Source organism: Homo sapiens, chromosome 22 (genome assembly GCF_000001405.40).
Source record: "Homo sapiens chromosome 22, GRCh38.p14 Primary Assembly".
Lineage (NCBI taxonomy): Eukaryota > Metazoa > Chordata > Mammalia > Primates > Hominidae > Homo > Homo sapiens.
The window spans coordinates 23,492,689-23,723,620 of NC_000022.11; the positions used below are offsets into that span (position 1 = coordinate 23,492,689).

At 50.8% G+C, this 230,932-nt stretch overlaps 4 protein-coding genes, 5 long non-coding RNA genes and 2 pseudogenes across 24 annotated transcripts, besides 28 other annotated features; 4 read left to right on the forward strand and 7 right to left on the reverse strand.

Moving 5' to 3' along the window:
- Window positions 1,554-2,054: an enhancer, noted in NCBI's record as "H3K4me1 hESC enhancer chr22:23836429-23836929 (GRCh37/hg19 assembly coordinates)". NCBI's record gives its function as "activates a minimal SCP1, AML or CMV promoter by ChIP-STARR-seq in naive H9 embryonic stem cells {active_cell/tissue: H9 hESC(naive)}" and the evidence as "EXISTENCE:reporter gene assay evidence [ECO:0000049][PMID:30033119]".
- Window positions 6,536-7,283: an enhancer, noted in NCBI's record as "H3K4me1 hESC enhancer chr22:23841411-23842158 (GRCh37/hg19 assembly coordinates)". NCBI's record gives its function as "activates a minimal SCP1, AML or CMV promoter by ChIP-STARR-seq in primed H9 embryonic stem cells {active_cell/tissue: H9 hESC(primed)}" and the evidence as "EXISTENCE:reporter gene assay evidence [ECO:0000049][PMID:30033119]".
- Window positions 17,302-17,804: an enhancer, noted in NCBI's record as "H3K27ac hESC enhancer chr22:23852177-23852679 (GRCh37/hg19 assembly coordinates)". NCBI's record gives its function as "activates a minimal SCP1, AML or CMV promoter by ChIP-STARR-seq in naive H9 embryonic stem cells {active_cell/tissue: H9 hESC(naive)}" and the evidence as "EXISTENCE:reporter gene assay evidence [ECO:0000049][PMID:30033119]".
- On the reverse strand, window positions 17,805-20,646 carry LINC02557 (long intergenic non-protein coding RNA 2557). 2 transcript variants are annotated; one of them, XR_007068019.1, is made up of 4 exons: window positions 20,588-20,646; window positions 19,716-19,955; window positions 19,330-19,456; window positions 17,805-18,008 (listed from the first exon to the last, which is right to left on the reverse strand). It is a non-coding gene; the product is annotated as a long intergenic non-protein coding RNA 2557 (long non-coding RNA). The 2 variants fall into 2 exon arrangements; XR_938072.2 differs by having other exon boundaries at window positions 19,330-19,955.
- Window positions 29,094-29,453: a silencer, noted in NCBI's record as "silent region_13540". NCBI's record gives its function as "represses an Ori minimal core promoter by ATAC-STARR-seq in GM12878 lymphoblastoid cells {active_cell/tissue: GM12878}" and the evidence as "EXISTENCE:reporter gene assay evidence [ECO:0000049][PMID:35858748]".
- Window positions 29,799-30,365: an enhancer, noted in NCBI's record as "H3K4me1 hESC enhancer chr22:23864674-23865240 (GRCh37/hg19 assembly coordinates)". NCBI's record gives its function as "activates a minimal SCP1, AML or CMV promoter by ChIP-STARR-seq in primed H9 embryonic stem cells {active_cell/tissue: H9 hESC(primed)}" and the evidence as "EXISTENCE:reporter gene assay evidence [ECO:0000049][PMID:30033119]".
- Window positions 30,366-30,931: an enhancer, noted in NCBI's record as "H3K4me1 hESC enhancer chr22:23865241-23865806 (GRCh37/hg19 assembly coordinates)". NCBI's record gives its function as "activates a minimal SCP1, AML or CMV promoter by ChIP-STARR-seq in primed H9 embryonic stem cells {active_cell/tissue: H9 hESC(primed)}" and the evidence as "EXISTENCE:reporter gene assay evidence [ECO:0000049][PMID:30033119]".
- LOC107985580 (uncharacterized) lies at window positions 33,248-37,354 on the reverse strand. The gene is made up of 3 exons (XR_001755452.2): window positions 37,238-37,354; window positions 35,782-36,534; window positions 33,248-34,824 (listed from the first exon to the last, which is right to left on the reverse strand). It is a non-coding gene; the product is annotated as an uncharacterized LOC107985580 (long non-coding RNA).
- Window positions 36,984-37,599: an enhancer, noted in NCBI's record as "H3K4me1 hESC enhancer chr22:23871859-23872474 (GRCh37/hg19 assembly coordinates)". NCBI's record gives its function as "activates a minimal SCP1, AML or CMV promoter by ChIP-STARR-seq in naive H9 embryonic stem cells {active_cell/tissue: H9 hESC(naive)}" and the evidence as "EXISTENCE:reporter gene assay evidence [ECO:0000049][PMID:30033119]".
- Window positions 40,066-40,681: an enhancer, noted in NCBI's record as "H3K27ac-H3K4me1 hESC enhancer chr22:23874941-23875556 (GRCh37/hg19 assembly coordinates)". NCBI's record gives its function as "activates a minimal SCP1, AML or CMV promoter by ChIP-STARR-seq in naive H9 embryonic stem cells {active_cell/tissue: H9 hESC(naive)}" and the evidence as "EXISTENCE:reporter gene assay evidence [ECO:0000049][PMID:30033119]".
- Window positions 41,915-42,530: an enhancer, noted in NCBI's record as "H3K27ac-H3K4me1 hESC enhancer chr22:23876790-23877405 (GRCh37/hg19 assembly coordinates)". NCBI's record gives its function as "activates a minimal SCP1, AML or CMV promoter by ChIP-STARR-seq in naive H9 embryonic stem cells {active_cell/tissue: H9 hESC(naive)}" and the evidence as "EXISTENCE:reporter gene assay evidence [ECO:0000049][PMID:30033119]".
- Window positions 42,531-43,147: an enhancer, noted in NCBI's record as "H3K27ac-H3K4me1 hESC enhancer chr22:23877406-23878022 (GRCh37/hg19 assembly coordinates)". NCBI's record gives its function as "activates a minimal SCP1, AML or CMV promoter by ChIP-STARR-seq in naive H9 embryonic stem cells {active_cell/tissue: H9 hESC(naive)}" and the evidence as "EXISTENCE:reporter gene assay evidence [ECO:0000049][PMID:30033119]".
- Window positions 43,763-44,379: an enhancer, noted in NCBI's record as "OCT4-NANOG-H3K27ac hESC enhancer chr22:23878638-23879254 (GRCh37/hg19 assembly coordinates)". NCBI's record gives its function as "activates a minimal SCP1, AML or CMV promoter by ChIP-STARR-seq in naive H9 embryonic stem cells {active_cell/tissue: H9 hESC(naive)}" and the evidence as "EXISTENCE:reporter gene assay evidence [ECO:0000049][PMID:30033119]".
- On the forward strand, window positions 44,193-55,117 carry LOC124900476 (endogenous retrovirus group K member 5 Gag polyprotein-like). Its single transcript, XM_047441690.1, has 2 exons — window positions 44,193-44,448; window positions 46,073-55,117. Exon 2 carries the CDS (start codon window positions 46,186-46,188, stop codon window positions 48,055-48,057), a length of 1,872 nt encoding a protein of 623 aa, XP_047297646.1. The 5' UTR covers window positions 44,193-44,448; window positions 46,073-46,185; the 3' UTR covers window positions 48,058-55,117.
- PCAT14 (prostate cancer associated transcript 14) lies at window positions 45,414-54,618 on the forward strand. The gene is made up of 4 exons (NR_109832.1): window positions 45,414-45,636; window positions 46,073-46,150; window positions 51,540-51,618; window positions 53,798-54,618. It is a non-coding gene; the product is annotated as a prostate cancer associated transcript 14 (long non-coding RNA).
- Window positions 45,434-45,728: a silencer, noted in NCBI's record as "tiled region #4313; HepG2 Repressive non-DNase unmatched - State 5:Enh". NCBI's record gives its function as "represses a minimal TATA promoter and a strong SV40 promoter by Sharpr-MPRA in HepG2 cells {active_cell/tissue: HepG2}" and the evidence as "EXISTENCE:reporter gene assay evidence [ECO:0000049][PMID:27701403]".
- Window positions 45,434-46,226: a biological region, named in NCBI's record as "Sharpr-MPRA regulatory region 4313".
- Window positions 45,612-46,226: an enhancer, noted in NCBI's record as "H3K27ac hESC enhancer chr22:23880487-23881101 (GRCh37/hg19 assembly coordinates)". NCBI's record gives its function as "activates a minimal SCP1, AML or CMV promoter by ChIP-STARR-seq in naive H9 embryonic stem cells {active_cell/tissue: H9 hESC(naive)}" and the evidence as "EXISTENCE:reporter gene assay evidence [ECO:0000049][PMID:30033119]".
- Window positions 46,914-47,208: an enhancer, noted in NCBI's record as "tiled region #962; HepG2 Activating DNase unmatched - State 5:Enh, and K562 Activating DNase unmatched - State 12:CtcfO". NCBI's record gives its function as "weakly activates a minimal TATA promoter and a strong SV40 promoter by Sharpr-MPRA in HepG2 and K562 cells {active_cell/tissue: HepG2 | K562}" and the evidence as "EXISTENCE:reporter gene assay evidence [ECO:0000049][PMID:27701403]".
- Window positions 46,914-47,228: a biological region, named in NCBI's record as "Sharpr-MPRA regulatory regions 962 and 2236".
- Window positions 46,934-47,228: an enhancer, noted in NCBI's record as "tiled region #2236; HepG2 Activating DNase matched - State 5:Enh, and K562 Activating DNase unmatched - State 12:CtcfO". NCBI's record gives its function as "activates a minimal TATA promoter and a strong SV40 promoter by Sharpr-MPRA in HepG2 and K562 cells {active_cell/tissue: HepG2 | K562}" and the evidence as "EXISTENCE:reporter gene assay evidence [ECO:0000049][PMID:27701403]".
- Window positions 56,324-56,824: an enhancer, noted in NCBI's record as "H3K4me1 hESC enhancer chr22:23891199-23891699 (GRCh37/hg19 assembly coordinates)". NCBI's record gives its function as "activates a minimal SCP1, AML or CMV promoter by ChIP-STARR-seq in primed H9 embryonic stem cells {active_cell/tissue: H9 hESC(primed)}" and the evidence as "EXISTENCE:reporter gene assay evidence [ECO:0000049][PMID:30033119]".
- Window positions 72,594-72,888: a silencer, noted in NCBI's record as "tiled region #8041; HepG2 Repressive non-DNase unmatched - State 4:PromP". NCBI's record gives its function as "represses a minimal TATA promoter and a strong SV40 promoter by Sharpr-MPRA in HepG2 cells {active_cell/tissue: HepG2}" and the evidence as "EXISTENCE:reporter gene assay evidence [ECO:0000049][PMID:27701403]".
- LOC105372957 (uncharacterized) lies at window positions 74,282-80,410 on the forward strand. 4 transcript variants are annotated; one of them, XR_938076.1, is made up of 4 exons: window positions 74,282-74,844; window positions 75,364-75,409; window positions 75,872-75,954; window positions 80,299-80,386. It is a non-coding gene; the product is annotated as an uncharacterized LOC105372957 (long non-coding RNA). The 4 variants fall into 4 exon arrangements; XR_938078.2 differs by having other exon boundaries at window positions 74,282-75,409; window positions 80,335-80,410; XR_938075.2 differs by having other exon boundaries at window positions 74,282-75,409.
- Window positions 80,437-87,602, reverse strand: IGLL1 (immunoglobulin lambda like polypeptide 1). 3 transcript variants are annotated; one of them, NM_020070.4, is made up of 3 exons: window positions 87,297-87,602; window positions 82,279-82,394; window positions 80,437-80,897 (listed from the first exon to the last, which is right to left on the reverse strand). In NM_020070.4, the coding sequence occupies exons 1-3, from the start codon at window positions 87,500-87,502 to the stop codon at window positions 80,578-80,580; spliced, it is 642 nt and encodes a 213-aa protein (NP_064455.1). In that variant the 5' UTR covers window positions 87,503-87,602; the 3' UTR covers window positions 80,437-80,577. The 3 variants fall into 3 exon arrangements, with proteins under 3 accessions (NP_064455.1, NP_001356835.1, NP_690594.1); NM_001369906.1 differs by having other exon boundaries at window positions 82,279-82,397; NM_152855.3 differs by lacking the exon at window positions 82,279-82,394.
- On the reverse strand, window positions 88,192-140,128 carry DRICH1 (aspartate rich 1). Of its 7 annotated transcripts, none has more exons than XM_011530210.3 (13): window positions 140,100-140,128; window positions 139,128-139,285; window positions 133,293-133,360; window positions 132,195-132,216; window positions 129,403-129,488; window positions 127,906-127,927; window positions 126,676-126,705; window positions 124,887-124,969; window positions 124,165-124,186; window positions 121,447-121,526; window positions 120,951-120,972; window positions 120,601-120,642; window positions 88,192-90,790 (listed from the first exon to the last, which is right to left on the reverse strand). In XM_011530210.3, the coding sequence occupies exons 2-13, from the start codon at window positions 139,135-139,137 to the stop codon at window positions 90,483-90,485; spliced, it is 795 nt and encodes a 264-aa protein (XP_011528512.1). In that variant the 5' UTR covers window positions 139,138-139,285; window positions 140,100-140,128; the 3' UTR covers window positions 88,192-90,482. The 7 variants fall into 7 exon arrangements, with proteins under 7 accessions (XP_011528512.1, XP_011528508.1, XP_047297344.1 ...); XM_011530206.2 differs by lacking the exon at window positions 140,100-140,128 and having other exon boundaries at window positions 88,192-88,875; window positions 90,445-90,790; window positions 139,128-139,633; XM_047441388.1 differs by lacking the exon at window positions 140,100-140,128 and having other exon boundaries at window positions 139,128-139,633.
- Window positions 140,129-140,187: 59 nt separating this feature from the next.
- On the reverse strand, window positions 140,188-145,044 carry LOC124905089 (uncharacterized). Its single transcript, XR_007068021.1, has 3 exons — window positions 144,995-145,044; window positions 143,248-143,395; window positions 140,188-140,222 (listed from the first exon to the last, which is right to left on the reverse strand). It is a non-coding gene; the product is annotated as an uncharacterized LOC124905089 (long non-coding RNA).
- Window positions 140,672-140,809: a silencer, noted in NCBI's record as "fragment chr22:23975547-23975684 (GRCh37/hg19 assembly coordinates)". NCBI's record gives its function as "represses an EF-1alpha promoter that drives an FKBP-Casp9 reporter gene in an ReSE screen in phorbol 12-myristate 13-acetate-treated (for megakaryocytic differentiation) K562 erythroleukemia cells {active_cell/tissue: K562(+PMA)}" and the evidence as "EXISTENCE:reporter gene assay evidence [ECO:0000049][PMID:32094911]".
- GUSBP11 (GUSB pseudogene 11) lies at window positions 145,799-224,735 on the reverse strand (annotated as a pseudogene). Its single transcript, NR_024448.2, has 12 exons — window positions 224,343-224,735; window positions 222,321-222,506; window positions 221,499-221,654; window positions 217,098-217,179; window positions 216,442-216,553; window positions 212,741-212,853; window positions 208,038-208,157; window positions 201,431-202,829; window positions 197,548-197,668; window positions 191,037-191,179; window positions 167,177-167,312; window positions 145,799-146,254 (listed from the first exon to the last, which is right to left on the reverse strand). The product of NR_024448.2 is annotated as a GUSB pseudogene 11 (transcript).
- ASLP1 (argininosuccinate lyase pseudogene 1) lies at window positions 155,981-160,671 on the reverse strand (annotated as a pseudogene).
- Window positions 156,680-157,179: an enhancer, noted in NCBI's record as "H3K4me1 hESC enhancer chr22:23991555-23992054 (GRCh37/hg19 assembly coordinates)". NCBI's record gives its function as "activates a minimal SCP1, AML or CMV promoter by ChIP-STARR-seq in primed H9 embryonic stem cells {active_cell/tissue: H9 hESC(primed)}" and the evidence as "EXISTENCE:reporter gene assay evidence [ECO:0000049][PMID:30033119]".
- Window positions 181,231-181,835: an enhancer, noted in NCBI's record as "H3K4me1 hESC enhancer chr22:24016106-24016710 (GRCh37/hg19 assembly coordinates)". NCBI's record gives its function as "activates a minimal SCP1, AML or CMV promoter by ChIP-STARR-seq in naive H9 embryonic stem cells {active_cell/tissue: H9 hESC(naive)}" and the evidence as "EXISTENCE:reporter gene assay evidence [ECO:0000049][PMID:30033119]".
- Window positions 192,474-192,768: a silencer, noted in NCBI's record as "tiled region #3793; HepG2 Repressive DNase matched - State 18:Pol2, and K562 Repressive DNase unmatched - State 8:EnhW". NCBI's record gives its function as "represses a minimal TATA promoter and a strong SV40 promoter by Sharpr-MPRA in HepG2 and K562 cells {active_cell/tissue: HepG2 | K562}" and the evidence as "EXISTENCE:reporter gene assay evidence [ECO:0000049][PMID:27701403]".
- Window positions 198,325-206,480, forward strand: RGL4 (ral guanine nucleotide dissociation stimulator like 4). Of its 3 annotated transcripts, NM_001329424.3 has the most exons (12): window positions 198,325-199,521; window positions 199,647-199,840; window positions 199,981-200,303; window positions 201,071-201,286; window positions 201,659-201,762; window positions 202,262-202,331; window positions 203,926-204,000; window positions 204,483-204,557; window positions 205,150-205,173; window positions 205,524-205,645; window positions 205,867-205,957; window positions 206,156-206,480. In NM_001329424.3, exons 1-12 carry the CDS (start codon window positions 199,343-199,345, stop codon window positions 206,423-206,425), a joined length of 1,743 nt encoding a protein of 580 aa, NP_001316353.1. In that variant the 5' UTR covers window positions 198,325-199,342; the 3' UTR covers window positions 206,426-206,480. The 3 variants fall into 3 exon arrangements, with proteins under 3 accessions (NP_001316353.1, NP_705843.1, NP_001316354.1); NM_153615.2 differs by lacking the exon at window positions 205,867-205,957; NM_001329425.2 differs by lacking the exons at window positions 198,325-199,521; window positions 199,647-199,840; window positions 199,981-200,303; ... (2 more) ...; window positions 202,262-202,331; window positions 205,867-205,957 and adding an exon at window positions 203,728-203,806.
- Window positions 202,732-203,232: an enhancer, noted in NCBI's record as "H3K4me1 hESC enhancer chr22:24037607-24038107 (GRCh37/hg19 assembly coordinates)". NCBI's record gives its function as "activates a minimal SCP1, AML or CMV promoter by ChIP-STARR-seq in naive H9 embryonic stem cells {active_cell/tissue: H9 hESC(naive)}" and the evidence as "EXISTENCE:reporter gene assay evidence [ECO:0000049][PMID:30033119]".
- Window positions 203,967-204,046: an enhancer, noted in NCBI's record as "active region_18756". NCBI's record gives its function as "activates an Ori minimal core promoter by ATAC-STARR-seq in GM12878 lymphoblastoid cells {active_cell/tissue: GM12878}" and the evidence as "EXISTENCE:reporter gene assay evidence [ECO:0000049][PMID:35858748]".
- Window positions 224,226-224,865: an enhancer, noted in NCBI's record as "H3K27ac-H3K4me1 hESC enhancer chr22:24059101-24059740 (GRCh37/hg19 assembly coordinates)". NCBI's record gives its function as "activates a minimal SCP1, AML or CMV promoter by ChIP-STARR-seq in naive and primed H9 embryonic stem cells {active_cell/tissue: H9 hESC(naive and primed)}" and the evidence as "EXISTENCE:reporter gene assay evidence [ECO:0000049][PMID:30033119]".
- Window positions 224,656-224,815: an enhancer, noted in NCBI's record as "active region_18757". NCBI's record gives its function as "activates an Ori minimal core promoter by ATAC-STARR-seq in GM12878 lymphoblastoid cells {active_cell/tissue: GM12878}" and the evidence as "EXISTENCE:reporter gene assay evidence [ECO:0000049][PMID:35858748]".
- Window positions 224,866-225,505: an enhancer, noted in NCBI's record as "H3K27ac-H3K4me1 hESC enhancer chr22:24059741-24060380 (GRCh37/hg19 assembly coordinates)". NCBI's record gives its function as "activates a minimal SCP1, AML or CMV promoter by ChIP-STARR-seq in naive H9 embryonic stem cells {active_cell/tissue: H9 hESC(naive)}" and the evidence as "EXISTENCE:reporter gene assay evidence [ECO:0000049][PMID:30033119]".

The following is a 230,932-nucleotide window of genomic DNA, read 5'->3' on the forward strand; positions in this document are numbered from 1 at the left end:
TTCCAGAGAGTCGCAGTTTGCCTAAAGCCTGACAGCCAGGACTCCAGTTCAGGCCCTTGCGTGCAAATGCAGTGATAGCTTCTGTCGCGGCAGGGAGAAGGGAGAGGTTCTTTCTGGTGAGAAAAAATAGGAGCTGGCATCTGAGCCAGCCTTAGAAGGATGAACTGGAGAACTGGAGGCGGAACACTGCAGACTCTGAAACAGGCCTGGGAAGGTATTTCTGGGGCCCAGGAGCAAGTGTCTAAGTAGATGTGCAGTGAGGGATGAGGAGAAGTACAGAAAAGTAGTTTGTGTTTTAAACTGTGGCCAGGCACGGTGGCTCACACCTGTAATCCCAGCACTTTGGGAGGCCGAGGCAGGCAGATCACTTGAGGTCAAGAGTTCAAGACCAGCCTGGCCAACACGGTGAAACCATATGTAAAAATATAAAAATTAGCCAGGCATGGTGGCACATGCCCGTAATCCCAGCTACTCAGGAGGCTGAGGCGGGAGAATCGCTTGAACCCGGGAGATGGAGGTTGCAGTGAGCTGAGATAGTGCCACTACACTCCAGCCTGGGCACAAGAGTGAAACTCCGTCTCAAAAAAAAAAAAAAAAAAAAAAAAAAAGATGATGACAGGGTCTCAAGTATGTTGCCCAGTCTGGTCTTGAACTCCTGGGCTCAAGCAATCTGCCTTGGCCTCCCAAAGTGCTAGGATTACAGGCATGAGCCACCTTGCCCAGCCCCGTGGTTATCTTTGAATCCTGGGCATACAAACTGGAAGTAAGCTCCTACCAGGGAAACCACTTGGCATTTAGGGCCCAGAAACAATCAGTTCTTCCAGGTTGACTCCTCCTGCGAAAGCACATGGGGCCGTGTAATCATTTGCTCGTGGTCCACCTGAAAATCCTGCATAACCCTTCCTAAGGCAGTGCCAGCCAATTTAAGCTCAGAAATGTTCCCTCTCTAAATTTTCCTCGCAGCACCTGAAGCTCCCCCAGCCCAAGGAAAACTGGTGGGTGACAGGAAGGAGAAGCATGACCTCCAGTGCACACTGAGTCCCAGCAGGGCCAGCTCACCCAGGAGCTGAGCGGGAGGGTCTCTCTGCCCTGTAGACACTGGGTTCAGGATCAGGAGCTGAGACCCCAGATCAGACAGACCTAGACCCTGGCTCTTCCTCTTAGCAGCTATGTGAGTCTCCATCTCTCCAGTTATAGTGGGAATGATATGGGGAACCATGTCTCCATCTTATTGTAAAGATTTATAAAATAACCTATGTAAGGTGCTTGTGGGGAGAAATGGCTCAAAGGACAGTGCCTGCTCCAATGACGACTACGACTATTGCTTTTTTTTTTTTTTTTTTGAGAAGGAGTCCCGCTCTGTCACCCAGGCTGGAGTGCAGTGGCGCATCTCCGCTCACTGCAAGCTCCGCCTCCCAGGTTCACGCCATTCTCCTGCCTCAGCCTCCTGCATAGCTGGGACTACAGGCACCCGCCCCCACACCTGGCTATTTTTTTGTATTTTTTTTAGTAGAGACGGAGTTTCACTGTGTTAGCCAGGATGGTCTCAATCTCCTGACCTCCTGATCCGTCTTCCTCGGCCTCCCAAAGTGCTGGGATTACAGGCGTGAGCCACCACGCCCAGCAGATTATTGCTTTTCTAATCCATGCCACAGATCTTGACGTTCTGCCTCCTGCGCACACCTCCCAGCAGGCAACATCCTCCCATCCAGCAGTTGGCACTCTAGGCCTGTTCTGAGCCCCTAAGACTGGGCAGGTCCCCTGCACGCCCTACGCACTCTGGCTTTCTCCTTTCTAGCACTTTCCAAAATCATGATGAATTCATTATTTGGGTGGAGTGCTGCCCTCCAGGCAAGGAATCTCGTGACAGCAGGGACTGTGATTATTTCATTTGTTGCCATAGAACTCGGGCCCAGTGAAGGGCGTGGTGTGGCAGGGAATCATGGTGAATGCTGTAGAATGGGTCGTTCATTCACCTAGCCATTCATTCATTTACGCAGGGCTAGAGGAATTTCACTCTCCACCTCCGTCATTTACTTTCTGGGTGATCTAGAGCAGCATCCTTCTTCTCTTAGCCTCAGTTGCCTCATCTGTAAAATGGGGCTAGCACTGCCCTCTTAGAGTATGGCAAGGAGTCATTGAGATAATGGGGCTATGACACAGAGATATTTTGAGCACCTGGCATCTAGCGATTGTTCAATAGCCACTGGCTGTAGTAAGAGTCTTATTTGGCCAATTGTTATTGTTAATGGGCTCCCTGAAACTACAACAGGAGTTTGCTCTGTCCTTTCATGTCAAAATCCACTGGACTGACCCACACTAACTGACTACTGGAAAGGTAAGGAATGGCTGATAAAAGTTCTTTCTCTTTCCTTCTTCACTTCCTCCCTTCCTCCCTCTCTTCCTTCCTTTCTTTTTTTGAGACAGAATTTTACTCTGTCACCCAGGCTAGAGTGCAATGGTGTGATCCAGCTCATTGCAAGCTCCGCCTCTCAGGTTCATCAGTTCTTTTGCCTCAGCCTCCTAAGTAGCTGGGATTACAGGCATTTGCCACCATACCCAGCTAATTTTTTGTATTTAGTAGAGACAGGGCTTCACCATGTTGGTCAGGCTGGTCTCGAACTTCCGACCTCAGGTGATCCACCCACCTCGGCCTCCCAAAGTGCTGGGATTACAGGCATGAGCCACTGTGCCCAGCCAAGCTAATATAGTTTTTAAATGTTTTGTAGAATCGCAAGGACAAAAAACCAAACACCACCATGTTCTCACTCGTAGATGGGAATCGAACAATGAGAACACATGGACACAGGAAGGGGAACATCACACTCTGGGGACTGTTGTGGGGTGGGGGGAGGGGGAAGGGATAGCATTAGGAGATATACCTAATGCTAAATGATGAATTAATGGGTGCAGCACACCAGCATGGCACATGTATACATATGTAACAAACCTGCACATTATGCACATGTACCCTAAAACTTAAAGTATAATAATAATAATAAAAATAAATAAAATAAAAATAAAATGAAATAAAACTTCAAAAAAAAATGTTTTGTAGAGACAGGGGTCTTGCTATGTTGCCCAGGCTGGCCTTGAAATCCTGGCCTCAGGCAATCCTCCCAAAGTGCTGGCATTTGTCATGAGCCACCGAATCATTCATTCATTCATTCATGCACAGTGAATCCACAAACGTTTTCCAAGTGCCCTCCAGGGGCCGGGCCCAGGACTAGGTGCTGTGGTTGGAAGCAGAAAGGAGAGTCCTGGGCTGAGAGGAAGCCATCAGTTTATCCTCTGTGCCAAGGGAAGTGGCTGAGCCCTCTACCCGCATCCTGTCACCCCCACCCCTGCACTGGCTGATCTGTCTCTGTCCTTTTCCTGAACCTCTTTCACCCTGGCCTGGGCAGGGGGCTCGGCACCCCCACCCCACCATTCAGCCCTTTCCTGCCCTTCTGTCATCTGCTTCCTTTGATCCTTTTGTCAGAAGACTCTTGGAAGCCTCTAAGCCATTGGCAACCCCGTCTGCTGGGCTGGGGCTGGTGACCCCACAGGGGCTGGGACCAAAGTGGGCTTCTCTTGGGATCCTGCTCTGGGAGGCAGATGGATTCTGGCCACATTCATTCATTCGCTCATTCACTTTTTCATTCGCAGGTTCCAGGCTTTGTGCTGGGCCCAGGGGCCACAAAGTAAGCAAGAGAGCCATCGTCCCTGCCCTCATGGAGCTCCAGCCCAAGGGACAGCAGCTTATCCTACGCCAAGGGGCTCCTCTCAAAATTCCCACAGCAGTAGTGATCTAAGGACCTGGGCAGGGGCACTGGACTTCAAGTCTCAGCCTCTGGTGAGTGTCTTTACTCCCGAGCCCCAGTTCCATATGTGGGTACTTGCGGAGGGGCTGGACTTCACATTCCCTAAGGCCTTCCAAGCTCAAAGACTGAGAAGATGCGGTGTGGCCAGGACCCTGCTAGAGTGAGCTCCCTGGATGCAGGAAGGGGGCCCTGGGCCCAGCAGAGAGGCAGGGTGAGGAGGCCAGAGGTGTGGGGAGCCCAGTTTGACAGGAGATGGAATACACATTATTTTAATTTTTTCTTTTTTGTTTAATACTGTTGATGCAACAGTAAGAATACACATTGTTGATCAGAAAGTGAACAGAGCCTTAGCCCCAAATACAACAAGCCTCTTCTCTTTATCTTGTATGGGGTCTCCACAGCCAGCTCAGGACAGGAGTTCAGTCGATGCTGGGAAGGGGCTAGCATTTATTGAGCACTTACTATGTGCCAGGGATGCTGGGCTGAGCTCTTTATGTCAGGCATGAATCCATGGAATCCCTACTCTGGTCCTATGAAGCAGATAGAATCATTCTTCCCATTTTACAGATGAGAACAGGGAGGCAAGGAGAGATGAAGGTTGCCCAGGGCCCCATAGATTGCAGGTGGCACAGCTGGGTTTTGAACCCTGTTTGCCTGGCTTCAGCCCACACACTGTTCTGTCCCCTGGTGACTGAATGGGGGGACCTCCAGGCATCAGGATGCTGAGCTACACAAGGTAGCAGACTTGCCCTTTCTGGGGTCTGCCTCAGTAGTTCCAGCCGAATGTCTGGGTGGTTCACCCCCTTTCCCCCAGAGGGTGGAAAACAGTCAGAGAAGAGAGCAGAGGCCCATCTGCCACAGGAAGTCCTTCAGAGGACTGCAGTAGGGACTCTTAGAGTGGCTTCCCCTCTGACCCTCCGGGGCTCTTGCAGTCCCAGCAAGGCTGGCACCAGTTCCTTCAAGCCCTTTTGGGAATTTCCAGTAGCTGAGCTTCTCCCAGTTCTTAGTATGATGAACTCCTATACAGCCCTCAATGCCCTGCTCAGGTGCCCCTCAACCTCCCTAGAAGGACTCGATCCCTCCTCCCTCTGGATGCCCTCCTCTTCATCTGATACCCTTTCCTGTCCCACACTGCGACTCGTACTGTGGAAACCTGCAAATGTGTCCTCATTGTTGATAGCACAGCACTACCAGCCTCTTCCATCCAGCATTTTTCCTGTGCCAGGCCCCATGCCATGTGCATGACAACCCTCACCAGCCCCTGGGACTGTTCTTACCCCCACTTTACAGATAAGCAAGTTAAGTCACAAAAACACTTAGGTGTCTTATCCAGTGATCCAGGGAAGCCAGGCACCGTGGCTCACACCTGTAATCCCAGCACTCTGGGAGGCTGACAAGAGCCGATTGCTTTCGCCTAGGAGTTTGAGACAAGCCTGGGCAACATGGCAAAACCCCATCTCTATGAAAAATACAAAAATTAGCTGGGTGTGCTGGCACATGCCTGTAGTCCCAGCTACTGAGGAGGCTGAGGTAGGAGAATCACCTGAGCCTGGGGAGGTCAAGGCTGCCATGAACTGTGATTGCGTCACTGCACTCCAGCCTGGGAGACAGAGTGAGACCCCATCTCACAAAAACAAAACAAAACACAAAACTGCGACCCAGGGAACAACCGCAGGGAGTGCTTGTCCTGCCCACGCCTGGATTTTTAGCCCCTTCCTTAGTGTCTACCTTCTGGCCTCCTGGGTTTTACTGCCTCACAACAGGCCCTATATATATATATATACACACACATATATACATATATGCATATACACACATATATATACATACATATATATACATATACATATATTTTTTTTTCTTTTTTGAGACGGAGTCTCACTCTGTCACACAGGCTGGAGTGCAGTGACGTGATCTCACCTCACTGCAGCCTCTGCCTCCTGGGTTCAAGCGATTCTCCTGCCTCAGCCTCCTGAGTAGCTGGCAGTATAGGTGCACACCACCACGCCCAGCTAATTTTTGTATTTTTAGTAGAGACGGGGTTTCACCACGTTGGCCAGGCTGGTTTTTGAGCTCCTGACCTCCAGTGATCCACCCACCTCGGCCTCCCAATGAATAATTGTTGAATAAATAAATGATTGAAGAGTCAATTTTCTCCAAGTTGCTTCTGGCTGACTTGTCCCGCCCGAGACCACACAGCTCCCCATGGATTTGGGTCCCACTGGGTGGCAGAGTCAAAAAGCCCTGCCTCGCCTCAGCCTGGACTCGCTTGTGACCTTGGTCAGAGGGAGCAACATCTCTGGATTTCTTTTCTTCTTCTGTGTAGGAGTCCCTGCCCAAACCACATCATCTCTCTCTTGTGATGCTCAGACCAAGGAGCAAGCAATGGGGTGGGAGGACCTCCAGTTCCTGGAAGGAGCAGGGGGTGCTTCACACACACTGCGGCGAGGCTGAGACCACGTTCTCAGGGGAGGAGGGTGGCTCTGGGCCTCACGACCTCACACCTTCCCTGTAGGTACCCAGCTATGCATCCCCGCCCAGGTGCAGCTTGTGTTGGAAAAGGGTCCCTGCCATCCGGAGGCCCCAGAGCCCCGCCCACCCTACTCTGGTTGCAGACCCTTCCCGCATCTTTGGCAGCCTCGCCACCCCTGGGCACAGCAGGAGCAACCCCAGTGCCCGGGGATGAAGCACCTACTGTGCTTCAGGCCTTCCTGGAGCCCCAGCTCATTGACTAACAGTGACCTCCTGGGGCAGTCCTGTTTTTATCCCCACCTGGTGGGTGGGAAAACAGGCTCAGAGGGGCCAGGTCCCCAAGTGTCACAGCTCCCAGGAGCATGACAAAAATTGCATGGGGAAGGAGGAGGATTTGCTAAATGCCCATTCCTGGCATTCCTGCCCCCCCACCCCCACCCCCCATCGGCAGAATGAACCTCTGGGCTGGCAGGGAAACCGCAGTTTTCCTCAGGTGCACTCTGCTCCGGGGAGTTTCATGTAACCTGTCGTCCATGGAGGCACAGAGAAGAAAGGGCCAGGGCCAGGGCCCCACAGCAGGAAAGGGCCAGGGCTAGGACCTTGGCCTCCAGGCTGGCGGACTTGGCACATCTCAACAGCCAGCGACTCTGTCCCCATGCCAGGATCTGTCCCCTGGCTTCCTCCTCCTTACCCATGGGGAAGGACGCATGGCTGGACTCAGGCAGTCTAGACGCGTGTGCACATGTGCACACAAACTAGACACAGTGTCACACCGGTGCACACTGTCCACACGCACACGCACAGGTACACTGTGCACACACACACTAGACACAGTGTCACGCCGGTGCACACTGTCCACACGCACACAAACAGGTACACTGTGTGTGATGGTACACCATCCATTCATTTTATTTCTATTCTGAGCCTTGCTCTACACCTTTTGGTTCTGAAACATATGCTTCTGTGAGCTGGCTGCTGATGCTGTCCCTGTGGAAGTCACCAACTCCCACCCCTGGCTTAGCACACCAGTTCTGACAGGTCCCACCAAGGCTGCAACTCCCACATAAGGAGTTCAGCTCCCCTCTTCCCGCCTCACCTCCACTTGGGTGGGAATTGGACTCTGGGTTCTTTTCCTTCCTTTCCCGAGTCACTTCACTTCTCCACCTGGGTATTTCAGTCCCGAGAGAGGCCTCAAAAATGTGGAAAAACAAGCCACTAGCCCACTCTCAGAGCCTCACCAACCTGCAAAGGGACATCGATTATCAGGGCACAGGGGAGAATGCCATGGGCACCTGAGCCAGTCCTGGGACCAGGCACTAGCAGGACAAGCTGGGCTGGAACTGGGCGGCCTCCGCATCTGCTTCCGGCCTGCTGTGTGGCCCTGGACAATGGAGAAGTAAGAATAATCGCCCCTGTCCTTCTGAGGGTTGGAAGGGAAAACATGGAGGCTTTAGACAAGGTGACAGCCCTTCAACCCTTCAGTGACAGGGAATAGAAAGCCCTGGGTGGGGAGAGGGAAGTGGGGGAGGAGAAGGAAGGTGGAGGGGAGAGGGAAGGGAGGGGAGAAGAGGAAGGGACTGACTTCCTTGAGTACCTACTATGTATCTGCAAGGTAGCAGGTGTTCCCATCTCTTCATCTCACTGGATTCCCCAACAACTCTACGCAGCTGGTATTCTCTCCCCTAGCACACATGTTTCACTGATGGGAAAGCCGAGGCTCAGAGACGGCCAGCAACTTCTCCAAGGTCACACAGCTTTCACATGCTAGATCTGGGACACCAGCCCAGGCACCTTGGTCTGACTCCAGAGTTTGGCACCTTTGCCCATGTCCCTACCCTGAGCATCTCCCCCTGAAGGTGACGGCAGGGCAGAAAGCGCCGTCAGCACTCGCCTCTTAGGCAGCTTTGGAGGTTCATGCAGCCATTCAGTTAACAAATACTTATCCACTCCCTCTCTGGGTTAGGCCCCTCCCCTCCTTCCTGGGGCTCCCTGGTGGGGGCTGCTGTAGGGACTGATCTCAGCTGGCAAAGCCCCGCTTCACCCAGGCTCAAAAAATAGTCCTGCTGCTGTCCAGCCTGAAGAGTGGGGGCCACAGGCTCCCAGAACCAAGGCTGGGGAGGCAGGAGGCAGAGCTGTGAGCTCGGAGCAGGCTCCATTAGCATGGGGCTCCAGCCTCCTAGCTTAAAGATCGCCTCGGGTGCTCTCTTAAAGAGGTTAACGTTGCAGCTGACAATTGGGAGATCTGGCAGCTGATCAAATCGGCTCTGAAGATCCTGGCAGCTGAAAATGGGAGCTGCTGGGTGGGTGGGTGGGGTGGGCACCAGGCAGCAGAGACCCGCACTGGCTGGGCCGACTGGGGCCCAAGGCAGCAGGGCTCAGGTGGCTGGTTGCTGGCTACGGCTGTGCCTTCAGTCTGGCCCAAGCCATCTGGGTATCCTGTGCTTTGCTGGAAAGACATGGGAGGAGGAGAAGGAGGAGGCAGAAGGCGAGAAAGGAAGCAGGAAGAAAATGGACTTGTAGAGACCTGAACTTCTTTCATCCCCAAACACCAGGTTCTCGCCAGTAATCAGACCAGTTGGCAAAAAGGCACCCACAGGTGAAGAGTTGTGGGACAGGGGTAAGATGGAGGGAGGTTCCTGGTGCCAGTTACATCTCTGCAGTGCCCAGTGGGTCCCTTTCAGTGTAGGGTGTACTCTGAGGAAGCTGAGAGGTCTGAGGAGGAGTCAGGAGAGGAAGATTCCTACTCATTCCGCCCATCCACATTGCGGGGAATGTAGAGATAGGGCACACCTCGGCCTGCCTGAGCCAACCTTGTCTCCTTTCCATGCATCCACCCCGCCACCCACCACCTCCACCCACCACCTCCACCCACCGCCTCCACCACCCGCCACCTCCACTCACCACCTCCACCCACCACCTCTGCCACCCGCCACCCGCCACCTCCACCACCCGCCATCTCCACCCACCACCTCCACCCGCCATCTCCACCCGCCACCTCCACCACCCACCATTTCTAACACCCACCACCTCCATCCACTGCCTCCACCTCCGCCACCCACTGCCTCTGCCACCCATTGCCTCCACCACCCACCACCTGCCCTTTCCTCTGTCCAGCCCACTCCTCCCCTGCCCTTCCACCTGCCCAACCTGCCTGTGTGCCCTTCCATCCATCATCTGCCTGTCTATCTAGATCTCCAGTCACCCCCCGTCTATTCGTTCATTAATTCATCCATTCACCTTGCATCCCCATCCCTCCATCTCCCATCCTCCATCCCCCATCCCCCATCCCTATCCCCCATCCCTCCATCCCCCATCTCTCATCCCCCATCCTTCCATACCCTGATCCCTCCATCCCTCTATCTCCCATCCCCCTCCCCCTCCTTCCATCCCCCATCCCTCCATCCTCCCATCCCCCACCCCTCCATCCTCTCATCCCCCATCCCTCCATTCCCTATCTTCCCATCCCCCATCCCTCCATCTGCCATCCTCTAATTCCTCCATCCCCCATCCCCCATTTCTCCATCCCCCATCTCCCATCCCTTCATCTTCCCATCCCCATCCCTCCATCCCCCATCCTCCATTCCCCATCCCTCCATCTTTCAATCCCATCTTTCAATCCCCCATCCCTCCATCTGCCATTCCTCCATCCTCCCACCCCTCCATTTGCCATCCCCCATCTCATCATCCCCCATCCCTCCATACTCCATCCCTCCATCCCTTCATCTCCCATCCCTCCATCCCCCATCCCTCCACTCCATCCCTCAATCCCTCTATCCTCTATCTCCCCTCCTTCACCCCTCCACCCCTCCATCCCCTGTCCCTCCATCCTCCATCCCTCCCTCCTTCCATCCCTGTCCCTCCATCCCCTGTCCCTCCATCCTCCATCCCTCCCTCCTTCCATCCCTGTCCCTCCACCCTCCATCCCCAATCCCTCCATCCCCCATCCTCCCATCCCCCATCCCTCCATCCACCATTCCCATCCCTCCATCCCTCCACCATCCCCATCCCTCCATCCCTCCATCCCTCCATCCCCCATCCCTCCATCCATTCATCCTTCCATCCAAAGAACATTTCTTCAGCATAGGAGAGGTGCACCCAGCCCAGTTTCGGGGCTAGGAAAGGCTTCTAGGAGGAAGAAACCTACACTGAGACAGGAGAATGAGTTGGAGACACCTGGGCTAGCGGGGAAGGGAAGGTATTCCCAACAGAGGACAAGAGGCAAGAGGCCTCTTGAGGACCATCCAGTCACATTCTGGCAGTCACTTCAGAGGGGGAGGCCCACCAGAGCACAGGAGAAGCTACTGAGGCTGGAGTGGGCAGCAAGGTCAGGCTGTGGAGCTGGGACAACCTGCCCGGCACAGAGCAGGGCCACGCGAAGAGGGAACGTGGAAGGTACAGAAGCCAGGTCCTTGTCCTCCAGCTGTTTACCACTGACCCTTCCAAATAGGCCTGTCACCCACATCCCTCCAGGCTCCCTAATCCTTTGAACTCCCAATATGCTCATAGTTAAAGCCTACAGTTCCACCCCTGCAGGCTTTTTTGTTGCTGTGTGTGGATTCCAGCTTTGGGCAGGGCTGTGCCTTATCCTTCTTGGTGTCCTGCTCCATGGACTCGGCCAGATACCCCCAAATATTCAAGAGATGAAAAAATACAGGTGGCCAGGCACAGTAACTCATCTCTGTAACCTCAGCACTTTGGGAGGCTAAGGTGGGAGGATTTCTTGAGGCCAGGAGTTTGAGACAAGCCTGGGAAACAAAGTGAGAACCTGTCTCTCCATAAAAACAAACCAACAAACAAAAACATACAAAAAATATGAAACCTCCCCGTAAAACTTCCTCCTCCTCTTCTTCCTCTTGGGGCTCCTGGGTGTCGGCGTTAGCCCCTTCCTGTCTCCCCAACACCCCACCATATCCAGTCAGCAGGACCTAACGATTCTGCCCGCAGCACACCTGGACTCTCCACTATCCTCACCCTACCTGGTCACCAACATGGGTGGGCATGGCAGCCGCCTTCTCACTGCCCTTCCTGCCTCCAGGCCACACACACAGTGCAGTCAGAGGGGTCTTCCTAACACATAAGCTGGGCCCTGCCACTCTCCACTGTCATGCTTCCTGCTGCCCTCTGGATAAAGTCCTGAATCCCCGCCACGGCCTGAATGGCCCTTCCCAGGCCAGCCCATCTCCACTTCTCTGGGCTCCAGGTTCATCGCTCTAAGACACGAGGGCCATCAAGTTCATTGCTGTCCACACTGCATCGCTGAATCCACAGTCCTGGCTCCAGCCCCTGGGCCATCTTGGCTAATAGCCTAGAAGAGTCCCAAGTCTTCAACTGCCTGGTCAGACCCCCATATCATCCCATCCCGGTGAGCCCGGGACCAAGTCCACGTCATCCACACCACGTCCAACACCTGATTGGCCCTCAGGCAAAAGAAAATCTTGCTTTGGCTGCCTGAATATTAGAGTTTACCCCCCAGGCCCTCCCTCCCTGGGTCTGACTGCTCTCATTTGCTATTTGTGCCTTAAACCAGAGCCAACTGCTTGGCCTCTTCTCTGCCTACAAAACATTTTTACCGATTTATGGCTGCAAAAATTTCCTTCCTGTCCTCAGATTCACAGGAGAGAGCCCTAGCCCTGACTCAGAATTGGATTCTAGCTGGAGGCGTCCTCTCCGTGCTGGCTCCAGAGAAAGGGTTTATCTGTTTGTTCCTTGACCTTGAGCAGCCGTTGAGGCAGCCAGAGAGAGGAGAGGCAGAAGCTGGGAGGAGAGCGAGGAGCAACCCTGGGGACCCTGCCCTCTGCCCCAAGGGACCCGCGAGCCAGGTGATAGGAAATAAGTCAGAGGGAGGAGGCAGCTGTGCTGTGTGCAGGGCCAGGGCCACGGAGGCCCAGGGGGACGTGAAGCAGCACCTCTCTGCTGTGGCTCTGCCAGTCCGGAGGCTGCACCCTGCCTTTCTCCACCCCAGGTCCCCCCCAGAAACTGGACAGAGAGCTGGAAGGAGACATCAGCCATCCAGGCAGGAGCTGACCCTGCCAGCCATTCTGGGGCAACTGTGGCTGTCACAGACCCTGACCCAGTGGAGGGAATAGACCCAGGCAGCCTGACCTTGTCCACTGTTTATTTTTGCCAAAATAATCTCATTCTTATTACATAAGTAATGTATGCCTATTGTAGATATTGTAGAAAATATAGATGAATCCAATGAAGAAAATACAACCACTCATTCTTTTTTTTTTTTTAGAGATGGGGCTTTTCCATGATGCCCAGGCTGGTCTCGAACTCCTGGCCTCAAGCAATCCACCCACCTCAGCCTCCCAAAGTGTTGGGATTACAGGCGTGAGCCACCGCACCTGGCCTAATACAGTCACTCTTTTTTTCTTTGAGACGGAGTCTTGCTCTGTCACCCAGGCTGGAGTGCAGTGGCATGATCTCGGCTCACTGCAAGCTCCGCCTCCCATGTTCACCCCATTCTCCTGCCTCAGCCTCCTGAGTAGCTGGGACTACAGGCGCCCACCACCATGCCCGGCTAATTTTTTTTGTATTTTTAGTAGAGACGGGGTTTCACCATGTTAGCCAGGATGGTCTAGATCTCCTGACCTGGTGATCTGCCCCCCTCGGCCTCCCAAAGTGCTGGGATTACAGGTGTGAGCCACCTCACCTGGCCAATACAATCACTCTTAATCCCATCCCTCGTCAATGATCCTCTTTGGCTGACCCCCTTTGATATTTGGAGGAGTTGGGTCTCCTCTCAGTCCTCTGTATCTGGCATTCACTTCTAGCCCTGCACACAGTGGACATGGAAGGATGACTTTATGGCTGATCCCTTATCTGTTTTTTCATTCTTCACTAACCCCAGGAGTATTCATTGAACCCTCAGGAGGTCACAAGTTAGTAGTGTTTTAAATTCTTTGGGAATAGACTGGATGCAGTGGCTCACATCTGTAATTCCAACACTTTGGGAGATTGAGGCAGGTGGATCACTTGAGCCCAGGAGTTTGAGACCAACCTGAGCAACAAGGTGAGACCTTGTCTCTACTAACAATACAAAAAAATTAGCTGGGTGTGGTGATGTGCGCCTCTACTCAGGAGTACACAGCTACTCAGGAGGCTGAGGTGGGAGGATTGCCTGAACTTGGGAAGTCGAGGCTGCAGTGAAGCGAGGTCATGCCATTGCACTCCAGCCTGGGAGAGAGTAAGACCCTATCTCAAAAGAACAAAACAAACAAACAAAAAATAGGCCAGGCTCTGTGTCTCACGCCTGTAATCCCAGCATTTTGGGAGGCCAAGGTGAGCAGATCACCTGAGGCCAGGAGTTCAAGACCAGCCTGGCCAACATGGCGAAACCCCATCTTTACTAAAAATACAAAAATGAGCCGGGTGTGGTGGCACTCACCTGTAATCCCAGGTACTCAGGAGGCTGAGGCAGGAGGATCACTTGAACCTGGGAGGCAGAGGTTGCAGTGAGCTGATATTGTGCCACTGTACTCCAGCCTGAGCAACAGAGTGAGATTCTGTCTCAAAAAAAAAAAAATAGAAAAAAAAGGCTGGGTGCAATGGCTCACGCCTGTAATCCTAGCACTTTGGAAGGCCAAGGCGGGTGGATCACGAGGTCAGGAGATCGAGACCATTCTGGCTAACACAGTGAAACCCCGTCTCTACTAAAAATACAAAAAAAAAAAAAAAAAATAGCCGGGGCGTGGTGGCAGGTGCCTGTAGTCCCAGCTACTCGGGAGGCTGAGGCAAAAGAATGGTGTGAACCTGGGAGGCCGAGCTTCCAGTGAGCGGAGATCGTACCACTGCACTCCAGCCTGGGCGACACAGCGAGACTCTGTCTCAAAAAAATAAATAAATAAATAAATAAAAAGTAATAAAATAAGCATAAGTAACTTACTTGGGAGTGGAAAGAGATGTGTGGAAACCCAGATTGGTGCCGGTGTAACCCAGATAAAAGCTGGGCTTCCACATAGCTCCGTCTCTGCCTCCTGGGACCTGATAATCCAACAGTCACAAGTAATTTAAACTAACTTTCTGAATGTCCTTGTGACTCCCAAAGAACCTCAAAGGGGCCTAATTCAAACCCCACAGCAATAGTTCTCACCAGGGCCCGTTTCCTTGCTCCGGTTCTCTCCGTAGACAAGCTGTTGTTTTGCACATGCCCAAGGCTCCCGAACAGTCCTGACAGCAGCCTGCGTCCTCTCGCTTTTCCCTCGGATATTTGTTATGTAATCTACACAGTGGGCAGACCCTTCCCCACCCCACCTTATGATCCATGCCCCTCTGGTGAGTGGTTCAGAGCCCATGCTCTGGAGCGAGACCCTCTGGGTCCAAATCCTGGCCCCACCAGTCACACTCTGTGACTTGACCCCAGTGCGTGGTCCAAGGACCCGTGCTGGGCCACACACTGTTTGTAACATGACACGCTTAGAACTGAGAATAAGCATTTAGTAACTTTCATAGCAACTTGACACTGCCTACATCCCATTGTGACCGTGTGTATTATAAAAATATCATTCCTGACAGATTGGAACATGTTTTCTCGAAGTTCCTTCATCGCAGATAGTTTGGAAGGCGTGGACTCAGCCTACTGTGTGCCTCAGTTTTTTCATTAGTGAAATGGGAATAATGATGGTCTCTAACCTCACCACATCCCTGAGGAGGTGTAAAGGCGTGAAATTAGGAAGGGCTCTGAGACTGGGGGCTGGTCACTGCAATCTCTCAGTAAATGTCAGTGTCACTATCATTTTGACACATTCTCCAGATTCTGCATTACAAGCATCAGATTCTCCTCTGAGGACAGAGGAGGGAGAGTTGGGGAGAGAGTGGACCCCATTCAGTGTATCCTTCCCCACCCCAAGTTCATATGGCTTTTAGCCAAACCTTGAGATTGGAACACCTCTGTCACTGCATCCAAAACCTTTCAGGTTTCCAAAGGGTAGTTTATTCGTCCACTTAACAAATATCTAGGGCCAGCACCATGGCTTATGCCTGTAATCCCAGCACTTTGGGAGGCCAAGGTGGGCAGGTCGATTAAGCCCAGCAGTTTGAGACCAGCCTAGGCAAGATGACAAAAGCTCATCGATACAAAAAAATGCAAAAATGGCCGGGCGCAGTGGCTCACACCTGTAATCCCAGCACTTTGGGATGCTGAGGTAGGCAGATCACCCGAGGGTCAGAAGTTCAAGACCACCCTGACCAATATGGAGAAACCCTGTCTCTACTAAAAATACAAAATTAGATGGGCATGGTGGCACATGCCTATAATCCCAGCTACTCGGGAGGCTGAGGCAGGAGAATTGCTTGAAGCTGGGAGGTAAAGGTTGCGGTAAGCCAAGATTGTGCCATTGCACTCCAGCCTGGAAAACAAGAGCAAAACTCCATCTCAAAAAAAAAAAAGCAAAAATTAGCCGGGTGTGGTAGCATGCACCTGTGGTCCCAGCTACTCGGGAGGCTGAGGTGGGAGGATCAGCTGAGCCCAGGGAGGTCAAGGCTGCAGCGTACCATGATTGTGCCACGGCACTCCAGCCTGGATGACAGAGAGAGACCCTGTCTCAAAATAAAGTAAAATGAAATAAAACTAAACTAAACTAAACTAAACATCTGTAGCTCACGATGAGAGCTGGAGAGTCCAGTGGTTAAGAACTTTAGAGCAAGATGGCCCCGGGGTCCAGTCTTGCCCTACCTGAATGACCTTGGGCAACTCACTTAACCTCTCTGAGCCACAATGTTCCCAGAAGATAGCCAGGAGGAGTCCTAAGCTCAGGACTCAGTTCAGGGCTGAGATTTGGCCGACAATGTGCACACACCTGCAGAAAGCCCGGCCACCCCAGGCACTCACTACATCCAGGTTCGGATTTGCAGGCTGTGGTGACCTCCCAGGCTCCCCACCCTCAGTGAGTTCTTGTGGATTAAGAAGGAATGGGTGGCGCCTTGAGATACCAGACTTGCCAGGTGTTACTTCTAGAAAAATAAATGAATTTAAGGGCTTTGAATATTTGAGAATGGAGAGATTTAAAAATATAAAGGTTTCTGCTGGGCGCGGTGGCTCACACCTGTAATCCCAGCACTTTGGGAGGCTGAGGTGGGCGGTTCACGAGGTCAGGAGATCGAGACCATCCTGGCTAACACGGTGAAACCCTGTCTCTACTAAAAATACAAAAAGTTAGCTGGGCGTGGTGGCGGGCGCCTACAGTCCCAGCTACTCGGGAGGCTGAGGCAGGAGAATGGTGTGAACCCGGGAGGCGGAGCTTGCAGTGAACCGAGATCACGCCACGCCACTGCAGTCCGGCCTGGGCGACAGAGTGAGACTCCATCTCAAAAAAAAAAAAAATATATATATATATATACACACACACACACACACACACATATATATATACATATATATACACATATACACATATATACACACATATATACACATATACACATATATACACATATATACATATATATACACATATATACATATATACAGATATATATATATAAAGGTTTCTTAAGATGGATAGAAGTCTTACCAATTGGATTTGTATTCTGTGGAACAGGGAGGCTTACCTAAGGTCTCTCTCTAGAAAACACAGCTCTGTTCAAAGGGAAAAGCAGGCTGGCCAACCCACGTGATGGCTCTTGAAGCTTCTCTTTTGAATGGCCTGCTAGGACTTGGGCTCCGGATTCACTGGCTAAAGCAAGTCACATGGCCAAACCTGATTTGGTGGGGAGGGGAGGTGTACCCAGCACTGGAGGCCCTGCACGTCGTGTAGCAATGGGGCAGGATGAATAGTCCTCTCACTGGGAGGACAGTGAATAACTGGAAACAGTGACCAATCTGCTACCATGCACCATCTTGGTTGCAATTATCACTCCTGTCTCTTGCGTGGGCATGGTGGATTGGAGGCGGCTGCGGATTCTTAGTCATTCCTCCCAGAAAGACATGGAGTATTTTTCTCCTCCCCTTGGATCTGGGCTGATTCCAGGACTGGCTTTCATCAACAGGATGTAGCAGAAGCGACGCTGTGTGAGTTCCCAGGCTGAGGCTGCAGAGATTTGAGGCATCTTCTCTCACCCAGCTTGAAGTCCTTCCCCTTGGAAGCCAGTCACCGTGAAAAAACTCACCATGCTGTGAGGAAGCCCAAGAGAGCTGCATGGAGAGAAGGGCCTGTGGAAGAGCTCTGAGGTGCCACTCACATGAAGTGAGCCTTTGTGGACCTTCCAGCCCAGCCACCAGCAAACACAACCCAGTAAGTGTCCCCAGTCAATGCTTCTCTCCATAGGAGACCTGTAAATGGGCGGTGGGGGGAGGAATTTTCTGGTCTCACACACTATTATGGGTTGAATTTTCCCCCTCCCAAATTCTTGTGTTGAAGCTCCCACCTCCAGTACTTTACAAAGTAACATATTTGGAGATAAGATCTTTTTTTTTTTTTTTTTTGAGACGGAGTCTTGCTGTGTCACTCAGGCTGGAGTGCCATGGTGCAATCTCGGCTCACTGCAACCTCTGCTTCCCAGGCTCAAATGATATCTTCTCGCCTCCATCATTCATTCATTCACTCACTCACTCATTCAACAAACAAACAATGGGCACCTACCCACCACGGGCCAGGCCTGCCTGGGTTCTGGGGTTCAACTGTGAGTGCACAAACACACTAACAGCCCTTGGAGGACTCACAGTCCAGGGAGGGAGGCAGACAGTGAAGACAGTGAAACATCGAGCCGGTTCATTGCCACTGCCATCCGACCCTGAAGGAGAAGTGCAGGATACGTGTGAGAGTGGAACAGGGCCCTGAGCTCCACCCGGGAGTCAGGGCAGCCTCCCCTGAGACCATTATGTTGAAGGCTGACCTGAAGGATGAGTAGGGTTATCTGTGGGGCTCCAGCAAAACACGGCATCTCTCTGGGCCTCAGTTTCCCCATTGGTAAAATGGGGAAACTCATCACAGCACAAGTGCTTAGGGGACCTTGGTGATTCTGTCGGATCTAAGAAAAGCAACAGGTGCCGGGTGCGGTGTCTCACGCCTGTAATCCTAGCACTTTGGGAGGCCGAGGTGGGTGGATCACCTGAGGTCAGTAAGTAGCTCAAGACCAGCCTGGCCAACATGGTGAAACCCCATCTCTACTAAAAACACAAAAATTAGCCAGGCGTGGTGGCTCATGCCTGTAGTCCCAGCTACTCAGGAGGCTGAGGCAGGAGAATCACTTGAACCCGGGAGGCAGAGGTAGTAGTGAGCCGAGATCATGCCACTGCACCCCATCCTGGGCCACAGAGCAAGACTCCATCTCAAAAAAAAGAAAGAAAGAAAAACAATGGGAGCCTTTAGGAAATCCCGCACAGGTACTGATTTGCTCTGTTAATTCCTCCAATGGGAAAGGGGTGTTGCTAGAGGCAAGAGGCACAGTCCTGACACAGAGATCAGGGATTTGACCCCACCAGGCCAAAGTCAAAAGCAGAGATCAGTGAAGTCAGATCCCACAGAGGCCTGTGGCCATGTCCCCCGGCCCTCTGCAGGTCCCCTGGCCCAGAGCCCTCTCCTCCTGCTGCCCCCTAATGTTTCTCCAGGCCCTGCTGCTCTGTCCCGTCACTCTGTCCACCTCATCTGTGGTGCCTGAAGGTCCCCTCTTGGGCTGTGGGTGTCATTCTTGTCTGATCACCGCCTCCCCCACCACACACACCGCCAACCCCAAATACAGGTTTGGCTTCCACAAAGCCTCTTATTAAGAAATTGGTCAATTTCCTGCTAATTAAAATAAATAGTATGCCACATTAACGGCCAGTTAATTTTCAGAGCTGCCAGGGAAACATCGCCTGGAAAATGTACACCCCTCTGCCCCACCCGCTCCTCGGCAAACGGCAGCCACGTGGCACCCAGCAGCAGCGGGGAGGGCCCGGTGGGTCCCAAGCTTCCAGCAGCATGGGGAGGAAGGGATGACCAGCTGTGGACAGGGCTGCAGATGGGCAGAGCTTCCTGTTCCTGGGGGGACTCGACTCACTCAGCCCAGGAGCTCTGAGACCCCATCCCTCCCCAGGAAACCCAGGCCCTGAGGCCAGGTCTACCTGGCTTACCTTGCAACCAAAGGCGAGATCTTTCTCCGGAACCGGGTCATTTGTTGGTGAGGAAGATGGACTTCTGGGAGGCCTGCGCTCACAAGGCTCTACATCCCGAAGTGATCTCACCAAGGGGCACAACAGCCTGGAGAGGGAAGTGCCATTGCTCCCATTTTGCAGATGGGCAAGATGAGGCCCAGAGCCACCAAGCCCCTCTCGAGTTGCAGCTTCTGGGGGCAGAGCAGGATGTACATCTGGTCCCGCCTAACTATACCCAGAGAAACCTGCCGTGGGCCCTTCTCCATCACACATGGTCATCCCACACTATCACAAAGGTCAGGGGAACCGCTATGTCTGCATAAAAACAAGTGTCATCAGTTGGATTTGTTCAAGGTGAGGCTTACCTGCTCCCTAATATATCGAAAGCTCCTGTTGAAGGAGAGTCAGGGACATGCCAGGAGGCCTGCCATGCTGTGACCAGTTGTCATCTCACCGAATCCTCACCAGTACCACGTGGCTCAGCAAGGTTAGGTAACATACTCAAAGTCACACCGCCTGCCCCCAAATTAGTCATGGCAATCTCCTGTCTTCAAGGTCCAAGTTTTGCTGTTTCCTCAGGGTCAAAACCAAGGTCTTCTCCTGTCCTGGAAGAACATCAAGCCATAGATGGAACTCTGCGTTCCTGGTGTGACCTCAGACAAGGCTCTTTGCCTCCCTGGGCCTCAGTTTTCTCATCTGCCAAATGGGAAGGCTGGACTCACTACTCCCTCAGACTCTGTTTAACTCGAGCATTCTGCAGGGACTCATCCTGGGGCAGGTGGGGTCAGAGGGCAGATGGCCAGGAGCAGAGCCAGATGGGAGCAACAGCCTTCCCTCTGCCAGGACAGGGAGAGACCTGGCTGCCTCACAGTGAGAGGTCTGGCAGCCAGGGAGGGCACTGGGGACAAGGGCCCAGCCGGGCACCCTATGGAGCACATGACCCCCACCTGTCCATGGAGCACACGACCTCCACCTCCAGCTGCCCCTGTGCTGCAGACAACTCCCAGGGTGGCGAGGGTGGCATCCTGATCCCAGCAGCGCCTGCAGGACTGGGAACCTGCTGCCCACCCACCCCCTGCCACTTGCTCTCCCTTCCTTGCCCAACCCCAGGAGCTCAATGCCTGCTCAGGGCAGGAATAAGAGGCAGAGGAGGGGTGAGGAGAGAAAGGAGTCATTAGGGGCCTTGCTGATCCTTCGTGGCGCCTCCATGTCCCTATCCCTCATGCAAAGCACTAACCTGGAGGCGGAGCATTTCATCGAAGCAAAGCATCTCCTGCCACCAAGCACGTCCACGGTATTGGGGATTGATTGCTTCTATCCTCCAGCCCACTCTACGGAGCACCCACCGTGTGACAGGCGCGGCGCTGGGCAACGAGGATAAGAAAATGAATAGGCCACGACATGTGCGCCTGAGAAGTCACAGACTCAGACAGGAGACAGGCTCGATACCACACACCAAGGTCTGGATGCACACAGGACACTGAGTAACTCCTGCAGGGTGAGCGGGTTTCCAGGGCACTCGACAACCGGCAGAGTCTGGAAGCAGCCTGGAGGGGAAAGGGCATTCCTGACGGGGGCACAGCAGAAGCAAAGGCCCAGTGGCATGAAAGACCAAGGAGTGTTGAGGGAACAGAGAGCAGCTTGGTGTTGGGGCGGCATCAGCGGGTGGAGCTGGAGCCGATGAGAAAGGATAGGCCAACTAGGGTTCAAGTGGCCAAGACCTTCTATGCCCTGCTCTGCCAGTTACAGCCAGCAGTGGTGGTAAGCACAGCCACCCGGCACTGAACAATGGCAGTGTGGCCGGCACTGTGCTAAGCTCATCTCAGTCACTCGCTCACCACATCCTCCAACGAGCCCATGAGGCCCAGAGAGGTTAGGCGAGTTACTGGTGGTCACACAGCCGATAGTGGCCAGGCTGGAACTTGGACTCAGGCTCCCAATTCTCACCCACCAGCATGTGCTGCCTCTGAGGAGTTTGGGGTTCCCCTTCAGGACAACTGGGAGTCACAAGGGATTTTTAAGGGGGGTGGGTAGCAGAGTCTCAGTGCCCTAAATCCCCAAGTCATGCTCATGGAGAAACTGCTGCATCCACCTGGGAGACGTGGCCAGTCTGTTTTTAGGGTCTGAGGGTCACCTTGGCCTCTCCGGGAGCTGCCCTGGTTTCCCCAATGCTCCTGAGTACTGGGGCTTGGCCTGCGTCTTCTGCCCCAGCCTGCTGCTCCTGGGTTCCAGTCTTGGAGCCAGGGGTCATCACTGCCAGGGCCTCTTCAGAACTCAGGCGCCCACCTATCAGGGCCTCAGCCCCTCCAACACTCCCTGGGGCCCCCACATTGCCCACCCTCTCTTCCCTCTGCCCTTCCTTGCTCGAGATAACACCTGGGATGGGGGTGCATGGGGAAGCGCCCCCTGATGGAGCTAGACAGCCCTCGGGAGGGAGTTAGACAGCCCTCGGGAAGATCCAGCAGTGGTGGCCTCTCCTTGCCCTTCCCCATGTCCTCCCTCTCCCCTCTGCCCACCCAGCCTCCCACCACATGGGGCACTGGAGTGCTCCTTCCCACCATCTGCCCTCCTGGGCTCCGCTTTCATTCTGCTCCCCCGACCCCAGGTCTCAGCATTGCAGGCATCACAAGACAGCGGATTCCAGAGGCCCCAAAACACTTCCATCCTCCAAGCACGCACTGAGCATATGGAGAAGCTGAGGCCCAAGCAGGGCCAATGGCAGAGCAGCTGGAAGCCCAGCTCTCTTGTGCTCTTGCTGCAGCTCCAGCTCCTGGTCGGCCGTCCACCAGGCATCTGCTGAGCGCGATGTGTTTCCATTTAGGGGCATCTCACACTTGATCCTCACTCCAGCCCAGAGGAGGCTGGGTTAAAACAGGAAGGCTGGGCTGTCCAGCTCTAGCTCCTTCTAAAAATGCAGTGAGTCCCATGTTGGCATCTCTGCTTCGCAAACAGGTAAAACGAGGCAAGCAGTAGGTCAATGACTTGCTGTCTCTGGTCGTGTGTCAGGCAACCACAGTCACACAGTCACGAGGGTCTCCTGTCTGAGATCCTGCCTATTCTTTTTTTTTTGAGACGGAGTCTTGCTCTGTCTCCCAGGCTGGAGTGCAGTGGTGCGATCTTGGCTCACTGCAAGCTCCGCCTCCCGGGTTCACACCATTCTCCTGCCTCAGCCTCCCCAGCAGCTGGGACTACGGGCACCTGCAACCACGCCTGGCTAATTTTTTTGTATTTTTAGTAGACACGGGGTTTCACTGTGTTAGCCAGGAAGGTCTCGATCTCCTGACCTCGTGATCCACCTGCCTCAGCCTCCCAAAGCGCTGGGATTACAGGCGTGAGCCACTGCGCCCGGCCAATCCTGCCTATTCTTTAGTGTTAAGGCCAGGAAATGCCTTAGTGTAGACTCCTCTCCCTGTGAATGTGGCAGACATTACTAATTGATCACAGCACTCTTTCCCTCTAAGCCGAGATGTAGTCTCAGAATCCTCAACACAGCCTCTATTAAATGGGGACCTGGCAATCGAGGTGACACCTACCTGTTCAACGCCCTCTCTGGAGGGCAGGATCCTGTCTTACCTAGTATCTTCCCCAGCACTTGGCTCAGGGCCCAACACGTGGCACAGATCACGGTAATAAATTTTTTTTTTTTTTGAGTTGGAGTGTTGCTCTATCGCCCAGGCTGCAGTGCAGTGGTGCGATCTCGGCTCACTGCAAGCTCCGCCTCCTGGGTTCACGCCATTCTCCTGCCTCAGCCTCCCAAATAGCTGGGACTACAGGCACCCGCCACCATGCCTGGCTAAGTTTTTGTATTTTTAGTAGAGATGGGGTTTCACCGTCTTAGCCGGGATGGTTTCGATCTGCTGACCTCATGATCCACCCGCCTCGGCCTCCCAAAGTGCTGGGATTACAGGCGTGAGCCACCTTACCTGGCCATTTTTTTTTTTTTTTTTGAGACAGAGTTTTGCTCTGGTTGCTCAGGCTGGAGTGCAATGGCACAATCTCAGCTCACTGCAACCTCGGCTTCCAGGGTTCAAGCGATTCTCCTGCCTCAGCCTCCCAAATAGCTGGGATTACAGGTGCCCGCCACCATGCCTGGCTAATTTTTGTATTTTTAGTAGAAACAGGGTTTCACCATGTTGGCCAGGCTGGTCTCGAACTCCTGACCTCAGGTGATCCGCCCGCCTCGGCCTCCCAAGGTGCTGAGATTACAGGTGTGAGCCACCATGCCCAGCCACAGTAATAAATTTTTATTGAGTGAGTGGGTGAACGAGTGGTAACCACCGAATGAACGATGCCTCCCAAAGCCAGTGGCTCTAACCAGCTTCTTTTGTAGCAACAATATGACAGCAATAATTATAACAGTAATGCCCCCAACAGCTGACATTTCCCGAGTCTCTAAGGTATTTCATCTGAGCTCTGGAATGCCATTTCCTCAGGGTCACACATCACAGGACAGAGCCAGACCCCGCCCCTGGCCTCTTGCTTCTGAGTCCAGTGCTCTGCCCCGGCCCCCACCTCTGCCAGGTCCCACCGCAGCTTGTCTGGGTCAATTGGAGCGGACCTGGACCTCAATCTGGGGAACCTGCAGGTGTTGGAGGCAGATCCCAGAGGCCGGGGTGGGAATGGGTGCTCGGGGGAGTAGTTAGTTGGGTTCTTACTCACCTGTTTGGGATTGTAGAAATACAGAATAGGAGACATCACAATGCACCACATTTACCATGACCTGACCCCCCTCCCCCCAAAATTCGTATGTCAAGACATAATCTGCGTCAAGCTTGGTGGCTCATGCCTGTAATCCCAGCACCTTGGGAGGCTGAGGCGGGTGGATCACCTGAGGTCAGGAGTTCCAGACCAGCCTGGCCAACATGGTGAAACCCCGTCTCTACAAAAAATGCAAAAATTAGCCAGGTGTGGTGGCACATACCTGTAATCTCAGCTACTCGGGAAGCTGAGGAGGGAGGATTGCTTGAACCTGGGAGGCCGAGACTGTAGTGAGTCAAGATGAGGTCACTGCACTGCAGCCTGGGTGACAGAGGGAGACCCTGTCTCAAAACAAACAAACAAAAACCAAACCAAACCAAACCAAAACAAAAAAACACCATTATCTGCAATGTGTATTAAAAGGTGAGGATTCTGGCCTGGGGCAATGGCTCACGCCTGTAATCCCAGCACTTTGGGAGGCCGAAGTGGGTGGATCACGAGGTCAGGAGATCAAGACCATCCTGGCTAACACGGTGAAACCCCATCTCTACTAAAAATACAAAAAATTAGCCAGGCATGGTGGGGGGGCGCCTGTAGTCCCAGCTACTGGGGAGGCTGAGGCAGGAGAATGGTGTGAACCCGGGAGGTGGAGCTTGCAGTGAGCTGAGATCGCGCCACTGCACTCCAGCCTGGGCAACAGAGTGAGACTCCGTCTCAAAAAAAAAAAAAAAAAAAAGAGGTGAGGCTTCTGGGAGGTGATTAGGTCATGAGGGCTCTATCCTCATGAATGGAATTCATGCTCTTAGGCAAGAGGCCTGGGGAGCCTGCTCACCCCTTCCACCACGTGAGGACAAGGCTATAAGGCATCTATGAGGAAACGGCCCTCATCAGACACCGAATCTGCAGGCACATTCATCTTGGATTTCCCAGCCTCCAGAACTGTGAACAATAAATTTGTTTATAAATAACCCAGTCTAAGGTATTTTGTCATAACAGCCGAATGGACAAGCACACCCTTTTTTGAATATGTAGAAGAGAGGTCCCCAGGGAGTGTGATCGGCCCAAGGTCACCTGGCGGCCTTGGCTGAGGAAGGTGTGCAGAGCCCAGTGTCAGAGCCCCTGAGATGCCCTCTCCTCTCCTAGGGCCCTGGGCACTTGGGGTTAGTTGTTTTGCATCCTTTTGAGAATGTGAGTCCCTCAGAGGGAGGAACCTGGGCACGTCACATAAGGCTTGGCTCAAGATAGGTGCTCAGTAAACACTGGATGGACAGATGGGCAGAAGGAAGGAGAGAATGAAAGGAGGAAAGGAGGGAAGGAATGGGTAGCTGAGTGGATTCATGGATGGGTGGATGCATGGCAGCACGGGAGGGAGGATGAGTGATTGGGAGGATGGATGGATGGATGGATGGATGGATGGATGGATGAAAGGAAGTAAGCCAACATGGATGGAATGAGTGATGGAATTGATTGTCCCCTGCACCTGGAGGCTTCCAGTGACTCAGCCACAGAGGTCAGGAAGCTGGAGACATGAGCAGGCGGCTCACCCCATGGTCCCCTCCCCCTCCCCACCTGATATTTTCATCAGGACACATCTTCTGCACCAGGCCCCTCAGCTCCTGCCCTGCAAAGCTGCAGATGCCTCTGCTGGCTTTATTAAGGCCCTATTAGCCCAGCAGCCCCAGGGAAGGCTAAAGATGCTGTCACTGCAGACACTGGTTTGGTAGCCTCAGAGGAGCTCAGTAGGGAGGGCCAGGAACCTAAGGTTACAGCGAGGTCTTTAGAGCTGCACAGGCCTGCCTGGTTTAATCCCAGTTCTTCTGCTAATTGGCTGTGTGGCCTTGGGCAACTTACTTCCCTTCTCGGAGTGGCGGCTTCTCCACCTATAAAACAGGGTCATTAACGTGCTTGTTTGAGGATTTGCTGAGCTAAAGCATTTACAACACCTAGCCCAAAGTAAGCACTTGTTACATATCCCAGGATCCCTGGGAGCCAGGTCCACGGTGGAGCGCTCATACACAGCAGCCCCCATCTTTGGGATCAGGGAGGCGCTGTGACCCACCCTATTTCATGGATGAGGAAACAGGATAACAGGAGATGAAATGCTTGGCCAAAGCCACCGTGCTGGGCAGTGACAGGGCTGAGATTCAAACATGGGCTATGGAGACCGTGACTGGGCCACTTCCTGTTCCGGCTACTGAGCAGGAACAAAGCCTGGGACGGGAGCGGGGGGCTGGAGGGGCGCTTCTCCCACTAGCTCCTCAGAGGTGACAGCGCGGAGGAGGGGAGGAGAAGGGAAGCTGGGACAATCACGCTGATGTACGGCTTCCAGCGGGATTAACTGCACCATCTGGAGGCCACGCGTCCACCTGGGTGGGTTAGGAACCCCAACCCTTCGGTGTAAACGGCAGGGGGAGACTCAGTGGATGGCAGATCGGCTGGGGGCTGCCGGGTTGACTGTGGGGACCATGTGGGGCCCACCTGGCTTTCCTGAAGCCCCCATCTACCCCTGAGGATGTCTCCCACTGAGGGGGCTGGATCTCCACCAGACTCAGAAGATTCCACAATGGCTGGATCCAAGGGTTCAAATACAAAGGGAGGGCTGTGGCCTGAGCCACCAAAAAGTACAGGAGGTGAGCAGGAAGAGCGGGGGAACAACAGAGACAGGAGCAGCAGCTGGACACTCGCTCTCAGGGGTGTGTGATGGAGACTGCACCACCTTCCAGCTGTGTGTCCCCAGCATGTGGCTTCACTTCTCTGAGGCTCTGTCCCTTCATCTGTGAAACTGGGATCTAGTCTTTACCTCACTTGGTTGCTTTGAGGGTCGAATTAGATAAGGCAATGTACAGGCCTCGGTGGAGTGCCTGGCACTGAGTAAGTTCACAGTCAGTGGTGGTTGTGATTATTATCCCCATTTGCAAGATGGGAAGACTGAGGCTCAAAGCAGCTCAGGGACTTGTGTCGGATTACACAGTTGGTTGGTGACAGAACCCATGGCCTCTGCTTCTCCTGACCCCAGTCCAGTGCTCTTTTCCTGGAGGCTTGACCAAAGATGAACCTGTCCTGGGACACAGCCAGCCCCGGAGTGTCAGAGACCCAAGGTGGCCATCTTGGGTCACACCAGCTCCAATGACAGATTCCATGTTCTAGCACCTACTGTGCACCAGATGCCATGCCACGAGCTTCTGTGCACCACCGCCAGGAGCCATCACCATCTGTGACAGGGGCACTGCGCTGTCCCCGTCGTCCAGATGCACAAGCAGTGGTTTTGGCAGAGCCAGGATCCACTGCCAGGCCTCTCTGGTCCTGGAGTCCCCATTCTCAGCACAGGCTGCTGCCCGCTGGGCCAAGATGGGGCTTCTCTACACTGCAGCAACAGCTCCCAGGCGCCCTCCCACCAAGTGTTCATCTTCTCCTTCAAGGAGAGATGGCAATACAACACCCAGACTGCCACTGTGGACCCTAAGTCTTTCTTTTTTTTGAGATGGAGTTTCACTCTTGTTGCCGAGGTTGGAGTTTCACTCTTGTTGCCGAGGTTGGAGTGCAATGGCGTGATCTCGGCTCACTGCAACCTCCGCCTCCCAGGTTCAAGCGATTCTCCTGCCTCAGCCTCCCGAGTAGCTGGGACTATAGGTGCCCGCCACCCCGCAACCCGGCTAAGTTTTCGTATTTTTTAGTAGAGACGGGGTTTCACCGTGTTAGCCAGGATGGTCTCGATATCCTGACCTCGTGATCTGCCCTCCTCGGCCTCCCAAAGTGCTGGGATTACAGGCTTGAGCCACCACACCCGGCCCATGGACCCTAAGTCTTCTGGACACCAGACAAGCTTCCCCTACAGGGCGGGGTTCCTTTCTCACATCTAGAAAGAAGGAGGGAGTAGGAAAGAAGAAACATCAGCCCCAGCCCCTCCCTCCCTTCAGCCAGCACAGGGCCGCAGTGGGGGCCCAGGCTGGTAGGCAATGATGGCAGGGAGGTAGTTTGAAGCAGGGGGGTCCCCTTTCCCCGCACACCCTCCCTACATTCCCATCTGGTCAGCCTGCTCGCTGAAAGTTGAAGTCTGCCTTGTACAAAAAAACAAAAACCTCCCTTTCCAGTGTAGAAAGCCCCAGAGACCCGAGCCACTCTGCTTGCCTTCTCTCTTGGCCCTTATGGCCAGGACAGGGGCCGGGGAAATGACAGCTGCCCTGTGCAGGGGAGAGAAATCGTATTCTTTGGCTTGGCTCCTCTCTGGGGCCATACCCCAGGAGCAGCCCACGGAGCCGGTCCCCACTGACTCCCACCAGCCACTGCCGGGAGTAGGGCCAGATGGGGCGGCTCCGGATCCCGCCTCGCTCGGCAGGCCAGGCCCGGAGACCTGTCCCCCTGGTACCTCCCGGCCTGGCCATCCGAGATGACCCTTGCCCCTTCCCCACAGCCCAGACCTCTGATCCTTATTAAAAACAAACAAAATCTAGAGAAAAAAATTATCCACAAACAGCCTGAGAGATGATCGCGCGTCCCCGGCGCACGCAGACACGCACACATACACACACGCACACCCACGCGAGGTCGCCTCCACTTAAACATGCTGCTGGAGGGCGGGTTTTGTTTATGGAACATCCACGTTTCTCTCAACTTTGGGAGGGGTGAGGACTGTTTCAGAGTTTTCTGCTAGATGGGGGAGCCTGGGGCGGCAAGGATGTCTTTTCTGCTTTGTGCTCTTTGCCGGTTCAATGGGGGAGTGAGATACGTGGACAGAAGGACCAGGAAACCCAGGAAGGGGGCCCCAGGGCAGCACCCCCACCCCCAGGGGAGGTCAGGCTCCGGGAGGGCAGCCCCGGGGCCTGGGAAGCCTGGACTGCGCCTGAGCTCCGGAGGATAGGGCTGGTGGCCCGCGTCCCCTCGGCGACCCCGCGCTGAGCCCAGGGTCTGTAGTTCCGAAAACGTCTGGGACCGCTGGGCCGGGATCCCTACCCCCTCCTCTCCCAGCCTTCAACGCCTGGAAACCAACGAACCCGCCCGGAACAAAGGCAGGCCGGCTTTCCAAAGGCAAACAAAGAACAGTTTGTCTTTTCCCTCCCCCCACCACCACCCGAGCAGGCGGCGGGAATAGGCCTAGGGGTCCGGATGGCCCCGGCGCGGCGCGGCGCCAGGGCACTCCCACGGCGCCCCCCAAGGTCCCGCTGCGAATGCGCAGGTCGGGGCGCCGGAGGCCGCGGCAGACAGCGCGGCGCCACTCCGGCCCGGTCTCCGTGGCAACGGGCTGGTGGGAGGGGCCGGGCGGTGCGGGCGCCTTGGCCGCTGTTCCTCGCGGGCACGTCGCTATGGCAACGATGTTACTCTCTGCGGCCGCTTTCCGGCTCCGCTAGCTCGCCTGACCCTGGCCGCTCGAGCCCCCTCGTCTCTCACTTGCTGTGTTTTCCCCTCTTTTCCCGGGCGTCCTCCGCCTGTATCCTGGGCCCCCCAAGCAGCGAGCCCCGGTGCCCCCCACCCTTACCCCTCCTCCCCGGTGCCCAGGGCCCGGGAGGGAGATTGATGGGGTGTGCTTATTAAAAAACATTGTAACCGCCGGGCGCGGTGGCTCACGCCTGTCATCCCAGCACTCTGGGAGGCCGAGGCGGGTGGATTACAAGGTCAGGAAATCCAGACCATCCTGGCTAACACAGTGAAACCCGGCCTCTACTAAAAATACAAAAATTAGCCGGGCATGGTGGCGGGCGCCTGTAGTCCCAGCTACTCGGGAGGCTGAGGCAGGAGAATGGTGTGAACCCTGGAGGCAGAGCTTGCAGTGAGCCGAGATCGCGCCACTGCACTCCAGCCTGGGCGACAGAGTGAGACTCCATCTCAAAAAAAAAAAAGAAAAAACAAAAAACAAAAAAAAGAAAAAGAAACATTGTAACCGTTTCTGTTTCTATTACGTTGACAAGGGAGCGTTATTTACTGTTACTGTTTGCCCAGCAGGCTGTGCCGGGCGCGGGGGTCTCCCCCGGGAGCTCACCTTCAGGCCGCGGAGGGCGGGGGCCGGGCTGGGGCGCGGGCAGGGGGCGTCGGGCGACCGTGCACCCCGGGGCCCTGCTCCTCGCCCCTTCCCCCACCAGCCCGGCCGGGCCCCGCGGCTGGGTGCGTTGCCGCGGGGAGGGACCTGCAGAGGACCAGTGACTCTCCCGTTGTAGGAGAAAGGCAACAAAAAATAAAAACGGCACAGATGACTTCATTCTCGGGAAGGCTCGGTCCTACATGGACCAATTTCCTGGGGACCGTGGTGGAACAGCTTCGCTGCCGTTGGAAGCACTTAAAACTGAACCAGATAAAGACCAGGACATTCTGGGCCCTGCTGAACCAAGCCAGGGCAGGCTGCGGGGCGTGTGATTTCTGGCCAGGTGGGGAGGCGGGTGGCCTCCCTCCACCCTCAAAGGCGCCTGGCTTTCAGTGTCCCAGGATTCGGGGGCTTGTGGGGAGGTCTCCACTGGGATCAGATGGGCCTGAAGGACGCCCCCCACCCTCAAGCCCCTGCTGGGATGTTAATCTCATCCTGCTAATTAAAGTTTGTGATTCTCTCCCTAACTTAGCTCCCCACTCTTGGACATTATCAGCTCAATGCAAACAGTTGCTGCTCTGGACAGGGAAGCCAGAGGAAAAAGGCCTCTGCAGTACACGCCATAACATGGATTAAAAAAAAAATAAATTGGCCAGGCGCAGCCTGCCTGTAATCCAGCAATTTGGGAGGCTGAGGCAGGAGGATCACTTGAGGCCTGGAGTTCGAAACCAGCGTGGTCAACACGGTGAAACCCAGTCTCTACTGAAAATACAAAAATTAGGCGTGGTGGCACACACCTGTAATTCCAGCTACGGGAGGCTGAGGCATGAGAATCATTTGAACCTGGGAGGCAGAGGTTGCAGTGAGCCGAGATCGTGCCACTGCACTCCAGCCTGAGTGACAGAACAAGACTCTGTCTCAAAAAATAAAAATAAAAAAATGTTTATACTTACAAACAACTCCTAGTGAACAACCCAGGTTTTGGAAACAACTTTCAGAGATCCCTTCAGCCTGTTTCATGTTTTCTTTTTGTTCTTCTCTTCCAAGGGCATGCGGTTAGCCTTTGGTTACGGAGGCCTTTGCCCTTGCAAAAAAAGTAATTTTCAGCCCTGTTCCCAGCACCAGCCGCTCGCAGCTGCACAGCCCTCCCTGAATGTGTGAACCAAAAGTCAGGGTTCCAAGAAGAAAGAGCATCCGCCACCCCCATCCCACCCCCAACCCTACCCCAGGTCTTGTAGAGTATAAGACCGAGGTTCCCAGCCCTGAGATACTGGGAGGCATCAGGCAAGCCGATACCCCCCTCCACTCCCAGTCACCAGCACTCACCCCACAGGCTAACGGTCCAAGCAGAACTCTCTGGCAGCTGATGGTGGGTTTAGAGGGTTTAGCTGATGTGAGAGTCGGGACCCTGGGCAGTGTTTGCGACAGAAATGACAGTAGACACCCAGTGTTGCAGAACCCCAGATCTGGAAGGACTTCGGAGATTACCCAGACCAACTACCCCCCTTCTTGTTTTACAGTTGGGCAAATTGAGGCCCAGAAAGGGGAAAGAGATGGGGCTAAGATGTGTCACCAGCTGGTGGTAGAGCCTAGATGGGACCATAGCGCTGTGCCTCCTATTCAGGTGCTGGTCACCCCACTCTTTCATCTGTGGAATTATCTGTATGATCAAGTTTGGGGCTGGGGGCAGGACAACCATGGTTAGGCAGGGGCCACTGACGCCAGACTGCCAGCGTTCAAATACTTACTTCTAAGTGAAGTTCTTCTCACAGAGCCTTGGCTTCTTTATGTGTTAAGCAGTGAGGATAATAACAGACCCTGGGCTGAGCGTGGTGGTTCACGCCTGTAATCCCAGCACTTTGGGAGGCCAAGGTGGCTGGATCACTTGAGGTCAGGAGTTCAAGACCAACTTAGCCAACATGGTGAAACCCCATCTCTACTAAAAATACAAAAATTATCCGGACGTGGTGGCAGGCACCTGTAATCCCATCTACCTGGGAGGCTAAGGTAAGAGAATTACTTGAACCCGGGAGGCAGAGGTTGCAGTGAGCAGAGATTACACCACTGCGCTCCAGCTTGGGCAACAGAGCAAGACTCCATCTAGAAAATAAAAATAAATAAATAAATAACAGAACCTGCTCTGAGTTTGTCTTAAGGAAGAAAGGCCATGATGCAGGTGAGGCCCCTGGACTGACCTGGTACTTGCTAGAACTTAACTGATGCTGGCGACCATGGCATTGCTGGTGGTGGTGCTGGTTGTTGTAGTGGGTTAAACGGTGCACACCCCCCTCCCCCAATATGTCCACGCCCTAATCCCTGGAACCTGTGAATGCGATGTTATTTGGGAAAAGAGTCTTTGCTGATGTCATTTAAGTTATGGATCTTGGGAGGAGGTCACCCTCAATTACCCAAGTGGGGCCTAAATGCCATCACAAGTGCCTAGGTTACACAGAAGAGGAGAAGCCATGTGTAGACAGAGGCAGAGGGTGGAGCGATGCAGCCACAAGCCAAGGAGCACCTAGAGCTGCCAGACACTGGAAGTAGCAGGAAGGGTCCTCCCCGAGCCTGGGGAGGGAGCATCCCCTTGCTGACTTCAATCTCAGACTTTTGGCCTCCAGAACAGCAAGAGAATCATCTGTGTTGTTTGAAGGCACCACGTTTGTAGTGATGTGTTCCTCAGCCGTAGGAAGGAAATGAATACAGGGGTGTTGAGAATGAGGATGAGGACAGGGTGATAATAATGATGGTGGTGGTGATGCTGATGGTGGTTATATACATGAATACCGGGGTGTTGAGGATGAGGATGAAGACAATGATGGTGATGGTGATGCTGATGGTGGTTATATTCACTTGCTAGAGCCGCCTCACAGTTCCAGAGGCCCGAGGTCCACTGTAAGGGTGTGGGCAGGGCCATGTTGCCTCTTAAGTCCCCGGGGAAGCCTCGGTCCCAGGCCTTACTCCAGCTTCTGGCAGCCTTGGCATGTGACCGCGTCACTCCTGTCCTCCGGTCCTCCCATCCTCCCGCCCTCCGTCTTCTCATCATCTTCACTCTGCATGTCTGTTCACCTTTCCCCTTTTTCTAGGAACCTCAGTCTTACTGGATTAGGGCTCCCCAATGACCTCACCTTAACCTGGTTACGTTACCTCTGTAAAGACCACACGAAGCCACATTCTGAGGGACTGGGCTTAGGACTTGAACCTAACATTTTTGTCTTTTATTTATTTATTTTTTTTGAGACGGAGTTTTGCTCTTGTTGCCCAGGCTGGAGTGCAATGACGTGATCTCGGCTCACTGCAACCGCCGCCTCCCGGATACAAGCAATTCTCATGCCTCAGCCTCTCAAGTAGCTGGGATTACAGGCGCCCGTCACCACGCCCGGCTAATTTTTTGTATTTTCAGTAGAGACGGGGTTTCACCATTTTGGCCAGCCTGGTCTGGAACTCCTGACCTCAGGTGAGCCACCCACCTCAACCTCCCAAAGTGCTGGGATTATAGGCATGAGCCATGATGCCTGGCCGAACCTATTTTTTGGGAGGACACAATTTCCCTCATGACAGTGGTGATGATGGAGGTGATGGTGGTTGGTCATGGAGGTGATGATTGTAGTCATGGAGATGACAGTGACTGCCATGGTGATGGTCCTAGGCCTCAGCCCTGGACCCCTAAACCCTGCAGGTGCTCCTTGGGCTGCAGTGGTCAGTTCATAGTCTCTCTGGGGGTCCGGAGTCTGTTCTCTGCAATGGAGAGCAGAGTTGGATTGTCAACTGAAGGAGCAGAGAGGTGAGAAAGATGATCCCAGGATGCTATTGCCAAGTTAGTGTCCTTTCTGCACCCTTCTGAAGCTCTGCCAGACCAGCCACCAGCGGTGAGGTCTGGGCTAGCCCTCTAATCTCTGCCAGCCACTGGTTGAGACCTGGGTTTGTGGAGGGAGCGGCTCAGCCCCAGGCCTCTGGGAGTTTGGGATGGCACCCGGTGGAGACATGGGAGCCCAGCCGCCTCAGCCAGGAAGGCGTGCATCAGGGCGAGTGGACTGTGAGGCTGGGGCAGGTATGGGTGAGAGAGCTCTTCCTGCTCCTCCGCACCTGACTTTTCCCTGTCATGTGCAAGCCCTTGCTATTTTTATACACAGCTAAGTCAGTGCTTGTCTCTGGCCCCTCCTTGCTGCCAGAAACCTCCTGGAGGGTAGGGACCACGATCCGCACGTCTTTGAGTTGCCCAGAGCATGAGCAGGTCCTCCACAAATGCAGAGTGAGTCTGGACCGTATTTTCTGGAAGAACAGCAAGTACCTCCCTTCTCCCTCCATCTGGGCACCATGGAGATAAGATCGGGGAGGCCAGCTGTTTTTGGATGGGATCTTTCTCTACCAGGCCCTGGGCTACCCAAGGAAGCTGGGCAGAACCACAGAGTCAGCCTGGCCTGGCCTTTCTTCTGGAGTCCACGGACCGTGGTAACCGTGGCAGCAGGAAGACAGAGCCCGGAGGACAGAAAGCCCACTGGTCTTTGGTCTTTGACGGAAGCCAGGCAGGAGCAGGCCACTGTTTGTTGTTGTTTTTTTCTTATTAGACATAATTACATCAACCCTATCCTCAATCTCTCTTCCTCTAGCTTTTGCCAAGCAATAGTGGTAATAATAGTCATAGTTAGCATTCCTTCTTTTGTTCAATCAATATTTATGAGCACAGACTCTTGCCAGGCACTCTTCCATGCACCAGGAGACATTGAACAGCAAAGCCAAGTTCCAGCTTTTTCAAGGCTGACCTTCTGGGAAAGAGACAAAGAACCAGGAAACCAACGCTAGGATCCAGGGAGCAAGGTGAGGGGCTAGAGCAGAGAACAAGAGGGCTGGAATTTGGACAAGGAGCCCAGGGAGGCGAGGAGATGCCACTGGAGCCGAGACCTGGGTGGAGGGAGGGAGTGAGGCCTGCAGGGAGCCTGGAGCAGCAGGTGCCATGGCCCTGGGGTGGGTGCCCGGCGTCCTGACCCTAAGGACACCTGAAGCCAAGGAGGGTGAGGGCAGGGGCGAGCCCAGGGTCAGTGTGTGTGTGTGTGTGTGTGTGTGTGTGTGTGTGTGTGTGTGTGTGTTCTGAGACAAGGCCTTGCTCTGTCACCCAGGCTGGAGTGCAGCGGTGTGATCTTGCTCTCTGCAACTTCGACCTCCTGGGCTCAAGCAATCCTCCCACCTCAGCCTCCGGAGTAGTTGGGACTAGAGGCACATGTCACCACACCTGGCTAATTTTTGTATTTTTTGTAGAGATGAGGTCTCGCCATGTTGCCCAGGCTGGTCTCGAACTCCTGGACTCAAGCGATCCACTCAACTTGGCCTCCCAAAGTACTGGGATTATAGGCGCGAGCCCCAGCGCCCGGCTTGATTTGTATTTTTAAACAATCTCTCTGGTTTCTGAGTGAGAATAGACTGAAGCGGCCGAGGGAAGCTGGGGAAACTGATCACAATTCTCAGCTGGGAGCTGATAGAGCCCAGAGGGGAGATGGCGGTGGCCTGGTTGGGGACGGCAGCAGTGGAGATGATAATGGCTGGGTTTTGGATATATTTTAAGTAGAGCCATCAGGATTTGTGAAAGGATCAGATGCGGATGTGGAAGAAAGAAAAATATCAAGCCTGACTCCTGGGCCATCGACAGTGGGAGGTGCCATTTCCTGGGATGAGGAAGACCACAAGAGAAGCTGGGGTGGGGCTGGGGTTTGGGGGGATCACTGTACCTCCATGGCCTTCTCGAAGCCTCACACTGAGTGTCTTGTGAAACCAGTCCTCGCTCCCTGCTTTGGTTCACTTCCTCTTTATGCTTCCCCCTGGCCTGGCTTGCCTCCTCTTCGTGTCTGGTTTCTGTGGATGTTCAGCCCGACGGCCACTCCCTGGCACTGCCAGTCCATCTCTCTCCCCTCCCCTCTTACTCCCCCCCAAAACATCCCCTCTTACCTGCCCCCCCAAAACATCCCCTCTTACCCGACCCCCTCCAAAACATCCTGTGGATGCTGTTCCCTCCGCCAGGAATACCGTTCCCACTGCTCTTTGCACCACTGCTCCTGAGACCCCATCAAGAGCTGGGATTTGCTCAGTTATGCCCAAAAATCTCACGTGATATTCGTATGTTACACACTTGCAGATATTGAATACTCCCTGAAACCATTTAATCCACATAACCACCCCATGAGGTAGGCACTACGATCATCCCCATTTTATCGATGAGGAAACTGAGGCCCAGATAGGTTAAATAATTTGCCCAAGGGTCAGAGCTGGTGAGGATGTGAACCCAGGCAGTCTAATCCCAAAATTGATGCTCTTGTTTGTTCATCCATTCATTCACCATCGCATGCCCTGTGCGCTAGGCTTTGCTCTAAGCTCTGGTACCTTCCATGGAGTACACCATGAGGGCACTGGGGAGGCAATGGTAGGCAGGGCAGCCCAGGCTGAACCTGCATGGAGCTAACTTTCCAAGGAGACAGGCAGGTGACCTGCAAAGAGAAACACAGTGATGTGAGAAATGCACACTGGCGGGGCTAAGGGCTAAGTGCAAAGGCAGAAGGGAGTCACAGGGCACACTCAGCAGGGAGGCGAGGCTGCCTCGGAGGAGGGGAGGGGTCTCAGGAGCAGCCATGCAAAAAGCAGTGGGAATGGCATTCGCAGCGGAGGGAACGGCCTATGCAAAGGATCTCTTGGTGGGAGAGTGAGTAGGGAGGACACAGTGATCCACTGGCAGTGCCAGGGAATGGCGGGGGGCTGAGCCAAGGAAACCACAGCAGGGAGTGAGGGCACTGGTCTCACAAGGCCCTCAGCCTGAGGCTTTGAGAAAGACATTGAGGTACCGTGACCCCCAAACCTGACACATCCAGTTCTGGCCCCGACCCCAGTGCAAACCAGGAGAAAGACCGCCAAGACAACATCCTGTTGCACAAGAGGGCCCCGGCCCACACAGGGTGGGGAGGCTCAGCCCCCAGCCCTGCTCCCTTTTCTATTGAAAGCATCAGGACTTGAACCCAGGGCTGACTTCACAGCCACAGCTGGAGACTGTCCCACCCCCAGGCTGGCTATCAATGAGCAGGTCAGCATCTGCCCTCTGTCCACGTCTAGAAAGGGCCAGGTGGAGCTGGTGTTCTCAGGCCACAAGCCCCAGCTGCCCCACAGGTCATTCATTCTTTCACTCACTCACTCATTCACCTGACAGCTGTTGGTGAATACCTCAATGTCCCAGGCACCCTACCCCCTGCTGAGGATGCAGCAGAGAATGAGACAAGATCCCATCCCTCAAGGAGCTGACATTCTGCTGGGGGGAGCCTGAGGATTAATAAACAAGTATAAAATCAGTAGAGGTACAAGTACCATGAGGAGGAAGGGGGTGGAGACAGGAGAAAGACCGGCTTTGCTGTTAGAGCTGAGACAGACCCCGACTTTGGGGACAGCACTCTGAGGATGCCCCTGTGGCCTCAGGTCTTTCCAGTCCACCCTGTCCCCTGCTCATGGAGGTGCAGTGACCCCCTTACTCCCCACACTCTGCCTCCCTTGGAGCCCCTGCCCCTCCCTCCTTGGTTGGCTTCCAATCTTGGGGCAAAGCCAGATCTCTGAGGGAGCAGAGCACCCTCCCAATGTCCAGGGGTCTGTGTCAGAGCTGGGGAGGGGCTGGGCCCTGCTCACAGTGGGAGGGCCCCCCCTAGCCCTGGGGAGGGTGCAGGCTCCATCCCCCCTTTGCTCCCCCACCCCATCTTCTGCTGGGCACAGAAAGCTGGGGAACAGGGCCCCTGAGCTCTGGGCCCTGGAGCAGAAACTTCAGGTGGGCTGAGGGCAGAGGGAAGGGCTGAATACCTAAAGACTTGCCCAGCAGATAAAACAGCAAATAACCCCCACTCCCATTTCAACCTCAGCACTTGCTGAGCTCAGAGCATTCCAGGGTGATCTTAGCGCAGCCTCACACCTGGAAGGGTTGTGCTGTTGTTATCCCCATTTTATGGAGGAAGAAACAGAGGCTCCGTGGGTCCAGAAATTCACCCAGACTCCAACGCAGGGCCGATGACACTCAGCGGGCATCAGCAGAATGGCTGAGAGCCCCAGGCATCCAGTGAGAGGCCCCAATACCTGACTCACTCAGGCCCACCCTCCACCAGACAGAACTCCCCAAACCCAAAACATCCAGTGCGGGCTCTGACCCCAGTGCAAACCCAGAGAAAGGCTGCCAAGACCAGACTCTGCTGCAGAGGAAGGCCTGGGCCCACATGGGGTGAGGAGGCTCACCCCCAGCTCTGCCCCCTTCTTGTACTGAAAGTATCAGGACTTGAACCCAGGGCTGACTCTACAGCCACACCTGGAAGCACCGGGCAGTCACACCCCCAGGCTGGCTATATGGAGGCCCCACTGGGTCCTGAGGGCAGGTGGCTGTATCATCCCCTTAGGGAGGGAGAGGGGGTCAGTCACCCCTCAAAGTTGCACAGCTAGTGAATGGGGGTGAGATTCAAACCCAGGACTGTCGGGCTCCTACCAGCACCTAGAGAGCAGTGGGGAAGAGGGCCCGAGAACTCTGGCGAGGAGGCTCCCCACATCCATGGCGGCGCTAGACCCAGACGTGGAGGCTCGGTCACCTCTGAGGCTGCACACAGTGGTCCTGGTGCAGGACCCATGGCCACCTGGCCGCCCTCAGATCCTGTGCTGAGTGGCCGTCTCTGCTGCCCCTGCCCTGACCCAACCCCTCTGCTCTCAGGGCTGTGCCCACTTCCAGATCCCTGCCCTGGGACCAGCACTGGTCGGGCACGCTGGGGATTCCTGCCAGAATTCTGGAAGCTTGGGCCCCATCAAGGCGGTCTCTTGCCCCTGAGACTCAGAAGATGGAGCCACAGGACCAGGGGAGCCCGCCCAGCCTGGAACCCCACCCCACCATGAGGCGCCTGCAGGCCTGGGGACATTGGGGCTGGGCAAGGGGTCCCCTTCCTCTGCCTCCTCCTGGGGCCAGGCTCTGACCCTCCACTGCTGCCGTAACAACTGCACGGGCTGCGTGTATGAGCTGCGTGTGTGGGCTGCGTGTATGGACTGCGTGTATGGACTGTGTGTATGAGCTGCGTGTATGGGCTGCGTGTATGGGCTGCCTGTGTGGGCTGCGTGTATGGGCTGCGTGTCTGCACCAGCCCCTGCCTGTGCCTCCGTGTGTCTTTGCACGTGTGTGCATGTGCGCATGTTGGGGTGAGCAGAAACAGCAGGACAGGAGAGGGAGGGAGAGAGGGGAGATGCAGGCAGCAGAGGGCTGGGGTGACACAGAGACTGTGCTGGAAATGCACAGAGAGCAGGGGACATGCCATAGCTGGGGGGAGAGGCCCTCGGAGAGAGGGATGACAGACAGGATGGAGGGGTCCCAGCCAGGAGCCAGTCCAGGTGGCAGAATCAGGAAAGCAGAGGCCTGAGGGAGAGAAAAGGAAAAGGAGAGAGGAGAGGGGAGGAGGAGGGAAGCTGAGTCCAGACCGCAGCAGGGGGCCCAGAGAGTGGGGCAGACAGAGGGTCTTGGATGGGATGAGGAGGACAAAGCCAGCACGTGGTGTGGGGCACAGGCAGCACCTTCTCCACCAGCCATCCTGAGTCAGCCCCACAGAAAAGCCCGGGGGTCAGGAGCAGGTGGGGAAGCAAAGCGGGGCGGGGGCTCCCTCACTCCCAGCCCCATCCTGACCTGGGGAGAGGACAGGCATGAGACCAGCCTCGGAAAGAGATGGTGGAGTCCCCCAAGGCTGCAAGTTCCTCACACTTAGCCCCAAACACCTCTTCTCTGCACCAGCTGGGGCTGTGTGACCTTGGGCAGAGGACGCTGCCTCTCTGGGTCTCTGAGCCCCGGGAAGGTATCAAGCCTGGTGCCTGCGTGAAGGCTCAGCGAGGTGAGACCTGGGTCCTGTTCAGGTGGGTCTGCTGGCAGCGCCCGAGGTGCTGGGCAGGTGCCTCCTTTATCACCAGGGAGAGTGAAATAGGGCCCGAGGTACGTAGTTGCTGTGACCTGAGCAGAGAAATGTGCAAACTGTAAAGTGCTGAGGACAACAGGTTGCTTATTTTAAGTGATATTCACAAAGATCAATTCAGGTTCGTGCCAGATGGGGGAAGAGGGAGGGAGGTGCGTTGAGAAGAAATCTCTGAAGACCCAGGTTGGAGGGGCAGAGACAGCCTGGGGAAGGAGCAGGGCTGTGCTGGCCCCCTCCCAGGCCGCATGGAGGTCCCACCAGAGCCAGGCTGGACCCCTGGGAGTCCCAGAAAGCCATGAGCATCAGGGTGGGCCCTGCAGAAGGTTTGCCTTGGAGACGTGGGCTCCAGGAACCCCCTCAGCCCCAGAATCCCCTCACAATGCCCCCACCTGATTCCCCCCACCCTGTTGTCCAGGGGGAGGCTGCCGAGGGCAGAGAAAAATAGGGGATGGGGGAGAGAAGCTGGGGTCCCCACATTCCAACTTGGGGTTTTTTCCATTCCCTAAAAGCAGGCAGAATGGTGTCAGGAGAGGAGAGAAAAGGGGGAGAGAGAAAAGGAAGAGGTGGAAAAAGGAAGGCAGGGAAGGAGAGGAACAAATGGAGAAGGATTGGAACCTTGAGAGAGGCTGCCCAAGGAAAGGGCTAAATGAGAAGAGAAGGGAGGGGAAGGCAGTGAGAGGCTCCCTGTCTTCCAGAGACAAAGGCTGAGGAGGAAGGAGAGGAGGGGGAGCAGGTGAGGGAGGCAGCGGCAGGAAGGGGAGGCCAGATAGCGGCAGGCCTAGACACAGAGCCGGGGCCCCAGACCCAGGCAGGCGAGAGACCAGCCTCCATCCAGCCGAGGCCCCAGCGGCGGAAGAGGGGAGTGCACTAGCAACTTAAGAGGGAAAAGTCTGCCAGTTGCCCTTGGGGCTGCCATGACAGAAAAAACCTCATCCAGGTGTCAGAGAGTAGCCTGCACACGAATGCACAGCAGTGAGCTACAAATACTGGCTTGAGAGGGAAGAGGGCGAAGGAGGGAGGATGGGGAGGGAGGGTGCAGGAAAGAAGAGGAGGAGAGTTGGTGGGGAGTTGAGGAGCAGGGCTGCGGGTCCAGGCTCAGGTAGCCTCAGTTTTGCAGAGGCGCAGATACAGAGAGATGACTGCTTTGGGAGCTGCAAACCACTGGGCCCCGTGACCCCACTCATGGATAGGGGCAAGGTGGGGAGGAAAGAACTGGAGAGAGAAAAGGGGAGAGGGAGGGACCGAGAGAACCTCAGAAACAGGGAGATCTCGAGAGCAGAGCTGTGAAGGGCAGGGCTGGGGAGGAGGGTGGGGAGATGAGGAAGGGAAGGCAGGAGGGAGAGGGGAGAGGGACGGAAGGAGAGAAGGACGGAAAGAGGGAGATAAGGAGCGGGAGGGACAAGGGAGGGAAGGGCAGGAAGAGGGCAGGACAGGGAGGAAGAAGGGAGGGAGGAAGGGCAGGAGAAAGGGGGGTGGGGGAGGGGTGGAAAAGTGTCCCTGGGGCTCTGAGGCACAGACCACCAAGGGACTGAGCACCTAAGCTGGTCTCCTCCCACCCCTTGCCCCCTCCCACCCCCTTGCTCCACTACTGGATCCTGGGGAGTCTGGCAGGGGCTGTCAGGGTTAAGCAGTGGGCTCCCCTTCCAGGCCTGCTCCAGACAGCAGCCCCCACCCTCCCTTTGTTCACGTCACTGGAAGGGTGGGCCTAGGCTGGGGCCTGGCTCCTTGGAGAAGACCCACCAGTGATCTAGCAGGGCCCAGAGCCAGGGCTGGGCCTGGACATTCCAAGTCAATTCAGGACTCAGAGCACCCCAGAGGGGAAGGGACCTGGGTTGTCCCCTGGAGTCACTAGCATCTGCGGCGAAACTCCCCCCGCCCCCACTGGTCTGCCCTGGATCCTAAGGGTAGAGGGACAGCGTGGCGGGAAGTAGCCCACTCCACCTGGGCAGGAACAAACCCACAGCCACCCGAGGAAGAGAGAATGCTGGCAGGATAGTCATGGAGCGGGGGCTCAGGAAGGCCTCTTTGAGGAGACAGTCTTAACACCTGAGAGCTGAGAAGAATTCAGCCTCACAAAACCCAGAGACGTGGCCCTCAAGAGGGAGATGGGGCTGGGAGACATGGTGGAGTGGCCAGGCCGGGAGTGGCTGCAGGGTTTGAGCCTGGGCCCAGCAGGTCTGGCAGGTCACCCCAGGGGTCTCCTGCTTGCTCCTGAGCCAGTGTCTGTGAGAGCTGGGTGGCAAGGCCAGCGGGAGGCTGAGGGACCCAGGGCCCGGGCATGTGGGAAGCGAGGGCGGCCTCTCCTTGGTTCCTCGGCAGCCTGGACCCTCACCCCCTGCAAGGTCCTGGTGGCCACCGCTTGCAGGGCCGTCCCTCTGGGAGTGGGCAGGGGGGCTGGGGGACACTGGGAAGACCTTCACCCCTCCGAAGGCAAGGCCTGGTCACGTTCATCCTCCATCCCTTTCCCGCCTGGACTCCTCCTGTGTGCTGGGAGCACTTGGCCGTGTGAGAACAGGGCAGCATGGTGGACGGGCCAGCATGGCACGGCGAGGTCTGAGCCCCTGGCTACTCTCCCCAGCCCTGAGAACTCAGGCTGCTCCGTAAGCTCTGTGGGCCTCAGGCTCCTGGTCGCTAGAATGGAGCCACAGGCAGGCTACCCAGAAGTGAGATGCCTGCCAAAAAGCCGTGTGCCCAGCCCAGAGCCAAGACTTGGTCCATCGAGCCCCAGCTCAAAAGCCCTATGAGAGGCCGGCCCTGAGCACCGTCCCTGTCCCTGTGTGCCACTTCAGTCACAATTCAGCAGCTCGCAGCCGCCCACTGAGGCTGAGCCTCTGTTCAAATTTGCCTCGATGTTTGCTGGTCACTGATTCAGGTCTTCGGGCCTCAGCTTCCTTACCCACAAACTGGGGGCGGCCTCTGGGGGCTGTTGTAAGGGGAGCTGGAGGCCACAGGCTCTGGCCTGGAGCACTTCGCTCTCCACCACTGTCTTCTCCTGACGTCTGTGTTTCCTCGTATCTCATGGTACCGCGTCTCCTCCGCAGGACCTGTGTGTCCTGTGTGACGCTGTGTGCCACCCACCACATCTTCAGCCCCTGAGAAAGATTCTGGTGGTGGAGGCTGTTGAGTAAATGCTCACTTGAGCTTCTCCCACTACCTTGGAGCCCCTCTTCTATTTGTCTCCAAATTCTCTTTGCTGACAGAGTGCACAGTTCAAAACCCCACACTGGGATGAACTAGAGGACGCCCAGGTCCAGCTCAGGAGCAGCTTCATGTCCCCTCCACTGCTGTACCTCTAGGGCCTCCCTCTGCCACTGCCATCTACTAGGACATTCTTCCTGGGCCCCTGTGGGACAAGGACTGCCTTTGGCTAGTGTGGGGAAAAGAAAGAGAGATCAGACTGTTACTGTGTCTATGTAGAAAGAAATAGACATAAGAGACTCCATTTTGTTCTGTACTAAGAAAAATTCTTCTGCTTTGAGATGCTGTTAATCTGTAACCCTAGCCCCAACCCTGTGCTCACAGAAACAGGTGCTGTGTTGACTCAAGGTTTAATGGATTCAGGGCTGTGCAGGATGTGCTTTGTTAAACAAATGCTTGAAGGCAGCAAGCTTGTTAAGAGTCATCACCACTCCCTAATCTCAAGTAAGCAGGGACACAAACACTGCGGAAGGCCGCAGGGACCTCTGCCTAGGAAAGCCAGGTGTTGTCCAAGGTTTCTCCCCATGTGACAGTCTGAAATATGGCCTCTTGGGAAGGGAAAGACCTGACTGTCCCCTGGCCCGACACCCGTAAAGGGTCTGTGCTGAGGATTAGTAAAAGAGGAAGGAAGGCCTCTTTGCAGTTGAGATAAGAGGAAGGCATCTGTCTCCTGCTCATCCCTGGGCAATGGAATGTCTTGGTGTAAAGCCTGATTGTATATGCCATCTACTGAGATAGGAGAAAACTGCCTTAGGGCTGGAGGTGGGACATGCTGGCGGCAATACTGCTCTTTAAGGCATTGAGATGTTTATGTATATGCACATCAAAAGCACAGCACTTTTTTCTTTACCTTGTTTATGATGCAGAGACATTTGTTCACATGTTTTCCTGCTGGCCCTCTCCCCACTATTACCCTATTGTCCTGCCACATCCCCCTCTCCGAGATGGTAGAGATAATGATCAATAAATACTGAGGGAACTCAGAGACCGGTGCGGCGCGGGTCCTCCATATGCTGAGCGCCGGTCCCCTGGGCCCACTTTTCTTTCTCTATACTTTGTCTCTGTTGTCTTTCTTTTCTCAAGTCTCTCGTTCCACCTGAGGAGAAATGCCCACAGCTGTGGAGGCGCAGGCCACTCCATCTGGTGCCCAACGTGGATGCTTTTCTCTAGGGTGAAGGGACTCTCGAGTGTGGTCATTGAGGACAAGTCAACGAGAGATTCCCGAGTACGTCTACAGTGAGCCTTGTGGTAAGCTTGGGCGCTCGGAAGAAGCCAGGGTTAATGGGGCAAACTAAAAGTAAAGTCTCTCATTCCACCTGATGAGAAACACCCAGAGGTGTGGAGGGGCAGGCCACCCCTTCAGGGTAGGGTCCCCTCCATGCAGACCATAGAGCACAGGTGTGCCCCAAAGAGGAGCAGAGAGAAGGAGGGAGAGGGCCCACGAGAGACTTGGAAATGAATGGCAGGATTTTAGGCGCTGGACTTGGGTTCGGGGCACCTGGCCTTTCCTTGTGTATTTCTCCTACTGTCTGCCTAACTATTTAATACAATAAAAGAAAACCAGCCCCTGGTTCTTGTGGTGTTTCCACCCTCCCGGGTCCCCGCTGGCTGCCTGGCTTCCTCCCGCAGCTCCTGCTGTGTGTGTATGTGTGTGTGTGTGCACATCTGTGGGGCGTATGTGTGTTCGTCTTTGTAATTGAGGCTGCAGAGTGGAGAGAGCAGGGGTTTTCTCTGGGGACCCAGAGAGAAGGAGGCGTTTTCACCACAGCCGAACAGGGCAGGACCCCAGCACCCGGGACCCAGCGGGACTTTGCCAAGGGGATGGACCTGGCTGGGCCACGCGGCTGTTTGTGTAGGGAAAAGAAAGAGAGATCACACTGTTACTGTGTCTATGTAGAAAAGGAAGACATAAACTCCATTTTGAGCTGTACTAAGAAAAATTATTTTGCCTTGACCTGCTGTTAACCTGTAACTGTAGCCCCAACCCTGTGCTCAAAGAAACATGTGCTGTATGGAATCAAGGTTTAAGGGATCAAGGGCTGTACAGGATGTGCCTTGTTAACAATGTGTTTACAGGCAGTATGCTTGGTAAAAGTCATCGCCATTCTCCATTCTCCATTAATCAGGGGCACGATGCACTGCGGAAAGCCACAGGGACCTCTGCCCGAGAAAGCCTGGGTATTGTCCAAGGCTTCCCCCCACTGAGACAGCCTGAGATACGGCCTCGTGGGAAGGGAAAGACCTGACCGTCCCCCAGCCCGACACCCGTAAAGGGTCTGTGCTGAGGAGGATTAGTAAAAGGGGAAGGCCTCTTGCAGTTGAGATAAGAGGAAGGCCTCCGTCTCCTGCATGTCCTTGGGAATGGAATGTCTTGGTGTAAAACCCGATAGTACATTCCTTCTATTCTGAGAGAAGAAAACCACCCTGTGGCTGGAGGTGAGATATGCTAGCGGCAATGCTGCTCTGTTACTCTTTGCTACACTGAGATGTTTGGGTGGAGAGAAGCATAAATCTGGCCTATGTGCACATCTGGGCACAGAACCTCCCCTTGAACTTGTGACACAGATTCCTTTGTTCACATGTTTTCCTGCTGACCTTCTCCCCACTATCGCCCTGTTCTCCCACCGCATTCCCCTTGCTGAGATAGTGAAAATAGTAATCTGTAGATACCAAGGGAACTCAGAGACCATGGCCGGTGCACATCCTCCGTACGCTGAGCGCTGGTCCCCTGGGCCCATTGTTCTTTCTCTATACTTTGTCTCTGTGTCTTATTTCTTTCCTCAGTCTCTCATCCCTCCTGACGAGAAATACCCACAGGTGTGGAGGGGCTGGCCCCCTTCATCTGATGCCCAATGTGGGTGCCTTTCTCTAGGGTGAAGGTACTCTACAGTGTGGTCATTGAGGACAAGTTGACGAGAGAGTCCCAAGTACGTCCACGGTCAGCCTTGCGGTAAGCTTGTGTGCTTAGAGGAACCCAGGGTAACGATGGGGCAAACTGAAAGTAAATATGCCTCTTATCTCAGCTTTATTAAAATTCTTTTAAGAAGAGGGGGAGTTAGAGCTTCTACAGAAAATCTAATTACGCTATTTCAAACAATAGAACAATTCTGCCCATGGTTTCCAGAACAGGGAACTTTAGATCTAAAAGATTGGGAAAAAATTGGCAAAGAATTAAAACAAGCAAATAGGGAAGGTAAAATCATCCCACTTACAGTATGGAATGATTGGGCCATTATTAAAGCAACTTTAGAACCATTTCAAACAGGAGAAGATATTGTTTCAGTTTCTGATGCCCCTAAAAGCTGTGTAACAGATTGTGAAGAAGAGGCAGGGACAGAATCCCAGCAAGGAACGGAAAGTTCACATTGTAAATATGTAGCAGAGTCTGTAATGGCTCAGTCAACGCAAAATGTTGACTACAGTCAATTACAGGAGATAATATACCCTGAATCATCAAAATTGGGGGAAGGAGGTCCAGAATCATTGGGGCCATCAGAGCCTAAACCACGATCGCCATCAACTCCTCCTCCCGTGGTTCAGATGCCTGTAACATTACAACCTCAAACGCAGGTTAGACAAGCACAAACCCCAAGAGAAAATCAAGTAGAAAGGGACAGAGTCTCTATCCCGGCAATGCCAACTCAGATACAGTATCCACAATATCAGCCGGTAGAAAATAAGACCCAACCGCTGGTAGTTTATCAATACCGGCTGCCAACCGAGCTTCAGTATCGGCCTCCTTCAGAGGTTCAATACAGACCTCAAGCGGTGTGTCCTGTGCCAAATAGCACGGCACCATACCAGCAACCCACAGCGATGGCGTCTAATTCACCAGCAACACAGGACGCGGCGCTGTATCCTCAGCCGCCCACTGTGAGACTTAATCCTACAGCATCACGTAGTGGACAGGGTGGTGCACTGCATGCAGTCATTGATGAAGCCAGAAAACAGGGCGATCTTGAGGCATGGCGGTTCCTGGTAATTTTACAACTGGTACAGGCCGGGGAAGAGACTCAAGTAGGAGCGCCTGCCCGAGCTGAGACTAGATGTGAACCTTTCACCATGAAAATGTTAAAAGATATAAAGGAAGGAGTTAAACAATATGGATCCAACTCCCCTTATATAAGAACATTATTAGATTCCATTGCTCATGGAAATAGACTTACTCCTTATGACTGGGAAATTTTGGCCAAATCTTCCCTTTCATCCTCTCAGTATCTACAGTTTAAAACCTGGTGGATTGATGGAGTACAAGAACAGGTACGAAAAAATCAGGCTACTAAGCCCACTGTTAATATAGACGCAGACCAATTGTTAGGAACAGGTCCAAATTGGAGCACCATTAACCAACAATCAGTGATGCAGAATGAGGCTATTGAACAAGTAAGGGCTATTTGCCTCAGGGCCTGGGGAAAAATTCAGGACCCAGGAACAGCTTTCCCTATTAATTCAATTAGACAAGGCTCTAAAGAGCCATATCCTGACTTTGTGGCAAGATTACAAGATGCTGCTCAAAAGTCTATTACAGATGACAATGCCCGAAAAGTTATTGTAGAATTAATGGCCTATGAAAATGCAAATCCAGAATGTCAGTCGGCCATAAAGCCATTAAAAGGAAAAGTTCCAGCAGGAGTTGATGTAATTACAGAATATGTGAAGGCTTGTGATGGGATTGGAGGAGCTATGCATAAGGCAATGCTAATGGCTCAAGCAATGAGGGGGCTCACTCTAGGAGGACAAGTTAGAACATTTGGGAAAAAATGTTATAATTGTGGTCAAATCGGTCATCTGAAAAGGAGTTGCCCAGGCTTAAATAAACAGAATATAATAAATCAAGCTATTAACAGCAAAAAATAAAAAGCCATCTGGCCTGTGTCCAAAATGTGGAAAAGCAAAACATTGGGCCAATCAATGTCATTCTAAATTTGATAAAGATGGGCAACCATTGTCTGGAAACAGGAAGAGGGGCCAGCCTCAGGCCCCCCAACAAACTGGGGCATTCCCAGTTAAACTGTTTGTTCCTCAGGGTTTTCAAGGACAACAACCCCTACAGAAAATACCACCACTTCAGGGAGTCAGCCAATTACAACAATCCAACAGCTGTCCCGCGCCACAGCAGGCAGCACCGCAGTAGATTTATGTTCCACCCAAATGGTCTTTTTACTCCCTGGAAAGCCCCCACAAAAGATTCCTAGAGGGGTATATGGCCCGCTGCCAGAAGGGAGGGTAGGCCTTTGAGGGAGATCAAGTCTAAATTTGAAGGGAGTCCAAATTCATACTGGGGTAATTTATTCAGATTATAAAGGGGGAATTCAGTTAGTGATCAGCTCCACTGTTCCCCGGAGTGCCAATCCAGGTGATAGAATTGCTCAATTACTGCTTTTGCCTTATGTTAAAATTGGGGAAAACAAAAAGGAAAGAACAGGAGGGTTTGGAAGTACCAACCCTGCAGGAAAAGCTGCTTATTGGGCTAATCAGGTCTCAGAGGATAGACCCGTGTGTACAGTCACTATTCAGGGAAAGAGTTTGAAGGATTAGTGGATACCCAGGCTGATGTTTCTGTCATCGGCATAGGTACTGCCTCAGAAGTGTATCAAAGTGCCATGATTTTACATTGTCCAGGATCTGATAATCAAGAAAGTACGGTTCAGCCTGTGATCACTTCATTCCAATCAATTTATGGGGCCGAGACTTGTTACAACAATGGCATGCAGAGATTACTATCCCAGCCTCCCTATACAGCCCCAGGAATAAAAAAATCATGACTAAAATGGGATAGCTCCCTAAAAAGGGACTAGGAAAGAAGTCCCAATTGAGGCTGAAAAAAATCAAAAAAGAAAAGGAATAGGGCATCCTTTTTAGGAGCGGTCACTGTAGAGCCTCCAAAACCCATTCCATTAACTTGGGGGAAAAAAAAACAACTGTATGGTAAATCAGCAGCGCTTCCAAAACAAAAACTGGAGGCTTTACATTTATTAGCAAAGAAACAATTAGAAAAAGGACATTGAGCCTTCATTTTCGCCTTGGAATTCTGTTTGTAATTCAGAAAAAATCCGGCAGATGGCGTATAATGCCGTAATTCAACCCATGGGGGCTCTCCCACCCCGGTTGCCCTCTCCAGCCATGGTCCCCTTTAATTATAATTGATCTGAAGGATTGCTTTTTTACCATTCCTCTGGCAAAACAGGATTTTGAAAAATTTGCTTTTACCACACCAGCCTAAATAATAAAGAACCAGCCACCAGGTTTCAGTGGAAAGTATTGCCTCAGGGAATGCTTAATAGTTCAACTATTTGTCAGCTCAAGCTCTGCAACCAGTTAGAGACAAGTTTTCAGACTGTTACATCGTTCACTATGTTGATATTTTGTGTGCTGCAGAAACGAGAGACAAATTAATTGACCGTTACACATTTCTGCAGACAGAGGTTGCCAACGCGGGACTGACAATAACATCTGATAAGATTCAAACCTCTACTCCTTTCCGTTACTTGGGAATGCAGGTAGAGGAAAGGAAAATTAAACCACAAAAAATAGAAATAAGAAAAGACACATTAAAAGCATTAAATGAGTTTCAAAAGTTGCTAGGAGATACTAATTGGATTTGGAGATATTAATTGGATTTGGCCAACTCTAGGCATTCCTACTTATGCCATGTCAAATTTGTTCTCTTTCTTAAGAGGGGACTCGGAATTAAATAGTGAAAGAACGTTAACTCCAGAGGCAACTAAAGAAATTAAATTAATTGAAGAAAAAATTCGGTCAGCACAAGTAAATAGAATAGATCACTTGGCCCCACTCCAAATTTTGATTTTTGCTACTGCACATTCCCTAACAGGCATCATTGTTCAAAATACAGATCTTGTGGAGTGGTCCTTCCTTCCTCACAGTACAATTAAGACTTTTACATTGTACTTGGATCAAATGGCTACATTAATTGGTCAGGGAAGATTATGAATAATAACATTGTGTGGAAATGACCCAGATAAAATCACTGTTCCTTTCAACAAGCAACAGGTTAGACAAGCCTTTATCAATTCTGGTGCATGGCAGATTGGTCTTGCCGATTTTGTGGGAATTATTGACAATCGTTACCCCAAAACAAAAATCTTCCAGTTTTTAAAATTGACTACTTGGATTTTACCTAAAGTTACCAAACATAAGCCTTTAAAAAATGCTCTGGCAGTGTTTACTGATGGTTCCAGCAATGGAAAAGTGGCTTACACCGGGCCAAAAGAATGAGTCATCAAAACTCAGTATCACTTGACTCAAAGAGCAGAGTTGGTTGCCGTCATTACAGTGTTAACAAGATTTTAATCAGTCTATTAACATTGTATCAGATTCTGCATATGTAGTACAGGCTACAAAGGATATTGAGAGAGCCCTAATCAAATACATTATGGATGATCAGTTAAACCCGCTGTTTAATTTGTTACAACAAAATGTAAGAAAAAGAAATTTCCCATTTTATATTACTCATATTCGAGCACACACTAATTTACCAGGGCCTTTAACTAAAGCAAATGAACAAGCTGACTTGCTAGTATCATCTGCATTCATGGAAGCACAAGAACTTCATGCCTTGACTCATGTAAATGCAATAGGATTAAAAAATAAATTTGATATCACATGGAAACAGACAAAAAATATTGTACAACATTGCACCCAGTGTCAGATTCTACACCTGGCCACTCAGGAGGCAAGAGTTAATCCCAGAGGTCTATGTCCTAATGTGTTATGGCAAATGGATGTCATGCACGTACCTTCATTTGGAAAATTGTCATTTGTCCATGTGACAGTTGATACTTATTCACATTTCATATGGGCAACCTGCCAGACAGGAGAAAGTACTTCCCATGTTAAAAGACATTTATTATCTTGTTTTCCTGTCATGGGAGTTCCAGAAAAAGTTAAAACAGACAATGGGCCAGGTTACTGTAGTAAAGCAGTTCAAAAATTCTTAAATCAGTGGAAAATTACACATACAATAGGAATTCTCTATAATTCCCAAGGACAGGCCATAATTGAAAGAACTAATAGAACACTCAAAGCTCAATTGGTTAAACAAAAAAAAGGAAAAGACAGGAGTATAACACTCCCCAGATGCAACTTAATCTAGCACTCTATACTTTAAATGTTTTAAACATTTATAGAAATCAGACCACTACCTCTGCAGAACAACATCTTACTGGTAAAAGGAACAGCCCACATGAAGGAAAACTGATTTGGTGGAAAGATAATAAAAATAAAACATGGGAAATGGGGAAGGTGATAACGTGGGGGAGAGGTTTTGCTTGTGTTTCACCAGGAGAAAATCAGCTTCCTGTTTGGATACCCACTAGACATTTAAAGTTCTACAATGAACTCACTGGAGATGCAAAGAAAAGTGTGGAGATGGAGACACCCCAATCGACTCGCCAGGTAAACAAAATGGTGATATCAGAAGAACAGAAAAAGTTGCCTTCCATCAAGGAAGCAGAGTTGCCAATATAGGCACAATTAAAGAAGCTGACACAGTTAGCTAAAAAAAAAAGCCTAGAGAATACAAAGGTGACACCAACTCCAGAGAATATGCTGCTTGCAGCTCTGATGATTGTATCAACGGTGGTAAGTCTTCCCAAGTCTGCAGGAGCAGCTGCAGCTAATTATACTTACTGGGCCTATGTGCCTTTCCCACCCTTAATTCGGGCAGTTACATAGATGGATAATCCTATTGAAGTAGATGTTAATAATAGTGCATGGGTGCCTGGCCCCACAGATGACTGTTGCCCTGCCCAACCTGAAGAAGGAATGATGATGAATATTTCCATTGGGTATCCTTATCCTCCTGTTTGCCTAGGGAAGGCACCAGGATGCTTAATGCCTACAACCCAAAATTGGTTGGTAGAAGTACCTACAGTCAGTGCTACCAGTAGATTTACTTATCACATGGTAAGTGGAATGTCACAGATAAATAATTTACAGGACCCTTCTTATCAAAGATCATTACAATGTAGGCCTAAGGGGAAGGCTTGCCCCAAGGAAATTCCCAAAGAATCAAAAAGCCCAGAAGTCTTAGTCTGCGGAGAATGTGTGGCTGATACTGCAGTGTAGTACAAAACAATGAATTTTGAACTATGATAGACTGGGTCCCTTGAGGCCAATTATATCATAACTGTACAGGCCAGACTCATTCATGTTCACAGGCCCCATCCATCTGGCCCATTAATCCAGCCTATGACGGTGATGTAACTGAAAGGCTGGACCAGGTTTATAGAAGGTTAGAATCACTCTGTCCAAGGAAATGGGGTGAAAAGGGAATTTCATCACCTTGACCAAAGTTAGTCCTGTTACTGGTCCTGAACATCCAGAATTAGGAAGCTTACTGTGGCCTCACACCACATTAGAATTTGTTCTGGAAATCAAGCTATAGGAACAAGAGATCGTAAGTCATATTATACTATCAACCTAAATTCCAGTCTGACAATTCCTTTGCAAAATTGTGTAAAACTCCCTTATATTGCTAGTTGTAGGAAAAACATAGTTATTAAACCTGATTCCCAAACCATAATCTGTGAAAATTGTGGAATGTTTACTTGCATTGATTTGACTTTTAATTGGCAGCACCGTATTCTACTAGGAAGAGCAAGAGAGGGTGTGTGGATCCTTGTGTCCATGGACCGACCATGGGAGGCTTCGCTATCCATCCATATTTTAACGGAAGTATTAAAAGGAATTCTAACTAGATCCAAAAGATTCATTTTTACTTTGATGGCAGTGATTATGGGCCTCATTGCAGTCACAGCTACTGCTGCGGCTGCTGGAATTGCTTTACACTCCTCTGTTCAAACTGCAGAATACGTAAATGATTGGCAAAAGAATTCCTCAAAATTGTGGAATTCTCAGATCCAAATAGATCAAAAATTGGCAAACCAAATTAATGATCTTAGACAAACTGTCATTTGGATGGGAGAGGCTCATGAGCTTGGAATATCTTTTTCAGTTACGATGTGACTGGAATACATCAGATTTTTGTGTTACACCACAAGCCTATAATGAGTCTGAGCATCACTGGGACATGGTTAGATGCCATCTGCAAGGAGGAGAAGATAATCTTACTTTAGACATTTCAAAATTAAAAGAATTTTTTTTTTCTTTGAGACAGAGTCTCGCTCTGTCGCCCAGGCTGGAGTGCAGTGGCGTGATCTCAGCTCACTGCAAGTTCCGCCTCCTGGGTTTACACCATTCTCCTGCCTCAGCCTCCCAAGTAGTTGGGACTACAGGAGCCCACCACCATGCCTGGCTAATTTTTTTTGGGTTTTTAATAGAGATGGAGTTTCACCGTGTTAGCCAGGATGGTCTCGATCTCCTGACCTTGTGATCTGCCCACCTTGGCCTCCCAAAGTGCTGGGATTACAGTCGTGAGCCACCGTGCCCAGCCAAGAAAAAATTTTTGAGGCATCAAAAGCCCATTTAAATTTGGTGCCAGGAACGGAGACAATCGTGAAAGCTGCTGATAGCCTCACAAATCTTAAGCCAGTCACTTGGGTTAAAAGCATCAGAAGTTTCACTATTGTAAATTTCATATTAATCCTTGTATGCCTGTTCTGTCTGTTGTTAGTCTACAGGTGTATCCAGCAGCTCCAAAGAGACAGCAACCAGCAAGAATGGGCCATAGTGACGATGGTGGTTTTGTCAAAAAGAAAAGGGGGGGATATGTAAGGAAAAGAGAGATCAGACTTTCACTGTGTCTATGTAGAAAAGGAAGACATAAGAAACTCCATTTTGATCTGTACTAAGAAAAATTGTTTTGCCTTGAGATGCTGTTAATCTGTAACTTTAGCCCCAACCCTGTGCTCACGGAAACATGTGCTGTAAGGTTTAAGGGATCTAGGGCTGTGCAGGATGTACCTTGTTAACAATATGTTTGCAGGCAGTATGTTTGGTAAAAGTCATCGCCATTCTCCATTCTCGATTAACCAGGGGCTCAATGCACTGTGGAAAGCCACAGGAACCTCTGCCCAAGAAAGCCTGGCTGTTGTGGGAAGTCAGGGACCCCGAATGGAGGGACCAGCTGGTGCTGCATCAGGAAACATAAATTGTGAAGATTTCTTGGACATTTATCAGTTTCCAAAATTAATACTTTTATAATTTCTTACACCTGTCTTACTTTAATCTCTTAATCCTGTTATCTTTGTAAGCTGAGGATATACGTCACCTCAGGACCACTATTGTACAAATTGATTGTAAAACATGTTCACATGTGTTTGAACAATATGAAATCAGTGCACCTTGAAAATGAACAGAATAACAGTGATTTTAGGGAACAAAGGAAGACAACCATAAGGTCTGACTGCCTGAGGGGTCGGGCAAAAAGCCATATTTTTCTTCTTGCAGAGAGCCTATAAATGGACGTGCAAGTAGGAGAGATATTGCTAAATTCTTTTCCTAGCAAGGAATATAATACTAAGACCCTAGGGAAAGAATTGCATTCCTGGGGGGAGGTCTATAAACGGCCGCTCTGGGAGTGTCTGTCCTATGTGGTTGAGATAAGGACTGAGATACGCCCTGGTCTCCTGCAGTACCCTCAGGCTTACTAGGATTGGGAAACCCCAGTCCTGGTAAATTTGAGGTCAGGCCGGTTCTTTGCTCTGAACCCTGTTTTCTGTTAAGATGTTTATCAAGACAATACATGCACCGCTGAACATAGACCCTTATCAGGAGTTTCTGATTTTGCTCTGGTCCTGTTTCTTCAGAAGCATGTCATCTTTGCTCTGCCTTCTGCCCTTTGAAGCATGTGATCTTTGTGACCTACTCCCTGTTCATACACCCCTCCCCTTTTAAAATCCCTAATAAAAACTTGCTGGTTTTGTGGCTCAGGGGGGCATCATGGACCTACCAATACGTGATGTCACCCCCGGTGGCCCAGCTGTAAAATTCCTTTCTTTATACTCTTATTTCTCAGACCAGCTGACACTTAGGGAAAATAGAAAGAACCTATGTTGAAATATTGGAGGCGGGTTCCCCCGATACCTGGGTATTGTCCAAGGTTTCCTTTGCTGAGGAGGATTAGTAAAAGGAATGCCTCCATCTCCTGCATGTCCCTGGGAACAGAATGTTCCCACCAACCACCCTGTGGCTGGAGGCGGGATATGCTGGCAGCAATGCTGCTCTATTACTCTTTGCTACACTGAGATGTTTGGGTGGAGAGAAGCATAAATCTGGCCTATGTGCACATCTGGGCACAGCACCTTCCTTTGAACTTATTTGTGACACAGATTCCTTTGCTCACGTTTTCCTGTTGACTTTCTCACCACTCACCCTATTCTCCTGTGGCATTCGCCTTGCGGAGATAGTGAAAATAGTAATAAATACTGAGGGAACTCAGACTGAGGGAACTCAGACTGGGCAGACCGGGGCCAGTGTGGGTCCTCCATATGCTGAGCGCCGGTTCCCTGGGCCCACTGTTCTTTCTCTATACTTTGTCTCTGTGCCTTATTTTCTCAGTCTCTCATTCCACCTGATGAGAAATACCCACAGGTGTGGAGGGGCTGGCCCCCTTCAGTTTGATTTCCCCCCGACTTCCAAATAAGTTGAAATTATACACTAAGCATCTATTTAATTAAGTTTTCCAGGGTGTGGATAATAAGAGACACGACTGGAATGGGGTGGGCAGTCCCATCCCTGCTCTTGCCTGTTGGAATTCTCAGCCCTCAGGCCACAAAATATGGCAAGTTGTAATGTAGGGGACGGAAGCCATGGGCGAGCCAGCCAGAGCTATCACTCCAGGATGCCAGGTGGGCAAGGGGGACCCCAGGCAGCTCTGCCTCACAGAGGAGGTTCAGATGAACCTCAGGGAGCCTGCCACCCTCTCTGGGGCCTCAGAAGCAGACAGGAGGAGTTAAAGAAGGGCCCTGCCCTGGCTATAGCATCAAAGGACTTTGGGGCAGGATCACCTGGGGGCTGTTGGCCACAATCAAATGACAGACTGGCAGTTCCCTTGACACACAGCCCCTGCTTCAGATCCTTGATACTTCAATCTCACATCCTGAGAGTGTGGGCCACCGCAGGGAGAGGCCTGCCGCTGGCTGGTGGTTCTCCAGGCCTGCTGGGAAAGGCTGTCCACATGGCTGGCTCCCTCCTGAGGAGGAGAGGCCTCTGTGTTCTTGTCCACCCGAATGGGGCTCAGACTGTCTAATCAAACCAGAGCCCGCAGTTTGTGATTGCACACATCATGAACCGAAGGAACTTTCTCACCCAGGGCAGGCCTGCACATGGGGTAGGGGGCAGGCCCTGGTTCTACCTGAGCAAGGAAGAGAACTGTCAGAGTGGCCCCTCTGGTGTTTGAAAGCAGCTGCCATGGCATGAGCCACTCTCTGCCCCCTTGCCCGGCCCTCACTGCATGTCCTCAGCCAATGGCCTCCCAGCCCCAATGCCACTAAACGGCTCTTACAGAAATCCCCAACAGAAATCCCCAACTGCTGCTGGGGGGCCAAATCCAAGTGACCCATTTCCTTCTTCTCCCTTTGATCCCTGTCACGTTGGTTCCCACCCTCCCCTGGTTTTCCCCTGGCCTCCAGACCCCCAGCGCTGATGCCCCTCTTCCCGGCCCCCTGACTGCCTTGACCCTGGGCCCAGCCAATACAGATTCATGATCATTTCCCCCCTCCTCCCTTCTGACTTGGGTCACCCATGGGGCCCTTTCCCTGACCATCCCAAGGGGCCCTGAATCAGGACTGATCACATTGCTCAGCAGATGCTGAGTCCCCGAGGGCAGCCCCAGCATCTCACTCCTCACACACGTCCCCAAGGCTGAGTTTAGAACATGGGATGCAATCATCGAGTGCACATTTATTAAGCACCGACTGTGTGTCAGGACGTGTCCTAAGTTTTCTGTATGTATTAAGAGTACTCATTTTAATCCATCTGCATATCCTCCTGTCTGTCCTCCCGCCCAAGAAAACTGAGGATCAGAGGGGTTACAAAACTTATGCAAGATGACACTAGTATCGTATGGAATAGCTGGGATTTGAGTCCTAGTCTGGTCTGTTGCCATAGCACATGGGCATAACTGTGAAACAGCCTCTCATCCACTCCTCCTGCCCATCCACCCACCCATTCTCCCATCCATACTTCATCTATCCTACCATTCATCCTCCCAATCCATCCTCCATTCATCCTATCATCCATCCTTCATTCATGCTCCCTTCCATCCTCCCATTCATCCTCCCATCCATCTTTCCATCTTTCCATCCATCCTTCAACCGTCCCCCTGTCCATCATCCAACTACCCATCCATCATCCATCTACCCATCCATCCTCCATCCATTCTCCTATTCATCCCCCCACTCATCCTCCATCCATCTTTCCATTCATCCCCTCGGTCATCCTCCATTCATTCCTCATCCAACCTCCATCCATCTTCCACTCATACCCCATGAATCCTCCCATCTATTTTCCCATCTATCCTCCATCGACCTTCCCATTTCATCCTCCCATCCATCTTTCCATCCATCCTCCATCCATCCTCCCAACCATATTTCCATACATTCTGTATTCATCCTCCCAATCATTCCCAATCCTTCCTCCCATCCATCCTCCCACTTATCCTTCATTCATCCTCTCATCCATCTTTCCAGCCATCCTCCCATTCATTCTTCATTCTCCCATACATCCTCTTATCCATCTTCTCATTCATCTTTCCATCCATCCTCCTATTTATTCCTCTGTCCATCCTCCCTTCCATCCTCCCATTCTCTCGTCTATCCTTCATTCATCCTCCTTCCATCTTCTCATGCATCCTCCATCCTTCCATCCATCTATCTTTCCATCAATTCTTCACCCGTCCTCCCATCCATCTTTTCATGCGTTCACCCATCCATCCTTCATTCATCATCCCATCCATCTTTTCATCCATCTTCCCATCCATCCTCCCATTTATTATCCCATGTATCCTTTATCCATTCTCCCACCTATTCTTTATTTATTCTCCCATCCATCCTCCTATTCATCTTTCCATCCATCCACCCTTCCATCCTCCCATTCATCCTCCCATTCATTCCCCCTTATATCCTTTGTCTATTCTCCCATCCATCCACGCTTCATCTTTCCATCTTTCCACCCATCCACCTTTCTATCCATCTTCTATCTATCCTCCCATCCATCTTTCCATCCATACTCCCATCCATTCTTCATTCTCCCATCCATCTTTTTATCCATCCTTCACCTGTCCTCCCATCTGTCCTCCATCCATCTATCATCCTATCCATCCTCCCATCCATCCATCTTCTCATCTATCCATTCTCCCTCCATTATCCCATCCATCTTCCATCCTTCATTCATCCTCCCATCCATCCTCCAATCATCCTCCCAACCATCCTTCCATCCATCCCCCCATCCATTATCCATCCACCATCCATCCTCTCATCCATCCTTCATTCATCTTCTATCCATCTTTCCATTTATCCTTCAACCACCCTCTCATCCATTCTCCCATCCATACCCCATTCATCTTTTCACCCATCCTCCCAGCCATCCTCCATCCACACTTCATCCATCCTTCATTCCTCCTCTCATCCATCCTTCCATTCTCTTATCCATCTTCCATTTATTCCTCTGTTCACCCTGCCATTTATCCTCCCATTCACTCTCCAATCTATCCTCCATCCATTCTCCATCCATTCTCCCATCCATTTTTCCATCCATCCTCCAATTCATTCCTCTGTCTATCCCCATCCATCATCACCATCCTCCCATCCATTCTCCCTTTTGTTCTCCATCTATCTTTCCATCCATCCTTCCAGCAATCCTCCATCCATCCTTCATCCATCTTCTGTTCATCCTCCATTCATTCTCTTTCCACTTTCCCATCCATCCTCCCTCCATTCTCTATCCATCCTCTCATCCATTTTTTCCTTCCATCCTCCATCCATTCTCCCATCCTTTTGTCGATCCTCCCATGCATCCTCCCATCCATCTTTCATTTCATCCTTCAACCACCCTCCCATTCATCCTCTACTCATCTTTTCATCCATCCTCCCAGCCATTCTCCATCCATCTTTCATCCATCCTCCATCCATCTTCCATTCATCCACCCATCCACCCTCCCATCAATCCTCCCATCTTTCTTTCCATTCATCTTTCCTCTATTTCTCTGTCCACCCTCTATCCATCCTCCCATCCACCCTACCGTCTATCTTCCATCCATTCTCCATTTATCTTCCCATCCATTCTCCCTCCATCTTATTCTTCATTCATCCTCCCATCCATCTTTTTCATCCATCCTCCCATTCATTCCTCTGTCTATCCTCTCCTGCATCTTCCCATCCATTTTCCCATCTATCCTTCATTCATCCCGTCATCCATCCTCTTATTCATCTTTACATCCATCCTCCCATCCATCTTTTCATCCATCCTCCCATTCATTCCTCTGTCTATCCTCCCATGCATTCTACCATCCATTTTCTCATCTATCCTTCATTCATCCTGTCATCCATCCTCCCATCCATCTTTCCATCCATCCACCCATCCATCCTTCATTCATCCTCCCATTCATTTTTCCATCCATCCTCCCATTCATCCATTCTCCCTCTATCCTCCCATCCATCCTTTCATCCATCCTTTCGTCAATTTTCTCATCAATGCTCCCATCCATCTTTCCATTTATCTTCCATCCATTCCTCTGTCCACCCTCTCATCCATTCTCCCATCAATCTTCCATTCATTCTCCATCCATCCTCTCTTCTACCTCCCTCCACCTTCCCATCTATCCTCCATCTATCCTCCCATCCATCCTCCCATCCATCTTTCCATCCATTCTCCTATCCATTCTTCTGTCCATCCTCCCATGCATCCTCCCATCCATTTTCCCATCTATCCTTCATCTTTCCTCCCACCCATCCTCCCATCCATCTTTCTATCCATCCACCCATTCATCTTTCATTCATCCTTGCATCCATTTTTCCATCCATCCTTCAGCCATCTTCCCATCCATCTTCTCATCAATCCTCTCATCCATCTTTCCATCCATTCTCCCCCATCCTCCCATCCATCCTTTCATCCATCCTCCCATCCACCCTTGCAACAATTTTTCCATCCATCCTCCCATCCACCTTCCCATCAATCTCCCTTCAGTCTCCATTCATTCTCCTCTATTCCTTGTTCATTCTCTTATCCTCCCATGCCCCAAGCCCTCACTCAGGCTTTGTCATGCCTCTAAGCCTTAATATAGGCTGTTCTCTCAGCCAGGCCTGCTTTTTCTCCTCTTTGTTGGCCCAGGGACTCACACCTGTGTGGGACCTGCCCTGATACACTCCACACCCTCTCCTCCTGCACCTGGCCCTGCCTCTGCAGTACCAACTTCTCAGTGTCCACCTCAGTGCCAGCCACAGATGGGGAGTTCTGGTGGCCTTGCTGGCCCATGACCTCATTGGGGCCTGCTCTCTTGTGGCTCACCCCAAAGCAGAGGGAGTAGAGCCACCTCAGGGACACACACGGTGGGCTGCGCCTTGGGAGAACACAACTAATTTTAACAATGGCCTTAGGGAAGAGACAAATCTGTCCCTTTATTCCCTCCTTAGAGAAAAATCTGTGTGTGCATGTGTATATGCACACATGATTCAGAGCATCAAACGCTGCTGTGACTCGGGTGTCACCAGCCTCATTTGCCCAGTGCTAGAGGGGACAAACACACGACCTCCAGCCACAGGATAGTAGCTCTACATGCTGACTCTTGGCAAGCAGGGCCTGGTGTTTGTCCAGACGCCCAAACCCCTGGGGATGTCCTCACCTGGTTATGTGGTGCCCAGCAGTGTTTCAGTGAACCTTAACCAACCTTGGAGGGCTGCTGGGCAGAGTGGGAGAGCAAGTGTCTGGCTCCTGGTGAGTGGGTGCCCTTGTGCCAGCTAATGACCCCCATGGCCTTCAGCTGCTTTCCTGTCGACTGGGGAGGGGGTGCTCCCAGGCTGCTGTGAGGAGGTGGCCAGAAGAGCGGGAACAGTCCTATGTGTTTCCTTCTCTCCAGAGAGCCTGACCAGGGCTGATGAATTAGGGTGCATGGCCCAATTCACTGTCCATGGATCCACCTTGGATTTGGGGTCCCTGTGGGGATGTGAAGCTTCGGAAACTCCTCTGTCCCCCCACCTTCCTTTTCCCTTCCAAGACAGGATCTGGACTCTTGAAATTCTGCACACTAATAAAATTGTAACTAATTTACATCCAAGATGCGGAGTGAGTGGCAGCGGTTGTCATGGAGACCATCTCCAGGGCCCCGCTGCCTTCGCCTTTCGGTGCAGCCGAGAGTTCAAGAGATTCTCGCCGAGTGCTGCAGCTGGGGCCAGTCCTCATGCCTCCCGGGCACCCTGCCCTGCTCCCCCCATGCTGGGCAGGCCCTTGGGGGATGGAATGGAGGCAGCCCCCCTTGGAAAGGCCCCAAGTTCTGCCGATGGTGTTCTGAAGGTCAAAGTCCCTCTCTCCTGACTGTACATCTGCCCCCAGCACTGCCCATTCACCCTGTGGGCCCCACTGGCTCCGTTCACTCCAGATGGAAGCCCCCTCGAGGGACATGAGGCCCTATCCCCACAGCACAGCCAGCAAAGGCACTCAGAGTGGGGACAGTTTCCAGGGAAGGGGCAGAGCAGCAGAGCCCAAGCCACCCACAGACCTGTCCACCTGGGGTCCACCCTGGGAAATGCCCCACCCTGGACTCCATGAATCCCAAGATGGAGAAAATGCCCTCCGTGGCCTCACAGAGCTTGCCTGCCCACAGGAAAGACGTTGAAATAACCAGTACTGGCCAGGTGCGGTGGCTCATGCCTGTAATCCTAACATCTAGGGAGGCTGAGATGGGCGGGTCACTTGAGGTCAGGAGTTTGAGACCACCATGGCCAACATGGTGAAAACCGGTCTCTACTAAAAATACAAAAATTAGCCGAGGCATGGTGACTCGCGCCTGTAGTCCCAGCTATTTGGGAGGCTGAGGCAGGAGAATTGCTTGAACCCAGGAGACGGAGGTTGCAGTGAGCTGAGATCATGCCACTGCACCCCAACCGGGGCAACAGAGTGAGACTCCGTATCAAAAAAAAAAAGAAAAAGAAAAAAACGAACCAGTGCTGTGACTCTACGCCACACACTGTGCTGAACCCTTCGCATGTGAGATCTTGTCTCAATGTCAAGGCAACACAATGCGGTGGGCAATACTTTAAGCCCCCATTTCATCACGAACAAAAAGGTTGTAGACAGGTGGGTGGATAACACCCAAGTTCGGAGCCCTGGAAAGTACAAGGGCCTGAGGCAAAGCCAGGTCTCATTCTAAAACCGTCATGGAAAAGCTGATAAGCTGCCTGCAGAGAAGAAGCAGGATGAAATAATTATAACAAAGCAGGGTCGATGCAGTCAGAGAAGGGGGTGAGGGCACAAAGGGGCCCTCAGAATCATGAAATCTAAGTTGGGTTTTGAGGGATGAATAGGAGTTCCCCAAGGAGATACATGGAAGAAGAATGTTCTAGGCAGAGGGAACATGTGCAAAGGCACGGAGACGAGAATGTGCCCAGAACATTCAAATACCATAGGCTGGGTGCTGGGGGGTGATGCGGAGGAGGGAGGCGTTCAGTTGGAGCCGAAGAGGGAGCCAGGCTCCAAGGGGCTTCACTCACCAAGCTGAGCGCCCTGCACCTTATCCTGTAGGTGAGAGATTAAAGAGCTGGGTCCAAGCAGGCCCACCCCTGACATCTGTGGGCCCTGGAGCAAGAGCAGAAATGAAGGTCCAGGTAGCAAAGGTCTAGGTGTTCCCAAGTGAGAGAAGCAGCCAGGACGCTGCTGGCTGAAGGGCTCTTCTGTCCTCCTTCCCTCAGAAATGCCTTCACGGGCCTGGGGAGGCCAGGCTCTCATTTATATTCTTGTCTCTTCAGAGTTTTCCACCAGAACGTGAACTGGACCGGGGGCCACAGTCCCCCAGTCTGAAGGGAGACTCATGAAATGCAGATTCCTGGGCCCTGCGGCAGACCCAGGAGACCATGCTCCCGATGAAGATAAGGCGCTATATCTTTAAGAGGTTCCCCAGGTGATAATTATGCATGAAAGTCTAGAGAAGCCCCCCACCCCCTGCTGAAAGTAGCAGGAGTCCGGGGGTGGGGGTGGGGGGTACGTACAAGCAGATTTGTGTTCTAGAAATGGATCCCCAGCTATTGGGCAAATGTGGGCAGGGAGGAGAGCTGGGAGGGGCAGAGAGGCCTGGCAGCACCTAGGTTGGAGAGGGTGGCGGTCTGGTGCCAAGGCAGGATGGTTGGGTGGGGTGTGATACGCGGTGGGGGTGGTGGAGGGGGAAGGTTGTGTCAGCAGAGGCTGAGTTTGAAATTCACGATGGACAGGGCCTGGTGCTGATGAGGCTTGAAGGTGAGCAGGGATCCAGGGCAGCTCCTTTGGGATCATAAAATCTAATCAGACTGCAGGAGGCCTGGGCCCTGGGCCTCCATTAGGCAAGTACCCACTCCCCTCTGCTGATCTGGGCATCCCTGGGGCCCCTTCACTGTCACACTGAGGGTCTGAGTGGGGAAGAATTAAAAGCCCACCTCTGTCCCCGCCTACCACGATCCCCTACAGGAGCCTGCAGCCCTGCTGGGGAGACTGGAGGAGCAGCTGGGAGCAGCAGGCCACCAGGAGGGAAAGGTGGGCATGCCTCGGGGGTGGGAGGGTGGAGTGGCCAGGAGGGGAGGCTTCCCACTGGAGGAGGACTTTGAACCCTCTCACTTTCCATACACAGTTCCAGAAATCATCTTGATAATAAAAATAATAGCCGTGAAAATGACAGCAGCAACTATTGCCCTTAATCGAGCATATTTTTGTGCCAGACACTGAGCATGCAGCAAGGAAGTGGCAGAGTGGGCTGTCAGATCCTGAGCCATGGGCTGGAACCAGCTTTCCCTGTGCCAAGCAGAGAGGGGCTTAAAACTCAACTCCTACCCTTGGAACATTCACAAGCTGTTTGGCCATGAGACTGCTGGAGATGCCTCTCTAGGAGCATCTAGAAGGCTCTAGAAGGTCCATGCCTCTCTAGAAGGCTACGCTGGCAAACACTAGCTGTTGAGACCATGGAGGACTAGACTGTATTTATCAGCTGCAGGAGTTCAGAAGAGGGAGAGCTCATGGGAGCTGCTGGGAAAGGCATGACTTGAGCTGAATGCTGAAACAGCGGCCGCATTTGAAGAAGGGAGAGGAGGTGGAGAGGGGATCCTGGAAGGAGGCTCCAGCCTCGGCAATGGTGTGGGGGTGAGAATGCAGAAGGAGTTTCAAGAAGGTCAAACAGCTGCAGGGGCTGGCGAGTCACTGGAGGCAGGGATGGACACAGATCAGCCCAGGCCTGGTGCGTGTCCTCCTGCTTATTTCTATACCTCCAGGAGAGTATGACACCAGGACATCAAGGCGTCCACCCTTGTCAGGCCTGGGATGGTGCCGCACTGTTGGGGATGGGTTTGTGAGTTCCCAAGAAGAGCCACCCAGTAAGGGCCTCATCATGAAGGGGAGTGAGCTGAGGCTCTTGGGAAAATGGAGGCCTCAGATCTCCCCACAATCTTGGGAGAAAGGCTCCCATACCCCACACCCACCTTGACCAAGGGCCCAAAACCAGACGGGCAACAATGCAGGTCCAGAGTCATCAGCTTGGCCTGACTGTCCCCTGTCTGCCTCCAGCAGAGGTGAGTACCTTGGGTCCAAACCCTTCTGCCCCATTTACTGTGTGACCCCAGAGAAGTTCCTTAACCTCTCTGAACTGAATTTTCTCACTCATAGAGCGAGGATAAAAACTCCAGCCTCCAAAAGCGTATTGATTTGTTTTAGGATTAAATGGGATGAAGCTAAGAACTCACTTAATGGGGATTGCAGTGCAGACATCATGCTTGAAAAATGTTACTTCCCTCCTTTCCACCCTTAAACTCGGGGACAGGTCAGCTGTGACCACAGAAGGTGCCCACTTGACTTGTCCCTTGAGCTTCCACAATCCTCACTGCTTCTGCATCATCCAACAGTGGGGCCAGGCTGAGAATCCCGCCTGATACAGACCCGGTTGCTGTCTGTCTTTACATTTTACATTTAAATCTATGATCCATTACCAGCTTATTATTATTATTATTATTATTATTATTATTATTATTATTATATTTTGAGACAGGATCTCGCTCTGTTGCCCAGGCTGAAATGCAGTGGCACAATCACAGATCACTGCAGCCTCAACCCCCTCCCAGGCTCAGGCAGTCCTCCCACCTCAGGATTAACTAAATAACTGGGACTACAGGCATGCACCACCACACCCGGTTAATGTTTGTAATTTTTGTAGCAATGGAGTCTTGCTTCGTTGCCCAGGCTGGTCTCTAACTCCTGGGCTCAAGAGATCTGCCCAACTTGACCTTCAAAAGTGCTAGGGTTACAGGCGTGAGCCACCATCTCCAGCCTGCTGGTTAATTATTATTATTTTTTGTCCCTTCTCTAGTCTGAAAGGAGCAAGTTAATTTTGTTATAAGATATAAGGTTTAGGTTGAGGTTCATTTTTTAAAAAGTAGATGTCCAAGCTGGGTGCGGTGGCTCACATCTGTAATCCCAGCACTTTGGGAGGTTGAGGCAGGAGGACCACTTGAGCCCAGGAGTTTAAGACCAGCTTGGGCAACAAAGTGAGACTCCCATCTCTAGAAAGCATTTAAAAATTAGCCGGGTGAGGTGGCACATGCCTGTAGTCCAAGCTACTCCAGAGGCTGAGGTGCAGTGAGCCGTGATTATTTCTCTGCACTGCAGCCTGGGAGAGAGAGAGAGAGAGAGAGAGAGAGAGAGAGAGAGAGAGAGAGAGAGAGAGAGAGAGAGAGAGAGACTGTATCAGAAAACAAAAGAAAAAAAAAGGTATCTGGCCAGGTGTGGTGGGTCACGCCTGTAATCCCAGCACTTTGGGAAGCCAGGGCAGGCAGATCACTTGAGGTCAGGAGTTCGAGACCAGCCTGGCCAACATGGTGAAATCCTGTCTCTACTAAAAATAAAAAAATTAGCTGGGCATGGTGGTACATGCCTGTAATCCCAGCTACTTGAGAGGCTGAGGTATGAGAATCGCTTGAACCCAGGAGGTGGAGGTTTTTGTGTGCTGAGATCACACCGCTGCACTCCAGCCTGGGCAACAGACTGAGACTCTGTCACAATTAAAAAAAAAAGATATCCAATTGTTCATCATTTGTTGAAACATCATATGTTTAAAAAAATTTTCTTTATTCATTGATTACTGCACAGTCTTGACTTCCCTCATTTCGCCAGCCTTGCTATCAGATCCTTTGTGCTTTTCATTTCTTCATTTAGTAAATACTGAGAGATAATTGGACACCCATATGGAAAATAAGAATCTTGACCCTTACCTCACATCAAATACAAAGATCTACTCACAATGGATCATAGACCTAAACATAAGATCTATAGCTATAAGAAACTTTTAGAAGGAAACCGAGGAAAAGATCTTTGGGGCTGGGCACAGTGGTTCATGCCTATAATCCCAGCACTTCGGGAGGCTGAGGTAGGAGGATCTCTTGAGCCCAAGAGTTTAAGACCAGCCTGGGCAATATGGTGATAACTGTCTCTACTAAAAAAATACTAAAGGGATGGGGTCTATAGCGAGACCCCCTGTCTCTCAAAAATTAGCTGGATTTAGTGGTGCATGCCTATAGTCCCAGCTTCTCAGGAGGCTGAGGTGGGAGGATCACTTGAGCCTGGGAGGTGGAGGTTGTGGTAAGCCGAGATCACCCCACTGCACTCCAGCCTGGGCAACAGAACAAGACTATGTTTCAAAAAAAAAAATTCTTTGGGACTTGGTGTTAGGCAAAGAGTTCCTAGATATGACAATAAAGCCTAATCCATAAAGAAAAAAATTGATAATTTTCAGCTCATAAAAATTTACAACTTTTGCTCTAAGAAAGATACTGTTAAGAGAATGAACTATGAAAAAATATTTGCACATCACTTATCTGACAAAAGTCTTGTATCCAGAAATTATAAAGAACTCTAATAACTCAACAGTTAAAAAAAAACTAATTAAAAGTGGAAAAAAGACTCATACAGACACTCCCTCAGAGAAGATACAGGGATGACAACTGAACCTATAAAAAGGTGCTCAACCATTATTAGCCACCAAGGAAATAAAAGTCAAAATTACAATGAGATATCACTCCCCGCATCCTTAAATGGCTAAAAAAAAAATACTGATAATTCCAAAAGCTAACAAGTCTGCAGAGCAACTTAAACTCTTGTGCATTGCTGCTGAGGATGCAAAATGATACAGCCACTTTGGAAAACAGTTTGGCATGTTCTTAAAAAGTGAACCATATTCATATCGTATGATGTAGCCAACCTACTCCTGGGCATTTATCCCAGAGAAATGAAAACTTAGGTCCATGCAAAGACACATACATGAATGTTCATAGAAGCTTTATTTGTCATAGCCTAGAAACAACCCAAATAGATAAACAAACTGTGGTCCATCCATACCATGGACTATCACTCAGTAATAAAGAAGAGCCAAGAATTGATCCAGGCAACACCTTGGACAGAGCTCAAAATGATTATTCTGAGTGAAAAAAAAAAAGCCAATCTTTTTTTTTTTTTTTTTTTTTTTTATTGATCATTCTTGGGTGTTTCTCACAGAGGGGGATTTGGCAGGGTCATAGGACAATAGTGGAGGGAGGGTCAGCAGATAAACAAGTGAACAAAGGTCTCTGGTTTTCCTAGGCAGAGGACCCTGCGGCCTTCCGCAGTGTTTGTGTCCCTGGGTACTTGAGATTAGGGAGTGGTGATGACTCTCAAGGAGCATGCTGCCTTCAAGCGTCTGTTTAACAAAGCACATCTTGCACCGCCCTTAATCCATTTAACCCTGAGTGGACACAGCACATGTTTCAGAGAGCACAGGGTTGGGGGTAAGGTCACAGATCAACAGGATCACAAGGCAGAAGAATTTTTCTTAGTACAGAACAAAATGAAAAGTCTCCCGTGTCTACCTCTTTCTACACAGACACGGCAACCATCCGATTTCTCAATCCTTTCCCCGCCTTTCCCCCCTTTCTATTCCACAAAACCACCATTGTCATCATGGCCCGTTCTCAATGAGCTGTTGGGTACACCTCCCAGACGGGGTGGTGGCCGGGCAGAGGGGCTCCTCACTTCCCAGTAGGGGCGGACGGGCAGAGGCGCCCCTCACCTCCCGGACGGGGCGGCTGGCCGGGCGGGGGGCTGACCCCCCCACCTCCCTCCCGGACGGGGCAGCTGGCCGGGCGGGGGGCTCACACCCCCACCTCCCTCCCGGACGGGGCGGCTGGCTGGGCAGGGGGCTGAACCCCCCACCTCCCTCCCGGACGGGGCGGCTGGCTGGGCCGGGGGCTGACCCCCACACCTCCCTCCCAGACGGGGCGGCTGGCTGGGCGCGGGGCTGACCCCCCCACCTCCCTCAAAAGCCAATCTTAAAAGATCACACACTACACAATTCCATTTATATGACACACTCCAAAAGACAAAATATAGAGATGGACATCAGTGGATGCCAGGGGTTAGGGGTGAGGCCAGGGCGTGGCTACAAAAAGATAGGAAGAGGAAGCCTTTTCAGATGATAGAACTGTTCTGGATGCTGATAGTGTGATGGTTACACAAATTGATGCTTGTCATAAAATTCATAGAACTGTACTCCAAAAGGAATTTAATCAAAATGCAACTTGGAAAATAATGATGTAGCGGCCAGGCACGGTGGCTCACACCTGTAATCCCAGCACTTTGGGAGGCCGAGGCAGGTGAATCACCTGAGGTCAGGAGCTTGAGATCAGCCTGGCCAACAGGGTGAAACCCTGTCTTTACTAAAAATACAAAATTAGCCTGGTGTGGTGGTGCACACCTCTAATTCCAGCTACTTGGGAGGCTGAGGCATGAGAATGGCTTGAAACTGGGAGGCAAAGGTTGCAGTGAGCTGAGATTGCACCATTGCACTCCAGCCTGGCTGACAATGCAAGAGTCTGTCCAAAAAAAAAAAAAAAAGATGTGGTGACTCGAGTTCTCAGGTAGTTTCTTCCCGCAACCCACACAGGCCATGGTTCTTCCCCTATAGCACCTTGGAAGGGATTAGAAAAGGGCACCACCCCATGTGCAGGACGCAGCCTGTGCCAGGGCCCTCAGCCTGGCAAATGGAGGACTGGCTGAATTGCAGCTCCACTTGTGCAGTGAGCAACCTACACGACTGTCCATGTTGGGTCCTGGAGCCCCCATCTTTTCTTCTCAGGTTCTGTTATTCCTCAATGGATGGAGTTTTGACAAGCAGTGCCCAGGGAGTAGGGATGAGGTGGCCTGTGCATTAGACTGGACTAACCTGGCCAAGGCTTCTTGCTAATGGCAGCAAATGCACTTAGTGCTGAGGTTGCAGGCTGGTGCTTTGGGGACCTGGAGCTTAATGGCTCACCTGCCAGGGAGGAAGAAGGATGGTCGGACAGCCAGACGCATAGCCAGGATCAGATGGATGGAGGGAGCAGGAGGACTTGCCCCAGCCTGGAAACCCCCCTTCCTCCGAGAAGTGGGGGTGGAGAGTGAGGGGATGTGCAGGAAGGACGCTGCCAAGGAGACTGGCTTTGCCTGAGCCTGTCCCATGGCACATTTTGTCTGCTGATTAATGGTGAAGGTATCATTCCTCTAGAGGGGTAGGTTTCAGGTGGGCCCAGCCACAACCTGCTCTGCCCCAGGGAGCTGGGGATGAAAATCAGGATCCCAGCTCTTTTTTTTTTTTTTTCAGATGGAGTTTCACTGGTTGCCCAGGCTGGAATGCAATGGCGCGATCTCAGCTCACTGCAACCTCTGCCTCCCAGGTTCAAGTGATTCTCCTGCCTCAGCCTCCCGAGTAGCTGGGATTACAGGCGCCCGCCACCATGCTTGGCTAATTTTCATATTTTTAGTAGAGAAGAGGTTTTTCCATGTTGGCCACACTGGTCTCGAACTCCTGACTGCATGTGATCCATCCACCTCAGCCTCCCAAAGTGCTGGGATTACAGGTGTGAGCCACCATGCCCAGAGACCAGATGGTTGTTTTTGTTAGCTTGTTTTTCTTTTTTTTTGAGATGGAGTCTTGCTCTGTCACCCAGGCTGGAGTGCAGTGGTGCGATCTCGGCTCACTGCAACCTCCACCTCCCAGGTTCAAGCAACTCTCCTGCCTCAGCCTCCTGAGTAGCTGGGATTACAGGTGCCCACCACCACACCCAGCTAATTTTTTTGTATTTTTAGTAGAGACGGGGTTTCACTATGTTGGCCAGGCTGGTCTTGAACTCCTGACCTCAAGTGGTCTGCCCCTCCTTGGCCCCCTAAAGTGATGGGATGACAGGCGTGAGCCACCGCACAGGCCGACCAGAGGGTTTTGATCCTGAGGTGCCATGGTTAATTTTCTCTCAGTGGCCCCTGTCAGCAGGCACATTCTATAGTCACAGGAATCCCAGAAACCGGCCAGATGTGTTCTTCAGACCTGGGGGAGCTGGAGACAGAATCCACTCCAGCGGGCGCATGTACGGGCTCCCTCTGGACCCACTGCAGTCAGATGAGGGCTCAGTTCCCCCAGGGCCTCACTCTTGTCTTCCGCCAGGTGGGATGTACTAGCAGGTCAGAGAAGGAAGCCAGTGGCACTTTTTTCTTTTTTTTTTGAGATGAAGTCTTGCTCTGTCGCCTAGGCTGGAGTGCAGTGGCACGATCTCAGCTCACTACAATCTCCCGGGTTCAAGTGATTCTCCTGCCTCAGCCTCCCAAGTAGCTAGGATTACAGGTGCACGCCACCAGACCTGGCTAATTTTTGTATTTGTAGTAGAGATAGGGTTTCACCATGTTGGCCAGGCTGGTCTTGAATTCCTGACCTTAGTGATTGGCCTGCCTCAGCCTCCCAAAGTGCTGGGATTACAGGCATGAGCCACTGCAGTGGCACTTTTTGTTGAAGTGTGACACATACACAGAAATGCATCCCAGGTGTTCACTTCTGTGAACCTTTACAAAGGGAACTCATCTGTAATACCCATCTCCAAATCAAGAATAGAATATAGCGAGCTCCCCAGAAGCCAGGGAGGACCAGTTTTTACAGAATGTAAGGCAGCCAACAGGGCAGCTTGTCCCTCTGCCATTTTCTGTGTCCTCTTGCAGCCAGCAAGGGGAGTCCAGAGGGGAAGAGGCTGGAGCAGCGACCCCCAGCACTGGCCTCCAGCCCTCCCGCCCTGCCTCTCCTCACCATCAGGCCAGCAGAGGGGCTACCCACCGCCTCCCCTGTCACCAAGGAGACCTTGTTCTGGATCCTGAGGACACATCTAGAATCCCATCTGGGGAGCCAGGAAAGCTGGGAGAGGGAGAACACAGAGCCCCTTTGAGCCACTTGTTGGACACCGCCCAAGGTCTCACAGCTTGGAAGGGAAGACTTGAACCCACGGCTGTCTCCACCAAAACCCACAGCCACTGCAGCAGTGCAGGTCATTATCTCCATTTTACAGAATAGGAAACTGAGGCTTAGAGAGGCCAAGAACAAAGCCAGACCTCCAAAGCAGGACTTCTGCTTTGGGCGAACAGGAAGACACAGGCTTCCAGCCGAGGGGCCGGACTTGACCCTGTCCCTCTACGATCAAATGCCTTCTGTGTTCCCCCACCCTCAGGAAGGAGCATAACCTCCTTCACAGCACCCAAGCCCACCATGGCCTGGCCCTGCCGGCCTCACTGTCCTCACCTGTTCTCCAGCATTCTCTGCCTCCAGCACACCAGCCTTTCTCCGTTTCTGCCATGCTCAGAGTTCCTTTTGAGCTTGGGCCTTGGCTCATGTCGTTCCCCAGCAAAGGCTGCTCTTCCCTGCCCCTGCCACATCCTACCTTCAAATGTCGCTGACTCTGGGAGTCTTCCCTGGTGACCCACCCACCCCAGCACACTTATCCTGTCAGTCCCCTTGAATGCCCCCCAAGGTGTAAGTGCACGGCCATACAATGGTTTGCTTAATACGCATCTAGCTCCGAGAGAACTGGGACAGGGGCCTTCTTGTCCTCAGTTGTATCTGCTGTGCCCAGCACAGTCCTGGCACACAGTAGGTGCTGGATGAAGATGTGCTGAGGGCCGGGCGCGGTAGCTCACGCCTGTAATTCTAGCACTTTGGGAGGCTGAGGTGGGCAGGTTGCCTGGGCTCAGGAGTTAGAGACCAGCCTGGGCAACATGGTGAAACCCCATCTCTGCTAAAAGACAAAAAACATTAGCCAGGCGTGGTGGTGCACACCTGTAATCTCAGCTATTCAGGAGGTGGAGGCAGGAGAATCGCTTGAACCCAAGAGGTGGAGGTTGCAGTGAGCTGAGATTGCACCACTGCACTCCAGCCTGGGTGACAGAGGGGCTCTTTCTCAAAAAAAAAAAAAAAAAAAAAAAAAAAAAAAAAAAAAAAGATGTTCTGAGACTCTGAGATGCATGAGGCTGTGGCTGGCAGGCAGAGGGGAGCCACAAGGAGCCTTGAGGGACATAAGACCCAATACCATCTCCATAGGAGGCCTGGGGAGGGGCAGGGCCTTGCTCAAGGTCACACACCACCTAGTGGAGCCTCAGGATTGGAACTCAAATCCCCTGCTCTCCAGCCTGCAGCCTCCCTCCCAGATGCAGCCTAGTGCTGGGAAAGGAGAGGGTGGCAGGCTGGCTCTGAGCAAAAACCCTCTCCTTCTCCTGTTTGCGTCCCTCTCCTTTCCCTGCCTCTCCCCACTCTTCCTCTCCAACCAGGAGGCTGCCGAGCCAATGGCTCAGCGAGGGCTGGGGAGCCCTGACCTGACCCTCTCCTCCCTCCACCCAGCCTCTGCGATCTGTATGCACCACTTTGCTAAGACCTCCCAAACCTCTACACCCTCGCAGGCTGACAGGGCTGCAGGTGCCAGCACTGACCTCCCTCTGCCCTCTGCTCCTGTCCCTCCCCTTCCGCAGGCACCGCCCCCACCACAACTCCGCCACCTCCAGCCGGGCTCTGGGGTCCTCCTGGGCCACCTGCTTACTGTGTGTCCCTGGACACGGCGTCTCCCCTCGCTGAGTTACTTTCCTCATTTGTAAAACGGGGATATGACCCGTCTCTTAGAGTGACTGGGAAGATCGGTGGTATCAACGCAAACTACAGCCCGGCAGCTTCCAGGCAAACTCACTTCTCAGGACGCCTGTCCTGCTGTCTTCTCAAAGAGGTGGATGAAGCCACCACCACCCGGTTTACAGATGAGGAAACTGAGGCTCAGGGAGATCTGGAAACCATTCCCGGCAGCTGGGCTCCGAACCCAGGCCTGCGAGCACAAGGCTGGCTCCCGCCCCCGGCTGTGGTCCCTCCTCCTCCGGGGCAGGGTCCGGTCGTGCCAGACGCTCGATGACAGCCCCCGCGGGGGAGGCCAGGCTGGGAGAGGAGAGGGCAGGGGGCGGGGGCGCCTGACCGCGTGGGGTCGGCCGCGGGTCGATACGACGGCGGGATGAATGGGAGAGGGGAGCGCGGGCGAGAGGGTGAGGGAGGAGGGGAGGAGGGGAGAACGGGAGAACGGGAGGAGGAGGGAGAGGCCCGAGCAGGGGGCCCGCCCCCGCCGCCCCCCTGGTCCCCGCCCCGCCGAGCGTGCCCGGCCGGGTCTGCAGCCGTCAGCGCCAAGCGCGGCCCCGCGGCTCCGCCGAGAGATCGATAACTAATTTCACCGCGGTAGCCGCCCCAGTTTTTCCCCGATAATTGCGCGCCGGCAGCTGTGAGCGAGGCCCCCAGCGCGGCGCGAAGCCCCTCCCGCGCCGATCAATTGACACCGCCACCGGGCGGCAGGAAAACTCATTTTTCTTTCTCTCCCCGGCTCCGGGTGGGCGCGAGCTGAGCTCTGCCAAGGGCCGGGGGCTGCTTGGGGCCGGGGCGGGGAGGGAGGGCAGGTCCCGGGGAGGGGGCGCGGACGCGGGTTTGGGAAAGAGGCTTGCGAGGAATCCGAGGAGGCGGGGTGCCTCAGTTTCTCCACTCTACCACAGGGGCGTGGCCGAAGGCCTCAGGGACCTGGGGTGCGGGTGGGGCAGTCCTGTCCCCTCTTAGCTGTTGGGATGGCGGACTGGCTGGTGGGAGGAAGGGCTAAGTCAGGCGCCGCGGCCTGGACGCGTGGGTTCTACTCTGGACTCACACCAGGGACCACTTTGTGACGTTGCATCCGTTCCTTCCCTTCGTCTCTTCCTCTCCGAGCCTCAGTTTCCCCATCTTCCGAAAGGGGCCTGGCATATCCTGGGCAGGCAGATGGTGGATCAGAGGTAGTGAGGTGCCTACAAGGAAATGCTCCCAACAGGGTGGCTTGGAGGAATCCTCCTTCCTCAGCACTCATGGGCCGGGCACTGTTCTAGGCCGTGGGGGTGGGGATCGAGCAGTGGCCACACTGACAAAGCCCCTACCCTTGTGGAAGTGACATTCTACTGAGGCCATGGACACGTACAGTACCCAAGTAAGCAGTGAGAAGATGGCACGGGCCACGGAGAAAAATGAAGCAAGGTTGGCAGGACAGGGCGTGCTGTGCAAAGGCAACGCAGCCCCCAGGACCCACGGTGGGCCTCGCCCCAGGCCCTCCTTGCAAAGCTCTGAACTGCTCACTCCCAAACTGCTGGTTGTTCAAGGTCATGGGAAACCTGCAGACTTGGCATTCTCCAAGGGAGGTGGGCAGGAGGAGGGAGAGCAAGAGGAAGGAGAAGCCAGGAGGTGGGGTGGGACAGTCTTCCTCTGGGAGAGTCCCTAAGAGGGCCAGAGAGAGAGAGAGAGAGAGGGCTGGGGACTGGAAGACACCAGGGGAGAGCGGGTATGGTCAGAGCTCCAATGGACACGGTGTCCTGGAGGGTCAGGTCAAGAGAGACTTGTGCTGCTGGCTGGGCTCCAGCTGGGCCAGTGAGGCCTAGAGAAGGGCAGGGACTTGCCCAAGGCCGCAGTACATATGGGGGACAGAGATGGGCTCCTAGATCCTGCCACCAGGCACAGAGAAGGGCAAGAGAGGCCAGAGAGGAAAGGAGGAAAGAGGCTCATGGAGCGGGGGCGCCAGTCTCTGTTTAGAGGGGCCAGGAGCCCCAGTGTGCTTCCCAGAGGCCAGCTAGAGCTTCCCAGGAGCACCATGGGTGGTGCTGGGACTTCTACAGGACTCAGCATGACTCAAAGGGCCCTGGGGAATGCATTCTGTTCCCCAGTCTCCCACCCTCCACCTGCCAGAATGACAGAGGCTCCCCCATGGAGGTGAGTAAGCCGGGCAGGGGTGGCGACCCAAGGCTGCTGGGGAAGTGGGGTGTTCCAGGGCGGAGCAAACCTCCTGACTCTCCCCCTGCCTCGGTTTCTTCATCTTAAAAATGGAGCTGGTGGGGCTGGGCGCCGTGGCTCATGTCTGTAATCCCAGCACTTTGGGAGGCTGAGGCAGGCGGATCACGAGGTCAAGAGATCGAGACCAGCCTGGCCAACATGGTGAAACCCCATCTCTACTAAAAAATACAAAAATTAGCAGGGCGTGGTGGCAGATGCCTGTACTCAGGAAGCTAAGGCACGAGAATCGCTTGAACCCAGGAGGCGGAGGTTTCAGTGAGCTGAGATCACACCACTGCACTCTAGCTTGGGCGACAGAGAGAGACTCTGTCTCAAAAAAAAAAAAAAAAAATGGAGCTGGTGGTGGGGTGCTGAGATTCTGTCAATCTTTCTTCCCTCCAGATTCCTGGCATGCCCAGCCCCACGTCTGGGTTGAGAGTAGTGACTCAGAAGAAAATGAAGGCTACTGCTAGCAACCAAATGAGGTTAGTGGGAGGACTGGCAGGACGCGGTGGGCTGGGATTCCGAACTGCGCATAGTTAGGTCTCACCCGCCTGTAGCCCCGTCTATCCAACCACTTAACATTTACTCATCGTTCAGCAAATATTTAGTGAAGACCACCTATGTGAGAGGCACTATGGAGGGCAGTGGGTGTAAAGTCCCCCCTCTTCCCCATCTCCTTCCTCTCCCCACAACCCCCATGTCTCCACCTTCATTTTCTTTTGAGGTATGGTCAAGGGAGGACTGGATTGGGAGTCAGGAATAGACTCAGGCCAGCTGGTGACCTAGGCAGGCCCCTTGCCTTCTCTGTGCCTTGGTGGACCAATGGTCATTAGTGGACTCTGTGTCCTTCCTGAGAGAGGAGGGCCCTGGGTTAACAGCAGCTCTGGGCCGGGGGCCTCACCCCTGGATCTCATTCAGTCCCCATGAAGTGAGATGAAGGAATGGAGACCAAGATTTCACCCAGGGTCCCATAGCCAGGAGGGGAAGAGGGCAGAGCTCAGGTCTGTCTGACCCCAGAGCCCTGCCTGCTTGTCTGAGCTGGAGGGGAAGTAGTGCCCGTCGGGAGAAACTTTCAGATCCTGGATAGATCCGGGATGTGGGGTAGGGACTAAGGTGCTCAGAGTCCCCTTGTCCTGCCCGTCAGTTAGTGGCTTTGGCCACCAGCCATCTCAGAAAGGATGTTGGTCAGAGAAGCAGCTGCCCCAGAAGGCCATGCGGGGTGACCTTGGCCTCCTCGATGTTCCCTGGGCCAGCACAGGCACAGAACGAGCCTCCTTTTGTAAAGAGACGTGCACTCACTGGGTCAGCAGTGAGGCAGGGAGGACAGCCTCACAGCTACGAGCACGGGTTTTTTAAGGCTGGTCACCAACCCAGCTCTGCTGCCTGCTAGCACTGGGCCCCTGGGCAAGCTGCCTCCTCCCCTGAGCCTCAGCCTTCCCATCTGTAAAATGGGCATAGTGGCAATTCGGTAGACCCACTGTGCTAGATCCTGTGCTGAGCCCTCTCTGTATCTGCACACTGAGCCCTGTGAGCAGCATCCCCCTCTTCTATAACCCTCGTGCTTCTAGTCCTCGCCTCAGAGTCCAGCCACGGCAGCAGTTCTGCGCCGCCTGACAGATCTCCATGCCTCCACTGCATCCAGAATGCAGCTCTGAATGCCCCATCTGGAGATGTGGGATCCTGCCCACCCAGGCCCCAGACCAAGGGACACAGTTTATGGCGAGGGAGGATCCCAGTGAGCACATGAGCGTGATGCCCACCAGTCTCACCCTGGAGCCTGGGCCTGATGGAACGTAGGGGCAGCCAGCTTGTGCTACACCCCGAGCACAGAGCCAACAGCCAGTGCCAGGTGCTGCATCCCCAGAAGCTGGAACACATGGTCCAGGGACAAGTTGTAGAAATAGGATTGCCCGGCCAGGCATGGTGGCTCATGCCTGTAATCCCAGCACTTTGGGAGGCTGAGGTGGGCAGATCACGAGGTCAGGAGATGAGACCATCTTGGCTAACACGGTGAAACCCTGTCTCTACTAAAAATACAAAAAATTAGCCGGGCGTGGTGGCGGGTGCCTGTAGTCCCAGCTACTTGGGAGGCTGAGGCAGGAGAATGGCGTGAACCCAGGAGGCGGAGCTTGCAGTGAGCCGAGATAGCACCACTGCAGTCCGGCCTGGGTGACAGAGCAAGACTCTGTCTCAAAAAAAAAAAAAAAAAAATAGGATTGCCCACTCCCCCACCCACCATGCCCCAGTGTCCTTGTGGATTTGTGCTTCTTGTCCCTGCAACTTTAGGGTTGTCAGATGAGAGGCCCCAGCTATCTGGGACAGGGGAGAGGGGAGAGGGGGCAGGGGAGAAGGGAAGTACAGGAGGGCTCCACTGGACACAGCGTGGATCTCATTGAACTCAAACCTGTGACTACATCTGTTACACTGGGGTCTTTCTGCCAAGGACCAGGACTAACATGTAAAGAAAGGGGTTTCCACTCAGGGTGGGTTCTAAGCTCTTCTCGGTCACCTTCTAGCATGAAGTCTTTGCAGGTACTGCAGATGCCAGCACCTCAAAGGGGCCTCTGATGGGTGGACCCAGTTGGTGGCAGGGGCGGGGCTGAATGCTGCCAGGTGGGCACTGTGTTGAGCAGCTCGCCTGAATGGCTTCAGACCTCTTGGCTTCACCTCCTAATCCAGGCCCAGGTGCAGTAAACAGACCTCGCAGGCTGTGACAAGCTCCATGTGGCAGAAAGCTGACAATGGCCTGCCCTAGGCCCCTGTGCTTGCCTCTCGCTTCCAGTCCGGGGCTTTGCTGATGCCACAGTGTGGGATCCCCCAACCTCCACCCCTCCACAGTAACCCACTCAGCAGTTACACACGCTCAACTGCAAGTGCAAAGGCATGAACACCCTACAGGCCAGCGTTTCCTCAAAGGCGGCAGAGCCCTGGAAGCAATGCTCTCTCCTTTCTTCCCCTTGGCGGATGGTTCTGAGATGCATTTTGTAAGGCAGCTCCGGTGATCCTGCGGGATCTGGCACCCCGGCTTCCATAATGGTGAACTCAGCAATGTACGTTTGCATTGGCTTTTTTTTTTTTTTTTTTTTTTTTTGAGACAGTCTTGCTCTGTCACCCAGGCTGGAGCGCAGTGGTGTGATCTCGGCTCACTGAAACCTCCATCTCCCAGATTCAAGTGATTCTCCTGCCTCAGCCTCCCAAGTAGCTGGGATTACAGGCACCCGCCACCACACCCGTCTAATTTTTGTATTTTTAGTAGAGACGGGATTTCGCCATGTTGGCCAGGCTGGTAATTTTTGTATCTTTAGTAGAGACGGGGTTTTGCCACGTTAGCCAGGCTGGTCTCTTAACTCCTGATCCAAGTGATCCACCTACCTCGGCCTCCCAAAGTGCTGGGATTACAGGCGGAACCACTGTGCCTGGCCTTTGCATTGGTTTTCTTGCTGCTCCTGTTTTGCTCTCCCCCTCCCCATCCCTCAGTCTTGCCTCTGGGAGTACTCGTCCCAAACAAGCTCCAAGTACAACAGCCTTTCTTTGAGGCCTGCTTGCAGGGAGCCCAAGCCAAAACAGATGTTACAGGCTGGATTGTGCTCCTCCAAATTCATACATTGAAGTCCTAACCCCAGTTCGTCAGTATGTGTCTGTATTTGGAGATAGGGTACTATGGTCTGAATGCTTGCATCCCACCAAAATTCAGGTTGCAACCTAATCTCCAATGTGATGGTATTATGAGGTGGTGGCATTGGAGAGGTGAGAGGCTCTGCCCTTACTAATAAGATTAATGTCTGTATCAGTCCATTCTTGAATTTCTGTGAAGAAACCCTGAGACCAGGTAATTTATAAAGAAAAGAGGTTTGATTGGCTCACGGGTCTGCAGGCTGTACAGGAAGCATGCTGGCATCTGCTCAGCTTCTGGGGAGGCCTCAGGAAGCTTCCAATAATGACGGAAGGTGAAGGGGGAACAGGTGTCTCACACGGCCAGAGCGGGAGCAAGAGAGAGTTGACAGGGAGGTGCCACACACTTTTAAACAACCAGATCCCACGAGAACCCACTCAGTATCAGGAAGATGGCACCAAGTCATGAGGGATCCACCACCAACCAAACACCTCCTACCAGGCCCCATCTCCAACTCTGGGGAGGCTGAGGCAGGAGAATCGGTTGAACCTGGCAGGCGGAAGTTACGGTGAGCCGAGATTGCACCATTGCACTCCAGCCTGTGCAACAGAGCCAGACTCCGTCTCAAAACAACAATAACAACAACAACAACAACAACAAAAAAAAAAAAACAGAAAAAAGAAAGAAATGATGGAGCACCTATTACCCTTCTTGCACTGGTTCCTGGGGAGCTCAGAGCCTATTTTTTGAAAGTGTCCTGATCCTCTTGCAGGCCTTTCATGTGTGTTTCCTTCCTGGCTTCCTCCTGTTTTTCTCACACCTCTGAACCTGCTGTCAGGTGAAAAATCAAGGTGGGCCCAAAATGTAAGAGCTCATGAATTTGATGGTGTTGGAGTGTCCTGGACAGTCCAGCCCTCAGGGGTGGGGAGCTGGGCAGAGAGGAAGGAGGGCATTCCAGGGGCCAGGGCTAGAAGCAGAGGGACTCCAGGCCCAGAGTAGGATTTCCAGGCTGAGGAAAGAGAGGCCGTGGGTGGGTAGAGGGTCCAGACCAGGACAGGGACACAGGGTGTATCTGGAGGCTCAGTCAGAAATAGCTCCCTCTAGAAAGTAGGCAGCGAGTCGGGGATTGAGCTGCAAGGAGGAAGGGGAGGAGGGAGAGAATGGAGGGACTGGTGTCCAGTGAGCCGACTCCTATCCTGGCCTATTTCCCCAGGGGACACCCCTGGGAGACTGTGATCCTCTCCTCCAGGCTACTTTCCCACTGGTGCCAGGATTCCCCCAACGCCACACTGAGAACCCAGGAGAAGCATCACATTATATGAGAGATAAGAAATGAAGAGAGGGAGCAGGATTTCTGGTTGACAAAGAGGGTATTTATTTAGGGTTTACTGGGTACAGGGAGAAGGGCTGGATGGCTTGGGATGCAGAGAGAGACCCTTCCCCTGGGATCCTGCAGCTCCAGGCCCCTTTGGGTGGGGTCGGGGCTGGGAACCTATGAACATTCTGCAGGGGCCACCGTCTTCTCCACGGTGCTCCCTTCGTGCATGACCTGGCAGCTGTAGCTTCTGCGGGACCTCCACTGCTCGGGCGTCAGGCTCAGGTAGCTGCTGGCCGCGTACTTGTTGTTGCTCTGTTTGGAGGGCGTGGTCATCTCCACGCCCTGGGTGATGGGGGTACCATCTGCCTTCCAGGTCACCGTCAAGATTCCCGGATAAAAGTCATTCATGAGACACACCAGTGTAGCCTTGTTGGCTTGGAGCTCCTCAGAGGACGGCGGGAACAGAGTGACCGAGGGGGTGGCCTTGGGCTGACCTGTGTGGACAGAGGAGGGGGTGAGAGATGGCAGAGGGAGTGTGGGGTGTTGTGGAGCGCCTCTCTCTGTCTAAAGTCTCTGGGAGGGTTCATGGTGTGGCCGCCTGGTCCACCCAGGGCCTCTCCTTCCCTCCTCATTCCCTCCTTTCCACTGGAGCCCTCTGGAGAGCAGACAGCCCTGTGCCTTCCTAGGAGCCCTTCCCAAGTCACCTTTCCCAGGTGTCCTGGCCCAGCCCTTTCCTCTGCAGCCTCGGTTTCCCCGTGTGCACCCAGGGCAGGCTGTGCTCCCTCCTTCCTGGTTTCTGGAGTCTGAGTTTGGAATCTAGGGGTCTCCCTCACAGCACACAAAACTATACTGGCAGGATGTGGGGAGACCCAAGCCTGGCATGGCCTGGAGCTTCCCATCCCCTGGGGCACCAGGCTGTGCCCCAGCCTGGCCCACTCAGCTCTCCTGGTGAAGCGTGGGCTCCACCCAGACACACCCTGGGGCTCTGCCGTCGCCCCTGTCCCCACCAGCCCGACCACAGGACCCTTCACATCGGCTGGGTTCTTGGGGCTGCTCCCCCAGACTTTGGGGCACCGCAGCCCCCATGCCCACCCCAGCAGCCTCTGATGCCCCTGGACTTCACCTGGCAGCCATGGAGTTCTCTGCACTCCCGTTTACTCCCCGCTAGTCACCTTCTGAGTCTAAGGTGCCCTTCCTCAAATGAAGGTGGGAGGTCGACCCATGAACAGAGAGACACCAGGCCCCAGAGATGACAGGGCTCCAGGGACAGGCACATCTCTGCACTAAGAGACCCTCTCCTTTCTGGTGACTGTCCTGGGAGGGCTGGGCTCTGGGACCTCATCCGTTCCTCTGTGTCCCCATGCCCTGAAGACCCAGCAGAGGCCACAGAGCTGCAGCCTAGACCCAGAGCCCTCTCTGTGCCCTCCATTGGTCTCCCCTGGGGGTGACCCCTGTGTCCCCAGGCCCCCGTGTGGCCCTCCCAGGCTGGATGGGCATCCAGCCCTCAGCCTAGAACCTGGGGTCCCAGGGACTGTCTCTAAGGCCACTGCAGGGCCCCTCATCAGAACCAGCCTCTGTCCCTCACTCAGACATCTGCCCTGGGAGAGGGGAGGAGCCCTGACCCCGCCCAATCCCAGCCCAGGCCCTGGGACCAGGCTGTGTCCTGCTGTTGGAACCTGAAGGCGGCTGCTCCCACTGTGGGGGCCCTTCCTGCCATTACCCTGAGACTAACACATCTCCTCCAGGCCCCATGGACAAAGGTAGGGGTCAGTGCTTAAGGCTGGGAGGGCAGAGGGGAAGAAGCCCCAGAGAGAGAAAACACATTTTCCAGAGACAGGAGAGGGTGGGACAGCCTGGGAAGTTAGAGCCACTTACTTAAAACGGTGAGCTGGGTCCCGCTGCCAAACACATGCGTCACTGAGTTATGCTTGGATTGAAACCCCCGGGGCCAGCACCTGGGGCCAGTCCAGGAGCCGCGCTGGAGCAGGAACCTGCTGGGAGTGAGGGGCACAGGGCTGCAGTGTGTAGGCTGTGACCCAGGCACAGGGTAGGGGGGTGGCCAGTGTCCCAGTAGTGTCCCCCAGTAGTGTCTCTGTGCCTGTCCCTTCTCTGAGGCAGGTGCTGCCCCAGCGTGTGTCCCCCTCTCTGAAACTGTTGGTGCTGATGGCAACGCTGGGCCCAGTAGGTCCCAGCAACTCCCTGAGTGACACATCCCCTCAGGCAGCTGTGCCGTGTGGCTGAGGAGTCCTCAGCTGGCTCGGACCTGTCCACCTCACTTGGCCTCATTTTAAGGGCCTCTGAAATCTGCCACAAGTGTCCCCAGTCAAGGAGGCTGACTTCCTCCCTGGACCAGGACATTGGGTCATTCCTGACTCAAGAGGAGAGTCCTCTGCTTTTATATCTACCCATGGAGATGCAGCTCAGTCTCACTTTGTTCATGAAGCCTTTTCTGATCATTCATTCCATCCGTCCGTCCATCCATCTGTCCATCTGTCCATCTATGCATCTGTCCATCTATTCATCTGTCTTTGCATCCATCTATCATCTGTCCATTCGTCCATCCATCTACCTGTCCGTCCATCCATAAATCCATCCTGTCTACCAGGCACTGTGTGCTGGGGACATGGTGTGGTCCCCCAGGCTCTCACCCCCATCTCTCCCAGGCCATGGTCAACAAGGCCCTCCTCATGGTCATGTCCAAGGTCCTTCTGCTGTACCTGGTGTCTCCGCTGGATGCGACACAGGGCTGGCCCCTCTTTCCAGTGACTCTTTTCCCCTTGGGGTCTGAGACTCCCCTTTCCTCTTCCCCTGGCATCTGTTTCTCCATGGCCCATGCCTGGCTGCTGACTCCCCAGACCCCACCCAGACCTCTTTCTTAGCCATTTTCACACTCTGTGACCCCCACTATTGCCCACATGGTGAGGCTGGAGTCTATCCCAGCTCCAAACCCTCTCAGCTCCTCAATTGCCTACTGACCTTGCCCAGTGGGCTACCCAACAGGAGCCTCAAACTAATCACGTCCAGAGGAGATGACCACCTTCCCCCAGCCCAGCTCATTTTCTGTCTTCATCTCATCACAATGACCATGGGCGGTCTCAACCCCTCAGCCAGAAACCTGGAGTCCCTGGACTCAGTCACCTCGCCTCCCACACTGAAATGGCTTCTGCGAACTTAGCTACTGCATCTAGACATTCTTTTTTTTTTTGAGACAGAGTCTCGCTCTGTTGCCCAGGCTGGAGTGCAGCCTGGCAACAGAGCAAGACTGTCCCAAAAAAAAAAAAAAAAAAAAAGAAGTGTCATATTGATCTCTCCCTCTCTCTCCTGCTATGTACAGTCCCATTTCCTTTTATTTTTTTGAAATGGAATTTCACCCTTGTCGCCCAGGCTGGAGTGCAATGGTGCCACCTTGGCTCACCGCAACCTCCACATCCTGGGTTCAAGCGATTCTCCTGCTTCAGCCTCCCGAGTAGCTGGGATTACAGGCATGTGCCAGCACACTTGGCTAATTTTTTGTATTTTCAGTAGAGACGGTGTTTCTCCATGTTTGTCAGGCTGGTCTCGAACTCCCGACCTCAGGTGATCTGCCCACCTTGGCCTCTCAAAGTGCTGGGATTATAGGTGTGAGCCACCACACCCCGCTCCATTTTTATACATAGCATCAATATTTCCACTTTAACTATTTTTAAACGTACAGCTCCGTGGCACTAAGTACATTCACACCGTTGGGCAACCTTCACCACCATCCATCTCCAGAACTCTTTCATCTTCCCAAACAGAAACTCTAAACCCGTTAACTACAGTCCCCCATTCTTCCCTCCCCCTCACCCTGCTAACCTCAAATCTACTTTTTGTCCAAGTGAATTTGCCTATTCTAGGTACCTCATAGAAGTGGATTCAAATGACATTTGTCCTTTTGTGTCTGGCTTATTTCACTAAGTATAATGTCTTCAGGTTTCATCCATGTTGTAGAAGATTTTTGAAATTAATTTAAAAATAATTAACATTCAAAACCTATTAAGACCTATTAAAAATAGTACAGGCTAGGTAGGGTGGCTCACGTCTGTAATCTCAGCACTTTAGGAGGCCGAGGCGGGTGGATGGCTTGAGCCCAGGGGTTCAAGACCAGCCCAGGCAACATGGCGAAACCTCATCTCTACAAAAAATTATGCCGGTGTGGTAGCGCATGCTTGTAGTCCCAGCTACTGGGGACGCTGAGGCAGGGATATTGCTTGAGCCCAGCAGTTGGAGGCCAGCCCAGGCAACATAGTGAGACCCCCATCTCTAAAAAAATAAATAAAACAAATAAATTTACAACTAAATATAAAAAGTGATACACAACCTATTTCTTAAAAACAATGAAAATATCTTTTAATAAGCTATGAATAGAAAAGTCATTTATTTGATAGGAGATATTTACCAGAATTCTACAGGAATAATCAGTCTTTTTTTTTTTTTTTTTTTTTTGAGACAGGGTCTCCTTCTGTCACCCAGGCTGGAGTGCAGTGGTGGGATCTCAGCTTACTGCATCCTCAACCTCCGAGGCTTAAGCAATCCTCTCACCAGCCTCCTAAGTAGCTGGGACCACAGGCAAGTGCCACCATGACTAGCTAGTTTTTATATGTTTTGTAGAAATGGGGTCTTGCTATGTTGCTCAGGCTGATCTCAAACTCCTGGGCTCAAACAATCCCGCCTCAGCCTCCCAAAGTTGTGGGATTACAGGCATGAGCCACTGCACCTGGCCCATAGTATTTCTAAAGATTATAAAAACTCATATTCATATCCCCCCCAGCATAATACCTTTTTTTTTTTTTGAGTGGGAGTCTCGTTCTGTCGTCCAGGCTGGAGTGCAGCGGTGCAATCTCAGCTCACTGCAACCTCCACCTCCCTGATTCAAGCGATTCTCCTGCCTCCCCTCCCGAGTAGCTGGGACTATAGGCTCGCGCCACCACGCCCAGCTAGTTTTTGTATTTTTAGTAGAGACGGAGTTTTGCCATGTTGGCCAGGATGGTCTCAATCTCCTGACCTCGTGATCTGCCCATCTTGGCGTCCTAAAGTGCTGGGATTACAGGCATGAGACACAGCACCCGGCCCATAGTATTTCTATAAGATTTCTAAAGATTCTAATATAAAAACTTACATTAATAGCCCCCCAACATAATACCATTTTTTATTATCTGTGTCTCCCTCCACCTGTCACCCGTCCCTTGTGGAGACCCCTCGGGCCTTCCCCATCCCAGTCTCTGTTCTGTAGGCATCACCCTGCATGTGGCTGTCTCCTCACCCGGCCCCCGCTCCTTGTGGACTTGAATTGGGGCAAATCTAGATCCTCTGGGACCTCAGCCCCAGCACAGAGCCTGACCCTGATGGGGACTCCTTGCTCAGAAGTCCGTGCAGGACACTGACACCCGGTCCCGGCCTGCCACCATGCTGACCCCGCCTCCATGGCCGGGCTCCTGGTGTGGGTCAGGTCGGCTGCCACTGCTGGAGCTCTCACCACAGCCACCCCAGCATCCTCTGGGTGGGTGGGACGCTGAAGGCCCTCACCAGTCAGGGCCCCTCAGATTGCAGAAGGGGAAACTCAGGCCCGGTGTGGTGTCTCATGCCTGTAATCCCAGCACTTTGGGAGGCTGAGGTGGGTGGATCACCTGAGGTCAGGAGTTTGAGACCAGCCTGGCCAACATGGTGAAACTCTGTCTTTACTAAAAAAAAATACACAAAATTAGCCAGGTGTGGTGGCAGATGCCTGTAATCCCAGCTACTCCGGAAGCTGAGGCAGGAGAATGTCTTGAACCTGGGAGACGGAGGTTTCAATGAGCCAAGATCTCGCCATTGCACTCCAGACTGGGCGACAAGAGTGAAACTCTGTGAAACTTTATTTGAAAAAGAAAAAAAAGAGAGAAAAAGGGAAACTCAGGTCCCAGAGATGCACGTGTCCGCTCGATCAGCTTAGAGGATGGGACAGGGGAGAGCTAGAGGGGATAGCTTGGGCCTTAGAATCTGTGCCCATGAGCTGAGTGACTCGGACGGGTCACCTCACCTCTCCGGGCTCTATCCCCGTCTGCACAAAGGGGATCACAGCAGGACCTGCCTATGGGGCCACCGAGAGGGAGGTTCTGCCCCTGAAATGATTATCGCCTGTGGGTATAACATGCACCAGTGAACAGGCTGTTGTGTCCCAAATGCTCATAAATGGACCCCGATGCTTGGTGCTTTGTCTGGGGACCTCCCACCACACGCAGAGTGGTGGCAATGGCTGAGGTCACACAGGGAGTTGTGGCCTCCCTAGAGCCTCTCCTGGGCTTCTTCTTTGGAGGCACTTGCACCCTGGATAAGCTTGTGTCTCCTAGGGGCTGGTTTCAGGAGGCGATGCTGGCTGAGGTCTAGTGACCCAGGGACTCCAGGAAAGGCCCCTCACACCTTAGCTGGAGCTCCAGGGAGTGGCCCCTGCCCAGTGAGGGTGGGAGTGGACAGGTGACATAGGCCAAGGGGAAAAGAGGAGGGGGGGGAGGAGGAGTGGGAGGAGGAGGAGGGAGAGGCCTGGGCATCCTTCAGGGATAGCGGCCACCACTCCTGTGGACGTCCTGCCCCTGCCTCCAGTCCTGCCCTACCCCAAGGACTAGGGGGAGGTGAGGGAGACATTGGCCTTGGTGCCAAATGTAAGTGGGGGAAGAAATCTCAGGAATCAAGATAAATAATATTTTAATATGACATTAAGCAATAAAAATTAATTCAAAGATGGACAAAATCTTGACACTTTAGTTAAAGTCAGTGTCTGTGGCTCCCCTCCAGGGATTAACCTTCCTCCTCACCCCTCTGGCTCGTCTCCCCTTGGTCATCCTTTCCCGCCTCTGCCACCCAGACCCCCACATCCCCTGGAATCTCTCACCCCTTACCTGCCCCACCGGCTCCTCAGGCTGGACCGGCTGCTTCCTCCAGGGGCTCCAGGGCCCAGGGCCCTGCTCTGCGATGCAGCTGTTGGGCGCAGCAGGCCATGGGTTACCACGGCCAGACCCAGCAGCAGCAGGGGCCAGCGCTGCCTGAGGTTGGGGCCTGGCTCACCAGGGGCCTCAAGGCCCCCCTGGCCTGTCCCTGGCCTCATCGGCCCTCAGGGTCAGAGGTCCTTGTGGCCTGACTTGCAGTGTGGGCTCCCTAGAGAGTGGTGCCCTGGTCCCTCTCGCTGGCAGCAGCTGTCCCATTGCACCCCAGTCCATGTGGCCCCATCCTCATCCTCTGGTCCCTGCCCCCAGCCAGGCCCCTTCCAGAGTCCATGACCGTTACCCCTGGGGTTCTGTCCCAGAGGCACATCTGCCAACTGCCCTGCTGTGGTCAGGATCCAGGGCTCAACTGCCTCCCACACCTGTCAGCTTGGCCTTGCCCCTGGGGCCCTGGGTGCTTTGTTTGGGGACCTCCCACCACAGGCAGAGGGTCAGCAAGAGCTGAGGTCACACAGGGAGGTGGGATGCGCCATGGCCCCCCAAGACCCTCCCTTGGGGCTTTCCTTTGGAGGCACCTGCGCCCTGGATGGGCTTGAGTCCCCTCGGGGCTGGTCCCAAGAGGTGATGCACCTGACTTCCCTCCTTCCCCACTTCCCCGAGGGCGCCCTGGGTCTGTGGAGCATCTCACTGGGGTCCAGAGAGCTGCCCAGCAGGAGTCCCCCAGGGCTTGAGCTCAGGGGCCTGGGCTGAGGCTCCTCCAACCGGTCCTAGAGGGAGGTGTGGTTAGAGAGCAGGAAACAGGTTTGGGTTTAGCCAGAAGCCACTCAACGGTTCAAGTCCAGGAATCATGAGATAAGAATGAAAATGCTGTTTAATGCACCATGTTCAGCACCTCACTGACCTCACATCACACAGACACACACACACACACCAACCACCCCAGCTTCCTGAAGGTATAATTGACAAAACTGTATATATATTTACCACCTACAGTGCGATGCTTTGCCACACTGCAAAATGATTAAATCAAGCTGACACACACGTCCGTCATCTCACATACTTATGCTTTTGTAGTGAGAACATGGAAGATCTAATCTTAGCAATTTTCCAGTATACAATACAGTTTTTAACTGTAGACTCCATGTTGTACGATACATCTCCAGAGTTCATTCTTATAGATTTCACTCAAAGGCCAGTAGCTTCCTCCTGAGCGGTGAGTGCATCATGTCATGGCTTCTGACAGGCCCCCGGTCCTCTCCCAGCCCAGCATCCCCGACCCTCTCCCAACATCTCGCGACCCTGTGCTTTGGTGTTGAGGGAGCAGTGGCAGTCAGGAGGGACTGAGCACCTGTGCTGGGCGGCCAGGGCCAGGCTCTTTTGCTGGTGCTGCCAGAGACGCCTCAGGTCACCCAAGAGTCTCAGGTTCCTCTCCTTCCTCCAGAGGCGGGGCTGGAAATGCTGCTGGCTCTGCTCACACTCCAGGGCTGGGTTGAGGTTGGTGTTGGGAGATAATGCATGTCAGTGTTGTTTTCTTCATCTGTGAAAAAGCAGTAACATACACACAACCTAAAATTTATCATCTTGACCTTTTTTTTTTTTTTGAGAGTCTTGCTGTGTCGCCAGGCTGGAGTGCAGTGTGGCGTGATCTCAGCTCACTGAAACCTCCGAATCCCTGGTTCAAGCGATTCTCCTGCCTCAGCCTCCTGAGTAGCTGGGATTACAGGCATGCACCACCACGACAAGCTAATTTTTGTATTTTTAGTAGAGATGGGGTTCACCATGTTGGCCAGGCTGGTCTCGATCTCCTAACCTCATGATCCACCCGCCTGGGCCTCCCAAAGTGCTGGGATCACAGGTGTGAGCCACCGCGCCTGGCCCATCTTGACCATTTTTAAGTACACAGTTCAGTGGCATTAACTACATTCACAATGTCGTGCAACCATCACCACCATCCATTTCTAGATTTTTCTTTTTTCAGAGTCTTGCTCTGTTGCCCAGGCTGGAGTGCAGTGGCGCAATCTTAGCTCATGGCAATCTCTTTCTCCCGGGTTCAAGCGATTCTCCTGTCTCAGCCTCCTGAGTAGCTGGGATTACAGGCGCCCACCACCATGCCAGCTAATTTTTGTATTATTAGTAGAGATGGGGTTTCAGCATGTTGGTCAGGCTGGTCTCAAACTCCTGACCTCATGATCCACCTGCCTCGGCCTCCCAAAGTGCTGGGTTTACAGGCGTGAGCCACCGCAACTGGCTTTTTCTTTTTTTTTTTTGAGACGGAGTCTCACTCTGTTGCCCAGGCTGGAGTGCAATGGCATGTCTAGATCTTTTTCATCTTGCAGAACTCAAATTCTGTCCCCATTCAACACCAACTTCCCATTCCTCCCTCCCCCAGCCCCTGGCACCCACCATGCTAGTTCCCATCTCTATATTTGGGTACTCTGGATACCTCCTATGGATGGGACCATACACTACTTGTCCTTTGAAAGTCCTTTTTAAACTGGAAAGTGCTGCATGTGTAATACCTTCAGGGGCTTATTATTATTATTATTATTATTATTTTGAGATGGAGTTTCACTCTGCTGCCCAGGCTGAAGTGCAATGGTGCTATCTCGGCTCACTGTGGCCTCTGCCTCCCGGGTTCGAGCAATTCTCCTGCTTCAGCCTCCCAGGCAGCTGGTCTACAGGTGCCCGCCATCATGCTAAATTTTTGTGTTTCTAGTAGAGACGGGGTTTCACCATGTTGATCAGGCTGGTCCCGAACTCCTGATCTCAGGCGATCAGCCCACCTCAGCCTCCCAAAGAGCTGGGATTACAGGCGTGAGCCATCGTGCCCGGCCAATTATCATATTATTATTATTACCAGCTGACCCAGTTAGTGTGGCCTGGAAAATGTTGTCAACCATCATAAAATAAATGAATCCTTGATGATACTGAGCTTCCAAATGCCAGTCTTCAAATTTTGCACTGCAACTCAGAGGGTGTAAAATTAATTCCAATGGCTGCAACCAGCATTTTGTTAAAGTGAGGCAGCCCAGAGCTGACTCCAGCTGGAGAGCGAACTGTTCAACGGGAGGGATGGTGAGGGTTCCTGGAATGTTGCTTCAGTTACCTGAATGCGTAGATATGCTCTGGATAACGATGGAAGATCTACTTCTTGCTGGAAGTTTGGATGGAAAATCTTTTGGAAAGTGCTGTCCTGGAACACCTGGCCCAGCTGTCAAATCCCCTCTGGTATTTCCCCAGCGGCTGATCTGCTGTCACGTTTGAAGCCACCCTTTGCCTTAGGTCCTCCATATCCCTGTCCACGCCCCCGGGTGTGTCCCTGGGGGCAGTGCCATCTGATGGCTTGTCCAGCGCTGTGAGGCTCTCCCCAGCTTCCCTAAAGTTGAGTTTCATCCTGGAGCTGGGCCATCTCACACATCCCCTTGGCATCTGCCAGCCATGGTTGTGGGATGCTGTAACAGACAGACAGAGAGACAAACAGAAGACTTCACATTATCTCATAGAGATCACGAGAGCCATAGTGAGCTCAGGCTCCATGGACTGATGCTCAGATCCCAGTGTCCCATGAACACTGAGAGTCCCCTCAGCGCCAAAGGCTGCATGCCAGACAGCTCCCGATCCTCGGGGAGATGGGCAAGGTGCTGAGCAGTAATGGGATGTGGACACCCTAAGAAACACTGATGCAGGTAGAGGGGAAGCCCCTGGGAGGCCCCAATCCAGTCTAGCTTCTCCCCTGTTGGGAGCCTTGGTCCACTGCTGCCCCCGACCCTGGCTCCTCTCACCTTCAGGGCTGGAGCAGCACCTGCACTGGGGGTCTGGGCTGAAGCTGCTCCCTCCCCAGCACCCCCCTTGAGTGTGACACTCATCACTGCCTGGGACTCAGAAACTGTGGTTCCCCCAAGGACAGCCCCAGGTCTCGGGAGAGGAAGCGACTGTTTTAAATAGTGCCCCCAGCCGCTCCCTTTCAGGCCCTGCCTGACCCTGCACCTGCCATGGCCTCTCAACAGAGGCAGCCTCAGACCACATCTTTCTGTGGCGGGAAATCTGGGTCTGGCTGGATCCTGGGGACCCTGCGGGGCTGGGCTGGGCCGGGCCTCTCCAGCAGGTGCAGCTGCAGCTCTCACCACCCAGGCTCACCTCACCCCTTCCTGGACTGAGATGTGTCCAGGCCTGGGCAGAGGAGGCTGGGCCCTGCTGTCCTGCTCAGTGCCCTCCCTTTTTAGGGTCCCTGGTGCCTCTGCAGAGCCCTCTGGGTCCTGCCTGGCTGTCCTCTCTCAGAGCACAGGTGACTGCCCCATCTAGTCACCTCTGCCCTGCTCCCGTGTTTGTGGGTGTCCCCCATTCTGGCCTCCTGCTGGTCAGTCCCCTGCCCACTCTCTATGCCCCAGGCCTCAAAGACTCCGCCTGCACCACCAAGGATCCCTCTCTCTCAGGCTGTCTCCAGAGGAAATACAGGACCATTTTCCTCAGGAACCAGAAGTGAAGGTTCTAGAAACTCTCAAGTTTTCAGGGTCACTGGAAGTGATCTCTGTTATTTTGGCAGCTTCAAAATATTCTTCAAAGCCCAGAAGTCTTGAGGTTTCCTTGGACATGAGGATGATGATGTACCTACCATTATTTACGGCCAGGGTGATGTTTAATTTTATGTGTCAACTTGGCAGGGCCACAGTGCCAGATATTTGGTCAAATATTATTCTGATGTTTCTGTGGCATTATTTTGTGGGTGGGATTAACATTTAAATTTTACATTTCACAAACTTGTGAAAATTAAACAACAGTCTTTTTTTTGAGACAGGGTCTCACTCTGTTGCCCAGGCTGGAATGTAATGGTGCAATCATAGCTCACTGCAGCCTCAACCTCCAGGGCTCAAGGAATCCCTCCCACCTCAGCCTCCCAAAGGGCTGGGATTTAAGTTACCAGTTTCCCTCTATGTGCTGATTTATCTGTATCCTACAAATTTTTATGTGGTGGTCTCATCATTGTTCAGTTTAAAATGTTACCTAATTTTGTTTCTTGAGTTCCCCAACTGTTGGCTTATTCAGCAGTTTCTTTTCTCTCTTTCTTTTTTTTCCTCTCTCTCTCCTTCCTTTCCCTTCTTTCTCTCCTTCCTTCCCTCCTTTCTGTTTTAGAGACAGGGTCTTGCTGTGTCAGCCAAGCTGGAGTGCAGTGGTGCAATCAGGGCTGACTGCAGCCTCCAACTCTTAGGCTCAAGCGATCTTCCCACTTCAGCCTCCGAAGTAGCTGGAACTAGAGGAACATGCCACCACACCTGGCTAAATTGTGTTACATGTTTTGTTGAGAGGGTCTTGCTATGTTGCTCAGGCTGGTCTCAAGCTCCTGAACTCAAGATCCTCCCGACTTGGCCTCCTGAAGTGCTGGGATTACAGGCATGAGCCACCATGCCCGCCTAGCAGCGTATTTCTTAATTTCCAAATATATGAGGAGGTTCTAGTTATATATTTGGTTGTGGGGGATATTTTGTGGGTTTTGTGGGTTTTCTTTTCTTTTTTTTGAGACAGTCTCACTGTCACCCAGGCTGGAGTGCAGTAGTGTAATCATGGCTCACTGCAGTCTCCAACTCCTAGGCTCAAGTGATCCTCCTGCCTCAGCCTCCTGAGTAGCTAGGACTACAGGCACATGCCACCACACCCAGCTACTTTCTCTTTTATTTTTATAAAGACAGGGTCTCACTGTGTTGCCCGGGCTGGACTCAAACTTCTGGCTTCAAATGATCCTCTCGCTTTGGCCTCCTAAAGTTCTGGGATTACAGGGATGAGTCACTGTGTGCCCGGCCATATATTGGTTATTGATTTCTAGTTTAACTGTATGTATTTAGGGTGCATACTCTGAATAATTTCAATTCTTTCAAATCTGCCTTATGGAGACTTGTTTTGTAACTCAATAGATAGTTACTTTTTGTCAATGATTCTTGTCTGTTTTTTATCTTTGAAGAGAATATGTACTCTGCAACCCTTGAATGCAGTGTTCTATATGTAAGTCCATTAGGTACTCATTATTGTCTTTCAATCTTCTATTTATTTTTGTTTTTTAGGGTTTGTCTGCTGAGAAGGAATCATCTCCCTCAGGGACTGTGAATTTATTTGTCCCTGTAGCTCAGCAGTTTTTGGTTTCATATTTTTTGAGACCACATTATTAGATGCATACAAATTTAAAACTGCTAGTCCGGCTGGTAGCTTACGCCTGTAATCCTATCACTTTGGGAGGCCAAGGCAGAAGGATCACTTGAGCCCAGGAGTTTGAAACCAGCCTGGGGAACATGGTGAAACCCCATCTCTACAAAAACATTAAAAACTAGCTGGGCATGGTGACTTGCACCTGTAGTCCCAGCTCCTTGGGAGGCTGAGGTGGGAGGATCATCTGAGCCCAGGAGGTCTAGGCTGCAATGAACTGTGATCACACCACTGCACTCCAGCCTGGGCAACAGTGTGAGACCCTGTTTCAAAAGAAAACCAAAAAACACCATTACCTCCCTCATGTTCCCTGATGAGGTTTTTGTTTGTTTGTTTGTTTTTGAGACTGAGTTTCACTCTTGTCACCCAGGCTGGAGTGCAATGGCAGAATCTCGGCTCACTGCAACCTCCTCCTCCCAGGTTCAAGTGGTTCTCCTGCCTCAGCCTCCAGAGTAGCTGGGATTACAGGCACATACCACCATGCCCGGCTAATTATTGTATTTTTAGTAGAGACAAGGGTTTCACCATGTTGGCCAGGCTGTTCTTGAACTCCTGACCTCAGGTGATCCACTCGCCTCAGCCTCCCAAAGTGCTGGGATTACAGATGTGAGCCACTGCGTCCAGCCGAAATAAAACTTTTATTAGCATAAAATAGCCCTATTTATTCCAGATGACACCTTTTACCTTGAAGTTTCTTTTGTCTGATATCTATATAACTACACCAGTTTTCCTTTGAGTAGGAATTTCACGGTATCTTTTTCCATCTGTTTACTTTCATAGCCATTCTCTAACCTAGCCCACCACTCCTGCACACGGGAGCTCTTCTCTAAAAGACTTACCTGTGCCCTTATCGTGCAAGAGTCATGTTTGTTTTCCTTGCATTTCCAACAGTTTAGTCGCATCTCTATGATGGGATTTCTAGGCCTTTTCTGTGCAGTATCTGGGGCTGGGATAGCACTGCCGGGTGCCCCTCCCCCCATGCTTCCAGGGTACATGTGCAATGTCTGTTATAGACCATGTCAGAGAGCCATCCTGTGGGTCCCAGACACCCAACTCAAATGGCCTCAAACAAGGAGGGAGTTACTGCCTGGCATAACCGGGAATCTGGATGTGGGGCACCTAGGGTCACCCGATCCCAGAACCCTGCTTCCATTTCTGTGGGTTTCTCCCTGCCCTTTCCCCCAGTTGGCTGGATTTACTCATGGGAAGCCTTATCAGACCAAAATTCGAAGGGAGAGAGAAGCCTTCTCCATCATCCAGGCAGAGGGACCCATCCCTGAGGACCAGGACCAGGGACGGGGCCTGACTGCCTTCCCTGGGGCACAGAGAAGGGAGGGAGTGGTGAAGGCCTCAGGCCTAGGACAGGCAGCTGACCACCACCCTCCCCTCCCCACCATCCAGGCCAGGGACAATCTGAGAACCAACTAGCAATCCAGCAATGGGACACATTCAGCAGAACCCTGGAAGGTGCCCCAGGAACCAGGCCCAAGGCCTCTAATGTCAGGGCTCACAGAAACCCAGGGGTCTCCCCACCGTGCATGCAGTGTGACAAAGACTCTCTCCTTGAAAAAACTTGAGCCAGGCCCCTCTAAGCCTTCTCCACTAGGCTTTGACCTTGAGCTTCAGTGCCCACCTTAATTGCGTCTGCACTGCACAGTTTTAGCAAGATTCCTGCTAAGTGGGTTTAGCCATAGTCACCTACCCTCAACATCTGATCACCTTCCCTATCTGATCAAATTCCCAATCCCCCAGGTGACATCTGGTCACCCTGGCCTGCCTTCTGAGGAATCCCCACTTGCCCATGCTATATTCGCATGGAGCCCAGTCTCATACCGAGGCCTCTTCTCCACAGCAGTAGTTCCTGATAAAATCTATTTTGACCCTTTTGCTACTGTCCAGTTCTGGTTTTCTTTTTTTCTTTGTTTTGAGACAGAGTCTTGCTCTGTCACCCAGGCTGGAATGCAGTGGTGCAATCTCAGCTCACTGCAACCTCCGCCTCCCAGGTTCAAGCAATTCTCCTGCCTCAGCTTCCCAAGTCGCTGGGATTACAGGTACCCATGGCCACACCCAGCTAATTTTTTTGTATTTTTAGTAGAGATGTTTTGCCATGTTGGCCAGGCTGGTCTTGAACTCCTGGCCTCAGGTGATCCACCTGCCTCAGCTTCCCAAAGTGCTGGGATCACAGGCATGAGCCACTGTGCCCAGCCCGAGCTCTGATTTTCTATAACAAGTTGGGAAGGCGCTCAGTGGGAGGGTTCAGCCCACAGCAGAGAAGTGTATTCAGAATCTCTTCCTTCTTGCAGGTCACACCTGAGCTGCCCTCTTCCTGAGAACAGAGAGAGCTTCCAGGCAGGGGGCCCTACTGTCTGCCCAGCAGGTGCCTAGGGCCACCATTTAAGAGGGTGCTCACTCTCAGGTGCTGACCCTGTACTCACACAGGTGCCTGCTCCCCTCACTCTGGTCCTGGGCAGGCCCAGCCCCTCTGCATCTGTCTTATGGCCTCCAACCGAACAGGCCTGTAATGAGTGATGGCTGTCACTTCCTTTCTGCCACCCGGGTATCTCACAATTTTTTTTAGCCAATTCTGACCCCAAATCATATGGAGAAGGGGACTGTAGGAAACTTAGTTCTAGTTTAGCCAGGTGGATACAGGGCAAAACCACTCCAGCCCACCTTTGTCAGCGTGGCATTTCTGCACACTTCCTCTAACCAGATTAACCTCCAAATAAAGCCACTAGCAACATCATGCTTCTGCCGAACATGATGAAACTAGGCTCATATAACCCAAACAAGCTAACCCTCCCAGAAAAGGACTCAGGTCTATAGATCACTTCATCCATCTTCAGGTGATGTTTATTACTCTCCCAGCTGACACACACACACACACACACACACACACACACACACACCCCTTTGATATTCTATAACTTAGATATCAAAATAGGTTACCAGCCAGGCGAGGTGGCTCATGCCTATAATCCCAGCACTTTGGGAGGCCAAGGTGGGCAGATCTCTTGAGCCCAGGAGTTCAAGACCAGCCTGGGCAACATGGTGAAACTTTGTCTCTACAAAAAATACAAAAATTAACCACACGTGGTGGCTTGAACCTGTAGCCCCAGCTACTTGGGAGGCTGAGGTGGAAGAATCACCTGAGCCCAAGAGCTCGAGGCTGCAGTGAGCTATGATGGTGCCACTGCACTCCAGCCTGGGCGACAGAGCAACACTGTCTCATTAAAAAAAACCCAAAAAACATACATATGTACATATATATATATGTGTGTATGTGTGTGTGTATATATAAAATAAAAAATATATAAATGTTCATATATAATAAAAAATTTAAAAGTAGGTCACTTATTAACATAAGAATGTATTAATCACAGGGAAATGAGGAGGAGAAAGTGTTACTAGTGTTACGACAAATGCAATTACAGTCATGTCAAAACAAAGAAGAAACATCCTCACTCTTGAGTGTCCTCCTTTCTGTCACTCTCACATGGCCGCAGCTGGTGCTGACTGTTTCTACTACCCACTGGGTAGTCTCTGTGCCCTCAGCAGATACCTTGGTGTTACCTGTTTGGTGGGATGACTCAAACCCTTATACCTGAGGGTCTGGGCCATTCACGCTCCTGCCTGAATTACATGGCTGTAGTTTGCAGTAACTGTTACCACAGGACATGAAGGGACCCCGAGGCTCTCAGTGCTCCAGACATACCCTCCCTTCATCCCTCTGTGTAGCAGTGCCCCAGTACCCTGATAGTTTGGCTCGATCCCCGGATGTCTATTGTTCTCTGGCATAAGGAGCCCACAGTGGCCAGGGAGGCAGCCTCTTGTGGAATTGGTCGAAGGTTTCCTCTCTTGGGAATTAAAGCCTCTAAAGCAACAGAGCCCAGAGCTGTGTGGACGGGAAGCACCTTCTGTTTGTTGATTTCCAGAGCCATGAATCCTGGCTAGGGGTGAGGTGATGCCACATAATGGCTTTCTGGTTGCATTTTAGTGATTGATTTCTAGCATCGTTGCATTGTACTACAAAAGCATAACCTGTATTTCAGCCCTTTGATTTTTTTTTTTTTTTTTGAGACGGAGTGTTGCTCACCCACCCTGGCTGAAGTGCAGTGGTGTGGTCTCAGCTCACTGCAACCTCCACCTCTTGGGTTCAAGCAATTCTCCTGCCTCAGCCTCACAAGTAGCTGGGATTATAGGCATGCACCACCACACCCAGCTAATTTTTGTACTTTTAGTAGAGATGGGGTTTTGCCTTGTTGCCCAGGCTGGTCTCAAACTCCTGAGCTCAAAGTGATCTGCCTGCCTTGGTCTCCCAAAGTGCTGGGATTACAGGTGGGAGCCACTGCACCCAGCCAGCCCTTTGATATTTGGGGACACATTCTTTTTTGTTTTGAGATGGAGTCTCGTTCTGTCACCCAGGCTGGAGTGCAGTGGCACAATCTCAGCTCATTGCAACCTCTGCCTCCCAGGTTCAAGTGATTCTCCCGCCTCAGCCTCCCAAGTAACTGGGATTACAGGTGTGCACCACCACGCCCGGATATATAAATATAGATATCTATTTAGATACCTATATATCTAGAGATGGGGGTTCACCATGTTGGCCAGGCTGGTCTTGAACTCCTGACCTAAAGGGATCCGCTCACCCTGCCTTGGCCTCCCAAAGTGCTAGGACTACAGGCGTGAGCCACTGGGCCCAGCAGGGTACATGTTCTTTATAGCCTGGCATATGTGCGCTTTTGTTCCATATCTGCTTGAAAAGAATGTGCCCTGCACTCGGAGCATGCTCTGCTCCGTGGATGGCATAAGGCTGTCTACTGTCTTCCTCAAACCTTCTCTAGCCGTTCTCACTCATGGCCCACTTATTCCACTAATTACAGAGATGTGTAAGAATCTGGGAGCATCTCTACATCTATAGGCATCCCACAGCTGGAACGGGGCTCCCCTAGACAGTTCTGGCCTTCAGGCCTGCGGAATGGTTGAGGCAAAAGGAAGAAAAAGACACTGAGTCCCAAGCAGAGATGTGGGGTCCTCCTCCCCCAGTTCAGCTTGGGCCAGTCTCACAGCACCCCCTGGTGGCCTCCCGCTGCAGGTCACACACTTACACTCTCAAGGACTGCACTGGAGCTTCAGACAAGGAGGGCACTCTTCCAGGCCCTGTTCTTGCTGGATGGGTCAGGTCTCTTCCTCTCCCTCCCTGTGACTCCCCTTTCTCCACCGACTACAAGGAAATGGTCTCCTGCCAGCCTTCTCGCTGTCTGAGAACGTGAAATGGCAAGGTCTCCTGTTGAGACCTTGAACTACTCCAAGCGCTTCCCACTTCACTTCTATGAAGTGAGCTTCCCTCAAAATTTCTGCTGACCTCATCCACGAAACAGGGAAGAAACCCAAGGGCAGGTTGAGCCTCAGCCATTGTGAGGATCTATCTGAGGCGTAGGGGGTCCTGTCAGGAGCTAGGTTGTGGAGCACATGGGCTCAGGGAAAATCACAGCTGGGGTGCTTGCGAAATCATTGTTTTTAGGAAATACGTAAATACACCAGGCGTTAAGGCGACATGAAAACATAACAATGAGAAGCAAGAAGAAAATGGTTATGGTTGGACCTATTTTCTCCTTTCCCACGAACCAAAGGGCTGGCTCAAACCCCAAATTTGGCCTTCTTCCCTGGTTCAGCTGCACCTGACACCCAGAATACAGCACAGGGCTGGGGGAGGGGTGTGGAGGGGGAGCAGGCCCTCTGCTTCCCATGTTACAGTAGCTAACATGGGAATAGGACTCCCCCAAACCTCCAGCCCAGGCTCCTTCTGTGGCTACGCGAGGGGTGTTTCCCGAGGCACGTCCTTCCCTCCAGCGGAAGGCATGTTCAGGGAACACAGGAACGCAATGGGGCTGGAGCATGGAGGGTCCAGAGACGGGAGCCAGATCAGGAAGGGCCTGCAGGCTGGCCTTGACATTCTGGTTTACATGGGACTCAATGGGGGTGTCTGAGGAAGGGAATGACCCCATCAGGCTAGCAGGGTAGAAAGCACTCTGGCTGCCAAAAGCAGAACAAATACAAGGGCAGTCAGGTCAGGAGGCTGTGCACTGGGCCAGCAGAGGGATGGCAGCAGCCTCAGGTAAGGCAGAGTAATCAGAGAGGAGGTGGCATCCAGTGATATCAAGGAGCAAGACTGGGGGGGGGCGGTCCATGAATTAGAAGGTAGAGGAGGAGTGGGTTTTTGAATCCAGGCTTAAGAGGAGAAAAGGACAGGAAGTAGGGAGAGAGCTGATAAGCACCATCAGTATGCATAACAGGCAAGAGAAAGTCACTTGTTCACACAGCAAGTGCTGCTGGGTGGCCTACTCCACAGCCTCTTCAGGGGCAGAGCCCACCCCTCCAGGGCCCAGTCTGCACAGTGGGAAAGGAAGATGGGCAGAGAGAGGCTGATATTGGGCACCTCTGGGGCGGGCCACTAATAGAAGGGAGAGGCTTCAAGCTTTAAGATAAGACTTCCAGCCAGGTGGCTCACACCTGTAATCCCAGCACTTTGGGAGCCTGAGGCAGGCAGATCACCTGAGGTCAGGAGTTTGAGACCAGCCTGGCCAACATGGTGAAACCCTGTCTCTATTAAAAATACACACACACACACACACACACACACACACACACACACACACACAAAATTAGCTGGCATGATGGCACACACCTGTAATCCCAGCTACTCGGGAGGCTGAGGCAGGAGAATTCCTTGAACCCGGGAGGTGGAGGTTGCAGTGAGCCATGATCGTGTCACTGCACTCCAGCCTGGCAACAGAGTGAGGCTTCACCTCAAAAAAAAGAAAAAAAAAACGAAATTATTCCTGAAGAAACACAGGTATCAGACTTGCTAGACAAAGACCTTAAAACCATCTTAAATACGCTCAAACAGTTAAAGGAAAACATGGACAAAGAACTAAAGGAAATCAGCAAAATTATATATTAATAAAATGAGAATATCAATATAGAGATATAAAAAGAACCTCAACAAAAATTCTAGAGCTGAAAAATACAATAACTAAATTGAAAAATTCAGTAGAAGAAGTCAATGGAAGGTTCAAGCAGGTAGAAGAGAGAATGAACAAACTTGAAGAAAGTACATTTGAAATTACTTTGTCTGAGGAGCAAACAGAAAAGAGCAAACAGGCCGGGTGCGGTGGCTCATGCCTGTAATCCCAGCACTCTGGGAGTGCTGAGGCGGGCAGATCACCTGAGGTCAGAAGTTCGAGACCAGCCTGGCCAACATGGTGAAATCCCTTCTCTACTAAAAATACAAAAATTAGGCCAGGCACAGTGGCTCACGCCTGTAATTCCGGCACTTTGGGAGGCCAAGGCAGGCGAATCACAAGGTCAAGAGATCGAGACCATTCTGGTGAACATGGTGAAACCCCATCTCTACTAAGAATATAAAAATTAGCTGGGCATGATGTCGCGCGCCTGTAGTCCCAGCCACCCGGGAGGCTGAGGCAGAACTGCTTGAACCTAGGAGGCAGAGGTTGCAGTGAGCCAAGATTGCGCCACTGCACTCCAGCTTGGTGACAGAGCAAGACTCCATCTCAAAACAAAACAAAACAAAAACAAAAACAAAAAAATTAGCCGGGCGTGGTGGCGCATGCCTGTAATCCCAGCTACTCTGGAGGCTGAAGGAGGAGAATCGCTTGAACCCGGGAGACGGAGGTTGCAGTGAGCTGAGATGTCACCACTGCACTCCAGCCTGGGCGACAGAGCAAGACTCTGTCTCAAAAAAAAAAAAAGAAAAGAGCAAACAAAGGTGAAGGCATCCTAAGGGACTATGGGACACCATCAAGAGGACCAAGATACACATTATGCATTCAGCAAAGGAGAAGAGAGAGGAAGGAACAGAGATTATTTGCAAAAATGTCCAAAAACTATCCCAAATTGGAGAAAGACGTGAAACTACAAATCAAAGCAGCTCAATGAACTCCAAGAGAATTAACCACAAAAAGATCCACACCAAGACACATTATCATCAAACTGGCAAGTGACAAAAAATCTTGAAAGCAGCAGCCAACAACAACAAAAAAAAGTTGGCTGGGTGTGGTGGCTCACGCCTGTAATCAAAGCACTTTGGGAGACCAAGGGAGGTGGATCACCTGAGATCAGGAGTTCAAGACCAGCCTGGTCAACACGGCAAAACCCCATCTCTACTAAAAATACAAAAAATTAACCAGGTGTTGTGGCAAGTGCCTGTAATCCCAGCTACTCGGGAGGCTGAGGCAGGAGAATTGCTTGAACCTGGGAGACAGAGATAGCAGTAAGCCAAGATCGCACCACTACACTCCAGAGTGAAACCACGCCTGGCTAATTTTTTGTATTTTTAGTCATTGTTGAAGTTCAAGGGAACAAGATGTATGACAAGTGACTACTCATCTGTCAGAGTGGCAGGGCCACTGAGGATGTGACAGTCATTCATCCACTCTGAAACAACTCTTCAGGATCCCTAACATAGAAACGAACATCTGGCCTTTACATGCTTTGATAAACAGGATCTATTCCTGTTAAAGCAGAGGCTTCGTTCATCTCCAAAGCTTGTAGAGGAACCTCAGACCTGGGCCAGAGATCCTCAGAGGGCTGTGGTTTCAGGGCCTGGAGGTGACACCTCCCAATCACACAGACATTGCAGGCTCAGAGGGAGGAGCCCCTTTGAAAGAGGTGAGCAGAGTCTGGGGCATTTGTGCAAATGTTGATGAAGTCCCCAGACAACTCGCAGGCTCCCAGGAAACCCTAACTGGGGAAGAAAAGATGAGGATAAGCAGAGCCCACCATGGGTGAGAAGAGAGGAAAGCCAGGGTCTCCACCACCCAGGTCCTCAGTGTCCCTCCTCCGTGTGCCCGGCCCTGTCCTGTGGGTGGAGGGTGAGGAGAGGGAGAGAAGGAAGGGTTGGCAGTTTCATAAGAACTGGACCTCCTCCTATGAGTAGATGAAATAGTTTAATGAGATTGGTTTTGGATTTTCCAGCTTCCCTAGAGGCCGGAATCAGACTCCCAATATAAGCTCTTGGTCGCTGTGGTGAAAGTTCGTGTGTATTCATCCCCTGAGAAGGTTCCCTAACCCTTACTGTGTCTTCTGTGTGAGGAGTGCAGCTCTAAGCACTCAGGGTACTGTTTCCCAGTGAATCTTAATGAAATGTTTGGAGAATTTTTATTTCCTCCATTTAGCCTAACCAGAACAGAAACGTCAGCTCTAGAGGTAGAACAGGTCACTCAGAGTCACCCGAGCAATGACTGCTGCATGAGCTGCTGACTTGAGGTCTAAGTGATGGGAAAGTTCACCTTTCTGCCTAGTTGCCTCTGAAAATGTATCCTAAAATTAAGTAAACACATTGTTTATAGCTAATCTTTCTAGGTGGCTTCATAAATCAATAAACAGACACACATTTTCCATGTGCAGATGGTGTGCAAAGTTTTGGGGGTCAGACCAACTCAGGAGGCTGCCCCTGAGGAGATAGGAAAGGTCCCCTGTCCATTAATGAGTGGCCTTGGCCAGACTTCCAACCATGGTGAGGGAGGAAGGGGGGCATCCATAGCTCCTTCTCCTCCACTCTCAGGAAACCCTAAGCCAGGAAATAATTCTAAAGAGATCTAGGGAGGAGGAACTGAGAGGACAAGTTGACTCAGACAGGAAGACCCTAGGACTCTCCATGGGGGACGTTCATAACTGAGAAGCATCATTGCTGGCCAGGGGACTGGAAAACACATCATCTTACATCCCTGCATTCCCGCTCCAAATGTCTGAAATCCCAGGAACCCACAGCCTGTCTTCTCACCGGAGCTCTCAGGGGCACTTCTGCTCTCTAGGAGATAGAAACTGTCCCTTCATTATCACATTACGTCATTTTTGCTGCACACAGAGTCTTCCACAGTGGGTTCTAGTCATTTCTCCGTGTTTCCCTTCATCTCCTTTCTGTCTCTTCTGAGAGTCTGATTCCATCTAGCACCTCTTCTCTTTCCTGTGAGGCCAGTTCTCCCCGGGTCCAACCTCAGGGGTGCAGTTCAAAGGTTGTCCCCTTCCTCTTCCCCTTCCCCTTTTGACAGAGTCTTGCATCCAGGCTGGAGTGCAGTGACACGATCACAGCTCACTGTAGCCTTGATCTACTGGACTCAAGGACCCTCCCACCTCAGCTTCGCAAGTAGTTGTGACCACAGGTACATGGCACCCCCGTTTATTTTTATTTTTATTTGTGCAAAGGGGTCTCATTTTGTCGCCCAGGCTGGTTTAAACTCCTGGCCTCATGCCATCTTCCCACCGTGGCCTCCCCGCTCTGCATTTTCTTCTGAGCGCTGGTCTCACAGCCTCCTACAAGTTTGGTGTGCTTTGTTTCCATTTTCATTTATCTCAAAGAATTTTTGAACATCACTTGTAATTTCTGCTTTGATTCATTGATTGTTTAGGAGTGTGTTTAAATTTTTATATATTCCTGAATTCAGATTGCCTTTGTTATTGATTTCTACCTTCATTCTATTGCAGAGAAGATACTTTGATTTCAGTGCTTTTAAATCAATGAGATTTGTTTCATGGTCTAATACATGGTATATTCCAGAGAACATTCCATGTGTGCTTGGGAAGAATCTGTATTCTGTGAGTCTGTTGTAGATGTTGTCAGGTCTAGCTGATTTATAGTTTTTCAAGTCCTCTACTTCTTTATTGATCTTCTGTCTCATTGTTCTAGCCAGTATTGACAGTATAGTATTGCAACTATTATTGCGAAGCTGTCTGTTTCTCTCTTCAATTCCATCAGTCATTACTTCCTATACTTGGGGGCTCTGTGGTTAGACGCACATGTACTAATTGTTACATCTTCTTGATGAAGTAACTTATTTATCAATATATAATGTCCTTCTTTGCCTCTTGTAATAACTTTCATTGACTGACCCATCTTTCTTTTCCTTCCTGCCTTGCCTCCTTCCTTCTTTCCTTCCTCCCTCCCTCCATCCCTCCCTCATTTAAACTGTTGGCAGGACACAGTGGCTTACATCTATAATTCCAGAATTTGGGAGGCCAAGGCAGGTGAAGTGTGTGAACCCAGAAGTTTGAGACCAGCCTGGGCAACATGGTGAAACCCAGTCTCTACAACACAACACAACAAAACAAAATCTAAAATTAGCCGGTCACCTATAGGTGCAGCTATGCGGCCACTCAGGAAGCTAAGGTCAGTGCATCTATTGAGCCCTGGAGGTCAAGGCTGCAGTGAGCCATGATCACACCACTGCACTCCAGCCTGGGTGACAGAAGGAGACCCTGTCTCAAAAAAAAAAAAAAAAGGAAAAAAGAAAAGAAAAGTACATAAATACACAGATAAACTGTTGGTTGGGAGCCGTGTATGCGCCAGGCACTAAGCTGGGGATGAGATGGGATGAAGAGTCTGGAGACTTGGGAAAAGGCTGCATCTCTGGGAGGCCACAGCTTTTCCTTAGTCAAAGAGGGTCCTGGAAGGGGTAGGTAAGATCCCTTGAAGCCAGGTCCTCCAGAGCTCCAGGACCCAAGGTGGAGCTCAGGGTGTGGGAAGGCAGCCAGGGGGCAGCATCAGGCCTGGTGGGGGGCTGGGGCTGGGAGCAGGTGGGATGTAGGGAGAGGGCTGTTCCACCGTCACCTGTGAGCTGCATGAACACCCAGTGCAGCCCTGAAATACGCTCCCCCTCTCCCTGGCCACATCTGTCTTGTTTTTCTCCTGTCCCACATCCCACGCGGCAGCCTTGGCTTCTCCTTGCCTTAGTTTTTTCCCTTGTCACCCTGAGTTCTGGTTTAGGTCAGTGTTAAGATTAACCTTAGCCTGGGGATTCCCAAGGTCAGCCAGCTGCAGGCAGGGCCACCGGAGCTGGGAAGGTGAATCCCCCACCCCCATCCCTTGGCCTGGCCCCCACCCTACTCTCACCTCAGACCTCGCTGTCCCTCCAGGCCTCCCTGGCCAACCCCTTCACCCAGGAAGCTACTGGTTTCCTGAATGGCTGGTCCTCAGGTCCCTGACCCAGCTTCTCCTTGACCAGAGTGAAGGCTGGGCCCAGGGAGGGAAAGGTACTTGCCCAGGATCACACAGCATGTCACCCACAGGCCCAGGCAAGAACTGAGGAGAGAACAGCAATGGCTGGGGGTAGGTGAGGGTCCCCGTGGGCCTGGCACTCCCTAGGCATTCTCATTTAATCCCCAAAACAAACCTGTGGGGAGAGACTGTTATCACCCCCGTGTACAGAGGAGGAAACTGAGGCCCACTGAAGGGAGTCAAACTGCCCGAGGTCAAGGGCTGCTGAGGGCTGAGCTTGGGCGGGACCCCTTTTCTGTCTCACCCTGTGGCTGGGGCTCCCACAGCAGAGGCTCCACTTGGAAGAACACGCTCTGGGCTCCTGCAGGCCTTTGCCAGCTGCCCTCCCTCCTCCTAGCCGTTCAGGGGAGGGGTGGCCATCGGGCTCTGTAGCCCTGACTCGGCCTTACTCTGCTCTGAGGCCTCTTTTCTGCATCCCCGAAATGGGGTCAGAGCTGGGGAATGGTAAAGGGAGGTCACCCCACCTGAGCATATCTGGTGCCTGGCAGAGGGCAGTGCTCCATACAGGCGCCCTCCATACAAGTGTGTTCCATACAGGTGTGCTCCATACAGGTGTGCTCCGATGTGAGCTTGGGCAGGCCCCTTCCTCTCCTGATCTCGGTTTCCCCATTTGTCAGTGAGAGGCTCTGGCCTGAAAGTCAGGACACCCCTGAGCTAGCTCTGCCTCATTCTTTGGGATTTAACTGCTCTAGGCCTCAGTTATCCTACCTGTTAAATGGGACCAAGATCCTGACCATGGGCCCCACAGAATCCATGAGTGGCTCAGCTGGACAACACGTGTCCCATATTTTATAAATGGTACAGGGACAATAAGGCCACTCAATAGCGTCTCAACACAGGCACAGCTGCCTTTAGGAGTTGCAGATCTGGCCAGATCTGAGGCATTCAGGGCCTTTATTCTCAGCCTTGTTCCCTCTGGGCCCTGTTCCTGCCCCTCTGCAGGGCTCTGGGGCTTAGGACACGTCAGCCTGCTGGCCCAGCCCAGTGTGCGTGTTCACAGACCTGGTCTACCGTCCAACCCAGAGAACTCCTATGCACCCCGCAGGGCCCTGCCCTGGACCTGCCTCCCTGCATCCTCTGCCCATTCAGTCTTCTTTACCAGGTGGTCACTGCCTGTGTCCCATTCAGGGCCCAGACCTGCTCTCTCCCTTGTCCCCTGCCCCTATTAAGGCCTGGCCCAGTGCAGGGCCCAGCCATGCGGCAGAATGGAAGGAATTTTTGGGTGGTGAGCAGGGTGGCAGGGCACGTGGTATGGCAGACAGGTTCTAGGGTCTCTGAGATGATCCCTCAGGGTGCTTTTATGGGGGCCCATGTGCACCTGCCATATCCCTGTTGAGAGAAGGGGCGCTGAGGTCACTCCTGTGCCTTTGCTCACACCCATCTTCCAGCATGCCCTTCCTCCCTCTGCCCTCCAGCCCTGGTTCAAGCTCCCAGGCCTGTCTGAGGTTGCCACTGCCCCCAGGCCACCTTTGCTGACATGGGATCCCCAGTATCCCCTGCCCCTCATCGTCTTCACAGAGGGTCTCATCTGCAGCCTGAGCTCTGTACTGGGCAGGGACAAGTACTCCCAGGGGACCCCAGTGCCACAGCCCCCTTCTCCCACGGTGCATGATCAGGCACACTTCAGGTCTCACCTGGGGCTGGGCTAGGTTGATCCCGCTTTGCCTGGGACATCAGGAGCTGAGGGTCTATATAGGTCAGGCCCCAGGAGGTGTCAGAGGGTTTGTGGAAGGATGGGTGTGTGTGTGTACGGACAGATATATGGATGGACAGACTGATGGAAAAACGGATAAGTAACTGTCCAGTCTGAAGTCCTGTCCATGAAGGAGGGACCCTGGGAGGCCTCTTGGGGGCAGCTGTGCTTCCAGGTACTTTGTCACTACCCAAGACCTTAGGGTCCCAGGGCAGCAATTGAAAGGGTCCCCATTTCCCTTTCCCTCCCTGTAACTGGCCAAGCCCCCTGAAATGTCTGAGGTTTGGAAGCAGCAGGTGGGTTGTGACCTTCAGGGACCCACTTCCAGCTTCAGCCAATCCTGCCCACCCTGGGTCCCTCTGAGCTCTGAGTGTCTGGCTGTGCCCTACAGTTGGCCATAGCTCTGCACCTAGCATTTTGAACAGTTCCTGGGGATCCCTGAGAAGGGGGTAGGGCCTGCATGAACAGAAGCTTCTGGAGCAGAAGATGCCGCTTCTGTCCCTTGACTGACTGTGATCTTGAGACCCTGTCTAGCTCAGGTCTGGGCACAGGGCCTGGGCACCTCGGTGCTGGATACAGGCCCATTTCCCAGCTGGGCTGGTGGAGGCTTCATTAACCGAACCCTCCCCTACCCTATGTCCCCACCCCCACTAGCCTCCCCTCTAAAAACGATTCGGCAATTTTTTTTCTTTTTTTTTTTTTTGAGATGGAGTCTCGCTCTGTCGCCCAGGCTGGAGTGCAGTGGTGCGATCTCGGCCCACTGCAAGCTCTGCCTCCCGGGTTCACACCATTCTCCTGCCTCAGCCTCCTGAGTGGCTGGGACTATGGGCACCCGCCACCATGACCAGCTAATTTTTTATATTTTTAGTAGAGACGGGGTTTCACCGTGTTAGCCAGGATGGTCTTGATCTCCTGACCTCGTGATCGACCCACCTCGGCCTCCCAAAGTGCTGGGATTACAGGCGTGAGCCACCGCACCTGGCCGGCAATTTCTAATAAACATACGCTTATGCATATCAAGCAAACTCTACTCCTAGGTTTTTATCCAAACGGAATGAAAACTTATGTTTAAACAAAAATTTGTTTGCAAATATTTATACTGGTTTTATTCACCATTGGCAATAAGCAGAAACATCTGGTTTGACCTAACGCACGCGCGCACACACACACACACACACACACACACACACGTGGAAACAGCCCAATTGTCATTCAACTGGTGAATGGCTAAACACATGGTGATACCTTCATAAATGGAATCATACTCAGCAACAACAGGGAACAAACTATTGATCCATAAGGCAACTGGGATGAATTACAACATTGTTACACTGAACTCAGGAAGCCAGACTCAGAAGGTTACATACTTAGACTCCTAGTCAGCATTAAAAATGAACAAACTAGGTTGCAATTGAGCCACCTGGAGGAACACCCAGAAAACTATGCTGAGTGGGAGAAAGCCAGTCCCCAGAAATCACATACTGTATGATTCCATGTGCAGAACATTCTTGAAATAACAAAATTACACAAGTGGAGACCAAATTAATAGTTGCCAGGGGCTAAGGAGGGGTTTGGGACAGTGGGAAGTGAGTGTTCCTGTGAAAGGGCAACATGAGGGATGTTTGGGAGGGAAGTGTTCCCTTCTTGCTGTATCAATGTCAATCTCCTGGCTGTGATCCGTTACTGTAGCTGCAAGGTGCTACCGTTGAGGGAACTGGCCGGAGTACCTGGGATCCCTCTGTATGATTCCTCACAACTGCATGAGAAGCTGCAATTATCTCAAAATAAAAAGTTTAATTTAAAAAGCGGTCACATCCTTTACGTTTGCATTTCTGTGATATTCTGTAAAAAGCAACAGTATAGGGTCAGAAAGAGACCAGTGGTTGCCGTGGTTGGGGTACAGAAAGGGTTTGAATGTAAAAGGAACGTAAGGGCTGAGAGCAGGGGCTCACCCCTGTAATCCCAGCACTGTGGGAGGCTGAGAGCAGGGGCTCACCCCTGTAATCCCAGCACTGTGGGAGGCTGAGAGCAGGGGCTCACCCCTGTAATCCCAGCACTGTGGGAGGCTGAGAGCAGGGGCTCACCCCTGTAATCCCAGCACTGTGGGAGGCTGAGAGCAGGGGCTCACCCCTGTAATCCCAGCACTGTGGGAGGCTGAGAGCAGGGGCTCACCCCTGTAATCCCAGCACTGTGGGAGGCTGAGAGCAGGGGCTCACCCCTGTAATCCCAGCACTGTGGGAGGCTGAGAGCAGGGGCTCACCCTGTAATCCCAGCACTGTGGGAGGCTGAGAGCAGGGGCTCACCCCTGTAATCCCAGCACTGTGGGAGGCTGAGAGCAGGGGCTCACCCCTGTAATCCCAGCACTGTGGGAGGCTGAGAGCAGGGGCTCACCCCTGTAATCCCAGCACTGTGGGAGGCTGAGAGCAGGGGCTCACCCCTGTAATCCCAGCACTGTGGGAGGCTGAGGCAGGTGGGTCACTTGGGGCCAGGAATTTGAGACCAGCCTGGCCAACATGGCAAAACCCTGTCTCTACTAAAAATACAAAAATTACCCGGGTGTGGTGACACACACCTGTAATTCCAGCTACGCGAGAGGCTGAGGCAAGAGAATCGCTTGAACCCAGGTGGCGGAGGTTGCAGTGAGCCGAGATTCACCTCTGCACACCAGCCTGGGTGACAGAGTGAGACTGTGTCTCTAAAAAAGGGGTGCTTAGAGAAATTTGGGGGGGGGTGGAAATATTCTGTATTTCAATTGTGATAGTTACATGAGTCAATGATTTTTTAAAAATTATACTAGGTTTTATTAGCTACACCAAAAAGAGTAAACTTTACCATAAAGTAGAAATGTTTCAAAAGTTTAAATGTTTTAAAATGTTTATTATGTCATTACAGTTGTCAAAAACATATTTATCTTAAGTGTTTAATGTTCCCTACCATGGATATAACATAGTTTATTTTACCTCCCCCTAACATTCGACATTTAGGCTGTTTCCACTTTTCCCTCCATGAACACATTTACTTTTTTTTTTTTTTTTTTTGAGACAGTCTCTCTCTGTCGCCCAGGCTGGAGTGCAGTGGCACAATGTTGGCTCACTGCAACCTCCGCCTCCCAGGTTCAAGCGATTCTCCTACCTCAGCCTCCCACACATTAAGAATTTTTAGCTGAAGTTTTATCCCCCCAAAACAAATTTCTCGAAGTGGAATGACTTGATTAAAAGGCATGTACATTTTTATGATTTTTCATACATGTTTCTGAAATCCAGTCTCCCTCGGGCAGCCCCCGAGAATGCCCGCTACTCCCCATCAACCTCTGGTGCCCCCAATTCAGCTTCACCCTCCCATTTCACAGCAATCTGGGCCCCTGGGTGGCTTAAACCTGTGCCTCCTCCAGGTTCCTCACCTCCCCTGGACCTGGCTACCCCCACTCTCCGCCCTGGGCCTCCCTCCTCTAATCTGCTCTACACCAGCCTCTCATCAGAAGCACACAAATCTGATGATCAGTCTCCTACCCAAATCCCTCCAGAGACTCCTCCTGGATCTGAGGATAAAGGCGGGCCACAAGGACCCTGTGGTCTGTCAGCCTCTCCCTCCGTGTCCCCCAGGAGCTCCCCGCCACAGCCCTTGGTCTCCTCTCCACTGGCACTGCTGCCTTTGAGGGGCGCCCAGCACCAGCCAGTGCTGCTTGATCTGTGAGACCAGTACTGGCATCCCCCCACTGCAGAGGGGGGACCCCCTCCCCCTTTATTGCTCCAAAAATGGGCCATGATCTGTCCTCCTGACTGCACAGTCCCCCTGCGTTTGGCCCACCCTCCCTGTGTCCCCCAGCCTGGCCCCTAGTAAGCCTTTATGAGCAAGACGATGAGTGGATGGCCTTGGGGGAGACGAAGCCAAGCCCTTGCTGCCTTCTGGGGACACTTTGCAGACCACCACTTCCCTTGGGCATTTTGTTTAAAATACAGGATGTGCTGACATGATCCCAGTGTTAACTGTTCATCAAAAAAGCCCAGGGCTGTCCTTGCTCATCCCTCTCCTGTTCCCCCTTCTCCTGAATCTGTCCTCATATCAGTCAAACTGCCTGGGTCACCACAACACCCTCCATGGGGTGTCTCTAGTTCTGGATTCACACCCCTGCCCACCCATCCAACTCTGGTCTCATCGATTCCCTGCAAACAGCCTCCAGGACTCCCCAGATGAGTCTGTCCTCCAGGGATGAGTTCTCTGGGTCTGGGCCTGGCACCTGTCTAGCCTGCTCTCAGACCACCTTGGCCCCAGGACTCACTTGGTCCAGCCCTGTGGGCCGCCTGGAGCTTCTCGAGGCTCTATGCCTGGGAGTCCCCTGCCAGGTGTCCCCTGCACCTGTCACTCATCCTCTGTGGAGACCCCTCAGGCTTTCCCTGTCCCAGTCTCTGTCCTGCAAGCATCACACTGCATATGGCTGTCACCTCACACGACACCCTCATTTTGTGTGCTTGAGTTGGGGTAAGTCTGGTTCCTCTGGGACCTCAGCCCTGGCACAAAGCCTGACGCTGATGGGGACTCCTTGCCTAGAAGTCCCTGCAGGACACTGAGACCCTGGTCTCAGCCTGGCACCCACTAGTTTTAACCCTCCCCTGACAGAGGGACTGCTGGACTGCTGGTGTTGCACAGGGTCAGCTTTCCTCGTGGAAGCCCTCACCACGGCCACTGCAGGGGTAGGGCATCAGGCTGCAAGGCCCTCACCAATCAGAAACCTCACTTTGCAGAAGGGGAAACTGAGGCTGCAGAGGTGCACATGTCAGCTCCATCAGCTCAGGGGACAGGGACAGGGAAGAGCTGCAGTTGGACTAGCTAAAGCCTTATGACTTTCTCAATCACTAGAGCTGCTAAGCTGACACTATCTTTATTACCTGGTTCCTCTCAGAGTTGACATTTGGAATAAAGTACATGGCCTTCCCTTTATTTCTGTGAAATGACATCTTGATCTAGTTGTCCCAGTCCACTGCATTTGGTGCAATTGTCCAAGGTACTCATGAACTCTGCCAGCTCTGCGATATGAGCTGAGTGAGTTGGGCGGGTCGCCTCACCACTCTGGCCTCTATCTCTATTTGTACAATGGGGATCACAGCAGGACCTGACTATGAGGTCACTGAGATGGAGGTTCTGTCCCTGAAATGATTATCACCTGGGGTATAAAGTTCACCAGTGATGAACAGGCCATTGTGACCCAGAAGGTTGTAAATGAACCCAGATGCTCAGTGCTTTGGGGACCTCCCACCACACACAGAGGGCAAGGACTGGGGTCACACAAGGAGAGGGGCCGCACCATGTCCCCCCAACAGGTCCTCCCCAGGGCCTTTCCCTCAGAGGCACCAGCACCGTGTAGGCTTAGGTTTCCTAGGGGTCAGTCCTAGGAGGTGACTCTGGCTGAGGTCTAGTGACCCACAGACCCCAGGGAAGGCCCCCACAACATCAGCTGGAGCCCACCACCTGGTGCTCGGGGAGGTGGCCCCTGCCCAGTGGGGGAAAGGGTGTGGAGGCGGCACATACATAGTGGGAGGAGGAGGAGGAGGGGGAGAGGAAGGGAGAAAGGAGGAGCCTGGGTGCCCTGTGGGGACAGCGGCCACCATCCTCTGTGGACATCCTGCCCCTGCCTCCATTCCCACCCCTGCCTCCATTCCCACCCCTGCCTCCATTCCTGCCCTATCCAGAGGACTGGGGGGAGGCCAGTGAGATGCTGGCCTTGGTGCCAAATTTAACAGGGGCCAGAAATCTCACGAATCAAGATAAATAATATTTTAATATGATATTTAAAAATAAAAATTAGGCCGGGCACAGGTTAATTATGGGCTCATGCCTGTAATCCCAGCACTTTGGGAGGCCGGGGTGGGTGGATAACTTGAGGTCAGGAGTTCGAGATCAGCCTGGCCAACATGGCGAAATGCCATCTTTACAATAAAAAAATTAGCCAGCCATTGTGTGCACCTGTGAGCCCAGCTACTTGGGAGGCTGAGGTAGGAGAATCGCTTGAACCTGGGAGGCGAAGGTTACAGTGAGCTGAGTTCACGCCACTGCACTCCCGCCTCAAAAAAAAAAAATTTTTTTTTTTGAGTGAGACCCCACCTCAAAAAAAAAAAATTAATTCAAACAAGTTCATGATGGACAAAATAGTAACCCTTTAGTGAAAGCTAGTGTCTGCCCAGGCCCCTCTAGGGGTTGATGTTCCTCCTCAACCCTCTGGCTTGTCTCCTCCACAGGCCTCCACATTCCATAAAATCTCTCACCCCTTACCTGCCCCACAGGCTTTTGGGGCTGGACTGACCACTTCCCTCCCAGGCTTCCAGCTCCAGCTGGGAGGAGCCAGGTGGGGCCTGTTTATGGGGGAGCCTTGCCTCATTGTACTTCTCCCAGTACCTGTACCCGAGCTGTGCCATGTGATGCCCCCCTTCCCATAGAGCCCCAGGTCCCTTCAAGACCCCTTGGCCAGAGCCTATGGCTTCCCATTGGCGTCGGTTGGGGCGCAGCTCTTTTTGGTGTGTGAGACACTGGCCTCCACTCTAGGTCTTCCATCTCGGAGTCGAACCCAAGCTCTTCTCAAAGGCTGGTCTGACCAGGCGTGAGTCTCCAACTCCTTTGAAATATTTGGGGTGGGAAGCGGGGGCTTTCTTGGCTCCCCTACTCTGGGGCAGTGGTAGGGAAGAGCGGAGGGTCTCCTGGTGTGCCTGGGCCCCACAGCAGTGAGGTGCGGGATCTCCCAGGGCTGGCTGCTGCCTCTCAGGCCACTGTGCCCTGCTACGGCAGATGCCCCCTGAGATGCCAGCGACCAAAGGCTGGCCCTCCCTGGGTCCTCTGCGCCTGCCCTCTCATTCAACTGCTGACATGGCTGTCACCCACCCACAGCCTCCTGCTGGCTTCTCAGGCCCCTGGCCAGGCAGCTTCGTGGGGTGATGGGGAACTTACAAGTTCTCCTGTCAAACCCACCAAGTTGCTCTGCAAAATCCTTCCTGCACCCTGCAGGCCAACCAGCATGGGAGGGGGTGTGGCCGGTCCACCCTCAGTGCCCTTTCCTGTTGTGCAGGGGCCCACGATGTCATCAGCAAGGGTCTGATCCGCTCACTGATGTGGAAGCTGTAGAGGGAGGAGCGTTCCGGGAGCTCGTCCTGGACCCGCTGTCTCCTGCCTGCAGGAGGATGCAGGAGAGGGTCTGGCACCTCCACCCCATGAGGAAGGCGAGAACAGGAGAAGCACTGGTGACGATCCTGACACCCAGTGGTCACTGAGTGTGTCCTGTGTGCCAGGCATTGTCTCCAAACCTCACATTTAGACAACCCTCCAGGGAGGCGATGTCTGCCTTCACAGGTGAGGAAACGGAGGCACAGTGTCTTGTGTCTCAGTCCAGGTCACATAGGATCACAGTCTACATCCTGGCCTCAAAACTGGGGGAGCACAAAGACTCAGAGCTTGCAGTGGTTGGGGAGTGTTCCCACACTGGGACCCTCATTGTGAGGATGGGCCAGTCACCGACCCCCAGAGTCCCTGCCTTGGCCGTGGCCATGTCCTCTTGCTGGCGGGGGCGGGGGGGGGCCTCTTGCCTTCCCTAAGTCCAGGTTTCTCTTTCTTCTGAGAGTCTCATTAGAGGCCCGGGTATTTCTCCAAGTGTGGCCCCTGAACCAGACCCTGGGTGGTCTGTGGAAATGCATGTTCCCAGGCCCCATCCCCGCCCCATCATTCTTAGGTTTGCACAGAGGTCCCTTTCCATGGGATCAGGAGAGTGGCTTTCCAGGAGAGAACTTTCTCTCTGAAAATGCAGCCTCCCCAGCCTCCCTGCATCCTCCTATGTCCACTGTGACCACCATCCTTGCCATCACTTTCTGTGTCATCCCCAAGGGGAGCTCCTGAGGACAAGGCTTTGCTCTGTTTGCTGCTCCAGACCCAAAGGTCACAGCAGGGGAGCTTTGGCCCCAAGTTGAGAATTACCTGGCCCAAAAGACTGCTGAGGTGGGGAAACCCAGCTCTTGCCTCAGCATCTCGCTGCATGAATGAATCAGGGAATCCCTGCAGCAGTGGGACAGGGTGGCACCTCCCTTTGAGACTCTGCAGGCACCAGGGTCAAAAGAGGGCTAGGGTGAGAGGGGGTGAGAAGAGGCCCCCCCAGGCTGTTAGAAATTCCGTGTTGGTGGCCTGCCGAGAAGTAGGTGGCCCTGGACGCACAAGCCATCAGCCTGCTCCTGAAGCTGCTACACTCATGCATGGGCAGGGTGTGCCTGAAGGCCACCAAGGCCCTCACCATGCTGCCAGAGGCCCCTGAGGGCTGCAAGGTCCTGCAGGCCCATATGCACACCTTCCGTGTCCTGGAGGAGGACTCTGACAGCAAGGCTTATGAGGGCGAGGCCTTATAGAAGGTGACCCAGATCGCCATCGATGTCATTGAGTGGAAACCCTGAGCCCCTCATTGGGTCAGACCTGATCAGCCACCTCTGCACCTGAATAAATGCACTCAGTCTCTTTATTTCAAGTGGGAATGGCACTTTCTGCTCGTGGAGCACAGTCACGTCTCTTCTCACTCTCTTGCCAAAGGAGAAATGCCAGGCCCAGAAGCACTGGGTCCTGGATGGTACAGGCCAAACCTAGTGCTGGCGGTGGGTGGGAAGCAGCCTTGGACTTTTTCTCTCTGCTGGGACCAAGAGTTTTCCTCAGAATGTAGAGAGGATTGAGACCTCCAGGGGCAAAGCTGGGGACCCTGCAGCACGCGCTGGCCTGCCCTTTGGGTCAGCACCCTGGTCAGCTCCACAGAAGGGCTTCACCCTGGATGAAGAGATAATCCCTTTTTAGTGAGAGCAGGCTCCCAGCTTTGTGCACTATGACATCATCCCACTAAGCAGCCTCCACGCCAGCATCCCTGGGCTCCCGCCTCTGCAGTCCAGGCTGAGGAGAAATTACAGATGCGGAAACTCATCAGCCAGGGACAGAGGTGCCTCTGTTACAAGGGGAGGGCCAGGAACACAGCCTATGTTGGGACCTAGAAGTCCTGAGCCCCACACCCTTGCCTCCATTCTCCAAGGCCCATTTACCGTTATCAGCTTCTGGGATTTAAGAAACTGCTGTCGGGAGAGGTATGGGAGCCAGCCTGGAAGAGGCAACTGGTCATTCAACTGTAGCCCAGAGGCACAAACTGACACCCCAGACAGCTGAGTTTGGACAAGGGCAGAGGGACAGCCAGTGGCTATAAGCCCACACTATGGAGGGAGGCTGCTGTGTTGAGACCCCCAGCTCTACACTGACTGTTTATCTGTGGAGTCTGGGGCAAGTTGATTAACTGCTCAGTGCCTCAGTTTCACTAGCTCTAAAGTGGGGCGAGTAATTGTGCCTATCATAAATGGGTATGATTTTGGCAGTGCCGGGGGCATCATACTGAAAATAAGTGCCTTGTACATTGTGGGTACCCAGGAAGCCAGTTTACAGCCCCTCAGAGGAGACCCATCAGCAGGCATCTGAGGGAGCCTGGAGCCCTGCATCCTGCAGGTGCCTGGGGTCTTGTGCCCAGGAGAAGCTGCTCCCTCACTCCACAGCAGTCTACAGAGCACCCCCTGACCAGGGGTACACCTGTTTGTGCAGGTGTCAGCAGGGAGCCCTGGGCCTCTCTGGGCTCTGACTTTCCCTGGCAGGACTGTAGAGGGCCCAGAACCCTGCCTTCTCCCAGCCAGGCCCTTCCCTCCCTTCCCCAAACTCACGGCCTCCTCACCGCTCTCTGCCTCAGATTCAGGACTAATCTCACTATGTCCTTCATCCCTGTTTGCATCAGGGGCTGCAAGAAGCTCAGCTCACCTCTCCCTCAAGGCCATGAATACTCCTTTTCTGACCCCATCTGCTGCAACCTTTTCTCCAAGCCCTCTGGAGGCCCTCCCTGGAACATTCTTTCCTTTCTTGCTTGGACTGAAACCTAGCTCTCCCAAGACCTGCTTCCCCTCCCTGGGCATCCTCCTATGTGGGGCTGCTTTCCTCCCTCCCTGCCCCTCATGCCTTCACTGGAGTGGGACAGGTCCTTACGAACCATCTCCTATGCCCGTTCTGAGGAGCCCTCTGGTTCTGAATCCCTGCACAAGCTCTGTTGCCCTGGCCGTCTCTCCTCCCCAGCACCACACCACCAGATTGCTCTTGTAGGGCACGACGTGGTCTCCATGTGGCTGAGCCCAACCGCCAGTCCTCAGGCCTCATGTTTCTTTGGTCATGAGGATTTCCTCACCTCACCACCTCCCCGTCCCTGAAACACTTCCAGGAAATGAGGCCACTTCTCTGCAATTTTGGTTGTTCAGTAATGTGCTATTGTGCTCTTTAAGAAACTGATACACATCTTGGTGTGTTTAAGCCTTTAGGGAAGTGGGAGGATACTGGGGGCTGCTGTGTGAGCACCTCTATGCCATACCAAGTAAGACCAGTGAGGGAAACTGGACCGCTAAGCTGCAGGGCTACCTCCCCCTCCAGGATGCTTTTCACATCTTCCAAGATCCCCTCACTGGAGATCTTCCATGGCCTGGACTCATCTTAGGCCTCCCTGTTCTGTCCATGTGCTACTGGGGTGCCTGCCGATCAGATAATTGGTGATGCTGTCACTGAACTGACTGCCCGCGGGGACTCGTGGTCTTTGGCATTCCAGGCTCCACCACAGTCTCTGCATCCACAGGCAACTGTGGTCCTGGCTGCTCTCTGCTGTTAGGTTTCCCTTCCATTTTTACTTATTGCCTAAAGAACTTCATACAAAACTCTACTTAAAAGCAGTTTATTCCACAGTCCCACATAGAACACATCAACTATTTTAATTTTTTTCTTCTTTCCTATCACTGTCTAAAAGCACTCTTTTTTTTTTTTACATAGTAAGACCCAGTGTGGTTGACTGTATCTAATTTTTAACCTATTATTAGATGGGCAAAATTTTTTTTTTTTTTTTTGAGACAGAGTCTGCTCTGGGTGATTCTCTTTGATTCTCTCTGTTCTCATTCCATCACATGCTCTATGGACGCATAACCCTTCAATTGCACTCATATAACCTGTCAGTAACTTTTCACTCCCTGAGCCAAGAGCTTCTCCTTCCAAGCTTCAGCAAGACCAATTTCTGACCCATGGAGCAATGGGTAACACCAGCCTCACCGAACTCACATGCCCAGTTGTGGAAGCAAATTTCATTTTATGGTAATTCTATTTTGCCAGTACAGGCGGTGTAGCACGTTAGTTTATAGGTTAACCTTTGGCGTTAAAGAGATCCAGCTCTTGGCGTGTCTCCTGAGTAATTTACTTAACTGAGACCCACATTCCCCATCTGTATAATGACTAAAACAAAACTAATTCTGTCTCAAAGTGATTGTGACACTTCAAGGAGACAACATACAGAAGTGCCCACATACCCAATTTATGGCTGTTCTTATTTTCATTCATTTTTTTTTTTTTTTTGAGATGGAATCTCGTTCTATCACCCAGGTTGGAGTGCAGTGGGCATGATCTCGGCTCACTGCAAACTCCGCCTCCCAGGTTCACGCCATTCTCCTGCCTCAGCCTCCCAAGTAGCTGGGACTACAAGCGCCCACCACCACACCCAGCTAATGTTTTGTATTTTTAGTAGAGACGGGGTTTCACTGTGTGAGCCAGGATGGTCTCGATTTCCTGACCTCGTAATCCGCCCACCTTGCACCTGCTTATTAACTACAGCCATATGTAGCAGAATGACATTTTGGTCAATGACAGAACACATGTATGACAGTGGTCCCATAAGATTATAACAAAGCTGAAAATTTCCTTTTCCCCAGTAAAGTCGTACCTGTTAGAAGGTCGGCGCAGTGCATTACTTACGTGTCTGTGGTGAGGCGGGTGTAAACAAACCTACTGCGCTGCGTCATTACAGTAAAACAACACTTCTTTTTGGAGAACATTTTAAGTAATATGTTATACAAATGACAGACTAACCACAGTGATGGAATTTTTAGAAAGAGATAAAACTAAGAGTCCGTGAGGATTTGGAGAAACGGCTACTCACATATGCTGTTAGAGGAGCATGAATTGGTGTCATCATTTTGGAAAAAGTTTGGCATTATTTATAACAATGAAAGATATGCCCCCTTCTAACAGTCTACTCCACAAAAGTGAGTGCTGGTGTTATTCCAAAACCACTGACAAAAATACTCAAAGCACCATTACTTGAGATAGCCACAATTACATTAAAAATAACCCTGGCCAGGCATGGTGATACATGCCTATAATCCAAGCACTTTGGGAGGCTGAGGCGGGCAGATCGCCTGAGCTGAGGAGTTCCTGACTAGCCTGGCCAACATGGTGAAACCCTGTCTCCACCAAAAATACAAAAAATTAGCCAGGCATGGTGGTGGACACCTGTAGTCCCCACTACTCGGGAGGCTGAGGCACGAGAATGGCGTGAACCCGGGAGGCGGAGCTTGCAGTGAGCCGAGATCGCACCACTGCACTCCAGCCTGGGTGACAGAGCGAGACTCCATCTCAAAAAAAAAAAAAAAGAAAAAAAAAAGTCTAGAACTTAAGTGATGAATAGCAACTTAGAGAACAAAACCAAAGCCAAATTTTTGAAGACAGGAAATAGTGTGATACTATCTTTTGTGGGAAGGAACTTTTGGCTTCCCAAAAAATTAGAGAACTGGGAGAAAGAAGCCACATCTCAGAATCTGTGATTGGGTTGGGCAGTGGAGGCTGGAAAAGTGCTCAAGGTCAAACTTTTCTCCTCCCCTCAAAGGAGACTGGAGTTTTACCAGTGACCCCAGAGTGAATATTCACTCCACCATCCACTCCGGGAGATCCCTTTAAACCAGGAGTGCACAGTGAGGACAGAAACATGAATGTGCACTAACAAGTCCTGAAAGTTCAGAGGGTGATTCTCGATTTCCCCTTGGCACACAGCACAAGGACTGTTTCTCTAGGTTCCAGGAAATGCCTGTGAGAGAGTTGTGTCCCCCAGATTCCCTTCATCACAGATGACACCCAGTGCTTAGGCCTATACCCCTTGTGCCCACTCCCAAGGAGTGTTGACTAATCCAAACCAAAGGCTATGATGTTCCACAGGGCACAAAAGAGCAGGTGCACTGCAAAGATAATCTCTCATGAACGCAGCACCCTCATAGCCCATAGAGACAGTTCTTACCATGATGCCAAGAAACTCTGAAAACAACAAGCCAGACCTCACACATATTTCCATTTTCTTTCTGATTTCATACCCCCTCCTTCAGCCCCTCCTCACAAGCAACAGGGATAACCTGGAGGCTCCTGGGAACCTTTTCCCATTGGGTTTTTGCTGGCACGTAGTTCCCTACCTGGATGAATCTCTTCATCACTTAGACTCTCCAGCGTCAAGTCTTTAGAAACAAAAACACCAGAATAAGTCATTAGAGAGAGTGACTCACCCACTCCTCCTACTTTACTTTAGCTGAAGCTGAGTGATGAGCTAGTCTCCCACTCCATGCTGCTTCATACATGATCCCCTAATCTTTCTTCTGGGTCGACAAACCTTCCTACAGCTTCTCAGGCCAGAGTTCTATACTGGCAGAATCACTTTCACGAGAACCCCAAGCCTCTTTCCCAGCAGGACCCCAGAATCAGGTTTCTATACACTGAAGCTAGCAAGTTTTTTCCCTCAGGAAGTGAGTTATCTCATGGTACATACCACTTTCTATCCGAGCTGTTATCTGCAATTATATAAAAGAAAACATTATGAAAATCAGATTCTGCTGTGCGCTTCACACAGATCTGTTATTCTCTGGACAACGATAAAAAACCAGAAGGCAGTATAGTGATTGAGCCATAGGTCAAAGTCCCCCAAAGACTAGCACAGAGGATAGCTATAGAAAAACAAGACCTCTATTTGTAGAATTTACCTTTAATTTTATATGCAAATGCACAATGCTTAATTCAAGGTGGAAAACTGTTGTTGTGGAAAATGCCTCAGTATTCCAGTTGATAATGGATGCTGTCATTTAAAAGCACCCTAGTGGACCACATATAAGTTGGGAAGACACTCCTATGGAATTCCAGCCCCACAAAGAGAATAGTGTACAGTGTACATAATGTGCATTGCCAGATTTTCATATCAAAATTAATTGAGAAATAAAGGAATCAGGAAAGCAACATTGCTGTAGAAGACAAAAAAAGGGAGGTCTTACGTGGATGTCATCATCATCTTCTTCTTCTTCATCTTTGTGTCTCAGTGAGCATCTTAAAAACAGGCTATCTTCAGAACAAGCTGGAAGGACACAGAGGAAAGATCAGTGCACCGGTGGTTGGTGACTCTGAGTCACTCGGGGAGCTTTGCTGGATGTGGTGTATGGAGGTGGTTGATTAACAAGCATGGACTGAGTTGATGCTGGGCTATTCCCCTGAGTGGAAGAGGGATGGCAAAGAAGGGAAGCATGAAAGACATGAGACATGGAGGCCTTGGCCTTGTACTAGAGGCATCAGGAAGCAACACAAAACAATCACCCCCAAATGTAAGTAAAATGCACACTAAGGGTCAGTGGAAGAGTGCCTTCCTCCCTCTCAAATGTTTTGAAACTCTTCAAAACCAACAGGATTTTCTTAACGTATTCAAGACTGTGTCAGTACACTAGGATCTAATTATGCTGATACTACATTTAGCATCTCTTTTAAAGGATTTATTACTTATTTAAAATCATATTTTATTTTGAAATGGACTCAATTTTACCCAAATTATTCTATTAATGACACTTTCTTTTTCATAGAGATCATTTTAAAAATTCAATATTAAAATGCTACAATTAAAAATAGTCATGATTTCCTCTTTGTAAGTCTTCTTCTGGAACAACTTCTACACACACTTTTGGACAGCAGCTCCTGTGTCACTCTCCCTGAGGAGATTCCCTAAAAATCAGGCTTCATTCAAACAGGCCAAGCCCACAGAGCCTGCTCTAACTATACCAGTGAAGCTGAGAGACGTGACTCTGAACACTTTCTGCCATGAGGATAAGTTTCCAGGTTCAAATATACATTATCTACTGAACTGGGGAAATGTATACCAATACAAATGAACAAATTCATGAAAAAAAGTCCATGAGTATGGGGGTGATTTTTGGTTAGCTATCTTATATAAAAATTATTTTTTTGGTTGAGCACTCTGGCTCAGACCTGTAATCCCAGCAGTTTGGGAGGCTGAGGTGGGTGGATGACCTGAGGTCAGCAGTTCATGACCAGCCTGGCCAACATGGTAAAACCCCGTCTCTACTAAAAATACAAAAAAATTAGCCAGGCATGGCGGTGAGTGCCTGTAATTCCAGCTACTCAGGAGGCTGAGGCAGGAGAATCACTTGAATCTTGGAGGCAGAGGTTGCAGTGAGCCGCGATCACGCCATTGCACTCCAGCCTGGGCAAGAACAGTGAAACTCCATCTCAAAATATACATATATATTTATTTGATACCTATTCATTCAGACATATAAAATATTGGTATAAGAAACCAAAAATTTTTATCAGTCATGTTAAATCTAATTATCAGCTGTCAACATGAAGATCCTCGGAAGTAAAGAAGGTACAAATAAGTGGAAAGGCATCCTGTATTCATGGATAGGAAGACTAAACCTGACTAACACACAATACTACACAGATGATCTACAGACTCACAAGAACTGCTATCAAACTGGCAACAGCCATCTGTGCAGAAATGGAAAACATAATCCTACAACTTTAATGAATTTTATATGTCTCAAGTAACCATGATGATGTTAAAACAATAGTGTTAGAGGTTGCACATTCATGAGATTGAAATCCACACACACACACAAATACAGAAATTCAGACAGCATGGTTCTAGCATGGGGGCACTCATAAGTTTCACAGATATAGAGAGCCAAGAATTGAATGCACACATACACTGTAAACTGATCTTCAACAAAAGTGTCAAAAATACACAATGGGGAAAGGACAGCCTCTTCCACAAATGATGGTAAAACTGCATATTCTCATTCAAATAAAGAAATAGAATGTTGACAGTGTGCTCAAGGTTGTGCTTCTCCCTCCATTTCCAAGACACTGAAGCTTGTGCAGTGAGCCCAGAGTGTATTTTCATTCTGTCCTCCATGCCCAGGAAGAGCTCTTGATACCAGAGGTAAGCAAGAAAAACAGACAAATGAATGTGCTGCCATGAAACCTAACAGTTCATAAGGTGAGAATTAATCTCTCCTATGCATCTGGGCACACCACAGAAGAATTTTGTCTCCAGAATTAAGTAACTGCCTGTGACAGAACTCTGTCCTAAACCAAAGGCTTTGAGATTTTGCAGTGGCACAGGCAGAAAAGAGCAGGTGTTCTAGAAAGATCATCTGTAAATAATAAAGTAAGAAGAGGTGATCGAAAACACAGGATACTCAAAAGCCCATAAACATAGTACTTCTCACCATGATGACATTAAACTCTAAAAAGAACAAACTTGACCTATATTTACTTTTTCTTTATCTATTTCTGCACCTTCCCTAACCCTGCCAAGCAGCAGGTATAACATGAAGGCTCCTGGAAATGCTGTATTATTAGACCCCACTTGAAATCTTTTTACCTACCTGGAAAGGCATACTCTTCCCTGCTGAGATTCTCCAGAATCCAATCTTTAGAACCACCAACATCAGGATAAGTCAGTGAGAGGTGCACTCACTTCTACTCCAGGTGAAGACACACTGGCTCACACAAAATCTCCTGGTTGGTCCTCTGGGTTCACACACATTTCTACAGCCCCTCTTCTCATAGCTATACACTTGCAGAATCATTTGCTCTCACCACACCCCCAATATTTTTTAACAGGAACCCAGATTAAGGTTTCCATATATTAAAGCCAGCAAGTTTGTTTCTCAGAAAGTGAGTTAGTTCAAGGTACATACCCTGGACAGGTGACGGTAAAATCTGCAATGAGATAAAAGAAGATGCTGTAAGGATCAGATCAATTCTGCCACACCCCTTACACAGATCTGTTAGTCTCTTGATGACTTCACAAAACTATTTGTAAGACAGTGGTAAGTCAAGGTCAAAGACCAAACATTCTAGCATAGAGGACATGTGTGGAAAAGACAAGAGCTTTTCCCACAGAATTTATCTTTGAAGTTGATTTAGATTGGTAAATGCACAATGTCTAATCCAAGGAGAAAAACTGGTGTGGAGGAAATGCCTCTGCATTACAGTTGATGATGGATGCTGTCATTTAAAAACATCCTAGTGTGTCATGCATTAGATGAAAAGAAACTCCCACTGAACTCCATCCTCACAAAGAGAATTGTGTATGTTGTACATAATGTGACTTGTCATATTTTTATATCAAAATTAATTGAGAAGGGAAGAAATCAGGTGAAGGAAATAATGTATACAGTGGTCCATGTTTAATACAAAGTGCCTTGAACCGGTCTAGGTCAGCAAAAAAACCAGAATAGGATATGCTAGGCTCCTGCTTGGATTGGCAATGCCTGCTTGTTGGGCCCCCTCTCCTGGGAAATCTCACTTTTACTGTTTTTCAGCTGCCTGAGTCCATTCTTTGGGATTGGATTGGTGAGTTTGTTTCTCACATCAGAAAACCAACATTTCCTTAGAAGACAAAGAAAGGTTGTCTTACCTGGGCATCATCATCATCATCATCACAGTCATCATCTTCACTTCGTGGTAGGCATACTAAACTCAGGTTGTCCTCAGAAGAACCTGGAAGCACACAGAGGAAAGATCCGTGCCCTGGTTGTTTGTGACTGTGAGTCACTCAGGGAGCTTTGCTGGATGTGGTATATGGAGGTGGTTGATTAACAAACATGGACTGGTTAATGCTGGAAGAGGGATGGCAGAGGAGGGGAGCAGGCATGAGGCATGGAGGCCTTGGCCTTGTACTAGAGGCATCACGCAGCAACACAAAACAGTCAACCCCAAATGGAACTAAAGCACACACTAAGGGTCAATGGAAGAGTGCCTTCCTCCCTCTCAAATGTTTTGAAACTCTTCTAAACAAACAGTATTTTCTTAATGTATTCAAGACTGTGTAAGTACACTGGACATAATTATGCTGGTACAACATCTAGCATCTGTTTTAAAGGATTAATTACTTAATTTATTGGTGAAATGGATTCAATTTTACCCAAATTACTCTATTCTATTGATCACACATTCTTTTTTTTTTTTTTTTTTGAGACAGAGTCTCACTCTGTCCCCCAGGTTGGAGTGCAGTGGTGTGATCTCAGCTCACTGCAAGCTCCACCTCCCAGGTTTGCACCATTCTCCTACCTCAGCTTCCCGAGTAGCTGGGACTACAGGCACCCACCACCACGTCTGGCTAATTTTTTTGTATTTTTAGTGGAGTTGGAGTTTCACCGTGTTAGCCAGGATGGTCTCCATCTCCTGATCTCATGATCCACCCACCTCGGCCTCCCAAAGTGCTGGGATTACAGGGGTGAGCCACCGCACCCAGCTGATCACAATTTTTTTTTTCATAGAGATCATTTAAAAAATTAAATATTAAAATACTAAAATTAAAAATAGTCATGATTTCCTCTTTGTAAGTCTTCTTCTGGAACCATGGTGTGTGAACACAAACTTTTGGGTCCCTGTGATCAAGGGCTTCAGCAGCTCTGTGTCAATCTCCCTGAGGAGATTCCCTAAAGATCAGGCTTCATTGAAACAGGCCAAGCTCACAGAGCCTGCTCTACCTGTACCAGTGAAGCTGAGAGAGGTGACTCTGAACACTTTCTGCCATGAGGATAAGTTTCCAGGTTCAAATATACATGATCTACTGAAATGAGGAAATGTATATCAATAGAAATGAACAAATTCATGAAAAAATGTCCATGAGTACGGGGGTGATTTTTGGTTAACTAGCTTATGTAATTTTTTTACCTTGATGCCTATTCATTCAGACATACAAAATATTGGTATAAGATATCACAAATTTGTCCAGGCGCGGTGGCTCATGCCTGTAATCCCAGCACTTTGGGAGGCCGAGGTGGGGGGATCACGAGGTCAAGAGATCGAGACCATCCTGGCCAACATGGTAAAACCACGTCTCTACTAAATCTTCAAAAATTAGCTGGACGTGGTGGCATGCATCTGTAGTCCCAGCTACTAGGGAGGATAAGGCAGGAGAATCAGTTCAACCTGGAAGGCAGAGGTGGCAGTGAGGAGAGATCACATCACTGCACCCCAGTATGGTGACAAGAGTGAGACTCCGTCTCAAAAAAAAAAAAAAAAAAGAAAAAGAAATCACAAATTTATATTAGTCATGTTAAATCTAACTAATCAGCTGTCAACATAAAGTTTCTAAAAGTAAAAAACATACAAATAAGTTGAAAGGCTTCCCATATTCATGGATAGGAAGACTCAGCATGACTAACACACAATACTACACACATGATCTACAGACTCACAAGAACTGCTATCAAACCGGTAACAGCCACCTGCGGAGAAATGGAAAAGTTAATCTAAGACTTTAAGGAATCTCTATGTGCCTCAAATAACCATGGTAATGTTGAAAAAGAACAGTGTTGGAGGATGCACATTCATGAGATTGAAATCTACAAAAAACAGAGAAATGCAAACAGCATGCTTCCAGCATGGAGGTATCACAGATATAGAATACAGAGCCCAGAATTAAATGCACACATACAGAGTCAGCTGATCTTCAACAAAGTTGTCAAGAATACACAATGGGGAAAGGAAAGCCTCTTCCACAAATGATGGTAAAACTGCATATTCTCATTCACATGAAAAAACAGAATGCTGATAGATGCTGAAGGTTGTGCTTCTCCCTCCATTTCCAAGACACTGGAGCTATTGCAGTGAGCCCAGAGTGAATTTTCATTCTGTCCTCCACACTCAGGGAGATGTCTTGATACCAGAGGTAAACAGCAAGCACAGACAAATGAATGTGCTGCCATGAAACCTAACAGTTCATAAGGTGAGGATCCATTTCTCCTATGCATCTGGGCACACCACAGAATTCTGTCTCCAGGAGTGAGTAACTGCTTGTGACAGAACTGTGTCCCACACCAAAGACTCTGAGATTTTGCAGTGCCAGAGGCAGAAAAGAGCAGGTGTTCTCAGAAAAATAAACTTTAAATAATAAAGCAAGAAGAGGTGAACAAAAACATAGGATACTCAAAAGCCCATAAACATAGTACTTCTCATCATGATGACATTAAACTCTGAAAAGAACTCGGCTTATATTTACTTTTTCTTTTTCTCTTTTTACACCCTCCCTCACCTCCCAAGCAGCAGATATAACATGAAGGTTCCTGGAAATGCTGTTTTATTAGATCCCACCTCAAGTCTTGTTGCCCACCTGGAAAGGTAACCTCTTCCCTGCTGAGATTCTCCAGAATCCACTCTTTATAACCACCAACATCAGGATAGGTCAGTGAGCGGTGCACTCACTTCTCCAACTCCAGGTGAAGACACACTGGCTCACACAAAATCTCCTGCTTGGTCCTCTGGTTCACACACATTTCTACAGCCCCTCTGCTCATAGTTATACACTTGCAGAATCATTTGCTCTCACCACACCCCCAATATTTTTAACAGGAACCCAGATTAAGGTTCCTATATATTAAAGCCAGCAAGTTTGTTTCTCAGAAAGTGAGTTAGTTCAAGGTACATACCCTGGACACGTGACGGTAAAATCTGCAACGAGACAAAAGAAGATGCTATGAGGATCAGATCAATTCTGCTGCACCCCTTACACAGATCTGTTATTCTCTTGATGACTTCAGAAAACTAGTTGTGAAACTGTTGTTGAGTCAAGGTCAAAGGCCAAACATTCTAGCATAGAGAACACCTGTGGAAAAGACAAGAGTTTTCCCACAGAATTTATCTTTAAGGTATTGGTATTGGTATCTTTAAGGCTATTGACTTAGATTGGTAAATGCACAATGCCTAATCCAAAGAGAAAAACTGGTGTGGAGGAAAATGCCTCTGCATTACAGTAGATGATGGACACCATCATTTAAAAACATCCTAGTGTGTCATGTATTCGATGAAAAGAAACTCCCGCTGAACTCCATCCTCACAGAGAGAACTGTGTATGTTGTATATAATGCGCCTTGTCATATTTTTATACCAAGATTAATTGAGAAGGAAAGAAATCAGGTGAAGGAAATAATGTATACAGTGGTCCATTTTTAACACAATCTGCCTTGAACTGGTTTAGGTGAGCAAAACACAGAAGAAATAGGATATGCTGGGCTCCTGCTTGGATGGGCAATGCCTGCTTGTTGGGCCCCCTCTCCTCCCCACTTAATTGCCCTCACTTCAACCAAAGAAGTTTAGTCTAAGTTGAAAGTTTACTAGCCTGCAAAATAGCTCGCTTTGTCTGTTCTTATCAGCCTGCCCAGCTACTTAGGTCATAGGTCAAATACTTGAAGAGCCCCTGAGCTCACTAGGATGGTAATGCATTGTGGGCTGCAACAAAATGCAGTAAGACAACCATAAAAAAAAAAATACCTAAAGCCCCTCCCCAACAATCAATATGTGACACCCACGAAGATTGTGACCTCATAGTACTCAGCCTATGAGGAACCAGGGTAGGGACCTGCACACTAGGGGATAAATTGCTTGTTGAAACTGTGCTGGGTGTGTCTGCCCATAAGGTACCGGATCTTGCAAGATCTTGCAAGACTGTCATTAAAAGTCTCACTTTCGGCCAGGTGGGGTGGCTCATGCCTGTAATACCAGCACTTTCGGAAGCCGAGGTGGGTGGATTACCTGCGGTCAGGAGTTCGAGACCAGCCTGGCCAAAATGGTAAAACACCGTCTCTACTAAGAATACAAAAATTATCTGGGCATGAAGACACATGCCTGTAATCCCAGCTACCTGGGAGGCTGAGGCAGGAGAATTCATTGAGCCCAGGAGATGGAGCCGAGATTGCACCACTGCACTCCAGCCTGGTGAACTGAGTGAGACTCTGTCTCAAACAAAAACAAAAACAAAACAAAACAAAAAAAGAAAAGAAAAGAAAAAAGAAACAAAGAAAGGAAAGAAAATCTCACTTTTGTTGTTTATAGCTCCCTGAGTCCATTCTTTGGGATTGGACTGGTGAGTTTGTTTCTCACATCAGAAAACCAACATTTCCTTAGAAGACAAAGAAAGATTGTCTTACCTGGGCATCATCATCATCATCATCATCACAGTCATCATCTTCACTTCGTGGTAGGCATACTAAACTCAGGTTGTCCTCAGAAGAACCTGGAAGGACACAGAGGAAAGATCCGTGCCCTGGTTGATTGTGACTGTGAGTCACTCAGGGAGCTTTGCTGGATGTGGTGTATGGAGGTGGTTGATTAACAAGCATGGACTGAGTTAATGCTGGGCTATTCCCCTGAGTGGAAGAGGGATGGCAGAGGAGGGGAGCAGGAAAGACATGAGACATGGAGGCCTTGGCCTTGTACTAGAGGCATCATGCAGCAACACAAAACAGTCAACCCCAAATGGAACTAAAGCATACACTAAGGGTCAATGGAAGAGTGCCTTCCTACCTCTCAAATGTTTTGAAACTCTTCAAAACCAACAGTATTTTCTTAATGTATTCAAGATCGTGTCAGTACACTAGGATCCAATTATGCTGGTACTACATTTAGCATCTGTTTTAAAAGATCTATTACTTAATTAAAAGTCTATTTTATTGGTGAAATGGACTCAATTTTACCCAAATTACTCTATTAATCACACATTCTTTTTCATAGAGACCATTTAAAAAAGAATATGAAAATGCTACAATTAAAAATAGTCATGATTTCCTCTTTGTAAGTCTTCTTCTGGAATAATGGTGTGTGCCCACAACCTTTTGGGCCCCTGTAATCAAGGGCTTCATCAGCTCTGTGTCACTCTCCCTCAGGAGATTCCGTAAAGATCAGGTTTCATTCAAACAGGCCAAGCTCACACAGCCTGCTCTAACTACACCAGTGAATCTGAGAGACGTGACTCTGAACACTTTCTGCCATGAGGATAAGTTTCCAGGTTCAAATATACATGATCTATGGAAATGAGGAAATGTATACCAATACAAATGAACAAATTCATTAAAAAATGTCCATGAGGAAAAGCGTGATTTTTTGGTTAACTAGCTTACATAAATTTTTTTTGTTTGATGCCTATTGTACCAAAAAATATTGGTACAAGATATCACAAATTTGGCTGGGCATGGTGGCTCATGCCTATAATCCCAGCACTTTTTGGGAGGCTGAGGCGGGCAGATCACGACATCAAAAGATTGAGACCATCCCGGCCAACATGGTAAAACCACATCTCTACTAAAAATACAAAAATTATCTAGGCATGGTGGCACATGACTGTAGTCCCAGCTACTCAGGAGGATAAGGCAGAAAAATCACTTGCACCCAGGAGGCAGAGGTAGAAGTGAGCAGAGATCACATCACTGCACCCCAGTATGGTGACAGAGTGAGACTCCATCTCAAAAAACAAAAAAGAAAAGAAAAAAATAGAAATCACAAATTTATATCAGTCTTGTTAAATCTAACTAATCAGCTGTCAACATAAAGATTCTAGAAAGTAAAGAACATACAAATAAGTAGAAAGGCATCCCATATTCATGGATAGGAAGACTGAGCCTGACTAACACACAATACTACACAAATAATCTACAGATTAACAACTGCTATCAAACTGGTAACAGCCATGTGTGCAGAAATGGAAAAGATAATCCTCAGACTTTAATGAATTTTCATTTGCCTCAAATAAACTTGGTAATGTTGGAAAAGAATAGTGTTGGTGGATGCACATTCATGAGATTGAAATCTACAAAAAACAGAAATTCAGACAGCATGCTTCTAGCTTGGGGGCACCCATAAGTATCACAGATGTAGAATAGAGAGCCCAGAATTAAATGCACACATACAGAGTCAGCTGATCTTCAATGAAGGTACCAAGAATACACAATGAGGAAAGGAAAGTCTCTTCCACAAATGATGGTAAAACTGCATATTCTCAACAGAATGCTGACAGTGTGCTCAAGGTTGTGCTTCTCTCTCAACAGAATGCTGACAGTGTGCTCAAGGTTGTGCTTCTCCCTCCATTTCCAAGACACTGGACCTTTTGCAGTGAGCCCAGAGTGAATTTTCATTCTGTCCTCCACACTCAGGGAGATGTCTTGATACCAGAGGTAAACAGCAAGCACAGACAAATGAATGTGCTGCCATGAAACCTAACAGTTCATAAGGTGAGGATCCATTTCTCCTATGCATCTGGCACACCGCAGAAGAATTCTGTCTCCAGGAGTGAGTAACTGCTTGTGACAGAACTGTGTCCCAAACCACAGGCTCTGAGATTTTGCAGTGGCACAGGCAGAAAAGAGCAGGTGTTCTCAGAAAAATCATCTTTAAATAATAAAGCAAGAAGAAATGATCAAAAACACAGGATACTCAATAGCCCATAAACATAATACTTCTCACCTGATGACATTAAACTCTGAAAATAACAAACTCAGCTTCTATTTACTTTTTCTTTTTCTGTTTCTACACCCTCCCTCAGCCTCCCAAGCAGCAGGTATAACATGAAGGTTCTTGTAAATGCTGTTTTATTAGACCCCATCTGAAGTATTGTTACCTACCTGAAAAAGCATAGTCTTCCCCACTAAAGTTCTCCAGAATCCACTCTTTAGGATTCTGGTATCTTTACCAACATCAGGATAAGTCAGTGAGAGGTGCACTCACTTCTACTCCAGGTGAAGACACACTGGCTCACACAAAATCTCCTCATTGGTCCTCTGGGTTCACACACATTTCTACATCCTCTCTGCTCATAATTATACACTCGCAGAATCATTTGCTCTCACCAGACCCCCAATATTTTTTAACAGGAATCCAGATTAAGGTTTCTATATATTAAAGCTAGCAAGTTTGTTTCTCAGAAAGTGAGTTAGTTCAAGGTACGTACCCTGGACAGGTGATGGTAAAATCTGCAATGAGACAAAAGAAGATGCTATGAGGATCAGATCAATTCTGCTGCACCCCCTACACAGATCAGTTATTCTCTTGATGACTTCAGAAAACTACTTTTGAAACAGTGGTTGAGTCCATGTCAAAGACAAAACACTTTAGCATAGAGGACATGAGTGAAAAGACAAGAGCTTTTCCCACAGAATTTCTTTGAGGTTGATTTAGGTTGGTAAATGCACAATGCCTAATTTAAAGAGGAAAACTGGTGTGGAGGAAAATGCCTCTGCATTACAGTTGATGATGGATGCTGTCATTTAAAAACATCCTAGTGTGTCATGTATTAGATGAAAAGAAACTCCCACTGAATTCCATCCTCACAAAGACAATTGTGTACGTTGTACATAATGTGTCTTGTTATATTTTTATATCAAAATTAATTGAGAAGGAAAGAAATCAGGTGAAGGAAATAATGTATACAGTGGTCCATTTTTAACACAAACTGTCTTGAACCAGTGTAGGTCAGCAAAAAAACAGAAGAAATAGGATATGCTGGGCTCCTGCTTGGATGGGCAATGCCTGCTTGTTGGGCTCCCTTTCCTCCCCACTTAGTTGCCCTCACTGGAACCAAAGAAGTTTAGTCTAAGTTGAAAGTTTACTAGCCTGCAAAATAGCTCGCTTTGTCTGTTCTTATCAGCCTGCCCAACTACTTAGGTCATAAGTCAAATACTTGAAGAGACCCTGAGCTGACTAGGATGTCAATGCAGTGTGGGCTGCAACAAAATGCAGTAAGACAACCATAAAAAAAAATACCTAAAGCCCCTACCCAACAATCGATGTGTGACACCCGGGAAGATTGTGACCTCATAGTACTCAGCCTATGAGGAACCAGAGGAGTGACCTGCACACTCGGGGATAAATTGCTTGTTGAAACCGTTCTGGGTGTGTCTGCACCCAGATCTTGCAAGACCATCATTAAAAGTCTTACTTTTGCTGTTCTGCAGGCCTCTGAGTCCATTCTTTGGGTTTAGATGGGTGAATTTGTTTCTGACATCAGGAAAGCAACATTTCCTTAGAAGGCAAAGAAAGGGGGTCTTACCTTGGCATCATCATTGTCTTCCTCACTTGATGGCAGAAATTTTAAACTCAGGCGGTCCTCAGGGGGACCTAAAAGGACACAGAGTTAATGTCAGTGCCCTGGTGGTTGGAGACTGGGAGTCCCTCAGGGAGCTTTGCTGGATGCGGCACATGGAGCGTGGGACTGAAGGTTCGGAGACCATCTCAGAGAAACAACTGTGTTCAAGTAGTGAGCATGAGGGAGTCTCACCAGATACCTTGCATCTTAGCCAGTGCCCAGACCTAATAAGACTCTTGCATTCCGAAGTCCCAGAAGATATTAACCAATCAAAAATCAGGGCTTTGATGTTTGCTGTGACATAGGAAAAACTGGTCTTCTGGGAAAGGTAATCATTAAATATCAGAGCAAGAAAAAAAATGGTTACAAACACAGCACACAAAGCCCATGGATACAAATTGTCTCATATCTATCTTATTAAAATTCCAAAGGAACAAGTCAGACTTCTACACATATTTCCTTTGGTTCTGACTTCATTGCCCTTTTCCTAGGTTCCAAAGCAACAGGTGTCACTCAACTGCTCCCCAGAGATCCTCCTAGAGTATCATTCTCTAGCTGCAGATCTGCCTCATTGCAGCTGCCCTCATGGATGGTGTCCATTGGCCAATCATTAAGAGACAAAAACTCTGCAAGAAGTTATTCCAGAGAGCAACTCGCCCAGCCTCCTACTGCAGGTGAGGCCACACTGGGTTGCACAAGATTGCTCTGCACTTTCCTAGGTGTTGTCAGACTCTCCCTGGTCTCTGTGGAGTCAGAGGTCTCTAAAAAGGCATTGCTCACACTTGCCAGCCTTTGAGTGAGAAAGAGGAACTGAAGGAACCACTTTTAACTTTTTCCTTCCACTGGCCCATTACAGGTCTCACCTCCAATCTCACAGCCCTGAGATTCCCACTTTGATGTGCACGCTTTGAGTTACAGGAGTTCAACAATTGGTCCCTCAGCCAGGCTCACAGCAGATGTGAAAGAGCATTCTGCGGGGATGTAAATCTCTCCACTTCATTAACATAAGGCTGATGGGCCATTGCACGGTGGCTGTTGTGATGAGGTTCTGATTTTTTTTTTTTTTTTTTTTTGAGACGGAGTTTCACTCTTGCTGCCCAGGCTGGAGTACAATGGCATGATCTCGGCTCACTGCAACCTCTGCCTCCCAGGTTCAGGTGATTCTCCTGCCTCAGTTTCCCAAGTAGCTGGGATTACAGGTGTGCGTCACCACACCTGGCTAATTTTTGCATTTTTAGTAGAGATGGGGTTTCACCATGTTGGCCAGGCTGGTCTCGAACTCCTGACCTCAGATGATCCACTGGCCCTGGCCTCCCAAAGTGCTGGAATTACAGGTGTGAGCCACCACGCCCGGCCCTGAACTTTTAATTGTAAATAGTTAAATGTATTTAAATATGAGGAGGCACAGATATGACTGAGAACCTCACTAGATGGCACAGGAGATCCAGACATGAGGAAGACATGACTCCCCTCCCCTGGTGTTTTCTTGCAAAATAGTTTGCAGCTCTGCTCCTACCATATGTTTATGGTTACTTCCTGGGCATCTACACAAGGGCCAGTCACTGTGTGGGGCTGGGGATATGACAACAATGAGAACAACATCCAGGTCCAGAGGGATTCCAGCAGGGGGTGCACGTGCACACAGGGGAAGAGCGTGGCCCTGCACAGCCTGTCTAGACAGGATCAGAGCAGCAGGAGCCAAGGGGCAGGGGCACCTCACTGTCCTCAGGAGCTCAACTTCATCTCCAGGGACCCTGACTCAGAAACTGGGGCAGCCTCCAGGATTGGTGTAGGGCTCAACAGGCTGGACAGGCTGAGAAGGGAACATTTCCACAACTAAGCTAGATCCCACCCCAGAGGCGACCTAGAACTCATCCCAGGGGTGTGTTCATTACAATGCCCATGGGGCCTAACATGTTCTCCCCAGGACTGAGCTCTGGGATAAGGACTAATGAGGAAGACACAGTCACTGCCCTGGCAGGAAACACCCATAGCCAGGGCCCCTCTACCCACCCTGTGGGAAGACACAACACAGATAGAGTTTGACACTGAAGATTCCAAACCTTCTATAAAATAAGTGGAAACTGATGTGTGCTGGATTCCACAGAAGAGTTGCAAGGATGAGCTGGACTCTGGAATCAGTCCCCATCCCTCTGCTGAGCTCATGGTGCACTGGAACTTGTGTCCCTCCCCACCTCCCCTGCTACTCAGGAGTGCTGCAGCTACAGGCTCAGTGCTAGGGGGCTCTGTCCAGTTGATACACACGTCAGCCAGGCACAGTGGCTCACGCCTGTAATCCTAGAACTTTGGGAGGCCGAGGTGGGTGGATCACTTGATGTCAGGAGTTTGAGACCAGCCTGGCCAACATGGAGAAACCCTGTCTCTGCTACAAATATAAAAATTAGTTGGGTGCGGTGGCACATGCCTGTAATTCCAGCTACTCAGCAGGCTGAGGCAGCAGAATCAGTTGAACTTGGGAGGTGGACGTTGCAGTGAGCTGAGATCGCACAACTGCACTACTCCAGCCTGGGCAACAGAGTGAGACTCCACCTCAAAAAACAGACAAACAAAAACACATTTCTGAGCCAGACAACCCTTGGCAAATAGTGTCTCCTCAAGGCCATTCCTCAAGTGACTTCCATAAGAGGTGAAAAAGAAAAAGTCATCTGTCCCAGCCCCAGGAAGATCAGGCCTGGGACCTGTCTGTGTCTGTCCTGACCCTGAAGTCCATCCCTGCTGACTTGTGTCCTGTCTGCTCTGTGTCAGAGAAGTGGGGACCTGATTCCTGCTCTGCCCCCCCACCAATTTCTGCCAGTGTCAACGGCCATCATCGCACAAAGAGATGGAGAAGACAAGAGAAAGCAATGAAACTCCATTCTTGAGGCATTTAGGATGATGTCCATGCCATGCTCTCGGCAGACAGGAAGGCCAGGTCCTGTTCACTCCTACTCAGAAGGGGTCTCAGATATATGAGTACTAACCCTGTTAGATATTTCTCCTCCGCTCTTCTCTTTAATTTTTTGTTTTGTTTGTTTGTTTGTTTTGAGAAGCAGTCTCAGTCACTGAGGCTGGAGTGCAATGGCTCGATCTCAGCTCACTGCAACCTCTGCCTCTTGGGTTCAAGTGATTCTCCTGCCTCAACCTCCCGAGTAGCTGGGATTACAGGCACCCACCACCACATCCAACTCATTTTTATATTTTCAGTAGAGACAGGGTTTCGCCAGGTTGGCCAGGCTGGTCTCAAACTCCTAACCTCAGGCAATCCACCCACCTCGGCCTCCCAAAGTGCTGGGATTACAGGCATGAGCCACCGCACCCTGCCCATGTCTTCCATTTATTTGCACTGTGTGTGCATCCATTGAGTCAGTGGCTGCTCATGCTCACACCAGCCCCCAACAGTGGGACAGTCCATCATGGGGATCAGTACATGGGGATCAGTACATGGGGATCAGTACATGAGTGTTGAGCCTCACTAACCTACTGGTGCAAGAGGTCTCCAATGAGGGTGATCGGCACCAGGCTAATAATAATATTGTCCTGAGTTCTGACGTGGCACTGGCCCTTGTCTGTCTGCTATGGATTGCAGCATTTCTTTTTATTTATTTCTTTATGTTTTTGAGACAGAGTCTCACTCTGTCACCCAGGCTGGAGGGGGCAGTGGCTCGATCTCGGCTCACTGCAACCTCCACCTCCCAGGTTCAAGCGATTCTCCAGCCTCAGCCACCCAAGTACCTAGGACTACAGGTATGGGCCACCATGGCCAGCTAATTTTTGTATTTTTATTAGAGACAGGTTTTTACCATGTTGGCCAGGCTGGTCTCAAGCTCCTGACCTCAGGTGATCTGCTGTCTTGGCATCCCAAAGTGCTGGGATTACAGGTGTGAGCCACCGTGCCCGGCCATGGATTGGAGCATTTCTAAGGCTTGAGGTACTCATGTTACTAAATACAATGCAATATCTTCCTGATCCTTCCCTGCTTTGACCAAGTGCTGAGGAATGACCCCAGCACTGACAGATGTTGACCTGCACTGTTCCATGTGATCCCTTACACTTCTCAGAATCTGTGAGCTGACCAGAAGCCTGTGAGCTTTCTATGTGTATTTCACAGTAATGCCCATGCCAACGTCTATTGTTCCGTGTACCTTTTGCTACCCAGAGTTATGTGACCACTGGGGCCCCATCTGATGGTGGGCAATGTTTGGCACACTTATAGGCCATCCACTACCACTACCAGGGGCACGCATAGGTGCTGGAACTCCCTGGTGTGGGGTCATATATCACGGTGGAGTGATGACACGGTTGAGTAATGCAGACCATCAACATCGGGACCCATTTCTGGGTTCACTTTTGCCTCTTCCATTCAGGAGGTCAAAATCTGGGTTCATTCCTTTCCACACTCTCTCTCTCTCTAAGAAGTAGGGATATTAAACTGACCTTCAGGTACACTGTGTTGAGTGAAAAAGAGGTCATTTATGTAAAGTGTATGGTGGTGCTGAAGTTTTTCTTCCTTTTTATTAGAAGAATGACATGACTTGGGAGGCTGAGGTGAGAGGACCACCATAGGCCAGGAATTCAAGAAAACTGACACTTGCACTTGTGCTGGGCATGCGGGTCCACATTTTTGGGGGAAAACACACATTTACAAACACTACACATTAATTCACCCCTGGCTATCTCCCAACCCTCATGCACACAAACCCACATCATCTAAATGACACGGCTGTTTCCAGGGACTCTAGTGGATGATGACAGTTCTTCACTGAGCCATCTGTTTCTCACACTGCACTCCAGGTCCTCACTCCTATCAGGAACCTGAAGCCAGGCAGGCTCTCCAGACAGAAGCAGGGAAGAGAGTCCCCTGCGAACCATCACTTAGATTTGTCATCAGCAAAGGAGTGGTCTTAGAATACGTACGGTGTTAGACAGGGAATGATACACACTGGGGCCTGTCAGGGGGCAGGGGAAGGGAGAGAATATGGATAAACAGTTAATGCATGCAGGGCTTCATACCTAGGTGATGGGTTGACAGGTGCAGCAAACCACCATGGCACACTTTTACCTACGTAACAAACCTGTACATCCTGCACATGTACCTCGGAACTTAAAAAAAATTAAATTAGGAGCCGGGCGCGATGCCTCATGCCTGTAATCACAGCACTTTGGGAGGCCGAGGCGGGCAGATCACCAGGTCAGGAGATCGAGACCATTCTGGCTAACACAGTGAAATCCCGTCTCTACTAAAAATACAAAAAATTAGCCGGGCGTGGTAGTGGGCACCTGTAGTCCCTACTCAGGAGGCTGATGCTAGAGAATCGCTTGAACCCAGGAGGCAGAGGTTGCAGTGAGCTGAGATCCCGCCACTGCACTCCAGCCTGGGCAACAGAGCAAGACTCCATCTAAAATAAATAAATAAATAAATAAATAAATAATAAATAAAATTTACAAAAAATAAGCTACCTTAAGAGATGGAAGAAAAACAATCTGACCCTTAGCTGGTTCCTTCATTTAGGTACCAAACCGGCCAGATAGGTGAGGCTAGAGAATGGGATGGGGACTCCAAAATTGGGGTATTTGAATTTTCATTGAGAAAAGGGCTCTCCCTTTTCTAGATCAAAAAGTCTCAACGACAAAGACAGGAGGCAGAGTCAGCCTTTGTCCCCCATGCCCAGACCTGGGAAAGCTGGCTATGGACAGGAGGGAGCTGGAAGCTGAGGATGTCTCTGGGGATGAGGGTAAGGGAAGGGGGTGGGGGTGGCCAGAGGTGTGCCAGAGGGTAAACGGCACCCGTGGCTTTTTTACCTGTGGGCATCTTTTGGTTGCTGATGTGCTGCAGGTCTTGGCCCTCCGTGGCTCCCACATCCAGCTTGCCAGGCTCTACAGTAGTGGATTCTGATGTTGCAGCAGCCACAGTCTCATAAATATCAGTATCAGATTCATAACAGGGTGCGTCCTTCCCCCTGGGCCAGCCACAGTGGGAGTTGATACAACAGGTCAGTATATTCCCCATGGGGCCTCTCCATGCCTCTCCACTCCTGCCTCAGCCTTCAGCGAAATTGTAACTGTGCTGCCCTAGCAGCCACACTACTGAGGGTGGCCCTGCACTTTTAGAAGCAGCCTGACCCCAGGCAGATCTGGGTCCTCAGCCCTTATTCTGCCGCCACCTCCCAAACTAGCTGGTCTATGAGGTCAGGGACCTGCTGTCTTCTTTGAAAAATAAACGAACATGACAAGCACCCAAAGGTGCAAAAACTGCCATCAAAGAGCACAGTTGGAGCTCCTCCTCCCTCCACTGCGAGCTACTGACTGAGGGCTGCTGGCCCTGGCTGATGCTTATAACCCACAAAGCTTCCTATGTCACCTGGTTACCAGGAAACAGCCAGGTCAGGCTAGTGACTCACAATGTCCAGCCCCACAGCCCCCCCCAATGCCTCATAATGCCTGTCCCTGCTGCTGCCCACCTTGTGGCCCCCCTGCCCCTCTGTGGGGACTGCACTACTCAGGCTTTTATTCACCCTATGCTGCCTGAGCTTTCCAGTCCTGAGCTAAGTGCAGGGGGAGTTGTTATTGCGAGTCACCCTTGGCAAGAAACTCAATAGAAAACCCTGGTATGGCCGGGAGTGGTGGCTCACGCCTGTAATCCTAGCACTTTGGGAGGCTGAGCGGGGGGGGTGGATCACTTGAGGTCAGGAGTTCAAGACCAGCCTGGCCAACATGGTGAAAACTTGTCTCTACTAAAAATACAAAATATTAGCTCGGCCTGGTGGCGGGCACCTGCAATCCTAGCTACTCAGGAGGCTGAGGCAGGAGAATCGCTTGAATCCAGGAGGCGGAGGTTGCACAGTGAGCCAAGATCACACCATTGCACTCCAGCCTGGGTGACAAAGGTGCAACTGTCTTTAAAAAAAAAAAAAAAAAAGAAACAAAAGAAAGAAAACCCCAGTTACTAAAGTCAGTTCCACCAGCAGTTCTGTTTTTCTGAGTCTGACAGCTTTCATTTGCTCACCAAATGTAGTTATACACAAATTTTTTACTGCTTTTCTAATTAAATGCTTCTCTCCTGTCTTACAAGTGTTAGTTCTTGTCTGCAACTTGACCATAGCTACCCCCAGGGCCCTGGTCCCACTCTCAATAGAGAGTTATGGCTGTGTATCCTCAGTGAAACCCTGGGACACATCACACTTCCCTCCTCGTCTATAAAATAGGGACTGAACACATCCTTCCCAGTTCTGTAATGCTACGACCTACCAACTCCCTTTTCTCGCTCTGTTTCTTCTTTCCATGGCAGGGGTATTCAGATATTTCTTTTATTTACTTATTTATTTATTTTTTGAGATGGACTATTGCTCTGTCGACCAGGCTGGAGTGCAGTGGCACGATCTCGGCTCACTGTAACCTCCACCTCCCAGGTTCAAGCGATTCTCCAGCCTCAGCCTCCTGAGTAGCCTGGACTACAGGCACACGCCACCGCATCTGGCTAATTTTTGTATTTCTAGTAGAGACGAGGGTTTCACCATGTTGGTCAGGCTGGTCTTGAACTCATCTCAGGTGATCCACCCGCCTCGTCCTCCCAAAGTGCTGGGATTACAGGCATGAACCACCATGCCCAGCCTCAGGTATTTCTTTTACTAACAAATCATAAAACATTATTTTCTTATACAAAATTGAGAACCCCACAGTGGGGTACCATTGTCCTCATAGGACAAAGACAAATAGTCAATATCTGGCAAGCATTATGTGCCTGACAGTGTTCCAACTGTGGCATACTAATTTAACCCTCAGAAATAGTCCCATTTTACACATCTTACAGCGTAAATCTAGAGGGAAAAGTCAAGTAACTTCCCCAAGGTCCCACAACTGCTCAGTGAGTTCAGGCAGATGAGCAAACAAAGGCTTAGAGTTCAGTTGTCTGAGGCTACACTGCAAAACAGTGGATGAACCTGGAATACAAAGGCTCATTCACTGTCCAGCAGTAGAGTTGAAGTAGAGTTTAAGTTTTATTCTGGAAACATGAGAGTCACGGAACCACACAGAGGTGAGGAGTCTCTATCAGATGTGTTTGCAGTGAGGTCTCTCTGCACAATAGAGAAGGACTCATGGAACCAGTGGGACCAATTAAGAGACATGATGTTGGGAGGCCAAGGTGAGTGGATCATTTGAGGTCAGGAGTTCGAGACCAGCCTGGCCAACATGGTGAAACCCCATGTCTACTAAAAATACAAAAATTAGCCTGGCATGATGGCGGGTACCTGTAGTCCCATCTACCCAAGGGGCTGAGGCAGGAGAATCGCTTGAACCCAGGAGGTGGAGGTTGCAGTGAGCCAAGATCACACCACTGAACTCCAGCCTGGGCAACAGGGAGAGATTCTGTCTCAAAAAAAAAGAGAGAGAGACATTATGTTCATCTGGAAGAACAGATAAGGCCAAAGGAAGTAGAAATGACTGAAGTGGACAGAGAAGTTCTGTGATCATTTGGCAGAGAGAACAGAAAGTGCTAGAGGATTAGATGTGGAAGAACAGGGGAAGGAAAAGGAAAAACAGGCTGCTAAGGCTCTAGTTTGAAGGACTGGGTAAATAGCAGTGAATGTCTCCTACAAAGACAATGTAGGAAGAGGAATAGGTATGGGGAATAAGATAGTTTTCGGCTGGGTGCAATGACTCACGCCTGTAATCCCAGCACTTTGGAAGGCCGAGCTGGGTGGATTATGAGGTCAGGAGTTCGAGATCAGCCTGGCCAACATGGTGAAACCCCATTTCTACTAAAATTACAAAAATTAGCCGGGTGCGATGATGGGCACCTGTAATCCCAGCTACTCAGGAGACTGAGGCAGGAGAATTGCTTAAACCTGGGGGGCGGAGTTTGCAGTGAGCCGAGATTGTGCCACTGCACTCTAGCCTGGGTGACAGCGTGAGACTCTGTCTCAAAAAAAAAAAAAAAACACCACATAGTTTTGGACTCTTAAGTATCGCATTGAAATGGAGCTCTCTGGTAGAAAGTTGGACAGAAACCTCTGTAGGCTAAGTCCATTCTGTGACATCACAACTCATGTTTTAAAAAATACACCCACAAAGTCAAACCATTTAGGAAATTTCCTAAAATTTACATACTCAAATATGACAACTTTTTAGTTATTACTTTCTTAGAGCAACTTCGAATTTACAATCGTAGTGAATGAGGTGTCATGTAAAATAGAACTGTTATATAAAAACAACATTTGAATTTTATTCTCATCAGAGCATATAGAAAACAATTGAAGCCATGGGTATGGCAGGGATTGCTTTAAAAAGCTGTGCCTGATAAGGGGAATTGGAAAGAAAGGAGACTTGGGGGCTGGGTGCGGTGGCTCATGCCTGTAATCCCAACACTTTGGGAGGCCTAAGCAGGTGGATCACCAGAGGTCCGGAGGAGTTCGAGACCAGCCTGGCCAACGTGGTGAAACCCCGTCACTACTAAAAATACAAAAATTAGCTGGGCATGGTGGTGGGCACCTGTAATCCCAGCTATTTGGGAGGCTGAGGCAGGAGAATTGCTTGAACCCAGGAGACGGACGTTGCAGTGAGCCGAGATGGTGCCACTGCACTTCAGCCTGGGTGACAGAGCAAGACTCTGTCTTAAAAAAAAAAAGAAAAGAAAGAAGACTTGGGGAATAGGGAGATTTAAGTGGCATTAAGTAAAGCCTGCAAATGTGAGCAGGGAGTGTCAAGGTACCTGAGTGTTCATCAGAAATGGCTGATCGAGTGAGTCTCATCACAATGGAGCTGGTGTCTGCTTCTCATTTCTCTAATGGCCACACCTAGCACAGTACCTGGTCAATAGGGACTCAATACCTGATACCCCAATGAACAGAGTAAAATTCTGCCAGTTCAAACACACGTCCATGCCCACCAACTTCCCTCGTGGAGTTTTACTTCTTTCACTTACTGTAATGTTTTGAAGATCATCCCTCCTGTGACCTGTATCCATAGTTTCTTTTCCTTGTGTAACTGAGCAGTACTCCACTGTATGCACAGACCACATGGGTCTATCCATTCTCTAGCTGACGGACACTTGGGTTGTTTCCAGTTGCTGCCTATAGTGAATGAGGCTGCTGAGAACATTTATGTACACGTCTTTTTGGAACACATGCTTTCATTTCTTCTAGATAAATTCCTAGGGCTAGAATTGCTAGGTCAAATGGCTAGTTTATGCTTAACTTCTTTTTTTTTGCCTTTCTTATTCATAGAAATTACACTGATACATAATATTGGACATTTCTATGAGGTGCATGTGCTGTTTGGTTCCGTGCATCCACCATGTCATCATCAAGTCAGGATATTTGGGGTATGGCCTTGAGTATTTATCATTTCTATGTGTTGAGTATATTTCAGTTCTCTCTTGTAGCTATTTTGAAATATACAATACATTATTGCTAACCATAGTCACCCTACTCTGCTATCCAACATTAGAACACATTCCTTGCATCTAACTGTAAGTGTGTATTCATTGACCAACCTCTCTGCATTCCCTTCTTATACCCAGAGAAGGAGAGAGGAAGGAGGGAAAGGAGCTGTGGTTGGGCTGAATTAGGGCCCAGGGACGGCTGTGTCCCAGTCCCGGGACCTGTCCATGTGCTGTGTTGTGTGGCCTCAGGGACTTTACAGATGTGATGATGTCAAGGGGCCTGAGGTGGAAGATGATCCTGGGTTATGTGGGTGGGTCCAAGGTGGGGTCTTTATAAGGGAAAGGAGGAGGCAGGAGGGTCAGAGTGACAGCAGGTGTGGGGCTGGAGGACAAGAAAGGGAGAGAAGGAGGGAGGGTGAGAGAAGACAGTTGGCAGGGAGAGAGAGAGAGAGAGAGAAGAGTGGGAGAGAGATTTGAAGATGCTGAGCTCTGGCTTTGAAGTTGGAAGAAGGGGCCAGGAGCCCAGGGCGTCCTCTAGAAGCTGGAAAAATCCTGGAAATGGATTCTCCCCAGAGCCCTCAGAAGGAGCCTGGCCCAGCTGGCACCCTGATTTTAGCACTCTACGATTCATTTTGGATGGCTAACCTCCAGACCAGGGAGAGAACCAATGTGTGATGTTTTAGGGGTCATTTGTGACAGCAGCCACAGGAAAGTCAAACAGGAGCCATGGGAGAGACTCCCTAGGATGCACCGAGGGTCCCTCCCTGGCCCCACCCACAGAAACACAGGCCTGACCACTGCTAGTGCCCCCACCCCTCTAACACCCTGATGAGCAGGAACCATGCAGGAGGGGCTGGGTGTGGCTGGGCCCTGTTCTCTCCCCCGACACCTTCTCAGAGAGGAGCTGGAGCCCCAGACCCTGGGAGCCTCACAGATATTCCCAACACAGGACCTGGTTTTCCATTTCCCAAAATGATGCTTCCTCCAAAGATGGCCAGTGACTCTCTGTGCCAAGCATCTGAGAAACTCTCCAGGTCCTAGGGCTGCCAGGCAGTCAGCTGTGCACATGTTGGAGCCCAAATCCCATCAATAGTGAGGCCCTGGGTAAAACACATCCCCACTTTTAATTATGAGGAGATGCCTGGCCTCAGCATTGAGAACACCAACTTCCCTCAAGTGAAAACTTATTTAATCTCTTAGAAATGATGGAGCACACCAGCCTGAACAACATGGTGAAACCCTGTCTGTAATAAAAACACAAAAATTAGCCGGACATTGCAGCATCTACCTGTAATCCCGGCTACTCAGGAGGCTGAGGCAGGAGAATTGGTTGAACCTGGGAGACAGAGGTTACGGTGAGCCAAGATCGAGCCATTGCACTCCAGCCTGGGCGACAGAGTGAGACTCCATCTAAAAAAAAAAGAAAGAAATGATGGAGCACCTATTACCCTTCTTGCACTGGTTCCTGGGGAGCTCAGAGCCTATCTTTTGCAAGTGTCCTGATCCTCTTGCAGGCCTTTCATGTGTGTTTTCTTTCTGGCTTCCTCCTGTTTTTCTCACACTTCTGAACCTGCTGTCACGTGAAGAATCAAGGTGGGCCCAAAATGTAAGAGCTCATGGATTTGATGGTGTTGGAGTGTCCTGGACAGTCCAGCTCTCGGGGTGGGGAGTTGCGCAGAGAGGAAGGAGGGCATTCCAGGGGCCAGGGCCAGAAGCAGAGGGACTCCAGGCCCAGAGTAGGATTTCCAGGCTGAGGAAAGAGAGGCCGTGGGTGGGTAGAGGGTCCAGACCAGGACAGGGACACAGGGTGTATCTGGAGGCTCAGCCAGAAATAGCTCCCTACAGAAAGCAGGCAGCGAGTTGGGGGTTGAGCTGCAAGGAGGAAGGGGAGGAGGGAGAGAATGGAGGGACTGGTGTCCAGTGAGCTGACTCCTATCCTGGCCTATTTCCCCAGGGGACACCCCTGGGAGACTGTGATCCTCTCCTCCAGGCTACTTTCCCACTGGTGCCAGGATTCCCCCAGTGCCACACTGAGAACCCAGGAGAAGCATTAGATTATATGAGAGATAAGAAATGAAGAGAGGGAGCAGGATTTCTGGCTGACAAAGATATTTATTGAGGGTTTACTGGGTACAGCGAGAAGGGCTGAATGGCTTGGGATGCAGAGAGAGACCCCTCCCCTGGGATCCTGCAGCTCCAGGCCCCTGTGGGTGGGGTGGGGGCTGGAACCTATGAACATTCTGCAGGGGCCACTGACTTCTCCACGGTGCTCCCTTCTTGCATAACCTGGCAGCTGTAGCTTCTGCGGGACCTCCACTGCTCGGGCGTCAGGCTCAGGTAGCTGCTGGCCACGTACTTGTTGTTGCTCTGTTTGGAGGGCGTGGTCTTCTCCACGCTCTGGGTGATGAGGGTACCATCTGCCTTCCAGGTCACCATCAAGATTCCCGGATAAAGTTATTCATGAGACACACCAGTGTGGCCTTGTTGGCTTGGGGCTCCTCACAGGACGGCAGGAACAGAATGACCGACGGGGTAGTCTTGGGCTGACCTGTGTGGACAGAGGAGGGGGTGAGAGATGGCAGAGGGAGTGTGGGGTGTTGTGGAGCGCCTCTCTCTGTCTAAAGTCTCTGGGAGGGTTCATGGTGTGGCCGTCTGGTCCACCCAGGGCCTCTCCTTCCCTCCTCATTCCCTCCTTTCCACTGGAGCCCTCTGCAGAGCAGACAGCCCTGTGCCTTCCTAGGAGCCCTTCCCAAGTCACCTTTCCCAGGTGTCCTGGCCCAGCCCTTTCCTCTGCAGCCTCAGTTTCCCCGTGTGTACCCAGGGCAGGCTGTGCTCCCTCCTTCCTGGTTTCTGGAGTCTGAGTTTGGAATCTAGGGGTCTCCCTCACAGCACACAAAACTGACCTGGCAGGGTGTGGGGAGGCCCAAGCCTGGCATGGCCTGGAGCTTCCCGTCCCCTGGGGCACCAGGCTATGCCCCAGCCTGGCCCACTCAGCTCTCCTGGTGAAGCGTGGGCTCCACCCAGACACACCCTGGGGCTCTGCCATCGCCCCTGTCCCCACCAGCCCAACCACAGGACCCTTCACATCGGCTGGGTTCTTGGGGCTGCTAACAGACTTCGGGGCACCGCAGCCCCCATGCCCACTCCAGCAGCCTCTGATACCCCTGGACTTCACCTGTCAGCCGTGGAGTTCTCTGCACTCCCGTTTACTCCCCACTAGTCACCTCCTGAGTCTAAGGTGCCCTTCCTCAAATGAAGGTGGGAGGTCGACCCTTCAACAGACACCGGGCCCCAGAGGTGATGGGACTCCAGGGACAGACACATCTCTGCACTAAGAGACCCTCTCCTTTCTTGGGACTGTCCAGGGAGGGCTGGGCCTTGGGACCTCTCCCAGTTTCACCCATCCCTCTGTGTCCCCATGTCCTCACGACCCAGCAGAGGCCACAGAGCTACACCCTAGACCCAGAGCCCTCTCTGCCCTCCATTGGTCTCCCCTTGGGATGACCCCTGTGTCCACAGGCCCCCGTGTGGCCCTCCCAGCCTGGATAGGCATCCAGCCCTCAGCCTAGACCCTGGGGTCCCAGGGACTGTCTCTAAGGCCACCGTACGGCCCCTCATCAGAACCGGCCTCTGTCCCTCATTCAGACATGTGCCCTGCCCAATCCCAGCCCAGGCCCCAGGACCAGGCTGTGTCCCACTGTTGGAACCTGAAGGCGGCTGCTCCCACTGTGGGAGCCCTTCATGCCAGTTAACCTGAGACTAGCCCGCTTCCCCCAGACCCTATGGAGAAAGGAAGGGTTCCGTGCTTAAGGCTTGGAGGGCAAAGGGGAAGAAGCCCCAGAGAACGAAAACAGATTTTTGCAGAGACAGGAGAGGGTGCGACAGGCTAGGGAAAGTTGTGAGAGCCACGTACCTAAAACAGTGAGCTGGGTCCCACTGCCAAACACATGCTTCACTGAATTATGCTTGGATTGAAACCCCCAGGGCCAGCATCTGGCGCCAGTCCAGGAGCCACGCTGGAGCAGGAACCTGCTGGGTGTGAGGGGCACAGGGCTGCAGTGTGTAGGCTGTGACCCAGGCACAGGGCAGGGGGGTGGCCAGTATCCCAGTAGTGTCCCCCAGTAGTGTCTCTGTGCCTGTTCTCTATCTGAGGCAGGTGCCGCCCACAGCCTTGGAGTCACCCCAGCATATGTCCCCCTCTCTGAAGCTGTTGGTGCTGATGGCAACGCTGGGCCCAGTAGGTCCCAGCAACTCCCTGAGTGACACATCCCCTCAGGCAGCTGTGCCGTGTGGCTGAGGAGTCCTCAGCTGGCTCGGACCTGTCCACCTCACTTGGCCTCATTTTAAGGGCCTCTGAAATCTGCCACAAGTGTCTGCAGTCAAGCCAAGTTGACTTGCTCCCTGGACCAGGACATTGGGTCATTCCTGACTCAAGAGGAGAGTCCTCTGCTTTTGTATCTACCCATGGAGATGCAGCTCAGTCTCACTTTGTTCATGAAGCCTTTTCTGATCATTCATTCCGTCTGTCCGTCCATCCATCTGTCCATCTATTCATCTGTCTTTGCATCCATCTATCATCTGTCCATTCATCCACCTACCTATCCATCCATCCATAAATCCATCCTGTCTACCAGGCACTGTTTCGTGTACTGGGGACATGGTGTGGTCCCCCAGGCTCTCACCCCCATCCATCCCAGGTCATGGCCAACAAGGCCCTCCTCATGGTCATGTCCAAGGTCCTTCTGCTGTACCTGGTGTCTCTGCTGGATGTGACACAGAGCTGGCCCCTCCTTCCAGTGACTCTTTTCCCCTTGAGGTCTGACTCCCCTTTCCTCTTCCCCGGCATCTGTTTCTCCACGGCCCATGCCTGGCTGCTGACTCCCCAGACCCCCACCCAGACCTCTTTCTTGGCCGTCTTTACACTCTGTGACCCCCACTATTGCCCACATGGTGAGGCTGGAGTCTATCTCAGCTCCAAACCCTCTCAGCTCCTCAACTGCCTACTGACCTTGCCCAGTGGGCTACCCAACAGGAGTCTCAAACTAATCACTTCCAGAGATGACCACCTTCCCCCAGCCCAACTCATTTTCTGTCTTCATCTCATCACAATGACCATGGGCGGTCTCAACCCCACAGCCAGAAACCTGGAGTCCCTGGATTCAGTCACCTCGCCTCCCACACTGAAATGGCTTCTGTGTACTTAGCTACTGCATCTAGACATTCCTTTTTTTTTTTCTTTGAGACAGAGTCTTGCTCTGTCACCCAGGCTGGCGTGATCTCAGCTCACTGCAACCTCTGCCTCCCACGTTCTAGACGATTCTCTTGTCTCAGCCTCCAGAGTAGCTGGGATTACAGGCATGCACCACCACACCCGGCTAATTTTGTATTTTTAGTAGAGGCGGGGTTTCACCATGTTGGCCAGGCTGGTCTCAAACTCCTGACCTCAGGTGATTCCCACGCCTTGGCCTCCCAAAGTGCTGGGATTAGAGGCATGAGCCACCGCACCCGGTGACATTCCCTTTAAAGCTAAAATAAGACTCAATATAATTAAGAAACAATAAAACCACCTTCTGAGACTCTAAAACCACAAAAAGTGTGAACTTTGCTTTTCTGGATTTTAATCTCAAACTCTCTTTGGTACAAGGATTTGGTGTTGAACTGGGGCTTACTGGGTGCAAGTTCCCTGCCAGGGGTTCAGACCAGAGTGTTTCTACCTTAGAAGCTGGTCTAGTAATTGGTATTGGTTTTGTGTGGTAAATATAAGATTTTTAAAATTTATTTGTTGACACAGGGTCTCGCTCTGACACCCAGACTGGAGTGAAGTGGCGCCATCACAGCTCACTGCAGCCTTGATCTCCTGGGCTCAAGCGATCCTCCCACCTCAGCCTCCTGAGTAGCCGGCACCACAGGCATGTGCTACCACGCCCAGCTAATTTTCTTTTAATATTTTTTTGTAGAAATGGGGACTCACCATGTTGCCCAGGCTGGTCTCGAGCTCCTGGGCCTCCCAAAGTGCTGGGATTATAGGCATGAGCCACCATGCCCAGTGGTATTTTATTTTTCTTTTCCTTTTTTTTTGAGACGGAGTCTTGCTCTGTCACCAGGCTGGAGCGCAGTGATGCGACTCAGCTCACTGCAACCTCCGCCTCCTGGGTTCAAGCAATTATCCGGCCTCAGCCTCCAAGTAGCTAGGACTGCAGGTGCGTACCACCACACCTAGCTAATTTTTGTACTTTTAGTAGAGTCAGGGTTTCACCATGTTGGCCATTATGGTCTCAAACTCCTGACCTCGTGATCCACCCACCTCAGCCTCCCAAAGTGCTGGGATTATAGGTGTAAGCCACTGTGCCTGGCCTTTATTTCTTATTTTCAAAAAAACTTTTTTTTTTTTTTTGAGATGGAGTCTTGCTCAGTCACCCAGGCTGGAGTGCAGTGGCGGCATCTTGGCTCACTGCAACCTCCACCTCCCGGGTTTAAGCGATTCTCCTGCTTCAGCCTCCAAGTAGCTGGGACTACAGGCGAGTGCCACCACGCCTGGCTAATTTTTGTATTTTCACTAGAGATGGGGTTTCACCATATTGGTCAGGCTGGTCTTGAACTCCTGACCTCGTGATCTCCGTGCCTCAGCCTCCCAAAGTGCTGGGATTACCGGCATGAGCCACCACCCCCAGCTTTTTTTTTTCTTGACTGAGTCTCACTCTGTTGCCCAGCCTGGAGTGCAGTAGTATGATCTCGGCTCACTGCAACTTCCGCCTCCTGAGTTCCTGGGTTCAAGCAATTCTCATGCCTCAGCCTCTCAAGTAGCTGGGACTACAGGCATGCACCACCACACCCAGCTAACTTTTCTATTTTTTACAGAGACAGGGTTTCACCATGTTGGCCAGGCTGGTCTCGAACTCCTGACCTCAAGTGATCTGCCCACCTGGGCCTCCCAAAGTCCTGGAATTACAGGCGTGAGCCACCATGCCCAGCCCCAAAAAAATCTTTACTCTTTTAAAACTATGAGAATATAACAATGAAGACAATTAAGGAATAGACAAGTGCATTTAAGAAGTGCAATATTGGGCTGGCCTCCGTGGCTCACACCTGTAATCCTAACACTTTGGGAGGCCAAGGTGGGCAGATTGCCTGAGCTCAGGAGTTTGAGACCAGCTTTGGCAACATGGTGAAACCCCGTCTCTACTAAAAATACAAAATTAGCCGGGCATGGTGGCGCATGCCTGTAATCCCAGCTACTCGGGAGGCTGAGGCAGGAGAATTGCTTGAACCTGGATGGCAGAGGTTGTGGTGAGCCAAGATTGTGCCATTGCACTCCAGCTTGGGCAACAAGAGTGAAACTCTGTCTCAAAAAAAAAAAAAAAAAAAAAAAATTAGCTGGGCATGGGTGTGCGCCTAGTCCCAGCTACTCAGGAGGCTGAGGCAGAATTGCTTGAACCTGGGAGGTGGAGGCTGCAGTGAGCTGAGATCGTGCCATTGCACTCCAGCCTGGGCAACAAGAGCAGAACTCCATCTCAAAAAAAAAAAAAAAAAAAAAAAGAAGTGTAATATTGGCTGGGAGTGGTGGCTCACACCTGTATTCCCAGAACTTTTGGAGGCCGAGGCGGGCGGATCATGAGGTCAAGAGATCGAGACCATCCTGGCCAACATGGTGAAACCCCGTCTCTACTAAAAATACAAAAATTAGCTGGGCGTGGTAGCACACAGCTGTAGTCCCAGCTACTCTGGATGCTGAGGCAGGAGAATGGCTTGAACCCAGGAGGTGGAGGTTGCAGTGAGCCAAGATCGTGCCACTGCACCCCAGTCTGGCAACAGAGCAAGACTCCATCTCAAAAAAAAAAAAAAAAGTATATTTATCTCTCCCTCTCTCTCCTGCTACATAGAGCCCCATTTCCTTTTTTTTTTTTTTTTAGACAGAGTTTCACGCTTGTTGCCCAGGCTGGAGTGCAATGGCACAATCTTGGCTCACTGTAACCTCTGCCTCCCAGATTCAAGCCATTCTCCTGCCTCAGCCTCCCAAGTAGCTGGGATTACAGGCATGCACTACCACGCCTGGCTAATTTTTTGCATTTTTAGCAGAGACAGGGTTTCTCCATGTTGGTCAGGCTGGACTCGAACTTCTGACCTCAGGTGATCTGCCTGCCTCGGCCTCCCAAAATGCTGGGATTACAGGTGTGAGCCACCACGCCCAGCTCCATTTTTATTATTGCAGTAAAACATACATAGCATCAATATTTCCACTTTAACTATTTTTAAAAGTACAGCTCCGTGGCACTAAGTACATTCACACTGTTGGGCAACCTTCACCACCATCCATCTCCAGAACTCTTTCATCTTCCCAACCAGAAACTCTAAACCCATTAACTACAGTCCCACATTCTTCCTTCCCTCTCGTCCCAGTAACATCAAATCTACTTTTTGTCTATGTGAATTTGCCTATTCTAGGTACCTCATAAAAGTGGATTCAAATGACATTTGTCCATTTGTGTCTGGCTTATTTCACTAAGTATAATGTCTTCAAGTTTCATCCATGTTGTAGAACAGGCAGGTGCCTGTAACCCCAGCTACTCGGGAGGCTGAGGCAAGAGAATCGCTTGAACCCAGGAGGCAGAGCGTGTGCACCTGTAATCCCAGTTACTGGGGAGGCTGAGGCACGAGAATTGCTTGAGTCCAGGAGACTGAGGTTGCAGTGAACTGAGATCTCACCACTGCACTCCAGCCTGGGTAACAATGAGACTCTGTCTCAGAAAAAAAAAAAATCAGTGCTATTTTATCTTCAGTGTGTTATGATTAAACTTCTATAATTGTCTATTGCACTAAGTTTATTATTTGTATTAAACTTTAGATTCATGGGGTACATGTGTAGGTATGTTCCATGAGTACATTGCAAAATGCTAAGGTTTGGGCTTCTAGTGAACCCATCACCCAAACACTGACCATAGTACCCAATAGGTAGTTTTTCAACCCCTTCCCCCTCCTTCCCTCCCCACCTGTGGAGTTCCCAGTGTCTGTTATTTCCATCTTTATGTCCATTTGAACCAATTGTTTAGCTATTTATTTATTTATTTTATTTTTTTGAGACAGAGTCTCTCTCCTTTGCCCCGGCTGGAGTGCAGTGGCGCCATCTCAGCTCACTGCAACCTCCCCCTCCCGGGTTCAAGCGATTCTCCTGCCTCAGCCTTCTGAGTAGCTGGGATTACAGGCACGCGCCACCACACCAGGTGAACTTTTGCAATTTTAATAGAAATGGGGTTTCACCATGTTGGCCAGGCTGATATCAAACTCCTGGCCTCAAGTGATCCACCTGCTTTCCCCTCCCCAAGTGCTGGGATTATAGGCATGAGCCACTGCACCAGGCCTATTTTTAAATAATACTTAATTTTCTTTCATTTTATTTGCTAATAATTTACAGTAGAATTATATAATGATGTTGATTTTTTTTTTGGGGGGGACAGGGTCTCACTCTGTCACCCAGGCTGGAGTGCAATGGCTCAATCATGCTTTGCTGCAGCCTCAAATTCCTGGGCTCAAGTGATCCTCCCATCTCAGCCTCCCGAGCAGCTGGGACTACAGGCACGCACCACCATGCCCAGCTAATTTTTCTATTTTTTGTGGAGGCAGGGTCTTGCTATGTTGCCCAGGCTGGTCTCAAACTCCTGAGCTCAAGCAATCTGCCTGTCTTGGCTTCCCAAAGTGCTGGGATTACAGGCATAAACCACTGTCCCTGGCCTAATAATGTAGAATTTTACTTAATGCTTCATAATATGATTTTAAAAGTTTGTATCTGAAATGTATTTAAATATGTAGTTTGATCTTTTGAAAAACATTTGAATTCCTAACAGATTATAACATACTAGTTGTGCCCAGGAGGTGGAGGTTGCAATGAGCAGAGATCACGTTGCTGCACTCCAGCCTGGGTGACAGAGCAAAACTCTGACTCAAAAAAAAAAAAAAAAAACAACTAGTTGTGTTAGGGTTCAAACCAGAGAAGCAGAATCAGTAGCAGAGATACACAGATTCATATATAAACATATAGGGACACACATCTGCATAGATTTATAAAAGGTTGGCTTCTGGCCGGGCACAGTGGCTCACACCTATAATCCCAGCACTTTGGGAGGCCGAGGCAGGCGGATCACCTGAGGTCAGGAGTTTGAGAGCAGCCTGGCCAACATGATGAAACTCTGTCTCTACTAAAAATACAAAAATTAGCCAGGGGTGGTGGTGCATGCCTGTAGATCCAGCAACTCAGGAGGCTGAGGCAGGAGAACTGCTTGAGCCCAGGAGTTAGAATCTAGCCTTAGCAGCCTAACAAGACCTTGGTTCTAAGAAAGATTTAAAAAATAGTCCGGCCGCGGTGGCTTACGCCTGTAGTCCCAGCACTCTGGGAGGCCAAGGCGGGTGGATCGCTTGAAGCCAGGAGTTCAAGACCAGCCTGGCCAACATGGTGAAACCCTGTCTCTACTAAAAATACAAAAATCAGTTGGGCGTGGTGGCACATGCCTGTAATCCCAGCTGCTCAGGAGGCTGAGGTGGAAGAATTGCTTGAATCTGGGAGGGAAAGGTTGCAGTGAGCCAAAATCACGCCACTGCACTCCAGCCTGGGTGACAGAGCGAGACCCTGTCTCAAAAAAATAAGAAAGATTTTAAAAATAAAACACTTTTAATATTTTAATTATTTCTTCCTTTAGCAGCACATTGAGAAGTTGAGTAAACTTTTTAAAACAGTTTTAGAATTACAGACAAATTGCCAAGATAGCACAGAGTTCACATATACCCTTGTACCTGGCTTCCTTGTTATGAACATCTTAAATTAATATGGTAAATTGCTACAGTTAAAAAACCTGGCTGGGCATGGTACCGCACGCCTATGATCCCAGCACTTTGGGAAGCCAAAGTGGGAGGATTGAGTCTTGGAGTTCAAGACTAGCCTGGGCAATACAGTGAGACCTTGCTTCACTTAAAAAAACATGTAAGGTCAGGCGCGGTGGCTCACGCCTAAAATCCCAGCACTTTGGGAGGCCGAGGCGGGCAGATCACCTGAGGTCTGGAGTTTGAGACCAGCCTGACCAACATGGAGAAATCCCGTCTCTACTAAAAATACAAAATTAGCCGAATGTGGTAGCGTATGCCTGTAATCCCAGCTACTCAAGAGGCTGATGCAGAAGAATCGCTTGAAACCAGGAGGCGGAGGTTGCGGTGAGCTGAGATCTCACCACTGCACTCCAGCCTGGGCAACAAGAGTGAAAATCCATCTCAAAAAAAAAAAAATTTTTTTTAATGAAAAAATTTTTGGAGAGATGTGGTCTTGCCCTGTTGCCTAGGCTGGAGCACGGTGGCACAGTCACAGCTCACTGCAGCCTCAAACTCCTGGGCTCAAGCAATTCTCCCTCCTCAGCCTCCCTGGCAGCTGGGACTATAAGTGCATACCACCATGCTGACTAAAATAAAAAACAATTTTTTTAGAGAGATGCGGTCTCACTATGTTGCCCAGGCTAGTCTCACACTTCTGACCTCAGGATCTTCCCACCTTAGCCTCCGAAAGTGCTAGGATGTGATACCATGCCTGGCCCCAATAAACCAATACTGATACATTATTATCAACTAAGGTTCATCTTGATTCAGATTTCTTTACTATTTCCCCTAATCTCCTTTTCCTGTCCCAGGATCTCATCCAGGACACCATACTATGTTTAGTTCTTAAGTGTCCTCAGGATTGCTGGAGTGCAGTGACTCCATCTCGGCTCACTGCAACCTCCGACCACTGAGTTCAAGCGACTCTCCTGCCTCAGCCTCCTGAGTTACTGGGATTACAGGCACCTGCCACCATGCCCGGCTAATTTGTTTTTTTGTTTTTTTGTTTGTTTTTTTTTTGAGAGGGAGTCTCCCTGTCGCCCAGGCTGGAGTGCAGTAGGGCGATCTTGGCTCACTGCAACCTCCACCTCTGGGGTTCAAATGATTCTCCTGCCTCAGCCTCCCGAGTAGCTGGGATTACAGGTGTGTGCCACCACACACTATTTTTTTTTTTTTTGAGACGGAGTTTGAGATGGGGTTTCACCACGTTGGCCAGGCTGGTCTCGAACTCCTGGCCTCAGGTCATCCACCCACCTCAGCCTCCCAAAGTGCTGGGATCACAGGTGTGAGCCACCCGCCCAGCTTGGCTAGGTTTTTTTTTTTTTTTTTTTTTAATGCAGTAGCTGGGGTCTTGCTTTGTGCCCAGGCCTCCCAAAGTGCTAGGATTACAGGCATGAGCTGCCGCTCCTGGCCTAGGAGGTCACTGTGATACCCTGTTTGAAGGGGACAGGGCCTGGACAGGGCAGAGGCTGTGATAGGAGCCCCCTCTTCCCTTCCCATCTATGACTCTCAGTGTCCTTGCCCAGTTTTCTCCACTTCCATTTTATTTTTTATTTTTAGAGACAGGGTCTCACTCTGTTGTCCAGGCTGGAATGCAGGGGTGTGATCATAGCTCACCGCAGTCTCAATTCCTAGGCGCAAATGATCCTCTCACCTCAGCCTTACAAGCAGCTGAGACTATATGCATGGGCCACCATGCTGGGCTAGTTATTTTATTACTGGGTAGAGATGGGGTCTCCCTGTGTTACCCAGGCTGGTGTCAAACTCCTGGTCTCAAGCATCCTCGCACCTTGCCTTTCCAAAGTGCTGCGATTACAGGCGACCCCGCTCTGCCTCTCCAGTCCCTGACCGTCCCCACTGGCCAGCCCTGGAAAGCCCAGCAACAAGGGAGCCAGGGTGGGGCAGGAAACACGTAGCAGCCTCCTCTCGCGCCCACTTTATTTGGGGGCAGGCGTGGGAGGACCTAGGCCTGCTGTGCCTGTAGTAGCGCCCGCACCTGGCAGATCTGCCAGTCGACGCTGGAGTGCTCAGTGCCATCCAGGGCACTGTACTGCTCCACGCTGTGCCCGTATTCCCACATGCGGCTCATGTCGCCTGAGAACAGGGGGCTAAAGAGAGGAAGAGGTGGGCCAGGGTGCCAGGCCACCTGGAGACAGCGTGGGGAAGGGGGTGGGCCGCACCTGATGGTCTGCAGCTCCCGTAGTGACAGCTGGTTGAGGGCAACCCCCTTGGTCTCGGCCATGAACATGGCTTTCCTTGGAGGCCTCGTGGGCCTAGTGGAATGGCATCTGAGTGCCGGGCAGAAAGGTGGCACTGAGGCAGCTTCGTCCATGCCCTAATTTGCCTCCACTGCCTGCACCCTGTTTTTTTTTTTTTTTTTTTTTTTCGATACAAAATCTCACTCTGTTGCCCAGGCTGAAGTGCAGTGGCCTGAACTCACCTCACTGTAACCTCCACCTCCCTGTGGGAGAAGAGGAGCAGGGGCTCAGGTGGAGGCTCGGGCAAGGCCTGCCTGTGACACTGGGACCCTGCAGGCCTGGGTCACCCCTGGAAAAAGTGTCGTCCTGCAGCACTCCACCTGAATGAGGGATCCAGTGATCTCCCAGGACAAATCAGTCTTAAGGGAAAAAGAGGATGGAAGTGGGGCCATGTGAACCAAGGACTAGGTCTGAGCTGTGGGGCCTCCGGAGGTGAGGGTTTGCCAGGAACACCCGAAGGCTGAGCCTCTGTCACTCAGCATCTCCGAGCTGAGGCCAGAACAGGGGAGCAGGCCCGTGTTGGGTATGACTTGGCCATGGGAGGTTTCGTTTGAGGACCCCAGAAATAGCTGGGGCTCATTCAAGGGCTGCTCTGACCAGCTGAGACACCCTGCTCCTCATTCAAGTAGGTAGGGCAGAGGCAGAGGTGCTGTGAGTGATGGTCCTGTTTTCTTACTGTTTTTATTTTCAGAGACAGGGACTTTTCTGTTGCCCAGGGTGGAGTGCAGTGGCACGATCATAGCTCACTGCTGCCTCGATCTCCTAGGCTCAAGTGATCCTCCTGCCTCAGCCTCCTGAGTAGTTAGGACTACAGAGACATGCCACTATGTCCAGCTAATTTTTAATTTTTTGTAAAAATGGGGTCTTGCTATATTGCCCAGGGTGGTCTGAAACTCCTGGGTTCAAGCAATCCTCCTGCCCTGGCCTCCCAAAGGGCTGGGAATACAAATGTGAGCCACCACACCTGGCCTGTTTTTTGTTGCTGTTGTTGTTTTTGAGACAGCGTTTCACTCTTGTTGCCCAGGCTGGAGTGCAACGGCACGGTCTTGGCTCACTGCAACCTCCGTCTCCCAGGTTCAAGATTCTCCTGCCTCAGCTTCCCAAGTAGCTGGGATTACAGGTGCCCGCCACCACGCCAAGCTAATTTTTTGTATTTGTAGTAGAGATGGGGTTTCACCGTGTTCACCATGTTCACCAGGCTAGTCTCAAACTCCTCACTTCAGGTCATCCACCCGCCTTGGCCTCCCAAAGTGCTGGGATTACAGGCGTGAGCTACTGTGCCCGGCCTGTTGTTGTTTTAAATAAACCAGCTTTACTGAGATCTCATTCACAAATAATTTACCCATTTTAAGTTCACATTGTAGCGTACAACCATCACCAAAACCAATTTTAGAACATTTTCATCACCCCATAAAGAAATTCTGTACTCAAGGCCAGGCATTGTGGCTCAAGCCTATAATCCCAGCACTTTGGGAGGCCAAGAGGGAAGAATCACTTGAGGCTGGGAGTTTGAGACCAGCCTGAGCCACATAGTGAGACACCCCGTTTCTACAAAAAATTTTAAAAATTTGCAGGGAGTGGTGCACACCTGTGGTTCTAGCCACTCAGAAAGCTGAGGTGGGAGGATCATCTGCGTCCAGGAGTGTGGGCCTACAGTGAACTATTACTGAACCACTGCACTCCAGCCTAGGTGACAGAACAAGACCTCATCTCTAAAGACAATTTAAAAAGTCACAAAGTTAAAAATTAGGCCGGGTGCAGTGGCTTATGCCTCTAATCCTATCACTTTGGCAAGACAAGGCAGGCGGATCACCTGAGCTCAGGAGTTCGAGACCAGCCTGGCCAACAAGGCAAAACCCATCTCTACTGAAATAAATACTAAAATTCGCTGGATGTGGTGGCGCACACCTGTAATCCCAGCTACTTCGGAGGCTGAGGCACTGGAATTGCTTGAACCTGGGAGGCAGAGTTTGCAGTTAGCTGAGATCGTGCCACTGGACTCCAGACTAGGCGACAGAGTGAGACCCTATCTCAAAAGAAAGAAAAAAAAAATTAAAGAAACCCTGAACTCAGTAGCAGACACTCCCTGTTTCTCCTAGCAGCCCCGCCCCACCTACAGGGTGACAATTTGTGTGCCCTTGTTTCCCCCCAGGTCTGTGAACCAGGGGTCACAGGGAGTTGAGGAAGAGGAGGGGTCTCTGACAACACATCAGAGACTCCTCAGCAGCTCCCCATCCAGGTCTGCAAGGATCAAATCCAGTCCCAAAGACACCAGGTGAAAGCCTGGGATGAGGCCAATATGAGGCAGCCTTTGGCTCTTTTGCCAGATGGGCTAGATGGGGACGCGGAGCATGGGATGGGAGACGTGGGGCACAGGCAGGGTAGCAGGTGAGTCTGGCTGCTCCAGGCACAGCCAAGCTAGTGCCTTAGCTTCCTGCCCTTAAATCCGCAAAGGGTGAGTTTTCTATTTTATTTTTGAGACAAGGGTCTCGCTCTGTCGCCCAGGCTGGCAGTGGCTCAATCTTAGCTCACTGCAACCTCTGCTTCCTGGGTTCAAGCAGTTGTCCTGCCTCAGTCTCCTGAGTAGATTGGATTACAGGCGCCCACCACCACACCTGCCTAATTTTTGTATTTTTAGTAAAGATAAAGAGTTTCACCATGTTGGCCAGGCTGGTCTCGAACTCCTGACCCACCTGCCTCGGCCTCCCAAAGTGCTGGGATTACAGGCATGAACCCCTGCACCGGCCCCATGAAGGGTGAGTTTTCCTTGCCAGCTGAGCTAGACTGCCATGGGAATATTGCCGTCTGCAGGAAATGCCCCACTCCTGGCTGCTCTGCCTCGACCCTGGAGTTTTGGGATGCCCCGGTCCCCCAGGGCCTGGCACCCCCACCCTGTTCACCCCTGCCACCTAGGTCTGCTGTTCAGGCTGCCATCACACCTCTCTCTGCCCCCTGGGTGTCCCTTGGGTACTCACACCTCTGCCCAATCCCCCATAGTCCTGATGAGCTCCCAGAGGAGGCCCGAGAGCGTGAAGCAGGTCTGCCACATCCACAACCTGAGGTCCGTGACCACCTGTGCGAAAAGGAGGTAGTGCTCAGGGAAACTGACATATTACTTCCCTGGGGAGCCAGGACCACTGCTGAGCTCTGACTGCCCCCTGGGCTCCCCAAGGTTGGGACAGCATGGAGTTGGGGGGTGGAGGGGCTAGAGGCACCTGGTCATTCCAGCTCCATCCCATGTGCGCCTTCCCTGCGGTTTCACCAATGATCACAGAATGATGGTGCTAATGCTCAAAGTGGCCCCGCGCAAGGTGGAGAGGGGAGGCCAGGAAGGCAGTGGGGCTGCAGGGTTCGTACCTTCAGGTGGCACTTGTTGGCTGTGTGGATGTCCTCATCATTGGGGTTGAGTTTGAAGGTGCCCTGGGCCCACTCCTCAACCACCTATAGCACGTAGCAGCAATACCAGGGGTCAGGTGAGCAGGCATCAGCAGCCGAGAGCCCCTGCCCTGATCCCACCTTATTCCTGATGACTGACTGTCCCTGTCCAGGAGCTGAGTCCTGGAAGTGCACCCTGGGAGGGGGCATCTCGAGCCCAGCACACCTTTACCCATAAGCCATGTGGGCCACAGGGATCATTAAAGGAGAGAAGAGGTCAAGGCACACAGTTAAACAGCACTTGAGTATATAATTAGTTCAACGTAAAACCATCCATCTCGGCCTTGGCGAGGAGCCCTGCCTTCTCCATGCCCCGGCTGTAGGCTCTGCTGCCTTGAATATCCACCTCCCACAGGTGCTGGTCGTAGGCTGGATGTGTTGAACTTCTCCATGATGGGGTCCACTGCACCCACTCTGGCCAGGAGAGCAGAACAATTAGTCTCTCCTCCACCATCCAGAACAGTGCCTCTTGCAGAGTCTCCTTGGGAAACTTACCAAGTCTGATGGTAGCAGGGGCATGGGACCATCCTAACTGGGAAGACAAAAAGGCTGAGACCTTCCCAGAGTCACCTTGGGAGTGAGCATGGGAACATGGCTGAACACCAAGACAGAGCCAGGCTGGACTGCAGTAGTGCAACCTCGGCTCACTGCAACCTCCGCCTCCCGGGTTCGTGAGATTCTCCTGCCTCAGCCTCCCGAGTAGCTGGTATTACAGACACGCACCACCACACCTGGCTAATTTTTGGATCATTAGTACAGACAGGGTTTGACCATGTTGGCCAGGCTGGTCTTGAACTCCTGACCTCAGGTGATCCTCCCATCTCGGCCTCTGAAAGTGCTGGGATTATGGGCATGAGCCACTGCGTCTGGCCTTGAAGTTGGGGTCTTTCCCACCACATGGCACCACCCCAAGGAGATGGTGGCAGGGCCCGAGGCACCCCGGGACCAGAGCAGAGCTTCTGGAACCTTTCCTGCCACTGACCAAGGTGCCAGGTGCCATCCTAATTGATGACACAACTCTCTGGGGTAGGCACCAATACAATCCCACTATGAAGAGGGGGAAACTGAGGCACAGGGAGGCATGCAGCCTGCCCTTACCCGGGGAGGGAGAGCCAGGGCTGCAGCCCAGCAGTTTAAAGTCAGAACCCATGCTCTTCACCCCTGTTCCACCACGGCCTCTGAGCTTGGCTCTGGTGTCCTGAACTTTTGCTGCAGGGACAGGCAAGGAGGCACTGACGGTCTCCACCAAGCTTAAGTGCCCTGCAACTCTCTCCCTCACAGCTTGGAGTCAGACTAAGAGACTAAGATCCCAATTCCTACTGCTCCCTTGGCTCTGAAGAGCACTCTGACACCCCCCATTGTCACTGGCCTTCTAGGAGGTCACTGGGTGACCCTTACTCCCCAGGAGCCAAGGGTAGAGAGATGGTACGTAGGCATCTACATTTTGTTCTTATTTTTGAGACACGGAGTCTCACTTGGTCGCCCAGGCTGGAGTGCAGTGGTGCGATCTCGGCTCACTGCAACCTCCGTGTCCCAGGTTCAAGCCGATTCTCCTGCCTCAGCCTCCCAAGTAGCTAGAATTACAGGTATGTGCCATCACACCTGGTTGAGTTTTGTATTTTTAGTAGAGACGGGATTTCACCATGTTGGCCAGACTGGTCTTGAACTCCTGGCCTCAAGTGATCCACACACCTCAGCCTCCAAAGTGCTGGGATTACAGGCATGAGCCACCGAGCCCAGCCCATTTTGTTATTTAAAAAAAATTTTAATTCTTTTTTAGAGACAGGGTCTCACTCTGTTACCCAGGCTGGAGTGCAGTGGTGCCATCACAGTTTACTGTGGCCTCAAACTCCTGGGCTCAACCAATCCTCCTGTCTCAGCTTCCCCAGTAGTTCGGACTACAAGCATGTGCCACCACACCTATACATTTTTGAAAAATTTTGTAGGGCTGGGTGCGGTGGCTCACACCTGTAATCCCAGAACTTTGGGAGGCCGAGACAGGTGGATCACGAGGTCAGGAGATCGAGACCATCCTGGCTAACATGGTGAAATCCTGTCTCTACTAAAAATACAAAAATTAGCTGGGCATGGTGGTGCTCGCCTGTAGTCCCAGCTACTCAGGAGGCTTGGCAGGAGAATCGCTTGAACCCGGGAGGCAGAGGTTGCAGTGAGCCAAGATCGTGCCACTGCACTCCAGCCTGGGTGACAGAAGGAGACTCTGTCTAGGAAAAACAAAAATTTTGCAGAAAATATGTTGAGACAGGATCTATGTTGCCCAGGCTGGTCTTGAACTCCTGGGCTCAAGCAATCCTTCTGCTTCCGAAAGTGCTGGGATTATAGGCATAAGCCAAGGCGCTGGCCACATCTATGTTTTGAAAGCGGGCAGAGGCCAGGGCATGGGACAGATCGGGGAAGGGTACAGGGCACCTGGGAAGTAGTCCTAGTGCCCAGGACTGGGGGGGAGGGTGGGGTGGAGGTGGGCACGTCACTTGACTGACATCCTTTTTGTGGAAGGGACTCTACAATGGCCAATAGGGACATATGTCCTCCTCTGTCCCCCTGCAATGCCCCAGACCTCTGTTAACCACCTGGCCTGGGGCCTATTATAAAAACTCAGGGTTGGGAGGCCCAGATGGGTGGATCCCTTGAGGTCAGGAGTTTGAGACCAGCCCGGCCAACATGGGGAAACCCTGTCTTTACTGAAAATACAAAAATTAGCCAGGCGCAGTGGCGGGCAGCTATAGTCCCAGCTACTTGAAAGTCTGAAGCAGGAGATTCACCTGAACCCTGGAGGTGGAGGTTGCAGTGAACAGAGATGGCACCATTGCACTCCAGCCTGGGTGACAGAGCAAGACATCTTCTGAAAAATAATACAGTACCTATGTGATAGCCTTGTTTTGAGCATTCAATCAGGTAACATTTGCAAATTGCATGCATAACATGGTGCCTGGTGCTCAGGAAGGAATTGGGAAATGCCAGCAGTTACTAAGGGAGGGCAGGCAGGGGACAGGACATGTTTCAGCTCCACTCCTGGTTCTTGTGTGCACCCAGAGACCTCTACCGTGCTCTGGCCCTGAGCTGTGAACTGACCCCTCCATGCCCAACAGCCCCAGCTGCCAAAGGACTCTGCCCTGCAGAGGGAGCCTCCGCCCCCACCCCGTCTTTTGAGCTGGTCCTGCCCCTTACCCCACAAGCTGCCCCACCAAGCCTAGATCTCCAGCAAAGCACTAGGTGGGGCCTGGATCTTTCTGATCACTGGGGCCAGCCAGTCAGAATTGGAGCCAGCCTGCCCCTCAGCTGGGAGCCTGGCAGTACCTCCCCCAGCGGGGTCCTGGGCCACCCTGCCTGTATTATTAGTAATAAAAACTGCTAAATATGCAAGGCTGCAGCCAAACCAATTAGTGCCAACCTACAGGAAGGCCTGGGGCAGGCTGAGGTCACCTGGAGTGCTGGGCTGGTCCAACGGCAGACCACTCTGCTCTAGGACCAAGCGCCTATCCTTACTGGCAGGCATAATAGGATGCCACTGGGAGATCAGAGTGAGGTGCCTCCCCTTGGGCACTGAGGAGAAGGGAGGCCCAGTGTGGTAGCAGAAGGTGCTGCTCCGAGCCAGGACACTTCTGGGCCAGAATGGTCTCTTCAGGGCCAGGGGATGGGGCACTGAGTTGGGCTGGGTTGAATGAGCAACAGTCAAGGTCGAATGTACACGGGAAATATCAATTTTGGTTTTGGGGTTTGTTTTTGTTTGTTTGTGTTGGTTTGTTTTGAGACAGAGTCTGGCTGTTGCCCAGGCTGGAGTGCAGTGGCAAGATCTTCACTCACTACAACCTCCACCTCCCAGGTTCAAGCAATTCTCCTGCCTCAACCTCCCGAGTAGCTGGGATTACAAGCGCTTGCCACCACGCCAGGATAATTTTTCTATTTTTAGTAGAGATGTGGTTTCACCATGTTGGCCAGGCTGGTCTCAAACTTCTGACCTCGTGATCCACCCATCTCAGCCTCCCAAAGGTGCCGGAATTACAGGCATGAGCCACTGCACCCAGCCCGCCTGGCCCATTTTGTTTTTCTTTTCTTTTCTTTTTTTTTGAGATGAAGTTTTGCTCTTGTCACCCAGGCTGGAGTGCCATGGCATGATCTTGGCTCACTGTAACCTCCACCTCCCGGGTTCAAGTGGTTCTCCTGCCTCAGCCTACATAGTAGCTAGGATTACAGGCACCCACCACCACCCCCAGCCAATTTTTGTATTTTTAGTAGAGATGGGGTTTTACCATGTTGGCCAGGCTGGTCTGGAGCTCCTGACCTCAGGTGATCCGCCTGCCTTGGCCTCCCAAAGTGCTGAGATTACAGGTGTGAGCCACCCCTCCCGGCCCCTTGCCTGGCCCAATTTTTAATATATTACAGGATTGTGGCAACCTTGTGTTGAGCTAGTGTAGTATTGGTGCTATTTTTCCAACAGCACGTGCTCACTTGGTGTCTTTGTTCAACATTTCGGTAATTCTTATTGCATTTCAATAATTCTTATCGCCTCCCAAATTGCTAGGATTACAGGCGTGAGCCACGGCTCCTGGCTGTTTTTTTGTTTTTGTTTTGTTTTCTTTTGTTTTTTTTGAGATGAGATGGAGTCTCACTCTGTCTCCAGGCTGGAATGCAGTGGCACGATCTCGGCTCACGCAAACTCTGCCTCCCGGGTTGAAGCGATTCTTCTGCCTCAGCCTCCCGAGCAGCTGGGACTACAGGGGTGAGCCACCACGTCCGGCCTGGCTGTTTCTTTGTCCTCCTCCTCCTCTTCCTCCTCCGTTTCTTTTTCCTCCTCCTGTTTCTTTTTCCTCCTCCATTTCTTTTTCCTCCTCCTCCTCCTCCATTTCATTTTCCTCCTGCTCCTCCTCTTCCATTTCTTTTCCCTCCTCCTCCTGCTCCATTTCTTTTCCCTCCTCCTCCTCCACCTCCTCCTCCTCCAACTCCTTCTGCTCCGTTTCTTTTTCCTCCTCCTTTTTTTTCCCCTCCTCCGCTTCCTCCTCCTCCTCGTAGGCACGAGACACCATGACTGGCCTGGTTGTTTCCTTTTCCTCCTCCTGCTCCTCCTCCACCTCCCAAATTGCTGAGATTACAGGCATGAGCCACTGCACCTAGCTGTTTCTTCTTCTTTTTTCTCCTCTTCCTCTTCCTCCTCCTCCATTTTATTTTATTTTTAGATATGGAGTCTCACTCTGTTGCCCAGACTGGAGTGCAGTGGCCTCACTGCAACCTTCACTTGCCTGGATTCAAGCAATTCTGCCTCAGCCTAACAAGTATCTGGAATTACAGGCAGCAGCCACCATGCCCAGATAATTTTTGTATTTTTAGTAGAGACGGGATTTCACCATGTTGGCCAGGCTGGTCTCCAACTCCTGACCTCGTGATCCGCCCACCTCGGCTTCCCAAAGTGCTGGGATAACAGGCCTGACCCACTGCGCCCAGCCCGCCTGGCCCGTTTCTTTTGTTTTCTTTTTTTTTTTCTTAAAACAGAGTTTTGCTCTTGTTGCCCAGGCTGGAGTGCAAAGGTGCGATCTTCCCTCACCGCAACCTCCACCTCCCGGGTTCAAGCGATTCTCATGCCTTAGCCTTCCGAGTAACTGGGATTACAGGCACTTGCCACCACGCCTGCCTAATTTTTGTACTTTTAGTAGAGACAAGGTTTCTCCATGTTGGCCAGGCTGGTCTTGAACTCCTGACCTCAAGTGATCCGCCCTCCTCGGCCTCCCAAAGTTCTGGGATTACAGGCGTGGGTCACTGCGCTGGGCCTACAGCTCATTTCTTACCACATAAAGTTTTGCGCCTCTCCACAAAACTGCCATCAGGGATGTCCCCAGAAACCATTCATCCCAGGCGCCACGCAGAGAAGAGCTGCTTGTTCTCCTTTTCCCTTTACCTCTTCCATCTCACCTCATCTTGTTCATTCATTCATCCCTTTTCCATTCTCACTTTTAAGCGTTAACCTTTCAAAACCCTGTTTTCCCCTATAAGTAATGTCTTGTAACTCCCGCAATCACCATATCCTTCTCCAACCCACCAAACTGCCATCCTGAGTTTATGGTAAGTCCATAAACTAAGAAGAAATGGGAAACATTCATTGCAAACCTGGCAGCCCCTCATCCACCCAACGTGACAGCACAGATGTTCTTGTCTTTGAAGACCCCCTTTTTTTTTTTTTTAAGACAGGTCTCACTCTGTCACCCTGGCTCAAGTGCAGTGGTGTAATCATAGCTCACTGCAGCCCCCAACTCCTGTGCTCAGGCGATCTGCCTGCCTCAGCCACCCAAGCAGCTGGAACTACAGGAACACACCACCACACCTAGCTAATTTGCTTACTTTTTGTAGAGAAGGGGTCTTGCTATGCTTAGCAGACTGGTCTCGAACTCCTGGCCTCAAATGATCCTCCCACCTTGGCCTCCCAAAGTGCTGGGATTACAGGCATGAGTCACCATGCCCAGTCTAAAGACTTTTAAATGCTGCCATATTCAAGATGTGTTGAAACTCACCTGTATTCGATGAGCCTGCTTTTTGCAAGTGAGTAATATAAAACAGACTGAAATACCTTAAGCTTCTCAGGCTTTGTACCTTCCTAAAGTAAATCCATGAGGTCCAGTTTTTCCTTCCTCCTTGGCTATGAAATAGACAAGAAAAAGGCAAGCTAGCCATTTACATCTCACTATAGCAGACTCTCCTGTTTGCTTTTTGACTGTATTTGGGAAGCAGGGGCCTGACTGCTTTCCTACTTACTAAGCACAACTCACTTTTCCTAGGAAATCCTCAACGCAACCTGCATGGATTAAACCAGCTCCTCGCTTTGTTTCCAATATTCTTACAATCAAAGTGTCCAGAATGGGCAAGGCAACCTGAAAAAATGAGGACGGGTACATTATCCTATGAGCCAAACTGCCGCTTACACTGGTTAGTCATGAAATCGGCAAAATTCCAGATGAGCTCTCCAACCACGTATTTTCTGAGTTTTTGATCCAGACCCAGATGGTACTGCTCTAGCAGACTTTTCTGGTAGTCTTCACTGAACATCAGAGGTGGATCCTGGGATTCAAGGCAAAGAGAATTTAAGAGTCAGAACTGGCAGAATTGTAAATGTTAGATAAAAAATAAAGATCCACTTGATGGTGACCAAAATATCTGTCCTCGCAGGGGGCTATAGTGACTGCAGGACTCACTGATGCTAGGGTAAAGACAGCCAGGGAATGATGTAACCCAGAGTTAAAAAGGAGGTTTAAAAAAACAACATATTAATTAGTAACTGCTTTATTTATAAATGTAATCTGATATTCACTTTTTCTTACTTTTCCGTCTCTATCTGCTGGTACAGTCTTAAGGCTGAACTACGTTAGAAGTAAAAATATGACTTTGGGCCAGGTGCACTGGCTCATGCCTGTCATCCCAGCACTTTGGGAAACTGAAGTGGGAGGACTGCTTGAGCCTAGGAGTTCAAGACCAGCCTGGGAAACATAGCAAGACCCCATCTCTACAAAAAGTACAAAAATTAGCCAAGCATGGTGGAACACAACTGTGCTCCCAGCTACTTGGGAGGCTGAGGTGGGAGGACTGCTTGAGCCCTGGAGGTCGAAGCTGCAGCGAGCTGTGTTTCCACCACGGCACTCCAGCCTGGGTGACAGAGTGAGACCCTATCTTAAATAAATAAATAAATGTATGTATGTAAAATTAAATTAAACCAGGCTGGGCATGGCAGCTCAGGTCTGCAATCCCAGCACTTTGGGAGGTCGAGGCAGGAGGATCACTTGAGCCCAGAAGTTCAAGACCACCCTAGACAACCAGTGAGACCCAGTCTCTACAAAAAGTCTAAATATTAGCCACGTGTGGTGGCACATGCCTGCGGTTCCAGCTACTTGCGGGGCTGAGGAGGGAGGATCGTTTGAGCCCAGGAGGTTGAGCAGTGAGCTGTGATAACGCCACTGCACTCCAGCCTGGGCAACACAGTGAGGCTGTCTCAAAAAAAAATTTTTTTTTAATTAAACTAAATAAAGTTATCCTAGTCATATGTCAAGACCTCAATAGCCACATGGTCCCAAAACCTCTGGATAAAACCTAATTCCCAAAACCTGTGGATATTACCTTATACAACACAAGAGTGACTAATACCTTAAGTGGAAAAGTATGTTAAAGATTTTTTTTTTTTTTTTGAGACAGAGTCTCACTCTGTTGCCCAGGCTGGAGTGCAATGGCGTGGTCTGAGCTCACTGCAACCTCCGCCTCCCAGGTTCCAGTGATTCTTGTGCCTCAGTCTCCTGAGACTACAGGTGTTCGCCACCATGCCCAGCTAATTTTTTTTGTACTTTTAGTAGGGATGAGGTTTCACCGTGTTGTTCAGGCTAGCCTCGAATTCCTGGCCTCAAGTGATCTGCCTGCCTTGGCCTCCCAAAGTGCTGGGATCACAGGTGTGAGCTACCCTGCCCGGCCTTTTTTGCATTTTTTTTTTTTTTTTTTTGAGAGTGAGTCTTGCTCTATCACCCAGGCCGGAGTGTGTGGCACAATCTCGGCTCACTGCAATCTCCACCTCCCAGGTTGAAGCGATTCTCCTGCCTCAGCCTCCTGAGTAGCTAGGATACAGGCATGCGCCACCATGCCCAGTTAATTTTTGTATTTTTAGTAGAGATGGTGTTTTACTGTGTTGGCCAGGCTGGTCTCCAACTCCTGACCTCAAGTGATCCACCCTCCTTAGCCTCCCAAAGTGCTGGGATTACAGGCATGAGCCACCGCACCCGGCCTAAAGTATGTTAAAGATTTTGAGAGGAGGAGATGATCCTGGATTATCTAGATGTGCCCTGAATGTGACCACAGTGTCCTTGTAAGACAGACACACAGAGGAGAGGACACACAGCAGAGGAGAAACCAGTATGACCATGGAGACAGAGACTGGAGTGAGGCAGCCACAAGCCAATGAATGCTGGCAGCCACAGGAAGTGGGAAGAGACTGTGAAAATTGTCAAAATAGAGCTGCGGCCACACACAGTGGCTCACACCTGTAGTCCCAGCACTTTGGGAGGCCGAGGTGGGTGGATCACCTGAGGTCAGGAGTTCGAGACCAGCCTGACTAACATGGTGAAACCCCATCTCTACAAAAATACAAAAGTTATCTGGGCATGATGGCGGGTGCCTGTAATCCCAGCTACTGGGGAGGCTGAGGCGGGAGAATTGCTTGAACCCAGGAGGCGGAGGTTGCAGTGAGCCGAGATTCCGCCACTGCACTCCAGCCTGTGCAACAGAGCAAGACTCCATCTCAAAACAAAACAAAACAAAACAACAAAAAACAACTCTGAAAAATAGAGCCAGGGAAAGGCCATGAAGAGAGGACTCTCGTGCACAAGTGCCCCATTCTCGGCTGGGTGTGGTGGCTCATGCCTGTAATCCCAGCACTTTGGGAGGCTGAGGTGAGAGGATTGAGGTAAGAGGATTGCTTCAGTCCAGGAGGCTGAGGCTACAGTGAGCCTTGACAGTGCAACTGCACTCCAGCCCAGGTGATAGAGCAAGACCCTACCTCAAAAACACAACTCACAACATTACACAAAGGCCATCACAACCTTACACAAAAAATACTTCTGCAAAGACATCTGCCCAGGAGTGGCCTGTCCAGCCTCAGACTAGTGTCACCCTTATCACTGATCCTAGTAGCCAAGGATGATAATTCCAAAACAGTTATATACCAAAGCTAAGCTATGAGGAAGCAAACACATAAGAATGATATAATGGGCCGGGCGCAGTGGCTCATGCCTGTAATCCCAGAACTTTGGGAGGCTGAGGCGGGTGGATCACCTAAGGTCAGGAGTTTGAGACCAGTCTGGAGAACATGGTGAAACCCCGTCTCTACCAATAACACAAAAATCAGCCAGGCATGGTAGTCCCAGCTACTCGGGAGGCTGAAGCAGGAGAACCTCTTGAACTGGGAGGTGGAGGTTGCAGTGAGCCAAGACTGCACCATTGCACCCCACTCCAGCCTGAAAGACAAGAGCAAAACTCTATCTCAAAAAAAAAAAAAAAAAAGGGTCTGGGAGCCAAGATGGCCGAATAGGAACAGCTCCAGTCTACAGCTCCCAGCATGAGTGACGCAGAAGACAGTGATTTCTGCATTTCCAACTGAGGTACCGGGTTCATCTCACTGGGGAGTGCCAGACAGTGGGTGCAGGACAGTGGGTGCAGGACAGTGGGTGCAGCGCACTGTGCGTGAGCTGAAGCAGGGCGAGGCATCGCCTCACCTGGGAAGTGCAAGCGGTCAGGGAATTCCCTTTCTTAGTCAAAGAAAGGGGTGACAGGCGGCACCTGGAAAATCGGGTCACTCCCACCCAATACTGTGCTTTTCCAACGGGCTTAACAAACGGCACACCAGGAGATTATATCCCGCACATGGCTCGGAGGGTCCTACGCCCACGGAGCCTCGCTCATTGCTAGCACAGCAGTCTGAGATCAAACTGCAAGGCGGCAGCGAGGCTGGGGGAGAGGCACCCACCATTGCTGAGGCTTGAGTAGGTAAACAAAGCAGCCGGGAAGCTCGAACTGGGTGAGGCCCACCACAGCTCAAGGAGGCCTACCTGCCTCTGTAGGCTCCACCTCTTGGGGCAGGGCACAGACAAACAAAAGGCAGCAGTAACCTCTGCAGACTTAAATGTCCCTGTCTGACAGCTCTGAAGAGAGTAGTGGTTCTTCCAGCACGCAGCTTCAGATCTGAGGATGGGCAAACTGCCTCAAGTGGGTCTGTGACCCCCGAGTAGCCTAACTGAGAGGCACCCCCAGTAGGGGCAGACTGACACTTCACACAGCCGGGTACTCCTCTGAGACAAAACTTCCAGCAGAATGATCAGGCAGCAGCATTTGCGGTTCACCAATATCCGCTGTTCTGCAGCGACTGCTGCTGATACCCAGGCAAACAGGGTCTGGAGTGGACCTCCAGCAAACTCCAACAGACCTGCAGCTGAGGGTCCTGACTGTTAGAAGGAAAACTAACAAACAGAAAGGACATCCACGCCAAAAACCCATCTGTACGTCACCATCATCAAAGACCAAAGGTAGATAAAACCACAAAGATGGGGAAAAAACAGAGCAGAAAAACTGGAAACTCTAAAAATCAGAGTGCCTCTCCTCCTCCAAAGGAATGCAGCTCCTCACCAGCAATGGAACAAAGCTGGACAGAGAATGACTTTGACGAGTTGAGAGAAGAAGGCTTCAGAAGATCAAACTACTCGGAGCTAAAGGAGGAAGTTCGAACCAATGGCAAAGAAGTTAAAAACCTTGAAAAAAAATTAGACGAATGGCTAACTAGAATAACCAATGCAGAGAAGTCCTTAAAGGACCTGATGGAGCCGAAAACCACGGCACAAGAACTACGTGACGAATGCACAAGCCTCAGTAGCCGATGCGATCTACTGGAAGAAAAGGTATCAGTGATGGAAGATGAAATGAATGAAATGAAGTGAGAAGTTTAGAGAAAAAAGAATAAAAAGAAAGGAACAAAGCCTCCAAGAAATATGGGACTATGTGAAAAGACCAAATCTATGTCTGATTGGTGTACCTGAAAGTGACAGGGAGAATGGAACCAAGTTGGAAAACACTCTGCAGGATATTATCCAGGAGAACTTCCCCAATGTAGCAAGGCAGGCCAACATTCAAATTCAGGAAATACAGAGAACGCCACAAAGATACTCCTCAAGAAGAGCAACTCCAATACACATAATTGTCAGATTCACCAAAGTTGAAATGAAGGAAAAAATGTTAAGGGCAGCCAGAGAGAAAGGTCGGGTTACCCACAAAGGGAAGCCCGTCAGACTAACAGCTGATCTCTCAGCAGAAACCGTACAAGCCAGAAGAGAGTGGGGGCCAATATTCAACATTCTTAAAGGAAAGAATTTTCAACCCAGAATTTCATATCCAGCCAAACTAAGCTTCATAAGTGAAGGAGAAATAAAATACTTTACAGACAAGCAAATGCTGAAAGATTTTGTCACCACCAGGCCTGCCCTAAAAGAGCTCCTGAAGGAAGCACTAAACATGGAAAGGAACAACTGGTACCAGCCACTGCAAAAGCATGCCAAATTGTAAAGACCATCGAGGCTAGGAAGAAAGTGCATCAACTAGCGAGCAAAATAACCAGCTAACATCATAATGACAGGATCAAATTCACACATAACAATGTTAACCTTAAATGTAAATGCACTAAATGCTCCGATTAAAAGACACAGACTGGCAAATTGGATAGAGTCAGGACCCATCAGTGTGCTGTATTCAGGAAACCCATCTCACGTGCAGAGACACACACAGGCTCAAAATAAAGGGATGGAGGAAGATCTACCAAGCAAATGGAAAACAAAAAAAGGCAGGGGTTGCAATCCTAGTCTCTGATAAAACAGACTTTAAACGAACAAAGATCAAAAGAGACAAAGAAGGCCATTACATAATGGTAAAGGGATCAATTCAACAAGAAGAGCTAACTATCCTAAATATATATACACCCAATACAGGAGTACCCAGATTCATAAAGCAAGTCCTTAGTGACCTACAAAGAGACTTAGATTCCCACACAATAATAATGGGAGACTTTAACACCCCACTGTCAACACTAGACAGATCAACGAGACAGAAAGTTAACAAGGATATCCAGGAATTGAACTCAGCTCTGCACCAAGCGGACCTAATAGACATCTACAGAATTCTCCACCCCAAATCAACAGACTATACATTCTTTTCAGCACCACACCACACCTACTCCAAAATTGACCACATAGTTGGAAGTAAAGCACTCCTCAGCAAATGTAAAAGAACAGAAGTTATAACAAACTGTCTCTCAGACCACAGTGAATCGAACTAGAACTCAGGATTAAGAAACTCACTCAAAACCACTCAACTACATGGAAACTGAACAACCTGCTCTTGAATGACTACTGGGTACATAACAAAATGAAGGCAGAAATAAAGATGTTCTTTGAAACCAACGAGAACAAGGACACAACATACCAGAATCTCTGGGACACGTTCAAAGCAGTGTGTAGAGGGAAATTTATAGCACTAAATGCCCACAAGAGAAAGCAGGAAAGATCTAAAATTGACACCCTAACATCACAATTAAAAGAACTAGAGAAGCAAGAGCAAACAGATTCAAAAGCTAGCAGAAGGCAAGAAATAACTAAGATCAGAGCAGAACTGAAGGAAATAGAGACACAAAAAACCCTTCAAAAAAAAATCAATGAATCCAGGAGCTGGTTTTTTGAAAAGATCAACAAAATTGATAGACCACTAGCAAGACTAATAAAGAAGAAAACAGGGAAGAATCAAATAGACGCAATAAAAAATGATACAGGGGATATCACCACCGATCCCACAGAAATACAAACTACCATCAGAGAATACTATAAATGCCTCTACGCAAAAAAAAACTAGAAAATCTAGAAGAAATGGATAAATCCCTAGGCACATACACCCTCCCAAGACTAAACTAAGAAGAAGTTGAATCTCTGAATAGACCAATAACAAGCTTTGAAATTGAGGCAATAATTAATAGCTTACCAACCAAAAAAAGTCCAGGACCAGATGGATTCACAGCCGAATTCTACCAGAGGTACAAGGAGGAGCTTGTACCATTCCTTCTGAAACTATTCCAATCAACAGAAAAAGAAGGAATCCTCCCTAACTCATTTTATGAGGCCAGCATCATCCTGATACCAAAGCCTGGCAGAGACACAACAAAAAAAGAGAATTTTAGACCAATATCCTTGATGAACATTGATGCAAAAATCCTCAATAAAATACTGGCTAACCGAATCCAGCAGCACATCAAAAAGCTTATCCAGCATGATCAAGTGGGCTTCATCCCTGGGATGCAAGGCTGGTTCAACGTACGAAAATCAATAAACGTAATCCAGCATATAAACAGAACCAAAGACAAAAACCACATGATTATCTCAACAGATGCAGAAAAGGCCTTTGACAAAATTCAACAACACTTCATGCTAAAAACTCTCAATAAATTAGGTATTGATGGGACATATCTCAAAATAATAAGAGCAATCTATGACAAACCCACAGCCAATATCACAGTGAATGGACAAAAACTGGAAGCATTCCCTTTGAAAACTGGCACAAGACAGGGATGCCCTCTCTCACCACTCCTATTCAACATAGTGTTGGAAGTTCTCGCCAGGGCAATCAGGCAGGAGAAGGAAATAAAGGGCATTCAATTAGGAAAAGAGGAAGTCAAATTGTCCCTGTTTGCAGATGACATGATTGTTTATCTAGAAAACCCCATCGTCTCAGCCCAAAATCTCCTTAAGCTGATAAGCAACTTCAGCAAAGTCTCAGGATACAAAATCAATGTGCAAAAATCACAAGCATTCTTATACACCAATAACAGACAAACAGAGAGCCAAATCACGAGTGAACTCCCATTCACAATTGCTTCAAAGAGAATAAAATACCTAGGAATCCAACTTACAAAGGATGTGAAGGACCTCTTCAAGGAGAACTACAAACCACTGCTCAATGAAATAAAAGAGGATACAAACAAATGGAGGAACATTCCATGCTCATGGATAGGAAGAATCAATATCGTGAAAATGGCCATACTGCCCAAGGTAATTTATAGATTCAATGCCATCCCCATCAAGCCACCAATGACTTTCTTCACAGAATTGGAAAAAACTACTTTAAAGTTCATATGGAACCAAAAAAGAACCCACATTGCCAAGTCAATCCTAACCAAAAAGAACAAAGCTAGAGGCATCACGCTACCTGACTTCAAACTATACTACAAGGCTACAGTAATCAAAACAGCATGGTACTGGTACCAAAACAGAGATATAGACCAATGGAACAGACCAGAGCCCTCAGAAATAATGCCGCATACCTACAACTATCTGATCTTTGACAAACCTGACAAAAACAAGCAATGGGGAAAGGATTCCCTATTTAATAAATGGTGCTGGAACAACTGGCTAGCCATATGTAGAAAGCTGAAACTGGATCCCTTCCTTACACCTTATATAAAAATTAATTCAAGATGGATTAAAGACTTACATATTAGACCTAAACCATAAAAACCCTAGAAGAAAACCTAGGCAATACCACTCAGGACATAGGCATGGGCAAGGACTTCATGTCTAAAACACCAAAACCAATGGCAACAAAAGCCAAAATTGACATATGGGATCTAATTAAACTAAAGAGCTTCTGCACAGCGAAAGAAACTACCATCACAGTGAACGGGCAACCTACAGAATGGGAGAAAATTTTTGCAACCGACTCATCTGACAAAGGGCTAATATCCAGAATCTACAATGAACTCAAACAAATTTACAAGAAAAAAACAAACAATCCCATCAAAAAGTGGGCAAAGGATATGAACAGACACTTCTCAGAAGAAGACATTTATGCAGCCAAAAGACACATGAAAAAATGCTCATCATCACTGGCCATCAGAGAAATGCAAATCAAAACCACAATGAGATACCATCTCACACCAGTTAGAATGGCGATCATTAAAAAGTCAGGAAACAACAGGTGCTGGAGAGGATGTGGAGAAATAGGAACACTTTTACACTGTTGGTGGGACTGTAAACTAGTTCAACCATTGTGGAAGTCAGTGTGGCAATTCCTCAGGGATCTAGAACTAGAAATACCATTTGACCCAGCCATTCCATTACTGGGTATATACCCAAAGGATTATAAATCATGCTGCTATAAAGACACATGCACACGTATGTTTATTGCGGCACTATTCACAATAGCAAAGACTTGGAACCAACCCAAATGTCCAACAATGATAGACTGGATTAAGAAAATGTGGCACATATACACCATAGAATACTATGCAGCCATAAAAAATGATGAGTTCATGTCCCTTGTAGGGACATGGATGAAGCTGGAAACCATCATTCTCAGCAAACTATCACAAGGACAAAAAACCAAACACCACCATGTTCTCACTCATAGGTGGGAAATGAACAACAAGAACACATGGACACAGGAAGGGGAACATCACACACCAGGGACTGTTGTGGGATGCGGGGAGCGGGGAGGGATAGCATTAGGAGATATATCTAATGCTAAATGATGAGTTAATGGGTGCAGCACACCAACATGGCACATGTGTACATATGTAACAAACCTGCACGTTGTGCATATGTACCCTAAAACTTAAAGTATAATAATAACATTAAAAAAGAAAAAAAAAAAGAATGATATAACGGGGTCCGGCATGCTGGCTCATGCCTGTACTCCCAGCACTTTGGGAGGCCAAGGCAGGCAGACCACCTGAGGTCAGGAGTTCAAGACCAGCCTGGCCAACATGGTGAAACCCTGGCTTTACTAATAATACCAAAACAATTTAGCCAAGCATGGTGGTGGGCGCCTGTAATCCCAGCTGGTGGAAGGCTGAGGCAGGAGAATCACTTGAACTCAGGAGGTGGAGGAGGTTGCAGTGAGCCAAGACCACACCATTGCACTCCAGCCTAGGCAACAGAGTGAGACTCCATCTCAAAAAAAAAAAAAAAAAAAAAAAAAAAAGAATGATATAATGGACTCTGGGTACTCAAGGGGAAGAGTAGAAGGGGAGGGGGATGAGGGATAAAAGACTACACACTAGGTACAGTGTACACTGCTTGGGTGATGAGTGTACCAAGATCTCAGAAAACACCACTAAAGGCCAAGTGCAGTGGCTCATGCCTATAATCCCAGCACTTTGGGAGGCTGAGGCAAGTGGATCAATTAAGGTCAGGAGTTCAAGACCAGCCTGGCCAACAGGATGAAACCCCGTCTCTACTAAAAAGATAAAAGTTGGCTGGGTATGGCGGCTCATGCCTGTAATCCCAGCACTTTGGGAGGCCAAGGCGGGTGAATCACCTGAGGTCAGGAGTTCAAGACCAGCCTGGTCAATATAGTGAAACCCCATCTCTACTAAAAATACAAAAATTAGGCGGGTGTGGTGACGCATGCCTGTAATCCCAGCTACTCAGGAGGCTGAGGCAGGAGAATCGCTTGAACCTGGAAGGTGGAGGCTGCAGTGAGGTGAGATCACACCACTGCACTCCAGCCTGGGTGACAGAGCGAGACTCTGTCTCGGGAAAAAAAAAATTAGCTGTGCATGGTGCTACATGCCTGTAATCCCAGCTACTTGGGAGGCTGAGGCATAAGAATCACTTGAACCAGGGAGGTGGAGGTTGCAGTGAGCTGAGATCGCGCCACTGCACTCCAGCCTGGGCGAAAGAGCGAGACTCCATCTCACAGTAAATAAATAACTAAAAATAAAAAGAGAAATAAGTAAAAATAACAACCAAACGACAAAACAGTGCAGTTTATTCAAAGAGACAGAGACTCTTAGAACTGAGAAAAGGGCCCTGTTGGGCTCTAGAGACCCACACCCTGCTCTCGGGGTCACCGTCCCCTACCCAGAGGCTACTGAGACAGTCCAAGCAAAGAACAGGTGGCTCTATGCACCTGGGACACCCGTGCCCAGGCAGCCTGCTTACATGTGGGGAAACTGAGTCTCAGAGGGGCTAAGGTATTGCCGAGGTCCACTTGCCCGGTTTCCAGGGCCCATGCCCCCATGCCCTGCCCTGCTCATCTCCCAATCTCCAAGCAGGGCTTGGCACCCGCAGCTGAACAGGCCTGGTGTACACATGGTTGTCAGGTTCCTTGGAGGCCGAGGGCAGCCAGAGACAGAGGCCAACAATGAGCAGCACCAGGACCACGGCCAGCAGACCCAGCACCACTAACTTCATCTTCATGACTCTACTGCATCCACGGGGCAAGGAGCAGGGTCAGACCCAGCCTCAGACACTCCCTGGCACCTCCCCAACAGAGCACAGTCTAAAGTCGGGCCTCAGAAACACAAGTTCAGTGTCTCCTTCTCGCCTCCCAGAACGTGTGCATGCTGTCCAGTCCTGGGAGTGGGCGCCTCCAAGGAGGAGCAGAGGCAGGGAAGGAGCAGGAGCTGCCAGAGAACCCATAAGCTTACCTAGTCCCAGAGGGGACAAGAGGCCAGCCAGGGGGTGCCCAGCAGCCCTGGGGGACAGTGCAAGGCATCTACACAGGGTGCAGGACAGGCAGGCCTCTCACAGAGGTCCAGCCTAGCAAGGAGGATGGGGAGGCTGACGTCACAGCAGCAAGGAGGCACACAGTGACTCCGCACAGTAACTCAGCCTGTCACCAGGTGACTAAACTTCATGCAGCCCTGGGAGGGCCCCGGGTGGGAGGTGTTGTGAGCCGGGGAATAGGGTTCCCACTTCCCAGGCTCAGTTCCTTCCAAAGGGTGCTGTCTGCCCACGAGCCCCTCCAGTGAGCCCCAGGCTGGGTCTCTCTCTGGCTCTCCCTGTCCCTGTTCAGAACATCTGAACTCACAGCCAGTGTCCCAGAGATGGCTCTGGAGGCGGTGGAGTAGTGGTGCCCCTGGCACTAGACCAGAACCCAGCCTAAGGGGCCTCACCACACGCTGCTGTCAATGCTAAAGGTGTGTTCCGGGAACATGGCCTGGGGCCCTGAGTGCAGACTGGTTCTGCTGCCCATCCAGAAACATTAGCACCCCAGGCCCAAGGAACCACCCGAACAGCCCAGAAAGGCAGGGCCCAGAGAGGGCCTGAGCTGGCCCAAGCTCACACAGCCCAGCAGTGCAGGCTTGGCCACTTGGTAACTGCCCCAAGTTACTGCATGTTTCTGACCAGCCCACCAAGAAGTCTGAGCCAGGAACAGCTGCGGACCCAGCCCAGGGGACTTTGGACAGTGCTGCCCATTCCCCTGTGGCCCTCATCTGCCAAGGATATGGGCCAGAGTCTCCCTGAGTCATGGCTCCCTCCCCTGCTCCTGGGCCTGCTGTGTCTACGGTGCCGGAGAGCCCCTGCAGCCTCCACCTGAGGTCTATTCCGTGCCCATAACACCTACCCCACAATCATCCTTCCAGGCTGCCCCAGCTGACAGAAGGGGACATGAAGGCTGACCCAATATTGCTGCCTGCCTGGGTCACATAGACCTGTCCTGTCATCCACTGCTCTCAAATGGGCTCTGGACAGAACCCACCAGACACACAACTGTGAGATCCTCAATAGCCCTAGGGTGGAGGTGCTATGACCAAGCCCTTACCCTGGCTATTCCTCCCCCTGAAGATCAGGGTGACTGGGAAGATGACAGGGCAGGAACCAAGGCCCCATGACCTGTCCCTGAAGGCTAGACAGCCAACAGGAACATCAGGGGATTTGGCCCTCCTAAGTGGCTGCATTCCATGGCAGTCAGCCATGAGGGGTCTAAAGTGGAGAGCCACAGGGCTCTGTCCCCTGCCCCGGCCTGCTCAGCAGTTTCCTCTCTGCCTGAGAGCATATAAGACAGGCAGGATTCACAGCAGCAGGTGGGCAGGAAGAAAGTCTGAGTGCGCAAAGGATGGCTCAGACCCCCGCAGCTGACCCCAAAAAGAAAACCCTGGGCTGGGGAAAGTAGGGAGACAGAGCTGCCTTTGATGGGGCACAGCCGAAGCCTGGCAGCAGCTGAGGATTCCAGAGAGGGGAGACAGGAGGGGAGGCACTTTATCAAAGGACATGTTAATAGAGGTAGGGCCTACAGAACGAAGGAGGCTTCTCCTCGCATGCTGAGTGTGTCACATTCTGTCCCAGTCAGCCCTCTACCCCCTGAATGCAGAGAGGGCACCTAGGGGGAAGTGGGTCTGGGGAAGCCATGTCACCCAAGGAAAGACTGCAGGGGCTGGCCTAGAAGTCTTCTGCAGACCCCACAGCTCTTGTCCTGGGCACATAAGGTAGTGAGTTCCCTGTCCCCAGAAATGTGCCAGCCTCACTCACCCAGAGACACAGACTCTGGTGTCAGTATCACCCACTTCCAACACACGTGCAAGCACGTGCGCACACACACAACTGAGCCTAATCTAGGCTGAGCAGAGCAGCTTCCCAGGATGCAGCAGAGAGAGGAGTATGAGGAAGAGATAGACATGGCAGCCAGTCTGAAGTTTCCTGGTTAATCCTTCAACCCAGCTTGATGGCTTTGTCACCACAACCCCAGAGCCACAAGGGTGAAACCAGAGCACAGCCCCAACCCCATTCACAGGCAGGAAACTGAAGCTTAGACAAAAGGGATTTACCGAGGTCAGCTGGCCCCAGGAGGTCTGCAGACCTGTAGGTAAGCCCAGGACCCACCCATCCCTTACCCTGCCAGCCCCCAGCCTGGAGTCACTATCCCTGGGTACGAGAACGCACAGATCTCTGTGGCTTCTCCAGGCCTGTCTACATCCCTGGACTGGACGCTTACTACCCAGACCTGGAGTTGGAATCCATCTTCCACGCTGTCTACCCATGCGGTGCAGTGTTGAGAATTAGAAAAAACACCCCTTCAGTAAGATTTAATAACCACTACCTGCTGGAAACCTGTTGAAAGAACTATATATATATCCCCATATATATAGCTGAGAGGTGGCAGGCACCCCCTGGAGTTGGGCAATGACCCCTTGCACAAATGGCCCTGCCCCACCCCAATCCACAGCCACAAACAGAACCCAGGAGTGAGGCAAGCATGGCCCAAGGACACAGGGTCCCCCAACCCCATCACAGCTCTGGCTCTACTCCAGAGCTGACCCCCCGCCCCCATTCAGGGCTGCCAGATCCTCCTGGGTCTGTTTCTTCATGCTGCACTCTCCCCTCCTTTTTTTTTTTTGAGACAGAGTCTCACTCTGTTGCCCAGGCTGGAGTGTAGTGACACGATCTCGGCTCACTGCAACATCTACCTCCCGGGTTCAGGTGATTCTCCCACCTCAGCCTCCCGAGTAGCTCAGATTACAGGCACGCACCACCACGCCCAGCTAATTTTTCTATTTTTAGTAGAGAGGAGGTTTCACCATGTTGGCCAGGATGGTCTCGATCTCTTGACCTCGTGATCCGCCCGCCTTGGCCTCTCAAAGTGCTGGGATTACACGCATGACCACTGCGTCTGGCCCACTCTTCCCTCTCAATTCCAAGAAGCCACGGCTCTCTCAAGGGCTTCTTCGAATAAGTCAGGTGACTCTGCCCCAGCCCTCCCTCACCCACCGGCATACCTCTCTCAAACCCACTTAGCCAAGAAACAGAGGCGCCCCCTAGCCCAGACGCAGTTGGATAGAGAACCCAGGGCTCTCCCCTTCTGTGGGATCCCTCTGCAGGATGTGCCCACGTGAGTTTCCCCCTTCACCCCGAAGTGCAACTCACTCCCACTGCACAGGTGCATAAACCGAGGCTCGGAGAGGAAGAGGAACTCCTCTAGAGCACAGCAAGCATACGGCAGAGCTGAGAATGGAACTCAGGCCTCCAGACACTCCTGGGAGTCCCCTGGCCTGAGCTTCCCCACTTATGATGTCCAGCATCTCAGAGAGAGTGAGTGGCTCCTCCGGGTCACACAGCGCTGGGCCACAGCCAGCTGCCCTCACTCACTGGCTCACCAGACTCTGGATCTGGTCGTCCAGCAGCACACTAAAACCAAGCTAAGATTCCCCGCTGTGACCCAGCTCCTCTCCTCCCCGCCTCCCCAGGCAGCATGGGGGCGGGCAGTGCGGTGCGGGGGAGGCATTAAAGGCACAAGAACTGCTGCAGGTGGGACAATGGCTGGCTGCTGGTCCCATCCCTGGGGCTGTGTGATCTGGGACCGCTGCAGGTCTGAGTCCGGTGGGGTCTCAAACCCTGAATGAGAGACCTGAACTCTGAAAGCCTCGGTGGGGCTGAATGAGGCTGGGTTTCAGTGGGAGGCAGATTAGACCAAAGGTTCCCTGGGAGATGGGGCCACAGAGCTGGGCTGCAGCCAGATGCCCACGCCAGGAGGGGCTGGAGATGTAAGCATCTGAGGCCCCACAAGGTCTGAGGAGCCTAGATCACCTCTACAACCCCAGGGCAGGGGATGCCTCTCCTAACAGGCCCTCTCCCCAGCTTGCAGGGCTACAGGTGGGGCTCTAGGAGCTGTCACTCCAAGGACCCTGGTCACCTGGACTGAAGGGAGTCACATGATCCAGGAGGGTCCTTCCTCAACCCCCAATTTCAAGGGTCTGAGCAGACAGGCTGACAGAGGACCCCAGACAGTGGGAGCAGGGGGATGAGGCCCATCCATCCATCACGCCCTCACCTGCTCTGCCCCATTCAATGAGATGGGGTGGGTGCCCCCACAGCACTGGCAGGCCCAAGCCTCTCAGCCCTCAGATCGAGGTCCACACATGGTCTGCAGCCTGCCAGTATTGTCACTCTTAGCAAGGTGCATACTTACCTTCCTTCTTTCATTCCATCATTCATTCTCTCATCAAATCCTGGCCCCTCCAGATTCTTCTCTCAAGGAGCCCTGACCTGGCTGGGCATGAGACAGTATGGTCACCCCAGGGGGAAGAGCCCTACGGAAGGGGCAGACACCAGAATAGGGCCCTTGGGAATCCAGCCGGAGGTGGGATTGGATTTGGGGAGGACCTGACAGGCAGAAGGAACCACCTGAGCCTGAAGGCCAGGAAATGGAGCCTTTTCCAGGAAGTGAGGGCTGCAGGGGACCTCTTGACCACCCTAGGCCCGTCCTGAGCCCCGAGGTGTCAAAGCTGGAAAAGGAGGTGGCCGAGCTAAGACCTTCAAGGCCAGGCCAGTCTGGACTTTGAGAGCCCTGGGAGGCTGGTCAATGTGTCACCGGGCCCAGTAAACCATTAACCCTGGCTCACTCATTAAGACCCTGGTGGGTGTCCATTAGCTCCTTGGCCGGTTTCAGGAGCCGGGCAGAGGGTAGGGGTCATGGGAAGAAGGGAGTGCTGATTGGGGTGCTAGGTAGAGGCTGGCTGAGCTGGCTCTCTGTGTCCTTATTCCTTGAGGAGCGTTCCAGGGCCAAGCTGGCCTCCAGCCAGGGGCAGCTGCAAACACAGCCCGGCGGGGGTGCCGCCCCACCATCCTAGTGACTTTCATCTTCTTATCACTCCTGTGTACTGGCACCAGCAGCCCACAGTGCCTCGGGGGCCTCAGCCTGACAGGAGGCTCAAGGGGCCAGTCCAGTGCCTGGCTCAGCACCCAGCCACACTGCCCCTCTGAGAAATGGGCCCAATGTGGCCTCCAAAGCCTTGTCTGTTTCAACGGGCTGGGATCTGCCCCACCTCTGTATCTGGGAAAACAAGGCCCTGGTGGGGCAAGAAGGGAGCTCCTGGCATAGGAACCTGCAGGCTGAGAGGGGAAGGGACCTGCCCAAAGCCACTCGGCAAGACAGTGACCCATGACACCAGGAAGGCTGTGCAAACCACTTCCTGCAACTGGCGTCTCATTGCAGCCCCACCCCACTGTCAGGTCCAGGAAGCTGACCACAGGAATCACCCGGAAATCCTCGTGCCCTGAGTGGGCCATGGGGGCATGACATCCTGAACTGCAGTCATGAGGCTCACAATGAGCGAGCAATGCGGATGGGTCCAGATGCAAGCTGTGCCTGGCCCATACTCCAGAACCGCTGGAACAACATCTCAGGGACCCCTGGGAGCCAGAAACCCAATATTATCTAGGACATTTTGTGTCTCCTGGTGTCCTGCACCAAGGAGACACTTGGTAAACTGGCTAAATAGAACTGACTTCAAATCCAAGCATCATAGCATTGGAGTCAATATTAGGATCACGGAATCTCAAGTGTTTGCCCTCTGATCTTCCAGCATCCCAGAAAGGTCAGCTTACATACCTTCCCCAATGGGGAGCTCACTACCTCCAAAGATAGTGGGACTGTGTTTGGTTGGCGAGTTCTTCCCAACATTAAGTGCCAATTTGCCTCTTTGTAACACCTGCTGCAGGTGGGCCTGGCCTCAGATCCTGCCCACTGTCAAAGGCCACAGAGCAGAGAAACAGGGGCCACCCCAGATCCTGTACCTGGCCACAAATTCTCTGAGCCACAAAGACCACACTGAAGGAATGGGAGGAAGACTTCAGCTCAATGGAAGGGCTGGTGCCACTCAGCTTGACGGAGGGAGGTCAGCACAGGCCAACTGTGGGCATGGGCAGAGCTCCTGTGCCCCCAGAGCCTGGCCAACACCCCCAGTGCCATTTGTAGCATTTGTTATTCCAGCACCCACCTGTGATGTGAGGACACAGACTGAAGCATGGCCAAGTGCGTGGGCCCTTCAGAATTGTCAGCTTGTGAATGCCTGGGAGCACCCAGCAGCAGGGCTGGCCTGGCACTTGATGGAACAAGTCCAACTCCCAAACTCAGAGGCAGGATGGCAGAGGCATGGGCCCTAGAGTCCCTGGGTTCAAACTCAACCCCAGCCACTGATAGTGTGGGTATCACAGCAGCCTTTCCCTTCCTGGCCTCAGTCTCCTACCTAGAGAGCAGGGATAACTAGAACAGTTACTAGGTGGATTCCCTGAGACGGCCACGCACAGACTGTAGGGAGCATCTGCTACTTTCAAGACCTCACAGGGTCTCGCCAGGCTCTGACACCAGGCCTGTAGGAGCTTCTCACCTTTCCTGATGAGCAGCTCAGAGCAGGGGCCCAAAGGGTACCCCTCCTGGCCGCCCTGTCCTCCCTGACCAGGCACCCTCCACAGGTAGTATTTATCACATCACCTGGTAATTATCTGCAGTGTCTGAAAGCTCCAAGGAGGGGTTGGGGGTGCAGGAAGACTGTCCATGCCTCAGCCCCGACACTATCCCACGTCCTGGTCTCCAGGAAAGCCAACCCGAACCCGCTCATGTCTCAAGGCCTCCCTGGTGACATGCCCAAGCACACCTGTTCACACACAGCCCCGTGACTTCACTGATGCCAAAACTGCGCAGCACTTTCCACGCACGCCATGCTCTCATCTGGACTTTTGGGGACCTCCCCCTGCCTCATAGCAGCACCTTCCCGACCTCCCTTGCTTCTTGGATACTGGGCTCAGGAATGTTCTCACTGACGAGTCTGCGCCCTGCTGGCTTATGTTTCAGACACACCAGATGGACGTGCCCAAGCCTGAGCTAAGCAGCTGCCTCCCCAGACCTCCTACCACCAGGGCAGCCAGAGTCTAGCCCTGGGCAGCTGCCCCTGCATCCTCACTGGGCCTGTCCAGCTGCTCCCACCTCTATACCCCACTCCCAGCCTCACCTGATCCCCAGTCCCCACAGGCCACCCCTCTCACCTGGAGACTCCCAATCACAGGTCCCAGCCCCTCTGCTGTTTCCCTACTGCAGCCCTGGCAATCGGCATGCAAATCTGAGCACACCCCTCCCCCACTGGAAAAAAAACACTCCAGAGGTCCCCCTTGTCCTACCTTGCTGGCACCCGTCCTTTCCTCCTTTTTTTTTTTGGAGTGGGGCAGCTGGATATGAACCGTCCTTTCCCCTTGCTCCTTCCCGGTCTTTGGGACTTTGCACTGACTCCATTATCATGGAGACACTCTTCAGACACCAATCACAATGCCACCTCCTCCTGAAGCCCTCCGGCACTGCATCTCACTCTGCAGGCCGGCTGCGACTGCTGCCCCCTCCACAGTATCCACAGTGCACAACAATCTTCACTGAATGGATGGATGCCAGCTGTCAGGTGGCTAGCTGTTTTTACTAAAATGCATCTTCTAGGACTTTACACTGAATCTACCTAGCCACCTGACAGCTGGCATCTCTAATCTTGTAATCCCAGCACTAAGGGAGGACGAGGTGGGTGGATCACTTGAGACCAGGAGTTTAAGACCAGCCTGGGCAACATAGTAAGACCCTGTCTTTAATTTTTTAATTATATATATTTTTTTACAAGACCAAAGAGGACAAGGTTTGGGGAGCTTCATGTGGAGGCCGACAGGAAGGTGAATAAGAACTCATCCAAGGCCAGGCGCAGTGGCTCATGCCTATAATCCCAGCACTTCCAGAGGGCGAGGTGGGTGAATGGCTTGAACCCAGGAGTTCACCACCGGCCTGGGCAATATAGAGAGACCCCATCTCTACAAAAAAAAAAAAAAAAATTAGCTGGGTATGGTGGCATATGCCTGTGGTCCCAGCTACTTGGGAGGCTGAGGGGGACGATCACTTGAGCATGGGAGGCAGAGGCTGCAGTGAGCTGAGATAGTGCCACTGTACTCCAGCCTGGGCAACAACAAAAAAACCCAACTCATCCATGTGTCCAACTCCATTAGGACAGAAACTTCTGTACTTGGGAGTCTTCCAGTCTTTGCCTTATATTATCTCTTCATCTGACTGTTTATTTGTAGCCTTTATTTATTTTATCTTTTTTTTTGTGATCCGCCCGCCTCGGCTTCCCAAAGTGCTGGGATTACAGGCGTGAGCCACCATATACCACGTTCTCACTTCAAGTGGGAGCCAAGCACTGGGTACACATGGACATCAAGATGGAACAATAGACACTGGGGACAACCGCAGGGGCTGAGAGGGAGAGGGGCAAGCGCTGAAAACCTACATATTGGGTCCTATCTGGGTGCTGGGGATCATTCATACCCCAAACCTTAGCACTGCACAATATACCCACATAACAAACCTGCACATGTACCCCTTGAATCTAAAGTGAAAGTTTTTTTTAAATCTCATGGGATTCTTTGGAGGAATTAAAAGAGGTTGAGTCCATCCATGCCCCATTCAAAATCCAGGAGTGGCTTACAAATGCTCTGGTTTTAGAGCTTCAATATGAGTTTTGTGATACAACACAAACAGGCAGAAGGGAACTGTATTCAATATACTTGAAACGAACCATTGCATATAAAATAAAACGATACCATTTGTGGCCAGGCACGGTGGCTCACATCTGTAATCTCAGCAGCACTTTGGGAGGCTGAGGAGTCCGGCGGATCATTTGAGGTCGGGAGTTTACATTCCCACCAACAGTGTTTGAGGGCTCCCCTTTCCCCACGTCCTCACCAGTGTTCATTATTGCCTGTCTTTTTGACAAAGGCCTATTTTAACTGGGGTGAGATCTCATTGTGGTTTTGATTTGTGTTTCTCTGATGATTAGTGACACTGACACACCACTGTGCCCTCGGCTGGCCTTAGTTCACTTATACATCTAACATTCACACGACTAAAATAGTCCCCATGAAGCCAATAGTGCCATTGGTATCACGTAGAAGGATACAAGACACGAAACACCGTGTGCCAGCAGATGTATCCTGCCTGTGTCTTTAGCAGGAATCCTCACGGCTGTCCACACTTCAGGCCAGGAGCTATTCTCTGGATCCTGCTCCCCAAGTGACACCTCACGTGCAAAGCAGCAAGGTCACATGGGTGGGCACAGGGCTACCAAGCTTAGAAGCCTGTGTCCCAAAAAGACACTGAGATTTCTTTTAACAGTCCCATGGTCAAAGTTTTCAAGGGTCCCAGCAACGGACATGCCTAGTTACAAACACCACTGCGCTCAGGGAAACCCAAAGTATGGTTTACCTCTTGATTTTTTCTCCAAAGCCAGCCACGAAAAAGTTGACCACAGACTTCAAAACATTTCTAACAATAGCAAAGTCCAATTGATGGCAGACTTCAAAAATTGCAAATACTCTTCTCTAACTCGAGATGCCCCCATTGTTTTACAATTCATTCACAGCTCTCCCAATTCAGATAATGATGACCAACTCTGGGCCATTTTTATTTGTAGTCTGGTAACCCAACACAGATGACATTCCACCTTTTCCAGGTTTCCAAGGGAACTGACTCAGAAAGTTAACCCAAGTTCATATTCATTTCTAGAGAAAGATAAAAAAAGTTTTCTAACTTTATTCATGCATACGCAATACAAGGATCCGTGGAATTTCTGAGAGACCTTCAACCTCACTGCCAAATTTTCAAGAGCTGTGACAAACCTTAATGTCAAAGAAAGACTGCTTTCATAGCAGCAGAACTGCCATCACATCTCTCAGCTGGATCTGCCACGGGCTTTTTTTTATGACGTATCAACTGCTTCCCCATGTCTCTGAGTTGTTGAAAGTATCACAGCGGCAAACACATTTTTCTTTCTCACTTTTTTTTTTGCTGTTGAGATGGAGTCTCAATCGGATTATCCCCCAGGCTGAAGAGCAGTGGCGCAATCTTGGCCCACTGCAACCTCCGCCTCCTGAGTTCAAGCGATTCTCCTGCATCAGCCTCCAGAGTAGCTGGGACTAGAGGCACATGCCAGCACGCCTGGCTAATTTTTGTATTTTTAGTAGAGACAGGGTTTCACCATGTTGGCCAGGCTGGTCTCAAACTCCTGACCTCAGGTGATCCACCCGCCTTGGCCTCCCAAAGTGCTGTGATCACAGGCGTGAGCCACCATGCCCAGCAGGCAAACACATTTCTAGTTCATGCATACATATGCCAGGTGGGATGAACCTGCCCCGGGGCCCCTGATGGTGCTCATGGGTAGAGCAGGGTGATCCCCAGGTCCCACGATGGCATGGGACCTGATGCTGGCATCAGGTGGTCTGGCCTGTTGTTAGGCCCCCTGCTGGTGCAAGCACATGCCAGAAGTGGAAGGCAGGGCAGGTCTATACCCAGGTCCCTGGGTGAAGTACTTGGGTACTTGTGGGGTGGGGGTTCTCTGGGAGGGGTCAGCCTGTCCTTAGGCCCTGTGGGAGCCTGCATGGACACAGGTTGTGGTTGGTGGGCTGGGGTGATCCCCAGGCCCCTGAATGTCATCCTTGGGGACCAGGGGCAGGTGGGCTGGGTCTGTTGGCAGTCCTCCCTATGGTATGTGTCTGTGCCCATGGCAAGAGGTGGGCAGAGCAATTTCCAGGCTCCCAGGTGGCTTGCTTGGGTGGCAGTGGTGGTGACTGGTTGTGAGTGGGTTGAGTCTGCATTCAACAGTCAACTCAGAAACCCCAGACACCATTTTCCATGCCAACTGGCCTGTCCACCACTCAGAAAGGCCCTGGACACTGTGCCATGTGGCTGGCCCCGCATTGGGCCAGGCTTCCATGGGAGGCAGGAGGTCTGGGCCCTGCCCTGGGGAGGGAGAAGAATGGGACACAGGCAGTGGTCATTGAGCGGAAGAGACAGAATGAGCACAGGATGCTGTGAGGCGGTAAGTATAAGGAATCATGGAGCTGAAGGTGTTCATCTGACATATACCAGAAACTAACATAAGGTAGGAAAATACACAAAACCAACTAATCCAACAAAACTTGGGCAAAGAACTGATAGACATTTCTGAAAAGAAGGCAGGAAATGAACAGGTAAAAAAAAAAAGCTTGCCCACATCACTAATCATCACAAAAATTTAAATCAAATCACACTAAGACAGCGTCCCCATCCACATAAAATGAATGTTGCCAAAAGCAAAAACAGAATTTTTAAAACGCAATCACAAGTGTAAATTTACAGAGAGGGAAACTCTTAGACACTACTGGTGGGAATGTAAATGGGCGTACACACTATGAGCAATAGTTGGCAGTTCCTCCTCAAACTAAAAATACAATTACTATGTCATCTAGCAATCTCATCACTGGGAAATACAAAGTACATGGATGTATTATGCTCCCTGATTACAAATGACATAGAAGAGCTATAGTGGTCCAAACAATACGGTATTGACATTAACACAAAAATACAGAACAAGACACAACGAGGGAACCAAATACCAAACCCAAATTCATATATGATGGACACATTTTTAACAAATATACCCAGGGGATGGGAGACCCCGGGCTGCCTTCGGTTGGGGCTGCAGAAGTGTCCTGGGGGGACCTGCAGCCACCTCTCACCTGGGCTCTGGATGGTTTCTACTCCATGAGGATTTCCAGAGTTTCCCCTCAGCCACCCTCAGAGTCAGGGGGGCTTCCATGGGGCTGCAACCATCTGTCCCAGTCTTTCCTGTCTCTATGACACACCGTGTGACCTGTGTACACTGCGAGATGTAGGTGCGTGCATTGAAACCGTACAGTTAAGATGACCTACAACTGATGCTACTCTAAGTCTTCCAGAGATTTTTCAGATATCCCCAGAGTAAACCAAACTAGTGATATCCCATGGTTTTGCAAACCAGAACCAACAACTGCACAGAAACAGCTCCTTATGCGCCATCAGACACTCTCCAGACCTGCCCCTCACTCACAAATGTAACAAAGCAGCATGAACCCAGGCAGTCTTCACTCCTCAGGGCCACATAACAACCTCTATCGGTCAGGAAGCCTTTGATCTGGGCCAGGCTGCCGACCCACAGGGGTTAATTGTGCCTCTCATGCTGAGTGTTGTTTCTCCTCACTGGACTAACCCCCACCCTTCCACCAAGAAGGGCCCCCAGGGAAACTGCTGTTTGACATCCAGGAGCCCATGTGGAATGTTCCAGCAACCTGGATGGCCTTGGCCACCTCTAATACCAGCCTTTCCCTCTGTGGGGCTCCCTTCCTGGCTCTTGCTCATGCAAGTCAATCTAAAGTGGCTGAGATGTCCTGCTCCCTCACCCTCCTGGGTCACCCTGATGGCATAGGCAGGTGTCTGCATTCAAGAACGAGTTACCCACAGGCCAACTTCCCTGGTGTGGGGGACAATGCCTGGGGCCTCCAAACAGCCAGCCCCAGGTAAACAATCCAGCTCTGACACAGCTCAAAGACTGTGTGGCGTACCTGGAGAGACTCTCTGGTCCTGTGCCCTCTTCTGGCTCACTGGATTCTTAGGATTATTGAGAGACTGGGCTTAAAGCTCTCAGCCTAGGGCCCACAATGCCACAGGGAATCAAATCAGCATGACCAGGGATCGAAGACCTCTCCTTGGCTGGGAATGGGGAATCAGGGTTGCAGAGACAAGGGGCACAGAGAGATGCCTGTGCCATCAGAGAAGGGACTGGGGATCTGGTCCACTCTGGGCTCCTCAACCTGAGCGTGAGGCCTTGCTGTGCCATGAGCTCACCTGCCCCTTGGGAGTCCACTGTGACTGCAGTCCAGTGGGGTCAATGTCCACACTGATGCCGGAAAGAAGTCCTGGGAGATGCGGAGGGCATCCTGTAGCGGCAGGCAGTCTGGGTGGTCCACGGGTGTGAGCTTCAGCAGGTCCTGGGAAGGGATGAGGTGGTGAATTGGGGGCCGTGTTTTTGGGGTTCGATGAGAAGCTCCTGGGGGAATGCTCAGTCCTCACCAAAAGAATTCAAAGGGCAGGTACTCAGGGACCCACACTCGTGCCTGCAAAATCTGAACTGAAAATTAGAATCGGAGCAGCAGGGTTGATTCTAAAAGGGGCTGGGCTCGCTTTTCTCCCTGCTGCAGTCATTACTCGTTTCCCCTGGCAGAGGCAGCCGGGTGGAGGCTCATCTCTTCAAGCAGCTGGGAGAGACACCCCACTACCCACCCTGCAGCTGCTCCAAGGATACTGGAGACAAAAAGACAGGGGCTGGGGAAGCAAGATGTTCCTGCCTCGACCAAGACAGCAATTGGCCAAATGCCCTGACCCTGCTGGCATGGTTACCGCAGGCCAGGCAGGCATATTCAGGGCTCAGGATCCCTCTGCCTGACTTTTCAAATGGGCTGTTCTCAGTGACTCTGGCCCCCTCCCACCCTGGGCTCACTCTTGAGAAACTCCTAAGCCTTCTCTGGCCCTTCAGGGGCCTTAACGCTTATGTGTAGGACCAGGATGCTCTGAGTGACCTACTTGGTCAATGGGCTGCTACAGCAGAGCTGTTGGGGAAGGCAGAGAGAAAAAGGACAATGACAGACAAAGAACCACTCAACACCTCAGAGACCAGCTTTGTCCCCCACCCAACCGCCTTGCTCCCCACATGAACACCTGCTTGCAGGAAGCCAAAGTGGGTCCACAGCAGCCCACCTCTGTTCTCACTCCCAGGGCAGACAAAGCAGCAAGAACAGGTGACACACAGCCCCGGTGACCCTGTCCCCTCCCTACCCGTGCCTACTCTCCCATCAAACCTGGCTTCGAGGGCTGCCCGCCAGTCCTGTCCAGGCCTTATCTGGCTCAGAGCAGATGATCCCCTGCACCTCCCACCCTGAATCACACAGCTACACCCAGCACATGCTACAGAGGCCCAGCACACTCTGGATCACATCCAGAAACTCCACAATAGGGGAGGAGACATGCTGTTTCCCAGGAAGGGCAGCTCCCCAGACTTGGTCATTCTCAGACTCCTCCAGTCAAAGGCCGGGCACAGCCAGCTGGGATCGCCATGCTTCACTCTGACCCACACGACTGGCCTTGCCTCCTCTATGGGAAGAGACCCCTCAGCACAACCTCAAACCGAGACATAACAGGACAGGACAGGCTGGATGCTAGAGAGGCCAGCCAGATCTCCACACAAAGGCTCTGCTCTTAAGCAGGAGGTAGCCTGAGGGTCAAAGGTTTCCTGAAGCAACTCAGGTGAGACCTCACATACAAGAGCCCCAAAGAGGCTGCAAAAGCACCAGCTCAGCCAGCCAAGAACCCAGGTGTCACACCCTTCTCAGACCACTGAGGATCGCTGGGATTCAGCAGGAAAAGGTGGACATGACAGCTGATGGACCAATACTTCCCAACACCCTTCCAGCAAGCAGCTGTGCCCCGCCCCTCCCCACATGAGTCACTCAACTTCAGTCCTGCACATGGATGCCTTTGACCATGGGGTCATGGCTTTGGTCTCCTGCCATAGGGGCAGTGAGAGGAACAATGGTGGTCTGGGAAGGAGGATCCTAGACTGGGTGTCCCACAAGACCAGGCTGTGACAGATCCCAGAGCCAATACTCATGCGCCAGCCAGTCCCCAAACCCAACAGCTACCCAAAGCCCAGGATATAAATAGCCTGTGCACTGCTAAGCAGATACTTCAGGGAATGATCTGCTGGCTGTGAAGAAGATGCGGCCTCAGTAGGGTTCCACGAGCCTTCTGCCAGCAAAATCTTCTTTGCTTGGATGCCCATTAGAAACACTAAGGGAGCTCTTCAAAGGAACAGGCCAGACATGGTGGCTCACATCTGTCAACTCAGCATTGTGGGAGGCTGAGGCAGGAGGACAGCTTGAGGCTAGGACTTTTAAGACCAGCCTGGGTGGAACAGTGAGACCCCACCTCTACAAAAAACACAAAAATTAGCATGGCATGGTGGTGCATGCCCATAGTCCCAGCTACTTGAGAGGCAGAGAAGGGAGGATTCCTTGAGCCTGGGAGATCAAGGGTGCAGTGCCCATGATCATGCCACTGCACTATGGCCTGGGCAACACTGCAAAGTCCCGCTTTCAAAAAAGAAACAAACAAAACAAAACAAAACCAAAGATGCCTGTCTCCTGCCCCATCAAATAAATCCAAATCTCTGCAGGGTGACACAGGGTATTAACATTCTTAAATTTTGCCTTTGCTGAAGTAAACATATAGTAATGGCTGAAAACCACTGCGTTATGTAAATACACTTCCTATGACTTATTTGTAGTCCTTTTGTATCTAGCAATTTCTACAGACCCTCTCTGTGGGCTTCGGAAGCCAGAATGGGCAGGGCCAGGTGTGAGGTGTCCTAGGACACTGAGGGTAGAGCACAGCTCCCAGCTCAGGGGGACCCATTTCTGAGGCTAAGGCACCCACCTGGGGCTCAGCCTATCTTCAGAGGGAAAATCACACCTCAGAACACCAGACACCCAAAAGAAAGCTCCAGTTCGGCAGATACCTGCCAATAGACCCTGGAGTGGCTGCCCCAGGGAAAACTGCCATTGCACTGTCAGCTCCCTCCAGCCCTCTCTCAGGTCCCAGCAGGAGCAGATTTCTGACTAAGCTCAGAGGTCTCAACAAATGGCAGGTTGAACATCAGAGGAGTTATTAATAGGCCTATAGTTACCTCAAGACTCCACCTTACCAGGGCCAAAAATGAGTCCTGGGAGGGCAGCCAGAAAGAAAGTAGGGCAGAGAGGAAACACAGGGAGAGGGGCCCTGGGACCACGTCAGATATGGAGGGAACCAGGGGAACGAGAGCAGCCCTGATGATTGTACTCCCCACAGCCCCTGCATGCCTGTGAACCCTGAGAATTCAGGGTGAGGAGCTCACTCTTGCCTTTCACCTGTTCCTGGGCTCTGGCAGGCTGGCCTGCTTCCTGCCCCAGCCTCACCCACTCTCCGCACTCCTCGCCACTGATGTGGGCAGCTGATCTCTCCGGTTTGCTGGGCTCTCACCCTCTGCCCAATGGCACCAAGTTAACTTCTTCGCATGCTTTATTTTCTGTGATTAAAAAGGGAAACAATTCTCACTAACGCCATTTCTCAGAGGAGAAAACAGGCACAGGGATGTTCTATGACTTCCTCACGATCACCAAGCTACAAGGGGGAGCTGGGCTTTGAATGGAGGTCTACCCATGCTCCTAAAGTTGAGGCGTCCTCCAAGGAAAGGACAGCACCTATAAAAGCTCAATGAATGGGGCGGCAGTGTCACCACTAAGCCCGACCACGCTGCTACTCTGATATCCAACTTCCAGCCTCCAGAACAGGGAGAAATACAGTTCTGTTTTTGATGAGCTCCCCAGGCCGTTACAGCTCTTTCTTTGCTGTAACAGCCTGAACTAGCCCAGAAGTGCTATTCCATCATCTGTGTCATATTCCATCATTCAGAAGGGAGTCACTAACCCCTCAGTGCTGTCTCTGTGGACGCTGCCCACCCTAGGCTGAGATGAGGCACAGGGTCTGGGTCTAAATAAAATGGGAAGGCACTGGAAGGTGCAATGTCATAGGAGGAGGATGTCTGAATTTCATTTAATCTCAACCTCTACTGGTGCAGCATGAAAGATGAGGCCCAGAGCAAAAGTGTCTTTTCCCGAGATCACACTGTGGACCCCAGGCCCACTGGAGTTGCATTAGACGTTACCTCTCACCCCTTCTTGTATTTGTTCCATTTCTAAGTGTGTGCAATATCCACAGGGAACACCACACCATGAGTTTTTAAATATTTATCTCAAACATAACCTCATGAGTTCCCTAGGAAAGAGATGCTAGCATAACCCCCATTGTGCATGCTGGGGAGACCCCAAAACACCAAAGGAGTTCTCTAGGGTCTCACAACTGCTAAAATAAAGGCTGTTTGACCCAGCACTGTCTCCTCAAACCTGGGACCCTGGTTATATCCAGGTCTTCCCAAGGTGCTGAAGGGGCACACTTTTTCATAATGGTGACTACGTAAGGAGTTGACGGGGGAGGGTGAGCGGTCAGAAGCCCAGAGGGGCCTTTGAGTAGGACTTATGGAAAGGAGGAGCTTACAGGATGGAACCTACAAGATGTGACCTCACTTCCTTGCCGACAGACCCCCAACAGAACTTACAATTCTGGTAACTAGGCACCCACATTCTAGAGACAGCCCCATTTCCAGCTCACTTCGTAGGCGATGCTCGAGAGAACAACATGTTCTCCTGCTGTATCCCGACATGCTGCCGACCTCCTCGTCGCACAAGAGGCCAAAATGAGAGTCTTTCCCGAGAATATAGACATTGGTTCAACCCTCACCCTCGACGCCTCTGGCCCTTTGCCAGAAGGCACCCACAGGTAACACAGGGCCCAGGGCAGGCCCATCCAGGCTAGGCCTCAGCTGTGCCCATCAGGGCAGCCTCAGGCCCCTCCCCACTTGTTTGGGGGAAACAGGAGATGAGGGGCCCTCCCTGGATAGGAGCAGGTAGGTTGTCAGGTGTTTGGAGCCTGGTAGGTATGTCAGGTTCACAGCCCAGGCAGTGCCTGGCAGGATGGGAAGGTGAGTGTCAAGGACACAGTTTGTCTGCTCAGATCTGAATCCCAAGTCCTCAAGCTGTCATCTGCCGGAGACCTCAGGCTTCTCTGGCTGGAGGTCTATGCAGATGCTCCTATGTGCCAAATCCTGTTGGGGAAGGGGGTGCCAGGGATGAGTTCTAATGGGGGTGTCCCACTGTGGGGTCAGCCAGACAGGCCACTGACACCTCTTGGCCCGGCTCTCGGGCACTCTCTTTGCAGAGCTCCACACAACAGACCAAACAAGAGCTGTTGGATGGATTCAATTTCTCCATATTCTTCAAAGGGCACGTGCACCACACCACCAACCACGTCCAGTGCCGGTCTGCGGTGAGATTGGGCACAGAAGGGTCTCCACAGACAGGACTTGTGAAAACCAAGGTGGGCCCAGGACTCAGACACGAATATGGGGACTCCCTAAGCTCCATCCTAGGGCGTTCCCACTTGAGTGACCCACTGTCCTCTCCCAAAGGAATCTGGCTGCCATTAGTCCCCAGTGGCAACTTGGTTACAGGCAAAGTCCCTTTCACCTATCAGAGGAAGACCAGAGAAAATCCTTCTGTTTTCACTTTAGGCTATGCCAGGAGTATCTCGGCATGTTGCTTTAAGAATTGAGTACAATGGTAACATTGCAGCAAAATACTCACACTGTTATCATTTTAACTCCCCACCCTAAGTGGATCTCCGGCAACAGGCAGGCAGCTCCGCTGCCCTGCCAGACCTCCTCCAGGACTTAAAATCCAACACTTTTGCACAAACAAGGGGTGGGGGTGGGGGGGGTGCATTGATTACAACAAAAGAAGGTGAAGCGACTCTATGCATTAGTCTTTAAAGTGTCATCTCACAGAACTCATCCCTGCAGCCCCATCAGGCAGGAGTTGTACCCTCGCATGTCATTGTAACATTCCTTAAGGGAGGCCATTTTCCACAGCGGGTCAGCCTCTCAGTGCTGGTGGAGCCTGTCATGATAAAATTCCCTTTCGAGGCAGCCTTTCTACAAGGAGCATAATCCTATGCGTGTCCTAATAGGCTGGAGCAGTTTGCCAGGGCTGCCATAACACGGCACCCTGACTGAAGGGCTTAACCACAGAAATCTGGTTCCTCACAATTCTGGAGACTGGAAGTCCAACGTCAAACTGTCAGCCTGGGGTGGTTTCTCTGGGCCTCTCTCCTTGCCTTGGAGATGGCGGACTTCTATCTCAGTCAGCACAGGGTCTTCTCTTGAACTTCTCTGTGCGCTGACCCCCTCTCCTTGTAAGAACCCCAGGCATGTTAAATTAGGGGCCACCCTAATGAACTCACTTCACCTGAATTACCTCTTGGAGTACTCTGTGTCCAGACACAGTCACATTCTGAGTCTCTGGGGTTGAGAATAGAAACAGTTACATTTGGGGAAGGGGACACAATTCAACCCATAAAATAAACAAATCCCCTGCAGCAGACAGACACCCAGGAAAGGGATATCTGGGTGAAAGGATATGCAGATATCAACTTTCAACAGCTCTAGCTAGTTGACTTTCCAAAAGGGCTCCAGCTGGTCACACGGTCACCAGCAGCCTCTGAAGGTAGCTGCTTCTCTGAACGCAGCCTCCCCTGAATACTAACACGCTTTTAACTTTTCGCCAACCTGCTGTCTGTGTGGCAGAGAAAATCCTTGTTTCATTTCCACTTTCAAACATACATTTGCGTAACCTTTCACGGGTTCAATACCTGCCTGCGTTTTCCCCAAGTCGCCTCGCAGATCCTGGGCCTTGGGACGCGCTTCCTCCCACCCTGGAGTCTTCCGGCATTTTCCCCTTGGCCAGGGCTGGGATGGCCGTAGCTGTTTCTCCAGACTCACGTTCATGTTAAAGGAACAAAAACAATCATATACCTTTAAGTCAAAGAGTTCTTCTAGAGCGTATTGTCCTGTGTGCTGTTGCTGAAATGAGGAGGGGATGAGGCCTCCCCAGGCCTTGAGGACTTGCAGGGATGATGCTCTTCATGCAGGTTGCTGACACAGAGGGTGCTGTTGCCCCACAGCTGACAAACACCGGGACGATGCCTTGAAGGCAGGAATCGTTTTATCATTCTCCATCCTCACATGCAATGTTACTTTGAAAGCCTAGAACGCTTTTCACCATGGGCACCCAGGTTCTCCATATGCACAAGTCCCTGAAGGGTTGGTGCTTCTTGGTGTGAGTTCCAGATCCCGATCCTCTGGTGGTCCATGGTGTTACCACTGACTCCCATGTCCCTCCTTGTCCCCCTAGTATGAAAATGAGATCTGCAGGATGCTAACTTTCCAGCCCGGCACTGGGGAGAAGCTGTTGGGAGTCCCTGGTTCCAGCCTTTCTAACTAAACCCATCTCCTCCTATGCCACCTGCCTGGGCCCCTCCTGGGACTTTATCACTGTGCCACACTTTTTGGAACTACTGGTTAGAAGGTGAGTGTCCATCCCCCTCCAAGACACAGAGGTGCCTCTGTCCCCTACTGGCTCTGTCTTGAAGATGCACCTCTCGGAGCCTCGGTTGGCTCCTCTGGAACAGGGAGTAGTGAGAAGACGAACCTCACAGGGTTCTTGTAGGGACTCAATGATCTAAGACACAGCAAACAAAGGGGTCCCTAGAGCCTAAAACTCTGGAAAATCTGCTGGGGGTGCTGTGATTCATGTTTGTTACTTTTCTCTTCCCCCTCACTTGAAGCAGCTCTCAGCATTCTGCCTCAATGGCCTGTATCACTCACTGTTTGGAAAAACACATAGAAACCAAGTCTGCGATGGCACTGGTAAAGGATGTCTGAGATTCCTTCTGGCTGGTCTTTCTCCTTGACACAGACAGAAGAGGGGTCCCTTGGTGCTGAAAAAGGAGCCACAGGCCCACTCAGACATCTGGAGAGGCTCACTGGGGTTCTCCAAAGGTTGGGGTTCACTCATTCAACACATACATTCAAAACACCTCATTTGTGCATCGCTCTTCTTGGGGCTTGGCATAATTTCATAAACAAAGCAGATGACAATCCCCCGGCCTTGATTCTACTCAGAGTCAGGCACTCACAGTAGACAGAATAAACAAGTCATATCTACAGAATGTTACAGGTGAGACCCTCATGGCCTCCTCTACGTATGGTGGCATCCTCCCAGATTCTGACTAGAATGACGCAGCCCAGCAACAAATATAAACTGGGTGGATTTAGGGTTCTGAAGGGCCTTTTCACCCACAAAACATGGGGGAAAATATGTGGACTCTGGCTGGGGAGAGACTAAAGGAGCTCTGGGGCTCATACTTCTTATAATTCCCACGAGAAGGCTGACATCTGGGGACTTCCCCCACAAGAGGCAAATAGTGAGTTCTGTAAATGGAGACTTAGGTCCCCTGCAAAGCAGAGGGGAGGCTGGGGTCACAGCTGGCCACTGAGAGACCCATCCCCCTCAGCACCGTGGCTTCCCAGCTCTCCCTGTCCTCCTCCCCCCGACATCTGCCCCTTCCCTCCTAACCCCAGGACCAGGGGACCCAGATCTGGAGCTTTGATGAGGAAGCTGCTCACAAATCTGCCTGCAGCTGCAGTCTTGAGTGCCCAGGTGTACAGTGCTGTGCTCCAGGGCCTTTGGGAAGAGAATGTCTGTGGGACGCCAGGGCGCACGAGGGTCTGTACAGCCCTGCTGTATGGCCAGGTCTGCCCCTTCCAGGACAGCACTGATGGCTTACGGTAGGGTGGGGCTGTCCTCCACACTGGCAGCAACAGGCCAGGGACCCAGAACCACGCAGGGGTGCCCTGGAGGGTTGTGTGGGAGAAGGCCAGGCCTCTGACTCAGCTGTCTACTCCATCACCAGCACCATCACCTCCATTTTGTTCAACTGGCCCCCCGAAAACACTTCAGTTTACTATCAGCCCCCGCAACGGTCATCTTTCCGGATAAAGCTGGCCTTCAGGAACCTCTCCTGGCCTGGACTGGGCTTGGAGGACCATCAGGAAATTGTCCTAGGCCAGTTGGTGCTTCCGGAGCCCAACGAGGCCAAGCCAGATGGTGAGGGGGCTTGCAGTCTGCAAGACTTTCCGGGGGTGGTGTTTTGGGGCTACAATTCCCTTAAATTCCACCCGGTCATTTCTGTGCTTGGAAAACCCAGTGAAAAATGACTGGTGTGGTGACCTTTTCTCCTTTTCCAGATCCTGCTCCACGTCCTGGGCAACACGCATTAACAATGCCGGCCCTGGAGCCAGCACCACCACTGCTGGCGGACCTGGGGCCTGCTCTGGAGCCAGAGTCACCTGCAGCCCTGGGTCCACCAGGATATCTACATTCAGCACCAGGGCCAGCACCAGCACCAGGGGAAGGGCCCCCTCCAGGGACAGTGCTGGAGCCACAGTCAGCCCCAGAGTCCTCCTGTCCCTGTCGTGGGTCTGTAAAGAACCAACCCAGTGAGGAGCTGCCTGACATGACGACCTTCCCTCCCAGGCTGCTGGCAGAGCAGCTGACCCTCATGGATGCGGTGAGCAGCTGAGCTTTGCAGGCTGTGTCTCTGGCACCAGCTGTCTCAGACCAGCCTCTCCCTGAGGAGCAGCCAATGCCCTCGGTCCAATTTCAGCCCCACTTCTTACCAACCGTGGGATCTGGATGAGTTTCCTCACCCACAAGCCTTCCCTGTCTGCATGTGGACGGCAGAGATGGGACATCACCAGCGCCAGCTGCACAGAGTGACTGTGCAGACTGAGTGACAGGAGATGGACAGAAAGCAGGGCAGGGCAGGTGCTCACTGTGGGGCAGGCAGGGCCATGGGTCACTCACCCAGCTGCTCAGGAGCCTCACTACCCTCAGCACTTATTAGGTACCTGATGCATACTGGATTCTATGGTAGACACCCAAACAGAGCCCATAGTTGCAGCTGCCACAAGGAAAGTGCACCGGTACGGAGAGGAGTAGTAGAGGGCTGATTGGGATGGGAGGAAGACGAGGCCTCAGGATGGGCAGGCCTGAGCCACCTTCTAGTTCTTAGAGTGTGGATGGCCTGGGAGAAAATGTCACTCTCTCTTCCCACCCTTGTTGGGTTCTAGGCCATGATGCATTCAGGTCCCTCGGGGGCAGAAAACCAAACCCAGGGACTCCCACAAGTCTGGAGCCCATTTTAAAGCTTTCTGAGCTCCAGCTTGGTTCCTGCCAGAGACCGTGGATGACTGTGAGCTCAGTCCCTGCCTGGGACTGTGGGTGACTCTGAGCTGCAGTGTGCTGTGTCCGTGACACTCTCCTCCTCCCCCAAAGGAGCTGTTCAAGAAGGTGGTGCTCCACGAATGCTTGGGCTGCATCTGGGGCCAAGGACATCTGAAGGGGAATGAGCACATGGCACCCACAGTTCGTGCCACCATCGCACACTTCAACAGGCTCACCAACTGCATCACCACCTCCTGCCTCGGGGACCACAGCATGAGGGCCCGGGACAGGGCCAGGGTGGTGGAGCACTGGATCAAGGTGGCCAGGGTAAGCTATGGTTGGGCCTGGGGATTCCCTCTTTAAAAATGGGGAACTTCCTCTTCTCCTCCATCGGCTTTCAGGATCGGCATCTGTATCTCTGGCCTGGACCCTGCACATCCCCTAGGCTCTTCTTGCCAGAGCTTCACTCACCTTGACTCCCACGGCCCAGTGGTGGCTGCTCACTTCCGACCTGGGGTCTTCCTTGGGTTGAACTAAAATCCTCCTAGATGAGTGACATCCACTCGGCCCCAGGTCTGCCCTCCTGAGGCTCCCCAGGCCTCTGCTTCATCCAGGAGGGGAGATCTCAGCAGAGGGGGCTGAGGCTGTAGTGGGCCAAGCTCCAACTCTGAACCGCACAGCTCATTCTTCCCTCTCCAGGAGTGCCTAAGCCTCAACAACTTCTCCTCGGTGCACGTCATCGTCTCTGCTCTGTGCAGCAACCCAATAGGTCAGCTACACAAGACGTGGGCAGGAGTGTCCAGGTGAGGAGGGCTCTCTCCATGGCAGCATCAGGGTTGACCTAGGGACTCACAGGTCTCCCCCCATGTGCCCTCAATGACTCTGAAAGGTTCTTGGAGTCCAGGGACACTGGAGGCAGGGATGGGCCGGTGGCTGTGGTCACTAAGCTGCCCTGGACTCCTAGGCAAGGATTTCCAACTCAGGACTAAGGTTTTTTAACCATCAGGAACAGACTGGAGCCAACTGGAGGCTTTCAGGTGTTTGTACCCAGCAGTGGAACTCTGTGTCCAGCTGAAAGCTAACTGTAAACACGCAGTGGCTCATGTGAAGTGGAGATGGGGCCCAGGGGAGGAGCATGAGAGGTCCCACCCTGGTCCTCTGGAGCCCCTGTGATCAGAGGACTCCACTGAAAACTCTCACCCAGTAAGCTGGGATTCACTGGGTTTTCAAACAAAAGGGACTGGAACTCACAAATCTCCCCTGATTCCCAAATTTACCCTTCTTTCTTTCCTCTGCCCATAGCAAAAGCATGAAAGAGCTAAAAGAACTCTGCAAAAAAGACACTGCAGTGAAGAGGGACCTACTGATCAAGGTACAGTGGAGTCTGGGAGATGCAGGACAAGTGTTTAAGGGTCAGAGAAAAGAGTGAGTTTGGAAGGGCATTGGACCAGGTGTCGAGTGGTTATTTTGTTTGGTTTTGACTTACCTACTAAAAGTGGACTTGAAAAATTCCCTCCATGCCTACCTTGGGCCAACAGGAAGAGTGGTGTGTCGGTCCATGGGCACGTGGGGGCATGGGGGCAGGAGGCCCTGGAAATGGGATGTGGCAATGGCTGCTGGGCTGCTGGGCTGCTGAGCAGGGGTGATGAGCTGCAGCATTAGCAGGGCTCTGGCTCCCATGCTGGTCCATGCTGCTGGCATGGAGCTTCCTCCAGGCTGGAGGGTGATCATGGTAGGTGGGACTTCCTTCCTTCCTCAAACCGGCCAGCAATTCCTCAGGAAGCCAGGCCTCTGCTGCTGCTGCTGCTGCTGCTGCTGCTGCTGCTGCTGTCTGCAGCACACCTCCATGGGCAGGGGGCCTTGGCCTGCACTGGGGGAGAGGGGGAACAACAACAGAGGAAGCTCATGTGGCAGGGAGTCCAGTAACTGCCCAGCTTTGGGTACCAATGGGCATACTGGGGACAGACGTAGCTGTTTGCTGGGACTCCCCACTCTGCCCTTTGCAGACACCCAAAAACGGTCATGTCAGAGGATTCTCACCGGTTAGCAGCGACGCATGCTCATGACAAGTATCTGGGGGATTCATACATTGCTAGGGGATCCTCCCTGACCAGATCTCAGAATCGTCCATGCAAATGAGAAGGCAACATGTCACCCCACCCAGGACTCTGGAAAACCCTGCCATTGCAGTCAGAGATGGCGCATCAGGAGGCTACTTCCTCAGTGGAGAAAGAGAGAGTTCCGTGCACGGAACTCCCCTGGGGGATCATTGGCGAGGCGAAGCCTTTGGCATGGCTCAAACCCAGTTTGCGTGGCAGAGATTCCAGTGGGGCTGGGATAGGCAGGTGCCACTTAACCAGGTCTCCTAAAATGCCCTGTCCCTTTCCCATCACGACTGTATGTGGCTGGAGACCTAGACACTCAAAGACTCCAGAGAACACGACCCTGATGGGTGGTGGTGCTGGGATGTGAGCTGAAGGCAGCCGAGACGGAGCCTCCAGGAGCAGAAGGAGGCGTCCTCTCTTTGGGGGCCCTGGGGAGCCACTGCCCGCTCTGGGCCTCTGTTTCCTCATCTGGAAAATGAAGGGATGCTGAGCCTGTAGTGCAGGCCTCACAGGGTAGAAATGAAGTTCAAGAAAAGAAAGCAATTTGAGGGTGCTCGTGCCTGGTTCTTCCTCAGAGGGATGACGGTGAGAACAACGGCAACAGCTACAGGAAACTGAGCCCTCAGAGGCCCTGTGAGGTAGCTGTGGTTTGCATCACTCTTTACAGAAGAGGAAACAGTCTCAGGGAGGCCCGGCTGCAAGACTGGGTGACACACACAGGGAGTGTGGATCTGGGCCAGTGGTATGAGCACGGTGCCAGGTGGCTCCCGCCACTCCCTGGGGATCCAAGTGCGGGGTGGCTGGGGTGTAACTGGGGGAGAGGAGGAGAGCCTCACTGTCCCTGTCGCTGACACCTGGCAGGCGGGGAGCTTTAAGGTGGCCACCCAGGAGAGGAACCCCCAGAGAGTCCAGATGAGGCTGCGGAGGCAGAAGAAGGTGAGTGAGCCTGTGGCATGGACGGGCCGCAGGGGATCAGAGGACAGGGCTCCCTTCCCCGCCAGCTGGAGGCCTCCATATCAAGACAGCGGGGGCTTCCTCCCCAGCCCTGTCCTCCTGTGGCCACTGGGCCTGGAAAACCTTCATTTGAGAGACCAGAGGAAGGGTCTGGGAAAGCTGGACTCAGACTAGATGTGGGGAAGGGTAAAGCTGGGACCACAGGCCTTTGTGACTTGTTAAAATCCCACCATAGAGGTTAACAAGGAGTGCTTGCTAGACTTGGAGGTCAGCTGGGATACAGGAGGCAGAGAATTGGGAAAGGCAGCTGAGGGTCTTTGGCTGCTCCAACCGGGAGACCTGAGGAGGGGGCTCTGGGAGACAGGGGCTGATGGGATTTCATGGGACAGGACCTTGGGCAGGCACCTGAGGGCCAATACTCATCACCACTACCCCTCCCACCTCCCCACCCCTCCTTGGCACAGGGTGTGGTCCCCTTCCTGGGGGATTTTCTGACTGAGTTACAGAGGCTGGATTCGGCCATCCCGGACGACCTGGATGTGAGTGAGCCTGGGGCAGGGTGCTTGGGAACCAAGATCCTGAAGCTTGGGAGGAGAGGGTCCTGGACCGAGCCTTTAGATCTCAGCCCTTGGCAAACCTCCTCTCCTAAGAGCCTCACAGCTGCTCCTGTGGGTGGGGGTGTCAGGCCCATCTCATCACCTCTGAGTGATGGAGGCTCCATGGCAGCCACCAGGCCCTATTCCTGAGTGGTGAAGCTGCAGAGCTGCCTGACTGCAAAGCTGCTGAGGTGTGGGCTGAACTGGGCTCAGCTTCTCCCTAGGGTAGTCCCGTAATAGGAGGGTGAAATTGAGCCTCTCCAAGGGCAGGCAGTTCCAAGGTCACTGAGCGCTTTCTTTCTATGAGAGACCTCAGTTTCCCTGTCTGTCATCACAGAGGGTTGGGGCAGAAGGTCCCTGGGCCTCAGCTCCCATTCCCCCTGCTCTAGAGCCCGGAGCCTGAGGCAGGTCCAAGTCCTGTCGTGTGCACATCCCCTGACCCTGGTGGCCCTGGCAGTAGTGCAGCATGGGAAGGGGTGGGGTGGGGCTGGTTGTGGGCCAGGGGCCTTTCTGATGGACTCTGTCTGCCTTCCAGGGCAACACCAACAAGAGGAGCAAGGTGAGCAGCTGGGGCACTCACGTTGGATGAGGGTGGGGATGTGGACGTCACAGTCCACCCTGGGCAGGACACTCCCTGGCTCCATCCTCTACATCTTAGGCTTACTGGGAGTGTTTGACACACACAGGAGGAGGGGACCTATCCCAGGAGAAAATGGGAAAAGCACTGGAATCAAAGACCAATTCCTGCAGGAGGGGCTGTTTATATCCAACTCTGAGAACAGGCTGGGGGCGCTGCATGGGACCCCTTCAGAAAACTGCCCCAGGGACCAGCCCCTTCTCCCTGCCTGCCAAAGGCCCCCACAGCAACTTCCACCCAGGCCCTGTCAGCATCCTGTCCTCTGTCTCTAGGAGGTCCGAGTTCTGCAGGAAATGCAGCTGCTCCAAGTGGCTGCCATGAATTACAGGCTTCGGCCTCTTGAGAAATTTGTCACCTATTTCACAAGAATGGAGCAGCTCAGTGACAAAGAGAGGTGAGGGCCTAGCCCATGGGCTGAGGGTGGGAGAAGGCTCTCCATTTTTTTTTTTTAACATGGTCTGGCTCTGTCGCCCAGGCTGCACTGCAGTGTCACCATCTCTGTTCACTGCAACGTCTGCCTTCTGGGCTCAAGTCCTTCCTCAGCCTCCCAAGCAGCTGGGACTACCGCTGTACACCACCATGTCCGGTTGTTCTGCTGTTGTTGTTCTGGTACAGATGGGGTTTCACGATGATGTCCAGGATCGTCTCAAACTCCTGGCCTCAAGCAATCCACCCACCTCAGCCTCCCAAAGTACTGACGTTACAGGTGTGAGCCACCCCACCTGGCCTAGAGGAGGCTCTCCCGTGGCCAGCTGCAGAGAGCCTATGGCCATGCCTCCACGGCCAGCATCAAGCCCTGTTGCATGGGGACCACTGGGGACCCAGGATTCCAGCTGGGCAGGCACTGACAGGGGACCTGATGTGTGGCTCATGGTGGCCTCACAGCTGCTTCTCTGTCCTGCAGCTACAAGCTGTCCTGCCAGCTGGAGCCCGAAAACCCGTAGGCTGGCAACATCCTGCAGTGGCTGGGAACCCACCGGGATGCTGGCCAGAACACCGGCTCTGCACCATCCCTCACCCAGACCGTAGACACCAGGGAACCACATCTAGGAGGCTGGCAGCTCAGCTGCATCTTGCCCTGGATCCTCATCACCAACTGCTCCTGCTGGCCAGGATCAGGCCATGGGACTTTTGTGAGTCAGGCGGGAGACCATTTTATGTTTATTTTCTTTAGTGTATAAGTAAGGGTTTTTTCTTAACTTTCGTTAAAATAAAATTTTAAAAAACTATTCAAAATGTTCTGTAGTTGTTGGAATGAGAAAAGTAACTCCAGTGCGGTAACCATATACCAGTCTTTAGGATTCATAGCCTAGCATGTCAAATTGAGGCTATGGCTGAACAAGTTATGGAATAGCATTCACATTACACATGCCAAGCATTTAATGTTTTCCTTCTTTATTCAAATTATTGTTAACTCTGCTTAAGAAAACAAACAGAACAAAACAAAACCCCTTAAAAGCCATAGTATGTCACCCAATCTATGTCACCCATAGTATGTCACATTTGTTCTACTGACCAGCTATTCTCAAACTTAAATTCTAGTTAAATTCAAGTTCCACTGGGTTACTCAATTTTCTTAAGGTTTAAATATTTAACAAATCACTTAAATATTTACTGAAGGGCTGGAGATGGGAGGTATTTAAGCAAGTGGTAGGGCTGGCCTTCTCCAGAAGTCCTGGGCAGAAGGGAGCTGGCCATCAGTCTCCACGAAATACAGATAAACTTTTTCCACTGTGGATCTTCCCAGACCTTCTGACACCTCTCCCCTAAATGAACATCAAGGAAGGTGAGAACTGTTTGAACTCAGTATCTAAAAGATGTCCCACAGCTTAATTTGAACACAACCCCCATTGTGGGATATCAGACAAAAACATGCCAAAGAAATCAACATTTCAGGGTCTGAAACATGTAATACCCCCAAATCAACACAAAATAGACACCTAAATCCAATCCTGGAGCCGCAAAGCTCCTATAAGAAAAGCGGGAGTTTCTATTTCGGCAAAACTTGTATCTATGCACGCAGTTTGCAAAAAAGAAAGAAAAGAAAACCAAAAATTATCTATGGCAAGAAACCCTTTGACCATGCAATTGATTTGGCAATACTTTTTCTTATTTTTTATTCTTTTTGGATGGAAAACAAAAATGTGAATACAAACACATAGGACTAAACATCATTTTAGAGCTTCCGCATGGGGAAGAGAAACAATGAACCATTAAAGAAGGCATCCTACAGATTGAAAGAAAGTTCAGCAGAATCATCTGTGAAAGGGGTTGTTATCTAACATGTACAAGAAACTAACACTACTCTTAACTGGAAAAATGAACAAAACCTAATACCCAAGCTAAAACTGGGCAAAGAACCTGAACAGGCACATCTGAAGAGAAAACACGAAATTGACTGACAGGTCAAAGAGAAGTTGCTCAACTTCACTAATCCTCACACAAATGTCTAACTGCAAACCAGACTCAGATACCTCTCACTCTAATTAGAATGAAACTTACCAAAAACAACAAAAAACCCATATGTTCACAGGCAGTGGCCAACGTAGAAACGCAGAAAAAGACACTTTTATAAACTATTGGTGGGAAGGTACATTACTAGACACACGAAGCGAAGCAGTTGAAGGTGCCTTAAACATTTTACATTACAACTACCCGTTCACCTATCAATCCCACCACTGGTTATACACAGAAAGCGCATGGAATCTGTTATGTTGAAGAGATATCGGCCTTCCTATGGTGACTGAAGCACTACTCACAATAGCAAAGGTATCCAATCCACCTACCTGTTCATGCACAGATAAAGGGATAAAGAAACTGCAGCACGCAGTGGAATCCTCTTCGGCCGCAGAAATTCATGAAATCATGTCATCTGCAGCAACGTGCAGAAACCTGGAGGACATGACCTTCAACAAAATGAGTCAGGCAGAGAAAGACAAACAGCATGATTTCATGCATGTGAGAATGAGATCAACTTTCTCTCTAAACGACTTTATCTCCTAGAACTAGAAAGTTCCACAGTGGTGAAGAGAGGCGGGGGGTTGGGGAGTCCGGGCAGGAACTGGGAAATGGATACAATGTTACATTCAGATGACAGGAATAAATTCAGCTGTTCTACTCCACAGTAGGGTGTCTAGAGTTAACAGTATCCTACCATATTTTCCAAAAAAGGCTGAAAAGAAGGATTCTGCATATTGCAACGACAGAGAACTAATAAATAATAACTACACAAGGTAACAGAGACAGTCAATGCCTTGCTTTCATCATTACACAAGGTATATATGCATGATCAAAATGTCCCACTCTACTCTTTAACTGTATACCTTTACTACAGAGCAAATTGGTTTTAAGGACACAGAAATAAACAATGCTGGAGTTCATGTGACACCAGGAAATGCCCGGCATTTCCAAAGCAATTCTGAGAAATCCAAACTACATTGGATGCATCACATTCTCTGATTTGAAATTTCACTCAAACTCTAGGGACCTGCTTCCACATGGATGAGTGGAAGAGAACCTGAAGTAAACCCACACACCTCATACGACCTGATTTTGGATGAAATACACAATGATAAGTAATGGGGAAAGAACTCCCTTTTCAATAGTCTTGGGGTAAGTGGCGAGCCATATGCAGAACAGTAAGTAACACTAGGCCTCTACTTCTCACCATGTGCAAAAGTTCACTCCGATGAATGAAAGATGTAAATGGAAGACCTCAAACTACAAAAATCCTACAAGAGACCCTAGGAAGTACCCTTCTCGACATCGGCTTTGACAAAGCATTTATATGCCTAAGACCCCACATGACACTGCAACAAAAGCAGTAATCAACATGTGGGACCTAATACACTGAAGAGCCACCGCACAACACGACAAATTACCAACAGAGTAGACAGACAACATACAGGATGAGAGAAAATGTTCCCAAACTATGCACCTCACCAAGGTTCTAATATCTAGAATCTACCTTAAAGACCTTATAGAAATCAATTAGCAAAACCCCCCAAATAACTAATAAATAGACAATGGATATGAACACACACTTCTTGAAAGATGACGTACAAGCAACCAACAAATCTGAAAATATGCTCAACCTAACTATCAGAGAAATATAAATCAAAAGCACAAGGAGATATCATCTCACACTGGTCAGAATGGCGATTACACAGTTAAAAAAAAAAAAGGACACTGGTGTGGCAGCAGAGAAAGGGGACACTGGTCCACTTTTGGTGAAAATGCAGAGTAGTTCAGACACCATGGAAAGCACTTCGGAGATTGCTCAAAGAACTTAAACCAGAACTACCATCTGACCCAGCAATCCCACCACTAGGATATACACAAAGGAAAATGAATCCTTCTGACCAAAACACACATGCACACAAACGGTCCTGGCAGCACTATTTACGATGGCAAACACGTGAAATCAACCTAGGTACCCATCAACAGTGGATCAGAAAAGGAAAATGCAGTACATATATACCACAAAAAGCTAGGCAGCCATTACAAAAAAGAAGGAAATCATGTCCTTGGCAGCACCATGAAAGGAGCTGGAGGCCATTATCTAAAGAGAAATAAGGAAAAAACAGAACACCAAATGACACATGTTCTCACTTACAAGGTGGAGCTAAAATTGAATACACCCTACCGTAAAAGTGAAAACAGCAGACACTGGTGACTATCAGACGAAAAAGAAGGGACAAGGTATGTGCTAAAGACCTACCCGGTGGGTGCACCTGTTCCCTGCGTGATAAGGTCCCTGGGACCCCAAGTCTCAGTGGCATGCAGTATACCAAAGGCAGTAACTAATCTGCCTTTGTACCCTTTAGTCTATAATAAACGTAGAAATTATGTTAAAAAATACACTTAGAAGCTAAAAAAATGAATGAAAAACACAAGCTTTTATAATTATCCAAACAATCCTTTATTGGTATAAACTAAGAAAGTGGACAGAATGAGTAAACCAAATACTCAACCCCAATTTACATATAGTGAACACATTTTTTCAAAAGAACACCAAAAAGACACAATGGGAAAAAGAGACTGTTTAATAGATGATTTTGAGCAAACTGAATATTCACATACAAAACACTGAAATAGGACCCTTATGTCATGCAACACAAAAATCAATGCAAAATACATTAAAGACCTAAAACTCAATTCTGAAACCACAAAACTCCCACAAGAAAACAGGGTGCGCATGTATTTTAGAAAAGAAATCCATGCACGCAGCCTGCTAAAGGTATAAACAAAACATTAAAACAAAGGAAACACTCTAAGAAAACATCCATAGACAATGTAATGGCTTGGCATTTTCACTGAAAAGCTGGGGACCCGGTTCCACAGAGCAGTGGAACAGATTAGAAGACCCAGATATAAACCCGCACAACTGAAACCATCTGATGCTTGAAAAAAATCAACAAAAATAAGCGATGGAGAAAGGACTCCCTATCAGTAAGTGGTGCTGGGATAAGTGGCTAGCTGGATGCAGAAGAAATAACACTGGGCCCCTGTGTCTCACCATGTACAGAAAGCAACTCAAAATGAATCAAAGATTGAAATGCAAAATCCCAGGCTGAGCACGGTGGCTCATGCCTGAAATCCAAGCACTCTGGGAGGCAGAAGTGGTCAGATGATTTGTGGTCGGGGAGTTCGAGACCACCCTGGCCAATATGGTGAAATCCCGTCTCTACTAAAAAAGCAAAACTTAGCCGGGCATGGTGGCACGTGCCTGTACTCCCAGCTACTTGGGAGACTGAGGCAGGAGAATCACTTGAACCCGGAAGGTGGAGGGTGCATTGAGCCGAGATCGCTCCATTGCATTCCACCCTGTATGACAGAGTGAGACTCGGTCTCTAAATAAATACATAAATACATAAAAATCCAAGACCTGAAACTATAAAAAAATCCTGCACAGGAATCTAGTAAATACCCTTCTCGACAGAGGCTTCGGCAAAGCATTTATATGTCAAGTCCCCAAAACCAATGGCAACAAAAACAATTACTGATAAGTGAGACCTAATGCACAACAGAGCTGCTGCACAGTACAAGAAACTACCAACAGAGTAAACAGACAGCCTATAGAATGAGGGAAAATATTCCCCAACTATGCATCTGAAAAACATCTAATATCCAGGATTTATCGTAAAGACCTTAAACAAATAAAACCAGAAAAAAAAAAAAAAAACAACTTATAAATGGGCAAGGGACATGAACACACACTTAAAAGGAGGTGTACCAGTAACCAATGAGCATGAAAACATGCTCGATCTCACTGATCATCAGAGAAATGCAAATCAAAAACATACTGAGATACCATCTCACACTGGTCAGAATGGCAATTACGACACACAGTCCACAACAACAGAGGCTGGAGGGGCAGATGAGCAAAGAAATGCAGGTCCACTGTTGGGGGAAATGCAAACTAGTTCAGACCCCCTGGAGAGTAGTGTGGACATTTCTCAAAGAACTTAAAAGAGAACTACCACCCCACGCTGCAACCCCACTCCGAAGGATCTACCCAAAGGAAAATCCTTCCACCAAAAACACACATGCACTCATCTGTTCATGGCAGTACTACTCACAATGGTAAAGACATGGAATCGGCCTTGGTGCCCATCAGCAGTGGATCAGAGAAAGGAAATGTGGTATATACACACCACGGAACGCTACACAGCCATAAAAAACAAATCCATGCCCTTACCAGAAACACGGACAGAGCCGTAGTCCATTATGAACAAAAGGCAAGAACAGAAAACCAAAATTTTCAAAACAGCTACAAAGGTCAATTGTGAATATTCTCTCCACAGAGAAATCATAACTCTGGAGCTCACAGAGATGCTAGACACTGCAACTTCATTATGATGCCACTTTTACATAGATCAAATTGTCCCTTACAGCAGCTGGTTATACACACATACTCTACGGCAATGAAATTGCTATCCCATTCTGGTAACATTCATTCTCAGTGGAGTGAGATGATATCTGAGTGTGGTTTTGACTTCTCGTGAGGATCAGTAATGTTGATTCAGAATCTTTTACCTGTGCATCCGTCTCAGGTCTTCAGGTCCTTTGCCCAGTCTTACACATTAAATTGAAACAAGTTCACAATAACTTGGCAAACATCACTCACCACAAGCAAAATGTAAATCAAAACCACACTTAGATACCATCTCATTCTAACTAGAATGAGTGTTACAAAAAAAGACAAAAAACATTGAAAGAAAGGCAAATGCTGGTGTGTGTTTCCAGAGAGAGAGAGAGAGAGAGAGAGACACTCTTCTCCAGTTTGTGAGAAGGTAAACTAGTACACACGCTACAGAAACCACTTGGAGGTTCCTCCAAACCTTAAAAGACTCCAACTACCATTTCAACCAGCAATTCTACTAGGAATACGCTCAAAGCCATTGAAATCAGGACACCAAAGATAGATCTACCCACCCATGGGGATTCCAGCACTGTTCCCAAGAGCCAGTATAAGCAATCAACCTACCTGCTTATCCACAGATGAAGGGATAAAGAAGCTGCTCCACAGGTACATACTGGGATACTCTTCAGACAGAAAACCACAATGAAATCATATCGTGGGGAACCACACGGTTGCACCTGGAGGACATGATGGTAAATTAAATGAGCAAGGGGGGAGAGACAAACCTTGAGTCATCTCACTCATGCAGAATCTGAGAAACTCTATCTCAAAGACCTGGCGACCACAATATTGGTTTCCAGAGATTGGGGGAAAAGAGGGGTAATGGGCAGGAACTGTAAATGGGTACAAAGTTACACATAAATGAGAGGAAGAAAATTCTGTTGTGCTATTCCACTGCAGGGTGACCACAGTTAACAGTATCAGCACATCACTTTCAAAGCAGCTTGATAGGAGAATACTGAAGGTTCTCACCATAAAGGAATAAACAATGGGAAAAGGTAACAGAAACACTAAGTACCCTGACTTCATCATTCCACAATGTATGCATGGACCATAACGCCCCACTCTACCCTCTCATTGTACTGTTCCTTTACTATGGAACACATTTGTCGAAAGAAATAGAAATACACGATGCTAATATTCACGTGGGACCATGAAGCGAACTGAGTTTCATCCTCAGCAATCCTGAGACATCCAGACTACATCGGATACATCACTCCCTGATTTCAAATTTCATGGAAAAGCTAGGGATCCGCTTCCACACACAGCAGTGGAACACAAGAGAGGACCAAGAAGTAAAACCACACACTGAAAACTATCTGATCTAACACAGAATCCACAAAAGTAAGCAAAGGGAAAAGGACACCCTATTCAATCAATGGTGCTGAAGTAAGTGGCTATCAATGGTGCAGAAGAATAACACTGGGCCCTCCCTCTCACCAGACACAAAGAGGAAATCAAGATGAATGAAAGATTTAAACGTAAAAACTCAAACTATTAAAATCTTATGAGAAAACTTGTGAAATATCCTTCTCCACATAGGCTTTGGCAAAGCATTTAGATGGCTAAGTCCTGAAGAGCAAAGGCAACAAAAACAAAAATTGACAAGTCAGACCTAACACCTGAAAGAGCTGCTGCACAAAAGAGACTACCAACAGAGTAAACAGACGGCGTACAGAATGGAACATGTTCCCAAACTGTGCATCTGACCAACGTCTAATATGCAGAATCTACAAGGCCCTTCAACAAGTCAACCAGGGGAATAAACAGAAAAAGAATATCCCATTAATAAACGGGCAAGGGATGTGAACACACACTGCTCAAAAGTCGATGTACAAGCAACCAACAAATAGGAAAACGTGCTCAAACTCACTCATTATCAGAGAGCTGCCAATCAAAAGCATGACGAGATGCCATTCCACGCAGGTCACAATGGTGAGGACCACGCAGGCAAAGAACACATGCTGGTGAGGCAGCCGAGGAAAGGAAACGCTGGTACACTTCCGGGTGGGATGAAAGCTAGTACAGACACCACCGAAAGCAGATCGGGGATGTCTCAAAGAGCTGAAAACAGAACTACCATCTCACCCAGTAAGCCCACTCCTGTGCATCTACCCAAAGGAAAATTAATCCTTGTATCCAAAAGACACAGGCACTCGTATGTTCACAGCAGTGTTACTCACAATGTCAAAGACATGGAATCCACCTAGCCATCAACAGTGGATGAGAGGCCGGCACAGTGGCTCACACCTGTAATTCTAGCGCTTTGGCAGGCCGAGGCAGGTGGATGGCTTAAGTCCGGAATTCGAGACCAGCCTGGGAAAAATGGTGAAATCCCATCTCTACAATAATACAAAAATTAGCTGGATGTGGTGGTGGGCACCTGTATTCCTATCTAATCAGGAGGCTGAGGTGGGAGGATCACCTGAGCCCGGAACATGGAAACTGCAGGCCACTGTCATAAGTGAACTAAGGCCCAAATAGAAAACCAAATGCCACATGTTCTCACTTATAAGTGGCATTCAGAGCTAAACTTTGAATGGACTCAAACATAAAGAAGAGAACAACAGACACCTGGAATGACCACCAGACCAATAAAAAAACAGGGGAGAGGAAGAGTGTGCTGCAGACCCACCCTGTGGGCCCTCTGCTCACTGCCTGGGTTATGTGGTTGTTGGGACCCCAAGTCTCAGTGTCATGCAATAAACAGATGTAACTAACTTGCATATGTACCTTTTAAACTCTAATAATGAGAGTAGAAAGCATTAAAAGAAAAATCCAAGGTTAGAACCCAAGAAAATAATAAATGAAAAAACAATCTGTAGTTATCCAAACAATCCATGACTGTCACAAACACAGAACGAGGACCTAAGTGACAGAATGAGGCAGCCAAATACTCTATCCAACATGATATGTAAGGAATACATTTTTCAAAACCCCAAAAAGATACAATGGGAAAGGAAGAGTCTGGTTCAATTGATTTTGAGAAAACTGAATATCCACAGGTAAAACACTGAAATAGGGCCCTTACGATGCACGATACACAAAATCAACACAAAATGAATTAAAGACCTAAACTCAATCTTGAAACTGTAAAGGTCCTATAAGAAAATAGAGAGCGGGTGTATATTTTAGGAAACCTGTATCTATGCAAACAGGCTGCAAAAGGCAAAAAAGCATCATAACACTAAAAAAAAAACACCCACAGACAATGCAAGGCATGGCTGTGCGTGTGTGTGCGTGTGTGCGTGCGTGCACACACGCATGTTTCTGTGTTTTGTGGAAGTGGGGTGTTAAACACAAAAATCACTGCTAACATATGCAACTATAACCATATGAGACTAGGGACACTTTGCAACTTCTACAGGGAAAAGAAAACAATGAAACAAACAAAGGCATCCTAAAGACTGAGAGAAACTCTAAAAAATCCTACCCCTGAAAGAGGTTGTTATCTACTACATACAGTAAACTAATATGACTAAGTGTAAAACAACAACAACAACAACAACAACAAATATCCAAGGTAAGAGGATCTAAATAGACCTGAGTGAAAAGGTGGCAGGAAATTGACTCACAGGTGACAGTTTCTCAATATCACTAATCCTCACAAAAATGTGAATCAAAACCATACTCGGTTACCATCTAATTCCACTTAGAATGAGTATTACAAAAGACAAAAATCAAAATTGTTGAAGGCAATGATCAGTGTAGACTTGCAGGAAGAAAAAAATCTTCTACACTCTTTGTGGAATGAAAATTACTATACACTCTATAAAAAACTTTTGGAAGCTCCTTAAAAAAGTAAAAGGTAGGCTGGGCGCAGTGGCACACACCTGTAATCTCAGTACTTTGGGAGGCCGAGGCAGGTGGATCACCTGAGGTCAAGAGTTCGAGACCAGCCTCACCAACATGGTGAAATCCCGTCTCTACTAAAAATACAAAAATTAGCCAGGCGTGATGGCAGGTGCCTGTATTCCCAGCAACTCGGGAGGCTGAGGCAGGAGAATCGCTTGAACGTGGGAGGCGGAGGTTGCATTGAGCCGAAATCGCGCCACTGCACTCCAGCCTGGGCAACAAGAGCAAGACTCTGTCTTTAAAAAACAAAACAAAACAAAACTAAACTAAAGGTTAAAGTACAACTGCCACTCCAGCTAACAATCCCACCACTGGGTACATGTTTAGAGAAAATGAAATCCCTGTGTTATCTGCCTTTTCATGTGTCCTGAAGTACTAGTCACAATAGCCAAGATGTGGAATCAACCTACCTGTCTATCCACAGATGAAGGGATAAAGGAACCACAGTATATATACACAAGGAAACACACTTCAGCTCTAACACTTTGGGAAATCATGTCATCTGCAACCACTTGGAGAAATCTGGAAGACAATTAGGTGAAATGAAATGAGTCTGCTAGGGAGACCCACACTGCATGACATCAGGCATATGGAATCCAAAACACATTGTCTCCTAGAAGCAGAACTTCCAATAGGGGTTACTACAGGCTGGGGAGAGCAGGGAGCCTGGGCAGGGATGGGTAACGGGTACAGAGTGATGCTCAGATACGAGGAATCCATTCTGGTGTTCTGTTACACAGCAGGGTGACTAGGTGACTAGGGTCAACAGAATCTACAAAAATTTTTCAAAATCAGCTGGAAAATACGGTTCTGAATATTCTCTCCACAGAGAAGTAACAATGATGGAAGGTCACAGAGATGCCAGATATGATGATTTGATCATGATGCTACATATACATGTCAAAATGTCCCTTGCACTCTTACGGTTGTGTGTGTTTGTGTGTGTGTGTATATATATATACACATACACACACACATACTCTACAGAAACAAAACTGCCATCAAATGTTGGTAGTATTCATTCTAACTGCAGTGAGATGAAATCTTCAGTGTGATTTTCACTTACGCTTTTGTGTGAATCAGCGATGGTGAGAATCTTCTCTTCTACCTGTGCCTCCACCTCACGTCTTCAGGTCCTCCATCCAGTCCTAACAACAAATTAAAAACAAATTCACAATAACTTAGCAAGTACCACTTATCATACACACACAAAAATCAAAAACACACTCAAGATTCCATCTCACTCTACATGCAATGGATGCTACAAGAAAAAAGTTGAAACATTAAAGCACAAAAAAATCAAGGTGTGGATTTCCAGAGGAGGAACTTGTCTCCACAGTTGCTGGGAAACGGTGAACTAGTACGCACACTAAAGAAACCACTTGGGTGTTCCTTGAAATCCTAAAACTTCAACTACCGTTTTCTCCAGCAATTCTATTCCTAGGTATATACACAGAGCACGTGATCAGGACATGGAAGAGATTATCTGTCATCCCAGGTGGAATTCAGCCCTATGCCCAAAAGCCAAGATAAGAAATCAGCCTACCTGTCCATCCACAGATGAAGGGATGAAGAATCTCTAGTATACAGACACAATGGGATACTTTTGGGCCATCAAAATTCATGGAATCCTATCATTTCCAGCAACATGGCTACACCTGGAGATACTATGTTCAATCAAATCAGAAAGGCAGACTAAGACCAAGCCTGCATGTTCTCACTCATGTAGGAGCTGAAAAATTTAACTGACTGAAGGTGGAAATACAGCAGTGGTCACCACAGGCTAGCTGGAGGAGAGGATATCAAGGATTGGCAATAGGTACACAATAGGTACACAGAGAGTTACAGGAGAGGAATACATTCTGGTATTCCACTCCAAAGCACGGCGACGATACTTAACAACATGATCATGCCATTTTCAAAACAGCTACCAAGGAGGATACTGAATGTTCACACATCGAGGATATAAAACCTATACGTGGTCACAAGCATGGGAAACTCCCTGATTTTATCCATACTCAAGGTATACAAACAAGTATCACAATGTCCCAATGCACCCCTAATTCTGGACATGAAGTATGAAACAAACGTTTTATGAAATGTTAACGATACATGGCTAAAAATTCACATGGAACCACCAAAGACCCAAAGAACCTGAATATGCAAAGCAATCCTAGGGAATACAAACTCAATTGGAGGCCGCACAATCCCCAGTTTCAAATTACAAGTAAAACCTCCACTCATCCAAAGACTACAGTAGTGGCATAAAAATGAATCCACGAACCTAGGGACGTAAGAGAACCTAAACACACACCTGTACGCAGTCAACACATTTTTTTCAAAGAACACCTAGAAGATGCAATGAGGCCGGGTGCTGTGGCTCACACCTGTACTCCCAGTGCTTTCGGAGACCAAGTCGGGTGGATCACTTGAGGTCAGGAGTTTCAGACCAGCTTTGCCAAAATCGTGAAATCCTATCTCTAGTAAAAATACATGCAAAACCAGGTAACCCAGCCAAAGTTGGGCAATGAACCCGAAGAGACATTTCTCAAAAGTCCCAGCTACTCGGGAAGCTGAGGTGGGAGAATCACCTGAGCCCCGGGAGGTCAAGGATGTAGTGAGCTGAGATTGCACCACTGCCCTCCAGCTTGAGCAACCAGAGCCAGACACTATCTCAAAAAAAAGGAAAAAAGGAGAAAGAAATAAACTACACAGAGAAAGACAAACATCACATTTTCTCACTCAGGAGGAATCCACAAAACTTTATTTCATAGAACTAGTAAGCATAACTGTTCTTACCACGGGTGGGGGTTGAAAGGTGGGGCATAGTCAGAGATTGGAAACGGCATAAAGTTACATACTCCGTGAGAGGAATGAAACCTGTAGTTCTATTCCACAGCAGCAGGGTGACTAGGTCTAACATTATCAGAGCGTACTTTTCAAGAAAGCTAGAAAAAGAGGATACTGAATGTCTTCACCTCAAAGGAATAATAACTCTATGAGGCAAGAGAGATGCTAAATACCCTGATTTCATCATTACACAATGTACGCATGGACCAAAGTGTCTCATTCTACCTTCTGGTAGTACACCTTTACCATAGGGTAAATTTTTATAAAGAAATTTAAGGAAACAGGCTGAGCATGGTGGCTCATGCCTGTAATCCCAGCATTTTCAGAGGCTGAGGTAGGTGCATCACTTGAGGCCAGGAGTTCGAGATCAGCCTGGTCAACATGGTGAAACCCCATCTCTACTAAAAATACAAAAATTAGCCAGGCATGGTGGCACACGCCTGTAATCCCAGCTACTTTAGGGAGACTGAGGCAGGAGAATTACTTGAACCTGGGAGGCGGAGGTTTCAGTGAGCCAAGATCGTACCACTGCACCACTCCATCCTGGGTGACAGCACAAGACTCTGTCTCAAAAAAACAAAAAACAAACATAAAAAAAAACGTGTATTTGGCCAGGGGCAGTGGTCATACTTGTAATCCCAACACACCACCACAGGGAGGCTGAAGAGGGAGGATCACTTCAGCCCAGTAGTTCAAGACCAGCCTGGGTAACATAGAGAAACCACATCTTCCCTAAAAAATAACAAAAATTAGCTGGGCGTGGTGGTGTGTGCCTGCAGTCCCATCAGCCCCAAGTACTTGGGAGGCTGAAGTGGGAGGATTGCTTGAGCCAGGAGTTTGGGGCGGCAACGAGCTACGATCTTGACGCAGGGTAGGTAGTCAAGGAAGTGACCGTGTCCTTCGGACGTGCCAACCACGGCGCTGAGACATCTGATGTGTGAACAAGCATGTACAGCTACAGCCCATGTGCACCCAGAGGATGACCCAGAACGTGCTTAGAGTAACACCTCTTCCAACTCCTTAGGAATTCATCATGGAAGACTCCCAGAAAGGGAGTTTCCCCAGTAATAATCAGCGCTCTCTCATCCTTAGGAGCAGACTGCCCTGAATCCTCTCTCAGGGTGAACCGTGTATTTTGGACTTCACGATCTTTTTTTAGATGGGGTCTCGCTCTGTCACCCAGGCTGTCTCAGCCTCCCGAGTACCTGGGATTATATAATGGAGTGTTGCAATCTCAGCTCACTGCAACCTCCACCTCCCAGGTTCAAGCAGTTCTCCCATCTCAACCTCCCTAGTAGCTGGGATTACAGGCATAAGCCACTGCACCCAGGCTATTCTGCACTTAACTTGCAAAATACTTTTCCCTTTACAATAAATTGCTCTATGCTGCATCACCTTTGCTGTGTGATTTCTTATTTAAATTCTTTTTTATTTATTTTAATTATTCATTCTTTTTGAGACAGGGTCTCACTATGTTGCCCAGGCTGGTCTCGAACTTTTGAGCTCAAGCGGTCTGCTGACCTTGGCCTCCCAAAGTGCTGGGATGACAGGCATTAGCCACCACACCCAGCCTAAATTCTTTGAAACTTACAACTGCGGCCCCACAACAGCTGTCAATCATCGCACCACTGCCATCCAGCCTGGGCAACAGTGCAAGGCCTCATCTCACAAAAGGAAAAAGATATATTTAAAAAAAAAAAAATTAAAAAACATTTTTTTTTCTTAAAGACAGGGTATTCCAGCCATGTGCGGTGGCTCACAGCTGTAATCCTTGCACTTTGGGAGGCCGAGGCGGGTGAATCATTTGAGGTCAGGAGTTCAAGACCAACCAGGCCAATATGGTGAAACCCCATCTCTGCTAAAAAAAAATACAAAAATTAGCTAGATGTGGTGGAAGGTGCCTGTAATCCCAGCTACTCGGGAGGCTGAGGCAGGAGAATCACTTGAACTCGGGAGGTGGAGGTTGCAGTGAGCCCAAGATTGCACCAGTGCCCTCCAGTCTGGGCTCCTACAGAGTGAGACTCTAGCTTAAAAACAAATAAAAATAAAAAAGACAGGGTCTCCCTCTGTTGCCCAGACCAGAGTGCAGTGGCGTGGTCACAGCTCACTGCACCCTTGACCTCCCAGGCTCAACAGATTCTCCTGCCTCAGCAGCTGGGACTACTGGCATGCATCACCATGCCTGACGGTTTTTAATTTTTTGTGGTGATGGTCTCGCTATGTTGCCCAGGCTGGTCTTAAACTCCTGGCCTAAAGTGATCCTCCTACCAAGTCCTCCTTACAAAGAGCTGGGATGACAGGCGTTAGCCACCGCACCCGGCCCCTCGAAGCTGCCTGTTCCTTGAGCACAATGTGTAGCAAGGGGAGCTAGAGTGAGAGCAGCACCGTGGGGAAGGGACAGGATTGCCACCCTGAGCTGTGTGACGTTAGGCCAGACCCCTCTTCTCCAAGCGAGATCTACCACATGGGTGATTTCGGGAGCCCACGCCGGCTCAGACAGCCTGGATTTTAGCTTCATAGGTGGATGGGAACCTATGAAGGTTTAGAGATGCTGGGAGAGCTTTCCAAACAGAGAACAAACACAGCCACCCTGGGCCCCACTGAGGGAGGATCTTACCAGAAGCCCTCACCACTGTCTCGCTTCACGCCGGTGGTGACGGTGACGTCATCGATGTAGGTGGGGGGTGTCGTGTATAGAAGCAGAGACCACAGCAGTCCTGCGTAGCTGAAGAAGTCAAAGTCTGTGTTCTGGACAAAGTAACCCTTGGGATACCTAGGGCGGGAGAATTGTGGTTCGCTGGGCCCTTGCCATGGGTCTTTTGACCTCAGCTCACATGCCTCCCCAGATCCAGGGCCTCCTCTCTGCGAAGGCCACCCTGTCCCTGGCAGGAAGACCACAGGGTGGGGCGGGAAGGTGGGTGCGTGCAGTGGAGGCAGGATGGTCCCCACTTGGAGGTGTCGGTCATGTACAGATGGTCCCTGGTGGCAGGGTTGGGGGGTGAGCGTGTTGTTGATGGCGATAGTGATGCAGAGGTGGGAGGGCAGGGGCTCCACCTGGAACAGGCTGCTGATGTCGGCCTCAAAGGGGAGGTAGCCCCCTTCATGCTCTACCGTGTCGACCCCATTTACCCACTGCAGACATAGGAGATATGGGGAGGGGGTGGCAGGTCAGGGCATGAGGAGGGGCACTGCTATCAGGCACTCCCTCACATAACCTGCAGTATGGGGATCGGGGGCCTGCCAGCCAGACGGGAAGAATGACATCCCAATGGGGTACATCAGGCCACCTATCCCTCTACACAGGGCACAGCCTCCAGGGCAGGGCAAGGACCCCCACCGTCCCACCCCAGAAGACAGGCTATGGGTGGTAGCTGAGGGTCCCATGCTGTTCAGCAGCTGTGCCCACCCACCCGCCCTGCCTGCTCCTGGCCTCACTGACCACGATGGCATAGAAGTGGGCACTGCCAATCCTCAGCACCACTCTTGTGCACAGGTCCTGGATCCATCGCTCCAGCAGGGTCACCTCCCGTTCATACCACAACCAGCTGACAAAATGCCGCAGCCGCCAGCCCTGGCCGATGTCGTTGAAGCTGGAGGGAACCGGCATGTCCACGGTGGGGCCTGACTGCGAAGAGAAGGGCTGGGCTCAGCTCCTAGGCCCCCCAAAGGGATCCAGGACCAGTGTACTGCACAGCCACGCCCCCAGGCCTAGCGCAAACACTGACACACGGTGGGGACTCCTGGTGGAACAGACAGATAACTTGCTGATGACAGGTCAATTGCCAGGGCGGTTTGTACACCTGGGCCAGTGGGGCCAGGAGTTCCTCCTTGGAGCGGATGGAACCCAGTATCTCCCAAGACAGGGGTGAGCCCAGGGGCACATCCCAGCACGAGGCAAGAAGGTTCAGACCTGTGACTAAGAGGCAGATGGCCCACTGCCTGTCACAGGGAGGAAGGCTGGTTAGGGGGATGGGGGGTGCTTTGCTTAGGACACTGTGAGTGGGGCACACGCTGGCACCCAGCCTTCTCCTCTCTTTCTCCTGTACTGAATGCCGTAAAGTCAGAAAAAGAGGATGTAGGCTGGGTGCGGTGGTTCACACCTGTAATCCCAGCACTTCGGGAGGCAGAGGCAGGCAGATCACAAGGTCAGGAGTTCGAGACCAGCCTGGCCAATATGGTGAAACCCCATCTCTACTAAAAATACAAAAATTAGCTGGGTGTGGTGGGCCTGTAGTCCCAGCTACTCAGCAGGCTGAGGCAGGAGAATCACTTGAACCCGGAAGGCTGCACTGAGCCAAGATCGTGCCATTGCACTCCAGCCTGGGTAGCAGAGAGAGACTCCGTCTCAACAAAAAAAAAAAAAAGAAAGAAAAAAAGAAAAAGAGGATGTACACCAGGCAAACGCGGCCCAAACCTCATCGGATCCCACTTCTCTGCTGACCACATCCAAGTCAGGAGGGGAAGAGGGGTGGCGTCCTTGGCCTGAGGTCACATTCTGTCCTCTATCTGAACCGTGAAAACCAAGGTACCTTCCCACCTTGGCAGAGCTGACCTCAAAATATCTAAACTGTCGCCTCCTCCCGATCCCCGGGCCCAGCTCTGGGCAGCGCCTGCCTCTCAGGCCTGACGAGTGCCTGGGTGGCTCATGCCTGTAATCAGCACTTCAAGAGGTTAATGTGGGAGGATGGCTTGAGGCCAGGAGTTCGAGACGAGCCTGGGTAACTTAGCGAGACCTATATCTTAAAAATACGAACAAAAAAAACAAAAAAAATTGATTTTGTTTTTAAGACGGAGTCTCACTCTGTCTCACAGGCTGGAGAGCAGCGGCGTGTTCTCGGCTCACTGCAACCTCCGCCTCCCTGGTTCAAGCAATTCTCCTGCCTCAGCCTCCCAAGTAGCTGGGATTACAGGTGCTCACCACCACGCCTGGCTAATTTTTGTATTTTTAGTAGAGATGGGGTTTCACCACGTTGGCCAGGCTGGTCTTGAATTCTTGGCCTCAGGTGATCGGCCTGCCTCGGCCTCCCAAAGTGTTGGGATTACAGACGTGAGCCACGAGCCCGACCAAGTTTGTTTGTTTGTTTGTTTAAATTAGCCAGGCATGGTGGTCCCAGGTAACTTGCAAGGCTGGGGCGGGAGAATCGCTTGAGCTCAGAAGTTAGGATTGCACCACTCCGCTCCCACCTGGGCAGCAGGGCCAAACCCGGTCTCAAAAGCATTTCAAAAATTAAAATTAAACATTAGAAAGAAGGACACTGCCCGGGCTCAGCCTTCGCCTAGGAACGGGACTCGACAGGAGCGCTTCTTCCTCCTCCCGCCTCCACCGCTCCGGCCCTCGCGGGTCCCCCAGGTACTCCCGTTCTCCAATCCCGCGCCCCCAAGCCCGTTGACCTTTAACCTCCTCCGGGCCCCCAGCTCCGGGGCACTACGGTGAAGGAGGCTGCAGGGCGCCGGGGCTTACCCCATTCCCACCGCCGGGCTTCCGGGCGACTCCTGGCCCTGCCCCGAGTCCGCGCCTCCGACAGCGGTCGCCGGTACCTCTGCTCCTCGAAGCCCCGGCGTCGGTTGTCGGAGAAGTCGGCGCGGAAGCTTCAGAGGCCGTCCAGCTGCTTGCGCTGCCACGACGGGCTCTCTCGGGGATACAGCATCCCGTCCGGTAGCGCCAACGTGCAGCCATACAACAGCAGCCGGAGAGCCGCCCAGGCCACTGCCGCCCCCCAGGCGAGGCTTCCCCCTCCCCGTCTCGGCCGCAGTCTACGGGGATAAGAGCTGCGCGGGAGGAGCATTGCGGCAAGGTCGCGTGACGCGCCGGTAGCGTGACGCGACTTAGGTCGTCCGCGCCATCTTTGTTGAGGGCGATTGCCAGGCCTGGAGGGGCGGGGCGGCGCCTGTGGCTGGAACCCTGGGCTAGGCCTTTAGGGAAGCGGGACCCCCACCCTCAGCCCCAACCAAGAAGGGCGTCGTCTGCTCCCCATCGTCGTCTGCTCTGTGCTGGATGATCCAGGGCCACAGGCCAGGACAGAACCCCTGAGATTGGTGGGATCCCCGTTTCTTCAAGGGGCACCTCCACTTGCTTTCCCCAGCAGGAACTAGAGCAGGCCCCAGTGGAGCCTCTTCCATGACTGCTGGATGCAGCCTCTTGCAGGCATGCACGTCCTTGGGAGGCGGCGGTAGCCCTGACCCTGGGCCTCTGGGACCTCGACCCTAACCGAGGGGCCAGAAGCTCCCTCTTGGCGTTGAAGACACATGAAGATGCAGGGAGAGAGGCCAAGTGCAGTGGCTCACGCCTGTAATCCCAGCACTTTGGGAGGCTGAGGTGGGCAGATCATTTGAGGCCAGGAGTTCGAGACCAGCCTGGCCAACATGGCAAAACCCCATCTCTACTAAAAATACTAAAAAAAAAAAAAAAAAAAAAAAAAAAAAGCCAGGCATGGTAGCAGGCACCTGTGATCCCAGCTACTTGGGAGGCTGAGGCTGGAGAATCGCTTGAACCCAGGAGACGAAGGTTGCAATGAGCCGAGGTTACACCACTGCACTCCAGCCTGGGCAACACAACAAGAATCTATCTCAAAAAAAAAAAAAAAAAAAACATTGCACAGAGAGGGTGCCCTGCGGGACCCCACTTTACTCCAGTAGGGAAGGCACCGTGTGGAAGGGTAGAGGAAGAGATCTGGAGACAGTAAAAAAGACAAAGGTTTATTGAGGGGACTTTCACACAGGTGCAGTGGCTATGGCTGGACATGAGAACCACTACATGATTTGTAAAAACCATGCAGCTTCCATAACATTTTCACCTAACATCCTCGACCAGTTACCGGTGGAAGGTATCCAACTTCCCAGTGGTGAATCCATACACATCTGTAGCAACCTCAATTCTTGCCGCCTCAGAAGAAAGAATTTGACCGAGGGTCATAAGGCAGAAACCAGACAGAGGCAAGTTGCAGAGTAGGAGTAAAAGTTTATTAAAAAGCAGGCCGGGGCCGGGCATGGTGGTTCATGCCTGTAATCCCAGCACTTTGGGAGGCTGAGCCAGGTGGATCACCTGAGCTCAGGAGTTCAAGATCCGCCTGGCCAACATGGTAAAAACATGTCTGTACTAAAAATACAAAAATTAGCTGGGTGTGATGGTGAGCGCCTGTAATCCCAGCTACTCAGGAGGCTGAGGCAGGAGAATCTTTTGAACCTGGGAGGTGGAGGTTGCAGTGAACGAGATTGAGCTACTGCACTCCAGCCTGGGCTATAGAGTGAGATAGTATCTAAAAAAAAAAAAAAGTTTATTATAAAACTTTAGAACAGGAAATAAAGGAGGAAAGGAAAGAAGGAAAGTACAACTTGGAAGAGGGCCAAGCAGTCGACCTGAGAAACCAAGTGCCCAGCTTGACCTCTTGACTCAGGGTTTCATAGGTTGGCATCGTTCCAGGATCTTGCCATTCCTGATTCCTTAGCTTGGGGCTCCGAACACACATTCTTCTTAGACCATAAAGTCATTCTTCTTTTTTTTTTTTAATTTTATTTTTTTGAGAAGGAGTCTTGCTCTTTCGCCCAGGCGGCACTGCAGTGGCACTATCTCGGCTCACTGCAAGCTCCGCCTCCCGGGTTCACGCCATTCTCCTGCCTCAGCCTCCTGAGTAGCTGGGATTACAGGCGCCCGCCACCGCGCCCGGCTAATTTTTTGTATTTTTAGTAGAGACGGGGTTTCACCGTGTTAGCCAAGATGGTATCGATCTCCTGAGCTCGTGATCCGCCCGCCTCGGCCTCCCAAAGTGCTGGGATTACAGGCGTGAGCCACCGCGCCCGGCCGACCATAAAGTCATTCTAAGGGTACACATCAGTTATGGCTGTTGGGTGCCTCTGCCATACAGAGGGGTCCCTTTGGTCCTAGGAACCTGGACTGGACACAGTTGTTTGTACGATTACTCCCCCACCCCATTTTTTCATGCTCGCCAAATCCACCTTCTGAGAATGGACCTTAATACTGGAAGGATACCCCAGTATAGTGAAAATAAATACATTCTAGGAACTGACAAGGCCTAAAGGCTTTTTCCCAAATGTTTATGCTTGTTTTCTTATTTAGTTATTTAGTTTTTTTTTTTTTTTTTTTGAGACAGAGTCTCGCTCTGTCGCCCAGGCTGGAGTGCAGTGGCACAATCTCGGCTCACTGAAAGCTCCGCCTCCCGGATTCAGGCCATTCTCCTGCCTCAGCCTCCCGAGTAGCTGGGACTACAGGTGCCCGCCACCATGCCAGGCTAATTTTTTGTATTTTTAGTAGAGACGGGGTTTCACTGTTAGCCAGGATGGTCTCGATCTCCTGACCTCGTGATCCACCCGCCTCTGCCTCCCAAAGTGCTGGGATCACAGAAGTGAGCCACCATGCCCAGCCTATTTTCTTTCTTTAAAATTTTACTTGTATATTCCTTTAGTAAAATGCTTACATGCTTAAATTAGGATATAGTTCACTGTTGATGAGGCAGCTTTAGGCCAAATTTAACAAAAGTAAGAAAAAGTAGGATGCCAAAGTTTATACAGTATGTAAAAATCAGTAATTCAGGACGGGCTTAGTGGCTCACACCTGTAATCCCAGCACTTTGAGAGGTGGAGGCAGGAGGATGACTGGAGCCCAGGAGTTTGCAACCAGCCTGGGCAACATAACGAGACCGCTGTCTCTACAAAAAATAAAAAAATTAAAAAATTAGCTATGTGGAGTGGTGCACGCCTATAGTCCCATCTACATGAGAGGCTGAGGCAGGAGGATTGATAAAGCCCGGGAAGCAGAGGTTGCAGTGAGCCGAGATTGTGCCACTGCACTCCAGCCCAGGTGACAGAGCGAGACCCCATCTCAAAAAAAAAAAAAAAAAAAAAAGACTAAAGGGTGCCAGAGAAGATGCCTTCCTTTTTTCCTTTTCCTTCTTTCTTTTTTTCTTTTTTTTTTTTTTTTTGAGAGTCGCGCTCTGTCGTCTAGGCTGGAGTGCAATGGCCTGGTCTCGGCTCACTGCAACCTCTGCTTCCCGAGCTTCATCAATCCTCCTGCCTCAGCCTCTCATGTAGCTGGACTATAGGCGTGTGCCACCTGGTTCAAGCAATTCTCCTGCATCAGCCTCCTGAGTAGCTGGGATTACAGGCGCCCACCACCACGCCCGGCTAATTTTTGTATTTTTAGTAAAGACAGGGTTTCACCATGTTAACCACACTGGCCTTGAACTCCTGACTTCAGGTGATCCGCCCGCCTCGGCCTCCCAAAGTGCTGTGATTACAGGCATGAGCCATCGCGCCTGGTGAATTCAAATATTTTTTACGTTTACAGTTGGTTAAGAAAGCAAAGCTTTATCTAAAACCTTGGGGTCAGCAGAAGGGATGTTAAGTTTTCACCTGTGAGTCTGATTCCCTCCAAGCCCCTCAGGAAGAAATTTAGAACAAAGAACTCCAATCAGAGTTCAGCCCTTGGTTCACCCTTATCTGAGGTCAACGTGAAAGCTGTCGCCATTTTTCATCTGGTTGAGGTCTGCGCTTCTGAAAAACAACTTAGGGACATTTGTCAAGATGTTATCTTTACTTTCTATAGGGGATCAAATATCTTGTGGCTCTAACCGACTTGGGTGGCTGTTGTTCTGAGCTATTATTACTTTTTCTTGTTTTTTGTTTTTTGTTTTTTTTTTTGAGACGGAGTCTTGCTCTGTTGCCCAGACTGGAGAGCAATGGCCCAATCTAAGCCCACTGCACCCTCCGCCTCCCGGGTTCAAGCAATCCTCCTGCCTCAGCCTCCCGCGTAGCTGGGATTACAGGCATCCGTCACCACACCCAGCTAATTTTTGTATTTTTAGTAGAGATGGGGTTTCATCACATTAGCCAGGCTGATCTCGAACTCCTGACCTCAGTTGATCTATCTGTCTCGACCTCCCAAAGTGCTGGGATTACAGGTGTGAGGCACTGAACCCAGCCAATTATTACCTTCTTCTCATCAAGTTGCTAATTTACTTCTCAAGATAGCTAGGTGCCCGGAATTTCCCTCGAAGGGTAATGTGGTTTGGGTATGTGCCCTCCAAATCTCATGTTGAGATGTGATTTCCAGCCAGGCGCAGTGGCTCACACCTGTAATCTCAGCACTTTGGGAGGCTGAGGTGGGCAGATCACTTGAGGTCAGGAGTTCAAGACTAGCCTGGCCAGTATGGTAAAACCTTAATTCTACTAAAAAAAAAAAAAATACAGGCCGGGTGCGGTGGCTCATGCCTGTAATCCCAGCACTTTGGGAGGCCAAGGCGGGTGGATCACAAGGTCAGGAGATCGAGACCATCCTGGCTAACACGGTGAAACTCTGTCTCTACTAAAAATACGAAAAATTAGCCAGGCGTGGTGGCGGGCGCCTGCAGTCCCAGCTACTTGGGAGGCTGACGCATGAGAATGGCGTGAACCCGGGAGGTGGAGCTTGCAGTGAGCCGAGATAGTGCCACTGCACTCCAGCCTGGGTGACAGAGCAAGACTCTGTCTCAAAAAAAAAAAAAAAAAATTAGCCGGGCGTGGTGGTGTGCATCTGTAGTCCCAGCTACTCGGGAGGCTGAGGCAGGAAAATTGCTTGAACCTGGGAGGCAGAGGCTGCAGTGAGATGAGATCACACCACTGCACTGCAGCCTAGGTGAGAGAGCAAGACTCTGTCTCAAAAAAAAAAAGAGATGTCATTCTCGGAATTGGAAGTGAGGCCTGGTGGCAATGATGGGATCATCCCCTTGGTGATGAGTGAGCTCCCACTCAGGTAGTTCCCATGAGATCTGGCTGTTTATAAGAGTGCAGCGCCTCCCTGTTCTCTCTCTCACTCCCTCTTTCACCATGTGACATGCCGTATCCCCTTTTGCCTTTGTGAAAAGAAAATAAATCTTGGGACCCCTCCTACCCTGACAAGTCACTAAGCCAAAGGGAAAAGTCAAGCTGAGAGCTGCATCAGGAAAAGGTAGGATAGGCATGATGGGGGCAGAGAGGGCTCTCCCCTCGCCCACTAGAAATGTCAGCAGATGGTTTGGCGATCATCCCATTGCCTCTCTAAAAGGGATAAATTGGCCGGGCACAGCACCTTGTGAGGCCGAGGCGGGCGGATCACTTGATGTTAGGAGATCGAGACCAGCCTGGCCAACATGATGAAACCCCGTCTCCACTAAAAATACAAAAATATTAGCTGGGCATGGTGGTGTGTGCCTGTAGTCCTAGTTGCTCAGGAGGCTGAGGCAGGAGAATTGCTTGAACCCAGTAGGTGAAGGTTACAGTGATATCGCACCACTGCACTCAAGCCTGGGTGACAGAGCCAGATTCTGTCTCAAAAAAAAAAAAAAAGTGACAAATTGGCAGCTGGCACCAGGAAAAGGCCATTGCCTGCTGGTCCACACCTGTTGCATTAAAGTATGAATTGAATGCAGGCACAAGGGAGAGGCACAAGGGGGCTTCTGATAAAATGTCAGGTATTGGATGAGTGAGTCCAGGCATGTGCAGTAAGAGACAAAATGGGGGAGTATGACCTTTCGGGGGCACTCCACCAGAAAAGGGAAGAAAGCCTTAGATGGGTGTGCACAGAAGTTTCTAAACACATAGCGGGTGCTCACCTGCCCCCTGTGGCAGCCCACCCTAAAGGAAGGAACATGGGAAAGAGGCCAGCCTATAAAGTCCTAGGGTCAAGGTTAAACACCGCACTTGACCTTGGTGCCCTCTTGGGTCTCTTCCAAGCGTACTTTTCTTTCCTTTCTTTCCTATTCTAAAGCCTTTTAAATAAACTTCCACTCCAGGGCTGAGCACGGTGGCTCATGCCTGTAATCCTAGCATTTTGAGAGGCCAAGGCAGGTGGACCACTTGAGGTCAGGAATTCAAGACCAGTCTGGCAACATGGTGAAGCATCGTCTCTACTAAAAATACAAAAATTAGCCAGGTCTGGTGGCACATGTCTATAGTTCCAACTACTAGGGAGACTGAGGTAGTAGAATCACTTGAACCCAGTGGGTGGAGGTTGCAGTGAGCTGAGATGGTGCCACTGCACTCCAGCCTAGGCAACAAAAAAAAATTTTTTTTTTTTTTGAG

Bases quoted from the DNA above. Each gene is read 5' to 3' on its own strand.
- LOC124900476 (XM_047441690.1), top strand. From the start codon at position 46,186: ATGGGGCAAACTGAAAGTAAATATGCCTCTTATCTCAGCTTTATTAAA.
- IGLL1 (NM_001369906.1), bottom strand. From the start codon at position 87,502: ATGAGGCCAGGGACAGGCCAGGGGGGCCTTGAGGCCCCTGGTGAGCCA. The intron at 82,398-87,296 runs GTAAGGGGTGAG...CCTCACTCCCAG, and splicing joins CTGAGGAGCCGGTGGGGCAG to CAGGTTCCTGCTCCAGCGCG. The intron at 80,898-82,278 runs GTAAGTGGCTCT...CTGTCCACACAG, and splicing joins GACCCAGCTCACCGTTTTAA to GTCAGCCCAAGGCCACCCCC.
- DRICH1 (XM_011530206.2), bottom strand. From the start codon at position 139,335: ATGGGGAATATACTGACCTGTTGTATCAACTCCCACTGTGGCTGGCCC. The intron at 124,970-126,675 runs GTGAGTCTGTAG...GTGTGCTTCCAG, and splicing joins CCGGTTTGATAGCAGTTCTT to GTTCTTCTGAGGACAACCTG. The intron at 121,527-124,164 runs GTATGTACCTTG...GTGTCCTTCCAG, and splicing joins TTTACCGTCACCTGTCCAGG to CTTGTTCTGAAGATAGCCTG.
- RGL4 (NM_001329424.3), top strand. From the start codon at position 199,343: ATGAGGAAGCTGCTCACAAATCTGCCTGCAGCTGCAGTCTTGAGTGCC. The intron at 204,558-205,149 runs GTGAGTGAGCCT...TCTGCCTTCCAG, and splicing joins CCATCCCGGACGACCTGGAT to GGCAACACCAACAAGAGGAG. The intron at 205,958-206,155 runs GTGTGAGCCACC...TCTGTCCTGCAG, and splicing joins CCAAAGTACTGACGTTACAG to CTACAAGCTGTCCTGCCAGC.